At 41.3% G+C, this 238,460-nt stretch overlaps 1 protein-coding gene across 5 annotated transcripts; it reads right to left on the bottom strand.

Annotated features, from left to right (window-relative positions):
* Nucleotides 1–86,646: 86,646 nt before the first annotated feature.
* On the bottom strand, nt 86,647–223,986 carry PAX2 (paired box 2). 5 transcript variants are annotated; one of them, XM_060769227.2, is made up of 10 exons: nt 223,710–223,986; nt 216,744–216,912; nt 215,632–215,829; nt 163,499–163,584; nt 152,448–152,567; nt 124,272–124,447; nt 120,691–120,817; nt 96,667–96,768; nt 92,464–92,550; nt 86,647–89,215 (listed from the first exon to the last, which is right to left on the bottom strand). In XM_060769227.2, exons 1-10 carry the CDS (start codon nt 223,750–223,752, stop codon nt 89,139–89,141), a joined length of 1,185 nt encoding a protein of 394 aa, XP_060625210.1. In that variant the 5' UTR covers nt 223,753–223,986; the 3' UTR covers nt 86,647–89,138. The 5 variants fall into 5 exon arrangements, with proteins under 5 accessions (XP_060625210.1, XP_060625207.1, XP_060625208.1 ...); XM_060769224.2 differs by having other exon boundaries at nt 86,647–89,196; nt 223,710–223,846; XM_060769225.2 differs by having other exon boundaries at nt 216,744–216,909; nt 223,710–223,846.
* Between the last annotated feature and the right edge of the window lie 14,474 nt (nt 223,987–238,460).

Here is a 238,460-nt window from a genome sequence, read left to right as displayed (position 1 = left end):
TTCTCTTGGGATGTTAAACAAGAATCTGTGGATGTGCAGTCAGGGTTGAGCAGGCAGGCATATAAAGTCAGATGCTTTGTAGGTGCCTGTGCTGCCCCTAATTACAAATCAAGGATAATTTCCTCCAGAAGCTCTTCTAGCTTCCAGGGTCAAACAGAAGTACTTTCATATTAACACAAAAGGAGGGGATCAAATACAGGTGCAAAGGGGGTGAGTGGGAAAACAAAACAAAAAGAAACCTTCCCAGTTTTCCCAACACATTTTAAAAATGGCAACATGTAGTGCATTTAAAAAGACATTTAATAGAACCATATACCATAGCACATACAGGAAGTGCCACATCTTAAAACATGTTGCATTTGTATTTTTGCTAATAAGTTGCAAATAAATGTTGTAATATTTTATAATCTGCCTAAAGATGTGTTCTTTCTCTTGAGTGTGTTCTGTAAAGAATTAATGGTTATACATTGTGAACTAATTTATAGTTATTTCTTTGAATATCTTTGGATTGAATACACACACACACACATATATACATACATACATATTATACACACACACACATACTAGCTGTACCCACCACGCGTTGCTGTGGCCAACCTTCCTTCCCTCATTCTCTCCTCCTTTCTTTCTCTCCTTCCTTCCTTCTCTTCCTCTTCCTTCCCTTTTATTTCCCTTCCTCTTTCTCCCTTTTCTTCCTTCTCTACCTATTCTTGGATCGCAACTCCTAGCGGTCCTCCTGATGGATCTATCTAGTTACCAATCTATCTCTATTTAATCTATCTATCTATCTGGAGAATTGCTGGGAGTTGCAGTCCAGGAATAGGAAATTCGAAATATGGAGGGATTGGGATGCTCTCCAAGAAATCCAAAGTGAAGAATGCTTGCAGCTTGGAAGCAATGTGTTTGGATCACCCTCCTCTCCTAAAGGGCCTGGTCTAGGGGATTCTGGGAGCTGTAGTCCAAAAGAGAGTGTGGATATGCTTCTCTGTGTTTTGTTTGCCAGGGGGAGTTGTTTTTGCATATGCGCTGTAGCATCTTTTTGCTTTTATGACCTTTTATGTCCCTTCTGTTGTGTTTTTCAGTGTTTTTATGAGTGATGGTCGCTCATTGGCCTGATAGGTGTATTATGTCCAAATTTGGTGTCCATCCGTCGAGTGGTTTTTGAGTTATGTTAATCCCACAAACGAACATTACACACACACACACACACTTACATACATATATGTATGTAAGTTTTGTACATAAACCATAGAACACACTGATAGCAGGGAAACATGTCACCTGATCATTTGATCCTGCTGCCTCTTTGGATTGATAAGTACTTTTTTCTTTTGGTATTGGATCAGTCCTTGTAACTATTTTTTGAGCAGTTATGTTTTTGGGTCTCAGTCCTGAGAAAAAAGTGAGGTACAAAACAATGTAATCACTATGTCAGTATTGCTTAAGTCTAAAATCCTTTCTTGGTCTTGAGTGTCTCCATAGGCATACTAAGGCTGAATGTCTAGTTCGGAGATGGGGTAGACTAGGGGCATGGCATGTGACACCAAGGGATTGAAGACTGATATTTTTGCCTATGGCACCACTGTCCCAAAATGTTTGCAAATAAAGTTCATAAATACTAAGTCAGTTCTGGATTATTTTTTTCATGTCAGGAGAGACTTCAGAAAGCCTTATCTTATGTTCCCGTATGGGGAGCTGGAGCTGACAGAAGGCGCTCAACCCATTTTCCCCGGATTCGAACCACTGTCCTGTCGGTCAGCAGTCCTTCCAGCACAAGGGTTTAACCCACTGCACCACTGGGGGCTCTAGTTCTTGGCTGAAAGACATCACTCACTTGTAGTCTAGGTATCTTTTGTCAAGAGCTCACTTGGAGTGTGATGAAGATTGCCAGGTTTTCTAAATACCAATAATAGACAATCAATATTCATGACTCGCAGTATAGACATTCAGGAAGCAGCTATTAAAGCTGTTCTACCTTAATATAAAATAAAAGTTAACTTTATCATGTGTTTCTCTGTAAAATTAACATTGACCATATTATCAAAAACATAAATTATGTGAGGGGCCATGATGGTGCTGCTGGGCTCCCATTACCCTTGCTCTATGATTGAACACTTGCAGAGAAGGGTCCTCCATGTGGAACATGAACTTTGTATGATATTGGACTCACAAACCTTGATTATTAGAGAGATGCCTTCTATGAGTATGTCTGTTTGTAATACATTGATCATATTCCTTTGCATTCTGCTTTAGGAATAATCTGTCTTTCCCATATAGGAAGATTTTGGTTAAGAGACTTGTATTTTGAATCATTGTTAAGTATACTTTGAGCTTCAACAACCTTTGTTTGTACATTGAATATTCTATGACTATAGCATATATATGAAAAACATTTTTATGGTTTATACAAGGGTTGAATGAAAATTAATGCCTCCATCTTCGGAACTCCTCAACAGATGGCAGTACTGGTATGCGGCAGATACTGGCTTGTTTAGTAGACTCTCCTCTACAGTTCCATTTTGGCAGGAAGCCTTAATATTGAATGGTTGTGTTGTTAAAGTGCAAAGTATGGAACCCTGCACAGATGGTCGGTCAATGCAACTTAAGCAACAAGCAGTCATTGAATTCTTGACAGCAGAAGGTGTCACCCCAAAGGAGATTCATCAGAGAATGCAAGCTGTTTATGGTGATTGTGTTGATGTGAGTACTGTGCATTGTTGGGTGAGTAAGTTTAAAGATGTTGAGGTGGGAACATCAGACTTGTGTGACAAACAAAGAGTTGGTCGTCCTGTGACAGCAACCACCAAGTTTCACAAGCAAAAGGTTGACAGATTGATTCAGGATGACCGTCGTATCACTTAGAGAGAAATTTCAAGCATCATCGGCATTTCACAAGAATGTGTGGGTCACATTATTGCTTTCCTTGGTTATTGGAAGATCTGTGCATGATGGGTTGTGGAAAAGGTGTGCGGACTTCTTCTGTAACGGCTTCAGAAAACTTGTTCATTGTTGGCAAAAATGTATCCAATTGTCTGGTGATTATGTCAAAAAGTGAGTAGTGATAGTTAAAGAGCAAATTCTAAGGATTATTTTTGCGTTTGATGTATTAAAATATTCCCATCCAAACGCAAGTAACGAAGGTGGAGGCATTACTTTTCATTCAACCCTCATATGATTGGATTATACTTTTGTTTATGGTGGCCTATTGCCCTTGTACTTTGGGGAATCCTTTCTCTGAGACACTCTGGGTCTTGGCTGGGGCATGGAGGAGGCCTATGTTGTGAATGTATGGCCTCCTGTTAAAAACCCTTTGGAGGCTGAAAAAAACTACTAAAATGTAAGACGTGCAATGCATGATAAAATTGTGGATAATAAGCAAAATCATTCTCTCTTGATGCACGAAACGAGGAAAAGTCTGGCTTCACTGTTCCAGAGAATTCACTATCTCCTGACACCTCACTGTTGGGAACAGTGTAAGGGGTCGAAGAGATAAGCAATTACTGATTACTATGCAAACAACGACTATAAGTAGCAGAGATTTTCCACAGCTAAAGTGTGCTCCAGACAGCCACTGTAACTGGGCTCCCGTTACCCTTGCTCTATGACTGATTGCCCGCAGAGAAGGGTCATGTATGTGAATGAATGAATGAATTATTGATTGTACCAGCCATAGGCCATGACATCAAATATTATACTACCTTTAAAAGTACAATAAGTAACTTTCCAATATAAATATTAAAACTTATTCCATATACTGGCTCTTTAAAATTATAGAAGCAGTGACATGATAACAATTACAAATGTCTGGTTTGTATCATCCCAAACTATCTCCATTTCCATTTCTAGCCTCTGCTGTGGACTTTACTAATTTAGCTTGGATTTTTTGGGCTGCGACAGCAAATGTAGCAACCTTTAATGTTATATTTTTTGGAATAATCCGCTAACAAGTCACAGATAACTTCTGACTGTTGTCATGCTGCTCTTTCTTCCAAGAGGGCTCCCAGAAGATTGTTTTTAGGGTCATTATACAAAGGGCAATGCAACAGATAGTGTATTAAATCCTCTCTTTCTCCGGACCCAAAAATACAAAGTCATTGGGAATCAGGATTCCCTCTATATTTTCCTCCTAGCCAGCCTATGGCATTGTTTGGAAGTGCAGGGCTGTAAATGTTTTTCTAAGGGCTACAGACATTAAGTCTTGAAGATATTGTTGATAATATTGGTCACTCTTGGCTGATTCCAAATGAGAGACTTTCTCTCACAGGGAGCAAAATGAACAAATAACACTATGTACTGTATATTCTGGTGTATAAGACTACTTTTTAACCCAAGAAAATCTTCTCAAAAGTCAGGTGTCGTCTTATACGCAGGGTTGTCTTATACGCGGGAGTAGTCTTATACATAGGAGTAGTCTTATACACGGGAGTAGTCTTATACGCGGGAGTAGTCTTATACACTGGAGTCGTCTTATAGAGCGGGTGCTGAAACTTCCAATCGGATTGGAGAATCTGTGGTTGCCGCATATGGTGGGGGAAGCTCAAAAATGGCAGTGGCCAGATCCCTGCCCTATGCAGCAACTGTATGAAAGCATTAAGGGCAATGCTGTTCAAGTACGGTAGAAGAAAATCCCTTCATCAGGATTCGTGGACTTAATGCGGTCCCGATGATGAGTTGTAGGGGCGCCTTACCGGGAAGGTGTAAGTGAAGGCCGGAGCAAGCTGCAGGCTTCCGGGGTGCCCGAGGTATGGAAAAAAGGGATAGAGTGGCTCTGGGCCCAGACAAACACACCCCTTTTACCTGCCTGGCCCGCCCTTGTATCCTATTACTGTACCTCCTCCTCTGCCTCTCAGATCTCGCTCCTGAAGACTGCAATGAAGCGGTGCAGGTGCGCATGTGCGAGATCTGAGAGGCAGAGAAGGAGGTACAGTAATAGGAAAATTACCATATTGAAATCAAATCTGATGTTTTAATTTTTTTTATTTGGTGTGTGTTGGAAGAGGGGTAGTCTTATACGGCGAGTATATCCCAAACTCTATATTTTAACTGGAAAAGTTGGGGGCCGTCTTATACGCCCAGTCGTCTTACATGCCGGAATATACAGTAATCCGAAAAAATGTTCTGTTCCTGGTTTGAAAGTGTTGTTCCAGTTTAATTGTGTGGTACCTGCTTTGAAAATCTATAGCAAAATGTGCTGCAGGATGTCCAACAAAAACAAAAATTTGCACTTTAATAAACGTTTTCCGTGTTTTTATGATAGAACCAATTAGGAAATGACATTTATAACCCAGGAACAAAAGTTATGTTACATAGTGTAACTAATTGTCCCTTGGCAGAATGAAATGAATGAAGAGGTATATTTCTATATTAACATAAACATGGAAAGTATCTCAAACAAACAAACTAAAGCCCTAGAACTACCTGTCTGCACTTCATTTTGACAGGGATGATCCCCTGTGAAAGGGCTATCACAACTCCAGATTTTGTGTATGTGAAAAACAGAGATGAGAAGATTTTATGATTCTGTGATCCATTTTGCCTAATTTAAATTCAAGTTTGCCTCTGAACTGAATCGATCTCCAATATAAAATGACAAATTTGGTCTCAATCTGACTTGACGTGAGGGTAAGGGCTTAAATAGCTATAATGGGCTTTATGTTATTTTAGCTGCTATGAGAATATTGGTGGAAGCACTGAGTCAGAGTTTCTGTTCTTTTGTGTTTGCTGTCTAATTATGTTGCTACCGGACAAAGTAAGTTAGCCACCAACCAATGAATGACAAATAGTTATGATGGGGTAATGAAAACAAGCTGCAGTTTTATCCATTCATTATTTTTTGTTTTGCAAGAAATGAATATGAATCAAATGCTTCCACCTTGGTTCTTTGTAAAAATCTATCATAAAATTAATTAATGCCTTCCCTTAACAGAACTTTTCCCAACTTTCCTGTTATCTTCTCTACATCTAATCGATGCCAGCAATGTTTCTAAGCTTGATCAAATTCGTCTTTTAGCTGTTAGACAAAAAAAAGAACATTTTTGTCTTTATAGGACTCCAAGCCTTTTGTGTTTTCTATTTTTGTTATAGTGCTAATGGACGTTCCAATACAATAATATTAAAAATGCAAAAAAAGAAATCTTAAACAGCAACCACAAATGCTGCCTGGCCAGCTATTAGAACAGCACACAAAGTACTGGGAGAAAGTGTCATAATTACAATTTTTGGACAATCATCAACAAAAAGTATATGAACTCGATAAAATGTGCATTGATTACAAGAGAAATATGAGGAAGTTGAATTAGTGACATGTTTTGTTTGCCTGTTATAAGCACAAAATTTGATAGAAGCAGCAGATTGCCATAAATGCTTGAAATCTCTTTAGGGATCTTTGACAGGGTAATCTTAAGAGCATTTTGCTTTAAAGAGGCTTAATTTCATCATATTGGCAAGACAGTATAGGATTGTCACCTATTCTTCCTGCTGAAAATGCCTCTGAGTAAATGAGCTCCTCTTCCATACTTGTTCAGAAATTAGATTATTTCATCGGAAAAGAATTTGGTCATTGCTTCCTAGGTGGCATTTTGGAAACAGCCCAATGTGTTTTAAGAGATGTACTCTTGAAAGTGAGAATAACCAGGGCTGCTGATTCACTGGGTGGCATTTGGAAATTGGGAAGAAAGTTTGAAAGGAGCTTGTAAGACAAGTTCATGAGATGAAGAAACAATAGAGCATCCTGCTGTAGGAGATGGTTCTAAATCCAAAGGAGGGGTCAAATTCTAGGAGTTCACATTAGTTTCCTCAGACAGTTCACATGAAAAATGAGATGCACAAGTCATATAATCTTATTTTTTATTTTGTGTCAAAAGCACTGCATAAATAAACAAATATAAAACTGATAAAATAGAGGGAACACAAGCTGCTAAACAATTTTAGATCAAAAACGGGCAACAGCGACTGCATTGTCTGTAACTTTAAACAGTTCTTATTCTGTGCATGAGGCAGGGCATTGTGGGCAATTATACAGATGTGGAGTTGTTTGTTCTGCTCCACAGTCACACAAGGTAGAAGATTCTTCTAGGTAGTGCCATTTTGCCAGGTTGTCTTTTGATCTGCCCTCTCCACTTCTGAGTCTGTTCATGGACTTCCAAGTTGCCCATTCTTGGTTTGCTCTTGGAGGAAGACCCTCGTGGGGGGCCATCCCATTGGAATTGCCTGACTTCGCTGCCCACAGGGATACTGATTTGGTACCAGGCTCAATTCAAGGTGCTGGTGTTGGCCTATAAAGCTTTAAACGGTTCCAGCCCAAGATACCTTTCCGACCGCATCTCGACCTATGAGCCCACCAGGACTTTGAGATCTTCCGGGGAGGCCCTGCTCTTGATCCCGCCTGCTTCACAAGCACGGCTGGCGGGGATGAGAGATAGGTCCTTCTCGGTGGTGGCTCCTCGGCTGTGGAACACCCTTCCCGTGGACATTAGACTGGCTCTTTCCCTGATGATATTCCGTAGAAAATTAAAGACTTGGTTGTTCAAGAAGGCGTTCGAACAAGAAGTGCAATGATTGGTAATGACGATAGGAAATGGAACAACGGAAAACGATACTGGATTGTGATTAGGACGATGAGACGACTTTGAATGGTTTCGTAGTAATGACGATCTTTTGTATAATGCTGGACTGTGAATTGTATTTTTATACTGTGTTTTGAATTGTGTTTTTTCTATGTTGTACACCGCTGTGAGTCGCCCCTAGGCTGAGAACAGCGGTATAGAAGCAAAGTAAATAATGATAAATAAATAATAATACTGTTGCTGTTGCTGGAGGAACATTAAGAGGAGTGGTGGTTCTCTTTTTTTATATATAATTTTTATTGTGGTTTTTTAGTAATTATACATCGACTCGGGGTTAATCATTGACATGATTGAGAGAAAGAAAAAACTTAAAAACCCAGGGGGGGGGGAGGGTAGTGGGGAGGGGGAGAGGGATAGCAACCTAATACCTAATACCAGGGAGGGGGGAGGTACGGGGGTTGGGTAATAATAGGGGCGGCCCTTAACTAAAGGAGAATGGGGGAAGGGAAGGGGGGTGCATGTGGAAAGGGATGTGAGACGTGGAGTGTGTTAGTATTTATTAGTATATATTATTTACTCATTATTTCCCTCTTAGTTAGTTGTTGCTAGTGTTGTCTTCTTTGCTTTTCTGCTGTTTTCATTCATTTATTTACTCTGATGCCGTTTATGTTCTTTGTTTCCTTCAAGATAGTTTTTGATAGGAGACCAGTCTGTTCTTTCCCCTCTGACGGAATGTCTTGTTCTTATATGTTGTGTCAAGGTGTCCATGTTCATTATATCCATTAGCTTTAGTCTCCAATCATCTAGCTTCGGGACTTCCTCGTTTTTCCACTTGGTTGCAAAGACTAGTCTTGCTGCGGTAGCTATGTGGAATAAGAGTCTGTCTTTATTCTTATCTATGTCAAAGTCCAGAATTCCAAGTAGGTTAATATTCCGCTTTCTTTTCAAATTGTAGGTTTAGTATCTTAGTTGTTTCTCAATGTACCTCCGCCCAAAACTTTTTGGTCTTATCGCACGTCCACCATTGGTGCAAAAATGTGCCCTTCTTCTCTTTACACTTCCAGCATTTTTCGTCAACATTCTGGTAGTACTTGGCTAATTTGTTCGGCGTTAGGTACCATTGAAATTGCATCTTAATCCAGTTTTCCCTTAAACTGAAAGAGTTGGTCCATTTTAGTTTGAACTTGCAGACTTTTTCCCATTCCGCTCTTTCAATTGTATGGCCTGGGATGCTCGTCCATTTTGATATATAGTCTTCCATGCTTTTTCCCTCTGTTTTCCAGTTTAATAAGATCTTGTACAACTTTGTGATTCCCCTTTTCTCCATTTTCAGAATTCTTTCCCATTGTTTTTCATTGTCGTCGAAGCCTACCTTTTTATCTTTGCTGAATATGTCAGTTATTTGTCTATATTGGAACCACGTGGTTTCACCATATGATGTTCTTATTTCTTCTAATGTTTTAAGCTTATAACTGTCTCTTTCTTTTTTTACAATGTCTTTATATCTGGGCCATTTTTCCCATCCTAGCTCCCTTCTTTGTATAGCCTCCAATGGGGAGATCCAGAGGGGGGTCTTTTGGTAGAATTTGTTTTTATATTTTTCCCAAATTTTAATGAGCAATGATCTAATGAAATGGTTACCGAATTTTTTTTCTATTTTCTTTTTGTTGTACCATAGGTACGCATGCCAACCACTGCGTAAATCATGACCTTCCATTGCTAGGTTTTTTGGCTTGTCGATGTTTGCCCAATCTGTTACCCATATTAGTCCACAGGCGTCGTGGTATATTTGGAGGTCCGGGAGTCCTAAACCACCTTGTTCTTTGTTTTCTGTCAGACTTATGTGTTTTATTCTTGGTTCTCATGAAACTTTTCCTTGGATTTAAGTCTACTGGGAGAAGGCCGATAGCCATGCAGTGGGTGGCTTTCAGTGTTCAATCTTATTTCTTTCTCGCAATTGGCAGTAATTTTCCGTCACACATGGGGGGTGAGGGTGGGAGGGCAATGCCAGCTAGCTTATAGAGTCTATCAACAGGTGTATGTTTGAGACATCCTGTGATTATTCTGCATGTTTCATTCAGTGCTATATTCACATGCTTCACATGGGCAGATTTGTGCCATATGGGGCAGTCATACTCAGCAGGTGGGATAAAATCAATTTAGTGGTAGGGTAAATTATACACCCGATACAAAGAACTCAGAAATGGCAAGTGTGGTAAAAGATCACAGTATTTATTGCTGTTACCCTTGGTAATTGGTTTTTCCATTTTCCAGGACCAATATTCTGCAACCTTATCCCACGGACAGGAGGAAAGTGGGGAAGAGCATCTTTAATAGTGCGGATGGGATCCCTGCAATATTAGTCTTTGAAGATTGCCAGCCATCCCATGACAGTTCCTCGCTTTTCTCCACTTCTTTCCAGTTTCTTCAATCGGGAGTCATGGGAACACCCGACTCCTGAAAACAGACTTTTCTCTCTGTCTTCTCACACTGGCCTGACAGATTTGCACACACTGCCACCGGAAGTGTCTGTGTGCATGGGAAGACCTCTGGGGGACTCAGCATGAGAAGGCAGTGAGAAAATGAGGAAAGTTTAGTATGGCATAAGGTTCCTGGTAATTAATTGTTAGTGGCTGCAATTTTTATTCTCACCCTTGATTGGGCTTCTTTTTAATTCTATGGCATATCAGAATGAAAATTTCCCTTCTTTTCCTTCTTCTTAAACATATTTAAAGTGCTAATTTAAATTGACACCAAATTTGGACACTACACCCCTAACAGACCAACAAGTGACCATCACTCATAACTCCCCCCCCCCAAAAAAAACCAGTGGTAAGGACTTAAACCCCCCAAAAAGCTAAATGACGAAAAGCTAAATGACAATACAGAAAAAAGGGGAAGAGGGAGGGAAGAAAGGAAGGGGAGAAAGAAAGATGAAAGGAAGGAAAGAGAGAAGGAAGCATGGAAGCAAAGAGCAAAGAAAGGAAGGAAAGAGGAAAAGAAAAGAGGGAAGGAAAGAAAGGGGTAGAGAAGGAAGGAAGGAGAGAAGGAAAGAAAAAAGGAAAGGAAGGAAGAAGGGAAAGAGGTAGAGAAGGAAGAACGAGAAAGAGGGAGGGAAGGAAAGAAGGAAAGACAGAAGGAAGGTTGGAAGGAAAGAGGGAGCGAAGGAAGAAAGGAGAGAAAGAGGGAGGGAAGGTTGGCCACAGCAACACGTGGCAGGTACAGCTAGTTTTATGATAATAATCTTCCTATATATTTGGATGTGCTTTCTATTCAGATGCCAGTTATGTTGTGCCTAGGTACTGGGCTTGCCTAAACCACATAACAACTGATCTCTCTACTAGTCTGCACAGTAGACCAAAGAATTATTGGGCACAGCTTAGGGAACAGAACCCAAATGTGAGGCTTTGATATTTCCTCCAAAGCCTCACAGCTTTCTTTTTTAATTTTTGGCAATCCTGCTCCCTGCAGCTCAATGTCAAGTATTTAACAACACAAGTCGCAGGGCAGAAAGTTGCCATCTTGCCAACAGATGTTCTAGGGAAAGTTTTGCTTTTCTTCAAAATGCATTGCCTGATCCTTAACCTGCTTGAGGACACAGATCCGTTTGAGAATCTGGCGAAAATTACAGACCAAGTTTCACCATCATCACAGTATATTACTTGACTGTGTACACTCTCACATATGCAATAGTTTATAGTTAAGCTGTCCTTTGTTAGCTACTATTTAACGCAAATTTTCAATTAATTTTCAAAGTAACAAAAAAGTTTTTTTTTCATCCAGTCCACAACCTCCTGAAGCTCATCTATGCTTGATGGGCCACAACTTTAGAAACCCTGCCATAGGGGTTATGAAATACATCTCTTAGTTTTGGCACAGGTCCTTTCACCCGAGTGTGTTTCTGTGCTCATATGAGAGAGTTGATAATTGTGAGCGCTCCCTAAGAGAATCTGTGGGGCCATGGGATACAATAGGCAAGGTTTGAGGGTCTGAAACTGTAGACTTTAATAAAGCCACTGACAGCAAATAAGAGTCTGACATGTGACTCAGATTACCGACAACAAGGGCTGCTTTGTAGCTCCATCTGCACCCTGATCTGGTCCCATACAGTAGCTGAAAGAACAGAACAAACTGCGGCTGCCTTCAGTAAATACAAGAAGGCTGACACAAAGGCAACTGAACAGACCAACTTTGTGCAGCTCTGGTACAGCTGAGCTGCCCTCCCACCTTCCCTTGCCCTCACCCATTCTTCGGCTCTGCCTTCAAAGCTTTCTTCCCACTGGGAATAAGGTGCTACCTAAAGTTAGCATGCAGACATGCAAAAGAAAGCCTGATAGTTTTCTCTTTTGCCTCAGAGTTGCCAAGGAAAGGGCATAATTTGAAGTTGTAAAGTTATGAGCGCTTAAGGCTTTCTCCAGCTAGAGCTTTCCAACTTGAAGGCACTCCAAGAAATCATCCCCAGGATTCCAGGCAAGTTGGCTGACACACATGCAGGTAAATTGCTTTCCATGGAAGGAAAGTGTCATTTCTTTAGTCCAAACTGACCATTGCTTTCCAGAAAGAAGTATACTATTTGGCTGTCATGTTATGACTTATTTCTCCAAAACAGTCTAATAGATGCAAACACTATGCTAAAACCATTTTTGGAAAAGTGCCCTCTCTGCACAAAAGAGCAATACAGTTGAAGGCACAGTAGCTTGAATTTCTTTGGTTGAGTCTACACTGGCTGTTAAAGCTGGGAGCCTGGAGGTGTCCAGGTGCATTCAGTAGAACCCATTGTGGCACCAGGTTGCCATCTGGATGACCCAAGCAGGCTGAGATTGCACGGCCCCACTGAATTGTCACCTCACCCTCTGTTTCACTGCTGCTCCTATCCAGTTTACAGAACTTCCTCTGAGTTCCTGGCTCTTGTAGGCACCTCTGCTGACGTCAGAATGGGGCTTCTGCAAGATGACTAAGAAGGAAGGGAGACCACTTCCTTTTCTTCTTACTGATGATGCAGGCATCCCATTCTGATATCAGCAGAGCTGCCTGTGACAGCCAGGAGCTCTGATAAGCTCCATAGCCAGTTGTGAGTGGTGACAGTGACATGAGCCATAAGGGTGATGGAGTTGTTTCTATCTGGACAGCAGATAGGGCCAAATCAAATCCAATCCAGTTGTCCAGGCTGCCACATAGTCCCAGGATGCTCTTGTGTCCCAGTAAGCACCAATGCTGCCTCGGGAAGTTATTCACCATGAATGCTCTGCCAACACTTCAAAAAAGGCCAGAAGTGGTGGTAGGGCAGGGAGAGTAGAGCAGTGCTTCTTTTAGGTTCTCCCAGGAAGAACTCTCTTGTTTTTTTTGCTACTCTATGCAGAGGGGTTATTTACCCTTTAGGAAAGAGTTAAGTTATAGCACTAACAATAATTTGTAAATTCCAACAGACCTTACAATCTCTGACGATGCCTGCCATTGATGCAGGTGAAACATCAGGAGAGAATGCTTCTAGAACATGGCCACGTAGCCCGAAAAACCTACAACAACCCAGTGATTCTGGCCATGAAAGCCTTCAACAATGCATTTGTGAATAAATTACTTATTTGCTTAGGTGACCCTTCATTGTCTGAGTATGATGACCTTCCAAGTGTAGTGTCTTGGTGGTGGATATGTAGATGACTGTGGAGCCCTATTCTTGATCTGTGCGTTCTTCCACTGTGAGGGCATTCGTTTCCAAGTGGAAAGCAGTCCCAGTTAGAGTTGGCTTACTACTTCTTCCTCTTGGCACATTTCTCCCTTTTGCCTGCCATTTGTGCCCCTTCGAATTCCACGGCACTATTGGTCACAGCTGACCTCTAGTTACAACGCTCAAAGGCCAGGGCTTCCCAGTTCTCGGTGTCTATGCCACAGTTGTTAAGGCTGGCTTTGAGCCACCTTTAAATCTTTTTTCCTGCCCACTAACATTCTGTTTTCCGTTCTTGAGTTGAGAGTATAGTAACTGCTTTGGGAGACGATGATTGGGCATTTGGACAACGTGGCCAGTCCAGCGAAGTTGATAGTGGAGGATCATTGCTTCAATGCTGGTGGTCTTTGCTTCTTCCAGCACACTGACATGTTCTCACCTGACTTCCCAAAAGATTTGCAGGATTTTTCGGAGGCAACACTGATGGAATCCTTCCAGGAATTGAGTGTGATGTCTGTGGACAATTCACATTCACAGGCATATAACAGGGTTGAGAGGACAATAGCTTTATGAAAAAGCACCCTATGGATACCAAGTATTTAAGGGTTGATTTCTGACCAACATTTCCAGACTTATATATCAGTATATGAGGTAATAACGTAATACTGGGATTAATGCTATAATTATAACTCACTGTAAATAAATAACTTGTGTAAAATGATATTAAGTGGCCTGTTATATTAAAAAACACCCAATTAAATTGATGACTTAATTGACTTTTAACAGATTACTTTCAATCTGTTCCTAATGCTCTGCTCATTTCCACAGTTGTATCATTGCTGAAAGTAGAGTGGATAGGCATGAATGACAGGGAATTTTTTGTAAGTCCCAAAGCACTGGAATATGGTGCCCAAAGAAGTTTGTCTGTCACCATTGTGGCACTCTTGATGGGAAGCAGCTAAGATCTCTGTCCCCAAGCATTTATTTTTAAGCACGTTTTTGTAACGGTTTCCCCAGCTACTGTTTTTATTTTGTTTGGAACTGTTCTATAATTTAGTTGTGTTGTAGCTTGATGTTTCTTATGTTTTACTTGTTATATAGGCGCTTTGAGTATATTTTTGGATAGAAAGGTGGATTTAGATGCTGTATAAATGCCCTTCCTGTTTAAGAATCTTTGGGGGATATTTTCTATTTGCTCTCCTTTGACTACTTTAGAAATCAGTCAATCTCCATTATATCTATTCTTCATGGAGTTTAAATACAGGTGAGCATTTAAAACAGGATAAAGAAAAAAAATCCTAGCAAGATAAACCGTCCTCCTTGTGGCAGCATCCTGTTACTCATGAGCTCCTTTCCCTACTTCTTCTCTTTTTAAGTTCTGTGCTGCATGCGGCACCACCTGAAAGGGGATCATGCCTTGATCTTGTGTTTAAAAAGTGCCAAATCCCTTCTTTGCGGCAAGATGTCACTGTTTGTTGATAATGGAAACATAGAATTGGAAGAGACCTCATGGGCCATCCAGTCCAGCCCCCTGCCAAGAAGCAGGAAAGTCACATTCAAAGCACCCCTGACAGATGGCCAACCAGCCTCTGTTTAAAAGCCTCCAAAGAAGGAGCCTCCACCACACTCCAGGGCAGAGAGTTCCATTGCTGAACAGCTCTCACCATTAGGAAGGTCTTCCTAATGTTCAGGTGGAATCTCCTTTCCTGTAGTTTGAAGCCATTGTTTCGTGTCTTAGTCTCAGGGCAGCAGAAAACAAGTTTGCTCCCTCCTTCCTATGACTTCCCCTCACATATTTATACTTACTTACTTAGTTAGTTAGGCGATCCCTCGTAATCTGAGGATAATGATCCTCCAAGTGTAGTATTCTGGCGGTGGGTCCCTAGGTGACTGTGGAGCCCTATTCTTCTCCCATAGTGAGAGCATCGGTTTCCAGGTGGAAGGCATTGGCTTGATGCGCTTTCCTCTTGGCATGTTTCCCTCTTTCGCCCTCCATTCGTGCCTCTTCAAATTCTGCAGCACTGATGATCACAGCTGACCTCCAATTGGAGTGCTCAAGGGCCAGGGCTTCCCAGTTCTTGGTGTCTATGCAAGAGTTTTAAAGGTTGGCTTTGAGCCCATCTTTAAATCTCTTTTCCTGCCCACCAAAATTCTGTTTTCCGTTCTTGAGTTTGGAATAGAGCAACTGCTTTGGGAGACAGTGGTCAGGCATCTGGACAACGTGGCCGGTCCAGTGGAGTTGATGGCGGAGGACCATCGCTTCAATGCTGATGGTCTTTGCTTCTTCCAGAACACTGATATTTGTCCGCTTGTCTTCCCAAGAGATTTGCAGGATTTTTCGGAGGCAGCACTGATGGAATCGTTCCAGGAGTTGCATGTGGCATCTTTAGACATTCCACGTCTCGCAGGTGTATAGCAGGGTTTGGAGGACAATAGCTTTATAAACAAGCACCGTTGTATGCCTACGGATGTCCCGGTACTCAAACACTCTTGGCTTAATTCGGAAAATATTTATACATGGCCAACATGTCTCCTCTCAGCCCAGCTCCTTAAGCCGCTCCACATAGTGCTTGTTCTCCATACCTTTGATCATTTTAGTCACCCTTGTCAGGACAACTTCCAGCTTGTCAACATCTCCCTTCAATTGTGGTGCCCTGAACTGAACACAGTGTGATTCCAGTGTGGTCTGACCAAGGCGGAATAAAAGGGTAGCATGACTTCCCTGGATCTAGACACTATTTATGCAGATGTCTATTCATATCATTTTTTCTTTGGCTTGAAACAAAAATCAGTTCTTATTTAATGAACTGGCATCTTTGGTGGTCTTGCTACTCACTTCTTCCTGACTTTTCTCAAATTCTTAGTGTTAAAGTGGGCAAATTGTTGAGCCCTGGGAGATTTCCAGAGATGGAAGCAAAGGGGCAGGAAATCAGGCTTAACTGAATGGGCATCTCATCTAGTTTTGCACCCAGCAGCCCACTTTGGGCTTTTGCTGTGCTCTGGAGTAGCACTGGAGTTTTGAACTGTCATTGGAAAAGAGAGCGAACGGTGTCTGTTCCAGGCAAGGAGTCTCAGACATGGTGATCTTCAGGTAGGGGAAAAGTGGTGCCCGTGGAGGTGCTCGGATCTCACATGAGAATCTGTTTGCATCTTTTAGGCACTGAATGAAGGGGAAAAGAACCACCCTTGATAACACCAATCAAAAGCAATTTCCCTGCTGAAAGGTGGCCTATGGAAGGCGGAGCAGTCCCAAGCAGCTGCATGCCACTGCCGTCGGAGTTGGCCAGGTCTGTCAATTAAGAGAACACAGAGCAATCTGTGAGTGCTGAAAGGGATCCCTTCAACCTGCTTGGCGGCTGAGAGACAGGCCTTTTGTCTGCCTGCATGTCTCAAATAGTTTCAGGGTGCTGATAAGAAGGCATCCTATAAAAACTGGCCTTATATGGGAGCTCCGGCATACCTCAGCCAGGGCAGAGGAGGTGGGTGGTAGAAGAGGTAACAGTGCACCTTGGTGCAGTTGGAAGCAAGTTAGTGACAGATGCCTGATTTGGTGGTCCTGACATAAAACCTGCTGTCACAAACTCTTGTTGATAGATCGAGTAATTTATCCTCCCATCTCAGTGAAGTTTCATAATGGGCTGGGGATTTATGATAGCACTGAGCAGAGGGGCTGATGGCTTGCTGTCAACAGGTAGCCATGCTGGTGCTGAAAGCATCTTTTAGTGGGGAGCTGGACAGACCACCAGTGTTCCTTGGAGTAGTGTATGGGTTAGGACTTGAACCCAGCACAGGATCAATGGCAAGAGCAGGGCCAGGGAGTTTATTTATTCATTTACGACATTTATATGCCGCCCTTCTCACTCCAAAGGGGGCTCAGAGCGACTTATTATACACACACACACACACACACACAATATATAGATATATTATATTATTAGCATAGTACAATATCAGTATTATATATTACTATATTGTGTTATACCATTATATTGTAATATTATTAGTAATAATAATAATAGACAAGGGCTGAAAAGCCCTTGTCTTCGTTTGATATAACTAAATGTTTGTTTTGAATAACATAAAGGGGACAATATTGTTGTTGTTGTTGTTTATTCATTTAGTCGCTTCTGACTCTTCGTGACCTCCTGGACCAGCCAACATAGATCTCCAACTCCATTTCGCTCTTTGTATTACCTCTACCTGGTAAGTTGCAGTGTGGTCTACACAGGCATGGGCAAACTTTGGCCTTCCAGGTGTTTTGGACTTCAACTTCCATAATTTCTAATATCCAGTGGGCTCTTAGGAATTGTGGGCGTTGAGACCCAAAACATCTGGAGGGCCCAAGTTTGCCCACGCCTGGTCTACAGTTTACTCTGCCCCTGAAATGGGCTCATGGGAATGGATCTAACCACTACTTTCCATGAGAATAAGTGCAATTATTTCAAATTTTAAATTCATCCTTTGAAAGAATGGTCCTTGTGAGATCCTTTCAAAGCAAAGGATCTTCTGCCGGCAGCAAACATTGAATGTAAAATGACTAATTTGCCTATTGGTGGCTAATATCAAGCTGTATACTGTTGATAAACAAGCTTGTTCGGATGTATCCTTGGTTAATCCCTTGCAACTCCAATGATTGATTCCTCCCCCTCCCTCCTTGTATGCTCACATTGGCAAGGAAAGAATTGTGCTTCTTTGCCATTCTTAATGACTTTGCATACCACCTTTTATCTCCAAAGTTTTTGACCAGTAAGGTAACTCAAATCACCACCCAACCATTTGTGTCTCCATTATTTTCCCTGGTTGTCTCCCTCCATGCAAACAGCCGGAATTTCATGAGAGAGAAAAAGACAGAGGGAAGAAGAGAGAAAATAAGAGATGAAAAGAGAGAAAAGGAGAGCAGGAGAGGCACTAAAAGCTCATTTTCCTGGTAATTTACTCTTCTCTTCAGTTGGGTCCTGCTGCTCGGAAGCCTATTCCTGTTACAATATTAGATATAAACAAGTAAACTGTGTAATGGATCACATTAAGCAGCCCCTGCATCTTGAGGCAGGATTTAATTTGCATGGCAGATTATCTTGTCTGCAGTAGGAGAGACGCCCTGGGGCACTGCCTGCATTAATAGGATCTAGTGTCTTAAAATCCATTAAGTCAATTGAGTGGACCAGTCTATAATCTCATTTCAAATACAGCGTGAAAATGCTTAAACACTGGCCCGATGACATTGACAGCAGCCGAGAAGTGGCTGAAGGGATGCTGGAGACCTCACTGTACCATATTGCCTGCCTGCCTGCGGCAAGGGGGAGGGCGAGGGGATGCTCTTTTAGTCAACTCCATTTCAAAAGAGCCTGCGAGCAGGAAGAAGTGGCCCAGAATGGGAGGCAAGGACTGTGGAGGGAGCACAGCCGGGCTGCGGTCCAAGTCATGGAGAGCTCTTGGAACCAAAGCACATGGCCACACAGAGATCCTACGCCTAGCAAAAGACACAGGAGTGACAACTTTATTATGAAGCAGACCACATTTTCTCTTTTCACATAGTGCCAGTTTCTGTTAAAACCATTATTTTCAGGTACATAGTTTCAAAATCATTTTGCTAGCTTGTCATAGGTTCTTACCTTCCATATATTTTTTTAGGAACCCCACAAGTTACAGTCTTGATCTGAATTTAATCAGGGAGAGCAGGCATGGGGAAAGCCATTTATACATCTATGTCATTATTTATTTTAGGTACAATGTAATTACTATTTGTTGTTGTTTATTCATTCAGTCGCTTCTGAGTCTTCATGACCTGATGGACCAGCCCACGCCAGAGCTCCCTGTCAGCCGTCATCACCCCCAGCTCCTTCAAGGTCAAGCCAGTCTCTTCAAGGATACCATCCATTCACCTTGCCCTTGGTCAGCCCTCTTCCTTTTTCCTTCCATTTTCCCCAGCATCATTATTTTCTCCAAGCTTTCATGTCTTCTCATTATGTGGCCAAAATACTTCATCTTTGCCTCTAATATCCTTCCCTCCAATGAGCAGTTGGGCTTTATTTTCTGGAGTATGGACTAGTTTGATCTTCTTGTAGTCCAAGGCACTCTCAGAACTTTCCTCCAACACCACAGTTCAAAAGCATCTATCGTCGTTCACTCAGCCTTCCCTATGGTCCAGCTCTCACATCCGTAGGTGACTATGGAGAATACCATTGCTTTAACTATGCGGATCTTCGTTGCCAATGTGATGTCTTTACTTTTCACTATTTTATTGAGATTAGGCATTGTGCTCCTCCCAAGAAATAAACGTCTTCTGATTTTCTGGCTGCAGTCTGCATCTGCAGTAATCTTTGCACATAGAGATACAAAGTCTGTCACTGCCTCCACGTTTTCTCCTTCTATTTGCCAGTTATCAATCAGTCTGGTTGCCACAATCTTAGGGATTTTTTTATGTTTAACTGCAAACCAGCTTTTGCACTTTCTTCTTTCACCTTGGTTAGAAGGCTCCTCAGCTCTTTCTCACTTTCAGCCCCAAAGTGGTATCATCTGCATATCTAAGGTTTTTACTATTGTAAAATGTATATGTAATTATTGTAAAATATAAATGTAATGTAATTTAAATTGTAAAATGTATATGCAATTACTATATTGGTCTGCTTGGCCATGGAAAATGCATGGAATGGTGGTGGGAAAGTCACATTCTCTCAGCTTCAGAGGAAAGCAAAAGGAAACCCCCTCTAAACAAATCTTACCAAGAAAGCCCTATCAGAAACAAACTGAAGACACATAACAACAATCACTGCAGCAGCAACTGTATTGATATAGCTATTTAAATATTTTAATAAACTAAAGGCCATGGAAGCAAAAGCAGATGGAAAGACTGAGAAGAATATGTGCCTGATGCTTAAAGGACAGCAAGATAGGTGTCAGGTGTTCCTTATTGAAAATAATCCTCCACAGTTGGAAACTACAATCGAAAAGGTCCTGTGTCTGGTAGATATTTACTTCTCCTCATATACAGGAACAATGCAATTATGAATGGGAAATGTGTGGAAAGAAGTGCATGTATAGGTTAAGGATCTTATCACACATACAGTAGAAAGTGGCTTTTCAGAAGGCAACCTATGGTTTAGGAAAGCAAGATGAGGACAGGATACATGCCCACCCCATCACACCGGATATCCAGTTTCCATATCTAATGAAATAATATGCAGAGGGATGACTCCTCCCAATCTATCAGATATTTCCCCTCGTCACTGTCTTCCCTTTGGCGGGGAGCAGATCCTCCAAATGAAAAAACACAAAAAAACTATTTTTGGTCCCGCAAAGCTACACAATTCCAATTTCTTTAATAAAAAATAAAAAAGGAAACAATCAAGGGGAAGTGGATTAAAAATGGTATTATAGTATTCAGGACTTCATCAGACAGTCCTCAGGTTGCGTTTCCATGCGCTTAGGAAATGGAGCCCCACTGGAGTCTCACAGAAGCCATCACATGACATAAGGACACTTTTGGTGAGACTCCAGAACTGGAGAAAGCAAGGGAAAGCAGAGAGAAGATGGGGAAAGGTGCAGAAAGGACATAGAATGGCTAGCCATCCCAGAAGGCAAGGAAAGACGGTAGGGAACAGGATAAGACAGTTCCCCCTGCTTTCCCCCTGTCCCTTTGATGAAGACTTTAAAATTTAATATAGTAACAACAACAAACAGGAAACATAGTAAATCTATAGAAATGAAACACATGTGGTATTTAAACCACTTCTTTCAATGAAAACCCCACAACCTGTTAAACCAGTTCTGTCAATGGGAAACCACATAATATGTCAAATGTCACAATGATAATGCGGTCACTGGCACCGAGGGCCAGCTTGAAATGATTTGCAAAAGCTGCACCTCTGACATGAGTGGAAAAATATTTGAATTACAGGTGTGTATAATTTTTGGCACATAATGTTCTTAAACTGCCCCACGTTTCCAAGTAGTAGTGGCATGATTTAGATCCAGAGGTACCCTTGCAGCAGCCCTCTGATCCAAGACTTTAGAGGATCCTGGAGTGGCTTATCAGGCAGGGAGGCCATGGGTATGCTTTTTTTTAAGCTAAGAAAAATGGTGTCATTTATCATTAAAACATCTGACAAAGTGAGGGCTGGAGGTTAGCCCGCAAAACTCATGTCTTTTTACAAAAGGTGTTAAGGGCAATCATGGGAATTACAGGTCTCAATGAGCCTCACACCTGGACCAGGAAAAATAGCTGAGTAAATCATTAAAGGCAGAGTTATAAATGTCGACTGGAAAAGAACAAAGATAATCTAGTCAGGGGAGCCAGCTCTGCTTCTGGTTGGTGGCTCGTCATTTTGATCCTCAAAGAAAAAACAAAAATGGAAAAGCAGGATACTGGGATGTTAAAACCATTCACAATTCAGACTGAGAGTATCCTAACTTGGTATCCCTCATTCAGCCACCATCAGAATTAAATGTGGCTTGTCCCTCTAAAATGATCCAAAACACCCCTTGTTAAAACACCAAGGCTGATGTGCTGGATAGACAATGGAGAGATTTTAATCTAGATTGATTGTACTGTATTTCAACTATTTCCCCCCCAAAATAATATCTTCATTTTTGTTGTTGTTTTTTTGTTCTTTTATTATCTGAAACACAACAATATTAGTTCACAGCAAGTAAGATCACTATGCTGGTTGTTGTATTGAATCACACATCGGACACTTCCTAAGTGTCTAGGACTGTGTGATGTATCAGCAATAATGAGTGCAGATGCCAGTAGGGTGGCCTTTTGCAGCTGACAAATGGTAATTTTGTCAGCGCTGATTGTGTTTAAGTGCAGGCCAAGGTCTTTAGGCACTGCACCCAGTGTGCCGATCACTACTGGGACCACCTTGATTGGCTTGTGTCAGAATCTTTGCAGTTCAATCTTTAAATCCTCAGATCGTGCCAGCTTTTCCAGTTGTTTCTCTTCAATCCTTCTGTCGCCTGGGATTGCAACATCAACGATCCATACTTGGTTTTTAACACGATTGTGGGTCAGGAGTATTGTGCTCCAAAACTCTGTCTGTCTGAATTCGGAAGTCCCAGAGTATTTATTTATTATTTATTTACTTCACTTGTATACCGCTCTTCTCAACCATCAGGTGACTCAGAGCGGTTAACAACCAGTATCAACAACACAGTACAAAATCATTAGTCATTTAAAACACTCATATCAATTAATTAACATCAAAAACATCAATACAACAATACAGCAAAACAACAATCCATCACGTCTGATCAATAGAATCAGCATCCGCTCTCGTTGTCCATTAATCCATATTCCAGTAATCAATCTGCTTAGTTAAAAGCCTGTTCAAAGAGCCAGGTCTTCACTCTCTTCTGGAATGCCAATAAGGAGGGGGCCGATCTAATGTCTGTAGGAAGGGCGTTCCACAGCCGGGGGGCCACTACTGAGAAGGCCCTGTCTCTCGTCCCCGCCAGGCGTTCTTGTGAGGCCGGCGGAACCGAGAGCAGGGCCTCCCCAGACGATCTTAACGTCCTAACTGGTTCATAGGAGGAGATGCATTCAGACAGATAAGTTGGGTCAGAACCGTTTAGGGCTTTAAAGGCTAGAGCCAGCACTTTGAATTGTGTCCGGTAGCAAATTGGCAGCCAGTGGAGCTGGCGCAGCAGAGGAGTTGTATGCTCCCTGAGTGCCGCTCCTGTTAGCATCCTGGCTGCCGATCGTTGGACCATTTGAAGCTTCTGAGCAGTCTTCAGAGGCAACCCCACGTAGAGAGCGTTGCAGTAGTCTATACGGGATGTAACCAGAGCGTGGACTACCGTGGCCAAGTCAGACTTCCCAAGGTACAGGCGCAGCTGGCACACAAGTTTTAGTTGTGCGAATGCTCCCCTGGTCACCGCTGTAGCTTGATAGCTTGACATGTTCATTTTCTGTAACCTTTTCAGACTTGTGATCCATTACTATTATTATTATTATTATTATTATTATTATTATTATTATATACAAGCTTACATTTATTTTAATTCTTTGAGAGTTCTGAATTTACTTTTCCAGATCTCTTTTCCGTGTTTTTGTTATACAGAAGGCTGTCCACCATTTCACAAATAATATTAATACAAACATTTTGATCATTTTGACTATACATTATTGTAATTTCATCCCATTATTATCCCCAATTTCCCCCATTTTTAATTAGGATTGAGCTTACTGCATTTCAGCAATTTCCATCTAGTGTCTTATTATATTTCCCCCTTGTTCTCATTATTTTTATTTCATTAATCTACTTCCTAGTCATTATTTTATTTTTATTGTTCAAGAGTTCTGTATTTGTTTATCTTAGTCCATTCTAAACATTTTTCGTGTACAGCAAACTATTTTTTAAAACTACCTGTATATTACCCATTCAGCTACCTTTTGCAGGCACATAATGCAAGTGTAACAGTATTTCTCCTACTCCTTTCAGATTTTCCATTAAAATAGATCAGCTTATTAAAAAAAATAAATCCATATGATTAAGCAGACACTTTTTCTTTAAGTGGGTTATGGTCCCAGTTGCAACTGATGAAATCACCTAGTAACATCCTAAAATCAAAGTATCCATGATATCAAAATTAAAAATTAAAAACAGACCCATAATCCTAACAAGGTCAAGGCTCACTTTTGGCCAAGATCCTGGGTCAAAGTGTTCAGAGTAAACACCCAGCAAGTGTTACTCTATGCCTCTCCTTCCCGCCCACAGCAGCTTTGGTACCACATCGGTGTTCACTGGCCAGAAGTGACCAGGGAGTGCTTAGCTGCACTTTTGCAGTCAGAGGAAGGGAAATTAGGTAATTCTCCCTGATCACTAGTGATTTACTTGAAATCCAGGAGATGGGTTTCATTTCTCTTAGCTGTAGAACTGCATCTGGAATAGGCTATGCCTGATCACCTTCCCCTTTCTTCCCCTGGCACATAAATGGTCATGGCAACATCCCTGGGGTTTGCAGGTAGGGGCAGCTGGGTATTATGTGACAATCTGAATACCTTTCTGCACAATATCTAAAACCAGACATACATGAAGATAATCTCCAGTTCTGCACTCCTATGTCAATAGCAGGATGACAGCCCTGGTCTGTTGTGAATAAAACTAACCATCTCATGTCTCCAAAGCAAATGCACACACACAACCCCCCCCCCCAACCCCCCCCCCCCCATAAATATCTTAACTGGGAGAAAGTTATATTTTCATCAGACAAAATGTGCTTTGACCTGGTTGCAAAATGCTTTCTTTCCTTCAAATATAATTGTTAGCTTATGTAAACAGAAAGATGGATAGCAAAGTGGGAAGCAAATGGAAAAAAAGGGAGATAAATTATTGTGTAGACCAGGGGTTCCCAACCTTTTTTTTGACCAGGGACCACTTGACCAGGGACAACTTGACTAGGGACCACTTTGAGCAGGGGTCACTTTGACCAGGGATCACTTTGACCAGGGACCACTTTGACCAGACCACTTGACTAGGGACCACTTGACTAGGGACCACTTTGACCAGGGACCACTTGACCGGGGACCACTTTTACCAGGGACTACTTTGACTAGGGACCACTTACCTATGGACCACTTTGACCAGACCACTTGACTAGGGACCACTTTGAGCAGGGATCACTTTGACCAGGGACCACTTGACCAGGGACCACTGGACTAGGGACCACTTTGACTAGGGACCACTTTGACTAGGGATCAACTATTTCAGCTCTGATTCTAACTAACAGTGATAACCTGGTAAATGGGGTGGAAATAGCAGGTTCCTTAGGTGGGAGTGACCATGCTCTTGTAGAGTTTGTTATATGGTGGAAAGGGGAAGTCAAGCATAGTCAGACATGCACTCTAGACTTTAAGAAAGGTAACTTCAGTAAACCTAGGGAAAAGTTTGCTGGGTGCGATCCCATGATCAGGGATACTAAAAGAGAAAGGAGCTCTGAATGGATGGGAGTTTCTGAAATGTGAGATATTGGAGTCACAACTTTAAACAGTTTCAACAAGGAGGGAAATAGAGAAATAGAGGGAAAGAAATCCTAATGGATATCTAAAGAACGTTCTCAGTATGCCCTCCCGGGAGGGGGGGGCGGTATCTCTGCAGCTGATTGGTCCTCTACTGTGACCAATCCCCAGCTGCCATTCCCCCCTGCCAACCAATTCTGGCATGGATTCTAGCCAGCCTCTTTTCTGGCCAATCAGGGGAAAGAGCGGGAAGTTTGAATAACTATCATAAATATATAAGATATTTTGTATTTCTCTTTATGTTTATGTTTGTACAAAATTTCTGTACATGCATCCCTTTTGCCCAAATTGAAATAAACCTCTTTGGCTTGTCTTCAACTTGGTGAATTGATTTCTCTGTCCTGGCCTATCTGGGTTTTAGCATAACTCACCAGGCACAGATCCTCATTAACTGCGGTCCCAGTTCACCACAACAAAAGGATGCCACATTGAGAAGGAGGCAGACTTGTTTTCTGCTGCTCTGGAGACTGAGACACTGAGCAATGGATTCAAATGGAAGAAAAAGAGATTACACCTAAACATTAGGAAGATCTTTCTGACAGTAAGCGCTGTTCCACAGCGGAATATGCTGCCTCGGAGTGTGGAATTGCCTTTTCTGGAGGTTTTTAAGCAGAGGCTGGATGGCCATCAAGTGCTTTAATTGTATTTTCCTGCACGGCAGGGGGTTGGCCTGGATGGCCCATGTAGTCTTTTCTAACTGTATTATTCTGTGATTTGAGGTTTTAAAAATTATCTGATGAATACATTCCTTAATTAGGAATATATAGTTTGCTCTTCTATTCCCCCCCCCCCCCAAACGAATTTGTAGATTTTGTTGGGTTATGGATATAAGTGAAATAAAAAGCCCAATTGATCTCTTAGGATTTGAAGAACCAATGTAACCACATCCTCCGCCCGCTAAGAATAGTGATCTTTAGCAAGCATTTGGTACAAAGGGGAGAAAAGGGACTTTGAATCCAATGAGATGCTTCTCCTCTTGGTTGAGATATCCCACCCAGTTCCCTCCATTATACTGGAGGTAATGCTTTCTTCCTGTGCTTCTCTCATTGCTAAGCAGGCAGATGGAGAAAGAGGAAAGAAGGGCAAAAGGAGATGCGGAGAGTGAGGGGCCGACTGCTGTGCTGTGAGCCTTGTGTGTGGCAGAGATTTGTGTGTGTTTGTGTGGAACAGGCACTGTTTAGATAAACAGATGGCAACAAATGGCATAAAATTATATACCCATAATGTCAGTTCATAACATTTTGTTCGACATACTTGATTTAATCGCCTAGCTGACGATTTTGCTTTTGGGCCCATATGGTGGCAAATGGCAAATGAACACTTTTACACAGCAACTCCAATCTGGTACTTTTATCACGGAGACTTGGGGAAGAATCCAGGAAAGGAGATGCAGATGGAGGCTAGATGAGCAAAAGCAGTGTGTGTGTGTGTGTGTGTGTTTGGGGGGGGGGAGAAGGAGGGAGGGCAGAGGGAAGGAGACATTGAGAGAAGGGAGATCAGGAATACCTTCTGAATTACGGCAGGGAAATTATGACAGTGACCTCTAAAGATTGGCTCAGCAAGGTTTTGCAAAAGTGAGTAAACACAGAAGAAGTCAGCTGACAGCAGGGGAAAACTGGAGATATTTCAGGGATGGGCAGGCAGCCACTAAATGGGTGGACTGGAAAAAACTATGTTCTAAACTGGGTAGTGAAATAATCTGGGAACAGATAAGTCAAAAAGCCTTTGACAAAGCAGCAACGTAATATGATTTGTCAATTCTTTGAAAAGGAAATTGCTTAAAAGCAGGAAGAATGATGGATGGGCAAAGAGGGCAGGACTGCTCATTCCAGTTGTGAAATTTCAGCATTCTTTTGAATTCCCACCAAAACCAGAATGGTCTTCTTATAGCACAGGGAGGGCGACTCACACATTCAGACTGAATTCTTGAAATCTCATGCAATAAATCTGGTGTTGGGCAAAAGCATTTGAAAACCTAATTGGGAATGAGCATCAACATGTTGTCCAGAATATTGAAATGAGGTTCGTCTGTAATGCAGACTATTCCAGAGGATCATCTATTGTTGATTTCTATGGGACCTCCCAGAAACATTTGCAAGGGCTTTGCAAATTTTTAAGTCAGACATCCCCTTTATCCTGCAAATAACTCTGTTGGCACTGATTCCTAGTAAGGCAAGGACTTGGCACGCATAGCAGAGGTAAGAACCACACACTGAAATTGAAAGGAAAAGCCACACATTACATGACCCAGAGGGAAAGTAAGGCTGTTTTATGGAGTTTTGGATTTCTTGCTCCAGAAATAGAGTGTAAATTGTGTCTTCTTTAATGTATTCAAGGGGTATTCTTTCATGAGAGGGCAGCATGTCTGTGACTTTCAAGATGAAGGGTTGAAATTCTGGTCACTTTCTTGAAATATGCAGAAAGTTTATTAAGAGAGAAATCTATATAAATAAAAATGTAATGTTAGTTTGTGGGATTAATATAATTCATAAACCATTGGACGAATGGACACCAAATTTGGACACAATTCATGAATCAGGCCAACAAGTGACCATCACTCATAAAAACACTGAAAAACACAGCAGAAGAGACTTAAAGGCCAAAAAATAAAAACATAGTACAACGCATGCCCAAAACCTCATATATATATGCAAGCACACATATATACACAAATACACACACACACACAAAACACATATACATAGACTGGGCCACAACAACGTATGGCAAGGGATGGCTAGAGTTTCATAAATTAGATACGTTGTAAACATAAATGAGTAAAATAGGTTAAAAGTGGGGAAATTGTGTAAACTTCAGTATGAGGGGAAAACACAACCTAATGCATAACAAGGATTGGAAGAAAATGCAAATAGGATTTCAAAGAAGTCAAGAAGCTGTAATTGGAAGACATTTGCATCCATAGCAATCAGCCTAGAATGGGAGAAGGTAGCTACCCTAAGCACTATGGGCAAGACTTGAACATACTAGAGATATTTGGACAGGGACACTGCAGGTATCTCTTAGGTAGTATTGACTGCCTTCTATCCACATGTGGGAAGCGAAATGCTTATTTTGAAAACATACCATTGAGGATGTTCCTGTGGTTAACACATGTACAGTATGCTTTCCTGTGTATACAGATTATCAGTATGTACACTTCTGTACTTAATCATACATATCCTACACACAGATAGTAGATATATACATGTGTAAAATGTATTCACATGTAATGTACATGGACTTCCACAAGGGCTACTGAATATAAGCCAGAAGCCCCTATACACACAGACATATCTTTTGTCCTTTTACAGGTATTTCTACACCTGTATGTATCTTGTGGAAATATGTTTTAATATGTTTATTTTAAGCAATGTGTTTAATAATCAAGTTTTTAATGCAATAATCATGTTTTTTTTAAATGTAAAAATTAGAAATAAGTATTATTTTAGGTCTGGGAAAGTTACTAATATTAGGAAAGTTACTAATTCTGTTTAAATTACGTAGTAACAAATGATGAGTTTTAAACTTGAATCTTGTGTTTAATCTCTGTTTTGTGTATTTTAATCTGTATCTTGTGGAAATAAGTTTTAATATGTTTCATTTAAATAATATTTTAAGGTGAATGTGTGTTTTACAATGTTGTAACCTGTCTCAAGCTGTGAGGAGAGGTGGGCAAGAAATACAATGTATTATTATTGTTGTTGTTATTATTACTGGTACTATTATTATTATTTATTTATTTATTTGCTGCATTTGTTGACCGCCGCTCTCAGCCCTAGGGCGACTCGCGGCGGTGTACAACATATAAAAGACAATTTACAATAAAGCAATAACAATAATCAACATATTACTAATACACAATAATATAATTACACTAATAATAATCCGCTCCGTCTTATTATAGAATCGCAACCAATTTCGTAATCCATTATTCCGTTCCAGTTGTCATTGTCAGTTAATGTAGCACTCAGTTAAATGCCTTCTCAAATAGCCATGTCTTCAGGCTCTTACGGAAGGACATGAGGGAGGGCGCCTGTCTGATGTCAATAGGGAGGGCGTTCCACAGCCGGGGGGCCACCACCAAGAAGGCCCTCTCTCTCGTCCCCGCCAGACGTGCCTGTGAAGCAGGCGGGATCGAGAGAAGGGCCTCCCCGGACGATCTCAAGGCCCTTGTGGGCTCATAGGCCGAGATGCGGTCCGAAAGGTATTTTGGGCCGGAACCGTTTAGGGCTTTGTAGGATAACACCAGCACCTTAAATTGGGCCCGGTAGCAGATTGGCAGCCAGTGGAGCTGGAACAACTAGGGCGTTGTATGCTCCCTGCGTCCCGCTCCAGTTAGTAACATGGCTGCCGCGCGCTGGACTAGCTGAAGCTTCCGGGCCGTCTTCAAGGGCAGCCCCACGTAGAGAGCGTTGCAGTAGTCAAGGCGGGATGTGACCAGAGCGTGTACCACCGTGGCCAAGTCAGACTTCCCGAGGTACGGGTGCAGCTGGCGCACGAGCCTAAGCTGTGCAAATGCTCCCCTGGTCACCGCTGAAACCTGGGGATCCAGGCTCAACGATGAATCCAGGGTCACACCCAAGCTGCGAACCTGCGCCTTCAAGGGGAGTGCGACCCCATCCAGCACAGGCTGTAACCCTATACCCTGTTCGGCCTTGCGACTGACCAGGAGTACCTCTGTCTTGTCTGGATTTAATTTCAGTTTGTTCGCCCTCATCCAGACCATTACAGCGGCCAGGCACCGGTTCAGGACTTCGACGGCCTCCTTAGTAGCAGGTGGGAAGGAGTGACAGAGTTGGACATCATCTGCGTACAGGTGACACCGCACCCCGAAACTCCGGATGATCTCACCCAGCGGCTTCATATAGATATTAAACAACATGGGGGACAATATAGAGCCCTGTGGAACCCCACAGGTCAAAGGCTGTGGTGTTGAACAGGAGTCCCCCAATAACACCTTCTGGGTACGGCCCTCCTGAAATGACTGGAGCCACTGCAAAGCAGTGCCCCCGAGAACCATTTCCGCAAGGCGTCCCAGAAGGATACCGTGGTCGACGGTATCGAAGGCCGCTGAGAGGTCCAGGAGCACCAACAGGGACACACTCCCCCTGTCTAGCTCCCGGCGCAGATCATCCACTAAGGCGACCAAGACCGTCTCGGTTCCATGTCCCGGTCTGAAACCAGACTGTGCCGAATCCAGATAATCCGTGTCTCTCAAGAATACCTGGAGTTGTGAGGCCACCACGCTTTCCATGACTTTGCCCAAGAAGGGGAGATTGGAAACAGGCCGAAAGTTGTCAAATTTAGTGGGGTCCAATGATGGTTTCTTCAACAGCGGTTTTATAATAGCCTGTTTTAGGCTCGCTGGAATCTTGCCTTCCCGAAGGGAGGCATTAACCACCACCGTTACCCACTCAGCCAATCCCCCTCTGGCCTCCGTCAGAAGCCAGGATGGGCAGGGGTCTAGGATGGACGTGGTGGGCCTCATTCCTCCAAGTATCTTGTCCACATCCTCGGGCTTCACAAACTGAAAAGAATCCATCAAAATCGGACAAGCAGGTGCTCGTGTCACATCCCCAGAGACTGCATTTAACATGCTGTCCAGCCCAGAACGGATCAAGGCGACTTTGTCTGCAAAGAACCGAGCAAATGCTTCGCAGCGCGTGACCGAATTGTCAGGGCTCCCGCCTGAGGTGGCGGGAGTTAAAAGACCTCTGACAATCCGAAACAACTCCGCCGGATGGTTTTTTGCAGACGCAATAGTGGCCGCAAAGAAAGTTTTCTTTGCGGCTTTTATTGCTGCGGCATATGCCCTTAGAAAGGACACAAACCGTGTTTTTTTATTATTTTATTATTTTATTATTATTATTATTATTATTATTAAATAACTATACTGTAGGTAGTTCAATTCTGTATAGCATTTTAAAAAATGATGTACCTACCAAGAGCACTTTTATGAAACTTGGAAAACAGAATAAACATTCCTGACAAGAGAAAAAAATGTTCATTTGCTATGAGTGCTGTTGATAGCTCTGATAGGAAGGTTGAGGAGGTGCTGTTCGAAGGTCTAATGTTTGAGCTGGAGTCCAGCAGTGCCCATCAGATTCCTCAGCCAAGCTTGGAAGAAAAGCCTATGGAGGAAGCTACCACTTCTTAGTCCACACAGCACATACAGGCAGTCTCCAAGTTACAAACATCTGACTTACAAATGACTCATAGTTAAGAACAGGGGTGAAACAACAGGAAGTGAGAGCAAATCTACCTTTGGAAGGGAAATTCACTACTGGAAGAGTTATCATGGGGAAAATGTATCTTACTGAAGCTCTATCACTGAAGCTCTATACTTGTATCCACAACAAGCCATTTTTTCCCCCCAAAATCCAATTCTCACAGGGACAGAAAGTGTGTTGAAATCTTCTGACCAGGGGCACAGACAGTAAAACAAACCCCACAGGACTGTTAACCCTTCCCTATGCTATCCAAAGCTCTATCTACCTACCTACCTACCTACCTACCTACCTATCGAGTCACACTTAAAACATTTACCTGTTTCGACTTACATACAAATTCATCTTAAGAACAAACCTACAGAAGCTGTCTTGTTCGTAACTTGGGAACTGACTGTACAAGCAGGCGGATGAAGAAGGTTAAGTGTTCTGGCTCTTTTAGAGAAGGCTTAACTTCACAGGTCCTCTAGGTTAGCAGAGAAATGAACTATCAACCGGCAACACCTGAGATGCTAGCATAAAAAGTGCTCAAAGTGGCACCTTGTTGCTGGCAGCAACTTCAGTGTTTGGAGTTCGTGCCAGTGCCCCTTGGCTGGATTCTGTGGTTTGGACTTGGACAGTTTGCTAACTTCCTGGTTGGAAATGGGGTCTTGGCTTTATGTCAAACATTTTGGATAAGGGATACTCAACCTGCAGTGCCTTTCACATTTCAAATTATGCTGGCTATTACCTATAGCAGTGGTTCTCAACCTGGGGTCCCCAGATGTTTTTGGCCTACAACTCCCAGAAATTTCAGCCAGTTTACTAGCTGTTAGGATTTCTGTGAGTTGAAGGCCAAAAACATCTGGGGACCCCAGGTTGAGAACCACTGACCTACAGGGTCAGTTACTTTGATTAGACCAGTGGTTCCCAACCTCTGGTCCATAGACCACCAGTGGTCCCCAAAACTAAAATATGGTCCGTGGCCTCACCGTTACTACACCATTACAACAAGAGCAACTGGTCTCGCGAAACCCTTCTTATTGTGCCGAGGCAATGGGAATGTCAAGAGGGGAGAGGCTGACTACCCATGAAAGGCAACAAGCCTCCTGACTGCTGATTCTCCTCCCCCCCCCCCCCCACCTGAGTGGAGCTGTTCAGTGTGGTACCTGGAAGTGGGGGTGCTTTGGTGTCTTTGTTTTTTGGCCTGTTACTGGGGTTATTTGGGGTGCCGATTCAGAAAATTGTATTGGATATCAGCTCTAGCTTATTAAATATGGTTTCTGTGAGCAAGCAGATGGCGACTACTGGATGGCATGTGCTCTGTATCAGAAACTAGAGCTGATGTGGTCTATTCAATGCAATTTTCTGAATCAGCACCCCAAACTGAATTTAAAGTTGACCAAAAACTGATTCGTAACTCTTTTGGTACCAATGTTGGAGAGTGGTCTCTGGCCAAAAAAAGGTTCGGAACCACTGGATTCAAGCCATTGTATTTATGATTGTTATGTATGGTTGTGAAAGTTGTATAGTGAAAAAGGCTAACAGAAAAAAGTAGCTCATTTAAAATGTAATACTGGAAGTGAGTCTTGTTGATATCATTGACAGCCAAAATGATAGAGAAATGGTTTCAAAGAATAGATCAAGACAGACGTCTTACTAGAAGTCAAAATGACCACACTGAGGCTGTTGTACCTGGACATATCATGCAAAGACCTGTCTCAAAGGAAAAGATGAATGCTCCGTAAAATTGAAAGTAAATGAAAGAGGAGTATTATCGATGAATCGACTCCGTCAAGGGGGCCTTAGGTATGCAAAATCTGAATAAGGGTGGCAATATTAGGGTCTCTTGGAAGCTCCTCATTCTCGGGGTCATCATAAGTGATAGTTTGAAATTAGGATTGAAGATTTTTATTTCTTGACTAGAAGCTTCCATATTCAGAATGGGCAATCCCCAATTGTATGAATGGATACAACATTCCACTGGGTTTAACAGTAGAAAAAGGAGAGCTTCCCCAAAAGGCTTATTTCTTTTTCCTCCTTCCCTTCCTCTCTCTTTGGTGCAGATTTCAGTTCCACCTCCCTTCCAGTGGGGTATCAGGGAGTGATGCTCCAAACAGGAGGAGGGTGGCAGCATGGAGCTGTAAAAGGGTTGGATTATGCTGGTGGTAGTTTCATTAACTTAGAGAAAACATTGGTGAGAGCTTTCCTATTGGGGTTCTTTCCTATTCTCTCTGCTTTTCCTTTTTCCAGTTTGAAAAAAAAAACACCTGTATAGACATTGTGACTAGATCAAGTATTTTCCAGCAAAAAACACCAGCCGTTCCAGCCACAGAGAGAGAGTAGACTGGAGACTGAAGGAGCAGCACCGCTGCGGAGTCAAGATCACTGCAGATGCTTTCTTAGGCTCAGATGTTGGAATGAACAGGGGACAACCTGACTGGAAGGCTGAAAAGTCACAAGGAGGAATCACAGAGTGCCACAGATCTGTCTTTTTAAAAGGAAAAACTAATAGCAAAATGAGAAACCAAGTAGCTGTCATGCCCTTGTAAAAGAATATTGTTCTTGCCTGTTTTTACGTTGAAAAAATGGTTCTAAAGCTATCAAATCCAAACAAATCTTTATTTACAGTCAGCTACCAGTATAAGATTCCACCTCACAATCATCCATCCACATCCGTACAGTGTTTATATTAGGTTAATTAATTTAACAACATTAAATTAGAGTCTGAAGAATCAGGATGGTAATGAAGATTGACCCCCAGGATTGCGGAAAACAATCCCAAGAGTCAATCCCTACAAGCCCAACAACTGGAAAGATCCGGACCTTCCAGTAAGGTCCAGACCTTTGAAGATATTTTTTTAAATCTGGAGTCAACTGTGAAATCTGTTTACTCTGGAATAATCCAGGTTAACCTGAGGTGTTGTTTCAACAATTCAGATTAACCCACAATCCATCATGAATTTTGGGCCTGTGTGGAAGGACCTTTAGTGTTTCACAGACACAATATCCTGGGGACAATCCGGAGCGTTTTACCAATTCACCAGGAAATTCTCTAGTCTCATTATTATTCGATTATTATTTTATATGGCATTATTAATGTATATACATCCAACTGTGAACAAGACCAGCTGAAATGTATGGAAGGATTGGGATAGTTTGGGCAAACCCTTTCTAGCAATAATCCAGTCATTTGGAACAGCAGCGCATTTGCTCCCTTTTCTTTTTTAACAACGTGATTCAGATTCCATTGTAATTCACATTAGGAATTGTTGCTAGAGTTGTAGCCCCTTCCTGGAATGTATGAGATTACCAAAGAAGCCTACTTGCAGTTGTATGTATGGGATACATGTACACATGTATGTAAATTAGATGTGTTGCTAAAAGAGACAGCTTGCCTTTGGCAGCTGAATTAGTTACTACTGGCAGCCCTAATCTCTGAAATGCATTTCTCTGAGGTCCATATTCTGTCTGATCCCTTCCTTTGCTGAGGCCAGTCAGAGCAGCTGCCCAGTCATTGCTGATTCAGCTGTCCACTCTTGTGGCCTGCTGGTGCGTTTGATCTGATACAGAAATGGTTGTTTGAAGCTCTGTGGCTGGAATCACAGCCAAACATCTCCCTCAAAGGTCCCGTTTGTCATTTCTATTCTCTACCTGTATCATCTCAGTCGAGGACCTAGTGACACAGTAATGATGGTGAGCTCATAATCGGGTTCTTGCCCCCTCCGCCTTGGATTCAGCCGCTGGCCCTGGAACCAACCCCCCTCCCTTTCTCTCATTTCACGCTGTATCTGGCAGTTGGCAATAGGGATTGCCGGAGAAGCTCCCTGGTGTCTCTTTTAATTGCCATTTAGTTAAATGAGAACAGAGACCTACAAATAAATGCCCCCCTCCCCATTTGCCTTCTCCCTACTGCCAGAAGCACTGCATTTCAGTCAAGTGCTCACTGGAGAATTTGCCCATTTACTCTTGTTATTTGCATGATAAAGGCAGCTGTGGCAATGCTGTGCTCAACTTGAAAACCTGCTGAAGTTGTAGTGAGCAAGGAAGGCAGGGAGACGTTGTGGTGAAGGCAAGTTAAAGTTGTTGGGATTTTCTTTTAGCATCCTTTGAATCTACTCCAAAACTATCTCCGAATGTCAGTCGCCTATCAAACTTTCATCTATTTTTTTCCCTGGTCCTCCTGGAGGAAGCCTGCAAACATCTCCCCTCCATCCTGTTGAGTCTCCAAGGAATGGCGTGAATCCTTGGCCCCAGGACAAAGGAGATGTCTGAAATGTAACTCTATCATCTCCATAGAAGCTTCAAGCCAAATCAATGAAGGTTGGCTAACATCCTTTTCAATACTCCTTCAACCAACTTGCAACGTTTGTTATAGGAATCACACACCATACATTAATCAACTCAGTGTAGTTTGAGTTCATTTATTTACAATGTCTCTATACCACCCACTAACAAAAGCATTATAGACTATAAACTATAGAAAAACAACCAGAACATGATATCAGCATACTTGAAAAACAGCATTTATTTATTTATTTACTGTATTTGTATACCGCCTTTCTCAGCCTGTCGGTGACTACAGGTGGTTTACAAGCAACAAGTCAATACACATAATATCAAAATACAAATTAAAACATTAAAAACAATATAAAACCACAACAGAAACTATAAAACCAACATTATTAGCATCTCCTTGTTAAAACATTTCCCAATTGTATTGTCTAGTCACTCCATTTTTTATGTCAGTTACTCTCCACTTGTAAACGCTTGCTCAAACAACCATGTCTTAACTTGTTTCCGAAATGTTAAGAGTGAGGGAGCCAATCTAATCTCCTTAGGGAGGGTGTTCCATAGCCAAGGAGCCACCACTGAGAAGGCCCTGTCTCTCCTCCCCGCCAAACGTACTTGTGATGAAGGCAGGATCGAGAGCAAGGCCTCCCCAGATGCTCTTATGGTCCCATCAACAAACTGACATAAAGCCAGCATAAACATCATAACATAAAACACTAATACCAAAGACAGAAAATTAGTTGGTTCTTGTGGGTTTTTTCGGGCTATAGGGCCATGTTCTAGAGGCATTTCTCCTGACGTTTCGCCTGCATCTATGGCAAGCATCCTCAGAGGTAGTGAGGTAAGAAAATTAGTCCTTCTTGTTCTCACTTCAAGTACCTTTTGATGCACCATTTTCTCTCGTTTTACCCTCTGTGTTCATCCAGATTAACTTTTGCATGGACCAGGTTTATTTTGTTTAAAAAGAACACAGGCTATTCTCACACCTGCTTTCAAATGTTCCTCAAGTGGCAGTTTTGTGGGGCTAGGTACAAGCCCCCTTTTCCAATCCCCTCCTCCTAGCCTCCTTCCCTTCTCATTTGTTTGCCTCTTGCATCTTTGATTCCAAATGTCCTTGCTAGTATTTGAACAGAGAAATACTACAAACAAACAAACAAAGCACTTTAGTGCTTTTTTTGTGTCAGGAGTGACTTGAGAAACTGCAAGTTTCTTTTCTTGTCTCCCTACAACTGGGATATGATTTTAAACTCACCTTATAAAAGCTGTATATTAATGCCTAAACGTATGTTTCATTCATGTTCCACTGGTTCTTTTAATGTTGGTCATTGACTGAAATAAAAACATTCTGTTCATCACAACTGGTCTGAAGTTTATGATCCTTGCTTGTAGTAAAAAATACATAGTTTAAGCTAAATAGTGTATAAGCTTTAAGACAGATAGTGTCAAAATTATTGTTTTCAGCGTCACTGCTTTCAAGTCAGGAGTCACTTTTCCTATATTTGTGTTTTTTATTTTTCCTTTTTTAAAAGAAATTTTATTAAATTTTATATAGAATACAAGGAAAGAGTGAGAACAATTAAGTATAGAAAAGTAAAGAAAAAAGAAAGAATTAAAGGCCAATAAAGTAAGAAGTAAAAAAAGATATCCTAAATAAAACCCTTAAAAAAAACTACAAGAATACATCCACACACAAACAAAAAATAAAAATAAAAATAATAAAATAATAAAGAAATAGAAAAAAGGTGACTTCCATTCCATCTTCTTGGATAAAATATTCTTATTATTCAAAAATATAATTTTTTATTAAAGATAATAAAATTGTCTCTCTTGTTTTTTATATTCGCAAATTGTCCAGATAGTCATGAAGATTGTCCCAATTCATTCTTTTTATTATCATGCCTGTATTTTTCTTCAACAAAAAATCAATTCGTCCATGTCCTTTATTTCTCTGATTTTTTTCCACCCAATCCTGTACGGGTGGTACTGAGCCTTGCTTCCACTCTCTAGCAAAAACAATTCTAGCGGTGGTCGTTGTATATGTAAAACGTTTGTCCTCTTGTTCCGTCAATTGTAAATCCAAATCTGTAAAGCCTAACCAGTAATACTCTGGTTTTCTTGTAAAAGTTCTTTTTAAGATCTTTTGCGTCTCTGCATGAATTACCCTCCAAACCTTTACTGCTTCTTTACAAGTCCACCACATATGGTAGAAGGAACCCACTTGTTCTGAACATTTTCAACACTTATCAGAAACTATTTTATACATTTTAGCAAGTTGTTTCGGTGTGGTATACCATCTGTGGAACATTTTTATCCAATTTTCTTTTAAGTCCATTGCATATGTATATTTTAATTTTTTGTTCCACATCTGTTCCCACTCCCTCATTTGAATTGGTCTTCTTAAATTTTGAGCCCATTTTATCATACAGTTTTTAACCTGTTCTTTTTCAGTTAGCCAGGTAAGTAATATATTATAAATATTTGATATTACTTTCTTTTCCAATTTTAATTTTTTATTTTTCCTGACTAGATTATTATTTTACATTTTTGAAATGTTTATATATTCCTCAGTGTTCAAATTAACAATGTAATTGTTAAACTGTGATGGGAACTGTTTGCATACCTTTTCAGAATATTTGGTTTCTGATTCCTCAAAGTAGCATAAATGAGTTTCCTAGTTTTACTATAAAACGGATCATTTTGGAGAGTCCTTAGTGTGTTTCCAATCTTAGTCCGTCCAAAATACAAAAAAAATGCCGAAGATTAAGTGGGGCAACATGCTCCCCCTCCTCTCAATAGCCCTGTTCCCATTGGCTCATTTCCCAGAATTTCATCTATATATATAAAAATGCTGTTCGTTTTGAGTGACATCATAACTCAAAATCCGCTGAACGAATTGCTGCCAAATTTGGCCACAAGACACCTACTAACCCAAGGAGTGATCACCACTCAAAAAATGATTTTGTCATTTGGTAGTTGCTGGGATTTATAGTTCACCTACAATCATTCTGAACTCCACAAGTGATGGAATTGAACCAAACTTGGCATACAGAACTCCCATGACCAACAGAAAACACTAGAAGATACAACAAATGCTACGTTCAGCAAAGGACAAGAGGAATCCTCTCACCTCTGCAGGAGTCTACCGGATACCATGCAGCTGTGGACAAGTCTACATAGGGACCACCAAACGCAGCGCCCAGACACGCATCAAGGAACATGAAAGGCACTGCAGACTCCTTCAACCAGAGAAGTCAGCCATAGCAGAGCACCTGATGAATCAGCCTGGACACAGCATATTATTTGAGAACACAGAAATGCTGGACCACACCAACAACCACCATGTCAGACTACACAGAGAAGCCATTGAAATCCACAAGCATGTGGACAATTTCAACAGAAAGGAAGAGACCATGAAAATGAACAAAATCTGGCTACCAGGATTAAAAAACTCTAAAATTATAACAGCTAAACAACAGAGAGGAAAAAACCAGGCACAGATTAACACCTCCCAGCAACAGATTTTCCCAGGCGCAGGCAGGCCTTCAAATGCTAATGAAGGTGATCAGCTGAACATTCACGCCTAACTGCAGCAGGGAAGAGCTCCTTTGCCCCACCCCAGCCATTCCACAGATATATATAAACTCCTTGTCCTAATTCCAACAGACCTCCACCTCTGAGGATGCTTGCCATAGATGCAGGCGAAACGTCAGGAGAAATGCCTCTAGAACATGGCTCTATAGCCCGAAAAAACCCACAAGAACCTAGTGATTCCAGCCATGAAAGCCTTCGACAATACAACACTAGAAGAGTTTGGTGGGCATTGACCTTGAGTTTGGGAGTTGTAGTTCACCTACATCCAGAGAGCACTGTGGACTCAAACAATGAAGGATCTGGACCTAACTTGGTGGGAATGTTCCATATGCCCAAATATGAACACAGATGGAGTTTGGAGGAAACAGACCTTGACATTTGGGAGTTGTATTTACTGGGGTTTAGAGTTCACCTACAATCAAAGAGCATCCTACACCCCACCAATGATAGAATTGGGCCAAACTTCCCACATAGAACCCCCATGACCAACAGAAAATACTGTGTTTTCTGGTGTTCTTTGATGACCCTTCTGACCCCCCTCTCATGACCCCCAGGTTGAGAAATGCTGCCTTAAGGCCATCCAGTCCAACTCCCTTCATCAGGGCAAGAAAACATAATCAAAGCCCTCCTGACAAAGAGCCATCCAGCCATAGATATAGATATATTATTCACACACACACACACATGTATATGGCAGCTATAGTACCATAGATTTGAAAGGGACCTCAAAAGAAGGACAATTATATGTTGCATGTTCCAGAGTAGGCAAACCAGACAATCTCCACATCAACACTGACAAAGAAACAAGAAGAAGTACTGTTTACCCGCAAGCATAAAGAAATTACATATATTAGAAACCAACACTTTCTCATTCCTTTATTTTCCAGATAACTAGACTAGGCCACAGCAACGCATGGCAGGGGACAGCTAGTTTGTTATATATATTCAGTATAGTCTGAAGTGGGAGGTGGGAGACATGTGTGCAGCACACATGCAGTTGAGAAGCCTGGGTGCCATTTGGGAGTGCTGATCTCCCAGCCTCCAGGAATGTCGGGACCAGGGCTCTCTGGAATGCCGGAATGCCGGGACCAGAGCTCTCTGGATCTCCCAGTCTCCAGGAATGCCGGGACCAGGGCTCTCTGGATCTCCCAGTCTCCAGGAATGCCGGGACCAGGGCTCTCTGGAGCTGTTCTTGGAATGTGGGGAGGGTTCCTTGCCACTTGGCAGGGGATGGCCCAAGGCATCACAGGACCTGAAGCTGTGCATTCAAACAAGATCTTGTATCTCATTGTCATGCTAAAGTCTTTGTTCCCACAAATCATCCTCAGGCATCTGCCAGCCAAACAGTGTCATAATAAACTGTCAGGTTGGGAAATCCTAACCATTTTCCCCTACATCTTCGGCTTGGCATATTTTATTAAATGACTCCCTTACAATCTTAACAGCACATAAACATTTATTGATTTCTTTTATAACTGAGAATTCTAACAAGTAACCAGACAGAATTCTAATGACTGGGTGACTGGGCGGAGAGCTAGGCGAGAGGTGAAAGAGGCCTGCACTCTAGAAAAAGAATAAAATCCAGTTGTTATATGTGCGGATACTTGGATCGTGCTTAGTTGCTAGGTGTCACTGGACTTTATCAGGGTGGAGTCGCAATTTTCAGTTCTATTGAGGAGAAGTATCAAATGTATGCCCAAATTTGAATACTGGTGGGGTTGGGGTTGATTTTTGTCTTTTGGGAGTTGCATTTGCTGGGATTTATAGTTAACCTACAATCAAAGAGCATTCTGAACTCCAGCAACGATGGAATTGAACCAAACTTGGCACACAGAACTCCCATGGCCAACAGAAAATACTGGAAGGGTTTGGTGGGCATTGACCTTGAGTTTTGGAGTTCCCCTATATCCAGAGAGCACTGTGGACTCAAAGAATGATGGATCTGGACCAAACTTGGCACGAATCCTCAATATGCCAAAATGTGAACACTGTTGGAGTTTGGGGATAATAGACCTTGACATTTGGGAGTTGTAGTTGCTGGAATTTATAGTTCACCTACAAAGAGCATTCTGAACCTCACCAATGATACAATTGGGCCGAATTTCCCCCACAGAACCCCCATGACCAACAGAAAATACTGTGTTTTCTGATGATCTTTGGAGACGCCTCTGACACCCCTTCATGCACCCCCCCAGGGGTCCTGACCCCCAGGCTGAGAAACACTAGTCTACATGAACAAAAAAACCTAGACTCAACTCTGACCCAGAGCTGGTTATCTTCACTCTGTTTTCTCCCCTTGCCCCAATTTTGTCTGCTTTAGGCCAAATCTGAGGATACTCTAGATTTTGCAGCAAGTAGCTATGGGATTTGCCACAGTATGAACAGCTGGATTGGGTAGATTAGGGATGATCTCATGTCCCGACAGGCACTGCTGTCATCACTCTGATCAGCATGGGAATGCCTCATGCCTTGTTGCTGCCACTGCTCCCTGCCATCCATGCTGTTCATTGGAAGTGTCCTACCATCTGCTGCTATATCTGCTAATGTTAGAACTGGGCACCTGTGCAACAAACAAGAAGTAGGTAGCAATCCCTCCCCTTTTTGTGCTGGCCATTTGGGTGCCCAGTTCTGCAGAAGAGAAGACTGAGAGGAGACATGATTGCCATGTATAAATATGTGAGGGGAAGTCTTAGGGAGGAGGGAGACCAGGACCCAGAGCAATGGCTTCAAACTACAGGAAAGGAGATTCCAACTGAACATTAAGAAGAACTTCCTGACTGTGAGAGCTGTTCAGCAGTGGAACTCTCTGCCCCGGAGTGTGGTGGAGGCTCCTTCTTTGAAAGCTCTTAAACCGAGGCTGGATGTCAGGGGTGCTTGCTTTGAACGCGATTGTCCTGCTTCTTGGCAGGGGTTTAGACTGGATCGCCCACGAGGTTTCTTCCAACTCTATGATTCTATGTGCGCAGTATAATCTGTTTACAATTAGGATAAGAAGTTTAGCTGATGCCCTCTCAAATTTTCAGATGGAACATTTTAAGATCCCTCAGCGAGTAATCTGCATGAGGACAGGCTTATGGATGCTTTGGAATTATGATGGTGCAAAACTCTGCAAATGACAGACATGTCCATATACTCCATCATTAAGGCAATCTACTTCTAGTCCCAGTATGCTATCTAGCTTGTCAACAACAACAGATGCTGTCAACAACTATTAGACTGTGCAATTCTCTCTATTGACTTGTTATAGAATGTTTAGGCCTTCACTTGAGGAATAAGAGCAGCACCCCCTTTTAGTATGTCTTACTTACATTCTTGGCATGTTGTAACCAAGGAAGGGCACATTGACCAGAGAATTTAGTATCCATGCAAAGTTACAGTAAGCTCCTAAGACAACTGATGCAATATCTCTTTTCTTTTTTGTTTAATAAGAGTTGGGCTTAAATGTTTCAAGCAGATATATTCTTAAGCACTTACCTGCTTGAAGCAGTTTTCTTAACAGCCTTCTTTGGACTTTCTGAATCAAATCAAATGTAGACATAGAGCCTTAACTGATGGAGGCATTTCATTTCATGATGAAGAGGAGGTTGTTCAGTCTGTGACGCGTTTCATTATGAATCAGTGCTGTACTTGGGAATGGGTACTTTTGCTTCGGGTACTTTTGCTAAGGTTGTGTGTCCTGTTCTGTGTGGGTTTTGCAATATTATTTGATGAGTCAGAGGAAGTGATTCAGTGCCTTTCTTCAGGCATAGTGATGCTTTACCACCATCTGTCAGTTTTTAGCTGTGAATAAATGGACCAATATCACTGAAAGCCATTCTCCCAAAGTTTTGATAAACATCCTTTTATAATACAGCTGCATCCATTGTTATAAGACTGGATTTTTAGCATTCATGAGATTCATAAAATTCAGAGAGTGGCTAGGTCTTATGCTTGTTGATATTACAGTTGGCAACATCTGGGTCGAGGTTGACATCTGTTCTGCAGGAGATGCAAGTGATGTTTTTCTTTTTTCAATCACTTGCTTCTCTTCCAGTTTTAAAGTAACTTGCTGTTTGGTTGAATTTTCAAAACACAATAGATTGGTTGTGCAATTACACTGAACTATAGCAGTGTTTGAAAAGGCCAAGAGTTTTTGACCATCAATTATCAACTTGTCATCACTCTAACTGAAAGAGTTGAGTAACATGATTTCTGTACATGCTATGGTACCAGTTTCTGATTGTACAGAAAAAGTTATTATGAATTGTGTATCAATAAAGTGGGAATTTGGCTTCAAGGTAAGGCTGGGAAAATGCTTGCTCAAATGAATAGGTTACACCAGTGGTTCTCAGTGGGTCCCCAGATGTTTTGGTCTTCAACTCCCAGAAATCCTACAAACTGGTAAACTGGCTGGGATTTCTAGGAGCTGTAGGGCAAAACACCTGGGGACCCAGAGGTTGAGAACCACTGGATTATGCAATGGATGTGAGCAATTGTGACCTATAATAACCTCCTAGAAGGCACGCTAATTGATGTAATTAGCATGGCTAAAGATTTCAAAATGTACTTGAAGTATGATCATGTCTAAAGACCTTTTTTTGATTGGAGAACTGATACGAGGGTTGGATGAAAAGTAATGCCTCCATCTTCGTTACTTGGGTTTGGATGGGAATATTTTAATAAATCAAATGCAGAAATAATCCTTAGATTGTGCTCTTTAACTATTATTTATTATTTATTTATTTACTATTCTTGTATACCGCTGTATCTCAAGCCCGAGGGCGACTCACAGCGGTTTCCAGAAAGCAAACAACAAAGACAGTAAAGACAGCAGTAATCAATATATCATAACAGTTAAACTACACAATTCCATTTCTAGCAATAAACAAACATCAATACACAGTTATCACAAAAAACCCACCCCGGATCGCCTCATCATCCAAACGTGATCCAAAATTCGTCGTCCATTGTTCCGTTCCTATGTTCAATTTACCAGAGATTGCACTGAATTACTCAAACGCCTGCACAAACATCCAGGTCTTCAACTTTCTACGGAATGTCATGAGAGAAGGTGCCAGCCTAACTACCACTATTTACTTTTCCACATAATCACCAGACAATTGGATAAATTTCTGCCAACGATGAACAAGTTTTCTGAAGCCATCATGGAAGAAGTCGACACTCTGTTTCTGCAACCAGCGTCTCACAGTTCTCTCAATGTCTTCATCAGCAGCATAATGATGTCCCCACAGATCTTCTTTCATTATCGGGAACAGATGGGAGTCAGACAGTGCTAAATCTGGTGGTGAGATCCAGTCTCTGAAGTTTCAAGACTGTGAGCTTTCATTTCAGGCGTCAGCATCCTGGGTACCCATCGTGCACAGATCTTCCAATAGCCAAACAAAGCAATAATGTGACCCATACGTTCCTGTGAAATGCTGATTACGCTTGAAATTTCTCTCTGAGTGATACGACGATCGTCCTGAACCAATCTGTCAACCCACTGCACCACCAACAGCCTAAAATATTACATAGGGTATTCTAATTTAACTGTAAATATCTTGAGATTCCAATGCATCTTATTAAGGGAAGTATTGAAGGAGATAATAAAGTGTATTAAAAGTGTGAAGGTATTGACGCACAGGTCACAAGCCTGAAGCCATTGTCACGTGCTCCACATGCAATCTGGACCCAGGTCCAGATGTACCATGCATTGAGATTCCACAGTAAGAGTCTTCATTATGCTTACTTCAGGAAGAAAGTCATAAGTGTGGAATATAACTGGAGGCTGCTGATGCTCCTTCTACAGGCCACAATGCTCAAAGAACAACCATTAAGTTGCTGGTTTATAAGTGAAAATGAATATATGGAAGGGGGTGGGACTAGTCTCTAGATGAGGGGAGTGGGTTTTAGTAGCATAAAGACTGCTTATATCTTCTGAATCAGAGGACTTAAAGCCTTGTTAAAAGCAGCAGCGCAGCACTCTAACCGGAGGGGTTGAGTTTTCATACAAATGAGATAAGTTTATTTTCTGAGTTGTGCCATTTGTTTTGACAGGCAGGGTGGCTGTAAAAGCTGGAAACAGAACAGCAGGGGAGCCAGCCCCATGCACAGTGAGAATCGGAGAAGAGAAGAGGCAGAACTGCATGAGATCTTGGACCCGACCCAAGTGCCTGCCTCAGCCTTCTGTTGCAGCAGCTTTGGAAAGCAGGAGAAAAGAAACAGCCGGCTGTAATACTGTGGAACAAATGCATTCAGCTGAGAAGCACCTGGCCGCCTTTCAAGCTTGCCCCATGTGTGCCTTGGGAGGGTTACTCATTCAGTATCTAGCCTGGGATCTGTGGGGAATACCAGGCACATGAGGTCAGAATCGGGTCCCAGGTGAGCATTTGCCCCACCTCACCATGCTATGAAATGAAAAAATGCAGACCGTGTTTGGATGGCTTTTCATTTCACCTTCTCAGGTTTCTTCATGGATAGCCCAGCAAGTATAATTTGTCATGTTACTGGGCAGTAGTGGAGAATAGCAGGCATCACCCTGCTTTTCTTATGACATGATAACTTAGGGCTAGTACATCCAGTGAACTGGTTATCAGTAGATACAAGAAATTCAACTTATTGACTTATGGGATTCACTACTATAAGATCTTTCATGCTTCATCAAAGCATCTTATTACAGTTTTGGAGAACAAAATAAGCTGATCAGGTCCAGGAGGGCTCTTCCTATTTTCTCAAATAATACAGATTTTTTTTAAAGTAAAGATATAAATATTGAAAAATCAAAGCTTTGGGTTTTTTAAAAGCCTATTTGTTCACTAATATGTAAATGAAGAAAAATCCTCTCCAAGTAATGTACCCTCATTTTTCCTTTCGATCCTCCTTTTTCGTTTTGTATTATTTTGCTGGGATTTAGAAATATTTGGGGGGTACATTAATTTTTAGTCCCCACGGGGAGATATGCTGGGATAAAAATAAAGTTTTATATTTTACTAGCCATCCCCTGCCATGTGTTGCTGTGGCCCAGTCTGTGTATATATATATGTGTGTGTGCGTATGCAGTTTTGCACATGCGTTGTAATGTATTTTTTTTTTGGCTTTTTAAGTCTCTTCCACTGTGTTTTTCAGTGTTTTCAAGAGTGATGATCACTTGTTAGCCTGATACGTGTATTGTGTCCAAATTTGGTGTCAATTCGTCCAGTGGTTTTTGAGTTATGTTAATCCCACAAACAAACATTACATTTTTATTTATATAAATTGGTGACATGGTGACTACTATATTTCCTGTGACAGGGCTTGTGATGTGTTTTGAAATCATGTACAACCCTACCATTCTCTATTATGCTGCATCACCTTTCACCACAGTCCATTCTGCAATGCTTTGCTTCTACAGTATTATGGACTTTCTGAAGCTGAAATTGTAGCAAATCAATAGAAATAAGTTTATATTATTTAGAATTAGTTTTACTTGCTGACTGTTTGCTCATAATCAAACCGATAAGGAAAGGAAAGAAGACGATAACATGGCTGCAGGCTAGAGTGGTACAGGAAGATGGCAAAGCAAACAAACAGGAATTCTGTGATCATTCTAATGAACGGTTAGTAAGTACAGTATTGTATTCCAGATGTGGTCTAACCAGATTCTGAATGTTTTTGTTTCCTCACGTAATACTTGCCCAATGTGGTTGCTTCAGTTTACATGTACCTATCTGTAGAATGAAAAGTCTGCTGAAACATATCCAAGAAGGTCTTTTTATTTGTGGTTTAGAAACCCATTTGTATTCTTTCCATGAGTATTCCTGCCTCTAGTACCAATACTTCTGTTAAAAAAGTAGTGTCCAGAAATTAATTTACTTTGTATAGGCATAGAAAGACTGCTAACTCCAATAAATTGCAACCTTTGTTACACTTCTAATGCATCCTCTTTCATGGCTTTTCATCAGAATTACACTGGTATAATACTTGTGCACACTATAAGAATGAACATATACACAAAACAAGAAACTGAGGCAGATGATATATGGAGACCCATAAACTGAAGTAGGATGTGGGTGAAAGGAAGTGACGAATAAACTAACTAGTAAACTCTTTCAAAATTGCTGTTGAATGTTATGTCTTCCTAGCTATGTTTTCTAGTTCTCCCTCTGCAAACCCACCTTTGACATGAAGCAACTCTCCCCCAAAATTACCATTTACATGTCACTGGAGAGTTGAGAGATCAGTAGAAATGCATTTAGCTGTTCTTCTGTAGATGGACACACTGTAGCGGGGAGGTGTTTGCAGATGATGCTCTTGAAGTATATTCAGCTATAGCAAAATAGCTGAATATCTCAGCTGATTCTCCCCAACTCTCCAATAACGGTCATGTTGTTGGGTGGGAGGCACTATTTGAAAGGTTAATGAAGAATCACAACTACAATAGCATAATAATTAATGGGCTGCAAACCATTGCCTATAGTGGTTGTTATAAATGTACTTTTATTTAATTTGATTACATTATGGGCAGGATATTTGTGATAAACAAATAACTGTTAATTGAGTGGTACATTATTTACTTTAAATATTATAATGAATGTAAATCATTAAGAATAGACATCGCATATACATGATGTGGGTGTGCAACAGCCTCAAGTTTAGATTGACTTCCAGGGATGGTGGAGTAGAGCAAAGCCTTGGAGTTTTCCCAAGGCAGATGAGCAAAAAAAGTTTTTTTGGGTTTTTTTGCTGGCCTTAGGGTTCCAAGACCTGCCAGGTATAAATGAGATTAAAATAGATAAATTGCTACAGATTCATCATTTGAAAAAACCAAAGAATCCCATATAACATTACAGGGAAGGTGTTTAGTTTTTAGGGTTGTTGTAGGTTTTTTCGGGCTATATGGCCATGGTCTAGAGGCATTTTCTCCTGATGTTTCGCCTGCATCTATGGCAAGCATCCTCAGAGGTTTCATTTTTGGTTATCAAGTTTTACCCAAAGAGACACACAAAGGTGTATAAGAGGGACAATCTACTATAAAGTCTGTGAAGACCTTTTGAGAACCCCTTTCAATGGGAGAAACATGTTCAAATTAAATTGAAATATTGTTACTTTAAGAATGGCTTGTAAAAGAATGGAAGGCTTGCAGATTAAGTAAAATATTGAGATAGGAAGATAGAATTAAAGAAGTTTTTAAAGATAAGAAGTCAGTGGGATGACAATAAATGTCATTGTATGTCTTTTAGGGGGAGGTGGGAAATACATTTTGACTTCTCATTTTAAATATTATTATTGTTTTTAGTGGAGGAGTTAGCTTTAATGGATGTATTGGTAGTATGTGATGTATTGGAAAATTACTATTTTTACAAATTGTTATAGTGCCGGTCTTAAAATGTCCCTTGATTCTGGCAAACCAAGTCTTCATCGGTATTTTTGTGAAAGTATATTACAATCTCTTAAAACTCATGTTAAAGAAAACTTTGTCTTAAAGGTATCATAACATTCCTATTTATCCTCCCTCCTCCGCCCTTTTGACACAGCCATCTTTTGAAATCATTCCCAAGAGGTGAATTTTCCCCACAAACACCCAATAAACAAACAAAGAAACCAATACATAAAATGGCAACCAAGAGCTCTAATTTTAGGCATTGATAAATGGTGTTGTGCATTAGCACCTTCTATGCCATTTGATATTTGAAGCCTAGACTCAAGGAAAAAGGTGAAACCAAATTTAATTTACAATGGTCATAAAACCCTAAATCCTCCCATGGTGTGTGGGGCAGCCAACATGGGGTCTGCTTGGTGCAAGTTGCCCAGCCTGACCTCTAACCCATCAAGCACGTAGGAGGTAGTGCTTAGAAACAGCTGCTTTCCCCAACGTCTTCTGTTTCTTTCCTCACTTTTCAGAAAGTTGCAATAAGGACGGAAATATCACAAACATTTCCAAATCATGAGGGGGAAAGCACAGAACTCTAAAGATCCTGGAATATACAGGCAGTCCCCAAATTACAAACAAGATAGGCTCTGTAGGTTTGTTCTTAAATTGAATTTATATGGTATATTTTTAAAGTGTAACTCCATCCACTTTAAAGGCAAAGTTCTACCCAGAGGAAAAGTGTTGTTGCCATATGTCAAGGGAGCTACTGACTGCATAGGGAAGCTAATGAAGAAACACAACCTACAAATTATCCACAGACCCACTAAGAAAATCTAATAAATACTATGTTCAGCAAAGGACAAGAGAGATCCTCTCACCTCTGCAGGAGTCTACCATATAACCATGCAGCTGTGGACAAATCTACATAGGGACCACCAAACGCATAGAGCTTTAAAGCAACCATTTGATGATCCTTGATAGTTTCCCTCTACTGCAGTGGTTCTCAACCTGGGTTCCCCAGATGTTTTTGCGCCACAACTCCCAGAAATCCCAGCCAGTTTACCAGCTGTTAGGATTTCTGGGAGTTGAAAGCCAAAAACATCTGGGGAACCCAGGATGAGAACAACTGCTCTAATGGATATCTTGGTCCTAAATCCCACACAGTTTCTTTCCCTGTTCTGTTGCCAAACCCCTTCATAGAATTATCTCCAAAGATAACAAGGCATTTTTTTGCTGTCCTCCTTCAGAGAGTGGGCTGTTCTTCCCTTTTAATATATGCTGTATCTTGCATGATCTGTACCATTTCTGTGCTAGGTTCCCTTTGGATCAGTGGTTCTCAACTTGTGGGTCCCCAGGTGTTTTGCCCTACAACTCCCAGAAATCCCAGCCAGTTTACCAGCTGTTAGAATTTCTGGGAGTTGAAGGCCAAAACATCTGGGGACCCACAAGTTGGGAACCACTGCTTTGGATTATGGTTTCTAAATCTGGGTCTCTGAATATTGTTGGACTACAGTTGCCAATATCTCAGATCACTGATCATGTCAAGTGGGGCTTCTAGGTGTTGGAATTCGACAACATCTCAAGACACGATCAGGAGCCATTGTTCTAGGACTGGGCTGAAAACCACATGTCCCTCAAGCCCAATCTAGCATTGTCAATGACAAGCAGAGTTTGGAGTTGGACTCCTACCCCTTCTGTAGGGAAGATTTATTTCCCCTCCCCTCTAGGTCTAGTACCTACATCTGGGATGGGCGGACAGGGAGCAAGAGGACAAAACATGACGTGTTGTGGGTACTACGATATCCAACCTGGCATGTTCAAGCTTTTTCAGTGAACATAGTCTTTGGAAACCATGAGAGGAGATATGATGGCACAAGTAATGACAAAAGTTGGTGTGTGTTTTGATTCTCAGTCACCTCGTCCTCCCCTTCCTTCCTTCCTTAGGCAATGCAAAACTACCACCAAAAACAAGGAGAAAAGAAAACCTAAAAGGGTGAAGAAGGATTTTCATTATGAAGTTAATTAGCTTCTGAGCCAAGCTGCACCTTTTCAAGAGGAGGAATTAGAGAGATTTAATTGCTTTATCAGCCTTCTCTTTGATTTTCAGCAATCAGGCTGATTCCATTTAATTTAACTGCCACAGATGAGAAGAAAATTGATGCACTCACCTGCCTTGGAGCAGAAAAGAGAAAGAGAGATGGGGGGAGGGAGGGAGGAAAGGAAGAAAGGAAAGTCAAGAAATTGGCAGATTAATGAAAACCAACAGCACTTGCTCCCAATTGGAAATGATGTGCCTTGCCCCGAGGTGTTGGGATCCATGTGTGTGTTGCTGCAGTGAGGTGCACAGTGATGCGAAACTCATCTTAATGGTGGGAATGGGGAGAAACAGAGGGTTTCTTTGCCCTTGGGAAGGAGGGAAATGTATTTTCTGGAAGGTCAGGGACCAATTAATGAATATAAACGTGGATGGTGGTGGAGAACAGCAGTGCCTCTTGCTGACACAGGAGCCACAAAGTCCTGCTTAAGTTTTAGCCGGTACTTTGGTTGCTGGGGATTATCCCAAACTTCTAAATCGCAATGGAGCTCAGTTCAATGTCTCTTACATAACAGCTTTCATAGACTACCTATTATTAAAACTGTCTTACTTTGAGTTATGTCTTCTCCATTGCATTGACTCATACATTTACTTCCAGTGTCATTGTGTGGGGAGGGTCCAATGACACACAAACAGAAGCTCCCCAGTATGTCAATGCATGCCAGTATGCCATACTCTACAGTACGTCAAGGCAGCTCCACCCCATAAGCACAAAAATCCTCCATCCAGAACACTATTCTCTCCCCCCCGATAAACAGAATTGTATCCTGATTAGTGTAAGAAATCTCAATTAGAAACACAAATACACACCCGACCAATTACAGAGATAAAGGATCTTTAATAAATAATATAAATTGGGTTTGCCAATTATCGTCATCACATTAACCTCCCCCATCCCTCCTTCTCCCATCACATGGGAGCATTGGCATGGGGGAAAGCATGGCAAGATGTGTTGCCCTTTCCCCCATCACATGGGCACCAAAGGCTCAGATGGAGCTATTCATTATTGGCACCTTTTTCTGTCTATGCTACTCAGAGATAGTCCCCCCTTCTTTAAAGAAATGTTTATATCACTATACTGATGCTAAAGTCCAAAACAAAGTGTTTATGTTTGGCCTTGCAGATATTTAAATTGACCTCTCCATTAGACATGTCACACAACACGTGACATGAAATCCATACAAGAAAAAAAGAGTCCTGCCAAGAGTATCATGCTCAAGAATATTGTACACACATAGCATCTGGATTTTCTCCAACTCCGATTTAAGAAGTAACACAAGTAGTGATGTCTATTGGTGTGACGTGTACGGTTTAATAATTACTGTTAAAGATGGTTTTAGCAAGCATTTGAAAAGAGCTTTTGACAGTAATGCTATGTTATTCATTTGTTTATTATTCATTAATGCATAAGAAGCCCCCTGTTTTGATTCCTCTGTAGAAGATACGAAATATTAATTAAATAGGCAATCTGGGGTGGAAACAGGGAACGCAAGAGAAATGAACTTGCTAATATATTGTTGAAGGCTTTCATGGCTGGAACCACTGGGTTGTTGTTGTTTTTTCGGGCTGTAGGGCCATGTTCTAGAAGCATTATCTCCTGATGTTTCACCTGCATCTGTGGCAAGGGGACCTCTGAGGATACTTGCCACAGATGCAGGCAAAACGTCAGGAGAGAATGCTTCTAGAACATGGCCATACAATCTGAAAAACCTACAACAACCCAACTTGCTAATAGTTCCAGAATCCTTTCTTTAAACAAGTGACAATAACCAGCAAAACAAGTGTACTTCCTTAAATGTTGTTCCTGCTTCTCTTTGACTAAATACATGTGTAGTCTCCTGCTCCTGAGGTCATGACTAACATGAAGAAATGTCTCCTCAATTCTTAGTGCTACATTTTAAAACTGTGTGCAGCTTTCACACAATCAATGACTGCCCCGTGGTCAGATTTCCAGACTGCAACTGCAGAGGGGACCAAGAGAGCTACACCAGGACAGGCAACGGGCAAGCAAAGGCTGTCAGGACTGGATGAGCGTGAAAAATAGTTCCTCCTTGATCAATATATTTGGCCAAGGAATGGAAATTTAGGAACTCTGTGGACTCTTTCCCTTCTGTTGAAGGGATTAATTGGAACTTATTTCCCCACAGGTGTTTCAATTAGACATCTCCTCCTTGCCAATCCTCCACCCTCGGCTGAGCTCAGGGAATCAAGGACTGGGTATTGTGAATATTGAGCTGCTATAACCTCTGTCCTTTTTTGTTAAAGTGGCATTGGCATGCATTTCTCAGTTAATCACACCATAGTTTGCAGATGTTAAAAAGCACTACTACTACATAAAGGATCAGGTAAAACAGTATTATGCAAATAATGTATAGTTGAAGGCTTTCATGGCCGGAATCACTGGGTTGTTGTAGGTTTTTTGGGCTCTATGGTCATGTTCTAGAAGCATTCTCTCCTGATCTTTCACCTGCATCTATGGCAGGAATCTTCAGAGGTTGTGAGGTCATTACGCAAATTTATTTATTTATTTATTTGCTATACTTGTATACCGCCTTTCTCAACCTTATCGGCGACTCAAGGTGGTTTACAACAAGTCAGTACACATAACAACAAAATACAAATTAAACATTAAAACAGTATAAAACCACAGTAGAAGCAACAAAAACAATAAAAACCAACATCATTATCATCAGTGTCTCCTAGTTAAATAATGTTGTCCAAGTTCCATTGTCGAGTGATTCCATTTCCTATGTCAGTTACTTTGCATTTGTAAATGCTTGCTCATATAACCATGTCTTAACTTGTCTCCGAAATGTTAAGAATTAGGGAGCTGATCTAATCTCCTTAGGGAGGGTGTTCCATAGCTGAGGGGCCACCACTGAGAAGGCCCTGTCTCTCATCCCTGCCAAAGGTACTTGTGATGAGGGCAGGATTGAGAGCAGGGCCTCCACGGATGATCTTAAAGTCCTAGATGGTTCATAAAGGGAGATGCGTTCGGACAGGTAAATTGGGCCAGAACCGTTTAGGGCTTTATAGGCTAAAGCCAGAACTTTGAATTGTGCCCGGTAGCAGACTGGCAGCCAGTGGAGCTGGCGCAGTAGAGGAGTTGTATGCTCTCAGAGAGCCGCTCCTGTTGACAATCTGGCTGCCGTCTGTTGGACCATTTGAAACTTCCAGACAGTCTTCAAAGGCAACCCCAAGTAAAGTGCATTGCAGTAGTCTATACGGGATGTAACCAGAGTGTGGACTACCATGGCCAAGTCATGCTTCCCAAGTATGAGCGCAGCTGGTGCACAAGTGTTGGCTGTGCGAATGCTCCCCTGGTCACCACTGAAACTTGGGGTCCAGGCTCAGCGATGAGTCCAGGATCACACCCAAGCTGAATCAGGCATCTGCTAGTAAAAGCTATAGTAGAAAATAGCTTGGACACAAGCTTTCTGGGCTCCAGTCTGCTGAAAAGAGGGAAGCTGGATGAAGGATTCTAATGGGAACAGAAGTATTATCAAAACACCAGGACCCCACATTGAACCCAGAAATAGGATAGTCAACACCTAGAGTGCTAATAGTACAAGACTAATAGTGAGATTGACAAGAAATTTCAGAGCTCACAATTGAGCCCATTATGGGGCAGTGTGGACAGCCAGAAAAGATTTATTTTGCTGTATCCACAAGCTGCCATCCAGCAGACCTTTCACAGTTATCCAAGCATTATTCATAGACAGGATATCTGAACCCTTTAAAAAACCCATTGTGTCTTCTTTACTAAATACTTTGAAGAAGAAATCACTTATATCTGCAGTGATCTCAACAACATCATGACAATAAACACAGCCAAAATGTGCAATGCTGTCTCTAGCTCACTAGTTTGGAATCAGTCTGAATTGATGTGGCCTGACAACATAAACAAACACTTGGAGTAATATATCCAGGGTGTTTAAAGGAGTGCTGAATGTTACTTACCACCGCATCCGATGGGGTGATTTTAACATCCCAGATGCTTCCACCCCATCTGGAGGACTGATAGGCTTGCTGCCCATCAGATGAAGGAAGAGGGCTTCCTGCGGAAGTCCCTTCTCCAACTGGAGGGAAAGCATTGCTGAATCTTCCCTCTCAACATGGGAAGCTTCTCATGTTATGCTGGCTGCAATGGAGACAGCACAGGACCTCCCCACAATGGTGACACTTTCCCCATGTGATGGGGAAAGTGTCACTGAGAGGGGGCTGCACAGGGGGTGACAGATTCACCCCGCTGCTCCCTATTTCCTCCCCAGAAGCCCGGCCAAGTGGGATGCTTCACCAAGGCTTTATGATGAGGTTGTCAGTGGAGCAAGAGGCAGTGTGTGACCTCATTTGAAGAATCCAGTCCTAGATCTCAAAGATCTTCAGAAGCTGGACACCGAAATACTATATATCACCATATAATAGTCACACTTCCCCCACTTTTCCCCTTCAAAAAAGGAGGGTGCGGCTATTATGCAGTGAAAAATTTGGAAGCCTATGGTGCACCCCCTGGTTGACAGCCAAGGGAGCTTCCATAGGTCTCCCCTGCTGACATACACGAGTGAGTGATTCCTACAGGGTCTTCTTCGGCTACCGGCAGTTGAGAGAGACCCCATAGGCCTTACCTGCTTCCACACTTGCTGGGGAGAACTAGGAAGTGATTTTAATAGTTTAGAATGACTTTAATCAATTTCAAGTAGTGCATCATGTGCAACTATCTTCAACAGGGACAGCTTGGCTGCAAAAGTGCAGACATTAACAACCTCAAGCCTGGACCATTACAAAGCACTCTAAATGAGTCTGCCCTTAAGACTGGTTCAGATGCCGCAGAATGCTTTGGCTAATCCTTTTTTTTTATCTACAATGTACTGCAGAAGTTTTAATACATGCATACACACTTTGGCTTTTCCATATTTTCCATATAACCCAGAACTGAAAAGGATTTACAGATATCACTAGATGTACACAGTATACTCAATATTATGAAGGTGCAGAATATTTTCATTGTGTCATAAACATTGGTAAAACAAATGCAAACTTGCATTTGTTGGCAGTCTAAATATTTGTTCTGCTAACTCAGTAGAAACACCTTTGAAAACTATAATAGCAGCGAGTCTTTGTCAGCTTTGCTTATATAGATTTTGTGACCATCTCGAGCCGTGAGGAAAAACAGGTAAGAATTATTATTATTATTATTATTATTATTATTATTATTGCTACTACTGCTCACTGTTCATAGTCTGGAATATCTTTTTATAACCCAACTCTGATTGGTTCCTCTACATAAGCTTATCTCAGACTTATTAGATAACTCTATAGTCTTCATGATGCTGTTTGCTTTGATAGATATGCTAACAAACTCTGGGGCTTTCCAAAGGCAGTGTCTTTAATCTGAGATCACGTGAAACTGAATATGCACACAGACGGACCTTATTCAATGGTTCTTGTGATTTCTTGGGGGACCTTATTTATTAGGCCTGGGTAACAACGGAAAAATTTGTTTCTAAAATCGATTTGTATTTGGGGTTTTTTTTTGTTTCGATATTTAAAATAATTACAAAATTTTCCCTTTAAAAAGTTCGATATTTGCAAAATTTCGTAAATGGTAAAAAATTAACGAATCGATTTCCGAAACAATAACGAATCGATTGTTAATGGCGGACGCGACCACGAAATACGCTAAAAAACCTCCAAAAACTTCTGAAGCTTCCCTCTCCCTCTGTTGTTGACTGTTGGTGTGATATTATAATTTTTTTTCACTAATTAAACCATAAAACTGGCCCAGACATGCGGAAATAATAACGAAACGACCTCAAAACAATAACGAAACGAACACAATAACGAAATACGAAGCATTTACAAAACGTATTTAAAAATTCGTTTTTTTAAATAATTGCTCCAGAATGGTTCGTTATCATTTTGTAATTGAAAAAATTAACGAATTATTAACGAATTACGAATTAACGAAACGAAACCGCCCAGGCCTATTATTTATGCATGTCACAGCAAACTACCCTGAGTGCTCTCGGGGAGATAGATGTGGGATGTAAATAAAGGGTTTTTTAAAAAATTAAATACTTATGTAAACAATGAACACTAGTTCATTTTGGTTTATTTTACCTTTGTGTCAAAATAAACACATTATTACCTGTAAAGTGTTAAGCATCCATTTGTTCTTGGACCCCTTCTGCTCCCAAAGCACATCATGCTTTCTGAACCTCAATAGATCTTCTCTCATACCATTCCTTGACATAATAGATTGTTAATTGACTTGCTTTTTTTTTTTACAAAACCCTTACATTTCAAGTTCTTTTGCTTTGATTTTGCCTCCTGCTGTTCCTGGCTCTCAGAACCAATTGCTTCTATATGGGGCTGCAGAGGGAAAGCCTATTGCAATACTTGATTCTTATCAAATGTTGCTTTAGACAACTGTCTACACTTGGTGACTGATGAGGCCAAATATTAGTGCTTTTTAGCTTTTAGTACTTTATATAACACCTTCAACTTACTTCATGCTTTACCACCTTTACTAAGTTATGGATGTTTGGGAAGTGGAAAAAGTAATGCAAAGGCTGAAGAAGAAATGGGAAGCTGGTATAGTGCTCAGTCAGGTGATCTGGTGACATGCAGGAGAAGGAACGAGCACAGCAGGGCATTGCGGAACAGGGCATCTAATTAACGGATTTCTCTCGTTTTATTTCTTTCAGTCTTTCCATTCTTGCATCATTTGTTTCCTTGTTTAAGTGAAACAGCAAGATACCATAAGGAGAGAGAGAGAGAGAGAGAGAGAGAAAGTATTCTTGGGATTAAACAAAATGCAACAGGTTCCAGAATGAAACTAAGGAGTTATCTCCGTGAACTACACGTACTCCTTTCATAGTGGCCACTATCCTGACACATGACCTTCATGACAACTTCCATCCCAACAAGGTATTTGGTCCTTAAATCACTTTAAACAGAAGTGGCTTTTACCTCACATTCTGGCTGAAGATCTGTGGGAATTCTGGTCTTTTGTTGTTGCTGTTTTCGTCACATGGCTGTCCCCAACAGTTGGCCTGGCATTGAAGCTGAGGGAGGAATGAAGGTTGGGCCAAACGGGTTGGTGGGAGATGTACAGGATCAGCAGAATGCATGATTTTTCCTGTAAGGGAAACAGCCTTGATCACATTCAAACTTATAATTTTAAATTTGCAAGCTATCTCTTTTTTTAAAGCATATATAAGTGGATACTTGCAGATAAATATACCAGTATAACAATATAAAAACATATCTGCATAGCAGGAAGGCTTAAGGATGATTTATGAGGGGTATTTTTTTAAGTAAGGTCTGTTTTGTTGTAGACATTAGTAGTTTGCGCGCATACCGCAACGAGTGCGTACGTCGTGTACCGGCATGCTTCGGGAACAACTGTGCTCAGTTTCCGCTCTGTAGCTAACCTGTACAGTTCTGTTCTGTGCTTTAAAAATGTTTAAGACTATCAACTCACCAGCCGCATGTGAGGTTTGCTCAGTGATAAGGTTTTTGTCAGCAAGGAACCTGCCTGCTGCAGAAATTCATCGACAGATTTGTGAAGTGTACAGTGATACTGTTATGAGTGAAAGCAAAGTGCGTAAGTGGGTATGACAATTCAAAGATGGCTGTGACAACGTCCATGATGAGGACCACTCCGGTCGCCCTTCTTTGATTACAGACGATTTGGTGGCTTCAGTTGAAGTGAGGATTCGTGAAGAGGGTATTTTAAAATTGGTTCAGAGGTATGATGAGTGTTTGAACAAACTTGGCAACTATGTTGAAAAATAGAGTGAAGTATGTACTTTCTGAAAATAAATTTGCTTTTTTGAAATAAACTTTCATTGTGTACTTATGTTCAGACGGACCTTACTTAAAAAAATACCCCTCATAGATAGAAATAAACATGTTTGCATGAATGACAGGAAGAAAAGAAGTGAAGTAGCCACTTCTGTGCAGTCGCTACTAGTACAAATGAGACCGATCGCATCTCCTTTTACAAACCATCCCAGGCACTGCGGTTATCGGAGGAGGCCCTGCTCTCGGTCCCACCCCATCTCAAGCACGGCAGGTGGGAATGAGAGAGAGAGCCTTCTCCGTGGGCACCCCCCACCTCTGGAACTCCCTCCCTAAAGAAATAAAGCTGCCCCCCTCCCTCCTCTCCTTCAAAAAACAACTGAATTGTCAATGAGTTGCAAGATGAGTTTCAAGATGCCGATGGTTTGGCCAGTGATATTGATGCAGAGAATGAGCAGGAGATCCCTGTGCAAAGTGTAGTTTCCCATGAGAATGTCCCTGAGGGGTGTGGGGATGATGGTGTGCTTTCTGAATTGTTTCCAGAGAGTTCCCATGATAGGGAACATGAAAATAGCTCGGCAGCTGGTCCAGCTGCAGAAGTTAATGAGCAAATAGATAGACGGGAGGAGATCAATCAAAACAGGAGAGCTGAACAGTGTCTTCGGTGATCTGCCAGGCTCCAAGAGAAAAAGATAAGAAATTCTCAGCTAAAATGAAACCAATTTCTGAGTGCTAGAGACATAGCTAACGAGGAGATAAAAGTCCCAAGTACAGGATATGTAGTCTGATGAAGCATCGTTTGGAATCAAGTCAAGCTCTCGTCCTTGTTCATGGAAGCTTTGCTTGGAAAATTCATGTTTTAAGTGCCTTTGTTTCATGCTTTTGTTCTATGCTTTTATATTCCTGCCTTGGAGTCATGTTTCCTGATTTCTTGCATTTTAATTGAGAAGTTTGACTTTGTTTTTATGGACTTTGCTGAACTATTATCCTGAACTACTTTGTTCCTGCTTATCTTCCTACCTAATTGGATTTACCTATTTCTTTGAAGTGTTTTTTTTAACCTTATTGCTTTTTTAAATTATCTTCAATAAAAGGATTGTTTTCCATTCAATGGTGTGATGTTTAAAGTCGGAGGGCTTTTCCTGTCCTGGAGTGCAACACAGAGTGGAAGTCAAACAAGGGAATTTTTATTTTCTTCTTCTTAACTTTTTCCTTTTCCTTCTTTTTCTCCACCTTCCTTCTCTCACTTTCCCTCTCCCTCTCCCCTCCTTTTCTCCAGATTTTTTTGTAACTTTAATGTTCCCCCTCCTTTTATGAAAAACATCAACTGAATAAAAATCTATTTAAAAAAAAAGAAAATAGAAAAATTGAAGGTGGAATTTGAAATTATAATCTTGATATAGTTGCAGTTTGGGGTGTGGCCTGTATGGCTATTTGCAATGGTACTCCTTCTGTACTACTTTGTCCTTATTTTTCCCCCTTGTTCTCCATTTCAATTTTGCCTGCCTTTTCTCTTCTCTTCTTCTGTCTGAGTTTGCTGCATCTTGATTAAAATGTTGACTTTAACTTGGAATTAACCTGATTAATGTAATTGAAAGTAAAAGTCTGCTACTCAGCACTTTGGGTGATTGGGTGATGAGTGGAGATGGATTGAGAAAGAAAGCTTTTAGATTGAATATACTTCTCTCCCCTGGCTGTTAATTGCTCCGTTTACTGGTACCTGCCTCAGTGACCATCACTGTTTAGGCCAGTTAATGATGATACACAGTCCATACTTTCAAGAGATAATTAAAAAACATTTCAGCACACATGGTACTGCAGGGAGTTTTCCTCTTAGTCACAAAGAAAAGGTCTCAGAGGAGATCAGTGGACGGAAGGACCTGTGTTTCTCTCTCTGTAGTGTTCAATGCCTTGGGAAAAAGTGAACTAAGTGCAGCAAACAGTTATCTCTGTTCCCAGGAGAGTGAGTGAGAGGGAAACAACAAAAGAGAAGGAAAACCCACTGACTTTATAGCTATATGAACAAGAGGATGCTTTTGAACTGTGGTGTTGGAGGAAAATTCTGAGAGTGCCTTGGACAGCAAGAAGATCCAACCAGTCAGGAAATAATGCCTGGCTGCTCACTGGAGGGAAGGATATTAGAGGCAAAGATGAAGTACTTTGGCCACACCATGAGAAGACAGGAAAGCTTAGAGAAGACAATGCTTGGGAAAATGGAAGGAAAAAGGAAGAGGAGCCGACCAAGGGCAAGATGGATTGTATCCTTGAAGTGACTGGATTGACTCTGAAGGAGCTGGGGGTAGTGAGGGCCGACAGGGAGCTCTGGCATGGGTTGGTCCATGAGGTCACAAAGAGTCAGAAGCAACTGAACAAATAAACAACAACAAGAACAAGAGGAGAAGTGACCATTATCAGAATTACATGATGAACCTGATGGATTCTCATAATTTCAAATACATGGTGTTTCAAAAAGAGGGACGCAATTTGAAACCAATATATCTGCAACCACAAACCGCCATGCAACTCCTATCACTTGAATCAGGGGGGGGGGGGGGCATAGCGTTTCAAATGATCACTGCTAGATGTTTCTCCCAGGACACAAACAGCCCCTATACTCTGTCATTCACATGATGGGGGCCCTGCAACATAAAGTCAAATGAGATAGTCTTCATTTGCAGGCTCAAAATGGTTGATAATAAAGTTGATAATTCATTAACTCTAAATGTAAACATGAAATATATTGCTTTGAAATTTGGTCCATAATTTTGAAACACCCTATATTTTTCAATCCGGGATCTCTGACTCACAACATATAGTATGAAGTAACAGATTCATAGTTTGAGAGTGCTCCTGGATTTGATATTACCTTTAGATCATGGGTTTAGGAACTGCTTTTGGCTCTGCACTGAATATTTATTTATTTATGTACTGTCTTTCCCACATTTTGGTTACACCAGTTAAAAGAGATGTAGCTAAAGTATACCAAATACAGAAACTAAAAATATAATTAAAACAACCATAAAATTAAAACCAATAAAACACACTTACAAATGACAAATAAACAAAGATACAGTACAATTTTGCAAGGCTAAATCCCCCTGAGCAGTCAGCCTTCAAAGGTCTTCTAAAATAAGTAAGTCTTAATCTGCTTGTAGAACAATACAAGATTGAGCCCATTGAACCTCTCTCAGAAGGAAACAGCTCTGAGAAGGTCAATTCCCGTGTTTCCATATTCCTACAAAATATACTGATTTTTTTTAAATGCAAGGAGCGACTTGATAAACTGCAAGTCACTTCTGGAGTGAGAGAACTGGCTGTCTGCAAGGACCTTGCCCAGGAGATTCCCAAATGTTTTACCATCCTGTGGGAAGGTTTCTCTCACCGGTGATGATAGAAGGCTCTCTGAAGTTAGGCTGATATGGGAGAACATGGTCCTTCAGACAATCTGAACTTGAGCTGAATAAAGCTTTAAATGTCATAATCACCATTAAATTGTACCTAGTGGAGCTGTTCCAAAAGGCAGCTGTATGTTCCTCCTAGTTAATAATCTGTCTGCAGTTTCTATTCATCTAAGGTAGCCCCACACAGAGCATGTTACAGCAGTACAAATGGGATGTAACTAGACCTCAGGGGTAAAAGCTAAGGGGCTAAGGTTCCCTCTCACTTTGGCTTGATGCAGACTTCAAAATTGGCAGAAAATTCCTTCTATGCCTAGGAAGGAAGGATTAGCCATAAAATACATTATTTTATGCATGAAACAAGGACTGTGTACTCCAATGCATTAGAAAGCAGAAGTGTCCATATCTTAGCCAACCATGTAAATTATTTTGGAGTATTCTGGATTTTTGTTATGTAAGACTGCCATCCTGCTCCTTCTCCCTTTTCCTTTTCTACTGGCAGGCAAGAAGCTTTCTATTCAGGTAGGACTTCAGCAACTGTCTATCGGCTGTGGACATAGTTTTAAATTAACGTGATCTCCTGTGGCACCTTTTGATGAGTTATGTGCCTTTGAGGACATCCAAATTCAGCCTTACTTAGAAGGAACTGGCTGTGTGGAAGCTTTCCCCCAAAAGATAGTAAAGGAACAGTAATCCAAGCCTCACTGAAGCTGGTGAGACAGAGAGATGAGCCTTCCCCAAAGATCTTATAGTATGGCCAGGATCATGTGGGTCTCTCAGACAGCCTGGACCCAGGTGGCATAAGGATTTATAGGTCACAACCAGCATTGTGAATTATGCCCAGAATCACACTGGCAGCCAGTGCAGCATATGTGCTGCTTATTGCTGAGTCTAGTCACTATCTTGCTGCAGGTCTTTGGACCAGCGGCACTTTCCAAACACTCTTCAAAGGCAGCCCACATTGGAGCAAAGTGTGTTACAGTAACTGTAGAAGGCTTTCATGGCCGGAATCACTGGGTTGTTGTAGGTAGTGAGGGACCTCACTACCTCTGAGGATGCTTGCCATAGATGCAGGTGAAACGTCAGGAGAAAATGCCTCTAGAACATGGCCATATAACCCGGAAAAACCTACAACAACCCTGTGTTACAGTAAGTTGTAGCAGGATCAAGTGTGTGTGTTAAAGGAAAACCTTATGATGTTAATTATTGTGTGCAGCTGATAATGTAGGTCAGCCAGCATGTTTGAGCCACACCTGGTGGGGTCTAACTGTATGGATTTTAGGATACAGTTTGGAGAAATAATATGCTGCTCAAAGGAGAGAAGCAATATGCTGCTCTGAAGGAGATGTTGCTATGCTCTAACAGCAATGCTCTTTGCTATGGTGGAATAACTATTTACTCAAGGTTTATGTTTTGCTCTCTCGTTTGAATGAAGATGATGAAGCCTTCTTCTATGTTACTTACAAGAACTATGTAAGTTTGTTGCACTGTTTGATTTTGTATGCAACATTTCAAGTTTATTATCTCTGCTGATAAGAATAAAGTTTTTCTGTTCCTTTTTCCTCTTGCTTGTGTGTCTTTTGCCATTGGACCTTCGGAATTGCAAAATTAGAAAAAAGGAAAAAATACAATTCATATTTAATTCATCTCCTTTTGTGTTTAATCAGGAGGGTAGGTACCATTTTTTGATAATAAATTCACTCAAACTGAAAAATAAAGGTATCTGATCTTTCAAATTAAATAGCTACATTTCCATCAGACTGAGGGAAATCTGCTTTTGGTGTTGTACATCAGACATACACAAAACAGCATGTTGTGTTACCAAATCCATCCACAGAAAACACAGTGGTTCAGGATTTGTGTTAGGCAAGTCAGCTCAGTGGGCTGAAGAGGCAATCTCACCAAGTAAGATTCTCAACTGCTGCCACATATAACTACATCAAGCTGAGTGGCTGGCCCATTGACTTTTAATGTGCCCACAGTACAGAACTGCAAGCTGACTTTGGTTCTGCCTCATACATTCTTAGCAAATGCATGGGCTAAGTTCTAGCAGTAAAGCCTTCATTGCTTATGATAATGGACAAAAGTGTTACAAAGCCAGCTGGAGCTACTCATTTCAGGTGCACTGTTTTGTAACACTGTGAATAAGTGGGAGGTAGTAGAAGAATTGTCTTTCCTGTTGATGAGTGAGTGGCTCCATTGGAAGAGTTCTTGAGTGTGCAAGATAGATAGCAACCCAGCTGCTCCCAACTTTCTCCACAACCATAACAACTTCCCATCGTGGTGTCCTATATCCACGTTCTCCAAGACATTGGTCTCCTTGTGTTGTCCTACAGGTCTTGAAATCATCAATTCCCCAATCTTTGATTTCAGCAGATTTTTTTAGGAGATTCAAAATTTGATTGATGGGATCTAATTTCAATTTAGATATGTCTTATAACATTTAGTTTTATTAGCTAGTCTCTTTATAAATTTATTTATCTATCTATCATGTCCGAAGTGAGTTGAAGCTACAGTTAAAATGCATTTAAAAACCACAAAGTCAAAGAAACCCAGCTAAATGCCCTTTGACCAGACGCTGGGCACTTGAAGTACCTCTGGTGTCACTGTGAGAAGGTCCTTCATTGTGCATGTGGCAGGGCTCAGGATGCATTGTAGTAGGTTGTCTGTGGTTTGCTCTTTTCCGCACTTGCATGCCGTAGACTCCACTTTGTAGCCCCATTTCTTAAGGTTGGCTCTGCATCTTGTGGTGCCAGAGCGTAACCAGTTTGGTGCCTTCCAAGTTGCCCAATCTTCTGTGTACCCAGGAGGGAGTTTCTCATCTGGTCTCAGCCACTGATTAAGGTGTTGGGTTTTAACCTGCCACTTTTAGATTCTCGCTTGCTGAGGTGTTCCGGTGAGTATCTCTCTCAATCTTAGGAAACTGTTTCTTGATTTAAACCATTGGCATGCTGGCTGATATCCGAACAGAGGATGGTCCGGAGATGTCACTGTCTTTGTCCTTTCATTATTGGCTGCTAATTCCCAATGGATGTCAGGTGGTGCAATACCAGCTAAACAGTATAATTTCTCCAGTGATGTGAGGTGTAGACATCCTGTGATAATACGGCATGTCTTATTAAGAGCCACATCCACTGTTGTAACGTGGTGCGATGTATATTCAGCAGCAGAGTACCAAAGCGCAAGGGCAAGTGTCTTCACTGTGATTCCCAGGTTGTGTCAGTCAGCTTCAGACAATAGTATTTCTAGCACCCACTTTTTGCTTGATATTCAAGCAATGCTTCTTATAAGTCAGAGCATGGCCCAGGGTGACTCCCAGGTATTTTGGTGTGCTGCAATGCTTCTATATAAATGATTTATATTAATATTGCGGGGACATGAGAGAAGCCTCCCACAAGGATGATAAAACATCAAAAATCATCCAGGCGTCCCCTGGGCAACGTCCTTGCAGACGGCCAATGCTCCTGACACAACAAAAAATAATAATATTTATCACCAGGATTTTCCAATATTGCTAGCAATATAGAGGAAACCTTAATTGTCACCCAAATAGTGAAATAAATGAGTCTCTTGTTGGAAATCTACAAAGGATGCAAAATGGAGAGTTTCTTGTTTCATAGAAAATGCCTCTCTTGAAATATATTGTGTAACTTTACATCAGTGGTTCTTAACCTGTGGGCCACAGACCACTAGTGGGCCGCTAGGACGAGAATCTGGTCTGTGAGCCTCCTTCCTCTTTTTTAAAATTTTATTTTATTTTATTTTATTTTATTTTTGCTCCTTTTGCGCTGCCTGCCACTCCTTCCCTGTCATTGATCATGGCTTATGTTCTGTATCAGAAACTAGAGCTCATGTGGTCTGTCCAATGCAATTTACTGAACCAGCACTCCAAATAACCAAACCAAATCTAAAGTTAACAAAAAACTGATTCGTAACCCTTTTGATCCTAATGTTGGAGAGTGGTCCCTGGTCAAAGTGGTCCCTGGTCCCTGGGCATATTTGATCTGCTGATTCCAAAAATAGCACCAGTTTCCCCCTATCAGCTCTTGTTCTTGAGATGAAGGATGTACTTAAAGGTAGGGGAAAGGTGTTATTGTTGGACAACTTTGTACAACTATTGCTGGTGCAGGGATTAAAAAGCTAAGAGAATAATTGAAGATTAAGTAAAACAGTGAGATGGTAAGGTAGAATAAAGAAGTTGCTTGAAGTTAAAAAGTTAGCAGAGTGGCAATGTTTTCATCTTGTGTCTTTAAGGTGGGAAGTCAATTTTAACTTTTTAATTTTAAGATTATTATTTTAGATGGGGAAAAGCAGGGGAAGTTAGTTTTAATGGGTGTATAGGTGATATAAGTGATGTATTTGAAAAATACAAATTGTATAATGATACTTTAATGCTGGAAAAAATCAATAAATATATAGATTTTAGAACAGAAAAAAATAAGAGGGTTGCATGCACCTTTCTGTGAAGTTGGTTCAATACTAAAATCAGGTGTGATCGTCCCTGAAACAGATTTGTGAGCCATTAGCTATCGTTCATGGCCAATTTCCAGAAAAGAAACATGATATTGTTACCTGGCACATTAGGGAATATTACGCCAATCTTCTCCATCAAATAGCGTGAAAAGTATTGCCCCAAGGAAATTGTGTTGCTTTTGTGGCAAGCTCTTTGCCAAACACTCTGAGGCAGCATCCAACCTATTTAATTATCTGCAAATTTCATGCATAGCAGAAGGATTTCCTCTACTCTGAGGAAGCACTTTGTATGAATTGATCATTCCAGTGGCCCATCCATCAGATTCTCTTAATGTCCGGGGATGGACAATCCTAATTAGTCCCAATACACCTTTTACTGAATTGTGAGACAGAGTGGACACGCTCTGGGGATATCTTCTCTAAGACATTATGGAGGTGGCAACAGCAGCAGCCCCTCCAAACAAACAAATCAGGAAGAGGCAAAAAGACCATTTCAGTTTATTCTTTTTCTTTTCTAAATAAACACTTCTAGTCTTTCTTGAATTGAATGTTTACTAAAACATGCGTAGGAGTGCAGACCTTGCTTTAAAGGAGAGTCACACCTCCTAGAGATATCACCCTGATAGTTTTTGGAGTAGAAGCAATGTTTGGTGCTGGGGGGCAAAGGCTAGGGGAAATGGCCTTGGAAGTTACATGTGGTCCTTAGGCTACTGATTCCCACTTGCTGTAAGTGCCAGAGTTTGTAAAAATGTCTAATTATATCAGTAGGGTCACCACCTCTCTTTAGGCCAGGTGTTCTCAAACCTTTTCAGTCGTGGAGCCCATTTTGAAGCAAAACATTCTTATGGAGCCCCAAAAAATGTTTCGTCTGTCTGTCTGTCTGTCTGTCTGTCTATCTATCAATAATAATAATAATAATAATAATAATAATAATAATGCTTTATTTATATACTGCTCTATCTCCCCAAGGGAACTCAGGGCAGTTTCCAAGCAACATCAAAACATAGAGAGTCAAAATATGAACAAAAAATATCAGTAATAGCAACATAAGCATGGAATTACCCAACAACACATAAATATTAAAAGAAAAAATCCTGCCTGCTCTTCATGTCTATTTGTTAGGGCATGGAAAAGGAATGGGTCAGGACAATTAAAATGGCTGGGTCGAGACTGATACAAATTGAAATAAGATGGGACCGGCATTTGGGTACAGTACTGTAATAGGTAAATGACAAAAGCTGGGATGGGCTATTTCCAGGGACCTGTTAGGAGAATGACCAGGAGAATATATAGCAGGCTAGGTCATGTCTGAACAATGTCTGGGCTGAGCTAGCACTGGTCACTCTCAAAGATTTGTTGAAACCACCAAGTCTTCAAACTCTTACAAAAAGCGGGGAGGAATGGGGTCTGTCTTATTTCCCTTGGAAGGGTGTTCCAGAAGTGGGGGGCCACCACCGAGAATGCCCTCTCTCTCATCCCCACCAACCGTGCTTGTGATGGAGGTGGGAGCGAGAGGAGGGCCTCCCCGGAGGATCTTAGAGTCTATCTATCTATTTATTTATCTCAGGCATACGGAAACGTTTTCACTAACATAAACTTAACAGTATTTCAGTGGAAGACCCCAGGGGCCATCCAGTGGGAGGGAAACAGGGTGTTGGAAGCAAGCAAGGAGAGGGGGAAAGTATATGGAAGGAAAGGAAAAAAGGCTTTGGTGGATAGGGAGGTAGGGAGAAGAGGAACAGGAAAGAGGAGGGAAAGCTTGGAGGGAGAGGAGAAGAAGGAGGTCTACCCAGTCAATTGCCAAATGTGAATTCTAACCTGCATTTTTTTTAATGTCAGTCTTTATTGTTTGTATTTTGATATATGCATTTTAATTGTGTGGAATGTCTTCATTGTTTTAGCCACGTTTTATCCTGCCTCAAGCCATAGGGAGGGGCAGGTAATAAATAAAATATATTGGTATATGGGCCAAGACACATTTTGATTCCTTAAATGTTAGACCTGTTTCTGAGTATATTTGACCTTCTGATTCCAAAAATAGCACCAGTTTTCCCTTATCAGCGCTTGTCCCTGAGATATAGAGTGTATACCATATATCAGTCTTCATTGGATCACCAATAGAAAATCATGATAACCATATCTAAGAAACTAGAGCTGATGTGGTCTGTCCAATGCAATTTTCTGAATCAGCACCCCTAATAACTGCAGGAACAGGCACAAACATGAAGACACCAAGAATGTTTTTGTTGATTGTTGTTGTTGTTCTTGTTGCTGCTGCTGTTACATACCCCTTCCAGAATCTAATTCTTTCCTCATATTTATGTTCTTTTAAAATACTTTACACACTTTCAGCTGGAATTATAACCACATCCTATGCTCCTCTAGGTCTGAAATGTGTCTAACTGGGCTGGTTGGCTTTATAATATTAAAAGTTGCCTGGAGATATCCTACGGTGGTTTCCTATACTTCTAGGGCCAAATGGGAACACAGGCTACTTTAACCAGGGTATTAAGGCAAGGTGAGGCTCTGCCTCCCTCCTTAAAATAGAGGGCCGCTGGTGGAAAGTTGCCTGGAATGGGCTTGGGAGTTGGACAAGAGGGCAGATTTTACCTCTGTCTAAATACCTTTTGTAAGTTGCTGACAGCTCCAGTGCAGGGCAGAAAGAATTCTGGCAGATGAGCCTTTGCTGCAACCTTTCCATTTCCATTTCATCTGCATTGTTTTTACCTGCATGCTGTGGTACAAGTTGCAGTACAGGTGACAAGTCCACACGGAGCCTGTGACGTGTCCCCCTTGCTGTTACATATAATTAATAAATACAGCACAGGGGGAGTTCTTACCATGCTGGCTGCTATGACAGGGGCTGTCTACAGTGCACTTAAGCATTAAATGACCAATTTCTGTCAGACTAACTTCTTAAGCCTACCCTCTCTCTTCCTGTTTGCTTTTTCACTTATAGAAGAGGCCTTCTCGCTCTCTGCACTTTGAGTTTTTTAGTAACTGATGGTTCCTGGTTCATTTCTGTGGAATTAATTGGTCCCCGAATGAATTGTTTTGACAGGGCAATTTATCATGTGTTTGGGTTGACAGTGCTGTGTACCAGAGGAGCCAGTGGGCGGGAGAAGGGGAGATGGGCAGGGTAGCGTGTATGCGTGTGTGTATGTGTCCAGGGAGTCTTCAGAGAGAAGGATGGAGGAGAAGGACAGGAAGAGAAATGGGACAAGGGAGGCAGTCGAAAATAGAAGGTTAGCATTATGTTCGTCCCATTTCCTCATCCCTTTAAAGTGAGAAGAAGAAGAGATCCTGGTTACTCTTCTTGCAGAATGCAGTTCCTTTGGATCATATCACAGGTGCCAAATACCAAATTTCTTAGCCTAATGAGACAGCCTCAGATTATTCTTCTATATATATATATATATCACTCAAAACAAACAGAGTGATGTCACTCAAAATGAACAGAGCATATATATATATATATAGAGAGAGAGAGAGAGAGAGAGAGAGAGAGCATATATATATATGCTCTGTTCATTTTGAGTGACATCATTACTCAAAATCCACTGGACAAATTGCTGCCAAATTTGGCCACAAGACACCTACTAACCCAAGGCGTGACCATCGCTAAAAATGATTTTGTCATTTGGGAGTTGTAGTTGCTGGGATTTATAGTTAACCTACAATCAAAGAGCACTCTGAACTCCACCAATGATGGAATTGAACCAAACTTGGCACACAGGACTCCCAACAGAAAACACTAGAAGGGTTTGGTGAGCATTGACCTTCAGATTTGCAGTTGTAGTTCACCTACATTCAGAGAGCACTGTGGACTCAAACAATGAAGGATCTAGACAAAACTTGACATGAATACTCTAAATGTGAACACAGGTGGAGTTTGGGGGAAATAGCCTTTGACATTTGGGAGTTGCAGTTACTGGGATTTATAGTTCACCTACAATCAAAGAGCATTCTGAACCCCACCAATGATAGAATTGCACCAAACTTCCCACACAGAACCCCCATGACCAACAGAAAATATTGTGTTTTCTGGTAATCTTTGGTGACCCTTTGGACACCGCCCATACATTGCCACTTGCCCCCAGTGTCCCGAAGCCCAGATTGAGAAATGCTGCTTTAAGACTATCCAGTCCAACTCCCTTTACAAGGGCAAGAAAACATGATCAAAGCCCTCCAAAGAGCCATCCAGCCATAGATATAGATAGATGATAGATAGATAGATAGATATCACACACACACACACACACATGTATATGACAGATATAATATCATAGATTTGAAGGGACCCCTAAAGAAGGATAATTATATGTTGCATGTTCCAGAGTAGGCAAACCAGACAATCTCCACATCAACACTGGCAGAGAAACAACAAGAAATACTGTTTACATATATTAGAAACCAACACTTTCTCATTACTTTATTTTCCAGATCACCAGGCTGGGCCACAGCAACGCGTGGCAGGGGACAACTAGTACTTTATAAAAACTTGTCAGATTATTTAAAGCTTCTTTAGCAGGATTATCTATAACTCTGTAGTACCCAGAGCTTAACAATTGGATCATATAGCACCTTTGAGTCAGAAAGAAAGAAGATAGTAAGAAGATATTTTTTTCAGGAGATTACTGCACAGTGATCTAAAAGTGTGCACTATTGTTGGAAACCCAAAACAGGAACATTCCTGAGTTGCTGTTATTGTATTATCCTCCTGAAAGCAAATACAAAATTACGATTGTGCTTTCTGTTTAGTTGACCAGCACAATGCCTTCCAACTCATACATTGCCACTTGCTGGCTTTGCTCACTTTTTATTTTGAACCAGAAGAACTGCATGGTTACAACATTTGAGCTTTTCCTGCAAGAATCTGCCATGTCGTGACTTTGTTACTGCATGACTTCAGAGTTGCGCAGTAACACACTTCCAGGTTCCCAAGTACATATAAATCTCTTTGTATCTCCCAGCATAATAAATACAGATGGCATAATAAAGAAGGATGTTGAAATTCCCAGCCTTTTTCTTGTCAGTGTATTCTTCCAGGGGGCAACAAATTTATCAGTGCCAAAATGTATTTGGGGTGCAGGGGCCAGCAAACCTTTGAGTGAAAGTTTGTGTCAATTTGAATACAGTGACCAACTTCACAATTAAAGGTGTGTGTCCATATTCAAAAGGCAATCCAAATTAATGAATCAAAACAGTTAGGACATCCTTGAATGTAGCTGTTAACACAAAGTAGAAGGTTTCGCCTATCTATCATCTATCTATCTATCTATCTATCTATCTATCTATCTATCTATCTATCTCAGAAGTCTTTCCAATGATATGAAAATGTTTTCATAACAAAGAAAATCCAGAGCAATGCCAGGAATTCACAGGCTCCCCCATTCATTGAAATAATGTGCGGAAAACTGGTTTTCAATGTGATTGAGTCGTGCAAAAGGACCGTTTCCCTTTTGCTAAGAAGCTGCTAACATGTTCCTCAATCATTGTGTAAGATCTCTTAAGTCTCAAATGTGCTACAAGATTCCACTGCATACTGATCCAGAATGCTGACACAGGTATGTTTTTAAATAAAAATTACATATGCAAATTTGTAATTTCTCTTAAATTGGGGTTCCCATTGCTTAAGTGAGGCTCCTTCTACACTGCCGTATAAAATCCAGATTATCTGCTTGGAACTGGATTCTATGGTAGTGTAGACACATATAATCCAATTTAAATCAGATAATCTGGATTATTTGATTTAATAATCTGGATTATATGGCAGTGCAGACAGGGCCAGAGTCTTCTTAACCTAGTACATTCCAGATGTTTTGGAGTAATCATTCCCAGCCAGCTTGGCAAGTGGCCACAAATGAGAATTACAGTCTCAGATTTCTAGACTGATCTAATATTTGGATTTTCAGTATTTAGATTTCTCAGTTCTGGTTCCAGAAATGTTTAAAGATGTACAGACTATTCCATCTTATTGCTAATTGACTGGCAAACTGACACAGTGAATGCCTGCTGCTGGCTGTGATTCTAACCTTTACGGCATGGAGTTTATTTTGCCTTCCTTTGCTGTCTGGGCCATTATTCAACAGAACGCATTGTCAGATGCTGCTAAGTTCCGTGTTCATTCTCACAATGAAACATAAAATAAAGACTATTGATAATGATTAAAGGACAATATTCAAGATTCTATGCATCCTTTTCTCTCTTTAAATTTCAGACAAAAGAATTATATTAAAAAAGCAGCTTTTATAATATAATTAGCTTTAATTCTGTTTCATCAATGTTCAAACACTACCATATAATCCAGATTATCAAAGCAGATAATCCAAATTATGTGAGTCCACACTGCCATATAATCTGGATTTTATATGGCAGCATAAAAGGACCCTTAGATCATCCCCTGCTCATTTTGAAATGGAAGATTAAGCTGATTTCAGGAAAAAAAAGTTTTTTTCTGATATATATAGCCCCCGGTGGCGCAGTGGGTTAAAGCATTGAGCTGCTGAGCTTGTTGATCGAAAGGTCGCAGGTTCGATTCCGGGGAGCAGCGTGAGCTTCCGCTGTCAGCCCTAGCTTCTGCCAACCTAGCAGTTCGAAAACATGCAAATGTGAGTAGATCAATAGGTACCGCTCCAGCAGGAAGGTAACGGCGCTCCATGCAGTCATGCCGGCCACATGACCTTGGAGGTGTCTACGGACAACGCTGGCTCTTCGGCTTAGAAATGGAGATGAGCACCACACCCCAGAGTCAGCCATGACTGGACTTAATGTCAGGGGACTACCTTTACCTTTACCTTTTTATATGACTGATAGCTTCTGTTTTGCCTGCCTTTTTGGGACAGTACTACATAGTACTTAACACATTTTACATCCAATTGGAAAGTCATTGCTGCTTTTGGGGTTGTGGTGAGGGAGAGACACCTGCGACAACCGTCTTCCTAATTTTGCTCATAAATTCATAGCGAAAAGCTATTGGGCAGTCCTCCAATTATATTATAAATAGAAATAATGATCAACAGGATTAGTTACAATATTGGAATTATAAGCAAAAGGGCAAATACAAAGGTTTGGCTCTTTCCCCCCAAGCCCACACAGTGAAGTAAAAGCAGAATCAACATACCTGTTACTTGTCTCCCTTCAGTATCCAGAATTGTTGACTGGCTTTGAAGGCAGAGTTGGAGAGCTGTTGTCTAGCTGATCACCACACACACAAAACCCCCTTACTCTCCCAGTTCACAATTACACCTCCCAGCCTAATGTAAATTGCTCATTTCAGCAAAGCTCTTCTTCTCTCCTTTATATAGAAACAGCTGGCCTTCACTATCCATGGATTGTGCATTCACAGATTTAGCCATCCACAGTTTGAATACACACACACACACACACACACACACAAAGCAAATCTTGATTTTGCCATTTCATTTAAGGAGCAACATTTGATCGTGTCATTGTATGTAATGGGATTTGAATATCTACAGATGCTGGTATCCACAGCAGAGCCTGGATCCAAATCACAGTGGATACCAAGGCCAATACCAAGTATCTGTTATTCCACCCAGCTTCTACAGTAGGGATGGGGAACTGTCCAGTCTTCTAGAGGTTAATGTCAAATTTGAAAATAAAGAGAAGTAAATATCTTGCTGAATATAAGGTGCAAGGAGGGAAAAAAAAGCTAAACTGGGAAGAAACTGACAAAAAGGAAAGCAGAAAGTCCTGTTTTAAAACAAATTTATGTTTATGAGTTTGTATTTTAAAGTTACATGTAATTAGACTAGATAAGGATTTTGGTAAGAGAAGTTGTGTAGTTAATCATGTAATTTTTGTTCAGGTATGTTTATGTGTGTATAAGTATTGTTGTTTTCTTTATTTGTGCTTTTCTGTTTAAATTTTGAATTAAAATGGGTAGGGGATCTGGAACAGTGTCTTCTTTCTTTTATGATGGTTCAGTGTATGCAAACTTTACTTCATGCACAAAAATATTAAAAAATATTGTTTATAAAATTACCAAAGAAAGGACCAGACAAAAGTAAATAGTTTTTTCAAGTTTTACATAGTGATACTATGGAGTTCTTCTCCATTAAGTATATATCAATTTGGAAGAAAATTGGAGATAATGCTACAATATATGATAAATGCTGCAAGAATTGTATATATTCAAGAGAGGAAGGAACTGACATATCCCAACACATGAAGAATAGTTGATAAAGATCTGTGAGCAGCTGAGATGGCCAAATTGACCGTGCTGATTACGGAGAAATGTTTTGACTAACTTCAAGAAACACTGGGAGCTATTCATCACTTTTTCACTTCTGTGATGGGGCATTTATCAACTGAGTGGCATTCATGAATTAGTAGAGTGTTTCCAAAAGCAGAATTTTGATCACACTATCATTTAAAGCAGCCTTTTTTGACCAGGGGCCACTCGCCAACATTAGTACCAAAAGGATTACATATCAGTTTATTGTCAATTTTAGATTCAGTTTGATTATTTGGGGTGCTGATTCAGAAAATTGCATTGGATAAACCACATCAGCTCTAGTTTCTGATACAGAACATATGCCATCCAGTAGTCACCATCTTGTTGTTGTTGTTCATTCATTCAGTCATTTCCGACTCTTCATGACCTCATGGACCAGCCCACGCCAGACCTCCCTGTCGGCCGTCACCTCCCCCAGTTCCTTCAGGGTCAAGCCAGTCACTTGAAAGATGCCATCCATCCATCTTGCACTTGGTTGGCCCCTCTTCCTTTTTCCTTCCATTTCCCCCAGCATCATTGTCTTCTCTAAGCTTTCCTGTCTCCTCATTATGTGGCCAAAGTACCTCAACTTTGTCTCCTTCCCTCCAATGAGCAATCGGGCTTATTTCCTGAAGTATGGACTGGTTGGATCTTCTGGTGGTCCAAGGCACTCTCATAACTTTTCTCCAATACCACAGTTCAAAAGCATCTATCTTCCTTCGCTCAGCCTTCCCTATGGTCCAGCTCTCACATCTGTAGGTGACTATGGGGAATACCATTGCTTTAACTATGTGGATCTTGGTTGCCAGTGTGATGTCCCTACTCCTCACTATTTTATCGAGATTGGACATTGCTCTCCTCCCAAGAAGTAAGCATCTTCTGATTTCCTGGCTGCTTGCCCACAAAAAAACATATTAAATAATCTGGAGCTGATGTGCTAGTAGTAATCTTTCATGGGTAGTCAGCCTCTCCCCTCCTGACATCTTCATTGCCTCGGTACTATAGGTGGGTCGCTCTTGTTGTTGTATGGTTTCGAGGCAACATGTAATAATGGTGAGGCCGTGGATCATATTTTTGTTCTTGCGGACCACTGGTGGTCCACGGATTTAATTATTAATGTCTCTATATTGAGAGAAAGACAGGATAAAAATGAAGTAAATAAAATAAATAAATAACCCAGGCTTCCCTAAGCATCAGACAGAGGGAATATTATAATTTGTTTTCATAATTGTTTAGTTATAATGGATAATATGTAGTTGTGTGGTTTTGGTAGTTTTTACATCTAAAATTCAAATACCACTACTACTACTACTACTAATAATAATAATAATAATAATAATAAATATATTGATGATGGCCACAATCTGGTCAGCTTTTCAATAGAACATATCTACTTAGGCTCTGAATGGCTGCTAGCAGTAATGGCTATATATTAACTCTGGTATCAGTGGCAATATATCAGTTCCTATGTTTATGTTTATTTACATCCCCCTTTTTCTCTCCACAAAGGAGACTTCTTTGTCACTACCCTTCCAGACAGGCCCTATATCCCAGGATCTGATCCCAGGTTTTCTATCTAAACTGAATTATGAGTCTGCACTGCCAGATAATCTGGAATAAACAGAAAACCTGGGATCAGATCCTGGGGTATTGGGCCTGTCTGGAAGGGCCCTCAGAGACTTTGTTAACTGAAGCATACCTGTATCCTAGAAGCATTTTCAATTGGTTTTATCTGTATGCTGCCCTGGAATCTTATGCTATAAGTCAGGATTTTAATAAAACTTTTTGGGAATTCTGTTCCATGCATTATCTCTCTCTCTTCTGGAATGCTATAACACCATTGTATGAAGAAAGCATGCTCCTCAACCATAGTTTTTTTAAAATGGGAATCGTTGTGAGTTCAGCAGGTCATGTGTTGATTATGAAAAGGTGGTCAATGCATACGATTCTCTTCTCTTGTTTCACTGCTCCAGGTGACAAGATGAAAGAACTGCAATGCATATTGCATAGAAGTAGCACTGAAGTTTCCTGAGACATCTCCCTGGCATCTTTGAAATCTGAAGAGATCTCATATTCCATAAAAGTAGTCCATGTGAGCAGCAGGCTGTATTGGGAGAGTACCCTTTGACATGCCTAAATGAGAGGAGCCATTCCACTGTGCTTGTCATCTGGTTTTGCTTGCAAAAGATGCATTTGATTGGCAGTTGTAACGAAGTTCACACTTCATTGATTTCTGTAAAAGAGTCAGATCTGCCAATTTAGACATGAGAATGCCAGAAAACTTTCCATAGGGAGTTCCTTAGCAGAGCATGGCAAAGTGGGTGGATCAGCCATGCCTTATTTTTTTAAAGAATGAATGACAAAGACAAATAACAAATTGGGATTGGTGATACATCCGCATTTGGCATCTTACAGGCAAACATGGTGTTGTTGGGCAGCTGCTGAGATATTACAGGGCCTCTATTGCCACCACGGAGCTGACTGGACTTCTACTGATGCAATTGCTCATCTCTCTTTCCTTGGTGTTGCTCTCTGTTGACCTGCCTCCTCCTCCTTCTTGCATGCAATGCAAAGAGTGAGGTAGTGGAACAACCTCCTTCCTTTGCCTCGAGCTCTTCCTCCTAGATCAATGGTTCTCAACCTGTCAGTCCCCAGGTGTTTTGGCCTACAACTCTCAGAAATTCCAGTCAGTTTACTAGCTGTTGGGATTTCTGGGAGTTGAAGGCCAAAACATCTGGGGACCCACAGGTTGAGAACCACTGTCCTAGATGGTGATCTGGACTAAACCAAAAGGGGAAGAGCGTGGAACTGGATAATAATGAGGAAGAGTTAGAGATCTCCTCCTAAATCTTCAGCTAGTGCTAGAAAAGAATTTAGGTGACATGGTATGGACTATAGAGCAGTGGTTCTCAAATGTGGGTCCCCAGATGTTTTGGCCTTCAACTCCCAGAAATCCTAACAGCTGGTAAACTGGGTGGGATTTCTGGGAGTTGTAGGCCAAAACATCTGGCGACCCACAGTTGAGAACAACTGCTATAGAGGAAAGTCTTAAAACTATTTCAGGGAATAGATTGTGAGGATACCTGGAAAAACTGAAGAGGTGATAATCTCGAGTAGCAGTTATATAAAATAAAGGCAGGGTATGCCTGAAGGGCAACAGTAGAAACACAGAGACGAATCTGGGGCTCTCACCTTCTACCTGCTTTGGAACGGAAGGCTAGCAAGGTGTATCTCAAAACACAATATTGCCAGTTTGGGTTAACAAATTGGGACCCCCGATCCCCAACCCCCACCATCAAGAAAAAACAGAGTGGAAATTAGGACTGAATTCATCTGAAACTGTGTGATGAAATAATGGGAGTTATGCCAACTAGTGAAACAGAAATTAATTTGGCACAGCCTTTTGTGACTGGTATAAAACTATTTCTCAAACAACGAAGGGATTGTTTGTATCAGACTTTCTAAGAAAAAGCATTAATGAGCCAAGTGGTCATCCATCTATATTTTCATTGATTCGGGAATCATATGCAGCCTTATCACACAAGGCAACTGACGTGTCCTAGGATGCTTCTGCCCCAGTTTGCCCATGGAGCCCCATGCTGTCCGTCAAACAATGTATGGCAACTTCTGGTGGGGCACCGCCATCGCCAACACACAAGCCATCCCATGTTCTATAAGGAACAACAGGACTTTGACGGAGCATGTGGGATGGCGAAGCATCAGCTGGTAGCCAGGGTGCTGAGATTGCCCTACTGTTACCCTGTTGCAGCCCTGATTCACCACGGAGGCTGGCAAATAATGTTGCTGGACCGCATCTATGTGATGAGGTCCTTAGAATACAGTGGAGGGAGGGTGTTAATCAACTAGAATACATGGCAGCTCTAGATTTCACCATACTAAATTGAGCATTTGAATTTTTTACAACTGCACCTGCTGATATTGTACATTGATTATATAATCCAATCCAATCTTGGCTTTGTGTGAAGAGAAATTGTCTGAAAAACGTTTTTATAAGTCAACAGGTGACTTGAAGGCACAGGCATAGACATTAGGTGTATGAACTCCTCCAACAAATCTGCGAGGTATTATATTTTGAAGCATACACACAGAGTCACCCTGTATGTTTAGTGCCTCAGTAGAGATCTAAACCAGGGTTTCTCAAAGTCTGGCCTCTGACCATTACATTCCACTGCTTCCAGATAGTTGCGGCTTATAATCTCCATGGGATAGAGTCTTCATTAGAACATGGTGACCATGTGGAATCCTTGGTGTAATAATCTCTGTGACATTTTGCAGGACTGGGCATTGACCCCAGAAACTGGACACTCTTTAGAATGAAATTATTTTATTTATTGATTTTTTTTATATCTCATTTTTCTCCTAAGATGGGATTCAGACTCAACATACTTGTTTGCTTCACAGTCTTGTCATGGGCAGCCCCTTGACACCTTACGATCTTTCTGGTGGACAGAGAATATTATAGTTTATGGAGGGGCTTCAGCCCCCCCCCCGAAATTCTCATGGTGGTTGAGGGGCTTAAGCCCCCCCCCCCCGAAATTCTCATGGTGGTTCGTGAAAAGGCCTTACTGGTGCATTATTTAAACTGTTATGTTTATTCATATCATGATCTGATCACCATACTCAATATATCCCATATGTATGGGGGTATTGGGGTAATGATACAAAAGGTTTGCTAGGGTAGACCCTCTTTCACTCAGACTCAGCCCCCCCCGAAACTCAGCCCCCCAAACCCCCCCTGAAAAAAACTCAGCCCCCCCCCCCCCGAATCGAAATCCTGGCTACGGGCCTGAGAAAAACTTAATTTCAGTTTACTAAACACTTTGCCAAGTCCACTGTATGGACTGCACTGTGTGGCAGTAATCATAACCAGAGGGTCTCTTTTTCTGCTACCATTGCATTTGCACATTTACATCCAGCACAACTGTTATGAGAACTAAATTCTGTATTTCTCCACACTTAAGTCACTAAAGTACCAGATAGTCTCAAATTCTTTTGCAATATATGTTCCTGATAAAACTGTTTGCATTTGATGGCACGATTAGAACAAAGTCCATGGCGGAATGGCCAATGAAACCTTGTGGTAGTTTCACTTTAATTTATTTTGCTGTGTAACATTTTCCTGTGGTAACAGAAGGCTGGGATGAATCCATGGCATATTGATACATTTGTCACATTTTTGTTTATTTATTTGATTAATGTACTGCTTCTGAGCCAAAGCTGCCAAAATGGCCTGTAAGGATTTTGGAAGCCTGTTCATTTCTGACTTAGAGGACATTTTCCATATTCCCTCAAGAAGGCAAAAATTATTCCTCTTTTGAAGAAGCCAGCTTTACTATTGGATGATTCATTTATTGCCCAATCTTTAATGTGTGTCTGTTAAGAAAATGGATGGATTGTGTGGCTGATGTTCTAAGCCTGATGTTCCGAATGAGTCATTGAGTCTATTGATTTTGTTTTCAGCTTAGGGCTTGATCTGAGACTGCTTTGGGGGTCTCAGATGAATATTATTTTTCTGGAGACTGGCAGGGACAATACCTCTCTCTTGGTTTTATTTGATCTCGTGGTGGCTTTTGTATCAATTGGCCACTGGATTCTGTTAAATTGGCTGAAGGATCTGGTAGGATTTATGGAAAAGGTCATGCTGCTGTGCTGAGAGAGATGTTGAAGGACTGTATAATTCTTTTAAATTGTCACATGTCTGCATTATAACTATAGATGTTTGCTGGCTATTGGGATTGACTACCTGAAAGCGAGGAGTTGTCATGCAGAGGGTTGTGATAACCCATTTTATTTTATTTGTCACTGATCTTGGAATAGTGGGTCTCCACAAATCAGAATCTGCACATGCTTTGGAAAATTTCAATACATATTTACCTGTTCTAGTGGAAAACCCCACCATTTTCAATTCTAAGGTTGGTTTATGGATCAAAGGATCAAGATGTTGCACAGTTTATAGAAAATGCCTTCATTTCTATTATTTTATTTCTAAGTGCTCTTCCATCTATAAGCCATCAACAAAGGAGCTCTATGTTAAAATGCATATAAATGTGGGGAGGATACAGAGAAACAGAATTTTTATTTATAGTGCTTTCAAAACTTAAGAAATTGACCTGAAGATTTTCATTTACTCCCCAAGTCTTCAGATTTCTATATATCACCTATATATCATGTTTTATTAGGCCGAGCATTTAGAAATTCAGTTTAATTTAAAACAACTGATTCACCATAATTTAAGATCTGCCTTAAATCGTGTGTGTGTGTGTGTATTTATAACACCTGTTGATTTATTATCCATCTTAAATGTATCTCCAAATAAATAAAAATACCAGCTGAAATCTAGCCAGAGTGAGATCGTGCAGTGGTTACCGTTAGACTAGGATTGGTAAACCGATATTCAAATCCCCACTCAACTAACATGGATTATTGTGCAGATAAAATACAGTGCTGAGGGGAGAACCATATATACTAGCTCAAGGGCCTTGAAAAAAAGCTGGGATTAGTTTGAAAGGCAGTTTAACTTGAAAGATTCCTTGAGGAGGTTGCAATATTTAGCAAATCGCCTCCTTTAAAACTGATAGCCATCGCTTTTGATTTTGCCCAGGGCTGCAAGGTGTCTTCTAGCACAGTATCCACAAGGAAATGCAGCCATCAATGACAAGCTTTAAATATTGCACCCCCCTACTTTTCATCCCTCGCCCTATTTTCTACCTGCCTTCTATTCCTTTGCTTTTGTGCTGCACTGCAACTCATATCAAATACCCAATCAATCAATGGAACTATATTAAAGAGCACAAATACCTCAGTAGAAAAGTAATGAAAATAAGGATCTTCAAGGTTTTTGAACCCCTTTCCCACATTTTTATGTTGTTAGAGCTCTGAAATGTCAATTTTTGGCTCCTAGCTCTAGAAAGAAACAAAATCCTAAACTTCCTGTAATCTTTGGCCTTACCTACAATGTCATATAATCTAGTTTCTGAATCCACATTATCTGCTTTGAACTTTATTTGGGTTGTATGTAAGTGTAGACTCATATTGGCCAGTAATCTGGATTCAGAAACTTGATTAGATGGCAGTGTAGATCCAGCTTAAGGGTATTTTACATTGTAAAATTAATGCAGTTTGACACTATTTTAACAGTCATGGCTCAATGCTGTAGTTTTACAGGATCTTTAGCCTTCCCTGCCAAAGTGTGCTGCTGCCTCATCAAACTACCAATCCCAGGATCTCATTGTTTTGAACTATGACAGTTAAGATGGTGTCGAACTGCATTAATTCTACAGTATAGATGCACCTGAAAAGTATCATAGCAGCCCCTTCATTCTGTCAAGCAGCCTCTTCTTCTGGATCTCTGAAAGGTGAATCTGTATATATATAAAAAGCATGTCATAAACTAACATAACAAATATAATTTCCTTTTTAAATGTTAGTTTATGACATGCTTTTTTATGAAGAAAAGTGGGAGCTACCCAAGTGGAGATACAGTTGTTTGAAGGCTCATATGGATGAAATGGCCTTAAATCCATGGCCATTTTTGACTTTAGGTTTCAGCATTTCCATTCCCGAGTGTGTGGAAGTAGGAAGAACCCAAAGAAGGTTAGTCTTGTGTTACTATGTCCCAGATATTTGTTCTCCCATCATCTCTATATGGGTTCACTAAGCTGCCATGGTTAAATTATACTTTTATGATCATAATTATTATTGGTTGTAGACATGTCAACAAAGAGAAAGGATGCCTGCCATAGATGCAGACAAAACGTCAGGAGAGAATGCTTTTGGAACATGGCCCTAAAGCCTGAAAAACTTACAACAACCCAAGGAGAAAGTAGTTTAGGCATATTTTTAAAAGGATTTTTTTCCAAAAAGAAGATAAGCCTGTATGTTGTCTGTTTAGCAACCTTATATTGATCTAAATTAATTCAGAACCCACCCAGTATTTGCTGACTACTATCCATAGGTAGCAAACCACACAAAGGGTCATCACCATTAAATATACTGGCTTTTGAAATGTATTTACAATTATATAGTTGTAACAAAAATCTTTCATCTCCAATTCCATTTTTAATATCATTTTTGGAAGACTGGTATGAAAGAGATAGCACGTGATAGTAGGAAAGGAGATTCCACCTGAACATTAAGAAGAATATCCTGACTGTGCGAGCTGTTCAGCAGTGGAACTCTTGCCCCAGAGTGTGGTGGAGGCTCCTTCTCTGGAAGCTTTTAAACAGAGGTTGGATGGCCATCTATTGGGGGTGCTTTGAATGTGATTTTCCTGCATCTTGGTAGGAGGTAGGACTGGATGGCCCATGAGGTCTCTTCCAACTCTATGATTCTATGATCTAATGGAGATACGTGATCAAAGAAGTAGTTCCTTGCCAACTATGTAAGTAGAACGAGTTTGTAGCATCTTTCCCATGAACACGGAAAAGCATGTTCTCCCTAGATGGATGAATTAGGGCACTTTAGCATCACACTGGACTGTGAGAAGGAATTTGAAGATCAGATAAAAAACAGAGATATAAAAGAATAAGATGGCATGATGTACAATGTGGAAAAAATATAGCAGCAAGGAAAAATTCCTCCCAAGTTTTCTCCCCAAAGATGCCCAACTACTCAGCCAATATCAGCAAGCAAAGAATGACAACACCCCTGTGAGTGAGGGTGTTCATTGTTTTTTTATTATTCCCATTCTCACTGCACAGCTGGGGGTAACAGAAAGCACAATGAGGCAAGGCATGGAGCATCCAAAGAAAGACGAGGAAAAATAATCCCGGAATCTAGAATCCATCTATTTGTGTTGGATATCAGGCAGCCCTCTCTGGAAGGGGAGCAAAACCAAAGGCAGGCCAACGGAGGAAGACGTCATGGTAGTAAAGGTAGTGGAATCCACAGCAGAGTTGCAAAAGACACCAACATCTTTTCACCCCTCCCTTTTGCATAGAATTTTATTTTTTGTTCATTATGTGTGTCTGTATGTTTCTTTCCCTGCATTTGTCCTTTGCTTTACTTGAAAAAGGAAAAGAAATGACGAACCACTTCTGGGGCTGCTGAAGGTTGCCAGGGGAAAGGCCCTGTCAGGCGTGGTTCCTCCCCACAGATTTTGAATTTGTCCTGTGCTTTATTGAACACAGAGATTTGTTTTCAGTGAGCACAATGAGATTTGAACAGTACAGAGAATGTGTGCCTTATCTACACAATGAGGTGAGTCTGTTTCAATCACTAGCAAGATGAAGATGCAGAATGGGCTTATATACAAGAGGAATTGCCTTCACATTACACACATCATCTTCCTACAAAGCAGTAATTTCCCCCGCAAATAACAAAATATTAAATAATTGATAGAATCTTTGTGTTTTCTGCATAGTCCAGACTGGTGGGATATATATGGATACCGATGGTTGTCTTTTGTATAGCATCATCACATAAATCCCCATGTCGGTTACTAAACTCAACAATAATACTGCTTTACAATGCAATCCACGAACCATAACTCAGAACAACCAGGTGCCAACATTAAACAGTCTTTGGCAAATGTACTACCCACATTCACAGCTGGTTCTTGAGAAGAGGTGGTGGAAAAGGCCAAGGCACAGCCTGGTCCTTTGCATAGGATGTTCTAGACAGAACTGCTTACCCTTCTTTACAATCAAGGCAGGCTAAACTGAACAGGATTTTAATGGCCCTGAAACTAACCCAGCCATGGTGAAGTGATACACATTCTCCCTCGATCCTACCAGTGTTAAGTGAAAGACAATGAATGAAAAGTCGAATTGTTGTCAGCTGTTCTTTCCTTCACATACATTTTTCTGGACCTGAGAATTTTACGTAACTGAAATATGCCAATATTTGTATAACATTTCCTTCCTGTCTTGGATGTGTAACATGAAACCAGGAATAGCTGGATTTCAGGGGCACGTTGCTGTTGGTCCCACCAACAGCAACATTTTGGGAATCATATTCAAAACTGGTCAATGGACAAATGAAATCCCCTCCTTTAAAAACAGGGTTTTAAATACCGCATATGCATGAGCAGTGGCTGTCCTTGTGTTTATAAACTTTAAAGAAGCCTGAATTTGGATATAGATATGATAATGAAATGCTTTTTGGTGACCCCAATTGTGTGCTGTGGAAGAGACAAAACAGCAAGTATATTTACAGAAAGATTTTTGTACTTCATTTTATAATTTGGAGGGTGATGATGGCATATATAAAGCACAAACATGAATATATAGACTGGGGTGGAACAGAAAGGCTTGCTTTTATGAGCATCTACAACTCAGTGTCCTCTGAATTACATAGGAATTGAAAAGAAGCTGCTCTGGGGCCACACAGAAGCTTGGAAAGGCGCCATGGGGCTCCTGTTTAGCAACATGCTTTGAAAATCCCGTGGAAGAGGCCTGTGAAACAAGATAACCTCCTCTCCTATGACAGTCATTTCTTATTTCCATGCTGTATTGGCAATTTGTAGAAAGAACGGGGCACAAAACCTCCTGTTTTATCCTTATGTGAATGTGACTTCACCCTCTGCCTCTTGGCTTCCCTTGTGATACTAGGGAGAGGTGGCAAGGATGTTTTTGTCTTCCCTGGACTGCTTACTCTTGCTTTACTTTTTGAAAACTGTAGCCCTAGAAGAATTATCAGCTTTGATCTTACTCCCCAGATGTATGCAAGATAGATGTGACTGGACTGTAATCTGCCATTTTCTTCTTAAGCAGAATGCAATTCCTTCCCCAGCTCCTACACATCCAGATCTACATTCTGTGTAGAAGGAAGCGTTCTGCTGTGTCTAGACAGCTTCTGAAGCAGTAGTGCATTTCCAATAGTAGAATAAGGGAGGCATCTTAGCTGTGCTGATCCCTCCTTGATCTGCAGTCCTCTACTCCTACCCCTACCCATGAAAGGCCGTTCCAGGTCTTATTAAGGGTCCTCCAGATCGGTGGTTCTCAACCTGTGGTCCCCAGGTGTTTTGGCCTACAACTCCCAGAAATCCCAACCAGTTTACCAGCTGTTAGGATTTCTGGAAGTTGAAGGCCAAAACATCTGGGGACCCATAAATTGAGAACTACTGCTCTAGATAAACACTGGAGATGGTCTTGAGGCTGCAGAGGAGGAATCAGCAAAGACTGCTCACTGGTTGGAGCATGCTTAGCATTAGGAACATGGCTAGAGGAAATGTTGGATTCAAACAAACATTTTAAAATCAAACAAGAAGTGCAGATATGCCTGGTTTGCATAAAGTTGTCCTATCTGCATGTTTATTTCGATTCTAACATTTGAGAGTTTGCATACAATGCAATTTTAGCAATAGGATGCTTCTTAGTATGCTTGCAAAAGGAGATAATATGGTTATGAAATCTGAGTTTGATAACAAAGGAGACACAGAACATTGGGATGTATATTTTTCAATATTCAAAAAGGAAAAAAAGCTTCTTATGGTTTGGCTGAACAGTGTTTGTATGATCCTTCTTGAAGGACTGTTAAAAGTGAAACGATGGACAACTATATTACAAATCATGAACCGAATATATCAAAAATATTATATACAAATGCCTTATATTACCTTTAATGAATTGTGATTTAGCAGACTGATTTCTTGTTATTAATGTTTCTGAATGGTTCCTTATGCATGCTTTAAATAATTTGCCTATGTATAATTTATTGCATTAAGAGAAAATGTATTAGAGCGGTGTTTCTCAAATGCTGCTCCTCCAGATGTTTGAGACTTCAGTTCCCACAATTCCTAACAGCTGGCATAGGAGCTAAAGTACAAAACACCTAGAGCAGTGGGTCTCAACCTGTGGGTCCCCATATGTTTTAGCCTACAACTCCCAGAAATCCCAGCCAGTTTACCAGCTGTTAGGAGTTCTGGTAGTTGAAGGTTAAAACATCTGGGGACCCACAGGTTGAGAACCACTGACCTAGAGGATCGGAGTTTGAGAAACACTATATTAGGGGCTTGTGGATATGTTGATACAAGAAAAGAAACATTGCAACTCTATAATATTCTACCATGTAATCTGGAAAATACTAGTAGTCATTGGCAGGATTGGAGGTCCACTTTTAGTAATCTCTGCAGATTGCTTTATAAATATGTGGAATGTCCTCTTTCATATGCATGTAACTATTTTGCTGACTGTAGCAATCTTCATAGATATCATTTCACGTGGAAGTTAATATAAGGCATATGTATCCTGTGACATTTTTAATCTATTCAGCTCATGTTTTGTATTAATGTTTGCATGTCTTCCTCTTTTCTTTAACACTCCCCTGAGGACAGTCATGTAAATACGTATTGGCTGAAAAGCACTGGGATTTATGGAGGATGGGGGTGAGGAGGCAGAAAATAAAACCAATTGTTTACATCTTGAGACTTTCTCTCTCCTTTACATCCCATTCAACTGGATGTTGTCAGTCTCCTTTGCTTATGAAATTTGCATGTATACTGTGCCCTTCAGCCAAAATCAATAGGAGCCCACCCACATCTCAATCAAGTGGCTGGTGGGGGTGGAGGAGATTATTCCTAGCTTCCCATATCACAATTTTCCTTCTACTTGTAGCACAAGGCTCCCCTGTTCATCAGTGAACCTGGTTTCCGGTATCTGTATTTACACATGTGCTGTGCCCTGCACTACCCATTGGATATAGCCCTCAAGGCCAAAAGGATTGTGCGCCCTGGGATAGTGAATGGCTGGATCTACACTGCCTTATCATCCAGTTTCTGAATCCAGAGTATCTGCTGTGAACTGGATTATATGAGTCTACATTGCCATATAATCCAGTTCAAAGCAGATAATCAGAATTCAGACACTGGATTGTATGGTAGTGTAGATGAGACCAATGATACATAGCTACTCCTTTTGCACAGCAACCATCTGTAGAACACTTACTGTGTTTTCATCTATGAGTCCACCAAGGGAAGACATTAGCCTCTAGAAAAGCAAGTGACATGGTTAGAGATCCCCATTCTGCCCAGTATTGTTCATTCAGAAACAAGGAAATGGATAGTCCTAAGAGCAGGAAAAGTGCTGTGCTGAGTGTTATGAGACCTGGTCAAAATGTGGGAGCAAGTAGGAATTACATTTTTTTATTTCTTTGTGTCACTTATTTCAGAATACTATAGCTTCATTGAGAGAAGTGAACCTCATGTAGTTCTTCAGTGTGAAGATATGGCAGAATCTGGTAGCTAAAGAACCAAGAAATGGTTTTGGTTCAATGTTTTGTGCCCCAAAATGTGACCACCCCCTGCAATATATAATTTTAATAATTTTTTTTTGCAGTGATAACTTGCTAAAGAAATGTTGTGGAGGGAGAGGGCCAGGGCAGCAGATTTAACTTCCCCTGCTTTCCTGGTTCTTACTAGAGTTGAGTAGTGTGACCAGTGCCCTCAAATAATGCGCTGGCACTCTTCTCTACCCCGCATGGACATGCCCACTGAAAACAGAAAAAGAATGAATGAAGGGGGAGAATTATTGTTCAGAAAGAATGTCTACCATTGAGGTTGGGATGGTGTTTCAGTTTAGTTTCGCTGGAACATCTTGCTTTTAGAAAACTGGGGGGTTGTTCTTTTTTTCCTCCTTTTTACAGACCTTAAGGACAAAGCATTAAAAAGTTATTTTTTATATATCTATTTATATAGTTCTTCATTTTGCCATTGGTTGGTTGACATCATTCCAGTCTCCTGTCTGACTTGACTCTTACGCTTATGTTACGTGGGGATGGCTTCCTCCCAAATGCCCGCCTGCAAAATTATGATATACTGGATGGACACCATCAGTCTTCGGATGAAACTGTGCGGAAAGCAAGGCCTAATTCTTTTAACCAACCTATGGAGAAATCGGAGTGGATGGCTCACAGAAAACCTTGTGGAACGCCTCCTTGGTAACACAATAAGCCAAGTTTGTGGCTTCAGGAACCTGTTCTCGTTCTGAAGTGTTTTTCACAGAAGAGCATTTCTGAGGGACACAATGGGTTGTCAGCAGTCGTCACCTTTGCGAACTCCTGTCTGCATCAGTCCAAAGGAAGAGAGGGCAGACTCTATTGCTCAGACTCCTCTCACAGTTTGGGGTCGGGGAAGCCTCGTGTGGAAGGAACGGAAGGCCGGGGAGTCAAAGAACAATTCATGTGGGACAGTCAGAAGTATCGCCGTGGCATTAGCCGCCACAGCAGCAGCAGGAGAATTGATCACAGGCCTGTCTTTGCCATCCTCTAATAAACTTGCTTGCTTGGACTGCAAAGGACATGAAGTTTTCGATCTGGTGGTAGCAAACATGATATCCCAGTATGTCCTGCAGTCTCAAAAGATGAGGGTGGGGTAGGAGGGAGTGGTTGATGGACATGGAGCGATTTTCTTCATCCTTCCAAGGGGTGCAGAATGTTCATCAGACAGGTACAATATGGAGGCCTAGGCTGTCACCCTGCAGTTTCATGTGGTTTCCATGGTAACTAGTGGCGGTCATAGGCAGCGGCAGCAGTGGGAGGTGCGGAGCCCCGGGATGTGGCACTATAATAATAAGGGGAACCTGAAAGTTAACACAGGAGAAGAATGGACTGATTGAAAGGACATACAGTAAAATAAAATAAGAAAGAGAAAGAGAAGGGGGCATGTTAAAAGGGACGAGAGGCAGACATCTCAGGAGAGGCACTTGTGAATGGTCAATAGGGAGAACACAGACGAGAACAGGACGGTATAATAGGCTAGACCAGGGGTCCTCAAACTAAGGCCCGAGGGCCGGTTACAGCCCTCATTTACCCGGCCCTCGCTCAGAGTCAACCTAAGTCTGAAACGACTTGCAAGCACACAACAACAACAATAATCCTAACTCATTAGTCAAAAGCAAGCTCACACTACTCATTGAAATACTAATAAGTTTATATTTGTTAAAATTGTTCTTCATTTTAATTATTGTATTGTTTTTAAGGTTTTTTTGCACTACAAATATGGTATGTGCAGTGTGCACAGGAATTCATTCATGCTCTTTTCAAATTATAATCCAGTCCTCCAACAGTTTGAGGGACTGACCTGGCCCTCTGTTTAAAATGCTTGTGAAGACCCCTGGGCTAGAACATCGGAAACCTATGTTACTCCATTACCTACTGCTCAGCACATAGAAAAGAGTTCCAGAGTAGTGGGCTGCATCCTAGATTCCAATCTGATTATGTATACTAGACACATTTAGCTATATCTATGTATATATAATAAAAGTCAAAATATGTATGTATATAGGATCTGTATTACATGCTTTCCCCCCTCCCAATGAAAACTAACATCAGGATCCTTGCTTGTGGATCAGTGGACAAGATGGACATTTATTTTTATAGGGTTTCAATTTGTAGGGAAGGTGTGCTTTACACCTTTACAGGAAACATTATTCATAATGAATTTTATTAATCATTGTTAAAGAAACAAAACTAATAAAATTGACAATGCATTGGGGTAAAATAAATTCTATAGCCTTAAACTGCTTCATCATCATAGCAACTGAGGTGGTCCAATCTAGATTCCTACTACCATACAGTTACTTTTAATTAAAATATAGAATAAAACTCACACCACGGACAACTTTAAAATGGGGTTGGCAATAGTGGTCCTCTCATATAACTCTCATCAACCACAACATAACTCTCATCATCCTACACCATTGGGCAGGCAAGATACAGCTCTGAGTATGGGGTTTTAAGTTGCATGTCAAATTATAGCTACTCCATTAATTTCATAGGCTTTTCTTAGGCAACAAATATTCAGAGGTGGCTCTGCCTGTTCTTTCCTTCTTTTCTTAGCCAACAGCACTTGGCATTTCTGAGAAATCTCCCTTCCAAGTCCTAATAAGGGCTGACCCCTCTTAGCTTACAATTTAAGATGAGATCTGGTGCATTTAGGATAAAATACAGATACTAGAAGTTAACGTTTTATTAAAATAAAAGTAATTAATTAAAGTGCAGTCCAACAACATCTGAAGGGAAATAGTTGCCAGTCTCCTAGATAAACTAATCTGCAACAAAGGCTGTAGTCATATACATATTCAACTGTGGAATAAGCCCAGCTTAATTTTCGAGCAGAACTGAAGAAGAGCTCTACTGAATCACATCAAAAGCCAACATTATTTTCCCTCAGGAACCAAAAAGGTGCCTTATATAGGATTGTACTAGTACTTGGGACCAGTAAACCACTAGATTCAGCTATAGAACTTGCTTCAGGACAAATGTACATAATCATGACAACTTTTCACTTCCAGGCAGGTATGAAAATGGTAAGAAATGACAGTGATATTGATTTGTGTGTGTGTGTGTAGATATCAAATATCTGAAGTGAAATAAAGCCCTTAATTAGGAACAAAAAATGTCCTAAAGTTCTCAACAAACTTTGAAGTTCTCCAGAATTCTTCCTCAACCTAGTTAGATAACAATTTCTAGAAAACATGAAAGCTTTCTTGCAGCAACATGATAGTTAGTCTTATATAAAATACTATGGCTTTTGGGTTGACCTCACTGTCATCACACATCTTTGCAAGTGAAATCCTATGCATGTTTGCTAAGAAGCAAATTCTACTGTTTCCAGTACAAGTTTACTTCTAAATTAAATGTTTCCCCATAACTCCAGCTTTAAATCAGAAAAACTGTACATGTCTACTTGGAAGTAAATTTTTGAGGTTTAGTGGGATTTACTCCCAGGTACACAATTACAAAATTACAGACAATGCTAATAGGACCTTCATTTCCTGGCAGCCTAATCCAAAGCATATTTGTAATTTAAAACAATATATATTTGAGTTTAATGAGATTTCTTTAGAGCAAACTGAAGGAGAGCCTGTGTGGCTTATAACTCAGAGTTTGATCCCTTGCTCAGCCATGAAAATCCATTGGGTGACTTCAGGACACTCTCTCATCCTGAAGAAGAGTAAAAAGGTACCCTCCTCATGAACAAATCTTGCCAATAAAACCTTGTAATGGGTTTACTTTAGGATTGTCATAAGTAAGAAATGATTTGGAATGTGTGTACAAATGTTTCTTCCTTAATTTAATTTCCAAGGCCCATTGGAAGAAAATAAAAAACACTAGGGACACATCTACACAGACCATTTAGACCAGATATGGATCAGCCTAGTGATGGCTATGTACTCCAATTTACTGATCTATGGCAATGTCACTTTAATTCAGCCTAGTTGCAGGTTAACTAGAGTTTGGCAAAGCTCTACACCTGCCCCAAGAGTTGGGCTTTTCCCAGCTCAGGGGCATTGAGAACAGCTGGACCGGTTCCTAAATGGAACAAGTTGCAGTTGCCCTGGCTGTCCTTCTGCATTCCCCAGGATTGGGTGGCCCTGCCTCCTTCATTTTGTGGTGATTCCTGGCTGTGATACAGCACCTACCTTTTCCCCAATGCTCATTCTAACTTCAGTCAGAATTACAGGGAACCCTGGGAAAGGAGGGAGCAGAGGGATTTCCTCCTCTCTCCCTCCCCAACTTGGCACCCCATCACTACAGATGATGTCAGTGAGGAAAAGGTAGGTGCAGTGTCAAGACTGGAGAACATCATAACATTGAGGATGGGATGGGGACATTTAGAGTGGCTGAACCATGCGCCATGCTGCTGGGCAGTGTGGACTCCCTCCCTCTTCTATGACAGCTAAGGGAATCCCTGTAAGGACAGATTTAGGGGTCTAAGTCATTACTCACCAATTAGAAAAAAAGAAGGAAAATAAAATAAAGACAAACAGAAAAGAGAGAGTAGGAGAAATGGAAGGGGAAGCCGATTGTCAAAAGAGATACTCACTTAGTAGTGCAGGGTTGCTGAACCTCCAGGCCTCATTGTAGGTTGTGTACTGAGGGTGGCTGTAAGGATTTCCTGAGAATTCACTCCCTAAAATAAGAAAAGGAGGGCAAGTCAGTCATAAGGCATGTCACACACTAAGGCAGGGAGGAAGGGAGTGAGAGGACAGATTTGGACATTTTCTAACAATCTGTTCATTAGTTGCACATGTATCCTGTGAAGTAGGATGACTGACCAAAGGTCTCCCAATGGGTTTTCTGGCTCACTGAGGGCTGAATGTAACCATTATACCAAATCAGCAGTCAAAGATAATTGCATGTGCTGGTTACCAGGCATCAGGGAATGGAGCTTCTCTGCTACATTCATGTAGTTCAAATGTAGGCCCTGAATATTGCTGGATTGCAGTTCTCTTCGCACCAAGTCAGTATGGTCAACAGTGCATGGTGTTGGGAGATGAGTTAAAACAATATCTTGAGAGGCCCTATTGCCCACCCCACACACTGTTCAATGCCACTTGATGTCAACAGCTGCATTTACTTGAGCCCCTTGCTTTGCTTCCCCATGATTTAAAGGTTCATTTAATTCTTTGTTCATAGAAATACAAAACAGACATGAGGAAGGTTAGTTGCCAGAGCCATGATATTCATTCCTAGTGACAAATTGTGACTAGGAAGGAGTTAATTTACAAGGAATTTTATGAGGAGAACATAACTGAACTTCAGCAGAGCTGCAATAAGAAAGGGATATGACCATTCAAAGACAAATCAAATAGGAGTTTCTGCACAAAGCTTCTGTGTGCCTGTAAAAAGAGGACTCATTGGCTCCCTTTCCCTCATCTGTATTGTCATGCTAAATACTTTACAGTAATTCTCAAGTCCAGGTTAAGTAGAGGAGAAAGAACCGCTTTCTCTCCAGAGCAGTCAATGGGAGCCAGAAGAAGGAGGCAAGAAGAAGCAGCGGGTGTGAAAGGTGTTTATTGAAGAGGAGTGAAAGGAAATATGCCTGCAGGGTAATGAGCTTTTGTGACCAAGAGGAACTGAGCTATCTCCTGCCCAGATCACTAATGAAACATGTGTACTTTCCCCATCAGAAGTTGATTCTGTTTAACTGCTGCTCCCTTTACAACAGACCCTGGGTGTGACCTGTGAGCTTCAAACTACAAGAAAGGAGATTCCATCTGAACATTAGGAAAAACTTCCTGACTGCGAGAGCCGTTCAGCAGTGGAACTCTCTGCCCCGAAGTATGGTGGAGGCTCCTTCTTTGAGGCTTTTAAATAGAGATGGATGGCCATCTGTCAGGGTGTGTGTGTGTGTGTGTGTGTGATTTGAATGTGATTTTCCTGCTTCTTGGCAGGGTCTTGGATTGGTTGGCCCATGAGGTTTCTTCCAACACTATGACTCTATGTTCTCGACTGGTCCAAGAGCTTTGGTGCCAGTGTCCAGGATGCTCCAGAAAAGCATGCAAAGGAGGAAGTACTGAAAGGCCAACTACACGAGAAAATGCAAACCCCAAACAGTAAGCAAATCCTGTATGTATATCTGAGGACAGTCCTATAACTACCAGTTGAGCTTTAATATTAGAACAGCTAGGAATTTGCTGGGCAAAACAATTCCTCGTTCCTCAAGGTTGAGTTGATAGCTAGGCTGTCCTCAGATCCATGGAAAGAGGAGATTGTTAGGAGACCTAAAATATTAAACTATTTCTAAGGATAGTAGATAAGGAAGTTAAGAAGAAGAAGAAGCTCCAATTATCTCTCAAAATCCTTTTTGAGAAGATAAAAGGAAAGTTTCTTTATATGTATTATAAAAACCTAATTTACCTACAGTTGCATTTTCATTCCTACCGAATAATTTAAACTTTGTTTTCCTTCTATTTTGAAGCAAAAATGGTTTGTTTCTAGAATGGCCAATTCCTTAGAATTTCTGACCTGTTTTCAGTATTTTATTTCCACAAAATACTCTCCAATCAGCAGTGCAATATATGTGCAGATCTATGTATTGATGTGCTTCCCACTTCCCTAAGCTGTATATTTTGCAATATACTACTCAATTATAGGTAGAGACAAACAGTAGATACTATTATCAGGCAGTTGAGTAATGCCAACATGAGATTTCTGGGCAATGTGTTGATGTTATAGTTGTTGCTGTGTGCCTTCAGGTTGTTTCTAACTTATGGTGACTTAAGCTGAACCTATCACAGGGTTTTCTTGCCATGTTATTGGTAGCCAACTTCTTCTTCCTCCTTCTCGTAGTCTCTGTGACTCACACATATTGGAAAATAGCTCATTCAAGGCTGTGGGTGATGCCAAGCTCAATGACAGCACTGCTCTGACAAAAGTTAAGTCTGTGACAAAGAATGTGGTTTCACAGTACAGTTCCAGAAGAGGAAACCTTCTGAAATCTTCCCATAAGACAGCCACTGATTGAGTCACTTTACTTCTTTGCAGAAGGGGTTTTCCAACAAGGAAACAGGCAAGGTGGGTAAAATTTACTACCCAGCGGAATAGTTACTGAAATAAGACTGTTTTTCACTTTTTGTGCATAGCATACCACAGGCAACAGATAAATGGCCTCCTGGAACTCTTTTGTTTAAGCTTCACAGAACAGGAGTCACTTCTAACATTTCAAGGTATGTAGGTAGCCATTGAGATCAGAGAGAGGCAACTGTATCATGACTACAGAGTACTTCTAATGACTCCTGTAGAGATGTAACAGAGTGCTGAACATGGATGGGTCATGCTAGTATTGAGTGGAAGAAGGCTGTGCTGCAATCACGACAATTCACTAGCTTGACATGGAGAAGTGTATGGAGGAGGTAGAGCTATTTCTAAAGGCAGCCAGCTCAGCCTATGTTCAAATTCCAGGAAGCACATTTTACAGGCTGTGTTCTTCTGCCTGGTTCATAACCTGTTGCTCCATTTCCAGGGAAGCAATGTGGGCCAGATGCCAAATTTTCACCTTTCTTAGGCATTGATGGGAATGTCTTTCCTCCAGCTCTTCTCCCTAGTGTAAATCTTGCCAAACTGAAGGAAAACTTGGCTGGTTATCAGGCATCAGGGAAAGATGAATTCTCAAAGTGGAGTGGGTAGGACAACTGAGGAGAAGGTATTAACATTTCAGCCAGGAAAGCCTGTGTTTGGCTCAACGTGTTAACTGATTGGTTCTTCATAGTCAAAGATGGATGGGAAGAAATAGCAAAAAAGACCATACAATGTGTTTTGATGTGGTTTGGAAAGGCTACAGTTTGAAGGGCTCTTTCCCATTGTAAAGCTTTAGGCTGGTAAGTTATATTACATTCACGAGCCAAGTAAAGCCTTGGAAAGTCAGACAGGAGTCAAGTGGTATGCCCAGGCAGAAGAGAAAATAGGAATGACTATCAATCCATGGAATATTCATCCCACAGGCTACATGCTTCTTGAAGAAAGCTTTCAGGACAATAGAAACCAGAGGAGAAGAACTGACAATGAAGACAAATGCCAAAATGCTTTGAAAACTGCCTAACGATTCAACCATAATAGTGAATGAAAAAGATTGGCTTTTAAAGGTCAAAACAGTAGTACAAATTAAGCCTGAAAAAAACCCTAACAAATAATGCAGGTTGTTGAGAATCTACTGACTTAATTTAAAATATTGACAGTAGCTGCTAGTGTTTTTAACCAAATGAATGCTTCAAACTCTCCTCAAAGACAGACCCCTGTAGATAATATCAGCCTGTTTTTGTTTATTTACTTACTGCCCATAAGTAAATCTTAAAAAGAGGCGTGACCATTCGGAGAAACCAGAGGTTTACATTGGAGCCCCAGAAGAGTTGGATTCAGCCTCAGTGGCTGAAGTTCCCTATCCTTACACTTAAGCAAGGGTTCTCAACCTGTGGATCCCCAGGTGCTTTAGCCTACAACTCCCAGAAATTCCAGCCAATTTACCCACTGTTAGGATTTCTGGGAGTTGAAGGCCAAGATCATCTGGGGACCCACAGGTTAAGAACCACTGGACTAGAGTAATCCGTTTCAGTTTCAGTTCCATAACCAGACTAAAGACCAGATAAACAAGGCTTCAAATAATTAGTACAATTCATGATAGCCTGCAGCTGGTTCATCACTAAACCAAAACACTTTGCAAACGAGGAAGAGTTGAACATGTCACAAACTATTTTACTCTCTGGTAAAAACATATGTACACAAGGATGCCAGGCAAGAAAGAACTTACCAGGCACCATTCCTGCAAGAGTTGAGGTTGGGTAGCTGCCCTGTCCAGTTGGTGGTACATGGGGTGGATACCCAGGCAAAGTTGTACTTGCCATATCACGACCTGCAAAGGAAAAATGAGGGAGACATTATTTTGAGGTGGCAACTAAGAATCCCCAGTATAAATCTTTACTTCACATTGCAACCGTGAACTCACCTGGTGGTCCATGTTAGAATATCCCCTTTACCCTCAGTGCCTCATCTGTATTACAACAGCCTTTCCCAGGGTGACTCCCCAAATTCCTGGACCACAACTCTTGTCAACCTTTGAAATCTCCCCTTGGATTACTCAAAAATTGCCCCAAAAACTTTAAAAAATATTACGAAGCAAACAAAGTTGTTTTAAAATGCCCTCTCCTGTATGTGAAAGCAACATGACCCAAACTTCTCTGCCTCTGTACAAAGTAATGGTGGTGGTGGTGGGGCCTCTCCTGAGGATCTCAGGGCCAAAGCAGTTTCATATAGAGAAATGCAGGTTCATCTTATGCTTTATAAGTAGTTATTTGATGTTTTATTGTAATTTTAGATTTTAAAAAATTCTTAATAAAGATTTTTTAAAAAAGGGATGTACCTAAAGCATGGCCAGATCAAGCATCTCCAGAAATGGATGTAATGGGCTTTAAGTGTGCAAAAACTTTGACATCCAGCATAGTATGAATCCCTAGTCCCATTCTATCTTTACACTGATCAGGAGCACCTTTGTCTCATCTGATGTTTCAATATGTTTGTTTTCATCCACTCTTTCACTGGTACACAAAAATAAAGCTGGAAATTTGTCAGTTTGAACTTCTACCAGAGTTGTTTATCTCTTTCACATCTACCATATGCGATCTGGTACATAACCGAGAATAAAAACAAAAACCCTGAGCTATTTGCTAGCACTACCAAGGGATATTCAAAACATGACTGTAACTTCAGTATGTGCCCCCAGAGCCTTGTATGATGATGGCTTCCTGTCAACAGCTCTAGAAATGTTTTAATGCTGAATTAAGTCCCATCTTTCAGGATTTAGTGGAACAGCACTACAATTTGTATCTCAGATACAGGTATTATGATTGTTTGAGAAAACTTAACCTGGGTATTTGCAGATCTTAAGACGGTTGGGACAGGGATTCTGAAGAGGGTGAGGGAAGTATTGCATTTCACAAACTTTTCTTGCAAACTATCTAATGGGAGTTCAGGACCTTGTACCAAGCAAGAATCAGGCAAGATTTCATCCCAGAGGTGCCTCTGCAGAATCCCACAAAACTCATCTTTCATTTGAAAGGTAACTCCCAGGTATTTGGGTGTACTACGATGCTCCAATGGGATTCCTTCCAAGGTAATCATCAGAGCTCAAGATGCTTATCTGTTCTTAAGATGAAAAGCACATGTCTGTGTTTTAGATGGATTCCGAATCAGCTGGTTTTCCCTATAATAGGCTGTAAGAACACTTAGGGCTTCGGAGAGGTTCTGTTCAACCACTTCAGAGCTCCCTGCTTGAACGGTGATGGCACGATCATCAGCATAGATGAAACTCTCTGTCCCTTCTGGCAGTGGCTGGTCCACTCTAGTTGGAGACACTTTTAATCTCAATAGAAATAAATTTTAAAAATTAACATACTTATAATGTGTTGGACAAGTCTGCTGTTCACGACACCTTGGCTTGATTTTGGGCAGAGGTTTACTTAAGCAAGACTATATTGTCTAAAAAGGGGGAAAGGATAAACCAGAAAAATATGTGGAGAACCAGAAGATGGCAGCAAGGTTGGTACAAACCAGAAAAACCTTGCTCTATGCACAAAAGTTCTTGTCTGCGCAGCCCTCAGGCAGACTAACTTCCAATTCTTTCCTTGCTTTCTTTTCGACTTCTTCTTTTTAGTGCATTGAGGATTTTTTTAGAGCTCTAATCCCCTGTAAACAGCAGCATTTTTCAGGTGCTCTGTGTAAGTGAAACCATAACCTCTGTAAAATACCTTGTTTAGAGTGCTGCAGCGTTAGGACAATCCAGCCGAGGCTCTGGATTTCCTCCCTGCCTAGCCACCACCAAAAGGATTTCAATTTGAAAGGCTACCTAAAGCCCCAGCAATGGCAACAGCAGGAGCAAGGATACTTTGCAAAGCTAGGGAGGGTTAAGAGGCCGAAAGCTATTTGTCCCAGCTACATGCAGCTGATCTCCTTTTGTCAAGCTTTGAGGAAAGATCAACTCATCCTCCTCCATTCCTAGTATTTATGTGTGCATCTATGTCTCTGTATGGAAAAATCAAGGGAATTCATGCCTCTCAACAGTTTAGGGACAAAAGTGAGAAAGGGATTGGGAATACTACTCAGTCACAGAGGAGGAAATGACAAACTATGATGAAACAATCATGATATGATAAGGCACCTGCCTGATTTCGGCTTTTTTGTTTTTAAGGCATACTGTTATACATGCACGGTAGAGCTGTAAGTTTAAAAGAAGCTGCATATTACCCAGTTAATCCTGATGGACGTAGCTAACAGCCCACATTTTTACATAAAATCCTTCCGCACCATCAGTCTAATTCCCCAAATTCTAACTAAGCGCTCCAACAACATTGAGATCAAGGAAAAAGAGAAACGGTGGTCTCCTGCTTCCTCCCCACCCCCAATACATGACCAGTGCAATAAATCAGAAAGGACAGGACTTTTGTTCTTCACTTCCTTGTCAATTATACCAGTTGTTTTGTTCCAGTTCACCACTGCTGCCAGAGCAATGGGCACTGGACTCACGGATGCATTTATGTCCATGGCTGCTTGGGTGGTCAGACTGTCATAGCCCAGGAATAACCAATGGCCACACAACACTTTACATGTTTTAATTTGGAAACATTTTGATGGGGACATTGCTCAGATATAACATTTGTTTTAGATGTTGTTTAAATTTTATAAATGTTTCCCTCCCTCTCCCATAATACCTCGAGGCCACTCTCTTATTATATTTTTAGCCTTGGGCCTGAGTTTCCTTCATATCTACATTCAATAACTACACCCTCCTCCTCTCTTTCAAATTAATTTGGCAATAATCAAAGTTTTTAATCTGGCTGCCAGTATTAAAAAAATTCTAAAATTATAAGAGCAATAACACTCAAACACAGGGGAACTCCAGACAAGAAACAATCAGAGACAGCTAATCACCTCTCAACAAAGAATTCCCCCAGGCAGTAACAAGCAACACCTAAAAACTGCCAGGCCATCAAATGCTAATCAAGGTGGACAATTGAAACATTCACACTTAGCTCCTATAGACAAGAGTTCTTTCTCCCACCCTGGGCCTCCTATCTATATATCTATCACCTCATCCCTGGACCCATGCCCATCCTGGCTCATTAAATCAGCCAGAGGGGGGTTGCTTGACTGGTTTGTACCAATTATCAATACATCGTTGGAGCAAGGAATTTTTCCATCTAACCTGAAGCAGGCCGTGGTTCGCCCACTTATCAAAAAAGCTTCCCTTGACTCCTCGGTGTTGAATAATTACAGGCCGATCTCCAACCTCCCCTTTTTGGGAAAGGTGCTGGAGAGGGTGGTCGCCTCTCAGCTTCAGGGTTTCCTAGACGATACCAACTACCTAGATCAGTCACAGTCTGGTTTCAGGCCTGGCCATGGCACCGAGACAGCCTTGGTCGCCTTGGTGGATGACCTCCGCAGAGAGCTAGACAGGGGGAGTGTGACTCTGCTGGTTCTCCTGGACATCTCAGCGGCTTTCGATACCATCGATCATGGTATCCTTCTGGGTCGTCTCTCCGGGATGGGCCTTGGGGGCACGGTTCTGTCGTGGCTCCAGTCCTTCCTGGAGGGACGAACTCAGATGGTGAAGCTGGGAGAGGCCTGCTCTGACCCCTGGCCTTTGACCTGTGGGGTCCCGCAAGGCTCTATTTTGTCTCCCATGCTTTTCAACATCTACATGAAACCGCTGGGAGAGGTCATCCGGGGTTTTGGAGTTGGGTGCCATCTCTACGCAGATGACACACAACTCTACTACTCCTTTCCACCTAATTCCAAGGAGGCTTCTCAGGTGCTAGGTGAGTGCCTGGCCGCTGTGTCGATCTGGATGAGGAAGAACAAGCTGAAGATCAATCCCGACAAGACAGAGGTCCTCCTGGTCGATCGTAAACCGAATCGGGGTATAGGGTGGTTACCTGTGTTGGACGGGGTTACACTCCCCCTGAAGCCACAGGTCCGCAGTTTGGGCGTCCTCTTGGATTCTTCGCTTACACTTGAAGCTCAGGTGTCGGCGGTATCCGGGAGGGCCTTTGCGCAACTGAGACTTGTGCGCCAACTGCGACCATACCTCGTGAAGGCTGATCTGGCCGGGGTGGTCCACGCCTTGGTCACCTCTAGAATGGATTACTGCAATGCGCTCTACGTGGGGCTACCCTTGAAGACGGCCCGGAAACTGCAACTGGTCCAACGTGCAGCAGCCAGGATGCTAACCGGAGCCCATTATCAAGAGAGGTCTACCCCTCTGTTTAAGGAGCTCCACTGGCTGCCATTCATCTTCCGGGCCCAATTCAAGGTGCAGGTGCTCACCTATAAAGCCCTGAACGGTTTGGGACCACCCTACCTGCGTGACCGCATCTCCATCTACGAACCCACACGCTCGTTACGGTCATCCGGAGAGGCCCTGCTCGTGATCCCACCCACGTCGCAAGCGCGCTTGGTGGGGACGCGTGACAGGGCCTTTTCCGTGGCGGCCCCCAGACTTTGGAACGCCCTCCCTAAAGATCTCAGACAGGCCCCCACTCTAGCCGTTTTCAAAAGGAATTTAAAAACTTGGCTGTTCCGTTGTGCCTTCCCAAACTAGGAATCCCCATCCCAAGTCCTGGAAGCACTTTAGTACAACAAATGTTGCCGCACACCACACTTTAATCCTACGTTCCTCCTGCCATATCAGCACTTTTAACCCTGTACCCCTTTGCGCCGGCCGATCCAGTTTTAATAGTGTCTTGATGTATGTCATTTGCTGTTTATTTTGCTTAATTGTTTTGATTTGCTTGTTTACTGCTGTGATATGTTTTCTTTGTATTGTGTTTGTGGCTTCGGCCTGTGTAAGCCGCATCGAGTCCTTCGGGAGATGCTAGCGGGGTACAAATAAAGTTAATAATAATAATAATAATATATAAACAAAAATGTAATGTTCGTTTGTGGGATTAACAGAACTCAAAAACCACTGGACGAATTGACACAAAATTTGGGCATAAGACACCTAACAACCCAATGCATGTCATTCATTCAAAAATTGATTTTGTCATTTGGAACTTGTAGTTGCTGGGATTTGTAGTTCACCTACAATCAAAGAACATTCTGAACCTCATTAACGATGGAATTGAACCAAACTTGGCACACAGTTCTCCCATGACCAACAGAAAATTCTGGAAGGTTGTCCTTTGGTTTTGGAGTTGTAGTTCACCTACATCCAGAGATCACTGTGGATTCAAACAATGATGGATGTGGACCAAACTCTACACGAATACTCAATATGCCCAAATGTGAACACTGATGGAGTTTGGGGAAAATAGAATCTTGACATTTGGGAGTTGTCGTTGCTGAGATTTATAGTTCACCTACAATCACAGAGCATTCTGAACCCCACCAACAATAGAATTGGGCCAAACCTCCCACACAGAACCCCCATGTGGGCCACAGCAATGCGTGGCAGGGGACGGCTAGTCTATATAAATAAAAATGTAATGTTTGTTTTTGGGATGAACATAACTGAAAAACCACTGAACAAATTGACACCAAATTTGGACACAATATACCTATCAGGCCAACAAGTGATCATCATTCAAAAAAACACAGCAGAAGGGACTTAAAAAGCCAAAAAAATGCATTACAATGTATGTGCAAACCCACATATATACACAAACATACATACACACACACACACACACATATATACACATATACACAGACTGGGCCACAGCAACATGTGGCAGGGGATAGCTAGTAGATAAATAAATCCAATTTTCCTAGTTTCCAACAGACCTCACAACCTCTGAGGATGCTTGCCATAGATACAGGTGAAACGTCAGGAGAGAATGCTCCTAGAACATGGCCATATAGCCTGAAAAACCTACAACAACCCAGTGATTCCGGCCATGAAAGTCTTCAACAATACATTCAAAGGTTTCATTATTCTTCTTCTTAATATTAATGTCCAGCAACAGCAACAATTCTGCTCTGTTTTTGCAAGATGCTACCAAGGCAGTGAACAATTCCAAAATAAAACTATAAAGTAAAAAAAAAAACCCAGCCGTTGAAATAAAAACACACTTAAAATAAAGTAAAATGTGAAGTTAAGGAGATACATTTCAACAGCTTTAAAGCAAAAACGATCCTAATTCGGGAGGCAATGCATTCCACAACCTGCGAGCCACTCAGGGAAAGCCCTTTCCTGTGTGCCGGACAAAAGGGCTTTGTGGGCAGCGGCATCTTCAAGAGGCTGCCTCCCAAGATATTAATAACTAGGCAGGTTCATAATAAGCTCCTTGGGTTGTGAAGGGCTTTCATTTTCTGTTTGTTTGAATGGCTTCCCTAGTTTGCTTCATAAACGTGATGGCAGAAATGGAAGGAGGTGGAAATGGCAGTGATTCCTGGTGGACACTGGTCATCTTGAGTATATATTCGGATCTTCTGACATTTTAGTGTTATCTTTTCTATTTCTTTGCTGAATTCATAAATTAGCACATAAACACAAATTGGGAATGTTATTTGCGGACTATAGTTCCCAGAACCGTCTGCTAGCATTATTGGTGGCCATGCTTTTTTTTTTGTCATGTCAGGAGTGACTTGAGAAACTGTAAGTCGCTTCTGGTGTGAGAGAGTTCGCTGTCTGCAAGGACAGTGCCCAGAGGACACCCAGATGTTTTGATGTTTTATCATCCTTGTGGGAGGCTTCTCTCATGTCCCCGCTTGGGGAGCTGGAGCTGACAGAGGGAGCTCATCCGCACTCTCCCCGGATTCGAACCTGCGATCTGTCAATCTTCAGTCCTGCCGGTACAGGGGTTTAACCCACTGTGCCACTGGAGGTTCCTGGTAGATAGGTTCCAGGTGTTTCATGGAGCTATGGTCCAAAAATCAATAATTCCAAGTTCTGTATGTGGAATCCTGCACTTTCCCCCAAATATCCCTAACAATCTTTCCCCCTCAAAATGCTTTTGATGTTTTGTCCACACAGGGTCCTTGGCATTTTCCTCAAATTTCATACTGCTTTAGAAAACCCTTCTAATTTTTCCTGAAATTCTTGTAATTTGATCAGACTGCAAAGCACTTTACAAATCACTCCAGGAATTGTTAACTGAAAGCTTCGGCTACTGTTTTTGTATAATACAGAAGTGTGCTAGCAAAGGTTCTGCAGGATTTTAACAATAGAGACTTCTCAAGCACACACATACCCACACCTTCAGACTCTCTCTCTGGTGCTACTTCTAGTTTTTCAATATCTTTCTTGAACTGTGGTGCCCAAAACTGGACACAATATTGTGGTGAGATCTGAACAGTACAAAGGTAATAGAGTTGTTTCAACAGCAAAATCACAGCTAACAACATAGCTTTAGGGTTTCCACCAGCATTGAAGCACTGCTCCTTTGCCATCAACTCCGCTGGACTGGCCACATTGTCCAAATGCCTGATCACCATTTCCCAAAGCAGTTACACTACTCCGAACTCTCAAGAATGGAAAATGGAATGCTGGTGGACAGCAGGCCCATAGCCAGGATTTTGTTTCAGGGGGAGCTGAGTTTGATTCGGGGGGGGGGGGGGGGGCTGAGTCTGAATGAAAGAGGGTCTACCCTAGCAAATCTTTTGTATTGTTACCCCAATACCCCCATGCATATGGGATATATGGAGCATGGTGATCAGATCATGATATGAATAAACATAACAGTTTAAATAATATACCAGTAAGGCCTTCTTGGAGACCACAATGAGAAAACCATCCCCCCCGCTCCCGGCTACATGCCTGGTGGATAGGAAAAGAGATTTAAAGATGGGCTTAAAGTCAACCTTAAAAAAATGTGGCATAGACACTGAGAACTGGAAAGCCCTGGCCCTTGAGTGCTCTAACTGGAGGTCAGCTGTGACCAGCAGTGCTGCAGAATTCAAAGAGGCACAAATGGAGGGTGAAAGATAGAAACGTGCCAAGAGGAATAATAATAATAATAATAATAATAATAATAATAATAACAATCTTTATTTATACCCCACCACCATCTCCCCAAAGGGGACTAGTGCGGCTTACATGAGGCCAAGCCCAGTAGTGCATTACAACAAAATAAAACCAAAAACACAAATCAGACATTGCAATAAAGTAAATAAAACATAAGAATACAATAAAACAGTGCAAAAATAAAATCACAATGAGCGGGCCACATGAACAAGATAAAATGATAAAAACACAGGATGAGATAGAAATGGAACGGAAAGGCATGTCAAGCCAACCCTGATCAGGACCGCCTTCTGTCTGGAAACCGATGTCCTCACTGTGGGAGAACATGCGGATCAAGAAGAGGGCTCCACAGCCACCTACGGACACACCGCTAAGACACTACATGTAGAAGACCATCATCCTCGAACTACGAGGGATCGCCTAAGTAAGTAAGTTGGGGAAATCCAGTTGGGGAAAAAATCCACATAGGGAATTTTAAAAATGTAGTTTAGGAAAAAGAGAAAAAATCAATTTGAAGAGCAAAAAATGCAAGTTAGAACATAACAGGTATCTTTAGTTGCCTTTTGAATTCTTATGCTTAAGATATGTATTGGTTCAGCCCTTCCAGCTCCAATGTGGCACAATTGTTTCATCTCTTGCGGCAACTTTCCAAGTTATACACTGTCCTCTTAAAGCAAAGCATTCAAGGTTAGGAGTATTCCATATCAAGATTGAAGAATCATAGAACCATAGAATCATAGAGTTGGAAGAGACCTCATGGGCCATCCAGTCCAACCCCCAGCCAAGAAGCAGGAAAATCACATTCAAAGCACCCTCAACAGATGGCCATCCAGCCTCTGTTTAAAAGCCTCCATGTGCAATGTAGTATGTGCAATGAGAGAACTTGCTTGTGGAGCTGCCTGTTTCACAGTCCAGCAGTATACTTCCTAATGCACATTCCTCTGGGAGAGCAATAACCATTTTTAGCCCTTGGCCTTGGTAGATCTGGATATTAAATGTGTCTCTCAAACATGTCAGTCCTTTCTCAAAAAAACTCTGCCCATCCACATAATAAATACATTATGATTCATTCATCTTTAGCAGATTATGCAAATTGAGGCAACAAGAAATCAATAATAATCAATAACTGAAGTCACTTAATTGCAAGCAAAGTCATTTTTAAGAATGAGTATTATCTGCAGCCCTTTTTTGTATAATGACACCATTAATCCAAACACTGGATCCCAGCCTGAATGTAGTAAAATTATCCTCCATCCTTTCTTTCTCTATCATTCTCTACACTTCTGAGTATGCATTCTTAATTTCCACTCTCTGCATTTCCTCTCATTACTGTTGGCACACAGCTCCAACTGTTAATGGTTCCTGCTTTTTTGTTACTCTCTGCCTGATTGAAAAGTTGCATACAGATTGAAATGTTAGTGTTAAAGTGCCACCTGGGAACATCAAGCTGGGGCTGAAATGAACTTTTCTCACTCATGGAACCAGATGGATCAGCCAGGAGTGTTCCCAAGTGGGGCTGGGACCGTTCCAGGGCAGTGGGATAGGAAGAATAGCAAAGTGTGTCTGCTCCAGCATAGTGATTCTTTGGCAAGGAACAACATACTTATCTTCCCACATCCCTGCATGACTCAGGGTCTGCATCCCAAACCATTGCTATTTGCAAGTAGCCATGTAAGTAGTTTGTCATAGTGTCTCTGAATCAGCATATCTTTAATGACACACACACACACACACACCAATATGGGTGGGGAGAGAGTTTGTAAGTAACTTCTGTGACTGAAATGTGACACTGTATGTAAGCAACCTAGAACACATCTTGAAGCATGGGCAAATCAGCTCCATGGTGTCTAAATGATGCATGGAGCTGATCTGGGTTAATTTGGAACAGGCCCGTAGCCAGGATTTTGATTGGGGGGGGGGCTGTTTGATTCGCCGGGGGTCTACTGAGGATCTAGCTTAGCAAACCTTTTGTATCATTATCCCAATACCCCCATGCCAGGCCAGTAGCCGGGACTTTGATTCGGGGGGGGGGGGGGGACTGAGTCTGAGTGAAAGAGGGTCTACCCTAGCAAACCTTTTGTATCATTACCACAATACCCCCATGCATATGGGATATATTAAGTATGGTGATCTGATCATGATATGAATAAACATAACAGCTTAAATGATGCAATAAGGCCTTCTCGTGGACCACCATGAGAATTTCAGGGGGAGGGGCTGAAGCCCCCAAGCCCCCCCCCCCCCCAGCTACATGCCTGCCCCATGCATATGGGATATATTGAGCATGGTGATCAGATCATGATATGAATAAACATAACAGTTTAAATAATGTACCAGTAAGGCCTTCTCGTGGACCACCCTGAGAATTTCGCTCCCCCCCCCCCCCCCGGGCTACATGCCTGACTCAGGATAAGGTCACCTTAAGATGGTCCTGAACTGTGTTAATCAGATTGTGTGCTGCTCCAAAGAATCTGGAGCACTGTGATTTTGGGCCCATGTAAACAGCTGGGACAGTTTCGAGATAGAATCAGATGCAACTGTATACATGACCATTCTGTATTCCCTAGGGTGGTCCAGACACAGGATGGCATTCACTGTCCCATCCCATTGTCCTCATGCCTTCTCCCCATGCCTTGTGATGAGAGGTACAATATGTGGCTGGTATACTTGAAGGAGCTGCCTTGGACCTGGGTGCTCACTCTGTATCATATGGGGACATCCTAACAGGATAGTCTGGATGGATTCATGCTGGCCTTATGAACTTTGAGGACCCTTTCCAGGAGGTAAAGAAAAGGCTAAATCAGGGGTTCCTAAACTAAGGCCTGGGGGCTGAATACGGCCCTCCAAGGTCATATACCCGGCCCTCACTCAGGGTCAACCCAAGTCTGAAACGACTTGAAAGCACACAACAACAACAATCCTATCTCATCAGTCAAAAGCAGGTTCACACAAAATACTCTAGTGCAGGAGTCCTCAAACTAAGGCCCGGGGCATCGATACAGCCCTCCAAGGTCATTTACCCAGCCCTCGCTCAAGGTAAACCTAAGTCTGAAACGACTTGAAAGCACACAACAACAACCCTACCGCATCAGCCAAAAGCAAGCACTTCCCACTGAAATACTAAGAAGTTTAAATTTATTAAAATTGTTCTTAATTTTAATTATTGTATTGTTTTTAAAGTGTTTTTTTTTTTTGCATTACAAATAAGATATGTGCAGTGTACATAGGAATTCATTCATGTTTTTTTTCCAAATTATAATCTGGTCCTCCAACAGTTTGAGGGACTGTGACCTGGTCCTCTGTTTAAATAGTTTGAGGACCTCTTGGCTAAATTGATGGAGCTGAAACAAGGATCCAGATAGAGTATGTCTTAGAATTCTGTCACCTGACGAGAACAACCAACATGATCCATGTTGTGCCCATTGGGCATTGCAGTGAGGATAACAGGAATGGGACAATAAGAATGACAATCCAGTGTCACCAAACTGGGTTCAGTACCACTGGACAGTCCAGACTCCTTCTTGCTTCTGCAGTGGTTGAGGAGGTGGCAGTCACCATCCCAGAGCTGATCTGATATTTGTCACTCCAAATTGGCCCCAGAATTAGTGATCTGTATTCATCCACCCTTAGATAACAAAGGCAAGAATTACACAGGGAGTTGCCAGAATTCTCTCTGCCAATCATATGATGAATTTTTGGATGATTTAGCATTAGGGACAGTGGACTAAATTATCTGGTCCAACCACCATGCTGACAGGTGTCTTTGCAGACTTTTGTTTGTAACTTGAAATGGAAAAAGAACAAGTGTGATTCCATGGCTATTCTACCTCTCAAGTATTTCTATGAATCTGGATACATCCTTAATAACTAGCCATTTAAAACTGTGCTATCACATTCCTGACTCATGCTTTGGGAAACGCTCATTAGAATCACACAGAAGGCTGTTCCTTAAAAAAACAACACAGTGATTGCATTGTTCCTTGGACAGGCCTGATAGCCAGTGATTTCCTCAAGAATGAATACGCAACAGAGGTGCAGCTTGGAAAAAGCCAAGTAGCCCATTATTACGATCAGTGAACCAGGCGGGCTCATCTGACCGTAATCACAGTCTGTCTGAAGAAATGAATTGTGGCATTTCCCTCCCACCACTCTTGCCCTTCTTCTCACATAATTATTTTAAAATGTTGTCCCATGCATGTCTCAGAAGTAAACCCTCCTGAGAGCAATGGGACTTGTCCCAGATACATGTACATATATTTGCAGCTGAAGTCATATATCAAGTTGGATTTGTAAAGTCCTGAGAGATGAGAGAATCAGAGAATGAAAACAAATCACTTGGGGTATTTGAGAAATCCTTTTGTGCTCTCTCATACTTAAGTTTAAGTTCCTTTCTCCAGATGTTTTAAGAACCCATTATAAGGACAAATATGTATTGTCGAAGGCTTTCATGGCCGGAATCACTGGGTTGTTGTAGGTTTTTTTCAGGCTATATGGCCATGTTCTAGAGAACATGGCCATATAGCCTGAAAAAACCTACAACAACCCAAGGACAAATATGGTTTGGAATCTTTCTGGAGTTCTTTTGTTTCATAGGTCCAATGATAAATACTATACCTTTCAATATCTCTTCTGTATTTTATTTATTATTTAATTTAAAACAATTAATTCTCCAAAAAAGTGCCACCCTGAATTTTCTTTTGTCGTGTCAGGAGCAACCGCTCCCCTCCCCCCTGAAATATGTGTGTGTGTATGTGTGTATGTATGTGTATATATATGTTTAAAGAATAAAATATCAAATTAAAATTGTAGATGATAACCAACACCTTTTCCTCTCCCATAGGAGGGACTATCTCCTTAAAGGTGATGTCTTTTCCAGCCTTGTCTGCCTTGATTGAAAAGTGTAGTTGAAAACTTGATCGAAAAGTTTTTAAATCCACATACATATTTCTGCAAAGATAATAATCCAGTCATAGAGTAACTGAAACTACAAGGGGATAGTTACCCTTTAGGAAAGAGTTAAGTTATAGTACTAACAATAATTTGTGAATTCCAACAAACCTCAGAACCTCTGAGGATGCCTGCCATAGATGCAGGCGAAATGTCAGGAGAACATGGCCATATAGCCCAAAATACTTACAACAACCCAGTGATTTTGGCCATGAAAGCCTTCAACAATACATTTGAGAATAAATTACTTACTTATTTACTTAGGTGACCCTTCATTTTCCGAGTATGATGACCTTCCAAGTGTAGTGTCTTGGTGGTGAATACGTAGGTGACTGTGGAGCCCTATTTTTGATCCGCGTGTTCTTCCACTGTGAGGGCATTTGTTTCCAGGTGGAAGGTGGTCCTGGCAAAGGTTGGCTTGCCACGTATTCCTCTTGGCACATTTCTCCTTTTTGCCTGCCATTCATGCCTCTTGGAATTCCATAGCACTGCTGGTTACAGCTGACCTCCAGTTAGAGAGCTCAAGGGTCCAGTTCCCGGTGTCTATGCCACAGTTTTTGAGGTTGGTTTTAAACCTCTTTTCCTGTCCACCAACATTCCGTTTTCTGTTCTTTAGTTTGGAGTAGAGCAACTGCTTTGGGAGATGGTGATCGGGCATTCAAACAACATGGCCAGTCCAGTGGAGTTGATGGCGGAGGAGCATCGCTTCAGTGCTAGTGGTCTTTGCTTCTTCCAGCACATTGACATTTGTTCACCTATCTTCCCAAGAGATTTGTAGGATTTTTCGGAGGCAGCGCTGATGGAATCGTTCCAGGGGTTGCATATGACGTCTGTAGACTGTCCACGTTTCGCAGGCGTATAGCAGGGTTGGGAGGTAAATGGTTTTATAAACAAGCTACCCACCCACAACTTCAAAAATGTGATAGAGGATTGTGTGTATAGTATGGAATCACAGTTTGCACAGACTGGATTTATACAAACTCATGTGACGCTATTCCATGCTGGCGCAGAGCCTTCACAATACAGTAGCTTCAACTGTGTGCCAGTCTGAAGAGCTGATGGCTACAATTCCATGAAATCAATTTAAAAGGGCATCAAATCAACTCTGAAAATAAGCAGAATTTTTTAAAGGAATCTGTTCAACTTTCTCAGCCCTTTTAATAAAATGTCCCTACTTTGAACTGATAGCCCTTGCTTTTATTTCAAGAGTCTTCTTCTTGCTAGGCTTAAAATACAGAAACAGAGATCTCTCAGAAGGATATTGGAATATCTTTTGGTAAAAATGAGATATAGTTATCATAACCATGAAGTCTAAACAGCACTACAATTTATAAAGCAATGTTGAGTTTCTTAGAAGTGGCATTTTGTGTGAATGACTACCCTCTCTAGCCAAATCCTAATCAATCAAATTCCCTGTTTTGCTGTAAAATGACAGTAATGAACACCAGTTTATTTCTACTTTGTGTCAGATAATGAAAAGCCACTAGCTAGAAACATCTTTCCTTCTATTTTAATTTTAATTTTTAAATGATAATTTGAGAAGAATTTAACAAGAAAAGCCTGATATAAATAATGGGTGTCAGGCAATGTGTGTCAAAAGATTTGTTCTTCAAACAAAAAAATCTAATAGAGAGGCTGCCAAGGCTTGCCAAGGTCAAGAGCTGTTACTCTTTTCCTTTGGTCGATGTGGGAACCCATGACATTGCAAGGTATAGCCTTCAGTAGATTACAAGGGATTATGAAGCTATGGGCAGGAAGCTGAAGAGCCTTGATGCTCAGGTTGTGATTTTGTCTCTCCTTCAAGTTCAAGGATATGGTCCAGGAAAGTACAGAAATCTAATACATGTGAAAAACTGGCTTTTGCAGATGGTGCTGCCAAGAATGATTTGGCTTCCTGGACCATGGACTAAGGCAGGGGTCCTCAAACTAAGGCCCGAGGGCCGGATACAGCCCTCGAAGTTCATTTACCTGGCCCTTGCTCTGGGTCAGCCTAAGTCTGAAATGACTTGAAAGCACACAACAACAACAACAACAATCCTATCTCATCAGCCAAAAAGCAGGACCACACTTCCCATTGAAACACTAATAAGTTTATATTTGTTTAAAAGTGTTCTTCATTTTAATTATTGTATTGTTTTTAAGTGTTTTTACACCCCAAATAAGATAGGTACAGTGTGCATAGGAATTTATTAATTCTTTTTTTCAAATTATAATCTGGCCTTCCAACAGTTTGAGGGACCTGGCCCTCTGTTTAAAAAGTTTGAGGATCTCTGGACTAAGGTGTAAAGAAGTTGGGCTTCTTGCAAAGGATGGTTTGCACCTCACAGAGGTTGGCAGGAACATTTTTGAATAGAGCCTCACAAACCTGATCAGGAGGGCTTTAAATTGCCAATAATTGGCATCACTGAAACTTGGTGAGATGAGTCTCATGATCGGAATGTAGGTACAAAAGGGTATAACATATGTCATTGTATGCCAATTATTTTCACACCTGAGATGAGATCCATGACATTCAATCCTGGAAGCCAAGTTAAGTGTATCTGAGTAAAAATCAAGGAGGAAAAGGAAAAAAACAGGGACAGCATTATGGGAGTCTACTACAGACCTACAAGCCAGACTGAAGACTTAGATAATGCCTTCCTGGAACTGATGACCACATGTTCTGAAAGGACAAAAGTAGTAGTGATGGGAGATTTTAACTATCCTGCTATTTATTGGACAACAAACTCTGTCAAGAACATCAGGTCCAATGAATTCCTCACTTGCCATGCAGGCAATTTCATAGTCAAGAAGGTGGAAGAGGCAACAAAGGGATCCATTATTTCAGATATGATCCTAACTAACAGTGATGACCTGTTTAATGGGACCAGAAGTGACAAGTTCCTTAGGTGGGAGTGACCATGTTCCTCTAGAGTTTCTTATACAATAGAAAGGGGGAGCCAAACAGAATCAGATACACAGTCTAGACAAGGGGTCCTCAAACTAAGGCCCGGGGCCCAGATACAGCCCTCCAAGGTCATTTACCCGGCCCTCATTTGGGGTCAACCTAAATCTGAAATGACTTGAAAGCACACAACAACAACAACAACAAGAAGAACCCTATCTCGTCAGCCAAAAGCAGGCCCACACTTCCCATTGAAATACTAATAAACTTATATTTGTTAAAATTGTTCTTCATTTTAATTATTGTATTGCTTTTAAGTGTTTTTTGCACTACAAATAATATATGTGCAGTGTATATAGAAATTCATTCATGCTTTTTTTTTCAAATTATAATCCGGCCCTCCAACAGTTTGAGGGACTGTGACTTGGCCCTCTGTTTCAAAAGTTTGAGGAGCCCTGGTCTAGACTTTAAGAATGTTGATTTCAGTAAACTTAGGGAAAGATTGAATACTAAAAGAGAAAGGAGTTTCATGATGGATGGGAATTTCTGAAGAGTGAGATATTGGAGGCACAATTTCAAACAGTCCCAATAAGGAAGAATAATGGGAGGGGTGTAAGGAAACCATAATGAGTGTCTAAGGAACTTTTGGTAGAAGTAAAATTCAAAATAGACATCTACAAGAAATGGGAAAAGGAAGAAATCACCAAAGAGGAATTCAAACCAATAGCCAGCATGTTTAGGGAGAAAGTTAGAAAAGTCAAAGCACAGGTTGAGCTCAGACTTGCTAGAGAGATCAAAAATGATCAAAAAGGGACTCTTGGTTATGTCCATAGCAAAAGGAAGAATAAGGAAATTGTAGGGCACAGTGTGTACAGGAGATTGAAAGTGCTAACAAGAGATAGAGAAATGGAAGAACTACTCAACACCTTCCTTGCCTCAGTCTTTTCCCAAATGGTAGACAATGTTCAACTAGGAGATAATGGAGCAGATGGCAAATAGAATAAGTAAAGAGGCAGTAGAGGAATTTCTGGTTAATCTAAACAAATACAAATCTCTCTTCCAACTCTATGATTCAGTGATTTACTTTCTCCACTATTTCAGATTCTCTTGATATTCTATGTTGAATTCAGTTCATTGCCCCCTTTGCATGTCTTATAAAAGGCTTGCTCCATGGCTAGATCATAGGTTAACACATCAAGGAGAAGAAGAAGGTTGTGTAAATTATAGAACTACAAGATGGAAGTCTATCATTCTCAAGTCTTAGACCTATTCCTTGCAAGATCTTTCACAAAAAACAATCCTCAGTCACTCAAGGATCGGATACTCATTTTTCTTATATGTTGACATATATATGCAAGATATTTAATATAGTTTTTAAAAGATTAATCACAAGCCTTACTATTAGTAAAACAAATTTACTCACTACTTCATCACACTAGAGAATGAATCCACTTTAAATCTGGTTGCTGCCTCCTGCAGAATTCTGGGGTTTGTAGTTTAGGGAGGAGGCTGTTTGATCTACAAGCCACTCTAAATACCTTCGCAGAAGCATACGAGAAGCTTGGCCTGTCATTGAACATTGAGAAAACCAAAGTACTGTTCCAGCAGTCACCAGCCAACCCCTCTCCAATGACAGAGGTACAGCTTAATGGTGTAACATTACAAAATGCTGACCATTTCTGCTACTTTGGCAGCCACTTCTCCACCAAAGTCAACATCGACACATAAATACAATACCGTCTGAGCTCTGCGAGTGCAGCATTTTTCTAAATGAAGCAGAGTGTGTTTGAGGACCAGGATATCTGTAGGGATACCAAGGTGCTTGTCTATAAAGCTATTGTCCTCCCAACCCTGCTATATGTCTGTAAAATGTGGACTGTCTACAGATGTCACATGCAACTCCTGGAACGATTCCATCAGCTCTGCCTCTGGAAAATCCTGCAAATCTCTTGGGAAGGCAAGCGGACAAATTTCAGTGTGCTGGAAGAAGCAAAGACCACCAGCATTGAAGCGATGGTCCTCCACCATAAACTCCGCTGGACCGGCCATGTTGTCCAGATGCGCGACCACCGTCTCCCAAAGCAGTTGCTCTACTCCGAACTCAAGAACGGAAAACGGAATGTTGGTGGACAGGAAAAGAGATTTAAAGATGGACTCAAAGCCAACTTTAAAAACTCTGGCATAGACACTGAGAACGGGGAATCCCTGGCCCTTGAATGCTCCAGCTGGAGATCAGCTGTGACCAGCAGTGCTGCAGAATTTGAAGAGGCACGAATGGAGGGTGAAAGAGAGAAACGTGCCAAGAGGAAGGCGCGTCAAGCCAACCCCGACCGAGACCACCTTCCACCTGGAAACCAATGTCCTCACTGCGGAAGAAGATGCAGATCAAGAATAGGGCTCCGCAGCCACCTACGGACCCACAAGAATACTGATCCTGGAAGACTTAACCTTACAGGTAAGGCTTCTAAACTGAGCATTGCCTCTTCACAGGAAAGAGCCTCTTTGGTGGGCTAATTCCAAGAGGCAAGGAATGTCTTCTCAAAATCAAGTCTACTAATGGCCCCTACTCGGACAACGAGGGATTGCCGACGTAAGTAAGTCAGTCAGTCATTGTTGTAAAAGCTCTCACATACAATGCAAATTCTGATAAAATTATCAGTACAAAGAGTTTCTAAGGTAAAGATATAAATTAGGGAGGGAAGGAGGGAAGGAGGGACGATGGGAGAAAAGAAAGTTAGAAGGAACAAAAATTGCTACAGACAAGACAGAATAAATTAGAGACATGAAGGTATGCCTTTAAGAAAAAGTCGAGCCAAAGATGAACCTGAATGAAAATCCAACATCCAAATTAGACAGTTTTGTTTATGTGTGTGTGTGTGTGTGTGCCTCCATCGCTTTGAATATGAATTGGAATCAAAGCCTTTAAAATTAGATATAATTCCCAAAGCAGTTCAGTATACAGACTCACAAGAGGTTGTACTGAGGACAGTGAGAAAAAAACTTCAGCCCAATATAGACATGAGAATCTACTTCCCAGGAAGCTATCAAAGAAGTGGGGAAAGCACTCTTTATGCTTACTGTTTTTATCTTGACACCTGTGCAAACCCCTATGGGCTAAGAACAAATCAAAGTTAAAAAAAATCTGAAATTCTAAGGATTTATGATCAGTTGCAGATAATTGATTTTTCAATCAGAACTGTCATGTTAGTTCAAGTGATGAGCTAAGTTTCCTATGTGAAGGCTTTTGCTGCTCAAATGTCTTATGCCTACCCCTGCTAATGTAGAGAAATTACTACTGGATCCAGATGATGTTTCTCAACCTTACAGGTAAGGCTTTTAAACTGAGCATTGCCTCTTCACAGGAAAGAGCCTCTTTGGTGGGCTAATTCCAAGAGGCAAGGAATGTCTTCTCAAAATCAAGTCTACTAATGGCCCCATCAACAGAAATGGAAAGCAGAATAAAAAACTCCCTAGATGATCAAGGCTAATCTAGTACAGCATTCAAATTCAGGGGCTGTTCACGAAAAAGAAGGCAGGCATCTTATTTGCTTCAGCATCTCGTATTCAGATATTTGCTGCCTTTGAACTTCTTCTTTGCAGAAGAAGCAAAGACCATCAGCATTGAAATGAAGATTCTCCACCATCAACTTTGATGGACTGGCCACATTGTCCAAATTTCATAAATATCGAAATTTTGAAATCTGAAATTTCGGAAATCCTCTCAGATTAGAAACGCGGGTGCCCCCTAGGTACGAAACGAGTTTAGAACCAATTTTTTTCTTGATCAACCAAGCCTAATATATATATATGGTTTTGTATGGATTTTATGTTGTTTTATTATTTTTAATTGTATACTATGGACTGTTATGGCACTGAATTGTAAGCAGCCTTGAGTCGCCTTCAGGCTGAGAAAGGCGGGATAGAAATAGCGTAAATAAATAAATAATAAATAGATTGTATTTTGTTATCATGGCTAATGGATATCAACAAACTGATCAATGACTTTACTTTAAAAATAATTCAAAAGTCTATGCTGAAGCTGAGAAGCTTGAAATTGACAGTTGTTCAATAAAAGAGTATGTCTGTTCTGAACCTACTGCCAATCAGCTTCTTTGGGTGAATGTAATTTCTAGTATTATGAGAAGGGTAAACATTTCCTTATTTAAACACTCTGCTTTAGATTTTTAAATACCGGTACTCGATTTTATCAAGATTCCAAATATGATTCCAAATCTTTATTGAACAAATAATCCCCTATTTAGCTCTAAAGGTTTTTGATATATTTGATCCAGTCTGGATAAAATGTGAAGGAGTGATAATTTAATAACATGGATTTAAAGTGGCTGAACTCTTCAAGGAAACATCTTTAAAAGTGAGAATTACAACCAGAACTGGGTCAGAGAATGAGATAAAAGCTGGAAATCAATGCATAGTTTTAATGTCTGGCTCTTTGTCCATGTGTTGAAATACAATCTTGTGTATATGTATTTGGGAGTTAATCCCATTGAATATAGTATTGTTCACTTCTGCATTAGCCTCAGTCATTATTCTTGTTTTAGGTGAGAAAACTGTCTTTATTTTTATATCCCGAGGAAATCAAAACCTTCACCATCCTGTCCCGCAGTTGATGGTGGTTGGTGGTGGCAGAACTAGCAGTTGGTAATGTAAGGGTTAATGTAAGTCTTAGTTCTCAAGGGTTGAGTAATCTGTACATAAGAGTTCATGGGTGAAAGTAGTTAAGGCTGGAGGTTCCTGAACCTTTGGAACTCTGGAACCTTGAATCTTTGGACTGGCTTATGAGTACAGTATAGACTCTTGTTCCCTGGACTTTGCTCATTGAACACTCGGCGTTTGACCACCAGATTGGACCTTTTGACTACAGTGTTATCTTGAACCTGCAACAGTATTTGCTGTCGGTTTTTGATTTATATTCTGTGGCTGAGTGCTATCTTTATGTTTTATGTTTTGGACTATTAAAACAGCCAGAAGGTAAGTGCTGTTTTAATTAAACTGTTTGATACAAACTGGGTGTTTGTTTGATTCACCTCTGCCAGAATAACAGCAGAGCCCTGGCATCATGACACATCCTTGCCCAACTTACTGCGCAATCTGAAGCTGAAGTGGCTACATTTTTGAAAAAAAATGTGGTTGGGGACAGACATTACAAAATGGGATCCATATTTAATAGCATGTGCACCTTGGACATGAAGTCCACTGGTAAAAGTACAGAAACCAGGCCTACTTCCCCAGAGTAATGGGACCAAAAAAATTACATTAAGGAAATAATCTTTTTCATGTGCTTACAATCCCCTAAAACCAAACCATACACCAGAAGCCAAAATATGCCTAACTAATTCAAAGATAACTCATAGCTATTTGAGACAGAACCACATATAGTATTTTAGAGAATAGTTGCACAAGGCACATAAACCCTGTGATGTTCTTATCATAGAACCATAGAATCATAAGAATTGGAAGAGACCTCATGAGCCATCCAGTCCAATCCCCTGCCAAGAAGCAGGAAAATTACATTCAATGCACCCCAGACAGATGGCCATCCAGCCTCTGTTTAAAAGCCTCCACCACACTCCAGGGCAGAGAGTTCCACTGCTGAATAGCTCTCACAGTCAGGAAGTTTTTCCTAATGTTCAGATAGAATCTCCTTTCTTGTAGTTTGAAGCCATTGTTTTGTGTCCTAGTCTCCAGGGCAGCAGAAAACAAGCTTGCTCCCTCCTCCCTATGACTTCCTCTCACGTATTTATACACGGCTATCATGTCTCCTCTCAGCTTTCTCTTCTTCAGGTTAAACATGCCCAGCTCTTTAAGCCGCTCCTCATAGGGCATGTGCTCCAGACCCTTGATCATTTTAGTTGCCCTCCTCTGGACACATTCCAGCTTGCCAATATCTCTCTTGCAGATGTCAGGAGCCATGCGTGTCTTAACATCCAAACAATAAAAGGTCTAGCTGTTATGCATCTGGAAAGACCCTTGGTTCCTGTCTTACATCATAAGCACCATAAGCATCATAATATATCATGGAGCCCCTGGTGGTGCAGTGGGTTAAACCCATGTTCCGACAGGACTGAAAACCAACAGGGCGCAGGTTTTAATCTGGGGAGAGTGCGGATGAGCTCCCTCTATCAGCTCCTGCCCTTCATGCAGGAACATGAGAGAAGCCTCCCACAAGGATGGTAAAAACATCAAATCATCCGGGCGTTCCCTGGGCAATGTCCTTGCAGGCGGCCAATTCTCTCACACCAGAAGCAACTTGCAGTTTCTCAAGTTGCTCCTGACACAACAAAACATAAGTAAATAAAATCTTAAGCACCAAATAGGCAAAACTCTGGTGAACCAATTCACCTTTATGAGATACTGTTCCAGGGTTTATGATGAGTTGCAATCACCATGCTGATGACAATGAGATATAATTCCTTGAGTTAAAGGGTGATTATAAATAGAAGGTGCCTAGGCAACAAAATACAAAAAAAACATGAAGCTATTTTTCATCTTTTCTGGACTTCCTGCAACATTTTATGGACCAAGAAGAATGGTTGTGAAAAAAAAGCATGGCCTGAAAATCAGAGTAGTGGTACACTGAGTACGCCGGTGAACAAGCTCAACTCATTCTTGTCAAGATTAAAGGAGTGCCGTCCTCTTGACATTTCAATGGGTGGCTTGAACATTTTGAGCAGAATCCTTTCTTTAAAAAGCAGCTGATATCTGGATGTTCAAGCAAATCTCATTTCCAGCAGTGTCTTTCATCAGATGCATCTGCTTTGCAAATTACATTACCTCCCAGGATGTACTGACACTACATTCACCACCACCCCCCCCACCACCACCACCACATTGCCATTTGGACTGTTGTCATATGCTTGATGGAGTTACCCCTGAAGTACAACTACTTTCTAGGTCAGTGGTTCTCAACCTGTGGGTCCCCAGGTGTTTTGGTCTACAACTCCCAGAAATCCCAGCCAGTGAGCTGTTAGGATTTCTGGGAGTTGAAGGCCAAAACAGGTTGAGAACCACTGTTCTAGGTGAACTTCATAGTGCTCCCTTCTGCTTTCTACTATAGTATTAACTAGTTTTAATGAGTGACAAGAGCCTCGCAGTTCTTTGTCTAATGAGCAGGTCTAACCTTTTAAATGCACAGAATGGTTTGGGATCAGGATACCTTGGGCTCCCGTTGCCCTGAGAGGAAGAGGTGGACAAACGAACAGCTGCTCTAAATGTTCTGGTCATCGGAGACAAGAATACAGACTAGAAAGAGCTTTCTCAGTCACAATGTACATCTTTGAATTGTTGGCAAGTGTACCTTATGACAGTTTTTGTAAGAGTTGTGGTTTCAACAAGTTTTGTTGAAGTTATTACTAATTTCATTGGGGGTTGTGGTGGTTTCAAATAGTGTCTCATGTACTCAAATGTTTAATTTGATATTTATTTATTTACTAGCGGTCTCCTGTCATGCATTGCTGTGGCCAGTCTGTGTATATGTGTTTTGTGTATGTATATATTTGTGTATATGTGTATATATGTGTGTGTGTATATATGTGTGTGGTTTTGCGCATGCGTTGTAATGTAATTTTTTTGGTGTTTGGCTTTTCAAATGTCTTCTGCTGTGTTTTTCAGTGTTTTTTATGAGTGATGTCCTCACTGGTCTGATATGTGTATTATGTCCAAATCTTGTGTCAATTTGTCCAGTGGTTTTTGAGTTATGTTAATCCCACAAACAAACATTACATTTTTATTTATATAGATTATGTGAACCAGCACGTGGACCTGGTACCATTCACAGGGAAGGGCAGAAATGAATCAAATGCATAAACCTGATTCAGTTTGGTAGCCAATTCTACCAAATGTATCAGTGTTTCACATGCATTCTGTCTTGTGCTCTGTACTTTGGGAATATGCTGTGGTTTCAGTATAAAGCGGAAGTGATGACAAAAGGAAAGATTTAGTCTCTCGTCTCTGGATTGGTAACTTACCAGTCACTACAGGGTATGTCTGGGGTCCTGACACGTTGTTCCCCAGGTCTGGGTTAGCAGAGGTGGATAGACTTGACTTGACTTCATCTAGACCAGGGGTCAGAGCTGGGAGGGAGTACTCATTACCCTAGGGAGGAGAGAAAAGAAAGCTCTCTAATTGACGGACTGGAAAGAAGGGAACAGTGGGCAGATGGGGGAGGGAGTGAAGGTTAGGAAGAGGAGCAATGCAGTCTCTGCAAGGACGGAAGCCGAGAAAGAGGGAATAGAGCAAATGAACCTACAGCCACTGCCCCATCTGTCCTATGTCAAGTACCATTTGCTTTCTGTATTGCTCGGATTCTAAATATATGAGCCAAATTTAAAGTTTTTCAGGAACCAAGGATACAAAGGGAAGGGTTTGCGGGAGTTTTGACTGGGTGATCTTGTCTAATGCTGCTTAATCATTCTCTCTGCAGATTGAAGGCTGTTTACAGATTGTACACAAAGTTTCCACTATAGTGAAGATTCTCTGGGGTGTTTGCACTATAAAAAGGAGGGTGTCTTCTGGCTAGTTTCTCCCCATAGCTCATTTTTGGGCTCTTATTCTTTAAAGTACCCCCCCCCCCGCTTTCTCTAACTCTTGTGCACTGGGGTATGAAATTGGGGGTGGGGGCAGGCCACATGGTTAACAGAAGGGTGGGAGGGGGAAAACTCATTGCATCTGAAAGGGTGTCCTGTCCAAGAGGCATTAGTAATTGCCTTTTTATTGTGGCAGCCTCCAAACCAGACACAAAAACCAGAGAGACTACAAAAAAAAGCAGGAAAAGTTGTTCTGATTAATATTACATTAAATTAAAACTGATTTTCTGCTCTTTTTACTTTGCTTTCCCCCCCTGTTCCTACTTCCCATGCCAGCTCCCTGGGAGCTGCCTTCCCTTGCCGCCCTCCTTGGCCAGCCACAATTGCCTAGTCATTTCCAATTCCTTCTTGTATTGATCTTCCTGTAGAAATCAGTTTTGTAATTAGCTGCAAATTAGGCTTTCTGCTGGGGGTGAGGCTGGCCACTGATTTATCACCAGAGTAATTCGCTGTGATCGGAGAGAAATTAAAATGAACTCAATTAGGCTTTGGATTTGCTTTATGGGCCCCATTCAGAGTTTCTGGGGGAAGAATGACTGTGCTGGTGTTTAATAGTCTAATGAAAGTAAATAAAGGTTATTCATTGTAATAAACTCAGGGACTCAGGGATATCAGGAGCCCAAAGCCAACTTCTCCTTCACTTCTCTTGTTGGATTACTGCACCGGGTGGTTTTAAAAGACTTTTGATCTTTCTGTTTAGACAAACCACTCAGTAGATAAAAGGCAAGTCCAGGGAGGTAGGAAACGCTGACGGGAGGGGTGACGTTTCAGAGCAGAGTGCAGGCTTGACATCAAGCAGTAAGAAAAGACGCTATTCTTTCAAGAGGCACTTCTGTGTTGAACACAGAGAACAGAAGGGGTGAATAGTTCTGCTTAAGTCAGCTAGGTCTACTTCTTCCTTGGCCTGTAGGCCATCTGTGATACGGTTATCATTACCCAACAGTTTGGAGAAAGCACAAGAAATCCTAGTCAGCAGGACCTCCTGTTAGAAAACTCAGCAGGAGAATGCCTTGTAAATTGGAGTATTTCTTATATAATTCTAGTTGGTGTCTATTGTGGAGTAAATCCTAGTGTGATTCATTGGTTTTACTTCTACATAAGGATGCACAGAACTGTACACACTACTTGTCCAAAATGTGTTTTTAAATATGTACCACTTCTTGCAACTAATTCTTTTTATTTGACCACATACTCACTGATTGGTGTGATGGTTCGTAATAAATATTTAATTCAGGCATTGCTTTATAACTTTTGTGTCTTTAGTGCCCTAGAAAAATGTACCAAAAACTGCTAAATGTATTCAAGTCAAGTCAAGTTCAGTTTATTATGATAAATGACCAATATTCAAGTCTTAATAAAATCTACCTGAAGGACCAAATTTTAGATCAACTGTTACAAGAGTCAATGGTGGAAATGACTGCTAGAGTTCCTGCTTGGTGAAAGAATCAACTCTCAACTTCAGTCAAGCGAACAAAGATTTTCGCATGTGTCTGCATGTTCGGTCTGGGATTTTTATAGGAATTTTTAAAGTTGACCAGACTTTGCTGGTCAACTTTTAAAATTCCTCTAAAAATACCAGACCAAAGACAGAGTAATACCTTTTTAATAACAATCCTCACTACCTCTGAGGATGTTTGCCATAGATGCAGGTGAAACGTCAGGAGAGAATGCCTCTAGACCATGGCCATATAGCCCGAAAAAACCTACAACAACCCAATCTTTAAGTGTTTGGTCCATGTGTGGCTATTTGAGAGCATTCTCAAGTAATGAAATCCTCAAACAGAGAGTGTGTGTTTTTGCATCTACAAAAATATTAAACTTTCTATGGGTAGCTAATGTTTGCCTACAATATTTTTAAATTATTAAAAATTGTATTTTAATGTCTTAATTCTTTTAAAAACATGATGCAATCTGCTAGGAATATTCCGTTTCAATCCATGTTCTAAACTGCCTTTGGTTTCCATATCAGGAAAGGGGTAGGCGATTGAGTGATTGAATAAATAAAGGGTTGTATTACATTTGTGTGTATTTCTAAGTAGTGCATGTATATGTTTCAATTGTAGGCTGCAGTTAACATCTGGTTGAAGTATAGAACTTCAACCAGAGGCTTGTATTAAGAAAACTATCTCCAAAAGAAAGCTACAGAAGGGAAAAAGAATCTCTAACTAGTTCAAAATACACTTTAAATCCCATTTCTGCCTCCTGCAGAATTTTGGGGTTTGTAGTTTAGGGAGGAGCCTTTAACAGCCTCATTAAACTACAAACCCCAGAATTGTGCAGGATGCAGAAACTGGATTTTAAGTGTATTTTTTCTGTAGTGTGATGAGGCAATTGTTACCAACCTTTTCTGTGTTGTTTTCATGTGTTCGTAAGCACTGTGCAGGTGTACACGCCACTAGCCCCTAAAAGTAACATGGGTGTTTTATCCAGAAAGACTCTTCATGGATGTGTGATTGTATGTATTCATGAACAGTCAAGTTTTTCATATGTGCGGGCAATCAAGGAAGCAAACCATTTATACATACATGGCCTTGCTCTAGGGACTCACAGGAACCTTTCTCATTCTATCTGCATTTTTTGTACTTTCACTGCATATGTTGTTAGTATGTTTACATTAATTTTCAAAGAGTGTCAGTGTTTGTATCCACTCATGTGGGATAGGTGGGATATGGTATTGACTATGCCTTGCACAATGAAAGGTCTGTTTATATTACAAACTGTCCCAATGAATCCTAGAAACTAGTTTGGCAAGGATGTCAAGAATCCTCTTACTAGCTAGTCCCCTTTCCTATAGTTCCCAGGAAAGAAGTATTAACTAGTAAATGAGTCTAAAGTCTATAAAGTCTATAGTGTAGATCTTCCAAGAGAGTAAGGCAGGTACAAGAGGGTGGAAGTGAACTATCTGTTGCCTTCTGGAGCTGCATATATCCCATAAGCTTCTTTTCCCCAGACTGAGTCCACACCTGCTCAGATTTGATGTGCTCTGATGACTGAAACACATCTGGGTAAGAAGGACGCTCGAAGACTCGATCTAAAGCTTCCAGCTGCTGTTGTGTGAAAGTGTCGGCACGAAGGTGCTTCCGCAAACTATCCACACTGCTCTGGGAATCGCCGTTGGGGACTGAGCCTTCGGATACTTCTATCAGAGACAGGAAGAGACAACAGGGCATTAGTAAGGTTTCCTGTGTGCTGTAGGTACCTGATATCTCCTCTCAGGTTTCTCCACAAGAGAGTCTGGTCCCTTTACACTTCCTCCCTCTGCCAAGGCCACCTCCCGAGAGTCACTCTTCACCAGAGAAATCACTGGGGCTTCAAAACCACAGCCCAATGCTTCTGTTCTGGGGTTAATATTTTCATTAAAGTTCAGGATATGATCGGCTAGGTATGATATGGAATGGGCAGCGTAATGATTTATGTTAGTTGAGTCTTATTCTTAAAAATTACAAACTCATCAGTGCCAAGCAGGAGAGGGACACCTGCTAGTGCAGAATACAGATAATTCTTAGTTTCTTAGAAAAAGTTTAACATTTTGCTGAACTTTGATAAGAGATAACCTCCATAGCACAATATAAACCACTGTGATCCAAGCATCTTTGCATCTGACAAGCCACCTTACAAAGTAATAAAATCAAAATGTGCCGAGTTCCAGGTGTGATTCCACTCCTTCTGTACCCAAGGCTGTCTACATGGGCCATATGAGTTGGATTGAGGGTGAACGGACTCTGTGGCATCCACATGACACATGAGGTCCATTTCCTGCCTTCTCCTACATTAAAAAAGTTACAGCATGCTCCACAACTTGCCCATATTTTGAGCCAGTGTAAACAGTTGGATCCCTTCTCATTTGGAAATGGTCACAGTTGTTTACAAAGCCATCCAGCTTTCCCTGGTCTCAGCAGCCCAAAGAGAGGGGATGGCACTTTGTCCTTAGCAGTGACCACCATGTAAACAATGGCGGGGGTCACCACTCCAAGCCTGTAGAAATGGTTGCTAAAGTGATAAAGCGATTGGAGAAGGGAGGTGGGAAAGGGGGAAGCAATTCCCCCCCTTTCCTCTCTCACATCACTGTGTTGTTCCAGCTATATTCTCTACATGCACCACATGGCAACTACTGCTGTTTTTGTGCACAGTAGTTGCTGCTAATGCCAGATAAATAGCAGAAAGGTAATGGTGGTCTGTCAATGCCAAAGTAGTTCTGATGCCATAGGGCTGTGCAGATGCTATCCAGCTATTGGGCTGGCTTGCGGCTGTGCAGTATAGACACCTGCCAGGTCCTGAGCCTGCTTGGTAGCTGGCCATGTGGACTTCTATGATGCTGATCTGGAGGAACCTATTCCAGATCAGCATTGCCATTTCTGGTACATACAGATGCTCCCCTTGTGTCAGAAAAGAGTTGTTTTGTTTTTGTTTCATTTGGTTTTTCACATGCATGCTGGGCATTGAATTTTGCCATGCTTGCGTTGGAAACCAGTTTGAGTCCCCCAAGGGGTGAGAAAAGTGGTATATAAATACAGTAAATAAATAAATAAATAAATGTTAAGGGTAACAACACATTTAAAACTGAATTTCTTAGTAATTCCTTCAAGAATAAGCTAGATAATCCGCATTAACTTTTGCTTTATTCTATATCCAAGTTTCACATGAACTATGCATCACTAGACTCTCAAAATGTTAGAATATCATCTATTTCTCTACATCAAAAATATTGAAGCCCTGCCATGGATTGTATGTTACACAATTTGGCTTATATTTTTGGAGTTCTTGGTGACAACAACGTAAGTGCTCAGCAAATTTAAAAAATTTGGGACAGATTCATAATTAGGTAGACAATTCATGAAATAATTACATATGTTACTTTTAATGAGAAATACTTTCCTTTTCCATTCCCAAGGAAAGGAGGTTTGGAAACTTAACTTTAAAAAAATGTTAGGAGTCATTCTGGGATCCAAATTGGAGTCCCTCCTTCAAGGTTACTTCTCTATTATGAATGACTTATACTGCCACTTTCTTTCTGATTCCTCTACTTGTCAGCTGATATGTGATTATACAATATGGTATAGTCAATACTGTATTATACACAGTAAACTAATACAGTATTACCTGTGAGAGCATGGACAATATCTTGTTTTAATTAGTACAAGTCTGCCGCTTCCTGCCTCTTTCCCTCTCTGATTTCCTTATGGAGGCAAAGGGGAATCATACTGTGAGGAGAGGGGAACGCTTTTTGCTGACGTTAACCTTCTTTGTGTGTGCCTTCCAGTCACCTGTCAACTTATGGCGATCACATTAATTTCTTAGGTAAGGAATATGCAGAGGCGGTTTTGCTAGTTCCTTTCACTGAAATATAGCCTACAGCACCTGATCTTCATTGCCACTCTCTCATCCCAAGTCCCCTGCTTAGATTCCAGGGCCAGACAGAAATAATCTCTCCTTATTTCCACAGAAACAGATTCTTGAAGTGCTGGGATCACTGACCCAATTCTCAGATCTACATATTTCATTTTAACCTGCTTTAACAAAAATTGTTGGATACTCAAGAGTTTCCTCAAAATTTGGGAGTATCTAGCTACTTTGGAGACGTACATATAATCAACTGTGCCACTTCCCATTTGGTGGTGGACACTGCTAAGCGCCTGAAATGATGACATACAGAGTGCTGAGGAAACTGGGGGCAAAAAGAGGGGAGAAAGGGCAGCGATTTCTCCTCCTTCTCCCCTCCCCACAACACTCTAAATATTGTCACTCCAGGTGCCAAGAAGGGTCCACTGCCGTTTTCATGGCCAGTAGGGACCACTAAGGTAAGGTCAAGGGAAGCAACCAGCTTCAGCATCACTCACTCATGCTGGCCATCCAGCCACCAGGGCACTTTGGGGGCATGGAGTGTAGCCTCCATGTAACCTAAGCTAGTTTGGGGGGGAGGGGGGGGAGAGACAGTATAGCCTCTGTGATGCTGATCCAGAGTAGCCCACTCCAGATCAGTATTGCTATATCTCCCCTGTCATGATGTAACCAAAGTCAACACTTTCTGCACCACCTATTGGTAGCAATCTATGTAATAAAAATGTAATATTCATTTGTGGGATTAACACAACTCAAAATCCACTGGACAAATTGACATGAAATTTGGACACAATACACCTATCAGGCCAACAAGTGACCGTCACTCATAAAAACACTGAAAAATACAGCAGAAGAGACTTATAAAAGCTAAAAAAACAAAAAATACATTGCAATGCATACGCAAAACACACATATATACACATATACACACACATATATACACACACACAAAATACATACAAAGACTGGGCCACAGCAATGCGAGGCAGGGGATAGCTAGTGAAGGATAAAATGAGATAAAACAGAAGTTCTGATGCTTATGTAAATATTTTCCCTTCCTGTGTTCTTGGGCAATGCTTTTAATTAAGAGACACCTGTGATTTATGTTTTTAACTGATCTTGTTATGATTTTATGCTATATGTCAATGTTTTTAATTGTTTTATGTTGCAGTTGGCATTGAATTGTTGCCTTGTTAACCGCCCTGAGTTGTATACAATTAGAGTAAATAAATAAAAAAATATTCTAACACATTATCAAATCACAAAATATGTGGCATTAGCTAATATGTGGAATGTATTTATTTTCATGTTAAGCTATTGTGACATTAATAAATAATTTTCAGACTTAAGTAGAGTCTCACTTATCCAACATAAACAGGCCGACAGAACACTGGATAAGCGAAAATATTGGATAATAAGGAGGGATCAAGGAAAAGCCTATTAAACATCAAATTTCATTATGATTTTACAAATTAAGCACCAAAACATCATGTTTTACAACAAATCGACAGAAAAAGCAATTCAATACATGATAATGTTATGTAGTAATTACTGTATTTACGTATTTAGCACCAAAACATCGCAATGTATTGAAACAGCTGTGGATCCAGGCAGGAGGCAGACTGCGTTGGATAATGCAGGACATTGGATGAGCAAAGGTTGGATAAGTGAGACTCTCCTGTACATCTCCTAATACTTCCAACCATGCCGTCTTTCACATTTCCACATATCCACCTTCCCGCCCAAACCTTATGATGCTCAGAGATCACATTTTTAAAAGACGAAATATGTAATTGTGGATGAGGTAATAGTTACTGTTTTACGATCCAGAATGGTGGAATTTGAATCGGAACCCAGCAAAGAAGTCCAGCTAAGTGGGATCAATTGCGGTTTTGCCAAATAGCACTTTATACAAAACTGCATGTTTTGTATAAGTGCTGTTTAAAGTAGAAATATGCCCAAATAACACTTGGTCACACATGAGTGAGGTTATTTATTTACTAATTTAATATCCTACTCTTTTCCCTGAATAGGGACACATGATTAGCAAGCAACATATATTAGGAACCTGGCCCCAATCATACAGTATGCACAAACAACCTCCATACATGAAAATCCCCGCACAATTTGCTTGCTTTTTCCTTCACTTAATCACTATCCATATATAACATTAAGCATGTCTAAGTATCTAATAAATGACTCCAGACAGGTGACTGCATCCATATTTTTTCTTTCCATGAAGTCCATTTTTTTGCCTTATGCTTTCCTATTTACCATGGGTTCTGTGCAATTTGTGGCACCATAGGTAGAGAAATACTACATAAGTGCACACTCTTTCTTTTTTAATATTGTCCCTAAAAACTTTGAAACCTGAGTCCCAAATCATCTCCGTTCTGAGCTGCACAAACTGAACTATAATCTAATTAATGCAATCTGTCCAGCAGCCACCTTTGTATCTACAATTCCACACAGAGCATTCATGCCTGTGTAGAAATGCGCATGTATACACTGCGACTTTGTTTTCAGGAGCTGAAACCTGAGCTATCTCAAGCCACTGTAAGCTTCTCTTTCCCTTCATTTATTCAGGTCCCTTCAGATCTTGACAAATCTGTCACTCTAAATTTGCGAGAGATTATGGTGCTCTCCCTAGTAGGGAGAGAGGTGATATATGATATCTGCTGCCCCTATTGATTGCCTGATCTGGTGGCAGAGGGCCAGCAAAATGAACTTGAAATGAACATCATGCCTCAACTCATTGTGCGTATAATACACTACTTAATCCCACATTTTTCAGCTGCTATGGAATTCAATTGATCAATCATGTCCCACTGATAGTTCTGGGGGTTACTGCTGCTCTGCACACAAACTCGGGACATCAAATACGACAGTCTCCAAGGAGGGACTGGTGGTGAAAGAGGTGAAGTCGGAAAAACGGAGGCTGCAGTATGGTACACAATTACCTGGGAGTAGGCATCAGTGAACTCACTGCATCCTAGGTCTGAGCAGCTATACATAGGATTAGTCTCTATCTAAAAATGGCAGAGAGCAATGAAAACAAGGATGCTGTTTATAGTTCAAGAACAAAGACATTTTCAGATTCTGTACCATTCAATATTCTGTTTAATCCTGCACTGATAATTATGCTAACCAAGGAAATGCAACCATGTTCCTCCCATGCCATCTCCACAAAGCAACAAATAAACCACTACAGAAATATTTGTGAGGAACAGATTTGAATGCTTGACCAGTCATGACTTCAAGGCAAGCTTCCAAATATGTGTATCAGAGGGAGTTGGCAGGTTTCAGCTCAGCTGGAAATGATAGAGGATCCCAATCATGATGAACATCATCACCATCATCACCACCACCATCATCATTATTATTTGAAACACAACAAGATGAGTCCACAGCAGACAAGATCACTCTGCTGGCTGTTGTATTGGATCACACACCGGACACTTCCCAAGTGTCTAGGACTGTGTGATGTATCGGCAAATAATGCGTGTAGATCCCAGTAGGTGACCTTTTTCAGCTGGCAGATGGTAATCTTGTCAGCACTGATTGTGTTTAAGTACAGGCCAAGGTCTTTAGGCACTGCACCCAGTGTGCCAATCACCACTGGGACCACATTTACTGGTTTGTGCCAGAGTCTTTGCAGTTTGCCCTTTAAATCCACATACTGTGTCAGCTTTACCAGTTGTTTCTCTTCAATCCTGCTGTCGCCTGGGATTGTGACATCGACGATCCACACTCTGTTTTTTAACATGATCATGAGGTCAGGAGTACTGTGCTCCAAAACTCTGTCAGTCTGAATTCGGAAGTCCCAGAGTAGTTTTATATTATTATTATTATTATTATTATTATTATTATTATTATTATTATTATTATTTGATGCATAATAAGATTAGTACACAGCAAACAAGATCACTATGCTGGCTTTTGTATTTGATCACACGTTAGACACTTCCCAAGTGTCCTAGGACTGTGTGATGTATTGGTGAATAATGTGTGCAGATCCAAGTAGGTTGGCCTTTTGCTGCTGTCAGATGGTAATTTTGTCAGTGCCGATTGTTTTTAAGTGCAGGCCAAGGTATTTAGGCACTGCACCCAGTAGAAATAAATAAATAATATTTTTTATACCCCACTTTATCTCTCCCTCAGGAGACCCAAAGCAGTTTAATAAATACATTCAGAATATCTATGAGCAGTTTTCTCTGGTATGAAGCGAACATATTTTCTATTATGTCCCAGAAGGAGAGCGATCAGACAGATCTCAGGCCCCTTCTACACTGCCATATAAAATCCAGATTATGTACTTTGAACTGGATTATATGACAGACTCATATAATCCACTTCACAGCAAATAATGTGTCTTCTCTGATTTGATAATCTGGATTATGTGGCAGTGTAAAAGGGTTCTCACGGAACAAAATAAGAAGCAAATATTGTTTTTGGTTGACAGATTTAAAATGTTATTAGTTTTCTTCAGAAACAATGTTAAGAAACACTGTATCCATAAATGCTGGGGCCCATTGCAGATCTAGCTTTTCCAGCAGATCTAGTTCTGTAGATCCAAAGAAGAATGTTGAACTAACTGGGCTTGCTGTTGGCACCAACATACAAAAGACAGCATGTCGCATATGTGTGCATGTGTCTTCCAAGTTCCTGTCGACTTATGATGACCCCATGAATTTTATAGGGTTTTTCAGGCAAGGAATACTTTGAAGTGTTTTGCAGTATAGCATTTCTTTGCAATATAACCTATTGCACCTTATATTCTTGGCAGTGTCCCATCCAAGAACTAACCAGGGTTGATCCTGCTTAGCTTCAGAGAGCAAACAGGACCTGGTGCCTTTAGAGTATTTAGGGCACTGCATGCCAAATAAGGAGGTGCTATAATTGCAAGTGGGCTAGTTATGTTCTATGTCTGCGAGCCAGTAACCAAGCATATCCCATGCCCTAGATCAGGGGTACTTAAACTTTTTAAACAGAGGGCCAGGTCACAGTCCCTCTAACTGTTGGAGGGCCAGATTATAATTTGGAAAAAACATGAATGAATTCTTACGCACACTGCACATATCTTATTTGTAGTGCAAAAAAGACTTAAAACAATACAATAATTAAAATGAAGAACAATTTTAATAAATATAAACTTATTAGTATTTCAATGGGAAGTGTGGATCTGATTTTGGCTGATGCGATAGGATTGCTGTTATTGTATTGTCGAAGGCTTTCATGGCCGGAATAACTGGGTTGTTGTAGGTTTTTTCAGGCTATATGGCCATGTTCTAGAGGCATTCTCTCCTGACGTTTCACCTGCATCTATGGCAAGCATCCTCAGAGGTAGTGAGGTCTGTTGGAACTAGAAAAAAGGGTTTATATATATATTGTCTCACCCTGGTCATTCCACAGATATATAAACCCTACAACAACCCATTGTTGTTATTGTTGTGTACTTTCAAGTCATTTCAGACTTAGGTTGACCCTGAGTGAGGGCCGGGTAAATGACCTTGGAGGGCCGTATCCGGCCCCTGGGCTTTAGTTTGAGTACCCTTGCCCTAGATCTTCACCATACTAAGATGCCATTCTGGAATAACGTATTTGATGTGGCAGAAAACAGCAATCCTAACAAATGGCAAGTCAGCAAAGAAATTTAAGCACTCTTAGTTGGTCTTTGGTAGGATCCCCCAAACAGGGACCTTTTGTATTTCTTATATTGTTTTGCAGATCATAAGGCGGCCCTATGTTTCTGAAATCATAACTTCAAAGTATCCACCTTTTTTTGGAAAAAAAGAGGCTGATCTAGCATCCTTTATCCCAAACTCTATGTCTGTGCCATTCCCTTCCACACACCCCCTTCCTCCCACAGATACGTTCCTGTGTCCCACAGCAGCCAGGGCCAGTCAGCTTCTTTCCGAGATATTCCCCCTTGGGGAGCTTTCACATCACTGCCAGTTGTTGCCGTTTCAAACTCAATTGTTCTGCTTGGTACTGAGGCAAATGGAGTCATTAATTACCTTCTATCGGCTGGGACGAGTTTAGAAAACGATCAATACACAGCGCTTGTCATTCACAGCAGCTTGCCTCAGCCTGTGCAGACAGGCCCTGTTTCCCATTGCACTCCTAGTGTCTCCTGGGCCTAACAAGAGACTGAAAAATGCTGGCAAACCCAAATTCTAGGGAGTCCATGTTGGAATAATTGGGCAAGTAAAAGAAACAGAAGACCCTGTCTCAGTATAACATGTGATCAGTCCCCCAAAATACTCTGTTTCAGAGGAAGGAAGTGGCAAAACCATCTCTGAGTATTCCTTAGCTAGGAGAACCCTATAAAATTCATGGTGGCCATAAGTCACATACATACACAGAGACAGATTTCTTACCAGGAGTGATCATCACTTCAGTAACCTATATAAAGAATTTGAACTTTAGCATCAATATCGCAGAGAATACCGAAGCATCCATTTCATACAACGCAAACACCGCTCAAATTCATGGGTCTCAAACCCTGTTGGCATGCCAATCATATACAAACACGCCGACTGGGAAACACAAAAGCAAATGTTATTGAGTACCTGACATGTGTGATTTCCATATAACTTGGTTGACTATACTGGGCCAGATCCATACAACCTGGAAGCAATTTTAATCTTTAAATGGATTACAGGCTACACAGTTTACTTCTGAATACACTACCCTTTTAGAACCACAGATATAAGACAATTTTTTTAAAAAAAATGCATATTTCCAAAGTCAAATATTGTATCACCAAATCTATGTTCCAGTAATGAACAGAGTTCATTTTTCCTGAAATATCTGATTTGAATTTATCTTCCTCATTTATAACAACATGTCATGTTTTATTTATGACCACGGCAAGCTATATCTTGTTTTCCCATTGATTTCCCAATGATCAACAATTGGTATTTGAACAGATCAGCAGGATTCTGCCAATAGAATGCAATCAACATGGATCTCACCAACACATAGGATAAGATTAAATTGTAGTTTAGTTTTTTCTACTGTTTACAGTCTCACTTCAACCTTGCATGACTGAAGACCATCACCACAATACATACGCAGATGTCCCTCCTCTATTTTTGTATTACTCCTGGGAATATTTTTAGAGATCTTTATTACAGTATAATATCACATTTGTATACTGAAAAAGTTCTACCTTAAGTTTTCATCAAGGACATTTTTAAATGTCCTTTCATTAAGGACATTACATCATTTCATAGGTACACTCATACAAATCCCCCTAATCTAGGAGTACTATACTCCCAATCCCAATCCTGTTCAATTTTCAAAATCCTTTACTATCTATATCTAATTCAATAATTTGGTAATTTGTATGCTGGGCTGTAACCATTTAAAAAATAGAAACAGAGTTTCTAGCTACATTTCTATATACATGATGTTCTTGGGCGTCGAATCATTGCCTCTGTAAACTGCCCTGAGTCGCCTGAGGGCTGAGAAGGGTGGTATACAAATATAGTAAATAAATAAATAAAAACAAATTTCCTTGTCTGATTTTCTAAGGACCTTGTCACACAGGACACCCCACCTCGTTTCACCACTCTTGCGTCACAACACTTTCCCCATCACACAGAGGAAGCATCACCCAACTGGGGCAGAAGTGTGTTGGCTTCAATGGCTCCTCCTTTTGTTGATGAGTAAGTGTCCTAGGACACTTCCATGCCAGTTGGGGGTGAGGCCTCTAGCAGAAGTTGAGGGGTGTTGTTCAATGGACTGTGTGCCCATCTGTCCCTCAACTGACTGACAAATGTCCTAGGACATTTAAATTGGTAAGGGTGTTGAGGTCCTAAATCTATTCTTCTTTAATATAACTTTCAATCAGCAAATATTGGTTGGGGGGCGGGGGGGGGGGAGATTCTATATAGACATATAATACAAGTGGGAACCAGCATTGTGGCCCAATAGGGGTGCCCTAAGCTGCCTTGGTGATGGGGTGTTGGCCCAGCAACCCAGCCAAAGTCAATTTGGCACTCCCATTTTGCCCTCAAAATGGAGGTAAACGCATGTATCCGAGCCTCATTCCTATTCCTCTCAAGATACTTTGCTAGTCACATGGCAAGTAACCAGGAAGAAGAGCGGCAGTAAGTCAGATGTGTGTGTTTTTTTCTTCTGTTTTGAAGGAAAAATCGGGATGGGGGAGGATAGGAAGGGACAGCCACCCCATGTCCATGGGCTGCCTTAGCTCGTGGAATGTGGGGTGGCTGTCAAACTACCCAAGACTGATTATCCATAGGAATCAAAGGTGGGTGTCTACATTGGCCAAACATGAAGCGGGATGTGGTTTTTTTCATGTGTGTTTTTAACCCAGGGTACAACCACATTAAGTGGCTTTCTCCAGGTTCAGTTGGATCAGCCTTTGCCTGTTCCGTAGATATTTGCAGGCTGACTCGACCCCACACTGTGTAGATTCATCCCCAATCGCCTGAATCACTTAAGCCAAACAAACAACGAAACAGACAGAATCATCCCAGAAACAAAGACTTCTAATTTGACTGAGTTTCCCTCAAATTGGGCAAAGTGAATCCCTGCTTCTTTCTCTTTCTGAAAACCTGTTCTTATGTCCAAAAGAGATATACCTGAAACAAAAATAAGCCTCTGCACTATCCAATATTTTACAATAGTATTGCTAACCAAATGCTATACATCCCACTTTTTGAATGATTGAGCCATAACCACACCACTAAAGGGGTATTACCTCTGTTCTTCCAGTTAAAACAATGTGAAATATTTTAAAATGTTTGAAATAATGACTACATCACTGCAACCAATAAAACTGCATGATACTTATATACAATATTAGCCATCAAGAATCCATACTTTAAAACCCTCTTGCTAATTCATGCCTCCATCCTTGCAGTTTACTAATTCTATAAATCTGTACTGATCAAATCTTGTTAGATATTTCAGAACACCCAGTTTTTGGTACAGTATGAAAAAAGCAATAAGATAAACAATATTTCAAGTACAGTACTGTATGTTTTGATGCCAGCTACTCTTCCCAACCAGGAAATGATTAATTCAGCTAACAATAAGATATATGCAGTGTGAATAAGAATTCATTTGTGTGTTTTTTCCAAACTAAAGTCCAGTGTCCCAGCTGCCCGAGGGACTGTGAACCAGACCTCTACTTAAAAAGTTTTACGATCCCTGCTTTAAATGAAGAAAAACAGCAGTAGTCCTGCAATGATTGGGCAGAATCTTCATAATTAAGCAACAAATCAGATTTGAAAACAGTGGAAAATGGCTACCATACATACATGGCTGGCAGTTTGGCATGCTGGAAAGCCACAAGTTCTGTGACTGGGCCTCCATCTCCATTGTAGTTTGAACTTCATAATAATTGGATCTATACTGCTCTATAATCACATTCCCAAAGGTGGATTAACTGCATTGATCTGGATCAATGTAGTTGATTTACATTCCGAAACTGGATTATAGGGCAGTGTAGATCCAGCTTCTTATAATGAAGATCGAACTGCACTGAACTCGTTTATATGAGCCTAAACTGCCATATAATCCAGTTCAAATAAAATAATCTAGATTCGGAAACCGGACAATATGGCATATTCCTCACCATCTATGCTGCCTCCTCTTTGAATTATATTTGCAGCCATTGAATTAAGATAAGGTGATAAGGGAAAGTAGGAGAAGGAGAGAGAAACTGAGACACTGAAAAGTGGGGTGGCAGAGAGATTAATCAAGATGTTACTTTGCTAAAATGGGGCAACTGGAGAGTAGACTGGTATCACCTGGCCTAGGAGGGACTGTGGGATGAAGACCTATTCTTAATCTGGTTTCCCAACATTGCCATGCAGAAGTTAAACCCAATGCACTCAATGAGACTTTCTTCCAATGAGACTCGGGACCTCATCACATGAGGCTTGGGTGCTTCCAGGATGGAGTTAGCATAGAGCCCACCAGAGCCCATCACATGATGCATGACTACTTCTGGTGGGACTCCATTCTGGCTCTGTTCTAGCTCCGTTCTAGGACAGAGCCCTGAGAACATGGGTGGCTACTCATTAGGTAAGCAAGGGACAGCATAGTGGGAAGCCGTCCCTTGGGAAGCGTGGTGACCCTTTTGCCTGTGTGATGAGGAAGGCACTGATGCCGGATGTGGGATGACAGTTTTATCTGCTGCCTGCCAGATTTGCCCCACTGCCCCACGGATGCTCCTGGCTGTCCCCTGGCTTGAGAACCTCAATGTTATATACAGGCAACCCCCGAGTTACAAACATCCGACTTACAGATGACTCATAGTTAAGAATGGGGGTGAGACAACAGCAAGTGAGAGGAATCTACCCCTAGGAAGGGAAATTCAGTCCTGAAAGAGTTATCATGGGGAAGGGGTGTCACCACTGAAGCTTTATAAACAATCCTTGTTTCCACAACAAGCCAAATTTTTCAAAACCCAGCTATCACAGGGACAGAAAGTGAGGGGAAATCTTCTGAAAGGGACACAGACAGCAAAACAAAGCTCAACAAGGGTGTTAACTCTTTCCTATGCTATCCAAAGCTAGACAGATAAATTGATAAAGTTTTGGTTGGAGTTACACTTTAAAAATGTACCTGTTCCGACTTACATACAAATACAACTTAAGAACAAACCTACAGAATCTATTTTGTTCATAACTTGGGGACTGCCTGTATTCTGAAACAGGTATCATTTTATTTATAGTGCACCATCACTGCACATCCCACTTTACAATTAAAAGACAGCTCTCTGCTCTCAAGCTGACAATCAGACTTTGACATTGCTCAGAAAATCCCCATGACTAACACATCATGTGTAAAGCATTATGTCACACACTCTGATTTCCCTGGCTATTCAGTGCACTGGATCATTCCAGAATTTTATTAATTCCGGGAGCAACAGATAAGTTGTATAAGATCTCAGTTGTTCCAAAGCAGGTGGCAGATGCATTCAGCCCTGAGAATTAATTTGGGAGCCATGCTCCATATGAAAATCGTATTGGTAAACAAGCTCTTGAGAAAACACCCTTTGCTCTTTCCTTGGAGATTCAGGCATTAAATGAATTTCTGTCTAGCTGCATTCTGTCCTGCAACATATTTGCCTTACTGTTGCCAGCTGTTCTTCCTCTACAGGGACATGGCTTATATTTTGGGTTGGTGGCACCTGTATGCACTCCAGAATCACTCTATAGATTGTGTAGCACAACAGACGGCAGCCTACGTCCTTATTATTTCCATTAATTTACCAAAACATCTCTCACTCTTGCATTCAATTTTATGTAGATCTGTTTTACAGGTAATAACTCATCTTTATGTGATAATGAACAATAAGATCACTTCAATTAACTTGGATTGTTCATGAATACCCAGGGAACAGATTTTTTTTTTTGTCGTGTCCAACTTGAGGAATTGCAAGTCGGACAGTTAAAAGCTAGGAAAGGACAATGAAGAATTGGGTTACAAGTGGAATATGTTTTCCAGATAAATTAACCATGCAAACGGAAGTACAAATTCCCTTTCCCAACCCCATTACCCTACCCTTACCATTACCCTGTACTTCTGTATGAAGCCAAACTTCTTGGACTATGTATTGCTGATCAAAGCTGATGCTTTTATTTGGCTAATCCGTACTGTTCAACTTTGATTCTGTTTGAAGTATCACTTTAGCTATCTTCATTTAACAAGCTTGAGACAGATCTGGACAACAAAATTTCATGTATTCTATGCAGATACAGACACTATAACACAATATAATAAAAGAGCTCCAGCTCGTTCATGTTAAAAATGTCCTTCCCACTCAAAGCATACAAACCATCTTCAACAGAGAGGTTTTTTTAATATGAGTAATTTCTTTTTGGGACACTCAGTGGCGCAATGGGTTAAACCCTTGTGCTGGCAGGACTGCTGACTGACAAATCAGTGGTTCGAATCCAGAGAGAGTAGGTTAAGCTCCCCCTGTCAGCTCCAGCTCCCCATGCGAGGACATGAGATAAGCCTCCGACATGGATGGTAAAACATCAAAACATCCAGGCGTCCTCTGGGCAATGTCCTTGCAGATGACCAGTTCTCTCACACCAGAAGCGATTTGTAGTTTCTCAAGTCACTCCTGACATACACACACAAAATTCATTTTCATATTAAAAATATAGGAGCCTTAGATCAAAAAGACAGAATAAACATTGTACTTGTCTAATCCAATTATCTCAAGACATATTCTGATGCAAGATGCACTGTTTGAAATATTATAAATCTGATCCCAAATTTCACTGTGTGGGAATGGGGGCTTGATAAATAGGTAGTCAAAAGTACATTCTTGGTGATTCCCTGTAATTTATCCCACCATTTGAAAGAGATGTCAAGGTTTCCACCAGCTTCAAATAACTTCCTTATCCTTTTCCAAACTTCTCTGTTTTTTCCCTTCCACTAACCTAAAGGAACCATCTTTCCACTTGCACTGACTTCAAAGAAGCAAATGGATATTACAGAGCAACATGTTAGTATTAGGATATCAATTCCTCTTAATTGTAGAATTCGGAGACATGTACATTTCATTTTGGGGTGAAAATTGAACTTTTATGATTACATAGATGCAGAAATAAAGGACAAACCTTCTCATCATAACTCAGAACAACATCTGTAAAAACCATTAAAAATAGACACAATGGGGGACTCTAACTTTTTCTTACTTTCAGATTGGAAGGATTTAAAAAATGTTTTCCAGACCCGAATCCACATGCCAAAAAAATGAGACATATGATACGGGACCAAGGCAACACAACGACCTAGTGATGCTAAAGAAGAACTGAAGTAGAAATGCTATGAAACCCATTTGGGCCCATCACATTCATCCTTTTCACCCACAAAGTGCAATCTTTAAACAGCAATTAAAATCTAAGTCAGAGACAATTCCCATCTTCCTTCCTTTTGCTCAACAAATCAATACCCAACTGTCTCCTCAAATCTTCTATTTAAACCCCACTTGCCAACTGGACTACGGAGAGGAGCAACATTGGCAGTATTGGTGCCCCAGGAAGAGAAAAGGAAGCAGGTCTCCCCTGCTGCCCATCCAGCTTCTTGCAATACCATCATGGACATGAATGAGTGGAACGTTCCCTCCTTGCATCTCTCAGAAACTAGAGTGCTACTTCTCTTTCTGCCAGCAGCTAGATACCAAATCAATATGTTTAAAGACAAGGGCAAAGAGGTTCTAGATCAGTGGTTCTCAATATGTGGGTCCCCTGATGTATGGCCTTCAACTCCCAGAAATCCTAACAGCTGGCAAATTGGCTGGGATTTCTGGGAGTTGTAGGCCAAAACACTTGGGGACCCACAGGTTGAGAACCACTGATCTAGATAGATGACAGGGGAACAAGGATCAGAAATCACCCAAAATCACACCCATGTATAGAATAGAAAAATGAGGAAATAAAGTAGCTTTCTTTTTCTTTAACCTTTTACAGGGAACTTTAAAAAATATTATGAAATATTTTATTTTAGAATGATGTTTTTGTACTCTGAAAATATATCATACATGGCAGGCCCGTAGCCAGGATTTTAATTTTGGGGGGGGGGGGGGGGTCAGGATCTACCCTAGCAAACCTTTTGCACCGTTATCCCAATACCCCCATGCATATGGGATATATTGAGCATGGAGAAGTAAGGTCTTCTCGCGGACCACCCTGAGAATTTCAGGGGGGGGGGGCTGAAGCCCCTCAAGCCCCCTCCCCAGGCTATGCACCTGATACATAGTAATTTTATGCCAAACTTATTCGTAAGAAATTGTTATATCCCTAAAATAATAAATTGGCTTTCAATCTGCAAAAGGGGGGGGGGCAGGGGAGGCAGGATTAATATTATATTTTCCATTTTTTTCAGCAAAAAAAATATCCCCCAGAAAACACTAGAAATTTTTTAAAAAAATTTCTAGAAGTTTTACCTCTCTCGCCAAAATTAATCAATGTCAACTGGGATAAATCTAAGGTTCTCTGTTTAGACAAGAAAAACAAAATGTCCAAATATAAGGTTTATGAAACCTAGACTGATAACAGTAGGTGTAGACAGTAGACATGAAAAATATATTGTCATGTTGACAACAGTTCATATGAAAAAGATGTAGAGGTTTTAGAAAATCACAAGATAAACATGGGACAATAATGTGATCAGACCTCACTGGGCATACTCTGTTTCTGCTCACCAATATCCATGGAGGGAATGTGGTGAGAGGAGAGTGATCAAGATGTGGAAAAGTTCAGAAACCAAGCTTTATGAGGAATGGCTTTGTGTTTAACTTGGAGAGAAAAAAGACTGAGAAGTGATATGGCAGCCACTGTAAAATATCTGACAGGATGTCATGTAGAAGATTGGCAGCGTGCTTTCTGTTGTCAGATACTAGAATACAAATCAATCGATTCAGATTATGAGAAAAGAAATTCCACCTAAATATTAGGAAGAACTTATTTAACTGTAAGAATTGTTCAAGTGTGGAATAGACTGCCTCAGGGGATGGTAGTTTCTTCTTCTTGGGAGATCTTTAAACAGAGGTTGGGCTGTCTTTAGGAGTGCATTAGTTGTATATAAGCATAAGCATCTTCTACCATGCACAAAGGTTCATAGTATATGGTTGGACTAAATGGCCTTTGGAGTATCTTGTATGATTTTATATGAAAAGGGCCTTATCTTCTTATGAAGTGCTGAACATAGTAAAGGAAGCTTATGTCTTCTAGTGTAACAACTAATTTATATATGCTGTTATAGTGCTTTCTCATATCCACAATGAAACAAGATTATGCCCTAGGACACAACAAATAGTTCTCAGAAATTCTGCATAATAGATGCTTTCATGCAGTGGGCAAGTTATCTTTTCGTTATTCTAATTGAGAACATTCAGTAAATTCACAGAACAAGACGGTTATTTGATGGTTCATACAGACTATTACTTGACAATATTATATTTGTTGTATTTCTTATTACTATTGTATCCTAGCTGTCAAATGCTCTAAGACACATTATACAAGTATTTGACAGCTGGCAGCTTGTAGGATTTTGTATTTTGAAACCTGCCAACGTCAGAACAACCACAAAATATCAACAACCTGACCAATCTGAATTTCAAAATCTGAGTGGAAAATGTTATACTTCATAGGAGGATTTAATTTTGAAGTAAAATTAATATTATCAAGTCTAAACAGAAAATTGTAAAATTCATGTAAATTTAAATATTTGCCACAATTTATTTCAACTCAAGAAATACAGTAAATCCCCTGAAAACATCAGAATTAAATCTATATATTAGAGCCATATATTGACATGGAATTATCTAGATGTAGAATTGTGCTCTCTAAGGATAGAGGAATTTCTGATCTCAGTGGGATTGCAGACCCTGTGAACTGCAAGTGATCAGCACTTGGAATAAAGACTACATCAAACGAGAAGGAGGAAAGCTGCAGAAAATAGAGGGAACCACCCTTTTTTGTTCCCTACCATATTTCCCCATCTTCTGGGATGGCTAGCCGTCCCATGTCCTTCTGCTCATGTTGTCCCAGTTTAAGCCGTTTGAAGTAGGGTAAAACCCAACTCCTGAAGATAGCTTTAGGGCTCCATTTCCATGCACTGCAGAAACGGAGTTCCATGGAGTCCCAGCGGAGGTCCCTTATGTCATGTGATCACGTCTGTGGGACTCCCATGGGGCTCTGTTTCTGCAGTGCATGAAAACGGGGTCCTAAAGCCATCTGATGAGGTCCTAAGTGAGCTAGTCTTCCAAAGGCCACATGTTCAAGTGGTGCACATGATGCAATGCTCTACCAATTGTCCCGTTTGCACCATCCTCAAATTCCTGTTCCTCAAGTTCTGTTTCCATGTTATTGGGGTGGTGAATCCACTTTGAGTTTCAGTTCTAACTTTACAGGAGCTCTAAGATTATTTTGGGGATAGGATTCAGAACCTTGGCAGCTCATTTAAAGTATGTGTTAAAGTTTGGAGCACCGTTGTAGGGGTGCATGGCTGGATATAAGTAGTTCAACGGGAATGTAACAGGAAGTATTCTGACAGGGAGAAATAAAATATTTTCTGTTTCAGGAGCTGCCTTCTCCCTACCATATTAAAGGAATTGTTTCCAAGAAAGTGATTTATTTATTTGTTTGTTTGTTGAATTTATATCTCACCTTCCTCTCAAAGTGACATCCAAGGCATCTTACATTAAAAGGGGACAAAGTTAAAGTATTAAATTACAAAAGTTAAGAATAAATTAAATAATTAATTTTCTTAAAATATGATTGTTGTATTTTAAAACATTTAAGGATATAATTTTAAAACATAACAAAATTAAATTGCATTGCTTAAAACATTAAAATGTCACACCAACTGCACACATACACAACAATTACATAATTAAAATTTATAATTCACATTCCCACCCAAATAAAACTGTCTTCAACTGCCAGCTAATAGAAAGCAAGGGGGGGGGGGGCATGTGGAAGGGAGTTTCACATCTGGGAGCATCCACAGAGAAGGCTCTCTCCCAAGTCTTCACCAACCACAGCTACAAAGGTAGAGGGACTAAGAGAAAGCCCTCAAAATCTGACTAGTAAAATTAGGGTCTGGATATTTATGAACATTCATTTCGGCCCTATCTTCTCATTCTTATGACTCATGAACACTTCATTTCTGTCTCCGTCACATTCTAACCTTCAGACTTTACGGATCTGCTAGGTGGCATCTCCTGTGGAGGGCAGGATCAAGTCCTTCAGATGTGGCTTGTAAATTTGATGCCATAAATCCAAAAGGAAAGGGAAGAGAATGAAAAGAAATCAGCTGTTGCTCCGTGCCTTCTTCCCAACAGTGCCTTGACTTTCTAAACCAGTTGGCCGTAGACTCCAGCTTGCTTTCCAGGAAGTGCCCTTTACTAAAGCAGGTCTGTTTTGCTTTGCTCACAGTGTAGTTGATTTGTTCTTCTATCACCAAGTTACACTAAAAACTGCCTCACTGTTGTGGTGGGACTGAACAGGACAGACCACTGGGGATAACTGATGGGCCCTGGAGCTATTGAGCTGCCACAGCAGAGGAAACCCACAAGGCACCCCTACTGCCTTGATTGGGATTTCTGAGCTCTCGGTTGTGCAATGCTGTCAAGGTCAGCAGGTTTGGGTTCACTGAACGGTCAGGATGGTTTGAATTACTAGTGCTGTCTGCGGATTCCTCCTTTGATTGCTCTGTGCTCTGGAGCACCAGCAGTAAGGAGATGCTGTTCTTGCCATGTGCTATACAGCAGTGTAACACCGAGGGACTCAGGCATTTTGGGCTGGGAGGTGAGCACTATGAAGGAAAAAGAGCAGGGTATCAAAGACTGAGAATGGTACACTGTGGAAGAAAAGTGTGTAAACCTTTTTTTATGTATACATGCAGCCTTGCATTATCAATGACTGTATAGTGTCATTGACGTGACACTATACAGTTCTCAGAAATGACCAAAATTAGTGTCCCCTTCCAAAGTGACATTATGTCTTCAATTTCTACTTTCAAGGTTGTGTCTTGCATATCTTCCAAAGAGGAGATGATAAGATAGTAAACATAATTCCGGGAGGTTACGACATTACAAACCTACAATTTTATGACTGTCCATTCCTGGCGCAAGCTACCTAGCTACTGCCAATGGTGCCATCTATTTTTTCCGTCCCTGGGTTTTTTGCCAGCCATAGCTCAAATTATGTGTTAACAATATTTGCTCTTTGGAATTGCCTATAAAGATCAGTAATAGGCAGATTAGAGAAAACTAGGCTGATGATTATGCAAGGATGTTATCTAGAACAGTGGCCTGTGGTCTTTCCACACCAAGAATATACCTCCAATTCCAACATTCTTTTTAAGTTGATTTTATCATGTTTTTCCTTTCCCGCCCCTTTCTGAATCTCTGCTCCTTTCATATCGACAATGTCCAGGCACAACATTTTGATTTTCTTCTGTTCACAGCTTAGTATAGTGGTTTGAGTGTTGGAAAGGAGTTTGAATACCCAGTTGGCCAGCAGATGCAATCTCATTCCTCCTACGCATATGTTAACTAAACATAAATGCAATGGATATACATTTCTCAGATCTACAGATATATAGTCTAATACTATCTATGTATACATTCTTTTTAAAAAAAATTCGCGAGTTCTACACACATCCTTTACAGGGTGCCATATACAAGAAAGCAAATGCCACTTGCTTATCTCCATATATATACATAGTGAACTATTTTTGAGGGTTACAAAAACAAGGATGACTTGGGAACTAATAATATAAAAAATCAAGTACCATATATACTCAAGTATAACCTGACCTGAATATAAGTCGAGACACCTAATTTTACCACAAAAACTGGGAAAACTTATTGACTTGAGTATAAGCCTAGGGTGAGAAATGCAGCAGCTATGGATACATTTCAAAATAAAAATAGATACCAATAAAATTATATTAATTGAGGCATCAGTAAGTTAAATGTTTTTGAATATTTATTTCAAAGATAAACAGTAAACTAGCTCTGTAAGTGGGAAGAAAAGGAAGGCATGAAGCTTCCCCTCTCCTCTCAGCACAGCAACCCAGCTGGATTGCTGAGCCAAGAGGAGAAGCCGTGAGCCTTCCTCTCCTCCTCCCCCAGCACAGAGACCCAACCAGGCCACTGTCCTCAGAGGGAAGAAGAGGAAGGCATGCAGCTTCTCTTCTCTTCTTGGCACAGCAATCCAACCTGGCAGGAAGGTCCGTGGCTGATGAACCACACACCTTCCTCTCCTCCTCTCTTGGCACAGCAACCCAGCTGCAATAACTAACTACCTGCTTGCTGGGCTGTGATTAAAACCTGCTAATAAGAGCTGAAAAGTAAACTCTGATAAGAATTGGGACAGTGATAACCGAAATGTTTGCAACATTCCTTATGTTAAGAAGGAAGTCAACATAAGATCAATATCAATCAAGAAGAGTCACCATCTGGCCAGTAAACTGAGATGGAGCCAGGATGGAAGAAGTATATCATTAATTTACAACTTTGGGACTACATCAGCAGAATATTCATATCAAAGACTCAATCTAATAATGCTCAAAGTGTGGCTGACCTGAGGAGTCTGTTCCACCCGCTATGCTCTGCTCCATGGGAAGGAGAGAAATAGTGTACCATAGAGTGGCAGATTTGCACGGGAACAGTCTGGTCACTTTGGGGCTTCTTTCTCAAGGGAAGAGGAAGAAGTGCTTCTGGAGATTTTGTGCAGGGATTCGGGTTCTACTGTATGGAAAACAGAGATCTGGTCCTTGGCATTTTCCTTAGAGAAAGAAGTTTTGGCATTTCGGTGTTTTGAAGTTTTGGTGTTATGGAACTATGCATTGACAGGCTGCAGGAAAGCAGGGTCTGGCCTAACAGGTGCTTCCCCAAGGAGGGGGGAAAGGATATAATAATATTTGGGTGTGTGAGGATGGATGTGTGTACATGTGGTGTGAATGTTGAGTGAAAATATAATTCCCCTTTGTTTGTTTGTTACCCATGTAATAGTAAATCCAATGTTGTTGCATAGAATCTGTATGACTAAATGTTTTTCTGTAATCTGATATACCCCCTCACACTGGAAATTGCAATAAAAAGAACCTATGCTTTAAAGTTATTCCGATGTGCCTTCGGAGAGTGACCACCCAACACTCTTTGTTAGTTTCCATCTACAGTTTGTTTACACGATGCACTTTCCCCCACCCCAAAGAAGGTGCTCCCCCATCTCGGGCTCCTCCTTTACAAATATACTTCCTCTACTTCCTACCTCACCCAGGGTTTTAACATTTTTATCTTACACATTTGACCCGCCACTAGATTGGTTTTTAGTTGTTATTGTATTAATTGATTGTTTTTAACTATTGTGGCTATTGCTGTTATGTATTTTATCTGTTGAATTGTTGGCATCGAATTGTGCCGGTTGTAAGCCACCCTGAGTCCCCCCTTGGGGGTTTAGAAGGGTGGGGTAGAAGTGCCCGAAATAAATAAATATTATGTTATTTTGCATTGCTCATTTCATTTTGTTGTGTTACGTATTTTGTTGTGTTTAATTTTTGATTGTTTTGTATATTATTCTGTTGTATTATTTTTGGGCTCGGCCTCATGTAAGCTGCCCCGAGTCCCCATTGGGGAGATCATGGCGGGGTATCAATAAAGATTATTATTATTATTATTATTATAAAGTCATTCATGACAAATTGGTGTCAAAAGTGGGGTATTCTTTTCCAATGTGGGAAAGTTATTCATAACGCCTGGGTCACTTCCTGTTGCTTGTTTGTTTGTTTTGTTAAAAATGTGAGACAAAAGTCTGGTTGCTCCTGACACGATAAATAAATAAAAATACTTCCTGTTGCTGTCACCTATTGTACACTATCAGCTGAATAGGCAGTGAGGAACATTTACTTTAAAACTATACATGATGAATTCATTAGCTCAAGTAGCATGGGAACACTAGGTCTGCTCGAATCATTGGCTGTTTTAAACACAGATGGTCCCATCCACAGGCTAGATAAGTCCTACATTACACCAGTGTGCAAAACCATTAGGATAACTATACAGAAGGTCTTAGCAAATGCATAGATCCAAACAATGCATGGGGAGGGGGGACCTTTCTCCCCCCTCCGTCCAGTTGCACTTTTCCCACACTCTTCCTTCCTTCCTTCCTTCCTTCCTTCCTTCCTTCCTTCCTTCCTTCCTTCTTTCCTTCCTTCTCTTCCTCCCTCCCTTCAAAAACATGCTGCCTGTGCTCCAGAGTCTTGCTGGCTTACATTAATGAGATACATAAAGCTTAATCCAGTGGTGGCCTGAGCAGTTCTACAAAAGGAGGTAATAGCAGGCTGCCATGAGCAGTGTCGCTCAGGTAATTGGTTTATCTATCTGGAAGCAGGAGTAGCAATCTCCACCCAGACAGACTAGTAGTAAAGTCTCTTCCTTAAGGCTATTTCCTTTGTCTTTTTCAATTGCTTTGCACATCCATGTGAGAGGGAGAGAGAGAAAGAGAGAGGGGGGAATGTTAATTTGTGAATTAATGGCTTTTCTCAGCGGAATTGTAAATTCAAATGTCATCTCACATGGTGATACTGTGCTTGAGCTTCCGAGGAAGAAATTATAAATCCCCTCCCTGCCTTCTCCCTCCCCAACATATATACACAGGCACACATTTGGCTCTTCTTCTCAAGAGAGAATCATGTAGGGCAAAACATGCTACTTTCAATTTGCAGTAACAGCACAACAGAGAATGCAATGATGGCTGCTTCCCATTCGTCCTCCCTCATATAATCTGGATGGCTCTGTGCCTCCACTTGCCTGTTTCAATTCTGGAGGAAAACAGAGATTCCCCTTCTTTTCCCTTCCTTCCTTCTTTCCTTCCTTCCTTCCTCTCTTTGGGGACTGGAAGCATAGGGTCCCTTTCCAAAAAAGGTGCTATTGCAACCTTCTCTTCTCCGCCAGTAATCAGGTGAATTAATGACCCTGAATTTAAAGTGAGTGCTGGTATTCTGGCCTTCTTGCCTGCCTTGCAAAGAGAAGGAAGCCTTCATTGTTGCTGAGCAGGAGGCGGGCAGTGGTGAAGGAGATTCATGGATGGAGATTGAATATGCAATTTTCTTTCACCTTGCCAAGAGCTGCCCCTGGGCTGTGCCTGCCCTAAATATTTTTTTCCTGTTTTCCCATCTCAGCCTTACCTGGCCCTCCTACCTCCCTTTCATTCTTTCCAGAAAATTACCTTCAAAATTGATTTCCACTTTTACAAACAAATATAATGGAAACATGAAAGGAAAAATAGGGAAGCCTGTGCAATGATGAATTAATGCTGTCAGAGGTTCTTCAAGTCATCTTTGCTTTGTTTTACAAGCCTATCGGGTCTTTCTTTTATCAGTGGTTGACTATCTTGCCCCACATATCTTCACAGCTTCCAGAGAATACAAGCTTTGGAAGGGGATCATCAGAGGTCATCTAGTCTACTAGGAGGTCCTGCTGGCGCAATGGGTTAAACCCTGTGCCAGCAGGATCGAAAACCGACAGGTCGGAGGTTTGAGTCCGGAGAGAGCGCGGATGAGCTCCCTTTGTCAGCTTCAGCTCCCCATGCGGGGACATGAGAGAAGCCTTCCACAAGGATGGTAAAATATCAAAACATCTGGGCATCTCCTGGGTAGCATCCTCGCAGATGACCAATTCTCTCACACCAGAAGTGACTTGCAGTTTCTCAAGTTGCTCCTGACACAACCAAAATAATAATAATAAAATTCTAGTCTACTTTCAACCCAAAGACTTTTCTGTTCATCCAGACTGTTAAACTGGGCTGGCTATAAGGAGCCTCTATCACTTTAATTACAACAGCATCACTGGTTGCCAACCATAATACAAAACAATGTTTATGCCCTATAAAGTGCTACACAGTTTAGATCCAAGTTTTTGGAAAGACTGTATCTTCCTATATAAGACTGTTAAAGCTTTACAGTCTTTGGGAGAGGTCCTTCCCTCCTGTCCTATTACCTTCTCAGATTCATTTGGTACTAAGGGTCTTCCCAATGGCAGCTCCAAAACTTTGGAGCTCTCTACCTAGAGCGGCTAGGATGACCCCTTTCTTCTGCCAGAAAGTGGTAACTTCCCTATTCAATCAGACTTTTAGGAACTAAAAGTGATGAGCTTTTTGTATTGTGCTGTTTTGCATTCTATACATCATTCTTTCTTGTCCTGGTTTTAATATTTTGAAAGTAGCCTTGTGTCCCATTATGGAGGAAACAGTTTACAAAGGAATAAGATAATATAACACCGCCCAACATAAAAAAATATTGGTGTTTTGGTTTTTAGGCTTGTTCCTAGGGTTATTCGTGGCACCGATTCAGAAAACTGCATTGGATAGACTGCATCAGCTCTAGTTCCTTAGATATGGTTACTATGATTTTCTATGGGTGAGCTGATGAAGGCTGCTATGTCCCATATGTTCTGTATCTCAAAAACTATTTTTGTAATCAGTGGGTCAAATATATCCAGAAGCAGGTCTAACATTTGAAGCACCAAAATGTGTGTTGGCTATGTCATAATAACCACTGCTAGCCCCGAGGAATTTTCCCCTAGTAGGCCGTGCACTGCTGTTGCCAGGACTTCTACAACAAGAAGACCCACAAGGCATATAACATTACCACTCCTCTCTCTACTTTGCTCTAAATGATGTGATGAGTCCAAGTATATAACTCTTCAGTTTCTTTCCTTATTCCAACCCCTTTGACCCGACTCTTGGCACACATATACTGAAGGTATATGTAAACAACAACAACAACAACAACAACAACAACAACAACAACAACAGAGATCTCTGGTTTCAGCTAGCAACAGTGGAGAGGGGACTTTAAGGCCACTTCACAGGCTAACATCAAACATCTTCTTCCAGCACTGTTCAGCCATTTTTCTCCCTAACTGGAGATCTAAAGAAACATAGCAATTTCCTGAAACTTCAAGCTAGCACCATGAAGTCCATTATCTATAAATGCACCACTCCTTTCCTCTACCCATTGAACACTGATAAACAACATTTTGTATACAGAAGAAGACATCATTCAGTGAAAGACATTTATAGTGGAAGCTAATAAACAGGAAGCAATTATTATATCCAATTTTTCCAGTAAACAGTTATCTCTGGGTTTTGCCAAGCCTTCCGGTCAGTAGCCAAAAGCCTGTGGGGGTCACAGAGGTGGAGTTGGGGTTGGATTAAAACCATTGGAGTCCCTTCTTGGACAAAGTTGAGTGACTCTTCAAATTTTGAGGAAACTAGGGAGTACTCTGTGGTTTTAAGGCAGTTTGGACTGTTGGATTGGCTGTGATTCAGCTTGATCTGTAGTCACGCTGAAGGTGACATTATCCTTTTCTAGCATAGAAAAACGGAATCATAGATTTGGAAGAGAACTCAAGGGACATCTAGTCCAACCTCCTGCCATTCAGTAACACATAATCAAAGCACTCATGACAGTATGTCACTTTTCAGAAACTCCCATCCTTCACAAACTCCTTTCTCTTTTAGTATTCCTAACCATGGGATCATACTCAGTTTTTCTGAAATGAGTTTTCTTAAAGTCTAGGATGCATGTCTGACTTCGCTTGACTTTCCCTGTATAACAAACTTTAGAAGAACATAGACACTCCTGCCTAAGGAATCCACCACATCCACCCCATTAACAAGGTTGTCCCTGTTGGTTAGCATCAGATCTAAAACAGCTGATCCCTTTATGGCCTCTTGCACTTTCTAAAACAAAAAAGCCCAGCCTGTAACACCAGGCTATCTTCCATTTGTCATATTAAAGCTATGTTTTGAAATGGCTTCAGATGTGATAGAAATATAAGAGAAAGAAAGAAACACAATGTTGCGTGGTCCTCATCTCTATACATCTCTATCACAGATTAGTAATGTTACTCCTGTACTTTTCCATCAACAGCTAGCCAGAGATAATCTGACTTCTACTGTAGCTACTAGTATGAAAAATGTTCTATCTATGATCCTCTATTGTGCAGAAACCTGTATATGCAAACTAAACTCTGATCCATGTCTATGTGAAAAGCCACTCACAGACTCACTGTCGAAAAACTTTGAAGATTATGAGCAGATAAAATACTCTGTGGAATGACTGCTTACGTTTACAGGGTTACATTTTCAAGATTAATACTGACACATGGTATATGTAGGTTATTTATTTATTTTGTATTGAAAGCACTGCATAAATTAGTATAAAATTGATAAAAATAGGAGCACAAGCGACTAAATATCTTTTGACCAAAAGCAGGCAACAGCAACTGCATTGTCTGTAGCCTTCAATAACTTTTCCTCTGTGCATGAGGCAGGACACTGCAGACAAGCATACAGATACAAGCATTCAGATGCGGAGTTGTCTGTTCTTCTCCACAGTTGCACAAAGTGGAAGATTAATAAGCATATATTTTCCCAATTTTCACTACATACATATTTGTTTGTGGGGGAAAATAAGACTCCAACAACTCTTCCTCTGTACATGAGGCAGGACATTGTGGACAAGCATACAGATGTGGAGTTATCTGTTCTGCTCCACAGTCGCACAAGGTGGAGGATTAATAAGCAGATATTTTCCCAATTTTCACTACATACACATTTGTTTATGGGGGGAAAAGACTTAAGAGTTCAACTCGCTTTTAACTCTCCTTACTCTAAAAATTCTCTCCTTTAAACTATTCCACCTGAAACTGTACTCTCTGTCTCAGATGATGAATAATAGTGAGAAAAAGCGCCCTGCCTACGTGTTCACTATTGTTGTTCATTTGTTCAGTCACTTCCGACTCTTCGTGACTTCATGAACCAGCCCACGCCAGAGCTCCCTGTCAGCCGTCACCACCCCCAGCTCCTTCAAGGTCACTATACCTCTCCAGAATTGCCCTCTTGCTGGCTTTGATTTGCAAAGCCAGGGAGAGTAAACTTGCTTCCAGAATAATATCCTGAATGAGAGGGTGTGCTTATCAGCTATAAACAGACAAATGGATTTTGCTGCAAGAATGGAAGAGGTTTTGCTGCCTCCCAGTAATCTGAAGAGTGTAACTTCTAATTAAAAAGTTTCTAGACCATCAAGGTTGTGTGCAGAAGCCCTCTATAATCTGACTGTCATCTCTCATGCAAAGATACCTGCAAGCCCTGGTCTGCAGACTGAATTTAGAAGTGGCAGTGGGGAGGGGCAAAGACATAAAGAATGAGAATGAGGGGGGCAAAGTAAGAAAGACCAGAAAAGGAAAGAAAAAGGGAGGATGAGCCCCTCCCTCCCCCTACCTTCATCACGTTTCCTCTTCTCACCATTCGACCGAGGAATTCCCAGAATCCCGTTAATGGAGTAGGAGCCCACTGGATCATTGGAGGCACTGGAGACGGGAGGGGATGCTGTACTGGGAACTGGACAAAATGAAGAGGGAGAAAGGCCCATGAGGAGAGGAGCAGCTAGCAGGTACAAAACCACACACACACCTTGCCTCTCCAGACTGCGCCCAAGGACAGTAGCTTACCACTCCCAGCTAAGGCCCGGGCCCAAAAATGCCTTTTAGCTATCTTTACAATTTGTGAATCCTCCGTAGGGGGAAAAACACCCTAACTTTGTGTCACACAAGCTATCACATCATTTTTAAGGCTAACTAGAATATTTTTATTACAAATTTCTAGATTTGGAGTCTGAATGCCCTTGATATGCAAGGTTTGAAGTGAAAGCATTACTTTTGGATGCTCTTTTGACAGAACGTAGATAACTTACTTTTTGGGCTACAGTGTCCAGAATCCTGGGCTCACTATGGCCAGTGGAATTGTAGTCCCCAAAGTAATTCCTCTAAGCTCTCCTTTTGGTCACAAGATTATATTGCGTGCATGTGAGTGAATGGTAAAAGCACGAGTATGTGGAGTTTTGCTCCAGAGAGGGCAACAAACACCAAAGTTTTTCTTGACATTACATTAAAATTTTTCCACAAGCCATATGTTTTTACTGAAATTGTGGTAAGTGGGGATGAAGCTTGTGGTTTTCCTTAAAGTTCTCTCTCCTCAATAATTAGAGCACTATCCACAATTCACTTGTGTTCGACCTAGTTTCTATATCACTGATATGTTTAGACAGTGAAGGGAAACTTAAATATGGAAACCTATATTGCAGTAGTCATCCACTGCAAATGTGAACAGTGGCAAGAATCCTAGATGCTCAACAATGGAAAAAAAATACTAACGATAGAAGACTGGATAGTGAAAAGTTAGCAATTTTTCTAAATGAAATATGGATATATAGCTGGAAGAATGGAAACGTTTCTATCAATATAGATCTGAAGAAAAGGAAAAGACTTTTCGTAAAAGTTTGGAAACATAAACTCTTGAGATATTCATTTGTTCATGTAAAAACAAGCAGAAGTAAATAACTCCCTTGATATACGTTGGAAGAAAAAAGTTAAACTCTAGAGAAACTGACAAAAGGGAAGCAGAAAATCCTCTTGTAAAGCTAATTTATGTATATACAGGTGTATGTTGGCAAGAGAAACTGTGTATTATCTATGTAATTGTTGTTCAAGTATGTTTATGTATGTATAAGTATTGTTTTCTTTATTTGTGTTATTTCTGCAAAAAGAAAGTCATCCACTGATCCACTTTACTTCAACAGACAACCTTCACAATCACAGATGGAGGGGCATATGGAAAGGTGTCAAGAGGGAGGGTAACGTTTCATCCTTGCCATACCTTCTAGTGCATGCACCCACCTATTTTCTTTCAAACATAGGTTCCAGTTGAAGGCAGAGTAATTGCCAATGGTTAACAAAGGAGAGCTGTAAATCTACAAGAATCCTTTCCTCTGCCTACTAGGTTTCCATATTTAAGTTTCTCTTCCAATGTGAACCCATCATTTCCATGTAACATGTGTCTTCATGCGTGCTAAAAATATTAACTCAATTCCAGACAGTGTTTAGTTCACTAAGGGAATAACCTTAGACCTTCAGTGATGCCTCCCTCAGAAACCACTTAAAATAGAATGGAACTCATATAAATTTGATGTTACCTAGTGTGAGAAGATCCAGCATCCCCCATAGGCAGGGGAACATCATAAGGACGTTCATCCATTCTGTTGGTTTGCTTATGATAAACAAGTCTTAAGCAGTCATTTGAGGTTCTCTTAGCAACTCCTTGAATTCAAGCATGCCAACCACTCAAGTCCAATGGAGCCTCCTGTTCCTCTTCCACTCTCCCTCTTATATCCACTCCTTCATTCCCTCTCCCTCCTTCCAATTAGTCCACCTGTGTCTCCTTGTTTGCTTTGATTCAGCATCCTTGCATCTTGCAGGTGTTTTTAAGGAACAGCTTCTTTCCAATTCTAGGGCGGAACCCTCCACTGTCTCCCCTTTACACCTAGCTATACTGTGTTATCACTAATAGGAGTCTATTTAGCATTGGACATTATCACAAGATACATAAGTGAGTTTAACAAAAAGTGACTACAATCAATGAGCTAACCCAGATATGAGCAAACGTTTTAGAGAGGTGGCTACATGCCAGGCTAAGCAGGCTGGACTGGGGAGAGGGGGGCGAGGGTTGGCATCAGGGGGGATGCCATGGGAGAGGTTGGCATACAGGAAGGGCTTGATACACAGCCATGCAGGGCTTTCTGGAGGAGCGCTCCTCTTGGCAGGAGGACATGGTGGCCCCATGTGCCTTCCTGCCAAGAGGAGGAAGAGTCATGTGGCTGCTGAGAGCCATCCGGAGGGCTCTCAGATGCTGCATATCTTCCTTTGGCTGTCCTCTTGGCATAAGGATGTGGCGGCTCACCATGTCCTTATGTCAAGAGGAAGTCAAGACACATGGTGGCTGAGAGTCCTCAGTGGGCTCTCAGCCGCTGCATGTCTTCCTCCCCTGTCCTTATGCTGAGAAGACAGGGAAACAAAGAAGAGCTGGAGGTAAGCACCCAAGGGGCTGCATCTGGTCCATGGGCCTTATTTTGCCCATACCTGAGCTACATTGTGTATACACTTCCAACTTGGGCCTGTTGAAACTCCATAAAAACAAACAGTCCCATGATAATCTAGTTTTATGTCAGCAGACAATGACATGGTGCACCCTGCCTGGGCATGAGAGAAAGACCTTACAGCTCTACAACCCACCTATAGTCCTCCCAGAAAAGAAAGCAAGTCCCTACAGGAATACAGTTTATGTGGCTGATTCGCCTCACAGAAAATCCATGTTTTCTTAAGTATCAAGTTAAAAGAATAACAGTGCTGAAAAAAGCTATTTTTTTCTGATCAAAGCAGTGATTGTCACAAACCCACTTCACCATCCTCTCATAGAAATTAAGCCTTGATAAGATAAGTTAATGTTCAATTGCATACCACTTTATCATACCAAACATAAAGAAAAGAGAGACAAAAAGAAAGCCAGAGGTTCTATTATTTAACCACTGAACTATCTCATCACAGCACTTCTGGTTTCTATATTGCTAAGAAGTAACCGACTCTTCATTTTCTCCTATGTTCATAAATGAGAACTAAAAACTTCCTCCTTCCAAAAGTATGTGGATAGGCAACCATGCACACACACAATGATTTTTTAAAGGAACTGATGGGCTTTACTTAAACATTAGAGGAAAAATAATTCCCGAGACCATCATATCCTTCCATCTCTACCTGTACTGTAACTACTGGAGCAGATGAGTCCCGCCATTTGTAATCTCAGGTCAAAAGGCTCTCAAAAATCTTTGTGACTATGCAGTGACATTTCCTTGCCTTTCCTAAGTATCAACTTGTATCTTTCCAAAAACGAAATGCTATCTAGTGTATCTCATGGTTGTCTACTTAATTGTTGTGATGGTTTCACAGAAAGTATATTGTATTGAGAACCATTACTTTGTTGTTGTTGTTCATTCGTTCAGTCGTTTCTAACTCTTCGTGACTTCATGGACCAGTCCACATCAGAGCTCCCTGTCAGCCGTCACCACCCCCAGCTCCTTCAAGGTCAATCCAGTCACTTCAAGGATCCCATCCATCCATCTTGCCCTTGGTCAGCCCCTCTTCCTTTTTCCTTCCATTTTCCCCAGCATAATTGTCTTCTCTAAGCTTTCCTTTCTTATCATGATGTGAGCAAAGTACTTCATCTTGGCCTCTACTATTCTTCCCTCCAATGAGCAGCCAGGCTTTATTTTGTAGAAGTTTTACATTTTAGAAGTTTTAAATTTCTCAGTAGAATCCTGAAGCTGGACCTTTTTAAAAATAAATCAGCTTGTCTAAAGTCAAGTGTTATTCCACACTTTCTGTCAAGTGTATCATAAACATTTCACTGTAATGTACAACACAACTGCAGGCATTCTGTGTACTATCTCTCTGAACCTCTTTACTGATATTTATACCCTCACAGACTTAGCTAAATTGAATCCTTAATCCATTTGCTAATCTTAATTACAGTCAATCAACTGAATCAGCCAGATTGGAATACGCTTATAGGCAGTCCCCAAGTTATGAAAAAGATAGGTTCTGTAGTTTTGTTCTTAAGTTGAATTTGTATGTAAGTTGGAACAGGTACATTTTTAATTGTAACTCTCTCTCTCTCTCTCTCTCTCTATATATATATATATGCATGCACACATGCTTTGGATAGCATGAGAGCATGAGGAAGGGTGAAAAACCTCTGCAGTGTGTGTTTTGCTGTATACATCCCTGTTCAGAAGATTCTCCTCTCACTTTTTGTCCCTGTGATAATTGGATTTTGAAAAAATTGGGTTGTTTTGGAAACAAAGATTGGTGGCAAAGCTTTAGTGGAGACACCTTTTCCTTATGATTTCAGGAGAAGTGAATTTGCCTTTTTAGGGATAGATTTCTCTCAGTTCCTGATGTCTCACCCCCATTCTTAACTATAAATAATGTGTAAGTCCTTTGTTTGTAACTCGGGGACTGCCTGTATATGTGGGCTTAACAGTAGCAACAGATTGAGTGGATCTGCTCTAAATTTTGCTGGCCAAAGGACAAGAGTGCGAATTATCTGTCCTTCCACATGTTGCTCGACTGCAAGTTCTATCATTCCTTCCAACTGGCAATACTGACTAGGGTTGCTGTCTGATTCCTATATCCTGCCATAGAAAATATTTTATTGGTTCAAAAGTATGTTTTTAGTTCCATATATCATCTATAAAGTGAGCCCTTCTATTTTTTTTCAGCTCAGTTTCCTCTATGTCTGTACTTGATCAGGGTCTAAGTACCAGTAGTTGGAAGCCACTGGGCTAAATAGGCCCAAAGGCATAATAATCTCATGAAATACATATATGTGATTTAGTCACAAAACAAATGTTTTTGTTTTGATTCTGACTGCTGTTTAAGTTGCTAAAATGCTATAAAAGTCCTCTTTCCATTTCTGTAAACCATACCACGAAGCCTGAAGAAGAGTCCGACTGAACCTGCTAACCATTTCTGTAACTTTTCAGTTGGTCCCCTTGATGCATTTGCTCTAATTACACATATTTTGTGAATTGGAAACACTTGAAAGTCTTGTTGTGCTGTCTGATTTAATTGCAAAATAATTATTTCCATACTGTCATCCTGTTTTGCAAATTCACACTTTAAAAAATAGCTCTTCAGTAATTGTTCTTGTCCCATGTTCTTACTTCTGCCATGACCCTTTGCACATTTCACTGAACATTGATTGCAGATCAGGGGTGTGTGTGTGTGTGTGGGGGGGGGGGGGGGGGTTGGAATCAATGTCCTTGATTATTACAGCATCTTATCTGCCCTGTCATTGAATCAGAGACTTATACAACTTGATATGACCTCATGGTAATCTAGTCCAATACTTCTTAAACTGCGAGTCAGGACCCCAGATGGGCTCATGTCAACTCAGTGTTGGATCATGAAATATTTTGCAATAGAAAAGGTTTCTGAATGAAATTTAGTGACTGTTTTAGATATTGACATAAATCTGTAAGCAACAAAGTGAAGCAAATTCTGATTTTGTTTGATGGATTTTCCTTACAGTCTCAGAAATACTCCTCTTCAAATTCTGATTCTAAAAAACTAAGTTGAGTTCATAAACCATATTCAATTGATTTAAGAAGCCCTGGACTAGTCCATCCTCACATTAATCCTGGAATTGACAGGTAAACACATCATTTTAAAATCTTGAATAACGAGATTTGTGTCTCTTTCTGAAGTAGTTCATTCTACTCTCAAACAAATCTTACCATCAGGAAATTCTTCCTAATAGTTAGACACAATCCCCTTTCCTGTATTTCAAATATATTGGTTCAGACCATAACCTTTGAAGAATGAAAAAACAAGTTTGCTCCATTTTCCTTTATAGCACTCCTCCATCTTCTCTTTTTACAGATTAAACTCATAAATTTTTGTTTCCATGCCCTTTGCCATATTCTTCACTCTCCTCCGGTAGTGTTCTAGCTTTTTGATGCCCTTCTTAAACTGTAGTTTCCCGAATGGGAAGCAACATTCCAGGTGAGTTTAACCAAACCACAATAAATAGTATTAGAACTTCCCTTCATCTGGACATTGGTTCTGTTGGTTCAGCCTAGAAGTGCATTCACTTTTTGCCACCACAGAACAATGCTGATTCATGTTGAACTTGTGGTTTGCTAAGGTTCTCAACTTGTGCGTCCCTAGATGTTTTGGCCTTCAACTCCCAAAAATCCTAAAAACTGGTAAACTGGCTGGGATTTCTGGGAGCTGCCCTAGATCCTTTTCAAACAAACTGCTGTCAGATTATAGATTTGTGCACCTGGTTTTTCCTGCTTCCATGCAGAACCTTGCATTCTGTAAGTTTCTGCACAATTCTCCAATTAGTTGAGGTTATATTGCATCTCGGTTCTATGAGATATTAAGTAACACGTCCTGTGACATCTGCAAATTTGATAAGCCTGAATTCTGTCCTTTTTTCCAAGTCATTTATAAAAATGATGAACAACAGTGGACCCAGACCAAAATCCTATGGCATAACATTCTCATTTTTTCTCCAGTTAGGAACAGTCAGTGAGCAGTCTATGGGTTCAGTCTGTCACTTCATACATATCCACTTAACAAGAGCATCTTGTAATCCAGGCATGGGCAATTTTTTTCGCCTTGGGGCCGCATCGTGGGCCTGCCTAAGAGGGCTAGGCCAAGAGGGAGGGTGGCCAGGCATGTGCTGGTTTGAGAGATGAGGCCGGGAGAAGTTGGGGCAGGACCTGGGTCATCCTCAGGTTGTTTTTCTGGCATAAAGATGGGGCTGCTTGCTCCATGCTTATGCCAGGAGGAAAATGAGGCATGTGGCGACTGCCCTGATCCTCCTCCCTGATCCTCCTCCCCCGATGTTTGGGTTGATCTTTCAGCATTATGCCGGGAGGAGGAAAAGAGAGACGTTGGCTGAGAATACTCCAGAGGGCTCTCAGCCACTGTGTGCCTTCCTTGGGCCACTTGCATATGGTGGCTGAGAGTGCTCCAGAGGGCTCTCAGCAGCAGTATGACTTCCTCCCCTATCCTTTCTGCATAAGAATGCGGCAGGCCACTGTGTCCTATGCCGAGAGGACAGGGAAAATTAGGAGGGCCTGAATTAAGTGTCCAGGGGGGAACATCTACCCCTCGGGCCTTAGTTTGCCCATGCCTGCTGTAATCTATATGTTATTAAAGAATCTACGGGGATATCAGAGAGAGGATACTTGCCAAAAAGCCTTACTAAAATCAAGATACATGGCAGCCACAGCGTTTTGCCATTTTACTAAGCTAGAACCTCTGCTTTTTTAATGGTAAGATTTTTAATTTATTTTTATTTGAAGATCCCATACTGGCTATTAGTGATCACATGTAGTTCTAAGTGCTCAAAAAACTGTTTAATTGTCTGTTTTAGAACATTTTCTGTCATTGACATTCAGCAGACTAGTGCTTCAGCTATCCCGCTAGCTGCCCCTTCCTCCTGTCAATGCACAAGGAACTGTGGGACTGCTAGTTCCTGAGATAGCATGTCACAAAGGGAATCACATCTTGATCTCAGACTATACATTTTTGTTTAACAGCACAAGTACATTTTCTCTTATCTGGAGAAAGTTCTGAGCCAGCAACTTAGTTGTTTGGAATTGTATTAGTTCTACTATCATTGGCTCCAATCAGTCTCAAAAGAAATTATTTCTATGTATACACAGGTATACATAGAAATAATTGCCATATACTCTTAAGCATGCACTAAAATTTAGCTTAATTTCCCTTGTCGTGGTAACAAGGTTAGAACCTCAGCTGAGGCCACCTGCATCTCATTATTTCCCTTTCCTATTAGGATGACTAACTAATTAATTTGATTAAGACATTAATTTATATTTCATTTGTAAAACTTAATTTCATAAATCAAATACATTTAGTGCTGATTAGTATTATGCGGAATTTAAAAAGTTTGAAAGTGATTACACATGGTCTTAATTAATCAAGGAATAAACTTTTTTCAAACCTAAACATATTTTTTAGTAACAATGCATACAAGCCTAAGGGCAAAGTGCTTACAAAAAGAGATGAGGTGGAAAGAAACAGGGACCTAATTTTCAAAGATAGAAACCGAAATCCAGCAGATGCAGGAGTCAATTGTATTAATCCAAATGATATAAATCCCAGTGTCTAAAAAGAGCAATTAGGTCTTTATCAAGGAAGTGACAGAAAAGGAAATAGTCCATATCTATTACAATTTCTTAGATGACTCACTCCCAAATGAGCCACTGACCTACTGAGATTCCAACAGTGGTTACAGAGGTGTGCGTTAATTCTTTTTCTGACAGTTCCCTGATGAAGAGCTAATTGCATAAAACATGTTGGGATTTATACCACTTACTTGAACTAATATCTTCATCTCTTGAAGCTGCTGGATTTCTCGGTGCTGCTATCTTTTTGGCATGCTTTAAAAGAGGTCTTCTTTCACACACCAGGGTAATGCCTCTTCTAGGAACAGTCCTACAGGGACATTTCATTCCAGGGCCAATTCCACAACAACAAACACTAGATCAGCCCTCAGACACTTCAGAGGAGGGAATAAGTCCTTATTGCCAAACCCCACATATCCCACCCCTGGCCACTGTGGAGGCAGAAAGGAGTCCTGAGCAGCCAACAGTGCCACACTTGGACAGCTACCCTTACTGTCGCTCTCTTGTCCTCGTCATAGCAGTGGTCACCGGGTGCAAAATGGCTGGTGGCTGTTGTTCATTGCTTAGAGTGACATTAGCCAAGGTGCCAGAGTAACATGGGACACAGAAGCCGGGAGAGAAGGAATCACCCCTCTTTCCCCCCTCTCTTCTCTAATCATCCTTGCGCCCCTGCTGACATTACCCCAGACCTTGAGCGATGACGGCCACCAGCCATTTCATGAGATATACCAAACCTATAGCTTAATCACAAGATAGAGTAGGGTGTCTATCTGTTTATGTAGAAAGCAGCAGTTCTGCTGTTGGAGAAAATATTCAAAGAACCAAATTATTTTACATGGAGCGCAAGGACATTGATATTTGGAGACCACTCTTACAAATAATGACCTCTGTCCTTGAGACCAACAGAAGGCACTTCCAACCTCTCTAGGCATGCACAGGTAGTGAGGGTTATTATGGGTTGGAGCAGTGAGGATAACAAAGTCATGATTTGCTACAAGAACAGGAGGAAAACTGTAGGCTGTCTATGTAAAATCTTGTGGGTGATTCTATCCCAACTGTTTACATGGGCCTGAACTTGCAGTTTGCTCCAGATTTTCAAGGAAACTCCAGAACAACCTGCAACTTGGTGTTAACATGGTTCAAGACGGCATTAAACAAGACCTAGAATCAACCTGTGAATCATGTCATCACTACAGAGTTGATTGAAAACCTTTCAGGATAAAAAAATTATCAAAAGTTGTTCAAAAGTACATCTACTGCTGCTGTGTCCTTGCAGGAGGACAACAATTCTCTTCTCCTCAATAAGGTATGCTACTTCATCACTCCTCCATTTTTGGCTAAAGACATTGATGTCATTCATACTTCTGGAAGTCCCTTCTGGTCGCTTCTGTATGTGTTGTTAAAAATACATTACAACTGTACTGCCGGTTCGCTTTTGATAGCGATAAATAAAAAATCAATACTTCTGGAAGTAATCAACATTGTGATTCTGCTCTAAAGGATCCACCTTCACACCTTGTTTTGTCAACATCAACAAAAATCTCCACAGTCTTTTAAAAAAATTAGATTGTACTAGAAAAGTCAAAGTGCTATTTGGGAGGAAGGGAGTTGATATAGTATGTCTGTGCAATACTTCCTAGACCTTGCAAAACTGCCTGGTCCAATTTAACTATCTGGAGGTTGTCCCTTTCTCTGTCTACTAGGAGTATGTTTGTTGCTTCTTTTTAAATGAAAATGACAGCTGACCGGCTATTTTTGGCATCTCTAAGTCTCCATCTCTACTGGCATATAATGCAAACTACATTATATGATCAGTGTTGGCACTGAACTGCATTATATGACTCTATGTTGACCATATAAGTATTATTTAGGATAGGAAGCCATGCTAATGGAGCCACTGTTATTGTAAGGTGGGATGAGCAAAGTTTTGTTATATGTATTGTCGAAGGCTTTCATGGCCAGAATCACTGGGTTGCGATAAGTTTTTTTGGGCTGTATGGCCATGTTCCAGAAGCATTTTCTTCCAACATTTCGCCTGCATCTATGGCAGGCATCCTCAGAGGTTGACAGACCTCAAAACTTACAGCAACCTAACCCAAAAAACTTACAGTAACCCAGCTTTTGTTATATGTGTTTCTATGCATTCATATTCTCAGATCAAAAGCTCTATTTGAGACTTGCTTCTTATCTGTACTGCAGTCATACTGCAGTCAGGGTGTTCTCCTTCAAGTGAATCAATTGTTTCACTAGAGGGGTGCATTGTATATGTGTGCATGCGGACTGCACCAAGTGACAGCAAAAACACTGGCTGTAAAGTTTTTGTGCAGTGTTTCAGCAGAAATGATTTTTTTTTGTAAAATGTCCCTGTACCAAACACATTTTTGTAAGCCCAACTTACATGTACTGTACCAATATCTCTACAAGGCTAAAAGTCTGGTCCTCATTACTTTGTAAAGCAACTAACTTCTCTAAAATAGATTTGCATGCACAGACATGTACCAAGGATCAGAACCATGAACAGACATACAAACACAAAACACATGCAGTTGCAGGATAAACATTGGCTATGGACAAAACCTTTATCCCATTTGGCATTTAAGGTTCATCTCTCCAAGGTGGTTTATCTCAGCTTATATTGTCCTTCTGTTTCACTGTATTCAACTTTATATCATTCAGATTCCCAACTTTTCTTCTTGTTCTACCTCAAATTTCTTCTTACCGATAGTATGTCCAGGTGCGCTCACTCCTGTCCCACTCCCATCTGGTGTTGGGTGGAAAGGCTGCTGCACTTTGGTTCTGATGATCCTGCCATAAGAGTAACAACAATAACAGCAAAGGACATTAGTCTGATCCTATATGATGGACTCTGCAGATTAAAATCACATTTTATGAATGGTGTGATATGTAACCATTGGATATACAATGTGCTTAGAGGATAAGGGCAACAGACTTGTGTTGGGGTTTGTGTCTCCATACATTAAAAGCCCCTCTCTTCAACAAGGGAATAAATTAACTACCTAGAAATCCAAACTACACTGAAATCCAATACTGTTACATGAGTGGCTAAGATAGTGACATCTTTATGTAATGCCTGTTCAGTACACACAAACTTTGTTTTATGCACAAAATTATTTTAAAACTATGTAACATTGCCTCCAGGCTATGTGTATAAGGTGAATATAAAATAAAAATGAATTTGAGTTTAGACCTGGGACATATCTCAATGACATCTTATTGTGTATGTATACGCAAATACAGGTATTTCAACAGAATTAAAAATACAGAATACGAAACTCTTCTGGTCTCAAGCATTTTGGATGAGAGAAAAGTCAACCTGCACTTAGTGCCATAGCCATCCAGAACTACATTTCTCTTCTTACAAAGAGAAACTAACATGAAAGTTTTTAAAGGACTCAAATGTCATTTTTTTTAAATGTAGTAATAACATAAGTTCAAGACATGCATGAAAAAGTACTTTTTCAAGCTAGACAGAGTTTATCTCATGAAGCTCACTTAGAGTATAAGATGTGAGACTGGGCAATATTTGGCTAAGTATGGACATTTTATTTAGTTATACTTAAATGTGGTAAAGTACTGCTAATAAATCATCCATACTTGAGGATGTATGCTTCTTAGAACCAGAGGGGAATTGACAGGGGCCCCATCTACACTGCCATATAATGCAATTTGAAACTGCATTATATAAGCCTACAACAGTGGTTCTCGGCCTTTTTTCAACCAGGGGACCACGTAACCAGGGACCACTTGAACAGGGACCATTCTCCAACATTAATACCAAAAAGGTTACAAATCAGTTTTTGGTCAACTTTAGATTTGGTTTGGTTATTTGGGGTGCTGATTCAGAAAATTGCATTGGATAGACCACATCAGCTCTAGTTTCTGATACAGAACATATGCCATCTAGAAGTCGCCATTTGCTTGCCCACAGAAAACCATATATAATAATCTAGAGCTGATGTGGTAGTACTAATCTTTCGTGGGTAGTCAGCCTGTCCCCTCCCAACATCCCTGTTGCCTTGGCATTATAAGAGGGTTTCACAAGACCGGTCGCTCTCATTGCTGCATGGTTTTGAGGCAACGGTGCAGTAATGATGAGGCTACAGACTATATTTTCATTCTTGCAGGCCACTGGTGGGCCACGGACCTCAGGTTGGGAGCTAATGGTCTACATTGATGATATAATGCAGTTTCACAGTGTAGGTAGAGCCAGGGAGAGCCATTAGCATTGTATTGATATCAGTGATCCAGAGGCACCTACATGGTTGTCACCAGAAACAGAAGGATAGATGGACTTTTAACTGGGACTTGCGGTTTAGTTACAGGGCTCTACAGCGTTTGTTTTGATGCCCCATAAAGTTGTTCTGAAGGAAATAAGCTCAGAGTCTAGAGCTATCCTACACTTGAGACAAAAAAAAAGGGTACACATTACAACTGTTCCTTCCTTGCTCCCCCAAAGTACCCTGAAGTTTTGCTTGTGTGGATATATTGATCCTACCCCCGTGTTCATACCCCCTCCACTGCAGTAGCCCCAGGAAGCAATGATGGGGTGCAGGCAAAGGGATGGAAATAGAAAGCTATAAATTATTTGTGACAGGAAAGCAATAGTGCCGGAGAGCTATGTACAAGTCCTGTGTCACTATTAGATTCCTTTTAGCCTGACGACACTCTGAGAGAGGCTAAGTGTCTGATGGAATCCTATCCGTGGGGGGCAGGGGCGGCCTGGGAGCAGAACAATCCAGGGAGAAGGGTTATATCAATTCTGCAGGCCAATAATATTCCTTTCATTGATCACAGCCCAAAGTTCAAAAATCTCATTATAGCTTGGCAGACCTGGAACTTTTCAAAAATCAATAGAGTGATATAATGTATGTATACATAGTATAAATGTATCTATTCATCAGTCCATCCCTCCAAAATCTGCCTGAGGGGTTCTGCATTAAACCAACACACTGTATCTTGTTCTGCTACATAGTAATGTACTCATTATAATGAATGCGGACTGAGATCTTATTGGCAATCTTAGGTGACACATAATTAAAAAGATTTCCTGGTATCAGCAACACAGCAGGGCCTACGCGTGCTGTGGTCACCCCGCTAAGCAACAGAGGTAACCTCATTTGGCTTTTATTCCTGCTGGGTGGCCACAACACATAAACTAATCTTACGACTTCTTTTCAGTGCCTGAACATACAGCCATTCCCTTGTTTTCTATTTTGAAAGCAGGAATATCAGTTTATCAGCTGTTGAAAATTTTAAAAAAAAGAGGGTCCACCATTCCCTTCACATCCTGTGAGCTTCCATAGCTTTTTTTGTTGAGAAGATGTGAATGAACAGAATAGACCTTTGGCCTGATGGTTTCAAGGCAGTTTTATATGCTTCTATATAAATAAAAATGTAATGTTAGCTTGTAGGATTAACATAACTCAAAAACCACTGGACGAAATGACACCAAAGTTGGACACAACACACCTCTCCGGCCAATGAGTGACCATCACTCATAAAAACACAGCAGAAAAGACTTTGAAAGCCAAAAAACAAAAAATGCATTTCAATGCGTGCACAAAACCACACATACACACACACATATACACAAACACACATATATACACATAGGTAAAGGTAAAGGTTTTCCCCTGACATTAAGTCCAGTCATGTCCGACTCTGGGGGTTGGTGCTCATTTCCATATATGTATATACACATATATACAAATATACAAATACGCACACACCTACACACACACAAAAAAAAGTTTGAAAGGAAACAGGGGGCTAAGAGGGGAGGATGGGAGTGCTATTCTGCTCCCTTAGGCTCTTAGAGCCTAAAGAACCAGGATGGCAATGCAGATTGGCCTTCAGGATCATGGAAAATGATCGTGACAGTCAAACCGCATAGGTCCAACACCAGCAAAGATCCGGACCTTATTGAAAGGTTTGGATCTTAGCAGGTGTTTTTAAAATCTGGAATAAACCTGGATTAATATGGATTATCCTGAGGTGTCATTTGGATTAATATGGATTTATATGGATTATCCTGAGGTGTTATTTGGACATCTCAGGATAATCCGGAACCCATTACGGGTTCTTTACCAGTCTGGAAGGGCTCTAAATCTCTCTGTAGCTTTCTAGAAATACCAGAATCTTGGCACTGTGTTTTCTAGCTTTCCTGACCTTACCAGAACCTTGTTTTCTGCTCTGAGAACACATATAACTTAGGGAAGGGAATGTATAGTGGTTTGAGCATTGGACTACAAATCTGGAGGCAAGGGTTCAACTCCCTGCTCAGACATGGAAACCCACTGAGGGACCTTGAGCAAGTCACACTGTTTCAGAGCAAGGCAATTGTTGCCATGAAAATTCTGTGAAAGGTTCACTTTAGGTGCAGTTTTTTGGCTCTAAGTCACTTCCTGTGGTCCTGGTCCTTCTCCTTGGCTCACCTTAAAAGTCCCCCCCCCTCCATTATCTCTTGAAGGGTTCTTTATTAAATAAATGCAACCTTTAAGTAAGTCATGAGACTGCTGCAGTGTATAACATAAAATATTTGTTTCCAGCCATCTATATATATGTTTGCATTTTGGTCATCTATGTCCATGAGTATGTGATGCATAAGTCTTTAGTTTCTGTAAAAAATAAACTATATTTTTACTAATGATGGGCTGTATTGTAGAAGAAGATAGTAACTTAGGGCCCTTCCACATAGCCTTATAACCCAGAATATCAAGGCAGATACTCCACAATATCTGCTTTGGACTGGATTATTTGAGTCCACACTGCCATATAATCCAATGTGAATTTTATACAGCTGTGTGGAAGGAGACTAAGCCACTTTTGAGAATTCCTTGCCTAAGAAAAGGGGTTGCAGGAAAAGTCCTAATGATACAGAGCAGGGGTATGAAACTTATTTTCATTGAGGGCCTCTTCAACCTAATGGTTGCATTCAAAGGGTTGTTTGTAATTGTAAGACTGTATAAATTAACTCTGTTGACCTAGCATTGAAAGCTTCATGGGCCACATAAAATGATGTGGTGGGCTTGATTTGGCCCATGGATCTTGCATTTGACATGTTTGATATACAGACGGTATATTGACAAGGAAACCAGAAATACGATATGTGGGACCTTTCCTAGAAAGAAGAGGAAGGCACCAGTTTTATTGCCTAGACAAGGAAGAGGTCAATACTCTTCCAAAAGTATTGTTTCTGCATATGCTACACTTTCCTGTCATTTCATCATCATCATCAAAGCTTTATTATAGTCCAGGGACCCAAATAGCTTAGCAGTTTAAGATAAACAAAGTGGACAGATTAATAAACTGATTAAAACGCAGGATGACGCACTATACGAGGTGCATATGAGCAAGAGTAAGAATACTGCAAATAAATACAGAAGGAAGTTTCAGCCTGAGCATAATCCTGGGTATTATTCTAGTAATTTAATTGAGTTTTTAAAAAAATCTTTTATCACCCAATTGTTTTTCCAATTCTTCAAAATTTGGGCTGATGTAGGAACATAAGAACTATGCTGAATTTAAATGATGATCTATCTATCTAGTCCAACATTCTGTTTACAAAGTAGCCAGAATAAGTGTGACTGTACTTCCTATCATGTCCTTTCCAGAATCTGAAACATAGAAGCCTAGTGCCTCGGATATGAGAGATGACATATATAGCCATCCTCACTAGTAGCCATTGATGTGCTTATCCTCCATCAATTTTTCCAATCCCCTCCCAAACCATTCAAATTAACAATTACTACATCTTGTGACAGTGAATTCCACCTTTTAACTATGCTGTACACATTTATCTGTCTTGACTCTCACACCATTCAGTTTCAGCAGATGACCTTGGGGTAATGGAGAGATGCATGATTTTATATATCTCTATCATGCTTCCTTTTACTTGCATTTCTCCGGCATAATATTTCAAACTGCCCTCGTACTGGAGTTGCTCCAGAGATATATATGTTTTGTATTTTCTGTTTTGTGTGTGATCCTGTATTTTGTAATATATCTCCACAGACTTTGCTTTTAAAGTAACATATGAAGGGGTGGGTGTGCTGGGATGTGTTATAGGCTTCTTTGCATTTGCTTTTTAATAGTCTTGTTTTTCCCTTTGTGTGACATATTGTGGGGTTTTATTTATGCAGTTTTGTAACATTTCATTTATTGGTTTGCAAATGTTTTCACATGGCTATCTGTTATAGCTTTTTGGGATTATTTTAATGCTATTTATTCTGCATTTTCAATGTTTTGTAAAAATGTACCAGTAAATAGATAAAATTAATAAGAATCTGCCTACCAACGTTGAGCTCTTCTATAGGCAGAAGTTCACTTACAGGCCTCAAGGGTATAATTTGGTCCAGCCCATCTAAAGGGTTAATGTTAGCAGGCAAGGGCAGCAGGCAGTAGCTAGCATATACGTGACTTCAGCAGGCAGACTGATAGAAACTGGATCCTTGAGCATTAAGCTGTCCTTTATTGCCTTTATTAGATTGCATGCAATAAAAGATGAGGCCTAGGCTACCTCAAGAATATTATGTGTGGCATGTTCTTTCCAATGCACACTATTCCCTGCTGCAGGCACAAATTTTGTCATTCCTATATGTTGGCTAGTGCAGATATATAATTTATTAATAATTATGAATACTGCATAAATTGAAATATATTCCAAATCACGAAAAATGCCATATAGAGGCCCTTCTAAGGGATCTATCTATCTATCTATCTATCTATCTATCTATCTACATAATACATACATAATCAATAATAAAAAGTGAAAATATGTATGTGTGTATATGGTGGCTGGGGTGCCCACTTCCACAAACAGGCTCCCACTTCCATAAACAGCTTTAACCCACAGTGCTGAGGAGCCACCGAAAGCCCTCCCTCCAATGACATTTCAAGTTATAGCGAGAGCCATGAACATGTAGTCCAAGCTCTACATGTCCTCCCCAAACATCATACTGCCCACCACCCAAGGAATGCTTTCATTCTGGGACAATTTCATCCTAGATTTTATGTGTTTCCTCCACCACAGACATCCCAGTAAGGAATACGAGACAAAATCTCCATTGGTGTGGAATTTGCATGATCCCGCCCACTGCCTCTCCCTTAACTCTTTCCTACTCTTTTCACCTCTGTCTGCATAAGAAACAGAGCAGCACTAATCAGCAATTAAACATACTGGAGGGGTTTGGGGAATTGACTCCACATAATGGAAATTGTAGTTCACCTTGTGTCAAGTCAGAGCAGTGTGATCCCCACTGACAATTGACCTGGACCACATTTGGCACACAAAACCGCCATGACCAAAGAAAAATACTGGAGAGGTTTGGGGGGAATTCACCTTGATTTATAGCCATTTCAGGTACTGGGATTGTATAGTTCACCTGCAATCAAAGAACACGCTAGACCCCACCAACAATGGCCCTGGACCAAACTTGGCACACAGAACCATCATGACCAACTGAAAATACTGGAGTGGGGTTTTTTTTTGCGAGGGGGGGAGGGCTGACCTTAATTTCTGGAAGTTGTAGTTCACTTACATTCAGAGACACTGTGACCACCACCAATTATGGATCTGGACCAAACTTGGCACACAGAACCCGCATGGCCAACTGAACCTACTGGAGGGATTTGAGGAGACTGACTCATCATAGTGGGAGATGTAGTTTATCCTGCTGCCAGAGATCACACTGAACCCCACCAATGATGCATCTAGAGAAACTTGCCCAACATGACAAACTTTAACTACTTGATGGAGTTTCAGGATATTAACCTGGCATGATGTGAGTTGTAGTTCAACCACAACCTTATACATTTTGCAAAATAAAAAAGTGACATTTTCCAACAACCCAGGCAACATTGGGTACCCAAGCTAATTCTTAATAAAATTGAGAAACTAACAGCCAGCCTTATGAATATTTACTCAAAAAGAATATCACACAATTCAAAAAGCCTGGGAAAGGTAGGATGGCTGTGGGGATGCACTCCTGGATCCTCTATTGGGATCAGGTTGGCAGTCCCTACGTTCCCAACACCGGGAAAGGTCTAGGTCAGTGGTTCTCAACCTGGGATCCTCAGATATTTTTAGCCTTCAACTCCCAGAAATCCTAACAGCTGGTAAACTGACTGGGATTTCTGGGAGTTGTAGGCCTAAACATCTAGGGACCCCGGGTTGAGAACCACTGGTCTAGATCTTGCTGGAGCACTTGAACCTTTCCCATGTTTTTTTTTTTTTTTAGCCCAGGATCAACTCAATTAAGGCCCCTTCCATAAAGCTGAATAAAATCCCACATTATCAGCTTTGAACTGGAATATATGGCAGTGTATACTCAGAGATAACCCAGTTCAAAGCAGATATTGTGGGAACTTTGCCTTGATATTCTGGGTTATATGGCTGTGTGGAAGGACCTTAAGTGACTTATCCCAGGTTCAGTCACATTAGCCTGACGCAATGTGGATGGGGCTAGTCTGAACAACAATTTATTAATAGAGCGCACCAAATTCCTGACTACTTTGCAGCATAAAAGCCCCCCAATAATGTTGTCTTGTAAAAGTGAACATATTAAGACCACAAGTACAAAGGAAGCTATTTATGAATAATTCTAATACCGTTCCAGAGATCCACTTTTTTCTTGTAAACAACATAAAACACTGATGCTATATTTCTGCATATGGTTCTATACCTGAAACAATATACCCATTGGAAAGGCATATCTCTTTATTTCGATGCATGTGCAGTATGTTGTGTGTGGAAGGAAGAATTATGAAATACTAAGTGAAGGAGCCATATGTCCCATTGATTTTTCATACTCCCAACTTGTCTTCCATCTCTTTCCTTTTGTTATCCTGGGGGCATGGCACCAAACCCCTGTTTTAAATACCTTTGCTTCCTTCCATCTACTCCCCCCTCCACTCCTCAAAAAAAAAAGTGTCAATATTTTATTTGGATTTTTAACTTCACTCCATAACAGTTGCTTGACCTCCTGACTCATACGAGTCACATAAATTCTAAGACTTTATTCAGGAGCCATGTTCATGCTATTGAATAAGCAATTTGGGAGGATGAATTAATGACTTGTGCTGTTGCTGGAAAGTCCCTGAAGAAATATTAAAATTGCTTGCAGACTGAATCAATACTCACTGAACACCAAGCATGAAGACCTGGAGGTTTTTTAATGGCACAACAAACAGAAGCATTTCAAAGGGGAAGGGGGATTCCTGAACGCACCAAAAGCATCCCCACACACGGTTCTTCCCCTTCCCGCCCCCTTTGATTCACACTGAGGTCAAAAGCTTGAAAATCTAGCTCCATCTTAGATTTGAAACCCAGAAAAATAGATATTTATTGCCATTTGTTTGTATTGAGCCTGGACTGGTGAAGAGTGATATAGCTGCAGTCTCATGCCACTGGGGGTCAGTCCTGACAGGTTATTCTTCATAGGTTGGAAAAGATCTCATAATAGTGAGGCTTCCCATCAACCACTCATTTCAGTAAAACTCAAATAAAATGATGGTGCATATACAAATTGGGCAGATTCCGCATAGGATTTTCTAAGCAGCTACATAGGGATATAGAGATCAATCATGCAGAATCAGGCTTTTTTTTTCAAATACAGCATGGAGCCATTTTTTCAAGTATGCAAAAAAAATGGATATTTCATGTTCACAATGTTTACATTGGTGCTGGAAGCAACCAAGAGCTACAAGAGGGAAGTCTGTGTCGAACTGTGGGAATTGTAGTGGTGCTCACTGGGTTTAATGCACAAATGTTCTTTGGAAGCAGCCAGGCATGTAGCCGGGGGGAGGGGGCTTCAGCCCCCCCCCCGAAATTCTCATGGTGGTCCGTGAGAAGGCCTTACTGGTACATTATTTAAACTGTTCTGTTTATTCATATCATGATCTGATCACCATGCTCAATATATCCCATATGCATGAGGGTATTGGGGTAATGATACAAAAGGTTTGCTAGGGTAGACCCTCTTTCACTCAGACTCAGCCCCCCCCCCGAACCAAACTCAGCCCCCCCCCCCCACCGAAACAAAATCCTGGCTACGGGCCTGGAAGCAGCAAAGCCTATTCTGATTCAAAAATGTGTTTCCTGTAATAAAATAAATTATGGAAAATTTGGGAAATAAAAAGCCAGGCTTCAGGAAGTGACAGCTGCCCATATACCACATGGAAGGAGTGTCTACAAAGAACTTTATTTGTGGAGAAATTTCAAAAGCTCAATTTTGTAATATTTAAGGTTCAAGAGTTTGGAATTGTAACCAGGTCAACCACCAATTCTGCTATAAATATCTAGTTTTCTTATAGACCCATCAAACAGGCTAATCGGCATGGCATTTCAGCAAGATGAAATTAAGAAACACAAGGGAGAAAAGCTTTCATAAGTGTATCATGTGCATATCCTATCCATCATACTCCATTTCTTCAGGGATTGCACAGAGCCTATTCAAGAAAATAAGCTCAAGAAGTAGAAACACCATAGAAAGAAAGTCAAGTTGCCTTGAACAGGTTTTCTGCCCTGAGAAGGTCTCATATGGAAACAATAATGGCCAAATCCATAGGGTTGTTTTGAAACTGATGGAAGAAGAGCACACTTTATATATTAAAAAGAAAAACCAGAATCCTCTAATACAGTGATTCTCAACCTGTGGGTCCCCAGGTGTTTTGGCCTACAATTCCCAGAAATCCCAGCCAGTTTACCAGCTTTTAAGATTTCTGGAATGCCAAAACACCTGGAGACTCACAGGTTGAGAATCACAGCTCAATTACAATGCACATAATTTTATGTACACTATGTAACAGAGAGTCTAAGAAGACCTGTTATTGAATTGTGGAGATGCATAATGGGACACTAGTAAGAGTGTCCCAATGCACACTGGAGTCTACCAATGCATATTAGCAGTCCTAGCCAGTGTCCTGGTTTACAAGTGAAATAAACAATTATAACTTTTTAAACAATAAACCAAATAGGATATAACTGGCATCACTGAAACCTGGTGGGATGAGCCTCATGAACTGAATGTAGTAATAGAGGTGTATGACCTATTTCTGAGAAACAGACCACATTGGAAAGGAGGAGGAGGATTGTATACAGGATTTTACACTTGTGATGAGATCCATGATGTAAATTCTAGAATCCAGGTTAAGAGTATATTGGGAAAAATTAAAGTGGAAAGAAACAACAGGGGTGTCGCTGTGGGGGTCTACTGCAAGTCTTCCTGGAATAGATGACATTCAAAAATGGGAGATTTCAACTATCCTGATATTTATTGGAAGACAAACTCTGCCAAATATATCAGGTCCAATAAATTTCTCACTTGCCTTGCAGATAACTTCATGGTCCAGAAGGTAGAACAGCTATTTAAGATCTGATCTTAACCAACAGTGATGACCAGATTAATGAACTGGAAGTGACGGCTTCTTTAGGTGGGAGTGACTATGTTCTTCTAGAGCAGTGGTTCTCAACCTGTGGGTCCCCAGGTGTTTTGGCCTACAACTCCCAGAAATCCCAGCCTGTTTACCAGCTGTTAGAATTTCTGGGAGTTGAAGACCAAACCATCTGGGGACCCACAAGTTGAGAACCACTGTTCTAGAGTTTGTTCTACAGTGGAAATGGGAAGTCAAGCATAGTGAGATACACATGCTAGACTTTAGGAAAGCTGATTAAGGCAAGACTGAATATAATCCCATGGTCAGGAATACTAAAAGAGGAAGCAGTTCATGAAGGAGGGAATCTCTGAAAATTGATACACTGAAGGCACAATTTCAGCTGTTCCCATGAAGAAGGAAAATAGGAGGTGTGAATGTCTAAAGAACTTCCAAATGAGCTAAGATTTGAAAGAGACATGTACAAGAAGTGGAAAGGTGGGAGAAATAATCAAAGAGGAATTCAAATGAATAGCCAGCATTTGCAGCATATGTGGCAAGTTAGAAAGACCAAAGCACAGAATGAGCTTAGGTTTGCTAGAGAGATTAAAAACAATTAAAAGAGCTTTTTTGTTGTGTCTGTAGCAAAAGGAAGAACAAGGATGTGGTAGGGCCACTGTGTCCAGGTGAATGCAAAATGCTGACAGGAGAGAGAAAAGGCAGAACTACTCAACACCTTATTTGCTTCAGTCTTCTGCCAAAAGGTTAACAGTGCTCAACTTGGGGGACATGGTGCATAGGATGCAGTAGGGGAAATGTAGCACAGAATAGGTAAAGAGGCAGTGCAGGGATATTTGATTACTCTAAAGGAATACAAGTCTCCAGGGCCAGATGAATTACATTCAAAGGTTTTAATAGAACTGGCAGAAGTAATTTCAAAACTTATGTGAAACATCTTTCAGAATTCCTGGAGAACAGAAGAAGGTCCAGCAGACTGGAGAAGAGAAAACGTTGCCATCTTTAAAAAAGGGGGGGGAGGGGCAAACAATGATCATCCAGTCAGTTGTACATCAGTACTAGGAAAGATCCTAGTGCAGATCATTAAACAGACAATCTGTAAACACTTAGAAAAGAATGACATACTCACTAATAGTCAACACAGGTTTCTCAAAAACAAGTCATGCAAGACTAACCTCATCTCTCTTTTTGATAGAGTTACAAGCTTGGTAGAGGAAGGGGACATTGTAAAGGTAGCATATCTTGCGTGCAGAAAGGACTTTGACAAGGTGGTCCATGATATTCTGGCAAAAAACTAGCAAAGTATGGGCTAGATAATGCTACAGTTATATGGATTGGGAATGGGCTAACTGGCTGAAAGGGTCCTTAGCAATGGCTCCTCTTCATCCTAAGAGAGAAGTGAGCAGTGGACTGCCACAGGGTTCTGTCCTGGGCCCAATACTATTCAGCATCTTGAAAATTGTAAGGTACTACACTTAGACAATAAAAATGAAATGCAGAGATATGGGATGAATGACACTTGGTCAGTCCTCACCTGGAATATTGTGCCCAGTTCAGAGCACCACAATTCAAGAGGGATAGTAACAAGCTGGAACATGTCCAGAGAAGACACTAAACCCTATGAGGAGCACCTAAGAGAACTGGGTATATTCAGCTTGGAAAAGAAAAGGCTGAGGCGAAATACAGCCATTTAAAAAATATTTCAAAGGATGCCATACTGAGGAAGGGGCAAAATGATTTTTTTTTGGCTGCTTGACAGACTAGAACATGCAGCAATGGATTCAAGCTGCAAGAAACGATATTCCACCTAAACATTAGGAATAAGGCCTTGACAGTTTCATTTGGTGGTGTCCTCCTCTGCAGGTTTTTAAACAAAGGCTAGATGACTATCTGTCAAGAGTACTTTGATTGTGTGTTCCAGTACGATAGGGGTTGGACTGGATGGCCCTTGTTGTCCCTTCCAACTCTATGAGTCTATGAAATACTTTGGTGCCAACTGCATCAGTCACTTTGCTATGTAGTGAAGTGACAACAGCTTTTGCCTGAATACAGATGTTAAGGAACTGCCCAATTCAAATTCTCACAGACATCAGTCCTCTTGATATTTCATCCTGACTTAGATTCATTTCCAATCAAATAAAGGCTGCCTATCCCATATTTTGTGAGTTATTTTGTGAGTTATTGTTATCTGTACTATTACTTTGTGCTGTGAAACATATTCTGATAGTTTTGTCCTTCCTAGCATTACTGTATGGGATTGCTGCACATATGTGCCAGTTACATTGATCCTATCACTATTATTTTGTAATTCCATGTTTTGTACATTGACTTAGTCCCAGGGTTCTGGTAATTTGAATAATGATGCAAGGATTTTATGGTAGCCTCTTATCAGCACAGAGAGTTCATTTGCTTTTTCATGTATCTATAGGTACGATAATTTTATTTCAGGATGTCCATTGTGTTCAAGGAAGTGCAACATTCTGTCCTTGTAGCTCACGCTATCTCCCCTGATTGTATGGAAAGCCATACTTAAAAGTGACTAATTTTCATAAAGAGAAAGCAATCATTATATGATTCCCCCCTCCCTCCCAATTCCACACACTTACAAATTTGTACCAGATATGTTACAGTAAATGATTTGCTCTTAAGATCAAAACACATATAATAAATATATAATGTATATATTTTGATAGATATTTTTCATACATGAAAATGGAGCCCCCGGTGGCACAGTGGGTTAAACCCCTGTGCCGACAGGACTGAAGACCGACAGGTCGCAGGTGCAAATCTGGGGAGAGGCGGATGAGCTCCCTCTATCAGCTCCAGTTCCTCATGCGGGGACATGAGAGAAGCCTCCCACAGGGATGATAAAAACATCAAATCATCTGGGCGTCCCCTGGGCAACGTCCTTGCAGACGTCCAATTCTCTCACACCAGAAGCGACTTGCAGTTTCTCAAGTCGCTCCTGACAAGAAAAAAACAAAAACATGAAAATGTGTTCACAGAAGAAGATCCAGGTTCAGGGCCAACTAATCGCCCAGCTTTGGGTAGTCACTGTCTCACAGCCTGATCAATATCATAGGGTTGTTGTGAAAATAAATTGGTGGGAGGGGAGATACTCCTGACCTTCAGCTCATTGAAAATAAACTTACTGCAACATTACAGTAGTGATATTGCAACAACGCTGCTGCTGTCAGTTTGTTCCCAGGCACAATTCAAAGTGCTAGTTAAGACCTATAAAGCCCCATATGGCTCAGGTCCATAATTGTATTGTTTTGGCCAAATAACATCTCCCTGTACAAACCTGCCTTTTAAGTTGTGAGATGCCTTTGCTTCCTAATTCTGTAGGAAATGTGTGGGACAACAACAACTACTAAATTCACAGCCTTTATGATGTGTAGTTCCTCTCATGGACATAATACTGTGCAAGCAACCAAATGTTGCACAGATGTTTTTGGAAAGACCATACATTGAAGCCAGATAAGAATGACCTAAGATGAATTAATGATTAATTGCTTATCATTATGAAATTCAGGACTGTGCATAAATTCATGCATGGTGTTATGTGTGCATATCTAGATTGCTAGATATGATCATTTTGCAACAAGTACATGCATGTGGAAAGGTGATCCTTCACAGGGACTACACTTGCTGTATTTGGACATCTACCAAAGCTTAGCAACAAAACCCTAACACAGATTCATAGAGTTGGAAGAGATCCCAAGGCTACTCTACTCCAATCCTCTGTTAAAGCAGGAGTGATTTGCTCACATCTATCCTATTCTGAAAGAAAGCAATAGGCTGAAGAGAATCTAACATGAACAAGAACAAAGTGTCTTTCCTTCCCTTTCATTTCATAGTTGTCTCAATAACATTTCTCTTGATCTGACTTAAATTGAGGAGAGAAAGTGACTACGTTTGTTGACCATACAGAAGTAAAGTGGGGGACAATGGAAGAGTTTGGCACGCTCATCCAAACAGCCATCTTGATATTTTAAGTAAAACTTTACCTGAACTGCCTGAATTTATGGGAACATGGTAGGTATATGCTAAACAAACATGACAGTCAATGTCATGTCAGCCTGATATCAAACTCTCCCAGTTTCAAATGAAAGCAACATTAGAAACATTTGTGAAGAATCATCCAAACAGTCCACAGTCACAAGCTCTTCCAGAAGCCTGTTACTAGAACTGAGCTGTAAGTTCAGAAAATACCATATATGTTCGAGTATAAGCTGACCCAAATACAAACCAAAACACCTAATTTAACCATAGAAACTGGGAAAACATTTTGACTCAAGTATAAGCCAAGGGTGGGAAATGCAGCAGCTACGGGTAAATTTCAAAATAAAAATAGATACCAATAAAATTACATTAATTGAGACATCCGTAGGTTGAATGTTTTTGAATATTGACATAAAACTGTAATTTAAGATAAAACTGCCGAACTCTGAATTAAATCATTATTCTAACCTTCTTCAATGTAAATGTGTTTGCGCATCCTTCCAATAATAATGATAATAATAATAATAAGTAAAACAATAAATGTAATAAAAATAATAGAGTAAAATAATGGAAGTGTAATAATAACAGTAATAACAGAGTGAAATAATAAATGTAATAATAATAATAATAATGTAACTGTAATAATAATAATAATAATAATAATAAATAGAGTAAAATCATAAATGTAATAAAAATAATACTAATAACAGAGTAAAATAATAAATAACCTTGACTTGAGTATAAGCATTAAAAAGGGGCTGAAAAACTAGGCTTATACTCAAGTATATATAGTAAGCGCTTTCCTAAAAATCTGCACAATGTTCTGAAAGTGTGGTTTTGGTAGCAACTGAGTATAGCAGTAACTATGCAGGCTATCTCTATTCCACTCCTCTTCCTTTTCCTAGTACATATTCACTCCTAATAATCTGTTTTATATTTGACACAGTCACAATTTCCTCATGAAGGCCACAGAGTGCTCTTTCCATGCCTCTCTTGCTGTTGACCTTCCACTTAGGTGTAAACACATTTAAAGAAAACCTAATAGAAGAAAAAAAGGAAAGGGACTGGCTTTTAAATAATTGGAAACTGTTAAATAGAGGATCCCAGCATATCTTTCTGGTAGTGGAAATAAATTCTGTTGTATTTGCATTTTAATTTTCCACATAAACAAAAGCTCAGTGTGCCTTCTTCAGCAGAATTGGTGTTTGGAATTTAATTAGAAATGAAAAGTTTATAGAGTCCTCTTTAATGCGATTAATGCACAGTTAACATTTATCACACAAAATGCTGCCGTTGCCTTCCTAAGCAGCCATAGGTCATGAAATGAATTTACTTTTAATATTTTGAGAACTTGTGACAGAGGCTGCACACCCTCTTGGGTGGCTTTTTAGGGCACACAACCTGCCTGTTTGGCAAAGCCATGTCTAGACTATACTTTTTGCTCACATAATGGTTGCTCTTCATCGCATTTGGGGTTTTTTGATGGTCCAGTATAGCCAGAGTTACAACCTGTGAACCAAAGCTTATTTTCTGCTGCCCTGGAGACTAGGATGCAGAAACTACAGGAAAGGAGATTCCACCTGAACATGAGGAAGAACTTCCTGACTGTGAGAGTTCTTCAGCAGTGGAACTCTCTATCCCGAAGTGTGGTGGAGGCTCCGTCTTTGGATGCTTTTAAGCAGAGGCTAGATGGCCATCTGTCAGGAGTGCTTTGAATGCAATTTTCCTGCTTTTTGGCAGGGGGTTGGATTGGATGACCCACGAGGTCTCTTCCAACTCTAGGATTCCAAAGTGCAATTGGAGAAAACATTTGCTTTACATCAAATTGATTTTCCTCTCTCTCGCTGCAGTCTATTTATAATTAGATAATTCATATTCTAAAAGGTACACACATTTAAATAAATTTGCAATACTAACAAGCAGTGGCCCATCCACAAGGCAGTAGACATAACTTGACTATTAAAGAATTAAATCTGTGCATTATGTTCTATCCTTACCATACTGCATGCCTCTCAAGGTCTCTTTAATCCAAACCTCTGTGTCCACTGTCCTAGAGGATAAGAGCCAACTAAGACTGTCCAACTAAAACTAAATATGAAATAAAATATGTGATCAAAATAAAAAATGAAAAATATTAAAAGCGAGACTGAAGAAGGAACAAGCTAAGTTGTATGAGGAGCAGCTTAGGGAGCTGGGATGTTTAGCCTGAAGAAGAGAAGATTGAGAGGGAACATGATGACCATGTTTAAATATTTGAAAGGATGTCAGATTGAGGAGGGAGCAGGTGTGCACAGGACCAAGGACCTGTGGGGAATAGGTCCCCTCAATAGACCTCAACAGAATACTTCTAGAATCCTAAAGTTGGAAGTGACCCCAAGGGCCATCCAATCCACCCCCTTCTGTCCTGCAGAAAGACACCACCCAGAACTCCTAACAGATGAAATACCCGTGCACTTAGGAGACAGACTCCTACAGGAGTCCCATGGAGGACATCACATGATGTGAGGGCACTTCCAGTGAGAATTCGTGGGCCTCCGTTTCCTAAGTGCACTGAAATGGAGCCCAAGGCCTATCTTCAAGAGTGTTACTCAACTCTTGAATGAAGAATGCAGGGGAAGCGGGAAAAGACGGGGGAAAGATAGGTAAGTACATGGGATGGCTGGCCATGCCGCAAGGCAGGGAAAGGCGGGAGGAAATTGATTAAGATGGTTCCAGCTGCTTTCCCCGCTTTCCCCTCACTCCGTCTGATGAAGCCCTTTGACAAGGAACAGTGGATTCAAATTGCAGGAAAATACATTCCACCTCAATATTAGGAAGAACCTTCTGAGGGTAAGAGGAGCTGTTCGACAGTGGAATATATTGCTTCAGAGTGTGGTGGAGCATCTCTCTTTGGAAGTTTTTAAAGAGGCTGGGTGGCCATCTTTTGGGGTTGCTTTGATGATATATATTCCTACACAGAAGGGGTTTGGTCTATATGCTTCTTACAGTCTCATTCAACTCCAAGGTTTCTTCTCTGCATAAACTTTTATCTGAATAATCAAGTATAACAATTGATGTCTTTATTTGTCAATCAGTGGTAATCGATTTCAATAGCTGGTATCTTGGGTATTTCAGAGTATTTCATATAGGACATGACATTATATTTAGGCTCCTGATCAGAGTTACGTTTAAAAAAACTGAAATGCCAAACAAAAGGCAGCCATATGTGTTCTTACAACCATTCTACACAAGATTGTGGGGAACCCCACCATGTATAATCTGTTTGCATGGGGCACTACACTACAAATTGTGAACTGACAATGTGTAAATCACAATAAAACATCAACAGCAATGATGAGTTCACTTTTAGGGGATCTTGAATGCTATTGTTGACTTTGTAACTGATGTCTGAAATATAATGTTTATCAGACTGAATTTGACAGATAGTGTTCTGAAGTACAACAGTAGTATATGTCAAAACTAGAAATGTAGATGCCAGGGTATTTTTATACCCCCCCCCCCCCAAGCCTTTCCTTCCAAAATGACTTTTATAAGAGGTAGTCTACAGTATTTGGTCACTGAAATTCCTCACCTTGGTTTCCTTTTCTCAGCTAATTTTATGTGGGTGAATACTTTATGTCTTCTTGACACTACAGACAACTAGATAAGACATTATGTTTGGTTTTTTGCCTTCTCCTAAGAAAACATAAAATCCAAGGGGTTCCTTAGAGATCTGGATCTTGTAGCTCCATTAGCAATAAAATTAAACATTATGAAAAGGAAATTGCATTTGTAATTGTTGTCTAAATAAACTGTACTTGTAATATGCCAAGCATGATAATTTTATGTCAAACAAAATTGTATATTTGCATTATACTAGGGATATGCTACATTTTTGGTGTTCCTAATGTAATCATGCAACTTTCAGTCTATAAAGGTATGAATATATTATTCAGGGGTTTTTTAAAAAGTGTTTTTCTCCCTAAAGAAAATAGAACAAAACTATTTTTCCCTTGGCTTCAAAATTGTTTAGCTTAAACTAAAAAAGTTTCGGGATGCCTTAATTTTCATGCAGCAGAATAAGGCTCTGTTATCCTTCAGAGTTATACCTTTCTGCATTTGGGAAAGAACAAGACTTATAATGCAGACTTTCTATAACATTATCAGTTGAACAGTTATCAAGATGACCCTGAATTCACTAGCCCACATCTGAGGAAGATGGGCATCAACCAAAAACAGTGGAGTCAAAAACCTTCCCAAGAAATCAGGGTAATGCACCCCAAAGCCGTGTGTGTGTGCACGCGCACGTGTGTGTGTGATCCAAATGTGGCAAACATGAAGTTATGTACTCTGTTTGTGGGATATACTATAAGAAATGTGTGAAAAATGCAGTAGAATTTTCATTGGTATTAGAAAAGATCCCAAACTCACAAAATCCAAGGTTTGTTTTTTTTGAGTCAGGAGCGACTTGAGAAACTGCAAGTCGCTTCTGGTGTGAGAGAATTGGCCATCTGCAAGGACGTTGCTCAAGGGATGCCTGGATGTTTTACCATTCTGTGGGAGGCTTCTCTCATGTCCCTGCATGGGGAGCTGGAGATGACATAAGGAGCTCAACCCCCTTTCCCCGGATTCAAACCACTGACCTGTCGGTCAACAGTCCTACCAGGACAGGACTTTAACCCACTGCACCACTAGGGGCTCCAATGTAGGTTTCGTCAAAGCATTTGCTGTTTTCGGACTACATCCACCATCAGATGCACTTCAGAGTTCGAGTCCACAAAAGCATCTGCCACAACAATACTGTCTTACTTATTTTACACAGATATATCCCTACTATTGCACTTGTGATAGCGTGTGAAATTTTATGTATAACATTTATGCCAGAATAAAAAAAAACCAAAACAAATTAGGCCTGGGCGGTTTCGTTCATTAATTTTGTAATTCGTTAAATATTCGTTAATTTTAGCAATTACAAAACGATTACAAAACTTATTTTTAAACCCGGAAGTGTTTTTAAATATCGAAACGGCATGCGCCAAATATTTTTGTATTTCCGTCCATTTCGGAAATACGTAAGATGGCTATGCTTGCTGGGAGCTCTCCTCTCTCTCCTCTCCTTAGCCAGTCAGAGCCTGAAAGAGGAGGAGGAGGAGGAGGAGGAGAGGGCGGGGAAGGTGCCGGCTGAGCAAGCGAGCGAGAGGGCGAGCGACCCTCAGCGGGAAGGCGGCCCGTCCCTCCTTCCTCACCTTTGCGGTGGGTGTGCTTCGTTCTCCCAATTCCGCACTGAAACCTTAGCGGAGGGCTGGGCTAGATGGCCTTTGGGGAGCCCTTCTCCCAATTTCGCATTGAGACCATAGCAGAGGGCGGGACTAGATGGCCTTTGGGGAGCCCCTTCTCCCAATTCCGCACTGAAACCTTAGCTTCGGAGGAGCCGGGCCCGACTCGGCGGCAGCGCTTGAGGGCCCGCCAGAGTGAGTGCCTGCCTTCCCTCCTTAATAATAATTTCTTCTCCCTATTCTACTAAATTAATAATTAAATTTAAAAAATATTGAAAAAATATTGGAAAAAAAAGGGCGCCATCTTTACAAAATGTTTTGTAAATATTAACGAAATTTCGTAAATACCGAACTTTTTAAAGGGAAAATTTTGTAATTATTTTAAATATCGAAACAAAAAAAAACCCCAAATACAAATCGATTTTAGAAACAAATTTTTGCGTTGTTACCCAGGCCTAAAACAAATATATGCCACAAAGTCTAAATCCAGAGGAAGTTTGGGAGTGTCCAGTTCAGCAATTGATATGAATGAAGGTGAAATTGTTTTTGAGCGTCCCAATGAAGACACAATAGAAATAGTGCATAAGCACCGAGGCCGAATGGATACAGAAAGGAAATAATGACGCTAGAGATAATTGCACATGAAAAACACTCCTAGTCATGCTCAAAGCCAAGATGGTAAAATTGGAGTGCTTGTTTTCAAAGTAGCACATAAATATATTGTGCGTAAAGCAAACATGGTGAAATGCAAAGCACCTGTGAGATATGATCAGCTTTGGCTAGCAAAGGGATGGAACTGTGCTTTGGGTGATGTACATTAAAGAGGGCACAGTGGCAACCAAGCTAGAAACCTCAAAAGAGGAGGGCGATTCCATATAGTTACCATGGAATATCATGCCCATAAAATAATTTTGTACTGCGTTCATCTCATTCTTTGCTTTAAGACCACTTAGTTCCCCTAACTAAAATGGTTTGAGTTGTCTTAAAATAAAGAAGAGATGATGGAGACCTCCAAGGAGAATATACTGTACTATAGTAATGAAAGAGTGGTAATTGTGCAGACTAGAGACTACGTGGTCTTTTGTGGTCCTGTGTGCCCTTTGGGGTCCTCCAGTTTCCTGCAAGCCCCCACAAAAATATCAACATGCTACAAAGTCCTCATTTTGGCAAAAAAAAAAAAACCTACAAAACCCCAAGACTGTGGAGTGACCTGCTAATAAGCTGAAGACATCTGAAGGCCTATCCAGTCACTTTTAATCATGTATTTCAAACTCACGTCTAGTGTTCACTATATTTTAATGTTTGTTCTGTGTATTTTAATATATGTATTTTGCAGAAATAAATTTTAATTAGTGTATTTTATATAATGTTTATGATGATTACATGTTTTAGTTATGTTGTAACCCACCTCGACTCATAAGGAGAGGTAGGCGAGAAATAAAAGTATTACTACTACTACAAATAATAACAACAACAATTATAATAATATTTGTTTTTTGCCCTGCCACCATCTCTCCAAAGGGACTTGGGGTGGCTCACAAAAGCACTTCAAAGTGCCACGCATAAAACAAACAATACATACAGTGTTCCCTCGCTACTTTGTGGTTCACTTTCCGCAGACTCACTGTTTCGTGGGTATTTTTTAAAAAAAGAATTAAAAATATACAAGTAGCGAGAGAACACTGTATACCCGTTCTTTCTCCAGCATAGCTGATGCCTCCTCCTCTTCCTCCTCCTCCTTCCTTGACGAGGCCTTGCTCATCCCACGTTTCCTTATGGTGCCCCAGAGAAGAGGAGGAGTAGGAGCAGGAGCAAGAGGAGGCCTTCCTGCTGGGCTCCAACATGTTGCTCCAGGCCCATGCAGGGGTCGGGAGGGAGGAGGGGGGAGGAGCACGCAGGGAAAGAAAGGTGGGAGAGGTGCCAAGCTTAAGATTGTAAATATATATATATATATATAGAGAGAGAGAGAGAAAACGTCCCTACTTCACGGATTTTCACTTATTGCGGGTGGTCCTGGAGCGTAATACTTGCGATAAGTGAGGGAACACTGTAAGCATATAAAGCAACAACATAAGTCTAAAGACAACAATCACATATAAAACCCCATCTGATAAAATTGTAACATTCATAAAACACAGTAGAACCTGCGAATAAAGTTGGCTATCTACAATTAACAAATCAAAGTGCTGGAATGAAGCAATCGCTGGGTCCTCGAATAGATTACACAAGGTCAAAGGCCTGTCCTAAAAGCCATGTTTTTAAACTTGCCTGAAAGGCCTGAAAAGTGGGGGCTAACCTAATCTCTCTAGGGAAGGTATTCCAGAACTGGGGAGCCACCACTGAGAAGGCCCTCTCTCTCATACCCACCAACCGTTCTTGGACGGTGACCTCCCTGGCAGATCTCGAAGCCCGCACCAGTTCATAGAAGGAGATGCAGTCTCGAAGATAGGTAGGACACGAAGTGTATACTATTACTAGGACTACTGCTACTAAAACTGCTTCAAAATTTTCTTGCCAGCCCCAAATGACAGAAAAACACCAAATATGGCCCTGCAAACAATTTAAAGAGACAAAATGTTACTTCCGTTAGCCCTAAATTATGGCTGTGGTAGTGCATTGTAAATATCTTGGGTCTTCGAAAGGCTGGAAAAAATGATGTACTCTGTCAGTTTCTACACAAATCCTCTGCTTTATGAGCTATCACATAGGCAAGTGTATTTTTGGCCTATGCTGCTCCCCACCCCCCACTTTTAAAGAGCAAACCTTGGAATTGCAGAAATCTGAAATCTTGGTCTAAAGCGGGGTGGGGGTGGGGGGGGGATATAGATAAACTGAACAGGTAATATATTGAAATTGTGCAATGTCTGAAGAATAAATTATTTTTTTAATTACTGTAAAAGTTTCATGCAAGAGGCTTAATAGTGAGAAAGGGGGCATAGAGGCACATTTTAGGACCACCCACAGAAAGACTACACTACAGCAATCTAATATTGGGGGGGGGGGGGGATCTAACAGTTTCCATCCCACATTAAAATAAGCATGTTTAGCAGTTCTGTGCAAATTGGGAGCTCTGAAGACAATTCTTCCCCGACTCCAAAACCTCTATTTCTATACACTTTAAAAACATTTTAAAAATAGAGTCCCAGAGGGAACCGCTTGAAGTAGTCTTGCATTGTTTGATGGGCTCTGTGGGACTCCATTTTTAAGTGTGTAGAAACACAGGGAACCCTGCAGGACAGGAAAGATACCACCAAGTCCAAGACATTATCATCATGGTTTATAAGCAATGTTAAGAAAGCTGCAGTGATGCAGCGGATTAAATCGCTCAACTGCAGAACTTGCTGATTGGAAAGTTGGCAGTTCGAACCCACAGAGTGAGCTCCCATTGTTAGCCCCAGCTTCTGCCAACCTAGCAGTTCAAAAACATGCAAATGTGAATAGATCAATAGGTACCACTTCGGCGGGAAGGTAAAGGTCATGTGGCCAGCAGTCAGGCTGGCCACATGACTTTGGAGGTATCTACGGACAATACCAGCATGTCGGCTTAGAAATGGAGATGAGTACCACTCTTCAGAGTTGGACTCGACTAGACTTAATGTCAGGGGAAACCTTATAAGAAAGATACCCAAGGGGATGAAAAGACTTTTTCCAAATGTGGTTGTACACATATTTCAGAAATCTACTGATTCGAATCTTTTGTCTTTTTGTTAACAATATAATACCTGTATCATTCTGCACACCTTCTTTCAACTTACATTTGATTTTATGTTTTATGATCTCTCATACCGAAAAATCTTTAGAGATGGCTGCTTCTGTGCTGTGTCCATAAATTACAGGAATATTCATCATGTTTTGATCACATGAACAAACTAGGGTTTTTAACGATAACAGAAAACATAGCTTTACTGCTTTACTGGTTTTGTGAGAGAGAAAGTTGTAAATAGTAGGTTCCTGTGATAGTCCACATTCCCTCCATACATTTTCCTTGATTCACTGCCTGGTGGAAAATGCATTTTCCAAAGTAAAAAAAAAAATTCAGCAGGATTCCCATAGGAATATCGGGTTCATATATAAAAGAAACACTGCTTCAGGAAAGATGTCTGGATCTTGTGCAACTATTGAGTAGCAACAAAGATGCCCTAAGGTTTAGCGACTACTGTCATGAAACTATCTTCGGAAGGAAAAAATGATCCGCTCAAAGGCAGGACATAACAGAAAAAGACCAATCCAAAGGTGCCGTGACATGCATCCAAGCACATACATACGGTCCCTGAGTGGCACAAACTTGTAGGAAACAGCACTCTGACAATCTGAGCCGTGGCAGACATTTTTGAAAAGGCACAGTGACACTGCATCCTGTATTGCTGTCGTTGCACATTCCATCTTTTTAAACCCTGGCATTTGATAGATTTTCCCAACTTTTTGTACAAGGGAAAATAAATTTAAAATTGGACCTGCTTCAGAAATGAAATGTCATATTTGCAATGCTGAGGCTGCATATGTTTCCCCACTCGCCCCTCATTCTTCTACTTCCAACATAGGATTGCTGCCCCTTTTCTTGTGCTTACAAGGCTGACACCCCCAGCTTTGTCATGCCTTCCAGCATTGAATCCCCTCCATGGTCCACCAGTATTAAACAATCATGTTGTCCATTTCCCAGCAACAAGAACTCCTGTTACAGAGTTATTGATTGGTTTCCATGCAGATAGATGGGCTTGTCAAACTCCCTTTGCCTTCTCCCTGAATCCACCACCTCTGTTTGGGTAGATCGTTGCTTTTTTTTTTGTGGGGTGGGGGGATAGGATTGCATAGGGAGACCACCCTCTGCACAACATTCTTCACACAGACCATCCACTGTAATAAATAGAGCTGGGCTGAGCGATAATAAAAGTAATTGAGTGGGTTACCTGTGCAGGCATAAGATTTATATCGCCTCATATTTGAAGTGATTGTTTTATTGAGTTCTCAGTATGGTTAGGATGCTATTTATTTATTTATATATTTATTTATGGAATGCTACAGCATTGCCTCGCATCTTTCCTCTTCTCCAAATGGGACTTGAGGGAAAGCCTGTCAAATGAAGGGGCATCCCTTCAAAATGAGCCCTTTAAGATACGCTCTCCATATGTACTGGCTCCCACTTTGCCATTTGCAACCGTGGAACTAGCTATGGTGCCAGCGGCGAGAATAGTGCGATCTTTAAAGAAACATAGAAATTGTGTGCACAGAAGATGATGCCTTGCAGCATAAAGAAGAAATGTCCTGTTTGCTTTGCTTAGAAAAACAACAACAAAGCAAAGCTAAACAGAGAATACGCGGGGTGGGGAGAGGCAGAAAATATTGAACGAAAGGGCATCATTGTTGCGGATGAATCTGAGTTTGCCTATATGATAAAGCTACCAAGAGCTTCCCCTTTTCATTTTCCCCAAATTAATGTATACATAAAATGGTAGAAAGCAAATATCTCAGTATCCACTTGAGAAATTGCAAGTCAACAGTCACCCCAAAAAACACCCCTTAAGCTAAAACAACACTTTACATCAAATCCTGGAAAACCAGCAGTAAAAACTAACTTCTGACTAGGAAGTCTGGTAGCTGAAAAGAATCAACATGAAGGATTATTATAAAACAGTCACTGATTTACGTGATTGGAATGCTATTTAAAATCTACATGGCAGGTATTACCTTTCTAAGCATTCTCTCCATGGTATAGAGCTCTAAAAACATTAACTTGATTCATACTACTTGTATTAAAAATGTAACTTTGTTACCAAATAATAATAATAATAATAATAATAATTTATTTATATCCCACCACCATCTTCCAAAAAGGGCTTGGTGCAACTTACAAGCACATAATAGTGCAAAAATATACAAAATACAGTAAAATACATGTAACACTATTAATTTACTTAAAACCTATAATATATACATTAAATATATAATATATACAATATATACATTATATATTATTATACAAACCCTTCTAGTTAGATAGAAATATGCAATAAAACACAGGAATAACTGCGGATTAAAATATAGCCATGTCAGTGCAGGTCACATAAAGTGCGGGAATAAATAGTTAACTGATTGTATTAATCATATTCAAAAGCCTGTTTGAAGAGCCAAGTTTCCAGATTTTTATGAAAACATTGGAGTGTGGGGGCTAGCCTAATTTCTCTGGGAAGGGAGCTCCAAAGTTAAGGGGCCACCACCAAAAAGACCCTCTCTCATCCTCACCAATCGTGCTCAAGATGGAGGTGGGACCGTGAGGAGGGCCTCCTTGGCACATCTTTCAGCTCGCATTGGTTCATAGGTGGTATGTAGTCTTGAAGATAGATTGGACCTGAACTATGTAGGGCTTTTTAGGTAATGACCTGCACTTTGGATTGGGACTGGAAACTTTTTGGCAGTCAGTGGAGCTGCTTCAATAGTATGCTCCTTGTAAACTGCCCCAGTTAGTAATCTGGCTGCCAACCTTTGCACTAATTGCAGTTTCTGAGCCATCTTCAGACAGCCTCACATAGAGTGCATTACAGTAGTCAATTTTAGATATAACTAAGGTGTGGACCACCATGGCCAAGTCAGGCTTTTTGAGGTACGGTTGCAGCTGGCACACAAGTTTTAATTGTATGTAGACCCTCTCAGCCAAATTATAGTCCGGCCCTCCAACAGTTTGAGGGACTGTGATCTGGTCCTCTGTTTAAAAAGTTTGAGGACCCCTATACCCTGATCGGACTCACAACTGACTAGGAAGACCTCTGTTTTCTGGACTGAGTCTCATGTTAACCCTCATCCAGTCCATCACAGTGCCAAGCACCAGTCCAGGACTCGAGGAGCTGCCTTGGAGTGCGGTGGAAAAGAGTAGTAGAGTTGTGTGTCATCTACGTAAAGTTGACACCCAACTCCAAAACTCCAGATGACCTCAGCCAGCAGTTTCATGTAGATGTTGAAAAACATGGGGGAAAGAATAGAACAGGCATCCTCAAACTGTGGCCCTCCAGCTGTTTGGGCCTTCAACTCCCAGAAGCCCTAACAAACTTATCAATTGTTAGGAATTCTGGGAGTTGAAGGCCCAAAGAGCTGGAGGGCTGCAGTTTGAGGATGTCTAGAATAGAACCTTATGGAACCCCCCCCCCCAGTTTAATGACCAGGAGTCTGAGCAGGTGCCCCTTAGCACCACCATCTGTGTACGATCCTCCAGGAAGGAACGGAGCCACTGCAGTGCAGTGCACACAAGTCCTATTCTGGAGAGCCAATCCAGAAGGATACCATGGTTGGTGGTATCGAAAACCGCTGAGGGATCCAAGAGAACCAGCTGGGACAAACTCCCCCTGTCTCTGAGGAAGTCATCCACCAAGGCGTCTAAAGTATTTAGCAATATATAAAAACATCCTTTCTTTTTCTTCTCCTTATTTGGGAGCATGAGTTGCCTTCCTGAATCAAATCAAGATCTGCCACAGTGTTCTAAATGGCTCACCAGCCAAATGCTTCAGCCAAATAAAAAATAATTGTTTGAACTAGGATTTATGTTTAATTGTGGTTTTACTATTGTAATTGTTTGTATTGGCGTCGTATCGGTGCCCAATGTAAGGCATTGAATTTTGCCATTATTTATGTGTAAACCGCTTTGAGTCCCCCTAGGGGTGAGAAAGACAGTATATAAATATTGTAAATAAAATAATAAATAAATAAATAAATAAATAAATAAAGGTGATTACTCCTTTAGCCAAAAATCCAAAGCCTGTGTACGTAGCTGTAATGCACGGCTAACCGCTTTGAATCTCTCTTATCGGGAGAAAAGCAGGATAAAAATTAAGTAAGCAAATAAATAAAATTGTTGACACTGTTCACATGTTTTTCTAATCCCTGTTTATGAAAACTATCCAAGCTGCTTGCAGCTTTCAGCAGATCTTATGGCAATAAACTGCATAAGTTAATTACGCACTTGTTCATGTCAAGTCCTGAACCTGTTTCCAATTAGGTGACCTTCAGTGCAATGGTACAAGAGAACACACTCAACAAATGGACACACACATACGTTTTCACTATCTGCACAATATCCATCATGTTTAAACATCTATCATGCCTCTTCTTCTTAGCTCTATTTCTAAAATAAGCCTTCAAAAGCTTCTATTTCCCTGTAGAAAAGGTGCTGAACCTCTTGCTCTCTCTGGTTCTACATTTCCTGTATCCTTCCTGAGATGCAGCCTCCAAAATAATACTAGGTGTTCTAAAGGTATTATTTCAAACTAGCTGTCCCATGCCACGCATTGCTGTGGCCCAATCTGGTGATCTCGAAAATAAAGTAACGAGAAAGTTTTGGTTTCTAATATATGCAGTGTCTTTATGCTTGTCGATAAACAGTATTTCTTGTTGTTTCTTTGTCAGTGTTGATGTACAGATTGTTTGGTTTGCCTACTCTGGAACATGCAGCATATTATTGTCCTTCTTTAGGGGTCCCTTTCAAATCTATGATACTATATATCTCTCTGTGTGTGAATCATATATATCTATATCTATGGCTGGATGGCTCTTTGTCAGGAGGGCTTTGTTTATGTTTTCTTGCCCTGGTGCAGGGAGTTGGCCTGGATGGTCTTAAGTATTTTCTGTTGGTCATGGGGGTTCTGTGTGGGAAGTTTGGTCCAATTCTAACGCTGGTGGGATTCAGAATGCTCTTTGATTGTAGGTGAACTATAAATCCAAGTAACTACAACTCCCAAATGTCAAGGTCTATTTCCCCCAAATTCCATCTGTGTTCATATTTGGGCATATGGAATATTTGTGTCAAGTTTGGTCCAGATCCATCATTATTTGAGTCCACAGTGCTCTCTGGATGTAGGTGAACTATAACTCCCAAACTCAAGGTCAATGCCCACTAAACCCTTCTAGTGTTTCTGTTGGTCATGGGAGTCGTGTGTGCCACATTTGGTTCAATTCCATCATTGGTGGAGTTCAGAATGCTCTTGGATTGTAGATGAACTATAAATCCCAACAACTACAACTCCCAAATGACAAAAAACAATTTTTTGAGTGATGGTGATTCCTTGGGTTAGTAAATGTCTTGTGGCCAAATTTGGCGGCAATTTGTCCAGTTGTTTTTTAGTTATGTTAATCCCACAAACTAACATTACATTTTTATTTATATAGAAGATAAATGTCCTTGCAGTTGGTCCTCCATATCCATGGATTTTATATTCATGGATTCAACTATCCATATATGGGGGATCCTATTGCATATAATAGGACTTGAGTATCTACAAAGGGTTCTGGAAGTAAATCCTAGCAAATTCTAAGAGCTTGCTGTATAACATAGGTAGGAAACATATTAGAGGCAGACTACACACTTGGTATGAAGAGGTCACAGGTTCAACTCTGAAACCCCTGGGACCTGCTCCTAGTGTATGTCAACAGTCCTGGGCTAGATGAACCAAGGATGTTGACACCATATTAGGCAGCTTCCTATGTTCATCTTTTATTTTCAATTCCCTATTAAATCAAAATGCCTAGATTTTAAAACAGGTAGTGTAAAAAGTCAAAACCTCTCCGGAGAGTGCCAGTGACAGATGCACCCAAAATGCATTCCTTTGTCAGGGAAGATTTATTGTGCTTTTGACAGATGGACATGTATCAAAACAAAAAAATACAAACACACACATATTGACGTGAATAGTTTAGGAACAGAAGCAAGAAATAAGAAGGTAAGAGATGTGAAATGGACTGCAAGCTGCAAGCCAAATTGAAGGATCAGCAGGAGAGCAGTGATGTGTCAGGTTAGCTTGACTCTATATGTGTAGAGCCTATATTACTTAGGGCAAAGATCTAGGGCCTGGGGAATGGGTGCCATAAAAAAGCCACCCTTTCCCGTAAACCACAGTTTCAGGCATAGAACGTAGCCTACATTTACCATCTCTTCGTGTCTTTTTCAGCTCTGGCAGGTGAAAAATAAGCTAGCTCTGGCTCACTGGTCTCATGTCCCTTGAGTGTGGGCCTCTGGTGTGGTCATTCTAGATCAAAGATGACTCAAGGAAGCTATAGCTGTGTCCTTATCCTATTGCTTTTGGACCTCCCCACCAAAAGGTAAACAAATTAACATGCTTAATAAACAACCAACAGCTCCACAAAGAATCGGAATGAATTTGCCAAATTAGCTATAACAGAGTAGGTTGAAAAAAAACTCTGTCAAAACATATATAAAAGTAAAACATTCCTAGTTGAAATCTAGAGGAACTTTCAATTCCTCTAATATTGGGGCCCCATTTAATTTATTTAATTTGTCCATTTCAAAAACTCTTCTGATTTAACCATAATCACTTAGCTTAGTTAATGTCGTTTCACAAAATATCTTAAATTTTGGGTGGATGCTTGTACAAAATACAAGTACAAAATACAACGGCCATTCTGGGCCAGAGTGAAGAGAGGGGGGGCCAGGGGACAGTTCTACCTTGTCTCCTGTGCTATGCTAATAATGTAATATAATGTAATATAATGTATTATATATACATATAATATTTATAATATTATAATGTAATGCAATATACTACTACTAATAATATGATATTATAATTATATATTTATATTATAAGTAATATTACTAATAATATAATAATATAATGATATAGTACAATATAGTAATGTTTAATACTGACATTGTACTATGCTAATAATATATTGTATGTACATATATCTTGTAAGCCGCTCTGAGTCCCCTTCGGGGTAAGAAGGGTGGCATATAAATGTCATAAATAATTTCGCCATTCTTGTATAGAACAGGCAGAGATAAGTACTACTGGACAGATGACCTTATCAAATTGGGATATACACCTTTTCTGAGTCTTTGAAAACAATTCTAAACGGGTCTTATCACATGACGTTGGTCCCATTCCGTCAGTAACCCACTGGAATCCTTCTGCAAAACATTGCAGAAATGGAGTAATTGCACACAGGATCCTAATCATGTTTTTCATTTTTAATATGGTTCTGATGCACTGTTTTTATATATGGTCATAAAATCAGGAGCCCCCGGTGGCGCAGTGGGTTAAACCCCTGTGCCAGCAGGACTGAAGACCGACAGGTCGCAGGTTCTAATCCGGGGAGAGGCGGATGAGCTCCTTCTATCAGCTCCAGCTCCTCATGCAGGGACATGAGAGAAGCCTCCCACAAGGATGATAAAAACATCAAATCATCCAGGTGTCCCCTGCACAATGTCCTTGCAGACGGCCAATTCTCTCACACCAGAAGCGACTTGCAGTTTCTCAAGTCGCTCCTGACACAACAAAAAAATAAAAATAAAATCAGTACGCATTCTGTCAGATAAAATCTCGTGAGAATGGTAGTTCAAGATTTCCAGGCTACATCACTGCGTAATATTAGAACATTTTAAGTGATAGAGGGAGACATTCAAATGAATTGGGAAGAGCCAGCCTTCCATGGTGTGATGAGTCAAAGCGCAGTATGTTCACCATGTAAAAGCAGGTGTGATGGAATCAGTATGAATTCCATCTGAATACAGTATATTGGATGCATACTGATATAAAATGAGTATATCCCAGTGTGATAAGATCCAGAAGGAGACAAATCAGGATGTGGGTCAGCTTAAGCACTTTGAGCCCTCCTTGGCCCTATATCAGAATGTCCTATGCTGCTATAGGTCTGCCTCCTTCATATTGTATCACCAAAGACATGACCAGCCAACTTAGACAAAATATTTATAGTAAAGCAGGTAATGTATCACTAATAGCAATTGTCTTATTGTTGGCCCTCAAGCGGCCACAACAGTGCCATCCACATCTTCAAGAGAAGGGGATCAACAGGCTTTGGAGAACCGTAAGTTCTATAAAAAATATAAAATATCTCTAGGGAACTTCAGGAAAGAAAGCCTGACTGCTCACTGAAGGGAAGGATATTAGAGGCCAAGATGAAGTACTTTGGCCATATCATGAGAAGACAGGAAAGCTTAGAGAAGACAATTATGTTGGGGGAAATGGAAGGAAAAAGGAAGAGGGGCCGACCAAGGGCAAGATGGATGGGTGGTATCCTTGAAGTGACTGGCTTGACTCTGAAGGAGCTGGAGGTGGTGATGGCCGACAGGGAGCTCTGGCATGGGCTGGCCCAGGAGGTCACAAAGAGTCGGAAGCAATTGAACGAATAAACAACAACAAAAGGGAATCAAACATCCCTCCTAAGAGAGGATGAGGGAAGGAGAACAGAAAAACAGTCCAGACTGTGGAACACTGGAAAACTGATGAAGAAGAAATAAAAAAGTGGGTGGCAGGAAGTTTACTGGAGAAGGGCATGGCTGTCTGGATCAAGAACAGAAAAACCCTGAAGGGTTATAGATGTACAAAATGTGGAGGCGGGGGGGGGGGGGGGGACACCAAAAACAAGCAACTAGAAATACCCGAAGAAGGACTACGGGCGCTCATTAGAACTATGAACAAGTAAACTAAGAGAATGAATTGAATGGCCTGCTAGCATGGCTGGCTGGTATCTTGTACAGGAATACTCCTCTTAAAAATGTGTGCACACCCTGCAAGACGTTATTATTTGTTCCCCCTATAGCATCGTCACATTGTTTTTCTTAAATGTATTTGTAGTTTTAAACACTGTATGCCTGCAGGAGAGGGAGATGATAGATAGCTGATAGAGAAGGGGAGTGGGGACAGAGAGATTGAACTAGACAATCAACTACTACTTTTATTTCATTCATCTGAATTGGTTTCCGATGTTGAGGAGGAGTACAATTCTGCTATTAGAGTCACCTGACATCTACTCTGAAGTAACTACAGTAAATAAGAATTTGACGGGTGTAAACTAAAACTCAAAAATGAAAAGCAGTGATTCACTGTCCAGTCCACAGATCAACCATATCTTCTAAGCTTTCTCCTGGCACTGAAAACTACTTCTCTTATAGTTATCCTTATATATTCAGAGCTTTATTTCTTGGGTACCTTCTGGCTCTTACTGTTGAAGTTGCCTGTGTCTAATTTTTAACAGAAATGCATGATGAAACTCAGCACAAATGGAATGAGGGAGATGTTTACATTTGATTTGGATGGATAATCTACCTTTCTTCAATATACGTTGATGGAACCTAATCCATCAACGTACTTAATCGCGACCCACTCACTTTACATTTTTTTGGCAATATACCGCATAATCCATCCTTCTGCTTTGCATTACAACACCTGCATATTCTACTTGTCTCTCACACATACCCTCAGGTCTAGGTTATTTCACAGATCACTGCCCAAACTTGTCTGAACCCTGAGGTCAAGAGATAGACCAGGCATGGGCAAATTTCAGCCCTCCAGATGTTTGGACTTCAACTCCCACAATTCCTAACAGTCTGCCAGATGTTAGGAATTGTGGGAGTTGAAGTCCAAAACAACTGGATGGCCAAAGTTTGCCCATACCTGAGACAGACCTTTCTCTCAGTCCCACCCCCATCACAAACACAATTGGAGGAGACACAAGAGAGGGCCTTCTGTCCTCATCTTTGGACCTCTCTTTTGTCCTTCTGATGGCAGGCTTTTAAAGAAGAATGCTTGTAAGAACACACCACGGGTGGCTGTGTAGTGTTTGAATTCTTTTAACCATTTTAATGGCTTTGATGATTTAACTATTTATTTGAAACTAGCCATCCCCTGCCACACGTTGCTGTGGCCCAGTCTGTGTATACGTCTTTTATGTGTGTGTATATATATTTGTGTATATGTGTATAAATGTGTGTTTGTGTTTTTTTATATTTGGTTTTGCGCATGCATTGTAATGTATTTTTTTTTAAATGGCTTTTTAAGTCTCTTCTGCTGTGTTTTTCAGTGTTGTTATGAGTAATGGTCACTTGTTGGCCTGATAGGTGTATTATATCCAAATTCATCCAGTGGTTTTTGGGTTATGCTAATCCCACAATCGAACATTACATTTTTATTTATATAGATTTCTTTATGATTTATTTATTTATTTATTTGAGACATTTATATGCCACTCTTCTCACCCCAAAGGGGACTCAGAGCGGCTTACAAGATATATATACATACAATATATTATATAGTATTAAATATTACTATATTGTACTATACCATTATATTGTAATATTATTAGTAATATTACATGTAATATAAATATATAATTATAATATCATATTATTAGTAGTAGTATATTGCATTACATTATAATATTATAAATATTATATGTATATACAATATATTATATTATATTATATTATATAGATAATTCCATGTTTCATTCAATTTCATTGTTTATATGTTACAGGTTTAAAATTGTACACTGTATTATTTTCAGCATTGTTTGTCACTTTGTGTCTCTTTTAAGAGAGGAAATAACAAAAACAACAACAACAATAACAACAACATATTGATGAAATTTAGCACACTAATTCCATCACAAGTTGGTTATTGATCATTATTAGGACTGTGGATTTTGTATATAAATCTAGCATTATTAAGCAGTTGTTTAATTGGAATTATAAAACAAGTAAATATATTTAGCCACCAACCAATATGTCTTTTGTTTATGTGTTGCCGTAATCAAATATAATAACTTAAGCAGAATTCTTTTAAGGCATGCTTATTCACTATCTCTGCATGTCTTGAACGGATACACTCCTGCCCTGTACTTCTACACTACTTTGCCTTTAAAGTTATGTTTGACAAATTGGTTAATAACCTCCCCACTTTTCTTGCTAAATAGGCTTTTGTTTTTGTGGTGCCATATCAATTTTTTCCAGGAATATCCTGCCTTGCCTTGAACTAGGCCTAAATACTCTAAAGGCATCAGATCCTGTCTGGAAGCTAAGCAGATTCAGCTCTAGTACCTGGATGAGAGATCACCAACCGGCTTCATTTCTGATGACAGAACTGGCAAAAATACCATCATATGAAGTTCATGGAGTTGTCAGAAGTCTACAGGCGACTTGAAGGCACAACTTTTTAAAATTTCCTCCTTTCTTGATCCTTGTTACATCCAGGTAATGAAAAGATGAGTCTACTACACATGAGGACAAGCCCCCTGCTGGTTAAACCATAGTAAAGCAACTGAGATTCTTAATGGCAATTTGATACCTTCTTGGTTGGTTCAGGTCCTGCATGTAGAAAACACTGCCGAAATATTGTCTTTCATGCTTAGTGAGGGAAATGACAAAGAGTTTAGATGTCATAGCAAATGGCGGGGAGGATCCTGAGTTGACTTCTTTTTCTTGATTACATTTTTTATCCTCAGTCCTCTCCTCCAACTATATTGTATTCCATTGTGTTCCAACTCTGGGACATATACATTTAGTAATTTCCATACATTTTGGGTTCGGGTTGCCTTATGGTTTGGGTACTTCATATCTTTGTGATCACACCTCTCCCTATGAACCAGTGTGGGCTCTAAGATGTACCAGGAAGGCCCTCCTCTTTGTCCAGCCACCGTCTCAAACACGATTGGTGGGGACGAGGGAGAGGGCCTTCTTTGGTGGTGGCCCCCTGGCTCTGGAATGCCCTCCCCAGCAACCCCCCCACACTATAGTACTTTCGGAAAGAGCTAAAAACTTGGCTCTTTCTGCAGGCCTTTGTTAATGTTTCAGATGGCAGTCAGACTACTATCTTTAGCCAGGAAAAGCTAAATTGATTGTATGAGTCTTTTAATTAATTGCTATTGCCATATTTTATTGATTCTATTCCTCTTGTTAATTTTATATGTTTGGTTTTAAATGTGTTATTGGTTTTAATGTTGTTATATTGTATTTTATATGTGGTATGGCACGACTGTGTGCTTTTTAAGTCACCCCGAGTCCTTATGGGAGATGGTGGCTGGCTATAAATAAAAGTGTATTATTATTATTATTATTATTATTATTATTATTATTATTATTACACAGTAAATTTCGCACACAGTTCCCAGTTCCAGAATACCTTCATATAACAACTTCATGCACATAGACTTAAGGTCAAAAAGGCACATTTTTTAAATGACCCCGTCTATCAGTCCTATTCGGTTTAGTGTGATTAACAGCACAATCCTACATGTCCCAACTCAACATCCATTGAGCTCAATGGGACATGTCTTCAGTGAAGTGAGCGCAGAATTGCATTGTTAACCCCATGTAAAATTAGGGGTATGTAAATCCATTCCGTTTTTGTTCTGTGTTTTTTTCTCCTGAATTTCAGTGTCCCCCCCCCCCCCCGTTCTGTTTTTGGGAATATTCTGGGAAATTAGGAAGGGAGGGGTTTGGATTCGTAATTTGGAATCCTGAGTTCAGTTTCCATTTTGGAAAGAAAATAAAACAGGGAGGAGGAGGCACATTTGAATTTTTAAATGAAAACAGAACAGATTCTGTGCCGTTTCACACATTCCTAGTAAACATGCACCTTGGGCAAGCTTACCTGGAAGTAAGCCCATTTAAATCCCATACTATTGTTCTCCCTGACTCTTATTGCATGGTAAAAGCTCGACATCAGTGACTGTTCTTTTGTTCTTGAGGTTACTACCATTTTTCCACTGGTAGATATAGAACAGTAAAAAGACCAAACCACTTATATTAATTACACTAAATTACTTTGTTTAAGAAATAAATCGGAATGCAGAAGTCTCTTTCCCTCCAACAAAAATGAGTGCAATTGGGACAGTATTTTCCTGGAAACAAGAAGAATCATGTTTTCACTTGCTACATGATCACTTCTCCTGTCATCCTTGCTAGAGTTTTTCACTTTATGGTGACCAATGGGCTGTAATTGGAATCAAGTGCACCAAGAAGAACAGGGAGAAGAAACCTGTCATGAACTGGCCTGTGTAAGAAAGGAAGTGGCAAGCGGACACGAGAGGAAGCCCACAGAAAGAAAAGACGGATAAGGCAAGAGATGAAAAAGTGGAGGGAACTGCCCACTTTTTTCCACACCAGTAGTTCTTTCTTTCTCAACAAATCTTTGGTATACAAACAACAAAACTTAAAAGGGGGGAAACACAAAGAAACCCAATACATGCAAACACACTAATTATACACTTCCAAAGAAAACCACTAAATGTATTGTTGAACCACTAAATACTACAAATGACAATCCCAGTTTACTCTTCTCCCATTCACATAAAAGACAAATAAACATTGATTCCCCACCCTTCTGAACAAAGACATATATAACAAAAATACATTAAGTTTCTCCATAATCATTAATTTAAAGTGCTACAGCAGTATTTCTCCGGTTTTCTGATGTGAGGGTGTGTATGTGAAATTTGCCCCCTAGTATTTGTGCCTACTGGGGACGACAGTTTCTTTTGTTCCTGGAAACTTGCCTCAGACTGGCAGGCGATAGCATGTGGGCTGCCACTGGTCCATGAAATAGCACAGCTCAACCTCACCCTGCCAACCCTCCCTTGCATTTTCAGTTCTTTTCTGTGCCTTAAACTCCAAAGTGGGTTCAATCCACTCATCTTTTTTTTTCCAAACCTCTAGGCTTTTATTTTGCTGATGCTACTCAAGTGCAGTGTTTTGTTTGTCTACACAGTCATCTAATAGTTATTTTACATATTAATCTACCCTTTGAGAATTCTGCAAGCATTGCATTGATAGTGAAGCAGGGGGAAGTTGTTGGGAGCAAAGGTTGACATTTGCTATGGGGTTTATACCAATTATTTGGTGGCTGAGTACAGGATTGCAATTTAGCAGAGCTTCTCTATCAATGGTGCTCTCTACTCTTAAGTTGGGCCATGGTAGCACAACAGGTTAAATGGCTAGCTGCAGGAAATCTGCTGACTGGAGGGTTGCCAGTTCGAAGCTGCGAGTCGGAGTGAGCTCTCAACTGTTAGCCCTAGCTTCTGCCAACCTGGTAGTTCGAAAGCATGCAATGCTAGATGATCAATAAGTACCGCCTTGGTGGGAAGGTAAAAGGGTTCCCCATGCGGACATGCAGAACATGCCAGCAAAACATGATCACAGATGTCTATGGACAACATGCTCCTTGGCATGGAAAAATGGAACAAGAACATCTCCCCATGGCCAGAGTTGAGCATCGCCTCCAGACGCTGGAGATGAAAGGGGAAGGCCTTTACCTTTGTCTGTGTATGTGCATGTTGTTGTTGTTGTTGTGTAAAAGGCATTAAATGTTTGCTTTATATGTGTACTGTAATGCTCTCTGAGTTCCTCCAGGGAGATAAAGTAGAATATAAATAGTGTATTATTATTATTATTATTATTATTATTATTATTTGAAACACAACAAGATGAATCCACAGCAAACAAGATCACTCTGCTGGCTGTTGTATTGGATCACATGTCGGACACTTCCCAAGTGTCTAGGACTGTGTGATGTATCGGCGAATAATGCGTGCAGATCCCAGTAGGGTGGCCTTTTGCAGCTGGCAGGTGGTAATCTTGTCAGCGCCGATTGTGTTTAAGTGCAAGCCAAGGTTTTTAGGCACTGCACCCAGTGTGCCGATCACCACTGGGACCATCTTTATTGGTTTGTGCCAGAGTCTTTGCAGTTCGATCTTTAAATCCTCATATCTTGTCAGCTTTCCAGTTGTTTCTCTTCAATCCTGCTGTTGCTTGGGATTGCCAGATCGACAATCCACACTCTGTTTTTTAACATGATTGTGAGGTCAGGAGTATTGTGCTCCAAAACTCTGTCAGTCTGAATTCGGAAGTCCCAGAGTAGTTTGATGTGTTCCTTTTCTGTAACTTTTTCAGGCTTGTGATCCCACCAGTTCTTTGTCGCAGGCAGGTGGTATTTGTGGCACAAGTTCCAATGAATCATCGGAGCAACGGTGTTATGCCTCTGCTTGTAGTCTGTCTGCACGATCTTCTTGCAGCAGTTGAGGATGTGATCTATTGTTTCATCTGCTTCCTTGCAGAGTCTGTATTTGGGATCTGTTGTCGACTTCAATTCTGGCTCTGATGGCATTTGTTCTAATAGCTTGTTTTTGGGCTGCCAGAATCAGGCCCTCCATCTCCTTTTTCAAAGTTCAATTTGTGAGCCACATCCATTGTTTTATTTGTCAATTTGGCTCTCAATTTTCCCCAGGAACTGTCCATGGAGAGCCTTCTTTTGCTAGTTTTCTCTTCTACCCTGTATTGTATTTTTATTATTATTTATTATTGTATTATTATTATTATTATTAGTTACATTGTTATTAGTTTCATTATTATAATGTCATTCAAGAAACCTTGTTTCCTGCATCTTTCTTTTGTGCATACATTTATTTGTAATCTCACTCATTCTCATTCTGCGGGTGACTGGGTGGGACACGTGATTTCCCCCCAAATCCATGGAGTCCTTTCCTTCTCTCCTAAGCTCAAACAGGCTTGAGGAGAAGTAAAATCACGGACAGAGTTGTTCACCTTGATTCTGGCAAGGATTTTGGTATATTAATATAATATAATGTACATTTAAATGGGAACTGAGAATTAACATAAGTGCATTCAATGTTCCCTTCTAATTTAAACATACTGTAATTAAAAGAAGGTTTCTTTTTCATTGAAATGCAATGTTGCACTTTCCCACTAACTTCTCTGTTTTTAGTGACACTAGGACAAAGGCGGCTCAAATAGTTATCCTCTGGGCCCTTCCAGATAGGTCCTATATCCCAGAATCTGATCCCAGGGTTTTTGCATTGAACTGGATTATATGAGTCCGCACTGCCAGATAACCTGGGATAAACAGAAAACCTGGGATCAGATCCTGGGATATAGGGCCTCTCTGGAAGGGCCCAAAGTACCAGTTTCCCAAAGTACCAGTGCTTTTTTCTGAACTAGTTAGGAATATTTTATGCTGCTCCTTTCAGATGTAACAATGTACAACCAATGACAATGCAAATTTCTCAACCTTTACCATTACAATCTGCCATCACCTCTGTGAAGAAAAAGTGAAATGATGATTGACTGATCCGCCCCAAGATATGTCATCTCACACTTGAAATAGTTTTTTGAATTAGATTACATTATCCACGGGTAAAATGTTTTTGAGTTTTAAGTATACTGATAGAATATAACATAAAACTAACAGTTAAACCTGAAGCCAATAAAAGCCCTCAGAAACAACAGCATGTGTTCAGACACCAAAAGGTAGTAAAAATCTAGACAAAACCCTTTATGGCAGATAAATCTCAGTGAACCATGTGCCACATGCCCTTCAAAGTGTTCCAGAGCTGAAGCCTGATAACCCAGGTAAGTCATCATCTGCACCCAGAGAAAAACCTCTGCTGATGACCTCAACATCCATACATGCTCATCTTGCAAAGGATGACCAAACCATATGCTTTACAGTTGGTAGCATAAACATGTAAATCCGGGAAATAAACGTATCTCTTGTATATCTCACATATCAATGTTCATATATAAATTTATCATCTTATAATGTCCCATTACAGAGCATCATGAGACACTAAGAACATCAATGGCCTGGTTCCCAACATGGGGCACACACCCCACAGCGGGGCAATCTGATTTTTAAGGGGGGCAATTTGAGAATGAGTTATTAACAGTGAATATTTTGCATTTCACATGGTTCTAGAGCAGTGGTTCCCAACATTTTTTTATCAGAGACCACTTGACCAGGGACCACTTGAACTGGGACCACTTTGACCAGGGGCCACTCTCCAACATTAGTACCAAAAGGGTTATGAATTGGTTTTTGATCAACTTTAGATTTGGTTTGGTTATTTGATTTAGAGTGCTGATTCAGAAACTTGCATTGGATAGACCACATCAGCTCTAATTTCTGATACGGAACATACGTCATCTAGTAGTCACCATCTGCTCACCCACAGGAAACCATATTTGATAATCTATTGCTGATGTGATAGTAGTAATCTTGGGTGGTCAACTTCTCCCTTCTGGACATCCTAGTTGGCTCGAGAGAGTTTCACAAGAACAGTCGCTCTCATTGCTGCATGGTTTTGAGACAATGGTGTAGTAATAGTTTGGTCCGCAGACCATATTTTCGTTCTTGTGGGCCACTGGTGGCCTACTGTTCTAGAGGCTTCCTAAACAGTCTATAAATATATTTTGTGACATAAACATTTTTTTAAATTAATATCAAAATGTTCAGGTGGTCAGCTGATGACAATGGAGTTAGGGAAAATCCACTCATAGAGGGAAAAGAGTAGTGAGAGCACAGAGTAAACGAAAGGAGTGCAAGGGCACAGAAAAAGGAGGCAATTTTCATTCCAAACATCCCACTCTTCTCAGTGTTCTTTGAACGTTACAAGCTATGCAAAATATAGAAAAATGACTTCTTGTTCTGCATAAGAATGTAGTGAGAAATTTGTGAACGCACCCAAAGCACAATTACTACTTACATAGGTACGTCAATAATTTTGTATGAAAATAAATAAATAAGATCAGCCGCAATAAAATTAAGGTCAATTGACATGATGTTCTCACATATTTTCATCAAATACATGCAGTGAGGTTGGACTCTTAAGGTATCCAGAATTCGATGCAGATTACTCAGATCAATTCATTCTTTTATTTTTCTCTTTCATTGATGGCATGTTCTTTGGAAGCTTGTTTAGAACAAGTTAATGCTTTTTTAAGGCTTTGTCCACACAAATAAGAGTTCACGTTTTGAATAATAATAATTATATATTGGAGGAAAGGGGGATTCGGGGTTTTAGATGATTAGGTGGGGCATGGCCAAGGAAAGGTTGGGAACCACTGCTCTAGAGCCTCTTAGCAACAGATCTGGTAGTACGCGTTCATACAATTACCGATAGTTCTGTTTGCTTAGTATCAATGCCTTCTTTGGGTAGGACAGACTCTTGATCAGTGGTTCCCAACCTGTGGTCTGTGGACCACCAATGGTCTGCTAGAACTAAAATATTGTCCACGGCCTCACCATTTCTACACCATTGCAACAAGAGTGACTGGTGTTGTGAAACCCTCTTATAATGCCAAGGATTATTAAATATGGTTTTCTGTGGGTGAATAGATGGCGACTGCTGGATGGCATATGTTCTGCATCAGAAACTAGAGCTGATGTGGTCTATCAAATACAATTTTCTGAATCAGCACCCCAAATAACCAAACTGAATCTAAAGTTGACCAAAAACTAATTTGTAATCCTTTTAGTATAATGTTAGAGAGTGGTTCCTGGTCAAAGTGGTCCCTGGTCAAGTGGTCCCTGGTCAAAAAAATGTTGGGAACCACTGCCCTAGATCATGCACCGTCTGCTTCAAAACCTCTCACCTGGTATACACAGCAACTTGGGGTCTGCTCTGCTTACTGAATCATGGAGATCAACACCATTCTGGATTATGATATTAATTATTCCCTATGCTAATATTAGGAAACAAACAAAAAATCAGTACGAGGGGCACACAGCAGGGGCAATGTACGCTATTTAACAAATGGATGGAGAACTAGAAATTATTTTTAAAAGTGTCCGACAGCTCTGTGAAAGTGTTATGTTGCTGCTGATAGTTGCATTGGTTTTGAATTATTATTATTATTATTATTATTATTATTATTATTATTATTATTTATAGACCACCCTCTCTCCCCAAGGGGACTCGAAGTGGTTGAATACAAGCTATACCATCCAAGTAGTCTCTACTATGAATAACTCTGGCTGCAATGCAATAGTTACTTACTTGGGAGTAAATCCCATTGAATTTAGCAGGATTTCCATATGAGTAGAGATTTATAAGACTGCACTTAGCCAATTGTAGAGCAATGTAATGAAAAACATTATCTAAAACCAATAGCCATTCCCAGTGCTGTACTTATATAAGATTAGGAAATAATGCACCTGCAATCTATCACACCCAGTAAACACCAAAGCCTGCCATGTGTTCAGACCTTTCTGGCTACATATGTATTATAACCTAAAGAGCCCACAATTTTATACTGCACAATTAGCAGACTTTTTTGTTTCTTTTCTTCACATACTGACGTAATAAGAAGCACAATGCAGCATTACGGGAAATACTATAAAATAAATGATGTTAACAATAATAGTCTGTTTCAGTATATGATTGTTTATCAATCGGCTAATGGTTCATAATGCAGAATTATATTAGAATTGTCAGTTTCAGAAACTGCCAACTTTGCTTAACATTTTTGCTCTTTCGTAGAAAACATATTATAATTATGTCATTTATAAATTTAACATGATACTGGTTTTTAAAAGTTGCCTGGCAGCTTTCCACAGCTCTTTTTTAGTCAATATACAAGTGTAGTATATGTTGTATCTGGCTCAGAAACATACACCAAGAAATAGAAAGAGGAAGAGCACATTATGTTGAAAAAGCAGCTATCTGCAACCTTGACTATGGAGGAGCAACTGAAGTAGATGCCATACATTTCCAGCAAAGGTCGCTCATGGCACAGGCTGATTAGGAGCAATTGCAGGTTTAGTAACTATGTCACATAGGATTGCCAAAGTATCCAAAAAGTGTTTTTGTCTGCTCCTGTGATTTTCACAGTGGTTTGATAGGCAAAACGCAGAAGGTAATGTGCTTTGTGATATGGAGTTCAACACTATCTGGCACTAAATGCTGCAGATGAAACTGCTGTTAAAGACGCAGCCACAAAAGTTGGCAAACCTATTTAAATCAGCACTCGCCCAAGAGCGGTCAATGGTATGCACACATACATATGCATGCTACGCGTGCACACACACAGAATGAGTTAAATTAAGAACACACAGTACTCACACTCTCTTGCCACTTGAGGCAGAAAATTTGACAAGCACCTTCTTCTTACTGGCAGTATAAATATGACAAGAATAACTTCGACCACCATCAATATGCCCAAATGAGCTGCCTGGATCTGCCACCTTTCTCTGCCCAATGGCAGGGCAAGCTCTGCTTTCACGCATCATCATCCAGCTTTTAGAAATAGCTGACAAATTCCAAACTAATATGCACTGAGGGAAGATACACATGGAAGCAGGCATGTAGTCAGGGGGGGCTTCAGCCCCCCCCCCCCCCGAAATTCTCATGGTGGTTCGCGAAAAGGCCTTACTGGTGCATTATTTAAACTGTTATGTTTATTCATATCATGATCTGATCACCATACTCAATATATCCCATATGCATGGGGGTATTGGGGTAATGATACAAAAGGTTTGCTAGGGTAGACCCTCTTTCACTCAGATTCAGCCCCCCCCCCGAAACTCTGCCCCCCGAACTCCCCCTGAAAAAAACTCAGCCCCCCCCCCCCCCCCCCGAATCGAAATCCTGGCTACGGGCCTGCATGGAAGTGCCCAACATTTCAAACAAAGGGACTCAGTACAATCCAATGAATTGAGGAAAGTCCAATTAAACTAAACCAAAAGCAGAAAAATGGCCTTCATGAGATTTGTACGCAATAATCAGAAAAGTTCTGTCCATTTCTAATGCTGAAAGTAATATATTACTCCCATGTTGTGCCGCTTCATAGTCTATAGCACAGGATTTTGCTGAATAATATAAAAAATACATTACATATATAAACCCAGCTGCAATATGTCTTCTCTTGTATTTGTCATCCATAGCCTGGTTGCTCCACGGACATATCTTTTGTTGCTGTTTATTCATTCAGTCGCTTCTGACTCTTTGTGACCTCACGGACCAGCCCACGCCAGAGCTCCCTGTCGGCCAGCCGTCACCACCCCCAGCTCCTTTACGGTCAAGCCATCCATCCACCTTGCCCTTGGTTGGCCCTTCTTCCTTTTTCCTTCCATTTTCCCCAGCATAATTGTCTTCTCTAAGCTTTCCTGTCTTCTCATTATGTGGCCAAAACATATCTTTACTGACATATTTTTACTGTTTGTTTATAGGAAGCTGCATATTTTAAACTATCTACCCATCAAATATCTTTAAATACCTTCTCACAGGCACTTTATCTGTTACAGACTTATTTTATGAGGGTGCATCCCAAGTCTCTCTTACAACTAAACTTGTGTTATGAACATGCCTCTGTGCTTCCCTGGTCTCTCTCTCTATGAGTCACCGCACAGAGCAGAATAGAATAACAAAGGCACAAAAAAAGACACAGGTACATATATGGGCAAAAGGAAACAAAGTACTAAATATTTTTCAACATTGATAATCAACACATTTATAAAGAGGCAAACAGCAATTCTAATAGGAGGAGCAATCCTATCTAAAGCTGTGTTTTGCTGAAGGGTGAAAGGAGGAGGAGGAAGAGGAGGAGGAGTGCATTGCTGGTGCGGGTGAGTGTAAGAGATAGGCCAATTTAACTGTACAACAGAATACTTGTAACACAATGTACCAAGAGCACCCTCATACATTTCCTCCTTAAACATATAGTTTAACATTCCAGTTAAATATACTCTTAAGACGCCAAATACAGCCGCAAGGAAACAGCACATCTTGTTCTTCAAGAGCCAAAGTTTTGCTCAGACTGCGCAAAATGACCCAATATTTCTAGTTTTAAGACATGTCATATAAATTTCATAGCATTAACATCTGCAAAACTGTTTCTTTATTACTTTAATATGAGAGGATTCTGGAAAACTTTATTTTCTGGGGAGGGGAGGGATGGAGGGCAACTCCTAGTAAATTGTCTTATGATGTCCTAAAATAGTTTTTTTGGGCAATGTGGGCAAAAGAAAATGAGAGTGAGACAACTCTTTTCATTCCGTCCTCCCCTCCCCTGTGGCCTCTCTATCTCTCTTTATTGTTTTCCCGAATGTATGAAGATTACAACTTATCCACTTGTCTCACGCACATATTGGAAGTGTTTTGTTTTTGGATTCTGAACATAACCTTTCTTCCTTTCTGTGCTCTTCGGTGTGTGTTCATAGAAGCTAATGGGTTAAAAGCCACAATCAGGGCCCTTCCACATAGTCATATAATCCAGAATATCAAGGCAGGAAATCCTACAATATCTGCTTGGAACTGGGCTATCTGAGTCTACACTTTTATTTATTTATTTATTTATTTATTTAAAACTTTTATATTCCGATCTTCTCACCTTCGTAGAAGGACTCAGACCGGCTTACAGCAAGGATTCAATGCTACTAATACAAGTTAAAACATCATACAATAATACAAGATTAAAATACAAATAGATAAAATACATATATACCAAATCGCCAAGGTAAAATCATGTTCAACTCAGTCCGCATATGTGGTCACTCACTTTGGTCTGTAACCAGTCTCAGCCATTATTCTGGGAATACTTCATTCCATAACCAGGATTTCCCTAGCCATATATTCCAGTTCAAAGCAGAAATAGGCAATTAGCTATGTGGAAAGGGCCTCAAAGGGAAAAGTATCAGAACTTCCTGGGCTGTCTCGTTCATTCCTCCTCCTGTAACTCTCAATGCTAGACACAAGAGTCCCTTCACTATTTTCTGTCATTACTCATGTCATGGCCTTAAACTGGATCATTTCTTACATACCTCAGATTCCAGGAGCCAATCCCTGGAATGAACTAGTAAACCAAAGTAAGGAGCAAGTATGCGGAGACCCTCGCTTTTTCAGATCTTCTCACAGGTAGAATGAAGTGACTCGCTTTGTATATAATATTTATACTGGGTTGCTGTGAGTTTTCCAGGCTGTATGGCCATGTTCCAGAAACATTCTCTCCTGGTCATACAGCCCGGAAAACTCACAGCAACCCAGTGATTCCGACCGTGAAAGCCTTCGACAACACAGTATTTATACTGTTTCCCCGAGAACTGGTTTGATCAGATTAAATGACAAAACAATAGTCTTCTTAGTACATTTTACTTAATTCCAGGCGTAGACTGAGTAAAGAGCCAAATGAATAAGAAGCACTCGATTCTCAATTGTATATTTGTAACAATTGTGGAATATACGGTACTCTCAGTAATATGCCATCTAAAGGCACTTTACCACTGATTTAGGACTGACTGCGTTCCCTCATCTCTCCTTGGAAGCCCTATACCAGTTATATCCTACCTTGTTCATGCCCAGTGTTATTTTTTAAATTTTAAACTATTACATTTGGCCCGGCCATAAGTTTTTAAATTATTATTTTTTGTCGTGTCAGGAGCGACTTGAGAAACTGCAAGCTGCTTCTGGTGTGAGAGAATTGAACGTCTGCAAGGACCTTGCCCAGAGGACGCCTGGATGATTTGATGTTTTATCATCCTTGTGGGAGGCTTCTCTCATGTCTCCGCATGTGGAGCTGGGGTTGATAGAGGGAGCTCATCCATGCTCCCCCGGATTCGAACCTGCAACCTGTCGGTCTTCAGTCCTGCCGGCACAGGGGTTTAACCCACTGTACCACCGGGGGCTCCTAGGTTTTTAAATGCTTGTGGGTTATTGTTTACTGTTTATTGTTTATGTGATTTAAATTAATTGTATTGTATTGATTGTTTTTGTTATTGCTTTGGTTATTATATACTGTGGGCTTGGCCTCATGTAAGTCGCACCAAGTCCCTTGAGGAGATAGTAGCGGGGTATAAATAAAGTTTCATTATTATTATTATTATTATTATTATTATTATTATTATTATTATTTTCTCACATGCCAGGTGTTACCTGCAGTCACTGCTAGGGAAATTCTTACTGGACTGAAAAACTGCTATCTATCTATGCAATATTTAAAAGTTCTCAAAACAAGGACCTTAATACAACAACTAAGGGTAATATATTATAGTACTGATTAGAAAACCAGTAATAGGAGAATACTGCATATATCGGTTGCTGTGAGTTTTCCGAGCTGTATGGCTATGTTCCAGAAGCCTGGAAAACTCACAGCCTTGAAAGCCTCTAACAACACACTGCATAAATATTGCACCCATGGATAAAAATACTACAAACATAGGATTTAATACTGCAAACACAAGATTTCAGAGGCATCGCTCTGTCTAAGGAACGGAATTCTGCATATTGTACTAGACACAGTTTTTAACACATGCATATGGCTTACACAATCCTCACGCAACCCATCAACGTGGACAGAAATGTGTGCACAAATCCTGACTGCAATATAGATTGTATGATCCTTCCCTACAGACAATGACAGCCCCCCAGCTCGAAAGGATACCCGGAGATGCCTTGCAGCCTTTCTGCACCAGCCAAGGAGGCTTTGCTGCATTCAGGAGGAACATCCTGTTCTTTCACAAGTCCTAAATTAAACCAATTGATGCACTGTCCTATTCTGTCCCTTGACTGTTCATCCAGAGCTGCGTTCAAAGACGCCCTAATGTCAAACCATTATTACTTTAATACCTAGCTGAGGCAGTAGAATTTGGGTGTTGTTGCTGCATTTTTTTGGGAAGTTGTCTAATTAACTAATCAGTATTATGTTAGTCTGTTCATAACCTAATAACCATTTTAATACAGATGGCCCACAGAAGGATAATTTCCTGCAATAGCCTAGTAGTGGATTGCAGAGAGACTGTGTATGGGGAGGATCTCTTTGAAGCCAAGGTACATTCTCCCAGCTAATTTGACTTACAGTTTTGACATCATTTTGGATAATTCTGTCATTTTCAACATCATTTTTTTTATTAAAAAAAAACATTTTTTTTAAAAAAAACCATCTACGGCAACCACATGAATCAAAACAAAGCATTGTTCTATTCCTTGATGACGTAAATGGCTTCTGTATTTTTAAGACTCAAATTCGTATGTATTGCATGATTAACTATTTAGCCAAGCAGCTGTAGAGATAGATAGCAGAGGCAGTTATGTCCATCTGGATACAAGTGTCTCTGTGGGGCCACATTCTATAATACTTTTTTCCCTCCATAATCTTTAATACTTAACAGCAGCTGCCCTATCCTGCAATTTAGAGCAGGAAACACATGTGTACCTTCGTTGGTTTATCCCCAAATATACCCATGCAGATACCTATAACGTTGTTTTTGCACAAGTTCTTGGATAAGCACGCAGCTGCCAAGCTAGGTTAAAAATTAATAAATTTTAAATTCTGCATAAATCACACCCTGCATGTTTGTAGTGATGATTGGTGACAACGAAAATGTTAATGTGCTTGTATTATACATCTCAGCTAGATGCCGTTTAGCACAACTAATTGTGGATCTCCCCAAAGCACAATTGCCGAATCACCTCACAGGACCTTTATTTTTCTACATTAGCACAACGAATAAGGGCATCTTTCACTTTCAGTCCACAATGTCTGCCTCTGTTTTATTCCTGCCTATTGTGAGTATGCAAACTCCCCTCCCAGAACTGGATTTTCACAGAGCTTCTATCAGGATGATTCGGATTCTGTTGTCTCAACACAGGCACTTCATTTTACAATGGTGATATATAAGTTTGAGAGAAAGAGAAACAAGGGAAAGGTCTATCCAGGCATTATGGGGGATATGGACTACAAATCTGTGTATAACACAAGCATTTTACTTGAAATATTTTTTTAGCCTGTCAGAAGTGACTTGAGAAACTGCAAGTCGCTTCTGGTGTTAGAGAATGAGCCATCTGCAGAGATGTTACCCAGGGGACGTCCGGATGTGCTACCATCCTGTGAGAGTCTTCTCTCATGTCCCTGCATGGAACTGGAGCTGACAGACAGGAACTCACCCCATCTCACGGATTCAAACCATCAACCTTCACTGGGTTGTTGAAGTTTTTTCGGGCTATATGGCCATGTTCTAGAAGCAATCTCTACTGACGTTTCATCTGCATTCTCACAACCTCTGAGGATGCCCTGCCATAGATGCAGGCAAAACGTCAGGAGAGAATGCTTCTAGAACATGGCCTTATAGCCCGAAAAAACCTACAACAACCCAGTGATTCCGGCCATGAAAGCCTTCAACAATACATCAACCTTCAGGTCAGCAGTTCAGGCGACACAAGGGTTTAACCCAATGTGCCACCGTAGCTCCCAAATATTTTTGTATAGCACATACACTGATGCACTTTTCTGGCACTGTCCTACTTTGCCCCCTGAATTCAGGGATGCCTTCAAAGACACTCTAATATCAAACTGTGATTTACTTCAGGACACATATTTAAACTCCATATAATCCGAAACTTGGGAAGAAACAAAAAGAATTCTAGTATTTTACTTAAAATATTTTTGTACAGCACATACTCTGGTGCACTTTTCTGGCAATGTCCTATTTTGCCCCCTGAATTCAAAGACACTCTAACATCACACTGTGATTTACTTCAGGACGCATATTTGAACTCCATTTACCCAGAAACTTGGGGAGAAACAAAAGGAATCTTAGTATTTTACTTGAAATATTTCCGTGCAGCACATACACTGATACACTTTTTGGCACTGTACTATTTTGCCCCCAATTTCAGCGCTGCCTCAAAGATACTGTATGTGTTATTTCAGAACACATATTTAGACTCCAAATACCCAGAAATTTGAGAAGACACAAAATGAACGCTAGCATTTTTCTTCAAAAATTTGTGTATAGCACACAAGTGGGGGAACTGTCCTGTTCTGCCCCAATTGTTCTTTCAGGGCTGCCTTCCAGACAATCCCTATATCCCAGGATCTGATCCCAGTTTTTCTGTTTATGCCAGATTATCTGGCAGTGCGGATTCATATAATCCAGTTTAAAGCGGAAAACCAGGGATCAGATCCTGGGATATAGGGCCCGTCTGGAAGGGCTCCTGGATCCAGAAACTTGGGAAGAAACAGAAGGAGGGAAGAAGCGTACACAAGGTATACAAAATAGTAAAATCTAGATAATGAAAAAGAGAGAAACCACTGCCGGCACACTTACAAAGAGAGGAAAAGACATGCTCCTTTGTGACCCATCAACTGAGGAAAATAATAATATCCCTTTCATAGTTGTCAGTTTCCCCAAGAAGCATTGCTTTGAGTGCAAAGAAGGATATCTCCTTGGAAGGAGCAGCAAAGGGGTGAGTAAGTGGGCTCTGTTTGCTGGAGACAAATAACCATTTGGTCTTTGAATGGTGTGACGGTGAGATCTAGAAGCACTTCCTCTTTACAAGCTGAATGGCCAATAGCAATGCTGTATGTGTGTGTCAGGAGAGACTTGAGAAACTGCAAGTCACTTTTGCTGTGAGAGAATTGGCTGTCTGCAAGTACGTTGCCCAGGGGATGCCCGGATGTTTTGATGTTTTACTAAGAGCAATGAGAGCACCCGGTGGCGCAGTGGGTTAAACCCTTATGCCGACAGAGATTCAAATCCGGGACAGCACAGATGAGCTCCCTCTGTCAGCTCCAACTCCCCATGTGGGGACATGAGAGAAGCCTCCCACAAGGATGGTAAAACATCAACACATCTGGGCATCCTCAGGCAATGTCCTTGCAGACAGTCAACAGGTTGGAGGTTCAAATTCCGGGAGAGCATGGATGAGCTCCCTCTGTCAGCTCCAGCTCTCCATGTGGGGACATGAGAGAAGCCTGCCACAATTAGGGTAAAACATCAAAACATCCGGGCGTCCCTTGGGCAACGTCCTTGCAGACAGCCAACAGTTTGGAGGTTCAAATCAGGGAGAAATGGATGAGCTCCCTCTGTCAGCTTCAGCTCCTCATGTGTGGACATGAGAGAAGCCTCCCACAAGGATGGTAAGACATCAAAACATCCGGGCGTCCCCGGGCAATGTCCTTACAGACAGCCAACAGATTGGAGGTTCAAATCCGGGGGAGCAAGGATGAGCTCCCCCTGTCAGCTCCAGCTCCCCGTGTGGGGACATGAGAGAAGCCTCTCACAAGGATGGTAAAATATCAAAATATCTGGGCGTCCCTTGGGCAACGTCCTTGCAGACAGCCAATTCTCTCACACCAGAAGCAACTGACACATGCACACACAAAAAACTTCATCACACTAGAGAAAAAAAATCCACTTCAAATCTGGTTTCTGCCTCCTGCAGAATTTTTGTATTTGTAGTTTAATAGTCTCACTAAACTACAAACTCCAGAATTTGTAGTTTAGTGAGACTATTAAACTACAAATACAAAAATTCTGCAGGAGGCAGAAACCTGATTTGAAGTGGATTTTTTTCTCTAGTGTGAATAACCAGCATGAGCAATCAAAGGTAAAACATTTTTCTCAGTGTGGTAAATTCAAGAGAGGCCAAGAAGTTGTCCTCTCCCTACAATCAGTCTGGCCATGTCCGGAGGCGAATGGGAGCCGGACGTTTGTTTTGTTTGTTTTGGGTGGGAGAGGAGGCGTCGGGGCGATCGCTTTGGGGATTATGACCAAGTCGGTTGAGGAGAGGCGCCTTGTGTGTGTGTTTCTCGACCTTTGGGGAGGCCTCTTTCTTGGGGGACTTTGTAGGGGGACAGGAAAGGAGTCTGGTGCCTTACCTGTTGATGGAGGACACGCTGGGGACGGTGTCGTTGTCGCAGATGCCTTCGGCCAGTAGCCGGTCGCGGATCTCCCAGGCGAACATGGTGGGGTTCTGCCTCTTGTACTCGGCGATCTTGTCCACCACTTTGGGGGTGGCCACTTTGGGCTTGGAGCCGCCAATCACGCCGGGCTTGATGCTCCCCGTCTCGTAGTACCTGGCCCACGAGGGGAAGAAGGAGAAGGAGGAGAAGGCGGCAAAGAGAGAGAGGCTCAGAGTGGGGCTCGAGAAGGTCACGCGCGCGGGGAAAGCTACGGAAGCCCTTCCGCCCGTGTGGAGCCAACCCCTAAGATTCCCCAAGTGGGTGCGCGTGGACAATGGGGTTTGTAGTACTTTTGGAACATCTCGGGTAAGGAAAACTAAGGAGGGGATGGTAACAGCTCAATGTTCTTCAATATCATGCAATCTACATTTCTTGTCACCCTCTGGATGTCATGCAAATGCCCTCCCAAGCTAGGCCCACATCTTTTTCCTCGCTCTCGAGTGTCTCCTTCACCGGGCAATGGAGTTCCGTCCGGGGAAGGGACGGGGAGGGATTGCCACGGATTGCGGGCGTTGCAATCCACGGATTTGAGAGGGACGCCCCCCTCCCTCTCGCTCCCCCTCCCACGGCATGCATCGGGGGGCGGGGCTGCCTCGTCTCCCACTCCCCACCGGAGCCAAGCTCTGCCGAGGGCCCGACCTCCTTCAATGGGCACACAAGCAAAAAAGGCCCCGGCCTGCCGCTTCCCGCTGACCTGGGGCTGGAGAGAAAGTAGGGCCCGGCCTGGCTGAGCTGGGAGGCGGGGAGGGGAGACTTGCCGGCGGGTCTCACAGCAAATGGGGTTGCAATCGGTTTGTTTCTTTGCTGGTGTGGGCTCTCCCCCTCTTTCCGAACCCACAGCAGGTCCCTGTTTTCAGATAGCGCCAGACAAAAGAAAGGAAAAGGAGGCGGGTTGGCTGGGTGGCTCCCTCGGCCTCTCTCTCTCTCTGTGTCTCGGGCTCGGAGGCTGCCTGACCCCACGCCCCCCCCCCCTCCCCAGCCCCGCAATCCCGGGCCTCATGCCCCCACCCGCCCCGCCCGAGGCTCACCTGCCCAGGATCTTGCTCACGCAGCCGTGGCTGACCCGCAGCTGGCGGGAGATGTCGCAGGGCCGGACCCCCTGGTGCGCCAGCTCCACGATGCGCTGCCTCACCACGTCGGGAAGGGGCCTGCCGTTCACGAAGACCCCCCCGAGCTGGTTGACACCCCCGTGCCCTGCTGGGGAGAGAGAACGGAAACACAAGCACCCACGCACACGGGACGGGGCGGGGAGGGGGGAGAGAGGCAGGCATTAGTCGGGGAGGTTCAGGGGGAGTAGAGGACCCCCAGATTGGGGACAGAGGGGGCCTCCAACCCCAGGCTTTCTCGCCCTCCCTCCCTCGCTCGCTTTTCTGCCCATTCTCTCTTGCTTTCCCTCCGGCTGGGACTCAGGGCCCTGCCACACAGACCTATAGCCCAGAATATCAAGGCAGGAAATGCAGCAATATCTGCGTGTGGACTCAGGGCTCTTCCACACAACCCTATATGTCAGAATATCAAGGAAGGAAATCCCACATTATCTGAGTGCGGACTCAGGGCCCTTCCACACAACTCAGAATATCAAGGTAAGAAATGCCACAATATCTGAGTGTGGACTCAGGGCCATTCCACACAACTCAGAATATCAAGGTAAGAAATCCCACAATATTTAAGTGTGGACTCAGGACCTTTCCACACAACTCAGAATATCAAGGCAAGAAATGCCACAATATCTGAGTATGGGCTCAGGGCCCTTCCACACAACTCAGAATATCAAGGCAAGAAATACCACAATATCTGAGTGTGGACTCAGGGCTCTTCCACACCGTCCTATATCTCAGAATGTCAGGACAGGAAATCCCACATTATCTGAGTGCGGACTCAGGGCCCTTCCACACAGCTCTATATCCCAGAACATCAAGGCAGGAAATCCAACATTATCTGAGTGTGGACTCAGATGACCCAGTTCAAAGCAGATATTGTGGGATTTTCCGCTTTGATTTTCTGGGATATAGGGCTGTGTAGAAGGGCTCTGAGTCCACACTGCCATATCTTCCAGTTCAAAGCAGATATTGCGGGATTTCCTGCCATGATGTTCTGGGTTTATATGACTGTGTGGAAGAGCCCTAAGGTCCCATCTACTTGAACAAATGTCATCCAAATTTCAGTCCCACCACCAACTAACAAAAATAGGGACGAGATCCTATGAAAATGCTGGCGAAAGATCAAGGGTAAATGCTGTTGGATACAGCCCGCAAACCACCACCACATCCCAGGTCTCTTCCACACAGCTGACTAAAATCCCACATTATCTGCTTTGAAGTGGTGTATATGGCAGTGTTGACATAGGGCCCTTCCCCACAGCCCTATATCCCAGAATATCAAGGCAGAAAATCCCACAATATCTGCTTTGAGCTGGGTTACCTGACTCCACACTCAGATAATGTGGGATTTCCTACCTTGACAATCTGGGCTATAGGGCTGTGTGGAAGGGCTCTGGGTCCACACTCAGATAATGAGGGATTTCCTGCCGTGATATTCTGGGATATAGGACTGTGTGGATGGGCCCCCAGTGATTCTGGTCGGTGAAAGCCTTCGACAATGTATAGGTATGATACACCTATTTTTATACAGACGGTAAAGTGAATTTTAGCATGGAAGAAGAAACCTAGTTCGATGCAGTCAAACTTATGAAACTACATGATGAGGCCTCGCTAATCCCCAAGCTTACTACACTGGCGTAGTCCTATTCATTTCTATGGGATTCCTCGAGTCCAATAACCACCCAACCCCACCCTTTACCGTGAAAAAATAAACTTGGACTTCTGAATAAAGTTACAAACAATTAACAAAATCAGGGCCCTTCCACACAGCCATATAACCCAGAATATCATGGCAGAAAATCCCACAATATCTGATTTGAACTGGGATATATGGCAATGTGGACTCAACCCACGCAGCCATATATAAATATAACCCAGAATATTGAGGCAGAAAATCCCACAATATCTGAACTGGGATATATGGCAATGTGGACGCAGAAAGCCCACGCAGCCATATATAAATATAGGCCAGAATATTGAGGCAGAAAGTCACACAATATCTGATTTGAACTGGAATAGATGGCAATGTGGACTCAGATAACCCACGCAACCATATATAGATATAACCCAGAATATCGAGGCAAAAAATCCCACAAGATCTGAACTGGGATATATAGCAATGTGGACTCAGAAAGCCCACGCAGCCATATATAAATATAACCCAGAATATTGAGGCAGAAAGTCACACAATATCTGATTTGAACTGGAATAAACGGCAATGTAGACTCAGATAGCCCACGCAGCCATATATAAACATAACCCAGAATATCGAGGCAGAAAATCCCACAATATCTGCTTTGAACTGCATTTTCTGAGTCCACACTGCCATATATTCCAGTTCGAAGCAGAAAATGTGGGCTTTTATGAAGCTGCGTGGAAGGGGTGATATACTTTGCGTGGGGAGGTGACATTTTCCCTTCGCTTTCTGTTAGGTTATGTGTTTCTACGGAGTCGTTTTGAAGGAGGGAAGGAAGAAATCTCAATTGTCAAGCTCCACTCGGTCGGTGGCTTTTGTTTTCGTTGGATTAAGCCGCCTTTAATACAAAATAATGAAAATAATCTGTTCGGACAGGCCTCAAGGAAGGGATTGATGACATTAGAAATATTTCTGGAGGAATAAATAAAAATACTGGAGGGGAAAGAGGAGGTTCGGGATTGGCAAGATGAGGCGGTTTGAACGGATCGTGGAGCAGTTCCATATATTTCTTACGGTGATGATGAAGATAATAATAAGAAGCCTGGCCCGAAGTGAAGCCTGCTAAGAGGGACACAAGGGATGAGCCCTTTGGGAGGGAATGCTGCAGTGAAACTGGAGAGACTGGGAAACGGCGAGGGGAAAGCGGCAAGCGGGGCGATCCCGGGTTTTTCCCGCGGCGGAGGGGAGAAAGGGAAGCCCCGCTTCCTGAAAAACGATCTGTTTGTGTTTTTGTACACCCCTTCCCTCTCCCCGCCGCCCTCCCCTCTCTGTGTGTGTTTGTGACACTGACTTATTGGCTCTGAGCGCCGTGGAAACTCTCCTTGCCCTGCGATCGATCCCGAGCCTCCTCGCCAATCGCTCTTGTCACTGCCTCCCTTCCCGGCGCGGAGGCACCACCGCATTGCAAAGCGCCTGCCCTCCTTGCCTTCTCCCTTCATGCCCACTTCGCTCCCCGAATTTGTCGGAAATCGGTGGAGAAGACGGGATTTAGGGGTTTTTTTTGTTTCTGTTGTTGTTTCGAACGGGGTGAATGAGTGGCCTCTCTCTCTCTGTCTCTGTCTCTCTCTTTCTCCCCTCTGCCTGCCTCGGTTTGTTTTCTCCCTTTGGTCCGGGTCCCCTTTTGCAGATGTTGCCTCTAAAGTTACCGGCAGGCAATTTCTCCCGCACCTCGTTGCTGAATAATTCAGCGCACCTTTGATAACTCGCATTACAGAGTATTAACAGGCAACAGATGCAAAAAAGATTAAGGGATTAATAATTCAGATTATTGCACCTGCCTCTTCCCGAGCGAGGAGCACACCGGACCCCGTTGGCCTTCGCGGTGGCTCCTCGTCCAGGGCCCTTCTTCCTGGACCCATCTACACGACACATCCAGAAAGGGAGTTTAAGCGCATTGAACTGCATTACCCGGCAGTGTAGACTCATACAGTTCAACTGCATTGAACTACATTCTATGGCAGTCCAGATTCATATAAGGCAGCTCAATGCAGTTCAACTGTATATGGAAACTGCATTCAATATAATGCAGTTCAACTCATATAATGCAGTTCAACATACAGAGTTCGACTGTATATGGACACTGTATTATATGGCAGTCCAGACTCAACTGTATATGGAAACTATATTATTATATGACAGTCCAGACTCATATAATGCAGTTCAATGTAATACAGTTCAATATAAAGAGTTCAACTGTATATGGAAACTCTTTTATATGGCAGTCCAGACTCATATAATGCAGTTCAATGCAACTGTATATGGAAACTGCATTATAGGGCAGTCCAGACTCATATAATGCAGTTCAATATAACTCATATAATGCAGTTCAACATACAGAGGTCAACTGTATATGGAAACTATTATATGGCAGTCCAGACTCATATAATGCAGTTCAACTGGATATAGAAACTGCATTATAGGGCAGTTCAATTCATATAATGCAGTTCAATATACAGAGTTCAACTGTATATGGAAACTATTATATGGCAGTCCAGACTCATATAATGCAGTTCAATGCAACTGTATATGGAAACTGCATTATAGGACAGTTCAACTCATATAATGCAGTTCAACATACAGAGTTCAACTGTATATGGAAACTATTATATGGCAGTCCAGACTCATATAATGCAATTCAACTGTATATGGAAACTATTATATGGAAATCCTGACTCATATAATGCAGTTCAACTGCATATGGAAACTGCATTATAGGGCAGTTCAATTCATATAATGCAGTTCAATATACAGAATTCAACTGTATATGGAAACTCTATTATATGGCTGTCCAGATCCATACAATGCAGTTCAATGTATATGGAAACTGTATTATAGGGCAGTCCAGATTCATATAATGCAGTTCAATATAATTCAGTTCAATTCATATAATGCAGTTCAATATACAGAGTTCAACTGTATACGGAAACTCTATTATATGGCAGTCCAGACTCATACAATGCAGTTAAATGCAAATGTATATGGAAACTGTATTATAGGGCAGTCCAAACTCATAAAATGCAGCTCAATACAGTTCAACTGTATACGGAAACTGTATTATAGGGAAGTCTAGGGCCCTTCCATGCAGACTTATATCCCAGAATATCAAAGTAAAAAAAACCCACATTATCTGAGTGTGGACTCAGTTAACCCAGGATCCTTTCATACAATCCTATCTCCCAGAATATCAAGGCAGAAAATCCCACAATATCTGCTTTGAACTGAGTTACCTGATAATGTGGGATTTTCTGCTTTGATATTCTGGGATATAGGGCTGTCTGGAAGGGCCCCTAGACCCATATAACTGTATGAGTCTGTATAGATGGGGATCCTGTCCTTCTTTTATATTAAATGTGTGTGATGTCCTTCCCTTATATGAAATGCGTGTTTTGTGTCTGGGGCCTCATCTACGGCCCCTTCCACACAGCTGAATAAAATCCCACATTATGTGCTTTGAATCGGAATATATGGCAGTGTGGACTCACTCAGATAACCCAGTTCAGATCAGATCTTGTGGGTTTTTCTGCCTTGCTATGCTGGGTTATAGGGCTGTGTGGAAGGTGTAATATAATGCAGAGAGTGTAAACAAATTGAACTGCAGTATATGGCAGTGTAGACTTATATAACGCAGTTCAACTTGCATTATAGGGCAGGATAGATGTGTACCCCAACCCTTCCTTTATATTAAATGGGTACTACATAATATCATGTAATGCCATTTCAGGATAGATGTGCTCTAACTACATAAAGTCATATGATGCCATTTCAGAATAGAGTTTGAAGTGCATTGAACGGCATTGTATGGCAGTTTAGACTTATATAAAGCAGCATTATATGGTAGTATAGATGGGGGACTCCCGTCCTTCCGTTATATTAAATGTGCCCCATCTACATATAATTTCTGCAATTTTAGAATAGAGTTTGAAGCGCATTGAACGGCATTGTATGGCAGTGCAGGTTCACAGTCTCCAGCTCAATGCGATTAACCTGCATTGTGGAAACTACATTATGTGGCACTCAATGCCTGGCGGAGTAGGCGGAATCTCTCCGTTTCTAAAGCAGCTCAAAACAGAAAGAAGACTCGGGCCACCCGATTAGTTTTCCGTGGTTCTAGCTCTAAGGAGAAACCCGGCCTCTTGAAACATGTTCACATCCTATTACCCGAATTTGGTCCCCCCAAAAGTGCACTTAAATGGCCAAAACTCCTTTTCAAAATTATAAAACCATAGAGAATTATTTAGAAACAACCTTTTTTTCCATGTAAACGGGATGCTTTGCGCTTTTCCTTGTCTCAAAAACAAGCACACGAATTTCTATTTCTTTCCCTGGAAGTGGCGCTTTGTTTTGCTTTGTGTTACCTTGGACATACGATCCCGAAAAGGCGAAGGGTGGGAAAGGCTTGGCTTTGGGTGAGAAGATGTCCTTAGGATTGCCCTAACTCCTTCCCTCCCGTTCCCCGTCGTCCTCCCCAGTCTCCCCACTCCAGAAGCCGCTTCTTACACTAAAGGGGGGTTTGCTGGGGTAGAGTGGCCGCCGTCCGTCCTCCCCAAACCCTTGTTACGAAGTGGGTCTCGTTAGCAAAGGAAGGAACTACATTTGGAGGGCTCTCCCACATAGCCCTATATCCCAGAATAGCAAGGCTGAAAATCCCACAAAATCTGCTTTGAATTGGGTTATCCGAGTCCACACTGCCATATATCCCAGTTCAAATAATAATGTGAGGTTTTATTCAACTGTGTGGAAGGGGGCTGAGATAGAGAGGCCTGAGGAAAGGGAGGGAAACGCGAAGGGAGAAGGATTCACAACCCAAATTCCCGAGAAGAAGATAAAGGAGAAGGAGGAGGAGGAGAATGACATTTTGGCCTCTTCTTCCCCGGTTTCCAACGCTTCATCGAAGTGCTAAAGAAGAAGATGCCAGCCAGGCTCAGAGCGAGCCCGGAAACAGCACAACAACAACAACACCCCTGAAAGCTTAGACTTCAAAGCTGGAGGACTACACTTAAGAGGAAGAGTAATATCGGGCTTTGAGATGTGGTTCTGCCGCTGCCTTCCGGGTGTCGGGAAGCCTCGCTTTCGTTTTCTCCCACGACTGACTCGGAACTCAGGCCTGAGACAGAAGCGAGGACGGCAGAAAAGGGGGGTGAAGGGACTAAGGAGGGGGGCTGAGGGGCAAAGGGGGGCTTGCGGGGGCCGGTACTCACGGTGCATCGCGGAGAAGGGGTCTGCTTTGCAGTGCATATCCATGGGCAGGCAGAGGAAGGGGAAGAAGTCGGCTGACGCCGCCGTGTTGTCGCCGCCGAGGTGCAACTTCGGGACTTGGGGCAGAATGGGGCCGAAGGAGGGCCAGGAAGAGAGGCGAAGAAGGGCTCTCTCTCTCTCTGGTGCTGCTGGGACGGGACTTTCCCCTCTCAGGGTCCTCCCCGCGGGCAGGTGGGGCGGCGGCGAGGAGGCATCGCGGTTCCGGCTCCTTCGGCCAAGTTAGGCGGCTCGGCTCGGCTCCCTTTCCCGACTTCGGCCTCCGTTTCCCCCTTTTCCTCTTCCTCCCCCCACCCGCCTCTTTCTTTCCCTCTTTCGTTTGTTTTGCGGAAGGATGCGCTTGCCACGAGCTGTGCCTGGAGAATGGAGCTCCCTCCGCCCGTGCGTGCCTCTCTAAAAGCAGCAAAGCCCCCTCCAGCTCGCACCCCGAGCCCTCCCTTTCCCCCCTCCCTCCCTCTCTCCCTCCTTCCTTCTTCCAGGCACACGCGCACCTCCACCCCTCCCTCCCTCCCTCCTCCCCCCCTCCCTCCCTCGCCCGGCGGAGAGAGAGATGGATGACTTGTCAGACAAAGGCAATAGATTCCAACACTCTCGGATTCGCCAACGCGCTGCTTTGCCCCGGCCCCCGCCGGCCTGTCATTCCTCCCCCCTCCCCAAAAAAGAAGAAGAAGATGAAGGAGGAGGAAGGAGGGAGGGAGGGGGAAAAAAAAGAGGAGCGGCGGGACGAAACTCGACGAGAGGAGCCGCAACTCCGAAAGAAAGGCGGGAGGGGAACGCTACCTGCCCGGCGCTTTGTTTTCCTGGGCCTGGACCGAGCCGGTAAACACGCCTTTGGGTTTGTTTTTGTTTACTAGGGGTGTGTGTCTCTGTGTTTGTGTGTGTGGTTTCCTCTGCCGCCATGGAAGGCCTTCACCTGCCAGGGAAACGCTCCGGATCGAAGTCTCTCTCCCTTTCCACCCCCGCTTCTCCCCGGTTTGGTCGTTTCCCTCTCGAGTGGGCCTTGGTTCGGGTTTGGGCACGGGGAGGACTTCCAGGGAAGCGGAGGGGCAAAACGAAGAGGCGGGGAGACCGAGGAGCCACTTTGTAGGCAGCCCTCGCAGGCCTGACGCCGCTTGACCCGCCTGTACAAGCCGTTTAGCCGCTTGACTTCTCAATCCATAAACTTCCCAGATAGTTCAGCTTCGGTTTTCCCTGTGTCTGGGCTTTCTCAGCGCTCCCCGCGTGTTCGTGTCCATTCTGGCCATTTCAGAAGCAATGTTGAGAACCTCACTTTACTGTTTTCCGACTCCCCTCTCTCCATTTCAAAAGCAATGTTTAGAATCCCACCTTGCTGTTTTCCGACTCCCCTCTCTTCGTGAGACATGAGAGAAGCCTCCCACAGGATGGTAATATGTCCCCTGGGTAACGTCCTTGCAGACGGCCAATTCTCACACACCAGAAACGACTTGCAGTTTCTCAAGCCGCTCCCGCTATGTTGGATGGCAAGGCAGGTCAAACAGAGGGGTGGGTTGCTGAGAGTTTTTCAAACTATATGGCCATATTTCCCTGGGCAACGTCCTTGCAGACGGCTAATTCTCTCACACCAGAAGCGACTTGCCATTTCTCAAGCAAGTAAGATGGCAAGATGTGACAATGTTAGATGGCAAGACCTGGCAATAGAGGGAGGGTTGGTGTGAATTTTTGGAACTATATGACCATATTCCCCTGGGCAACGTCTTTGCAGACGGCCAATTCTCTGACACCAGAAGCCACTTGCAGTTTATCAAGCCGATCCTGCCATGTTGGATGGCAAGGAAAGGCAAACAGAGGGAGGGTTGCTGAGAGTTTTTCGAACTATATGGCCATATCCCCCTGGGCAACGTCCTTGCAGACTGCCAATTCTCTCACACCAGAAGTGACTTGCAGTTTCTCAAGCCGCTCCTGTCATGTTGGATGGCAAGGCAAGGCAAACAGAGGGAGGTTGCTGTGAATTTTTCGAACTGTGTGGACATATTTCCCTGGGCAACGTCCTTGCAGACAGCCAATTGTCTCACACCAAAAGGGACTTGCAGGTTCTCAACGAAATAAAAATCTTTTGGCTGTTGTTGTATTGGCTGCTGTTGGTGGTAATTGCTTTCCTCTCCTTTTTTAAAAGATAGCTTTGTATCTATCATTATAGATAGCTTTGTATCTATCTAGCTTTCTATCTAGATAGATAGATAGATAGATAGATAGGAGGATTAATCAATGGATATCTATATATCTAAATGCATACGACCATTGCTAGGGGCATAAATAAATTGATATTTATCTATTATTATCTTATCGTCGAAGGCTTTCATGGCCGGAATCACTGGGTTGTTGTGAGTTTTCCGGGCTGTATGGCGGTATTCCAGAGGCATTCTCTCCTGACGTTTTGCATGCACTTATGGCAGGCATCCTCAGAGATTGTGAGACCTCACAGCCTCCGAGAATGCCTGCCATAGAGGCAGACAAAACGTCAGGAGAGAATGCCTCTGGAACATGGCAATAGAGTGGGGAAAACATACAACAACCTATCATTTTAGTGTTTGAAACGTCGGTCTAGTCTCTCTTTCAGACCCTGAGGTTGAGGGCTGAGAGAGAGAGAGGCCCAGGAAGGAGCAGCAAGTCCCCCACGCTGCCTCCCCGGATCCCCACCTCTCCACTTAGGATCTGCCACAAACTCACCGCTTTTGTTTGATAGCCAGTTAAGGCCAGAATCCTCTTTCCCTCCGTGTCGTAAATCACACCGGCGCCGAAGCTGTGATGTTTTTTTCTCTCTCTTTCTTTTCGCCTCTTCGTTTAGAGAAGCCTTTGAACTCGGCGGTTCGAGTCTTTCCTAACTGGCAAGAGAAGCCTTGCTGCCTGCGAAGCTAAAGGAGGACTGCCAGCAGCAGCAAGAACAGCGACCACAACAACATGTCAGTTCTCCGAGGAGGGTCGCACCTGACTGGGTCAGAACCGGAACTGCCACGGACTCTGGTACATAGACCCCTCTGCCTGCAGTCGATGGGACGACACGGGTTGTCATAGTAGACCTCGCGATTCACTGGGGTTGGGTGCGGTGGTGGGGACTATTGCGATATGTTTATGTCCTTCCTTCCCTTTCATTTATCGATTGTACACATTCCATGTTTGTGTCACTCACTTTGAGCCCCCTTCTTCCTTGGCCCTTATTCTTGGCAAAGCAGGTGGAGGCCCTGCTCTGGAGACAGGTGGGAAGGGAACTCATTGGCCAAAGCGGAACCAAAGGCCAAAAACAAAAAAATCTGCACAAAAAAACAAGTCCTTTCCCACCTTGCGCCTGTAGATGGCGCTGTGCGGTTTGCTTTTGGCCAACCCGCCAAAAGTTCCAATCCAACAAGACAGTGTTAATGTATAGGCGAAGGCTTGAAATCACTGGCTTGCTGTGAGTTTTCCGGACTGTATGGCCATGTTCCAGAAGCATTCTCTCCTGACGTTTCGCCCACATCTATAGCAGGCATCCTCAAAGGTTGTGAGGTTTATGTATTGTCGAAGGCTTTCATGGCTGGAATCACTAGGTTCTTGTGGGTTTTTTCGGGCTATACAGCCATGTTCTAGAGGCATTTCTCCTGACGTTTCGCCTGCATCTATGGCAAGCATCCTCAGAGGTAGTGAGGTCTGTTTGAAACTAGGCAAGTGAGGTTTATATCTCTGTGGGAGAAAGAACTCTTGTCTGTTGGAGGCAAGTGTGGATGTTGCAACTGGCCAGCTTGATTAGCACTGAATAGCCTTGCAGCTCCAAATAATAATAATAATAATAATAATAATAATAATAATAATAATAATAATAATAACTTTATTTATACTCCACTCCACCCCCCACTGCTTACATGAGGCCACGCCCATCTATACAATAAACACAGTATTACACAAAAACATAACAAAACCAAAAATAAAATACGTAAAATGTAAAAACCAATATAATAGACAATACAGCAATATAAAATCAAACATCAAAACACAGAAAAATGTCACTGGGAAGGGCCAATTCAAGAATAAAATTGTAATATTTTAATAATAATAATAATAATAATAATAATAAAACTTTATCCCCCCCCCCCCCCACCATTTCCCCAAGGGGACTCGGGTGGCTTACATGAGGCCATGCCTAACAATACAGTAAAACAATATAACACAAGGACACAACAGAAAATAAGAAAATAAAATATCATAGGGATACAAAAACCAATATAAACAAACAGCGCAACAATATAAAATTGGGACATTAAAACACTGAAAATAATCACAGTGGGCAGGGCCAATTGCAAAGATTAAAATTTTAAAACACTGGGAGAAAGAACCCTTGTCTGCCTGAGGCAAGTGGGAATGTTGCAATTGGCCAGCTTGATTACCACTGAATAGCCTTGCAGCTCCAAAGCCTGGCTGCTTCCTGCCTGGGGAAATCCTTTGTTGGGAGGTGTTTCAGGACAGTAAATAAAGAACAACATTCAGAAGACAGGGGAATTTCAGACAAGAAACAATCAGGGCCAGTTAAGACTTCTCAACAAAATATTCCCCCAAGCAGGAAACAGCCAGGTTTTGAAGCTACCAGGCTATTTAATGCTAATCAAGTTAGTCAACTGAAACATTCACACTTGCCTCAGGCAGACAAGAGTTCTTTCTCCCACCCTGGACATTCCACAGATATATAAACCCCACTTGCCTAGTTTCCAACAGACTTCACAACCTCTGAGGTTGCCTGCCATAGATGTGGGTGAAATGTCAGGAGAGAATGCTTCTGGAATATAGCCACACAGCTTTTAAAATCCCACTTCTTCTTCAACTGTGGCAAAACTTTTGTGGTCTGCAGAGGAGTAGAAACTATAAGTCCTGGCAAGTTGCTCTGATATTAGCTCAGGTAAAGCAACAGATGTGGTTCTAGGAAGCCAATGCTGAGCCCTCTTTCGTTAGGCAGGGATCACCACTCTGCCCCGGCCTTCATAGGCCTGCACTACTATATAAAGAAGGCAGTGGTTTTCATAAAGGGGTTTGTTTGTGGCCTAAGAGATCAAGGGGAGGAAGAGCCCTCCTCACAAGCAGAATCCAGTTTGGAAACTGTCCCCAGAGGTTAAGTTTGTTGGAAACTAGGCAAGTGGAGTTTTTATATCTGTGGAATGTCCAGGGTGAGAGAAAGAACTCTTGTCTGTTTGAGGCAAGTGTGAATGTTGCAACCCACCACCTTGATTAGCATTGAATAGCCTTACTGGCCAATTGCAACATTCACACTTGCCTCAAGCAGATAAGAGTTCAGTTCCCATCCTGGACATTCCACAGATATATATACTAGGGTTGAATGAAAAGTAATGCCTCCACCTTCATAACTCCTCAACAGATGGCAGTACTGGTATGCTGCAGGTACTGGCTTGTTCAGTAGACTCTCCTATACAGTTCCATTTTGGCAGCAAGCCTTAGCATTGAATGGTTGTGTTGTTAAAGTGTGAAGTATGGAACCCTGCGCACACTTGAATTCTTGACAGTAGAAGGTATCACCTCAAAGGAGATTCATCAGAGAACGCAAGCTGTTTATGGTGATTATATTGATTTGAGTACTGTGTGTATTTGGGCGAGTAAGTTTCAAGATGTTGAGGTGACATCTTCTGTTGTCAAGAATTCAATGACTGCAGGTTGCTTAAGTTGCCTTGACTGACTGTCTGTGCAGTGTTCCATACTTCACACTTTAACAACACAACTGGTCAATGCTAAGGCTTCCTGCCAAAATGGAACTGTAGAGGAGAGTCTACTGAACACGCCAGTACCTGCCGCATACCAGTACTGCCATCTGTTGAGGGGTTATGAAGTTAGGGGCATTACTTTTTATTCAATCCTGGTAGACGGGAGCGGAGTGAGCTTCCGCTGTCAGCTCCAGCTTCTGCCAACCTAGCAGTTCGAAAACATGCAAATATGAGTAGATCAATAGTCATGCCAGCCGCATGACCTTGGAGGTGTCTACGGACAATGCCGGCTCTTCGCTCTTTGGCTTAGAAATGGAGATGAGCACCACACCCCAGAGTTGGACACGACTGGACTTAATGTCAGGGAAAAACCGTTACCTTTTTTAAAACCACTTGCCTAGTTTCCAACAGACCTCACAACCTCTGAGGATGCCTGCCATAGATGTGGGTGAAACGTCAGGAGAGAATGCTTCTGGAACATGGTCATACAGCTACCCTGTCCCCACATTGTACAGGCAAGTGCCTTCTCAAGGAAGACTTGGAATACTTAAACAGGGAAGGGTTGCAGAGGTTGTAGAGGCGCCCTCCCACCCTTGTAGGCTTTCCAGGCGGACATCCGGGCCTCTCAACCAGGCTTCCAAGGGCGGGTACTGCAACCAGGGCCCACCCCACAGTCCCTCTCGCAGCCCTCAAGCCAAGCCCTGAACTCTTTCTCCGGGTTTCTCCCCCCTCCCCTCCCCAAAGGAAAAAAAAACCACAACAAACAGATGGAAGGACCGGATTTCAATAACGAGAAAGAGCCCGCGCTTCCTTCTGTTATCTTTGGGAAAAGTCCTCCAAGCCCCGCTCGCGGCCTGTCAAGCTTGGCTGCTTAAATGAAATCTTCTCTCTCTCTCTTCTTTTCCTTCAAAGGGAGAGAGTCTCCTGTCCCTACCATTCATTCATCCCTCGCCTCCCAACTCGGGGCATTTACACTTCAAAGGGGGCCACCCGCTTCTCGGCGGAAATTGGGACGGGGGAAAAATAAACTTGCGAGGAGGGGGGAAGGAGGGAGTGGAAGAGATGGCTATCTTGGCCCCTTCGGCCTGCTCGCCAATCTCCAAGGCTCCCCACACCCGGGGCAACACAATCAAGAGCCTAACGCCTTCCTTAGGAGGGTCACCTCTCCACTCGTGCCTCTTTGACGCGCGGGAGGACGAAGTCTAAACCCACTACCCCATTCCTTCCCTTCAGACCCTTCTCTGCTCCTCCAAGAGGTACAATACCTCCACCGCAAAGCAGGAGGGCACCAGGCCAGCTTTGAAGAGCTTGGCAGTGGGCTTTGAGGTCTGGGGCAGAGGTAGGGCTCCTCCACCCACGGGGGACACATCGAAAGGGGGGAAAGGGCACCCACCCCTCCCTGGACCCGCCTTTCTTCCTTCCCTGCCCCCTCGGAGGAGGAGGAGGAGGAGGAGGAGGAAGGGAGGGGGGACCCGGCCTTTTGAAGCGCTTCTGGTCTGGTGCAATATGGAGCACCCTGGGCTGCAATTTCACACTCCACGGCACATTTCCCCTCAAGCGACTTTCTTCTTTCCCGGCCCCTCGTCCCGCTCGCCCCCTCCCTCCCTCTCTCCCTCCCTCCTTTTCTGTCTTGTGTGACTCCTGGGTGGGTTCCGAGGGAGCCTTGAGCCTCTGCCCCGGACGCGAGGTCTTTCCACGCGGGAAGGCGCCCAGGGAGGGGTCGAGCAGGCTCAGGGCCTCCACTCGGGGACAGGGTGAGCTGCCACCAGCGACAGCATCTCCGCCAACCCGGGGAGGGGGGGGGGTGCTGAAACTGAGGGCGAGCGGGGTAACTGGCTGGGAGGGTCGCCTCCTATCCTTTGGCCATTTGAGTGCATCGGGAAACAGATGGGGGGCTTTTTTGGAGGAGTGGCAACGTGGCCAGCTGCCCGCAAACTCTGGGGGGGGGGGAGAACAGTTTGCTGGGAAACAAGGGCCTCTAATAAATAAATATATTGTAATTATATAATATATAATATATAATAATATATAATATATTATATTATATATTAGTATTTGTATTGTTATTAACAAATATTAATATATAATATATAAAATATATAATAATATATTATATAATATATTATATATTATTATATAATAATATAAAATATGTAAAATTAACTAATATATAAGTTATTATATATTATTAGTAATATTAATAATATATTATTATATATTACATATAACATATTATTAATGATTATTATTATTAATATTAATAATAATATTTTTGTCGTGTCAGGAGTGACTTGAGAAACTGCAAGTCGCTTCTGGTGTGAGAGAATTGGCCGTCAGTAAGGACGTTGCCCAGGGGACGCCGGATGTTTTGATGTTTTACCATCCTTGTGCGAGGCTTCACTCATGTCCCCGCATGAGGAGTTGGAGCTGACAGAGGGAGCTCATCCGCGCTCTCCCTGGAATCGAACCTGCGATCTGTCGGTCTTCAGTCCTGCCAGCACAGGGGTTTAACCCATTGCGCCACCGGGGGCTCTGGTATTGTATTATTTATAGTAATAATAATAATAATAATAATAATAATAATATACTTTTTTTATTTCTCATGTCAGGGCAGTCAGTCAAATATATTACATTTCTAACAGAACAAAGCAAACAAACAGAGAAAATACAAAATGTGTGAGTTTGGTAGTTGATTAAATGTCCTTTGACCAGTAGCTGGCCACTTGGATTGGCCAGATACTGGCCACTCCAATATAATATAATATAATATAATATAATATAATATAATATAATATAATATAATATAATATAATATAATATAATATAATATAATATATATAATAATATATAATATATAATGTATTATTAAATATAATAATATATTATAGTTATCATTATTAAAATGTATTATTATAAATGAATAACATGTTATCATATATTATTAGCATTATTAATAATTTATTATTATATATTATAAATAATTATTAGTTTTATTATGAACTTTGTTTCTATCCCGCCTTTCTCTCAAGGCAGCTAAAAACCACTTCTCACACCAGAAGCGACTTGCAGTTTTTCAAGTCACTTCTGACACGAAAAAAAAAACCACTACAAAGCTCGCAGCCATTTAGAACAAAGCAAATACAAAATAATAATACTAATACTACTACTAATAATAATAATAAACATATGGCCATGCCACCCTAAACACTCCCGATCTCATCTGATCTCGGATGCTAAGCAGGATCGGGTCTGGTTAGTACTTGGAATAATAAACAATGACCCATTTACCCGGGTATAAAGTTTAAATACACTGAATATTACATTGAAAATTCATCATTCTCACTCCCCCCACCCCCAAAAAATCCTAGCCACCACCTCCCCAGCATCTACCTCATTTGGAAAAGATCTGTCTTGACCTGTCTGCAAAAGGCAAGCACAAGCAGGAATGGGGCCCTCTTGGTCTCTCTTGGGAGGGAGTTTCACAGTCTGGGAGCAGCCACAGAAAAGGCCCTCTCCCTTGTTCCAAAGGAGAGAAAGCCCTCCCTAGTTGATTCTAGAGATCTGACATGTTCCTAAAGACACCAAGGAGCTGTTTTTGCCCTCGATGGTGGAGTTTTCCACCCTCTTTTCCACCCTATGGAACTTTTGGGGTGTCCTAGACCCAAGCTCCAACCCCCTCCCTTTTTTTTGCCAGGCACAAGGTCGTTCAGGTCTGGCTTTCTGTGTCTCCTCCGAGCTGGGGGTTTCTGGGGAATTCCAGCCCCCCTAGTTGTGTCTTCTCTAATTTCTCCATAAAACGCCCGATGAGTGAATTAGGCGCTTATTAAAGCCTCCTTTTAATCAGCAGTAATGGGAGAGCCTCCCCTCCGCCCCCCGCCGCCATCCCTGCCTTTCCACCCCCAGCTCCCTTCCTCCAAGGTTGCCTTGCCTGGAGGCGCTTTGCAAATGTTAGGATTTACAGTTATCACAGAACAAAAAAAAGAGCAACATTTATATAACCCCTAACTATAATGCACCCATAAAAATGGGGACAGAGGTGGAAAGTGCTGCGGATCAGCGAAAACTCCAGTGCTTCTCCATTAAACTCCCAGGAAAGGCTAATTCCAGTCCTACCGGGGCCGGAGTGAGTGATGAGAGAGAGAGAGAGAGAGAGAGCTTGGCATTCATAAGGCCAAAAGAAAAAAAGCGGGGGGGGGGGGGGTTAAAGAAGAAAAGGGGAGCCTTCTCTCCCCCAGAAGGCCAAGAGGGCAAGAAGTTTCTCTGCACCATTTGATAGCTCCTGAGAAAGTCGAATAGTGTATATTCTTTCTTTCTTTCTTATCTTTCTTTCTTTCTTCCTTCCTTCCTTCCTTCCTTCCTTTCTTTTTCCCCTCCTTTTTTTCTTTCTTTCTTCCTTCCTTCCTTCCTTTCTTTTTCTCCTCCCTCCCTCCCTCCTTTCTTCCTTCCTTCCCTCCTTCGTTCCTTCCTTTCTTTTTCCCCTCCCTCCCTCCCTCCTTCCTTCCTTCCTTCCTTCCTTTCTTTCTTTCTTTCTTTCTTTCTTTCTTTCTTTCTTCCCTTCCTTCCTTCTCTCATGTTTTTTTTCTTTCTTTTTTATGTCTGATGTATTTCATGGTGTCAGCTTCTTGGACGAAACTGTAAGTTGTATCAATAGAATAAAGGCATCTGCTGCATCCTTGTTCGCTTTCCTGGATTGTGTCTTTTACAGGCAGTCCTCGAGTTACGAACACGAGCGGTTCAGTAGGTGATTTTGTACGTAAATCAGATCAGGTACATTTTAAGTGTAACTCTATCTATCTAAATGCATTTGAGCATTGGTAAGAGCATTAATCAATATCTATCTATCGTATTGTCGAAAGCTTTCATTTCCGGAATCACTGGGTTGTGAGTTTTCCCGGTCGTATGACCATATTCCAGAAGCATTGTCTCCTGACGTTTCGCCTGCATCTAAGGCAGGCATCCTCGAAGGTTCTATCCATCTACCTATTCTATCTAAATAAAATGTGTGTGACCATTGGTCGGAGCATTAATAAATTGATATCTATCTATTTAGCTAACTATCTAAATGCATATGTCCATTAGGAGCATTAATCAATTTATATCTATCTCACTAACTGTATACGACCATTGGTAGGAGTATTAATAATTTGATATTTATCTATCTATAGTATTGTCGAAGGCTTTCATGGCCGGAGTCACTGGGTTGTTGTGAGTTTTCCGGACTGTATGACCATGCCCCAGAAGCATTCTCTCCTGACCGTTCGCCTGCATCTATGGCAGGCATCCTCTGATGTTGTGAGGGTGCCTGCCATCCATCCATCCATCCATCTATCTATCTATCTATCTATCTATCTATCTATCTATCTATTATCTGCATATGACCACTGGTTGTAGCATTAAAAATTGATATCTATCTATCTATCTGTCTCATATGACCATTGGTTGTAGCATTAATAAACTGATATCTGTCTGTCTGGAGTTACACTTAAAAATGTACTTGTTCCAAATTAGGTACAAATTCAACTTTAGAAAAACCCTACAGAAGCTATGTATACCAAAGCTTTGGATAATATAAGGAAGGGGTGGACACCCCTGTGGTGTTTGTTTTGCTGTTCCGAACATTTCCTCTGACTTTTTCTCTCCCTGTGATAATTGGATTTTGAAAAATTTGGCTTGCTCTGGAAACAAGGGTTGATGACCAATCTTCAGTGGAGACTGAGACCCCCTTCCCCCCTATGATCATTCTTTCAGGATTGAATTTCCCTTCCTAGGGGTCGATTTCTCTCCCTTTTGTGGTCTCAACCCCCCTTCTGCACTGTTTGTAAGTCTGGCGTATGTAACTCGGGGACTGCTTGCACTTTGAGTTGTAGATATATATTATTCGAATCCTTTACTCGCACTCCATCATTCCGATTAGAGTCAGGGAAGGAAGGTATGTTTGTTTCTGACAAACGAAAGGCACAGAACAGTTCACGAGAGTGCCCTCCACTTTTCCACGGGGCCATCTTCGCCTGCCTCGGCAGGGACTCCCCTCCCAGGGCTGCCTGCTTGCCTGCCTGCCTGCCTGCCTCCCCGGTTCATTCATTGCAGGCTCTGGCGGGGAGGTGAGGCAGCCAGTGCCTGGTTCGTGGGGAGAAGGGAGACCTCCATCCATCCCTTTCTCCTTCCACCCGCTGCTCAGGACGGGCCTCCTTCCGACTGGCAGGTGAGAGCCCCCCGGTCTCATCCGGGCCACCGAGCAGGGAACCGGGGAGCCTTTCAAGTGCCGGGGTTTGAAATTGTCCCCAAGAGCGCTCCCTCCCTGCCTATGGAGGAGAAAGCCGCCCGCGAACGGATACACTTTGGCCATTACCAAAAGTCTGTCAGTCCTAGTCCTTTGACTTCAGAAGCGCGAATTAGGAAGAGAATTGCGTGTGTGTGTTGTGTGTGTGTGTGAGAGAGAGAGAGAGAGAGAGAGAGAGAGGGGGGGGTCGAAAGGAACCCGGTTAGAGCGGCAGAATGAAGAGGTCTGTGTGATTTGGGGCTGGGAGAAGGACAAGGGCCTTAAAGCACGCTCAGGAAGGGTCTGAAAGTTTGCAAAGTTTGCCCAGCAAAAAAGGATGATCGATTCGGTCAGGTGCTGAAACTTTGGACGTAGAGACTGATAGTGTGGTGTCATTCCACAAAGTTGTACACCGCCTGGAGCCGAAAGAAGTGGAGGGTAATACATTAATAATAATAATAATAATAATAATAATAATAATATATAATCTGAATTGGGCTATAATATAATAAATATAATAATATAATATAATATAATATAATATAATATAATATAATATAATCGAGCTTGGGCTTAAGTAATAATTATTATATTATACTAGCTGTACCCGGCCACACATCGCTGTGGCCCTCAAAAAACTGAAGCTTTCCAGACATGAAACAATTTGGGCTAAGGAACTCCGCCCACCCAAGGTTTCCTTCTGGTTGGTAGAAGCCAGGCTTTTAAGGTGCAAGGCTATTCAAAGGTAATTCTGATGGGCAATTGCAACATTCACACTTGCCTCAAGTAGAAATAGAGGGTGGGGGTCAGGGAGTCGTTTTTAGGGTTTTTCAAGTCCTTTCCATTGTGTGTTTATTTTGTTTTTATGAGTGATGCTCACTCGTTGGCCTGATAAAGGGTCTTGTGTCCAAATTTGGTGTCAATACGTCCAGTTGTTTTTGAGTTATGTTAATCCCACAAACGAACATTACGTTTTTTATTTATATAGATTATATTATATTATTATTTAAGCCCAATTCCAATTATATTATAGTATAATAATAATAATATTTTATATTATATTATTTAATAATAATATAATCGGTCTTAAATAATTCCAATTATATTATATTATATATAATAATAATAATAATATTTAATAATATAATATAATATATAATAATATAATCGGTCTTGGGCTTAAATAATTCTAGTTATATTATAGTATAATAATAATAATAATAATAATAATAATAATTTTATTTAATAATATAATATATAATCGGTCTTGGGCTTAAATAATTATTATTACATTATATTACGTATAATAATATAATATAATTGGTCTTGAGCTTAAATTATTATATTATATTATATTTATTATTGTACAAACAATAATATAAAATGAGAAACGAATGGGGAAAGGAAGACAGTGCTCTTTATTTTCGCAGAAATTCGGTGGAGTCGCTGGTTTCTGTGAACTTCGGTTTCAGTTTTGGAAGAGAGCCTCGGCAACCACAAAGCAGTGGTTGCGGCTCTGGGGCTGGGAAAGGGGAAGGGAAAGCTAGGGCTCTCTCCCCTTAACACTTTGGGGTTGGACGTCCAATTATGCCTCCCTTTTTGTTGTGTTTGAAAAGTGGTTGGCGGAGACTTCGCAATCTTCCCGTCTTTGCGGAGTAGTCTGATTCTATTTCCAATCCCACCCCCCCTTTGCAGTGATTTTTTTTCCTCTGGATCCATTTCCAAGAGTGGCCTTGGGACAGTGTGTGTGTGGGGTGTGTATGTGTGACAATAATAATCAAAAAGAGGGAGGGGAGGGGGAAAGAATGGCCGTTTCTATTAGGAAAAGGCCAACCCACCTTTCCTAATATTTCAGTCCATAAAACGGATTTAGATGATTTGGGGCTCTGTGTGTGAGTGTGAGCAAAGGGAAGAAGGAGGAAGAGGATTGAAACAATAAATGAGAATCTGTCGGAGTTTCCCTTTTGGGCCTTGACTTGAGATGAGAACAGGAATACTAGCCAACACCTCGCGAGGAAGATCTAAAGCTAGTAGGAAAAGGCATTATTATTTCTCCCCATTGATGTATACCGGGTTTTTATAAAAAGGAAAATGAGAGAGACAGAGGGGAACGGGAGCGATCTGGGGTTGAGGGGGAGCTTTGCTTGAAGGCGAAGAAGTCCCCCCCCGCCCCCGCCCCTTGGCTTGGCGGAGAGACAGAGAAGGAAAGAGATACAAAACACAAAGCCTGGGGTTTCAGTGCCACAAATCCACTTGCACCCAAAGTGGCCCTCTTTGAAGGAAAGCTGGTGGAAAAGGCATTCACACCCACCCAGCCCCCCTCCACACACACACACACACACACACACACACACGTCAAGCCCAAGGGGACCTCTCTGAGCGGTGCATAACAACAACAAGAACAATTCTATTTCTTACCCGGAAAACTTAGGCTGGTGGAAAAGGCCTTCCAACACCTCCCACTCCCCACACACTCAAGCCCAAGGGTACCTCTCTGAGCGGTTCATAATAATAATAATTGTTAATAATAGTAATAATAATAGTAATAATAATGTGTGTGATTGAGAGAGCGAGAGAGAAAGTTGGAGAGAAGCATCAGGAATCTTTTCCGGGTAATAATAATTATAACTAATAATAATAATAATAATAATAATAATAATGTGTCTTAAACGTCTTTTTGGAGAAGGGGGTCTGTGCGTATGTGGTTGAGAGAGAGAGAGAGAGAGAGAGAGAGAGAGAAA

The sequence above is a fragment of the Anolis sagrei genome, chromosome 3, assembly GCF_037176765.1.
Source record: "Anolis sagrei isolate rAnoSag1 chromosome 3, rAnoSag1.mat, whole genome shotgun sequence".
NCBI classification, from domain to species: Eukaryota; Metazoa; Chordata; class Lepidosauria; order Squamata; family Dactyloidae; genus Anolis; species Anolis sagrei.
This window is presented reverse-complemented; position numbering and strand designations above follow the sequence as displayed.

Bases quoted from the DNA above. Each gene is read 5' to 3' on its own strand.
- PAX2 (XM_060769224.2), bottom strand. From the start codon at position 223,752: ATGGATATGCACTGCAAAGCAGACCCCTTCTCCGCGATGCACC. The intron at 163,585-215,631 runs GTAAGGCACCAG...CTCTTATGGCAG, and splicing joins AGCGTGTCCTCCATCAACAG to GATCATCAGAACCAAAGTGC. The intron at 124,448-152,447 runs GTAGGGGGAGGG...TGTCTCTGATAG, and splicing joins GAAGAGGAAACGTGATGAAG to AAGTATCCGAAGGCTCAGTC.